The sequence below is a fragment of the Cygnus olor genome, chromosome Z (genome assembly GCF_009769625.2).
Source record: "Cygnus olor isolate bCygOlo1 chromosome Z, bCygOlo1.pri.v2, whole genome shotgun sequence".
Taxonomy (NCBI): Eukaryota; Metazoa; Chordata; class Aves; order Anseriformes; family Anatidae; genus Cygnus; species Cygnus olor.
Window position 1 is genome coordinate 28,148,321 of NC_049198.1, and position 288,358 is coordinate 28,436,678.

The 288,358-nt window shown below is 39.9% G+C and overlaps 1 protein-coding gene and 2 long non-coding RNA genes across 14 annotated transcripts; 1 reads left to right on the forward strand and 2 right to left on the reverse strand.

Annotated features, from left to right (window-relative positions):
- Nucleotides 1-33,475: 33,475 nt before the first annotated feature.
- On the reverse strand, nucleotides 33,476-111,141 carry LOC121061303. Of its 6 annotated transcripts, none has more exons than XR_005815032.1 (6): nucleotides 110,800-111,141; nucleotides 108,232-108,336; nucleotides 67,853-67,953; nucleotides 41,189-41,307; nucleotides 35,435-36,009; nucleotides 33,476-34,679 (listed from the first exon to the last, which is right to left on the reverse strand). It is a non-coding gene; the product is annotated as an uncharacterized LOC121061303 (long non-coding RNA). The 6 variants fall into 6 exon arrangements; XR_005815035.1 differs by lacking the exon at nucleotides 108,232-108,336 and having other exon boundaries at nucleotides 33,477-34,679; nucleotides 35,435-35,683; nucleotides 35,813-36,009; XR_005815036.1 differs by lacking the exon at nucleotides 108,232-108,336 and having other exon boundaries at nucleotides 33,478-34,679; nucleotides 35,634-35,683; nucleotides 35,839-36,009.
- Nucleotides 77,759-79,245, reverse strand: LOC121061304. The gene is made up of 3 exons (XR_005815037.1): nucleotides 79,004-79,245; nucleotides 78,811-78,926; nucleotides 77,759-78,483 (listed from the first exon to the last, which is right to left on the reverse strand). It is a non-coding gene; the product is annotated as an uncharacterized LOC121061304 (long non-coding RNA).
- Nucleotides 111,142-111,226: 85 nt separating the features above from the next.
- Nucleotides 111,227-235,639, forward strand: SMARCA2 (SWI/SNF related, matrix associated, actin dependent regulator of chromatin, subfamily a, member 2). 7 transcript variants are annotated; one of them, XM_040539934.1, is made up of 34 exons: nucleotides 111,227-111,416; nucleotides 120,536-120,796; nucleotides 128,746-128,869; nucleotides 138,276-138,605; nucleotides 139,427-139,528; nucleotides 142,914-143,163; nucleotides 149,590-149,716; nucleotides 150,937-151,110; nucleotides 151,338-151,511; nucleotides 156,091-156,261; nucleotides 160,416-160,469; nucleotides 162,091-162,221; nucleotides 162,424-162,484; nucleotides 165,269-165,369; nucleotides 165,716-165,863; nucleotides 169,138-169,301; nucleotides 171,018-171,084; nucleotides 171,645-171,755; nucleotides 173,128-173,370; nucleotides 173,669-173,782; nucleotides 175,729-175,836; nucleotides 178,457-178,543; nucleotides 179,428-179,474; nucleotides 182,874-183,040; nucleotides 186,077-186,240; nucleotides 188,179-188,406; nucleotides 196,339-196,416; nucleotides 200,120-200,338; nucleotides 214,216-214,433; nucleotides 228,189-228,294; nucleotides 229,081-229,182; nucleotides 232,295-232,427; nucleotides 233,959-234,101; nucleotides 234,728-235,639. In XM_040539934.1, exons 2-34 carry the CDS (start codon nucleotides 120,572-120,574, stop codon nucleotides 234,761-234,763), a joined length of 4,707 nt encoding a protein of 1,568 aa, XP_040395868.1. In that variant the 5' UTR covers nucleotides 111,227-111,416; nucleotides 120,536-120,571; the 3' UTR covers nucleotides 234,764-235,639. The 7 variants fall into 7 exon arrangements, with proteins under 7 accessions (XP_040395868.1, XP_040395866.1, XP_040395872.1 ...); XM_040539932.1 differs by having other exon boundaries at nucleotides 111,243-111,481; XM_040539938.1 differs by lacking the exon at nucleotides 111,227-111,416 and adding an exon at nucleotides 111,450-111,671.
- The last annotated feature ends 52,719 nt before the right edge of the window (nucleotides 235,640-288,358 follow it).

Consider the following 288,358-nt stretch of genomic DNA (forward strand, 5'->3'; position numbering starts at 1 on the left):
GCTTTATATGCCTCCCTTACAGAAACATCCTGTATCCTACTGGACGCAGGGAGGAAAACAGACCGAATTCCAGTTTCCCCTGCTAAATCATAACAGCAGTGGCGGCGTTAGGACACCCATCCGGATAGCACGTGTATGTGCAATTAGTAAAGCAGCAAATAACTTGTAGTGAGTGAAATACACTTTTCCCGGCCGCCTGAGCTGCGGCTGACCCGAGGTACAGAAAGTAGCGCAGTGCGCATTGCCATCTTGTGGCTCCGGAGGAGATCGTCCGGGCTGTGCTCCGCTGCCTCCCGGTTCCTGCTGCAGCGTTATGTCGCCGAGGCGGCGTAAATTACTGTGCTGACTCCAATAAGTTTGAGTAACAACTCAACGAGCGGCCCAAATGTGCACTCCATGTCTGTATTCGGCATTTTGTGAGGTCTGATGAGGTTTGCTTATTTTGGTGCTGGTGTTCGTTTTCACTTCCCCATTTATTTATTTATTTATTTATTTTTGGAGAGATGCAACACAGAAGAGTTGACGGCGGAAAAAAAATAAAAATGAAATTCTTTGTTACTTCCACACGATCCGCATAAAATAGGCTAGACTATCCCATTAAAACTTGCTTTTTGAATGCTTCTGATTTGCTGCCTAAAACAGTTTCAAGCTTGTTAGTTTTGCTTGGCGTACTTCACTTGTGTTTTGTTGCAAGAGTAGGGACTACCATCTATAGGAAAGGAACATATATCAGCTCCTGGGCCTGAGCCCAGTCTTGGCTGATAACTTTCAGCATAGATACTATGCAATGACTAAACAAGTAAATATAGCAAGAAATCACATTTTAGAAAATGCTGAAAGGCAGGCTTTTTTATTTTTATTTTTATTCATTTTCTCCAGTAAAGCGACTGGGAAAGTAATCTTCAAGACCTATAAGTTAGATGCCAAAGGACACAAACAAGAGCTCTGTGGTGGAGCTCAGATATTAACCTTGCTCTCCTGCGATGAGGAACCAGAATGTGCTGCATCAGAACAGCCTAGCAGATAAGTAAATGTGAATGAATAAATTGCACATTTGAATGACATACTTTCTTCAAAGTATTGAAGGGGGCAATAAATTTCCTTACCCTGGAGCTTATCTGAAGTCACACTGACACTTTTCCGTCTATTTTCTGGGAACACAGAAGTATTGAAGTACTTCTGAATAAAAGCAGAAAGTTAGCCCTTCAGTACCAGTTAAGCATTTGGCATAGACTAGTTTCCCTCCTCCCTCCCTCCCTCCCTCCCTCCCTTCCTTCCTTCCTTCCTTCCTTCCTGTCTTTCTGTCTTTTCTTTCCTTCTTTCCTACTTTTCAGACTGCACACAGTATGTTTATTAGCCCAACAGCTTGCTGCATGTTTTAAAGAATTCAGAACAACCAGCCTTGTATGAGGGATTTAAGCCAAGAACAGCTTAGAAAGTATCTCTCCCAAGTATGCTCCACTTCTCTTGTTTCAATTATCAAGAAATCAGAGACATGCAACAAAGAACAGGAAAAGAAACCTTTTATCTGTGAGAAAGGTCCAAAAGTGACACACAATCCAAATTAATAGAGAACACAGTTTTACAAACAATTTGCTAGAACCATGCAGTGAGCTTATTTGAAACATGTTTTTGCTTTCTTTGCACTCTGAGTATTTGTCATGGGGAAAAAGTGTAAATACTGAGCTTGGTCTATGGAGCAATGACTTCATTATTCTGGCTTAATTCTTCAAATAGTTTAAGAATCACATAGATATAAACTGATCATGTTATTAGCTTTCTTTTAACTGTAGACAAGTTCAACAAAATTGACCTAACCTATTAAGAAGCCATAAAGTGGATATGAAGCTTTAGACATTTCAAAAACAGTGGGAGATTTGGATTGGATTGGATTGGATTGGATTGGATTGTCCATGTCTCTGTACAATCTTGGAACTTCGTATTCTTACTGTACCCAAAAGACTATCTGATCTGGGAAGTATAGTCTGTATTTATTGATCTGTGCTGTGTAGAATGAAATAGACTCAAGCTGTGAAATTGTTCATACAGACCTCAGTGTCACGTATGAGGTAAGTGCTGAAATACAGCTGTGGAGCTGGAGCTAATTCACAAAAGCTGCAACCTCTGTTACCACAGGGCTGAATATTGAGCTAAACCACAGATCCAGCCACAGAAGTGACTGTGCAGCAGCATCTCCAGCTTCCAGGGTGTACCACTATGTTCTGTAACTTTCAGAGTTTTTCTACATAACATAAAGAATTGGAAGGAAACTCACCAGACATCATTTGGAATCCTCAGGTTTTCACCTGTGATTTACCTATCTAGATGCAGGAGTTTAAAATTTTTCTTTGAAGTGTTCAAAAGCTATTTTAGACCCATTAACATCAGAAATTTCTTAAAGTAGATAAACTTTATGTAAGCACATTATGCTTCAGACATTAATAATATTGAAAGACTTTGTTCTCTATGTTTTTAATGGCTTGATCATAATGACTTGCAAAATGGTCAATAAATATAAATATTTTTGAAATTGTTACATTAGCCTTTCTCACACTGTTGCATATGGGACAGGTGGGTAGATTTACTGTTACTGCTCTGCAATATACTTCCAAGCAGGACATGTTGCTGCTTCATTATTTCTGTAGAGTGTTATATCTATCTATTTTTATTACCATCATAATGAACGTACATATTTTTATATATTCAAAGATAATGACATCAATTCCAGAATACACCAAATATTTGAAAATTGTGTAGGCATTTATGTTTGTATGAACACACACACAATTTTTAGACTTTTAATTGTCTTACAAGCTGTTGAGACTGCATGACTTTGAGGGGGATACAGCATTATTTATTTAATTAGGATTCTTTAAGTAAAACTAATTGTTGCTCTAAGGTCAAAACCTCAACATTGGTGCATATTGGATACCAATTTATATTTACTGCACAGTAAACATCTTATATTTCCACATCTGAGTACAAGAATATGAGGAAAGATAGAAAAGGGTGACTCCAGAAAATAATAAAATATTTGAACTAAATATCTGATTAAAATATCTGAATTCCAGTCTCTCCCTTTGGAAAAACTAAAACCATCATCCAAAGGCAGAGAAGACAAAAGACAAATAGGAACATTCTGTCTTATCCATCTGGTTTACCAGCACTGAACAACATCTGCCCAGAAAGCAAAGCACGGCTGCTTACTCAGGAAGTCTGTTTTCTAGGGCAATCAATGGCTAATTTGAATTTCTTAATCATTTTCCTGCCCATGGTAGCTCTTACTTTACCCTTCTTGAAAAGAACCAGGCTCACTTGCCAGTCAGTCTCTTTCCAACTGTCATTTCTTCTCCATACCCTCCCAGAGGAGGGAAGCTCTATCTGGCTCCACACACATTCTTCACTTTCAGGTCCCCATACACACAGGTTCTCCATGTAGTCAAGACAGTAGCTAGTAACCCACCAAAAAAGAAATGTGGTCACTCATACTCAATGTGAAACTTGCCAGCCCAGTTTTCAGATGCTACAGCTCTAAGAGGAGACAGGATCTAGTGCTGTCTGAGCACATCTGTGGCAAAACGAGCCTGATGGAACTAAATAAGATGCAGCTTGTTCCTTCCATTTGTGGAAAAGAGTATGGGTTGGTGGACAATTTGTTAGTCTTGCTTCTGCTGGACAGTGAACTTTTCTTTTTTTTTTTTTTTTTAAACTGATATGAACTGTATGAGAAATCAGTGAAAATCTTAATGACAGGCTGGTGATGAAGGAAAGATATTGGTTTCTGTGGAGTGAGGAAAGGAATCATAGTGGTGAAACTATTGTCCTTTCCTTTTGCAGTTGTCTAGTAGCTCCTTATTTGCAAAACCCCATGACTTTCTTCACAGGGATATTTTTAAGGGAGATGGAAAAGAAATAGTACCTACAAAGTATCCAGGAGTGCCCTGTGAACTATGGGAAGTATGTGTGCCTGTGTGTGTGTGTTGAGATATGGACATTGTCTGAAAGATGTTAGAGGAATCCAGGTGACTCTTCAGACTGCTAAACAGCCAGGAACATTTGGCAAAGTTAGCACTGAGTGTTTCTTGGATGCACTTCCACTCCCCAGAATCTGTGCAAGTGCTCTGGAAATCTGGTGAGAATGAGCTAACATGAGACTCATAGTCTGTAACAATCTGGACAGGAAATGCTCTTTCATGGCTTTGGTTTCATTCATTGTGCCCAGATGACAAAAAGGAATGTGCGAAAATGAAACATAACAGAGAAGAGGTGGAGATAAACTTGTTAATGAATGACAGTATTTTGTATCTCAGATTTTATTTATTTTTAATCTAAAAATGAACCTCTGCTGGGGTTCAGAAGAAGGAAGATGAAAAAAATCCAGAATTGTTCCCACATTGTTGGCTTGAGTTCACCTGCTCCTGCTAGGCTGGAGCTGTGAGCATAAATGTCTAAGAAGAGAGACCCCTTTAAAAAAATAGAAACCCCTTTGAAAGCAGAAGGTTATGGCAGGGAAGAAAATATGCTGCAAAACAGTGTCCTGAAGATTTACTCTTGTGGCCGGCCTGTACCTTCACTTACGTTTCAACATCAATTCCTCACTGCAAACTTTGTCTGTTTGATCAAATACACTTTCAGAAGTGGGAAAGCTTACTATTTAGAGTAGTGTACTGTGCCTTTGCAACATGGAAACAATATGAAGGATGTTAAGGGAACAAGACTTTTCTTCCCTCTTAGACCCGTGTGCAAAGACTTCGAGCTTAAGGTAAGCTTCCTAGCATTAGTCACTAGGAGTTAGTATGTTCTTCCCAGCTGTTCCTTCTAGATGGTTGGCCAGACTGTAAAAAAATAAATAGACTTCAGTGGAATGCCTAAAATTCATTTTCTCACTCAGATGCTTTCATCTCACTCATTTCATTGTGTTTACAGGCTGGCAGGTTTCCTGAGGGCAGCCATGATTTAGATTTACAGCTCCCTGGCCAGTCTGATTCTGAAGAAAAGTTATAACACCTGTAATGTAATACTGTTTCCGAAAAGAGTAAAAGATGTTGTGGTATGAAGAGGAAGCCTCCAAACTCCAATAATCACAGTATATCACATATCTCTGCACCCCATTGTGGGAGTCGAGGTTGCTATTGCTTCAAAACAGTTTCAATTCCCTATCCCCCGCCTCCACCAGCTCATTTTAAAGCAACCAAACCTGTCTAATCATGCTGGAGACTTGGCTTTGAAAATATCTCTGGGATTTCTCCCTTCTCGTGTCTAGGCCAGGCTGGGAAAACTCTGGGACCTTTGGGAGGGAAGGAAAACAAACATGTGATGGTGCAGTGCCTCTGCTCAGTTACTTAAAATGTCTGGACATCATTGACAATTCCTGCCAAGTGCTGGGCAGCCAGATTGTCACCCCTCAGCACTTACAGGCTCTTACATAAGTACTGAGGGATGTCAAAATGAGGGACAAACTTCAATGAGAATGATGCAAAATTTAAACTTCAGGCTTCCAAGAGCAGGTGGTCAGAGGTAGCACAGAGGAATCACTTCTACAAACAATATCTAAGGGATAAGAGTAGTGTCAAAGGAAGGAATAGTGAGTCAGGAACACACCAAACGCCTCACTTTCCTCTGAGAAGGTTGTTATTCTTATTGTGCTTTTTGTCTCATCAGTATATCTGGAAATGACTGAAGTAATGGCCACTGTTATCTTTCTCCCAGAAGCTTAGCCTCCCCATGATTTGGTCAAATACGATTCTTTCAAGAGTGAAAGCTTTTCCATTTACTGCAGCTCTTTAGCCCCACTGTTTCAGTTTCACATACTTTCGTAATTCTTTTTACTAGACCATTTTGAAGCAGGAAGTCTTCGGTGTCTCTTGGAAAAATGTTTTTGTTGCAAGATTAGATGCTGAAATATTAAGACTCTGTGTTGCATATCTCTCTTGAGTAAATCAAGTGTGTAAATAAACATACTGGTAGCTCAGGAAAAATAAACAGGCCCAAGGAGTTTGAATAACCACCTAGAATCTCAGGTATGTATGTAAATCCTCGTATTTGGGGACTTTCTGCTTTCATCAATGACAAAGCACTTTTGAGCCTTCTCAGAAAGCATTCAGTACTAATAATTAAACTCCCTGAGGATAGAAATAGAAATGATTGTGTTTTCGAGATACTTAGAATCTCAGTGAATGTATTATGTTTATCCAGATCTGACTCGCTGCTTATTGTACCTTTACTGTGGGCTGAAAAATCACACACCACTGTCTGAGGTTTCTTAAAAAGATGGTTAACTGTTGTCGGACAAAAATGATGCTTCCAAAAAAGCAAATCTGCAGATTATTTTGCTTGTCCACCAGTGCTTTTTTCCTAAGGAACCCTGAAACTACCTTCTCATACCAAGCTTTAAGCTCATTTAGAAAAGCTTCAGATTGGAAACCACGCTGGGAAGGAGTGTAGCACATATCACAGCCCTTCAGACTTGCGGAGAAATAACAGGGACAGTCAGGTCACCAGTGACTTTGCCTGCTTCACTGATTGCATGGGTACCTTGGGCCAAGCCAAGATCTTATCTACTTCTTCATTGTTGGTTTTTCCTGCAGCTGGAGCTGATGTCAAGGTAACATCTGGGCAGCTCTCACCTGTAAGCTGGTAAACTCTGACACTTTTTTTGTTTCCCACAAAGGCTGATAGTTTTAAACACTGCCTCCATCCTCTGTGGAGGATATAATTTGAACATCAGCATTGGTGTCCAGTGTACTTTAAAGAAACGCAGACCTGCTTTGAGTAGGGGGTTGAACCTCCTGAGGTCTCTTCCAGCTTAAACTACCCTGTCATTCTAAAGCTGATCTTAGTGCATTTTGCAGTACAAGAAGCCAAAGCCAGGCAAGAAAACACCTGTATTAACCTCTTGGCTCTCAGTCTGTGTGAATGTGCATGTATCTGTGTACGAGGCACTGCAAAAATCACATGGAAAAATCCCTTTGCGTCTGCTGTAAAATACCAGACTGAACTTTTGGGGATGAACACTGTAATGTGCAAAATTCAAAGGCTTGCAACAGCACTGCAGTAGCTCGGTGCCTCCTCTGTCCTATGACACATGCAGCAGTTACCTGATATCTCTTCATCTCTGTCTTTGACTGCTAACAGCAGCAGGATTAGCAATGTGTGTAAAGTAAAGACCAGGAGGCTCGTGAACATGTAGCCCTACCAGTATTCATACATATATATATATATATATATATAAAAGACCACTTGGGCTTGATAATACCATTCTCTACTTCTGTCTTAGGAATACACAAAACCTGAAATAACCTCTCCTGGGGTATAAAAGAGATGGATAATATACTGCAGCCTTCGGTGATATATAATCCTTATTATTCTTACGATAAATAGAATAAGCACATAACTCAAATACAGAAAGCTTAGAAGACACAATGCTTTTCAGCTGACCTTTTATTTCATTTTTTTTTTATTATTTTGCATATAAACACAAGTGCAAAGTTCAAAAAGTTCATGCTTTTGAAAACAATTAACAAGTACTTGTGATGTAATATTGTGTAAACATAAAAGTTAGATTAAGAGGAAGACCTGCTTTAATCTGTGCTCTTTAGCAAGCATCTCTAACAGCCCATCCCAAACTAGACTCTTCACAACAGGACTATTTGAGAGTGGGGAGGGCAGAGTCTGGGAAGTGATGCACTGAGATGTAGCATTCTTCTTGTGCATTGCTGTGTTTTCAGGTGTCTTGTGCTTGCAGAGTGTTAAATGGAATTGCTAGCAAGTGCTGATTGGCAGTCAACCAACAACGTGTATGGAGTTTCTCCTACAGGTGGGAGATTTGCAGTAGGGTTAGATGGAGGAGGAGATGACTAAATGCAGGAAAAGGCAGGGTATAATTCAACTCGTTATGGCTACTAAATTTCTATTTAAGCCAAACCCCAGTAAGGTTTACCATGTATTATTTCACCTCCCAGGTCATAGCTCCAGCTGCCATCACCCTAAGGGCATTCCAGGTAGAGTGTGTTGAATTAGCAGCTATTGGCACAACTGGGACATTCACAGATCACAGCATGCACACTGCTGTTGAAGATCACATAGTCACAGAGTCTTTGAGGTTGGAAGGGACCTCTGGAGGCCATCTGGTCCAACCCCCTGCCAAGCAGAGACACCAAGAGCAGGCTGCCCAAGACCATGTCCAGGTGGCTTTTGAAGATCTCCGATGAGGGAGACTCCATGGTCTCTCTGGGCAACCTGTGCCAGTGCTCTGTCACCTGCACAGTAAAGATGTTTCTGAAATATTTCCTGATGTTCAGACAGAACCTCCTGTGTTTTAGTTTGTGCTCACTGCCTCTTGTTCCTTCACTGGGCATCACTGAAAAAGTCTGCACTCTTCTTGTTTTCTGTTGAGTGTCCAAGGTGGACTTGGATGTGGAGAGAGAGGACCCCCACTACCCTCCAACTGGGTGACAGCTGTCCTTCAGGAAGTTACCTAGCTTAGGCTTCATTACCCAAAAATAATAATAACGGCTGCATCTGTGCTTCCTCACTGCATAGATTAAAAGGAAGTTACCCATATGTGTTAATAGCACTATACATGTTTCTTGTAGGCTTAGCCACAGCTACTTTTCTTCTTGTTTCAAGCGGGTTGTAGGAACATAGCTCATATTTACAAGCTCTATGTATTTTACTGATTCAGGATGTGGGTACCTTGTTCAGAGGTGGAAGCACGGCATTGTGTGCTGTATCTCTTTGGTCAATTCAGGTTAGCCGTTCTGGTGGGACAGTATAAGAAACAGAGAAATCCTTCATGTTGTGCAAGCACTTTTCAGCAATAGCCCAAACACTGGTGCATGAGTAGCTAAACCATTGGTGTCTTACCAACTTTCTTTTTGTAAGAAATCCTAAACAAAAAAACTTACCAGCTGCTGTGAAGGAAATGAATTCCATTACAACTGGATCCTATACTGTGTTTCCTACTGGAGCCTCTCTACATCTCACACTTCCAGCCACACTGCAGCCCTTACTTATGTTGGCATGACTTGCAGGTCGTCTTTTTAAGACCATGGCCATGGTCTTAAATCATGACCATTAAATAGTCACATTAAAGAATATTTTGTATGAGTAGTTCAAATTTTCCAAGCAATCCTGGTGGCGTAAACAAGCATACATACATAATTGTGCATATAAAAATTATATACAACACATATTTAATATATACATATATTATCAATATTGTGACATATATATAGAGAGAGAGAATCATAGAATCATTAAGGTTGGAAAAGACCTCCAAGATCATCTGGTCCAACCATCACCCTACCACCAATATCACCCACTAAACCTTGTCCCTAAGCACCACATCCAACCTTTCCTTAAACACCCCCAGGGATGGTGACTCCACCACCTCCCTGGGAGACTCGTTCTAATGCCTGACTGCTCTTCCTGAAAATAAATGTCTCCTAATTTCCAACATAAACCTCCCCAGCTGCAACTTGAGGACACTCCTTCTAGTCCTAACACTAGTCATTTGTGAGAAGAGGCTGACCCCCAGCTCCCCACACCTTCCTTTCAGGTAGTTGTAGAGAGCAATAAGGTCACCCCTGAGCCTCCTCTTCTCCAGACTAAACATCCCCAGTTCCCTCAGCCACTCCTCACAGGACTTGTGCTCCAGACCCTTCACCAGCTTTGTAGCCCTTCTCTGGACATGCCCCAGGGCCTTGATGTCCTTCTTGTAGTGAGGGGCCCAAAGCTGAGCACAGTACTCGAGGTGCGGCCTCATCAGAGCCGAGTACAAGGGGACAATCACCTCCCTGGGCCTGCTGGCTATATTATTCCTGATACAAGCCAGGATACCATTGACCTTCTTGGCCACCTGGACACACTGCCATCTCATGTCCAGGGGAGCATTGACCAATACCCCCAGATTCTTTTCCTCTGCATAGCTTTCCAGCCACTCTGCCCCAAGCCTGTAGCGCTGCATGGGGTTGTTGTGACCAAAATGCAGGACCCGACACTTAGCCATGTTGAACCTCATCCCATTGGTCTCTGCCCATCGATACAACCTGTCCAGGTCCCTCTGCAGGGCCTTCCTACCTTCTGGCAGAACAACACTTCTTGGTGTCATCTGCAGACTTACTGAGGGTGCACTCAATTCCCTCATCCAAATAATCAGTAAAGATATTAAAGAGGATAGGCCCCAACACTGACCCCTGGGGAACACCGTGGGTGACCAGTCACCAGTTGGATTTCAGTCCATTCACCACCACTCTCTGGGCCCAGCTGTCCGGCCAGTTTTTAACCCAGGAAAGAGTGTACCTGTCCAAGCCATGGTCTGCCAGCTTCTCCAGAAGAATACTGTGGGAGACCATGTCAAATGCCATGCTGAAGTCTAGGTAGACTACACCAACAGCCTCTCCCTCACCCACCAGGTGGGTCACCCGGTCATAGAAGGAGATAAGGTTGGTCAGGCAGGACTTGCCTTTCATAAATCCATGCTGACTGGGCCTGATCCCCCCGGTGGTCCCACATACATTGCATGATTACATTCAAGATGACCTGTTCCATCATTTTTCCTGGCAGTGAGGTCAGGCTGACAGGCCTGTAGTTCCCAGGTCCTCCTTATGACCCTTCCTATAGAAGGGTGTCACATTAGCAAGTCTCCAGTCATCCAGGACCTCTCCAGATGACCAAGACCACTGATAGATGATGGAAAGCAGCCCGGCAGTCGCATCCACCAACTCCTTCAGCACCCTCAGGCGGATCCCATCTGGCCCCATGGACTTGTGACAGTCCAGGTGGAGCAGCAGGTCTCTAACTGTTTCCACCTGAACTGTGGGGGATTTCTTCTGCTCCTTATCCTAGAATTCCAGGTTGGGAGGCTGAGTACCCCAAGGATAACTGGTCTGACTATTACAGGCAGATGCAAGAGCCTCCTGGCATGGAGACTCTTGCATATTGTCTCCTGCATCATTTGTCCAGGCTGCAGTTCTATAGGGGTGTAATGGAACATATTGTAAATGTTTAATTCCCCACGGCCTGTTCAAAACAGTAAAACAAAAGCCATCTCCTTAACACTGCTGCTCTGCCTTTCTTACTCTGCTCACTCACTTTCCAGTCTTCACATCCAGCGTTAGGTTTTAATCTTCACCCTCTGGTGTTGCAAAAGTTTACTCTGGCCTTCATTTTCACTGCTTCCCTTCACCTTTTGCCACCTGGGTTTGGAACTGTTATTGGTGGCTCTGCAGTAATTTTGCTTGAACAGCTCCCTTAGCTCAGATCCTTACACCTCAATACAAGTTACAGCCACTAGAGGGAACGGAGACTTGAACCGGTGTAAACACAGTTTAGAAGAGATTTTATAAAATGTCTGTTTCTGACATGAGTCTTGATCTTTGAGAGAAGAGCATGTCATACAGATGACTGGAAAACAAAACCTAAAGGAGAGTTTCAGGTTGATAACATCTTGTCAGGAAAGGTAGGCTTGTGTGCCTGGACCTCACTTCCCTTTGCTTGAGACAGTGCCATCTCTCTTCCAAGGTGCTGTGCTAAGAATGGAAATAATTACACCCACTTGGGTGGACTTCTTTGAGGTCCTAGGAGACAGAGGAATCTCACACAGCAAGACTTGATGTTAGTGCCCAGCACTCCCACACCACACTCCTTTCCTTTAGAAGGGTTGCAGCTGTTTGCCATGCTGAAACAAAGGAGCCGACCCTCTTTCTGGTTCTTTAGCTCAGTTTGGTTGGCTTTTTCTCTCACACAAATTTATAAGCTTTGTACACAACCAACACAAAAAATGCAAAAAATCTTTATGAACCTAGTGAGGAGGACTTCTCATGGGTGTAAAATGGTAAATACCTCCTGTTCTGTGTCCCTAGACTAACTTGGCTGAAAGGAGACAAGTGTACTTTCTCATTTGAGAACTGGCTGGAGGGCACCAGGGATTTTGTAACTGGGTAACATAAATCTTAAACTAGGAAAATTGAACAGTTTTTCCTGTGGTTTGAAGGCATTAAATGGGGATTCCAGAGGAAACACCAGATGCTATAATGTTTGTTCTATAATGTAAGTTCTGTTGAACTGCTGTATTAGGGGAACATGTCAGATCAGGCACACAGTGGCACTTCAGTTGGAAGTAGCAAAAAATCATAGTACAGATTTTACATGGATGAATATTAAATGGTACTGGTGTCACTGTGGTGTTGTGGGTACCCAAAACTACCAAGGGTTAAAATTTTCCCTAATCAAGATAATTCACTTTCTAGTTTTTCCATTCATTTAGATCAACAGATCATGGTGAGACTTTGTGTAATGATGACAGTGAACTGATTTTCGGGTTCATAAAACATGATCATTATCTGATTAAGAAGTTCCTGAATATATGATTTGTAAAGCTGTACCACTGTGTCTTAAAAGACTTTGTAAATTGTAAATAGTGTTTATGCTTGAAGCTGGCAATGCTCTAATTAAGGTACACAATAGAAATATTAATTAAAAGACCTTAATGGAAAGAAGACAATAATGACCCATGTTCATTTTTTGTAACACACAATACATCAACAGCTGGTTTTTATATGTAAGGGTCAAGCAAACCAGAAGATGGGCGGAAGATGAGGAGGTATTTCTGCCTATGGTGGGGAAAAAAAGAACACAGATTGCCCAAAGGAATTGTCAGAGCTGGCTCCTGTAGTCATCATTAGCCATAAAAGCAGAAAAGATACAGATCTAAAACTCTCCAGGTCATGCCAGCCTTAAAGGACGCTACAGGGACAGATTAGTCAGAATCATAGGCAACCAGCAGCACTGCAGTAGCCCAGAAAAATCTTCTTCATTAAATACAAGCTTAACAATGCATTTTCTGTTTGATCTTTTTTGTAAATTTCTTTCATTATTGTGAATCTGTAGCTTTTAAGTGTTCTTTTATTTGCAAAACTTAAATGGTGATAAGACTGACAGGATGATCTGACACACGGCACACCATTGCCAGGGGGATGTATGTCTTTAAACCCCAGCTGGAGACTATTGTTGTATTCACCAGTATAACCCAGCTATCTGAAGACTGAAGGATACATCTGCTTGGAGGTATTCAGGACTTCAGGGTTTCTGCATAAAGAACTTTTTCTGTTGATTACCAGAAGATGATGTGATTCAGGATCATGGATAGAATGTCAATGCCTCAAGAACCAACTTGCTAACAGTGAAACAGTAAAGGTCGCAATCTTATAGGCATGCTTGCTATGATGTACTCAGATGAATAGCCACATCGAATTCAGTACTGCTACTGCAGAAGGCACTGATAAGCACAGATACATGCACTGAGGAATGCCCTGTGCTCTTAAGACGCAAATGCCCCTTTCCTCTCTCCGCCCCCCCCCCCCCCCCGCCTTTTCCTCTTTCCCTTGAGTTTGTAGAGAACTACAGCCTGTATAAGAATATATTTTCAGTTCCTCAGATGCTATAAGTTTCTATCATTTTCTTCTGCTCTTTGTGTCTCTCATAGTCTCAGACATAAGCTGAGCTGCCCTGGGAGTCAATCAGTGCACAGCCTAACATCAAGTGTTTGAGTATGGCTAATATCTGAGGCCACATATTTTCCAACAAAGTACAGAACAGTTTGTGAACTGTGACAGTACCAAAAAGGGAACTTTTCTCCTATCTCTTCTACTCCCCTGCAGAAACCTTTCAACCTCCAGAGCTCAGTTGCTTGTGCTCCAGGGATCTGAGGCCCAACTCTGCTCCTGCCAGGACACATAACCTCAGCTCAGACTGCTGGCAAAGCTGCTGACCTGTAACAAAGAACAGTGTAAATGTAGGTAGAAAAAAAGAAATTAGAACAAAAAGAAAATTATGGTCAGGGAATCAATGTAGTTCATGAATTTGAAAGGAAGTGTAGTGACATGAGGAGGAATATGCTCCTAATGGAAAGAAACAGGGAAGATGGTTGCTAAACAGTTGGATGTCTGTGGTGCTAATGGAGCTGGTGGACGATGTTGGGTTTGTAATGCCCAGGTATTGCTCCAAGGTGCTCTCCCCAAAGGTGTTGCCTGCGGGGTCAGCAAAGGCTCCCTGGATGCCTTGCAATAGGTGGTGAATGTAGGTCTGTCTTGTAACTCACAAAATCCTAGCTGACTTTCGTGAAAGTCAACCAATAAACGCTTGCCATACACTTTGTCAGGTTGTGCATATCCTGTTTGCAGAGCCTTTTTGCACCTGACTACAGGCACCTTAGCAAACTGACCCAAAAGAGGGATTGCAGCAGGACTTTCTCCACAAAATATCACCCCTGAGACATTTTAGCACTGGCAGACCGTATGTGAAACAGACAGTGTATGTGACGAAGTTTTGCATGTAGGTTTTGGGGTTTACCCAGTACAGAAATTCTGGAGTCCCTACCTGAGGGAGCTATTAGATAAGAGCTTTAATTTCTATACCTGATATTCTGTGCCTTGCTTGTTCTGATTTATTAACAATATATAAGATGATCCAATATTTGGCCACTGCCTTTAAATCATAGGTTTTTCCATTGTAAATGACAACTTTTGCATTTTATTAGTGTGGCTTAGTCTTTAATAAGCCCTTACTATGTCCGTATATCTTTTTAACACTCTAAGAACAATCTTTTGTACCTACTGTAAATTATCTTGGCAGTGGCATGACCACATCGACTGGCATACTTGAGAATGGGATGCTGCTGCCCTGGTCTCAGCAAACACACAGAGAAGGAGGAAGCATTTCTGTTGCAGTTATGCTACAAGGGGAAGTCATGGGCTAGCAAGTGTGGGTGCTGCTGGGGGTAACAAAGCCTCATGAGTTCAGCAGCCTCCGCTGAGACTGAATCTCTGTAAGCCATGGGGAAGGCATTTAGCTTCTCTTTCTAATTCACTAGAAGGGATGTTTTAGTTTTTCCCTCCTCGGGGAAACACAAGGATTGATTGATTAATGTCTGTAAAACACCAAAAGTGGAAGCACTATTTAAATGCCAAGTTCGATTACTGCTACTCAGCCTTTCAAAGGAACATCAGACTATGCCTAGCTTTTGAGCTCAGCTGGATCTTCGGGGTTGAAAAAGGGAGCTCAGTAGCCGTTGCTTGACAGTCTCTGTCAGCACAGCAGGCAAGCATCTGCTCTCCCGTCCTGCTCACAATTCCTTTTCTTTTAGCCAGGAGTACGTTATTACATGCTAGACTTACTATCAAGGGTTAAAGTGTCTGGTTGCTATTACCACAGTTATCCCCTAACTCAGACAAGTGTGTCCTCCCAGAAGTCACCTTCAGAGGTCCCTGTTAGCTCCATGGCAAAACATGACTGGCAGTTTGGCTCATCTGAGCAAGATCTGCAGAAGGAGGTGTTGTTGTCCAAGGAAAGAACAAGAAATCATGAAAGTGTATGGAACAGATTTCATCAGGGAGGCTGTACCCTCCCCAGGCAGTGACATAGAGAGGAAGATATCTTCATCTACACATAAGACGTTAAGACCATTTCTGGAGGCATTTCTGGTAGCTAACTACATTAGTTATTTCTTCAGCTTGTGTTGCACAACATTGCAGCATGAAACAAATTCCTCATCTTAAGAAAGACAAGAAACTGTATTTCTTTTCCTGTATTAGTGTCCAAGGTGAGCTGGATAGGTCTGAACCCCCTGTGACGTGGATAATTTTGCTTGAGACTTGCTCCACTGAAGCCATCCCAATGAAAGCTGTCATGGTCTAGAGACTAGCTAGATTGAAGTAAAAATGTTGTGAGTTTTGTCCCTGTCTGATTATTGTTTTCTTTTACAATTAAATGTGCCTTAAAAGTTATTAAAAGAGTATGAATCTCACTAGGTGAAAGACACCACCAGTGTCATGATTCTCAAATCGTGAAAGTTGTGACCCCAAAGTTTCTGACCATTGCTGGTAGATGAACAGGTCATTACTTAACTGTCGTTGGTGCTACTACTACAAACGGGCTACAGAGTGGTGGGATGGAAAAATTGACTGGGACTGCATGGTCTCAAAGTCACCTCATTTCATGCAGAAAGCTTCTGAATAGCAGAAGGAGCAAAGTATATGCCCTTGGAAACCTAGAACAATCCCAAAGCCTCCATGAAAATCCTGGGGATATCCACAGACAGAAGGGAAAGGCTGATACTGTCTGCTACCTTACAGCCTGCAAACCTGCCCTAACTGCAGTCCTGCCCAGCATCCTCACCTCTCCTGAGACTATGCTTTCACAGGAGATCATAGACTGGCTTGGGTTGGAAGGGACCTTAAGGATCATCCAGTTCCAAACCCCCTGCCATAAGCATGGACACCACCCACTAGACCAGGTTGCTCAAAGCCCTATCCAGCCTGGTCTTGAACACCTCCAGGGATGGGGCATCCACAGCTTCTCTGGGCAACCTGTACCAGTGCCTCACCACCCTCTGAGGGAAGAACATCCTCCTAACATCTAACTTTAATCTCCCTTTTAGTTTAAAACCATTCCCCCTTGTCCCGTCATATCTGCTCAAGTAAAAAGTTGTTCTCCATTGTCTTTATAAGCCCCCTTTTAGTACTGAAAGTCTGCAATGAGGTGTCCATGGAGCCTTCTCATCTGCAGGGTGAATATCCCCGGCTCTCTCAGCCTTTCTTCACAGGAGAGTGCTCCAGCCTTCTGATCATCCTCATGGCCCTCCTATGGACCTGCTCTAACAGCCCCACATCCTTTCTGTGCTGGGGGCCCCAGACCTGGATGCAGCACTCCAGGTGGGGCCTCACAAGGGCAGAGCAGAGGAGGACAATCCCCTCCCTCGACCTGCTGGCCACCCCTCTGTTGGTGGAACCCAGCACACAGTTGGCCTTCTGGGCTGCCAGCATGCACTGCTGGCTCATGTCGAGCTTTTCATCCACCAGAACTCCCAAGTCCTTCTCTGCAGGCCTGCTCTCAGTGAGTTCTTCTCCCGGTCTGTGCTCATGTCTGGGACTACCCCAGCTCAGGTGCAGCACCTTGCACTTGGACTTGTTGAATTCCATTACGTTCTCATGGGCACACTTCTCAAGCTTGTCCAGGTCCCTCTGGATGGCTTCCCTCCCTTCTTTCTGTTGTATCGACTGCACCACTCATCTTGGTGTCACCTGCAAACTTGCTGAGGGTGCACTTGGTCCCATTGTCTATGTTGTTAAAGATATCAAACAGTACCAGTCCCAAGACAGACCCCTGAGGGACACCACTCATCACCGGCCTCCACCTGGACATAGAGCCATTGACAATAACTCTCAGGGAGCTTCAAACCAATTCCTTGTCCACTGAATGGCCCACCTCTCCAATCCATATATCTCCAATTTGGAGGTCGGGATGTCATGTGGGTCCCTGTCAAAAGCCTTGTGGAAATCCAGGTAGGTGACAACTGATGCAGTCACTCCAGCATAGAAGGCCACCAGATTGGTCAGGCACTGTTTGCCCTTGGCGAAGCCATTCTGGCTGTCTCAGATCACCTCCTTGTCCTGCATGTGCCTTGACATTGCTTCCAGGAGGATCTGTTCCATAATATTCCCAGGCACAGAGGTGAGGGTCACTGGTCTGTAGTTCCTTGGGACCTCCTTTCTTCCCTTTGAAAGGGAAGATGGGAGTGATGTTTCTCTTTTTCCAGTCACCAGGAACTTCACCTGACTGCCAGGACTTTTCAAATACACTGGAGAGAGGCTTGGCAACTCCATCATCCAGCTTCCTCAGGACCCTGGGATGCATGGCATTGGGCCTCATAGACTTGTACCTGTTCATTTTCATCAGGTGTTCTTGAACCTTCTCTTTGCTTACAGTTGGAAGCACTTTGCTCCCCCTGCCCTCACCTGCAGGTTCAGGGAAATGAGAGACATGGAAAGCCTAACTGGCAGTGAAGACTGAGGAAAAGAACTTGTTGAGTACCTCAGCCTTCTCCATATCTGTTGATACCCCTTTTCCCTTCTCATTTATCAGAGGGGATACACTCTCCCTGCCTTTTCTTTTCTGTCCAATGTACCTATAGAATCCATTCTTGTTATTCTTTGCATCCCTTGCCAAGCTCAGTTCCATCTGTGCATTGGTTTTCCTGATCCCAACCCTGCAAGTCCAGCTCTCCCTTTCTAGCCAGAGCTTCAACCTGATGTCTGGCCACGGCAGGAATGTGTATTTCACCAGGAGCTGATGTGGCAATCCGGCAAATTGTGCTGATGAGGAGAAGGTGTCTCTCAGGCATGCAACAGACTAGCCTGGAGCAAGCCTCCCTGCTCCAGCTGGCAGTCTATGCAGCCTTAGGCTCCCGACTTCCAGCCAGCTGTGCCCCTGCCTTCAGTTCTGCTCTCTCTGACCCAAATGGTTTGCAGAGGAGGGTGCCACTCATGCATGCCCCTGTTCAGGATTGCATTTCCTAAGTGATTAGGACAGACATTTGCTGAGTAGCAAACACAAATGTATACCATATATCTTGCTGTTTTCTCTTCCTTTGCCCAATCTCACAGCAGTCTGAAGGTTCATCATTTATTTTCTTCCCTGAGCTGACTCTCCTCTCTTTCAGCGTCACTGCCCCACACCTGTCAGCACAGCCAAAGCTGCACGCATCCATGGGTTAAGCCCTTTATGTTCTCTGGGAAAGGAAAGGAGTTGTGCCATTGAACAAAATGGCTGCTGGTCTGCAGCCATCCTCATGGCACTTGGCTCCTTCCCAACTGCTTTAAGCACTTGTGTTATCCAAAGTAGGAATGCAGACACTTGATACCCATTGCATAAAGGCCAGTGGCCCCTAGAGAGGATCTGGGTTTCAGCTGAGCTATTTGCCTGTGGAGGTAGGTACTTGTCTTCTGTCCGTTATCAGGGGTCTGCAGACCATATGGCATGGGCCAGAGGTGCTTGAAGTTAGGTGGAGAGAGCAGGTCTTTGTGTAAACATCCCGTTCTCTACAGCATTGCATGTGAGAAACAGGACTCTATGAGGCAGGAGGGGAGTGAGAGAGGGTGTTCTTGGACAGACGTGACTGCCTCCAGTATCCCAGGGATGTCTAAACAAGTTCTTGCACTGCAAGCCTATCTTATCAGAGAAGCATAGAATAAAATCGTAGTTGGATTGGAAAGGACCTGTAGAGATCCACCCCTGCCATGGGCTGGGACACATCCCACCAGACCAAGCTGCTCAAAGCCCCATCCAGCCTGGCCTTGAATACCTCCAGGGATGGGGCACCCACAGCTTCTCTGGGCAACCTGTTCCTGTGCCTCACCACCCTCATGGTAAAGAATTTCTTCCACTCTTTTAAGAGGATTTATCTCCAAGAGACAATTTAAAGGTAACATAGAACCTACATCAGAAGAAGCCTTTTGGCTTCTTCATGCCCTATTGGGCATGCTGGAGGGGTAATTTCAGTTATTTTTGAGTCGTGGTGCTCCATGTTGCATCAAAAGATATGGCTGCAGCTTGCTTATGAAAGGGATTACATTGATTTAGGCTAGCTTTACAGAGGTCTGTAACCCACAGCTTGTCTGTAAAATTAGCAAATATATGTATTTCTCAAGGAAAATATCTTTCTTAAAGCAGATAATTCCACAGCAAATCAAGAGGTGGTGTTGCAGTGATATCTTCAGCTGAAACCAGACGTGGAAGGAGTTTCCAAAGATGGAACATCAGTGACTTTAGACAAAAACTCTAGGCACAAACATAATGGTCTGTGCTAGCAAAACAAACAGTGGAGGAGTGGTTTGAACCATAACTTTATGCGGGGTTGAGTGACAATATCTAGGCTGGTATCTGCCACCTGAAATTTGTTAACTTGGCTGCAAAGACTTCTGCATTTTGTACTTATATACTTGATTAGGAAGTCTGCATGCCAGAAATAATGAGAATTCCATCTCTGGTGGTGCTTCATATGATAGTATGCTACCCTACGGGATCACCAGCAAAGACAGATTTCTTAATTTGGGCTTCAGTTTTTAGTCTTTTTCAGCATTATTTTGTATGCTTTGCTTTAAGACTCATCAAAGCTGACCACTTTACATCTTTGTGAGTGTAATTGAGTTAAAAAATGCACCATTCATGGTTCACCTTTAATTTATAAGTAGACAGTACACTGTTTTTGAATTTGGCTAGCTTCCAAGTCAATTAAAAATGCTTCATATTCAGCTCATCTCCCATTCATTTGATATCAAATTAGTGTTACTTCAAATTTCTGAGTTTTTTTTTTTTTTTTTTTTACTTTAAACAATAATCTACTTTTTGTCTACATTGGAAAAGTACTGAGGCTCTCTTATTTTGACATTAATACATTATCTGATGCTGCACTGTACCATCTGTTTTCTAAGGAAAAATTAAAAAAAAAAAAAATAAAAGCTCTTGTTTACTTTTCTAGAAGTGTTTTCCACTTCATATGTATTATCAGATGACCTCCCTGACCTTTTCCAGCACTCTAAGTGATTTGTCAGTTTAATGAAAGAGTACTTTTTCTCTACAATTTATTACCTGCTGTACTAGTTTAATTGATGAAGCAGAGTGAATTTCTGCATTGAGATTGAATTTTTGCAGCCTTTACTAATTTAAAACATAATGTAGATAATGTGGGACAATGCCATATTTTAAGCGATTAGCCAGATGGCTACATGGACTGTGATATAATTTAGATGAGTCCTCTGCTGTTACAGTCCTCCATGTGTGTATGTTTTATGAAAGATCTTTAGTACATTATCAGCAGTTAAAGCAATTAGGAAACTTTCAATCAGATCAATATTTAGATTGTCACAGACTGATCTTTTTTTTTTTTTTCCTTTCACTCTACCAGTTAATGATTTTATAATCCTGACAGTTAAATACTAAATTGCAGCTTCATGACAAGCCAACTTGGCTTGGTCATGCAAATGTATTCAAACCTTCTTCGGTCTGGAAATAAGCTCTGAGATGTCAGATGAGTGGGGTCTTTGGTTCATTTTTCCGGATGTAACCCAGAAAGTGTACAGATGTGGAAGGCTGGAAAGAAAGAACACAGAAAGAGCAATGCAGTTTCCATGTCGGGCAGAGGCTCAGGTCTGGGCCTTTACCACCCTCGGTAGGTCCCCCTGTCGTCACCTCCAGCCTGAGAACTGAAAGGCAGGGCTTTGCTTTGCAGAAACATTATCACCTTTCACACTGGGGGAGTGATCAGAGGGGGAAGACACACAGGTGTGCATGAATGATGAGACTGATGGCTTGTTCTGAGCAAAATTACTACTTGCCTTGTGCGTGGGTCACAGGATTTTGTCGCCCAGGGGTATTTGCTCTCTGTCTGCATCTCAGAGAAGCCCATCAGCCCCAGCTGTCTCAGCAAACAGCACCTCACCCCCAGGGCAGCAGCCTGTGCCCTGCACTGCCTGGTCTGAACCCTTGACCTGACACCATCACAAAACCTTTCCTCTATGGTCCAGGGGTAATTCTGCACCTGTGCAAGATGCTGATGCTGGCTGAAACCTGAAGCTGGTTCAAGAGCATGTTTACATACATTTTTGCCTCTATCTAGCATATTCTAACATCTCCTTGAGCAAAAATTAGTTCATAAAGGATCTATTTCACTGTGGTCTTCACTGAAGCTCTCCAGAGCTTAAAGAATTGCATATCTGCTTTGTTCTGTAGGACAAGGAATGCATGAAAGTGATGGTTTGGGCTTCTTTTTTCCCGAAGATTTTTTTACGGCTCAGTCTAAATTACAAGTTAACTGAAGCAGAGGAAGCTTCTTACAATACTACTGAACGCAGCCACAGACTTAAAACAATAGTAGCTCCAGTGCCAATAATGGCATCTTCCATTTTCTGACAGGGAAGTATTAGTTATGAAGTCCTTTGGACAGTCTTTCCCTTATGAGCCCCAAAGGGACCGTGATGGTAATGGTCAGGAAAGGTAGGTTAGCCCTCTGTGTGCAAGAGAAAGCAGATGAAAAGCATCTTCCCTGCCCCCAGGAAGGATGCAACCTGATATAGGACCATGTGTGTGCTGATTTAGAATAACATTTCCTTCCTATGTTAGTCTCTATGAAAATGCAAACAGGTGTTGGAAAGCTAGTGTTACAGTCTGACAAAATCCATTTAAACAGGCCAGGGCTTGCCATGGCTCAGCCATGATGGAACCAGCCAGGAGGGAAGGAAAACTATAAGCAAGCTCCCAGTAGCTTTGCCCTGCTGGTTACCCAGGTTTCAAGGCCCAGCTTCTTTCCTTGATTTGCTCCTCTCCCCTTCACCCCTAGATGACATGGGACATCAGCAACGTTCACTGGGGAGGGAGCCAGATGTCAGTATGGGAACCAGATGCAGCCCTGTGGGCTGCAGGTGAGGAGAGGAGGAGGAGAGGCAGAAGCTCAGCAGATGTTTGACTCAGATGCCTGTGCTGCCCAGGGTGAGGGTGGTACCTCCGTGCTCCCCAGGGAGAAGATGCTGTGGCTCCTGGCACATGGTAGGCATGTGTCTTTGCCAGGAGCACGCTTGGAAAAATTAACAAAACCCACTTGATCGCCGTGCCTAGCCTGTAATGAGATAAGACAACAATATACAGCCCTGCACATAAGATTAATGGCAAAATAATAATAATAATAATTTTTGTATGCTAATTTGGATTTTTTTTCCTCCTCTCCTTGCAAGGTAGGCATTTCTCAGAGCTTGTCATGGTTTTGGCTAGGACAGAGCTAATTTTCTTCATAGAGGCTCACACAATTCTGTGTTTTGAATTTTTTTATGAAAATACAGGTGATAACCCACCAATATTCTTAGGTGTTGCAGAGCAGACCTTACACAGAGCCAAGGCCTTGTCAGCTCCTTATGCTGTGAGGAGGCTGTGGGTGCACAAGGAGCTGGGAGGGGACACGGCCAGGACAGCTGGCCCCAACTGGCCAAGGAGATGTCCCACAGTATATGGTGTCATGTTTGGCAATAAAAGCTGTGGTGAAGAAGGAGAAAGGGAGGCATGTCAGAAGTGATAATGTTTGTCTTCCTGAGAAACGGTTACACGTGATGAGCCCTGCTTTCCTGAACACTTACCTGCTGATTGGATGTAGTGAATGAAGACCTTGTTTTGCTTTGCTTGCACATGTGGCCTTTGCTTTACCTGGAGATCTGTCCTAATCTCAAATCATGAGTTCTTGCACTTTTATCTCTCTGATTCTCTCCCCCATCCCACCTGGAGACAGTGAATGGGTGGCTGCGGTGCTGAGCTGCCTGCTGGGTTAAACCACAACGGAGCCAGGCTTTGCTAATGTTTCTAAGGTTCCCTTCCATAAATCCTTGACATATAATTCATGCAGCTGAAAATATTTAGTTACAATTGTAAAAAAAACACAAACACACACACACAAAAAACCTATCTTCTATACACATTGCATGAAATGATTCAACACAATAACTATGTGGATCCATGAACTCCATAGTTTGGGGCTAACTTTTGGTATAAAAGAGAAAATATGTTACCTTGTGCAGATGAGCTGTAGTTCATTACTTACCAACTCTGTACCTTCATCACTTGCAGTGTTCATTGTGGCTCACAAATACCAGCCTCTGCGAAGTATGTTTTCTCCCTTGTAAATCTGTATTGAGGTGTTTATGAAAAGTAAGGAATCACATTACTTCTGCAGATCTATGAGTGTAAAAGGATCAAACAGACATTCCCAGTACTGAAACTGGTGAACATCAGATCTGCTATTGGACTCAGTGCAGCTCTGCACTTGTATAGTTTAACTGAGATCACAATTTAGCCTTGTTGTTTTATTATATAAAAACTGACTGCAGTTCTGGATGAATGTCTGAATGCTCAAACCAATTTTCCTCTAATTATCTGGGGTAAAAAAAAATAATAAAAAAAAAATAAAAAGAAAAGTGAAAAGGGTAGTCCTTTAATCATTTGATTTTTTTACTCTAATTGAAACTTTTTTCCTTGTGAGTGGAGAGAGAACAGGTGCCTAATTAGAGTGCATGATAATTCTCACAGAGATATAATTAAACAGGAAGATCAACGAAAATCTCTCCTTGCTGGATTGCTGCCATTTTGGGGTAGGGGTTTAAGTATATAGAAATAAATCTTCTCCTTGGGGAATATATCATGGTGTTGTTTTGGGAAAAAGATTTTACTTTTTACTGGATTTTTCTTTGCAGTAGGCATGTTACCCATGAAGAGTACTGCTCAGTATTTTAAGAGAAAAAGAGATTGGAATTTAGCTATTACTGAAAAAGTCGTGCGAGTGTATACTGCAGGTTGTTCTTTTGTTTGTTTGTTTGTTTAGTCGTTGCTGTTGTTTTCTAAATGTAAATTCTGCAGGAAATTATTGACCTTTTCAAGATCTTCTGGGACTTTATTTATCTATTTATTTATTTTTGACAGAAATTTTATTTTTAACATATTCATGGAGCAACTACAGATGCCATGAATGGGTCAGGGAGTTTGGTCCTGTCCTGAGAAGATGCTGGCTAGCCTGTGAATCTGGCTTCTGTGGATGTGTGCGAGTAATGCAGAGAAGAGGTACAGAATAACATCCTCCAGTGACAAATTAAAACTCACAGGAACAGCACATTGCACTGTGGCTTACTGTGCTAGACACCTTACTTGTAGGGCACAGCTAACAAGATCACACAGATAATCTCTGAAAACAGTTACATGTCCTTTATTTTTTATTTTTTTATTTGATATATACTCCATGAATTCTTCATTTTTGTACCTTCTGGCAATGTGGTAATGAAATGAAAACTCAGTGAAGAAAGCGTAATAAAAGCAAGGATAAGGAAAAACAATACACAGTCACAGGACTAACTTTGTGTTGGATCACACCCTTAGAGCCGAAATAAAGGTTCTCACAGCTAGGCTTGGTGCTCTACCTACAGCACGCCTGTATCCCATGCATCTCTTGGAAGACATAAGTGTAAATACCCGGTCACCAGCTGCCAAGTTCTCCCCTTCCGAATACATCTTCTGAGTGTAGCTTCCTTGGAAAGTGCTATAGTGCTTCTGGTAATGACACCACAGTGTCCAAAAATGCACTCTGCCATAATGATCCAGGTAATGAAGGCTGAATTACAGTGAAAATCCTGGAGAAGTGCTTATGACATCCTCTACTCATGGCAAATGTGTTCTTCCTGATTAATGCTCTTATAGTAAAACAGCATGATGATTAGACCATTAGTTTAAAAACTCCTAAAGTAAAAACCCAGCTGATTGAGTGATGCTCTGTGACATCATTTGTCTTTTCTTTGGTGGAAAGAGAACCGCTGAAATGGCAGCAGATCTCTTAAACTAAAAAGGTACTATTTCTTGAATAAAAGAGAACATAATAGTATACATCAAACCCAGCATTGCATCATTACTGAAAATAGTTTCTGCTATAAATAAGCATGCCATTGACTACAGTGCTGATATGCTTAACATTCTTAAACACCTCATCAAATAATTCATAATTAACTGCTGCCCATTTCTTTCTGCTTACTATTAATAATCTATTTATGAGGAATTTATGAGGAACAAATCTGGAAAATCCGAGATTTCTATAAAAAAGAGTATAAACAAACTAAGATGTAAGATGTATCTCTTGATATTTTTTTCAGCTTGATTCCCTCCTCCTGTACACATATTGAAGCAGAGTGCTAAAGAAGCAGGCTAGAAGGCCTGGCCATTTTGTCTGCAAATATTGCAGTAGTGGGGCATCTTTAAATACAGAGATATTGTGTTGTTATACTCACAAATTGCTCATGATTTTATATTCCCTGTAACTTTGCAAGCCTTTATTATGGGATGACATGATAAAGTTATCTTTCATGTGTTGAATGGAAAGACCAAGGAGACAACAAAATCTTTAAAATGTTTCTGAGCTATCTGAAGATCTGATAGAAAAATAGAAACTAGTATGTTTTTCTCCTCTATCATTTCTATCCTCTGTGGGCCAAAGGCTCTTCTCTGGCTATTGTTCCCTCTGTTGCTCCTGTCTCCTTCTGTTGGTACATCCACTGAACAAAGAAGCAGGTGTGGCAAGGGCTGAAATGAATAAAATTCACTATTCTTATCACAGAATCACAGAATTGTAGGGGGTGGAAGGGACCTCGAGAGATCATCGGGTCCAACCCCCCTGCCAAATATATATTCCAGGCTATTCAAGAACTGAGCAGTGCGTAACCTTTGTATTGTCCTAAAGGAAAGGAGGCAAACACCTTTTACCCAGGTTTGTCCTCAGCTACATTACTGCTCAGGGGAGGGCTGTGGAAATTTCACAAAGGATGTGATTATTTTCTGTGTCTTCCTCAGGCCAGGAAGACTGGTTTAGGTTACCTCTGATACCACCAGCAACCCCGTAAGGAACAGTGTAAAGAGAAGGAAGATGACTCTGGGAGTCTGCACTTCAAGATGGATGAAAGTCATGTTCTGTTTCTTTGCCTTTTAATGTTTCACAAAAGTCCTCAAGGGGTGTGCTATTGGCCCCATTGATGTTTGTTTGCAGATCACATCAACCAGGAAATGTGTGCACAGTGAGAGTGATCGAGGCTCATCTGAACATTAAGGCTGTTGTTGGTAGCAAGTGTGTAATACCACCTTTTGGCTGTGATTACAAGAGTCTCATGAATACTTTAAGAATTGGGTTGCATTCCTAGCACAGGAAACACAGTGCCTCCATCTTGTCCTTTCTTCTTTGTTTCTTTCTTTCTTTCTCTTTCTTTCTTTCTTTCTTTCTTTCTTTCTTTCTTTCTTTCTTTCTTTCTTTCTTTCTTTCTTTCCTTTTCTTTCTTTCTTTCTTCTTTCTTTCTTTCTTTCTTTCTTTCTTTCTTTCTTTCTTTCTTTCTTTCTTTCTTTCTTTCTCTCTCTTTCTTTCTTTCTTTCTTTCTTCCTTTCTTTATTTTTTTCTTTCTTTCCTTCTTTCCTTCTTTCCCTCTTTCTTTCTTTTTCTTTCTTTCTTTTTCTTTCTTTCTTTTTCTCTTCTCTTCTCTTCTCTTCTCTTCTCTTCTCTTCTCTTCTCTTCTCTTCTCTTCTCTTCTTCTTCCTTTTCTTCTTCCTTTTCTTTTTCTTTTCTTCTATTTTTTAAAAAAATTTTGATAGTAACTATTTGAGTGAGAAAAGAGGAACATGTGGAGAAGGAAATGCGAAGGAATTACCACGTAGGTAATGAGTGCTGTGAGGCACTCCTTAGCACTGATTATGCTGCAGTTTGTTCAGTCAGGCTATAGACTGTGAAGTAATCTGTTTTGAATGTTTCTGTTCTTTTTTTAAGTAGTTGTTGTTATTTTTTGTTTGTTTGTTTGTTTGTTTTCTTTTCCAAGCTGGATTAGAAGCTGTGGAAATCATCACTTTGAAAAAATTATGAAAATTTGCTTGCTGTCTTTGAACTAGTGTCAACTGTATTTTGAGTTCAGTTAATGGGCTCCTGTAGAAGGAAGTGAAGGAAATATGTTGTTTTTTTTATTTTTTAATTTTTTTCCTAATGAATCCTGTATGTTAATTTTAGTTCCTGCATAAGGGACTGGTTTGTTTTGGGACAGGAGGTAGTTTGTTTTCTCTTTTTATTTTTTTATACCATCACTTGTTAAAAGATAATTAAAATGTGCTTCTTTTGAGGGGAAATCTAAATGATAAAGAACCACCACACAGAGATTCAGAGGGAGCATTTCAGCTGTAGCCTTGAGAAAGAAGTTTTTAGAAACAAACAGCAGCAAATCCTGATAAAGAGAAAGGGGAAAGGGGAAGGAAAAAGAGAGTTTCAGTTTGTCTGTTTGCAAAGTTTGAGAATTAACTTCTCAAAGCTTATTGAATTTGGGAATGTAAGAGTAGGTATAAAAACATATTCTAAATATATTTTTTATGCCTAATAGTATCTATTTTTATCTTATTAAAGACCTCTCAGATTTTCAGGTCTTACGATCTTAAATACATACAATGTGATGTAATTTCATGAACCAGGACCCAGAGAGGCCAGGTTTCTGCCTTGACCTCTTGCTTGCTTGCTCTGGGTAATGTAACTTAAAGTTGACTGTGAACCCAAGAGTATGCTACATAGTCTCCTGAGGACTCTCAGCCCAGTCCCTCATTTCTCCCAGTAGGGTGGCTGAATTTCCACGTAAACTTCTCACTTTTCTTCACAAAGCTCCCTAAAGGTTGTGGTTATCCTAGTGGTTAAAATTGCCACTCCCAGGACCACTACAGCTGGTATTGACAGGAGAATCCATTTGGACCCTGCCTAAAGGACAGAAATCAGGCAGTGAAAAACAATCTTCCTCTGCCACCTCCTCCTAAGAGTGAAGGAGAGAAAATGAGGCCACAAGGTTCAGAAGTGAAGATGTGAACTCTCTCCAATGTATCTTTCTCCCCTGCTACAACTGTGTCCCCTTCCACAGCCCACAGCAAATTGCTGATGTCTTTAATCATCTTCCCACATCTGACCTTGTGGTCTACAGGCAGCTTTGCCTCCCTATCATTTGACCTGTTCTTCTTCACTTCCGGCAATGCAGTCCCCAGATAACACTGCTGTTTCCAGGAGGAGGTACAGTGTAATGCGTTTTTGCACTTGGTTGGATGAGTACGGGACAAATGTGTAGCAAATGGACTCAGACAGAAGAGAAGAGCAATTGATTTGGATCAAAGTTGATCATAGGTAAGTTGAGGAGCTTCCATGGAGACTTGCAGTCAAAACACTGGAGGGGTGCTAGAGGAAACAGAATTTCACAAAGGAAAACTGGAATTTGACCTTTCAGTCACATTTTTTTAGAGCACTTCATGAAGGCAGATGCATGCCATAGTGCTATTTACTCAAATGTCAGTTTGCTGGGTTGTTGCCTGTGTCCACATGGAGCTCTGTCACTGTCAGGGAAGCTGACAGTGGCCTCTGGAAATATTTGAAGAGCTAAGTTCAGGTGCAATTCTTCTGGAGATAAAAGTGAGGCATGCTGTTAGCAATAGGAACAAGGTTAGTTCCTAATTTAATTATTTCCTGTCTTCTTCATATGAAATACAAATGGAAGAATCGGCAAGTAGAAGTCAAGACTAAAACAGGAAGGCATGTTCAGCATGGTTGTCATACTTTATTCAAAGGACGATTACTAAAACTATTTGGAAACATTTCTTCTTGGAAAAACAGCAGACCATGAAAGTGACCTGTCAATTTAACAGAAACTGGGAACTCTTCTTGGGTGTAGGCGCCCAAGCAAGCAACTCACACTTATTCCCAGCTTCTGCCATTTAGGTTGCCTTTCCTGTCCCAGAGAACAAGCTACTATCATAATTTATCAAGCTGTCTATTAGAAACAGCCAGCCTCAACTGATCATCTATATAATCATGCCGTTGTCCTGGTCACTAGACACTGTAAGTGATCAGAGCCACTTCACTGCAGTTTAGAGCCATTAACGGCACACATCAGATAACATAATAATTGGTGATTTATTGACAGAAATTATTATTTAAATCAATAAATGAACTCGTATACACTGGTTACCATAGCTATTAAAAACATTGACTGTCTTAACAATATGCTGTTGGAAAAGCATATTTTGCTTTGGAAAATATGTGCTTTGGAAAAGATCGGTAAGCTGAATTAAATATTTGGCTAAACAAAAAGTGGATGAATGAAGACAGTTAGCCTGGCTCCTGAAGGAACAGGAGATTAAAAAACAATTTTTTTCCATACTCTTATACCTTGCAAACAGATTCAAGAAAATTTGATTGAGGCAGATATCTCAAAAATACCAGCGTGTACAAAAGTCCTATGTGAAATTGAAAGTTGGCTGTAGGAGAAACTTTCAAGTTTTTTTTTTTTTTCTCCACTAACAGCAGAGAAAAAGTGAAGTTTAGTCGCTGCCCTTCTGGCTGGACATCAGCTGTCTGCCTGTAAATAACTTGGAACTCTGGAAGTGTGTTGTCTCAGTTAAATAATCTGGCAAGTGAAGGAGGTGTTCTGGAGATGCAGAGAGAATCTGAATGCAGTGCTGGGCAAAGGACAGAGGGAACGAAAGCTAATCATTATGAAGATGTGTGCAGAGTCATAGGACACAAGCCCATACAAAACTAGGCTCATTTTTGTGTTTTATGGAACTTCTCTTAAAAGCAAAATAACAGGCATTAGACATAATAACAGTTCATCAGATGATGCTTAGTTGCAAGGCACCATGTATATATTTAACTGGGTAGTTCTGTAGCTTTTAGGCTTTGATAGCATAAGTTTTTTCTTACACTATTGTTTGAGTGCAAAAGTTGCATTATTTTGTAATGTCACAATGTCAAATGCTAACATTTCTGAGACTAGAAAACACAACCTGTGGAGAAGAAAAAATGCTACTGAAAGATGGCCATCTGTCTTTATGAAAAAAAAATCATAGATGTTATATTAAACTTAGCCAGCTGAAGGGTGTGATTAGCCTTGAGTATAGCTGGTCAAAGGCAAGATACCTCTTTTGGCAACTGTGTTCTGCTTACTTCAGAGGACCAGGAGCTGGAGACTCAGCCCCACAGACCTGTGGGGGAAAGACCCAGCTGCAGCCTGTAGATACTGCTGACAGCCCCTGCTCTCAGGGAAGGCAGGAAGCATAAGAAGACTTTTGGAACAATGCAAACAGCCTGGTACATGAATAACCGAGAAAGAAATCTTGGAGGCTCAAGCTCATGTTTCGCCCCCAAGTGAATTTCACATGCTCTGCATGTTTTTTGTTTGCAGGTATCAACTTAATTCCTTGCTGCCAAAATACATGTGGAGAGAACAGAGAACAGTTTGGCTTGTTCCCTGTCTATGCCTAGGTACTTCACATTTTTAAGATTTTTCTTGCAGCTACACGTTGCCTGGGCTGAGCTCTTAAAAAACAATTTTCAGTTCAGGTTCTGAGAGGTAAAAACACACTTCTCAGAAAGCATGTCTTTGGATTTGCACATGGCTTTGATTTTGCAGGGGGCTTGGATTTTATTTTTGAGGCTAAGCCAGAGCTGTGTCTTAGGAGTGTCTAGAAATAAGTGAGCAGTGGATTTCAGGTCCAGTGAAACTTACCACAAACACATTATCTCCAGGAAATCTCAAGATTAAAAGCCAATGTTTTTTGTATTTTATTTTATTTTTTATTATTATTATTTTTAAGGAGGTGGCTTCTGGAACAGCAATGGTGATGTAGGTGCTCAGCTGAGAAGTGAAGAAACTCATGATTAATTCTTGTTTTCAAACCAGACCCTTGAAAATGTTGTGAGTTGTAATCTGAAAGTGTGTCCACAAGGTATATTTACCTGTCCCCAATGGTTATTCAAGCCTTTGATATTCACTGTCATAGCATGATTTACAAAACTGAACTCTCAGTCTTAAGTATGTCTACAACAGAAAACTCAGCTTGCCGTATCTACTTGTGCTGTCTGATCTGGCTCCTCAGCCAGAACATTTGTTGCACTAAAATTCCCTTAATCTCATCACTGTAAATCCCGCCCACTCACTTATTTGCTCTGCTCTGTGAAATTCAGGCATGTAAAACACTTGCAAAATGAGACATTTGAAACAGTCTTGCCTGACCTCAAGCTTTGTTTCTAGGCAGTCAACACCTGGGACTCCAAGATACTGTGTCACTAAAAAATGCAAGAAATGTTCTGTCACCAAACTCTAACTCTATTGGCAGTCCTGGCTGACAGAAAACAGAAAAGCCCTCATGTCTCACACTTGCACTTCTTAACCTTGTGCACGCTTTGTATCTTTAGAAAATGCAGTATCTCATGATCCTTTAAATAACAAATGACCTTATTCCTTTTAATGGGGTCATTAAGAACTCTAAAGTTCCAGGTATAAATTCCTGCTACTACTGTGCACCTTCATTTGTTATTCATATGTGAATCCCTTCGGGTTCCCAATTACTATACAGGAACAGCAATTGGCTGTTGAAATTATTCCCACAGGACTGACTTTGTAAAGGACACTGCAGTTTACATCTTAGTTCCCTAATTAAAGACACAACGCTCGATAAACCTTGAACAACTAGTAATTGGAAGCTAACAGTTGGTCCCATTGAATCCCCATTGACACAGATTTTGTTGCCTGATAACTGACCACAAGTGGGTCATGTGAGAAGGCAGGAGCGAAGAAAGAATATTAAGGTCATATGCTAGTGAAACTGAATCAGTGGGAATTGACTGGAAAAAGTCCCTTGTGTAGACGGTGCCTTAACATCCACAATTTGTTGCAGCTCAGTGTACCACATCTGAAACACCACAGGTACTACCATTCAGCTCCTGGCTGGAGCGAGAAATAACAGGCAAGATTGGTGGGGAAAGGAGGGATGAGCTTCAAAGAACTTGCTGTCCTCGCTCAGAGTGCTGGTCTCTTCACTGCAAATGTAACCGAGACATTAAGTAGCTCATGTCAATTTACTTAAAGTCTTGGCCTGATAGTATTTCAGGAGCAGAAAGTTTTGCCAGCTTTCTTTTCTTTTTTTTTTTTTTTTTTTTTTTCCTCTTCAGAATCAAGCCATTTAAAGCAACTAAGAGGATAACCAAGATTATTAACCAAGATAATATTGACTTTATCAATATTCCTTTTCAGAAAGTACAAAGCAAAACATTTTTATTGCAATAAACTTCATTCTGCACTGTATTTTATACTGTTCCCGCATCCAAGTATAAGTGCAGATCTCTGCAAAAGAGCACATAACTTTACGCATGTTCCAACTAACTATAGAAATACTGCAAGATTATTTAGTAAGAAAAATAATATCAAATGAGTCTGAGTTAAGGTTATTGTGCTTTGATGAAACACGCATTTTGTTATGACAAAGAAGAAAGTTGTGTGGAATTATATCAGAACTGCTATACTACTTTATCGCTTTCTTGGAACAGGAGCTTATATGAATTGTTAGGTGAAAACAATAATCTTTTAAAATAATCCATTATTTAAAAACTTCCTCTACCTTGCATCAGCTCCACTACCACCTGCCATTAGATTTTTTGTCATAAAAGCATGACCTAAGAAGGGCCATACTGACTCACGAGAAGGGTACCTTGAGCCCAGCAGCCCATCTTCAACACTTGCCATTTGTAGATGTCCAGGAAAGAGTAAGACCAATCACTATAAGCACATTCCCCTGCCATGTCCCCAGGACTGTCTTATCCTCCATCTATTTTCTACACAGGGGATTTCCTGACCCTGATATGGTTTGCTGAATAACCTACTGTCTTCTGAACATTAATTGCACCTTCCTCCAGTGGGATACAAACATTTTGTTTCCACAAACAAAAAAGCTCCTTTGGGAAGGAGCTTCATGGATCTACTGCCTACTGAGAGAAAAAAACAACTCTTTTCCTTTGTTTTAAACTTGATTCCTTTGATAGCCTGGAGGTTTTACACTGAAATAATGTTGTCCTCAACTCCAAGGGAGTCCCGTAATTTGTTCTGCAAGGCTCTGACATGACACTTTCTGGCTCTTTTACAAGACCATGTGTTTTTTTATGCAGACATTCACACCAATAGCACACATTTTAGTTGGTGGCCTGTTACATGTGCATGGCAATGCTATGTCTGATAAAAAAAGCTTACAGCAGGACAGCAAAAAATAAGGCATAACCAAAGTCTCTGTCTCCATCTAGTACTTCACCAGTTCCAGTACTGATGGGTTTGAGACACAGGACACAGTTTATGCACTCCCCTGGGCCTGGCATGCCTGCAGTACATTGCATCATCCTCCCCTGATGCTGAAAGCAGTGCACATACACCAGGCAGAGGTCTGCCCTTTGGTGGATTCACTTGTTTGGTTTGGTCTCAGGAGACGCCAGATCTGGTTTTGGTTCAGCACCTAATTGCTATAGCGAGGACTACAGCACCACAGTAAGTAAAAACACTTAAATGACTTCCCTTTTATTCCTTAAACACCAGAATGAGGCTCTTTAATAGGATTCAAAGGTAGAACGACAAACAGAAATGAAAATACTACATCCCCAGATGGCAGTACAGTTCATTCAGTTTGAGCACCTGAGGCAGAAATTCAAAGGGTAAGGATGAATATATCAAAACATCAGTGCAATTCCCTGTTTGTCTTGGAGAAGCTCTTCATGAAAGAGTGAAACAATACATCTTTAAGAGCAAAAATAGCAAAACAGTTACTAGCATGACATGAACCCAGTGAGGAGTAAACAGAAGGGAAGCACAGCAAAAGATTTTCTCTGCTTAGTAGACAGTTTGCAACACGATTAATGGAAAGAACAGTCACAGGAATATTGCACCAGATCCTTGGCTGTGCTGGGTGACACAGGGCACAGACCTTGGTGTATCCACGGACTTTTTGTCCCTTACATTTTTCCCTACCTACCCTTGGTAGGGTGATAATATATTTAATTGGTAGTGCAGGAGAGCAGAGCCAGCTTGCTGCACTGTGCCAGGCACTGTGCACACAGACAGATGTGCAGTCCCACCTCCACAGAGCTTCGACTACAAACATAAGAGGAGACAAGAGACAGGTACTGCAAACAAAGACAGGGCGGGTAGACAACATGTGAAATACACCAGGGTTGTTTCCCTGTGTCTCCCCAGCAGCGAGCTGTGCGACAGAACTGAGTGCTAGCTCAGTGAGCAGAAAGTGCTGTGAGGTACTGGAAAAAGATGAGGAGGTTGTTACAGGTTGTAACAGACCTAGTGCAGCTTAGGGCCAGATGCTGTGGGAGGACTGACAGTCCCATCTCGAGCAGTGGAGAGCTCTCCCCTGGTGGTGCTGGTGCCATCTCAGAGATCCTCACGCCTCCAGGAGCTCAGAGTCCAGGACAGGCTGCCTCTCAGTGCCATGGGTCCTTACTGAAAAGGCCAAACAGAAACACATTTTTCTCCTCCTAAGGACTGACGAGTCATTTCTCTGCTGGCCACCCCATGAAGAAAGTGACGCCACTTTTTCTCTTAAAAACAGAAAAAAGCCTGTTGTTTGGGATGTCCTGCCAAATGAGCACTTTGGATTTGACTGACTGGGGTAAACTTGGCTGTGAACTCTGCTTTGCTCAGGGCCTGTGCTGTCCGAAGAGTTTGCTGTGCTACGCAGAGCCAAGGACATAACTGCACATAGTTTGACAACTAATCAGCAGTTCATCCCACCAGTGCTGTTCTGAAGCAGCTGAACACAGATCCTAGACAAGAGCTTGCTAACTGCCCACCAGCAATTGTTGAGTGATAACACATGCAGTTCCCCACATGTTTATGCAGATACTCAGATTTATCTGACAGTTTTATACCCAGAAGCATGATACACAGTAATTAAAATTAAAAATGTTTTGACAGCCAAAACAAATGGCTATATAAATTAGAAAGCTGTAAAAAGCAATGGTGTCCAAAAATAAAGATCCATAGATAAATCAGAATGCTGCAATAGAGAACGTTTTAATACTAGCATGTTAATGTACAGCAGTTCTTAAATATAGGCTCAGGTTCTGACTGGGAGAACAATTTTTCAGTAACAGCCAAGGGAAGCTGTGAGAGATTAAAGGAAAAAAAACTTCTTGCTAAACAAGGGGCTGAGGGGAAAGAAAGGGTAAACCCTTCCAGTGAGAGGTAAAACTTACAGAGAGGTGTTGGGGTGGGGAGATGTGATGCTGCTGTTCAGGATTTCCTCCACACTGTCTTGTCAAGAGGGGTGTGGTGAGTGTTGCATCAGGAGAGGGCTGGAGGGGGCCTTCGCCCTGCATCTTCTGCAGTGGGCAATAGGGATCAGCAAGATCCCATCCTCTGCTGTTATGCTTGTATAGTCACACACTGCCTTACCTTGTACCTCCAAAAGGCAGGAACCATCCTGGGTTTAGTTCCCACTTTTACTGTTTGCACCAGAGGGAGGGGAGTTTCCATATGCAACAAAACACAACACAATACAATGGTTAAGCCATAAATCTCTGAGATAAATCCCTTCCCCTTGGCTTCTCTCAGGGGTCTGCAGCTTGCCTTACCAAGTGAGTAATGACCTGGCCCTGACCTTTTAAGCAGACCTTGTGGCTCAGCAATAGCTCTGGAGCAGCTCTTCTCTGCTGCTGGTTTACAGACAACATCAGTCACGCAGCTTGGGCTCCTCTCAGTGCAAATGCCCCTCTGGCCTCGGATGACAGCCGAGGAGCAGGGAAGAGTCTTGGTGAAAAAGTCTGCAAAGCTGAAAGCAGAATTAATAGCTGTTTGAGAGAGTATTTTCTCCCAGAACAATCTCTGCACTTTGTTCTGGTTCTGTCTCAGCCACAGGACAGTCAGGGCTTTGGATGATGAGTGGGTTCAGGAATGGCTGATAAGAGATGAGTGAATGTCAGCCCTGCTTTAGTGGGATTGCATGCTAGCAAAGTAACTTCCCACCAGTGCAGCTTTCTTTTTCCAAGAGGCTTTTTAAGTTCTAAAAAAATGCTGTCACTCACTGGGCTCTCCTCACCTCTACAAGTCCTACTGAAGTTACCTGGGGTTTTGGGCACACAGTTCTGCCCAATGACAGTGGGAAGGAGAGGTAAGATAAGATAAGATAAAAAACTTAAGCATAGTCAGATAGGCAGATAATGAGGAGGGTAGTCTTTCCGTAGCAATTAAAACATTTTTATCTAAGACATACTCCCTATTCCTGCACACAGCGGCATGAAACCTACCCCATCCCTTCCTCAAATTAGCTGAGTTCACTAGGATAAACGTAGTCTGTCTCTGATTTCCCTTCACTGGCATAGGTCCAGATAGCTTCAGTAGGATGCCCTGATTTACTCTAGCCACCAGTGAAAACAAAACCCACTGCAGGCTCTGGAGCTCAGAGCTGTTTGTACTGAGCAACAAGACGACTGAATAAATGACAGAGTGCCAAGCCTGATTTTCCTGTCTTAGTATCTCTAATCAGGTGATTCCTGGCAATGCACAGATTTTGGGGAGCAAGGCAGGAGTTGTGCATGGCCATTCCTGGAGAGGTACGTAAGTTTATGCAATGATTCTGAGGATTCCTGTTCACGGAATAACTTGTATCTGCATTAGATTTACCAAGAGGGAGGGCAGGGCATATTTGTCCCTTTCAGTAATGGACAGCACTGAATGCACCTGTTCCTTTTCAGATCACACAAGTGAGTCAGATCAGTCAAGAAACCATCATACTCTGTGTGGTGCTGGTTACCCCTCCACTGGGAAATGAACTGCTAAGGCCACAGCACATCTTAAAACTGTACTGATAACTTGGAAGCATAAGTTGTCTTCTGCATGTTTGTTTTTAGTTGATGTGAAATACATGGGGACTGACTGACCACTGTGTTAACTCCATTGGCATTATGCTGTAAATCTGGGTATAAATGGGTATAAATCTGCAGTACTGCATAAATGCTTGGGCCCTCTGAGTCATGTTAACATGACTTTTTCCTTGTAGTAGAAACTACAGTTATTTTTCCCTTTGTATGCTCAAAAGCTTGAGAATGCGAGACAAACCTGTATCACCTTGTCTGCCTCTGAGAGGTGATATGACAATAGTTGAACATGGCAAACTTTGTCTCCCTGATGGTGAGGTGACTTAGTATCTGCTCATTGTAGTGCTGAGCTCCAGGACCATCATTTGATTGTTCATTTGGATTGGTTGTGGTGATTGCCTTGGGTTTGTTATTCTGTCTTGCACACTAGCCTTTTAAATGGCTGCAGTATTTTGCCTACTCATGACAGGAGTGTAACAGGACTTTTTAAATGAAATCTACCAACAAAACAGGTGGCAGTTATAAGCTAAGAGAAAATGTTAACCAAGGTCTTCAGAAGATTCTTGCTCAGGGGTACACACTTCTGAGATGTGCCTGTGCAGGCACAATCTGAAGGACAAGAAGCCTCTTTAGTTCCTCCCATGAGGAGTCATGGAGCTCATCTTTCCATGGGAAGTGCTGACAAAGCAGTCAGAGAGAATAAACCTCCTTGTGTCCTTAGGTAACCACTCAGAAATACAGCCTCATGACAGCCTGCTCTGCCCACTCCCCACCCCAAAACACATCTGGGAAGCAAACACCAGTCTAACAAAACAAAAAGCCAAGGCAGTAAGCTGATGGACATAGCAGAGCACAGCGGGGAACATGACTTGGCACCTATCATGATTAGACTCTGGGGAAAAGCAGAGACATCTCTTGAAAGCACTGAGATTGTTTGCAGTTTGTTTTAATTGTTTTCTCCAAATGGCCCATGGCTTCTTGCATCCAGGCCCCTCTCTCCCTGAGGACTGTTTAGAAAAGGAGCCCAGCAGAAACTTTGAAGTGTTGGCTGTGGTATAAGATGAAATGATTCACAGTGCTGGAAGGAGGCAGATTTCAACAGCACTCAACCTCCCCAGAGGATGTTCTGATTTTTATGGCACTGATGAACACACCCAGCAAGCTCCTGCCCTCTTAATCCTTACCCCATCTCTATGTGCGGTTCTTCTACTAGCTAATGTCTACCTGCACAACTGTTTTGGTGAGGCAAAACATCATAAAACATCATAAACCACACCTAGAGGCTTCAGAGTGAAGAGGATGTCACTACATGATTTTACCTTCCATTATCCAAGAAAAATAATTCCTGATAATTTTTATGATTTCTAAGAGGGAAAATTGCATGCTGAGCACAAGTGTTGCTAAATGGTGTTTTCTTTGGTACTGCTTCATGATGATGAAGAGGTGATATTCAGTGGTAGTCATTACAGTGGGGTACTTTTTAATTAATAAGTGTGAGGACAATGGATATGGGCAGATCTCACAATTCTCCTTTGCACTATGAAGCATAAAATCATTCTGGTTTGCTCCTCAGCAATGCATCTCCCTAAAGGTCAGACCTGCAACTGAAACATCTCCCAGCTTTACATGTGCAGTCAAACCTGCTATTAGTTTCACATGTTGAAATACTACGAAATGGCTAAAATGAACATGAAAAAATCCTAGAGGGGAAGGCAAACAAGCCTCTTCAAGACTGGGCCTTGGTTTTCATGTGAAGAGTTATGACCCATGTATGCGAGACTGTTCCTACAGGTTCTTACTGGTTTGAACAGGACTGACCACTGCAAGTCATCATCTCTGTGATTAATTGCAGGGACTCATACCTAAGCACTGCTTTTAAAAAAGTCTCTCTTCTGTCTTTAATTTCCAAGGAAAATCACATGAAGTGCATGTGGTCTATACCAACTAAGCTTGGATGCCACCAGATCACCTGTAGTAGGTTCAGAGAGTCATTATTTAAACTACTATTCAAATGATTTCAAGACTAATTTCAAATGAAGAAGCATTAAAATGCATGATCCCCACCTGCATAATGCTCTACCAGAAATGACTGTCCCCATTTAGAAAGTGGAAAAAAAAAAAAAAAGTTTTTAATTCACTAGACAGGGATTGCTGAATTTGCACACATCCCAGAAAGTGAAGGACTGGCATTTCAGGCTGTGTAAAGTTAATAATGGGTTGCTGATTAACTTGGCATTAACAAATGTTTATTTATAAGCAACCCAGATGACTGTAAATAAAAAAGTGTTGAGTAGTAAATTATGTGAAAAAGACATATTGATAAATGAAATGAAATTAAACCTGCTACAATCAAAAAATAAATCAGGTCTTTCTGTTATTGGATGGGTGATTGCTAATACGTTGCAATTGAAGGTCTTCCTTTAACATTGCTAGATAAAAAGAAAGAGAATTCCATGAATCTGTAATCTTTTTTTTTTTTTAAGTGCAGTTTTATAAAGCTTTTTAAATAACTTAAGGAATTTGATTTAAAGCATGAAGAAATCTCCAGAATAGATTCTGCAAAATCCTGTTAGAAGGAGTAATTGTTTGTATGACAGTAGCCCACACAGTGGCTAAAAGAACAACAACCTTGGAGGCAGACCTCTCAAGAGACCATTTGCCAAAAGCTTCATTTGCAGGTGTGTGATACTACAGTTGTCCAAGTACGAATAACATGATTTTCAAAAGTTTGGAGTATTGGCTCAGGGAACAGGGGTTGTTTAGTCTGGAGAAGAGGAGGCTCAGGAGTGACCTTATTGCTCTCTACAACTACCTGAAAGGAAGGTGTGCGGAGCTGGGGGTTGGCCTCTTCTCACAGATAACTAGTGATAGGACTAGAGGGAATGGCCTCAAGTTGCACCAGGAGAGGTTTAGGTTGGAAATTAGGACACGTTTCTTCTCAGAAAGAGCAGTCAGGCATTGGAACGGGTTGCCCAGGGAGGTGGTGGAGTCACCATCCCTGGGGATGTTTAAGGAAAGGTTCGACCTGGCACTTAGGGACATGGTTTAGTGGGTGATACTGGTGGTAGGGAGACAGTTGGACCAGGTGATTTTGGAGGTCTTTTCCAACCTTAATGATTTTATGATTTTATGATTCACAAATTTCATGGGAACTGACGATAATGAGGGTGTTCAGTGTTTCTGAAAACTTTGTCATTTCTACTTAACCACGGCCGTTCTAGAAGCTTTACCCTGAGGTCCTACAGGCCTTGTTAATACCTGAAACTCTAATATGTTGTAGACTGACCAGCACATTCATGGTACACAAATTCTATTTCAGACCTGTGAGGCAGAGGTATGCCTTATGACTTTAATTTACAGTTCAAAATCTCTTCCTTTAAACATACGCAAACAGAATAACTGCTTGGACCATTCTCAGCTTACTGATAAATAGGTTATGCCATCCATGCCTTTGACCTCTTACCATCTCAGAAGCTGGAAATACTCAGATTTAGATTATTAAATTTGGCCCAAGACTTTCTGGTGGGGAAAAAAAAATCCTTCTGTGCAACACACAGAAAACAGTTTTCTGCCATAGCTAGTACATCTTATTTTCTTTTGTGCTGTTTTTTTTTTTGTTTGTTTTGTTTTGTTTTTGGGGGGGGGATGGGGGGAGGGGGGAAGGGGAGAGAGTGTGTTGCAAGTATCAGACATACCACCCTTTAGGCTGCTGTTAGGTTAGATAGGTGCCTTTCCCCTGCCTACTTATCAGCTTCAGAATGCAATGGGAAAAAGTGAGTGGATTTCTGATAGCTCCTTGGACTTAACAGGGAGAGACAAGTGCTGGGGCTGGCTCAGAAAGAGGGAACTTTGAACAGTAAAGAGTGAGCTCTACTAACAGTGAGATGCTGGAGAGGTCTATTCATATTTTTATAACTTTCCCCTGGAAACTTAGAGCAGAAGCTCTAGAAAGAGGAATGTGAACCATATGTGCAGCTCTCTGTGCTGGCTAAGTCCTGCTGAGCAACATAGGACTCTTCATGGGGCAGCCTGCAAAGCTGGTTCTGACAAGGTAAAGCAATGCAGTCACAGCAGCTCGCACCATGTAACCCTGGGGTAATGCAACCCCAGAACACAAAGGCTGCTGCACCTTACCTATTAGACCAGGTGTTCTCTGGCACCATACCAACGAAACATATTCTTTCTCTCCTAGGCTGTTTGTGGATGAGGATACAGAGCAGTTCCTCTGTCACTCCTCCCTCTGCCACTCAGTGCTGTACACAAAGAATTAAAGCACTGGTTAAATTACCCCCATCACTGTTACACAAAAGCCCTCAAGCAACTCTCTGTCCCAGTTCAAAGCTTAGCAGTGCCTGAACAAAGCCTTCTCTTCTTGGTCCCATCTTGTTGTGGCTTTCATTCTTTGTATGGGCTGTGAAGATCTCCTCAGCTTTGCCTTCATGAAGAAAAACAAATGTGCACACTCCCCTCCAACCTGTGGAAAGAGACCAGGATGGTCATGGTATGAAGCAACGGGTCTAACTACAGCTGAATATTGGGTTTACACAGCAAGGGTTTGGCAGTGGGGAGCTGCAGGGGTGGCCTCTGTGAGCAGAGCCCAGCAGCTGCCCCATGTCAGATCAGAGCCAGCTCCATCTGGTTCCAAGAAGGACACACCACTGGCCAGAGCTGAGCCAGTGAGTGACACTGGTTGGGTCTTTGGAAGAGCAGATTTAAGGAAGGGAAAACTGCTGTGCTACAGCAGCTGGGAGAGAGGAGTGAGAAGCAGCCCTGGAGACCCCCAGATCAGTGCAGCAGGAGGGCAGGAGGTGCTCCAGGCACAGAGCAGAAATTCCCCTGTGGGCTGTGGAGAGGCCCCTGGTGGAGCAGGCTGTCCCCCTGCAGCCCATGGGTCCCACATGGAGCAGATCTCCACGCTGCAGCCCGTGGAGGAGCCACCGCTGGAGCAGGTGGATGTGGCCTGGAGGAGGCTGTGGCCCATGGAGAGCCCCCACAGCAGCAGGCCCCGGGCCGGAGCTGCAGCCCGTGGAGAGGAGCCCACGCAGGAGCAGGGGGCTGGGGGGAGCTGCCGCCCGTGGGGGACCCGTGCTGGAGCAGTTTGCTCCTGGGGGATGGATGGACCCCATGGTACGGAGCCATGTGGGAGCAGTTCTTGAAGAGCTGCTGCCTGTGGGCAGCCCCCACAGGCTCAGTTCGGGAAGGATGGCATCCCGTGGGAGGGACCCCACGTGAAGCAGTGGCAGAGGGGGACCGTGAAGGAGTGGCGGAGACAAAGCATTAGGGGCTAACCGTAGCCCCCATTCCCTGTTTCCCTGCACTGCTCGGGGGGAGAATGTAGAAGAGGTGTGTGTGTGTTTGAATGTGTTTGTAGTTTGCTATGAGCTTCTCACCGTTCTAGTACACTAGTGATAGGCAATAAATTATATTAATCTCCATATGCTGAGTCTGTTTTGCCCGTAATGATAATTGGTGAGTGATCTCCCTATCCTTATCTCAGTGCTTGAGGCCTTCCCATTGTGTTTCCTCCCCCCTCTTCAAAGGAAGAGTGGGAGTGAGAGAACGGCTACGGTGGATCTCAAATGACCATCAGAGTAAAACCAACTCAAGCTGCCACAAGCAGAAAATAGTGTGTGAGATAAGGGCAGGGCAATCACCAGCAATATACCTAGCCAGCAAGAACCAAAGCCTCCCAGTAGAGCATCTAGTGCAAAGTTTGACTGAAGTCCATTTCAGTGTCGTACCCCTCAGTCTTAACAGGGGTGCCTTTGCTCCTTCAGCCCTAAGGATGAAAACACCTAGGGGGAACATTTTCAAAATGCACTCTACAGTTGCCATATGGTATTGAAAGATCTGAAATTGAGGTGGCATGAGGGGGAAAAAAGTTAATTAAATTGTTAGTGAATAGCTACTAATGTTTGCATTATAGGCATTTAAACTCAGTATGCTATCTCTTTTGTATCTCCTGCATCTGTTCTGATTTTCTGTTTCATTGTAAATGCATACAACACTCTCAGATAAGGCAGCTTGTTCATCTTTGACAGGGAGAAATTAAGCAGACTGTTTGTATTTGGGGGTTTAATTTTGTTGCTATTAGCATAAAATAAAAATTGATTTGCTGTATAGAGTTTTCAGGTCTTGCAGGTGAGTATTCTGTACATGGGTTGTTTCATCTTTCCAAGTATAGTCTATTTCATAATAAATAGTCAAGGGCCACATTTTTGTCAGATTCATGGCAGGGGGATGGGTGAGCTGTGCTGTAGTGGCACCTGGAAGCTTCAGCTTGCAGCAATGCAATGCTATTATGCCAGATACTACTGAAAATGAGAGAGGAAAATAAGACAGTCTTCAATGCAGAGAACTTAGAACATATCAGATAAGGGATGGCAGAAAAACAGACAGGCAAGAGCAATGATATGTAATATGACAGTGTGAGAGAGCAATATGAGGGAGTCTGGCAACTTAGTCCAGACTTTTTAATGCATTTTCTGGAACACAGCTGTTCTACTTTTGTTCATAGAATCATAGAATGGTTTGCATTGGAAGGGACCTTAAAGACCACCTAGTTCCAACCCCTCTGCCATGGGCAGGGACACCTCCCACCAGACCAGGTTGCCCAAAGTCCCATCCAACTTGGCCTTGAACACTTCCAGGGATGGGGCATCCACAGCTGCTCTGGGCAACCTGTTCCAGTGCCTTACCACCCTCATAGTAAAGAATTTATTCTTAATCTCTAATCTAAATCTACTCTCTTTTAGTTTAAAGCCGTTACTCCTTGTTCTGTCACTGCACTCCCTGACAAAGAGTCCCTCCCCAGCTCTCCTGTAGGCCCCCTGGAAGGCTTCCTCTGGTACTGGAAGGCTGCTGTAAGGTCTCCCTGGAGCCTTTCCTTTTTTTGTTCCCTCCCCCAAAATCTCCAGCACAATGCGGCAAAGAGCTTATTCAGAACTGTCTATGCAAGTTATTCAGGAGAAATCAGCTTTTGCTTTTTAATGAAGATTTAAAATTAAGCAAGGGCATATGAAGGCATTTTTCAGTCCACTGGAAAATGAGGAGCAGAGAAAGTAAGATATTCCTAAGGCTATACAGTTGCCTTTCAAATAATGAAACCCTTGAAATTAGACAGCTCTTGCTTTATACTCTGGAAGCACTCAGAGTTTGGCCAAAGATAATGCGTTAGTGCTAGCAAAGCGGACCTAGGAAGAGGTATTTCATGATACCTGACTTGAAGGTGTAACAGAGTAATTAAAGGAGTACCCAGCAGGGAATGAGACCTTCACCTCTGTGCAGTGTTGAAAAAGGGATGTAAGTCACAGCAGCCCATTGCCTGTCCCCTGGTTGATGCAGGTAGTGACCCACAGACCCAGCGGCAGAAGCTCTTGGTGGCTAGCGTGGGATCAACCTCATGCACTCATCCCCCCAATAGCTTCTGGCGGGCCCCCTGCTACTGCTGCCTGGGAGATACCTGTCTGGACCAAATGACTAGTGATTATACTACCATTGGGAAATCCAAGACACTTTGTAATGACCTTAGTGCTCATCTTCAGAAATCAGGCCTCTGGGCCTGACATTTCAGACTGAGTAAGCCAGAGTAACAAGGAACTTCAGAATCACTGCAAAAATCCTGGTCATAGTCTTGAAAATGCTAACCATTCACCATCATTTATAAATTTCGCTTGAAATCAGACATCTTGAGGATTTTCACTTTTTGCTAGCTAAAAGCAGCATGATATGAAGATTTGCTTTGTGTGTGGAAGCCATGTGAGCTTTTACACCTGCATGCAAAACAAAATAAATGTGTTTTGTTACTACTTTGAACCATATAGCCACTTCTATTAAAAGCTGCAGGCAAATAGCTATCTTTAGTGTGCCATAGATTAGTCATATTTGTTTTCCAAGGAAGATTATAAATAGTGTTTAGGGGGGAAACAGAATGTATTTTGCAAATGAGCCCAGATGGAAAACTAACAGATGGCCCAGTACTGTATTTTGTATGCTCAGCCCTACATTTAAATTAAAAATTTTCATAATTAAGATGAAGGTCTTTAACAACACTAGCTACTTTTCCTGTGGCAGCATCATATATCATGTATCACAGGTATCAAGTGCAGACTTTTCATAAAATTGTTGTAGAACATGTATGCAAATTTTACTACTTAGTGAAAAAAAAAAAAAAAGAACAAAAATAAAATGCAATTCATGGAAATTAAATAAAGAGGAAAATAAAAACATTGTATACAAACACCCATCATACAATACAGATACCTACCACCATGCAGCTTTTTCTCTCTGCAAACTGAATGACCCAACACCTTACTTCGCAGGGGAAAGAAAAGAAAGTTCACATTTTTTTTTATGTTGTTTCAGCCTGGAAATGGAAAGGAAATGCAAATTTCCCTTGCATTACCTGAATGAAAGAGTACTTTTTCTTCAATTTTAATAATTAGAAGGTCAGATAAACCACAGCCATATGCACATATTATATTCTGCAAACAGAATCAAGAGTAGAGATTTGCATGCTAATATTTTCCTCCCAGAAAGCAGTATGTGTATGCATGTTGGTGTAGCTGCCACAGGGCTGGATCCTAAAACAAGGACAATACCCTGAATATCGCTCAATGGATCAGGGAATTCAGCATGTCTCTATTCCTTGACATCAAGGGAAGGAGGGGCTCCTTTCTCAGCGTGAACCCCAGGCTGTGCTCCCTACTACCCGGAGCCCTGACCCAGCAAGGGAGAGATGCAGCAGCTCCTGTACTCACACCCAACAACCTCTCTACATCTCTGATCTCCTTTTCATGCTGCCTGTAGAAGAAGGAAGAGATGCTACTAATAGACTGCAAGGAATCAGCAAAGTTAGGCTTGCTTTTGGGCCACCCAGTACTCACCCAGGAAGAGTAAGAATGGCTTCAGTGTGTTTCTGCCTTCCGGCTGTGCTCTCTGAGGTGTTCTCGGTTTTCCCAAATCATAAGCCAGGCACAGCTGTCCAGGCATAACCTTGTGGCAATAGGGACAGCCTGGACAGCCTCTGTACAAAAAGCACAAACACCACCCAAATATAGCTGCAAGGGGCTCTGCAGGCTTTATTAAAAATGACACTACTGGGAGACACTGGGCTGCAAGTCATCAACTCACTGGTTTTACAAAATAGTTCACTGTGGTAGAAAATATGTGCTTTATCATCAGATAGTAGCTTCTTCTTCTGCTCTGAGAGTCATAACACTTAAGTGCCTTACCACAGTGTGGTAATAGTGTGACTCATGACAATCATCTGGCTCATTTTCTAGCTCAGCTCATCCCCACGGAGGGAATTCTTCTTACAGCAGTGTCTTGTGTTGCTATAGTATATACTATTTTTGTACATGTTGCAGTGTATACATAAGTAAAGGAAAGACTGAAGCTGCATGCCTTGCGTTGGAGCAGAATGGGGGATATTTTTGACGGTCTTTCCCACCTGTGGAAAAGTCTATTCTACAGTCATAGTCAGCTCCCAGGATGGCAAAGGCAAGCTTGCCCTTATGGAACATGTGATAATGAGAATAGCCTGAAAAATATGAGCAAAAAAGACAAAACTAAATAATTCCTATTTCAGGTTAACCAATCTGCTAGCATTCTTAGGCGTTCATTTTGCTAATTGTAAATCCAAGTAAGAGGCTATTTTGTTCCTAAGGAGTGCTATTATAATGCTGTCAACCTCTGAATACTCTTTCAGAATTTTCTATGTCACTTTGACATTTCTGGAAGATTTCTTTTAAAGAAATGCCCACTTATCAAATTGTCCCTCCTTGTTTTTCCTCATGTGTATATCACTGATCAGGTGGCTGCAGAGACATCTGCTGGTTGTTAAATGCTTTAAGTATTAACTAATTATAAGGAAGACAGAAGATTTCTCAAATCACATTTAAATTCTTTCATACATTTCATATATATGAAATATATCATATTTTATATATATATAAATATATATATTTCATATATATATATTTCATATAGGTTTGGCTGATTGGTATAATGGTGGAGTAACAAACTGAACTAGTCTGTTTCTGTGATGGTATTTAGTAAACTTTCTGAGTAGTAGGTAATCTAGTTTGAGCTATACTTTTCATTTAGAGTTGCATACATTCAGAAGTCTACAATGACTCCCACATCCTACATGCAACTTCCTAACATCTTATTTACATCCCAAATTGTCTTTTGGCTTTAATTCCACATTGCAAGTGCAGGTTGTCCAAAATAAAGAATATCCTTTATCTATTTGTGCAGTATTGGAAAGCCAGATACTATCTTCTACCTCCAGCAATTTGAACAGCTTGTTGTTCTGCATGTATGTTTGGGAAATATGTCTCCAGTTCTTGCAATGTGCTGCTATTTCCCCTTCTCCTCACTGACCCTACATTGGCACTATTTAAACCAATTTAAACCAATTCCACCTTAAGAGGTTCCTCCACAGTTGGAAGCTCTTTTTCACCTTTCTGCTGATAATCCAACAGCATCGAAACACCAGTTTATTAATCAGCATGCAACCTAATCTGGGCTTTCAAGGCAGGTGAATTTGACTGTAAATCAGTTCTGCACACAGGTTTGTCTCTTCTGTTCTTAATTACACCTGTGCAAATCTTCATTTGCATATGATTGCCTAATATATTGTTTCAGCTATTTGCATTCCCAGAAGGCACATTTCCATATTGAACACTTCTTGGAGAACGAAAATGGCTCATTCATTAATTCAAATATGACAAACAAAATAGTTAATATTTCTCTTAGCTAGTGTTACTTGAAATTTCAGCCCACAGTTCTATAGAAACTTTGTGGCTATAAAAGAAGTGGAACCCAAAACCCAACTGCATATTAAGGATGAAGGAAAATTAATTGGTTTTCATTTGAGTTTTCTTTGTAAATTTTTACTGTGCATTGTTATTTTTTCAGTTCCTGAAAACTTTAATATGCTGCTATGCATGTTAACCATTGAGTCTATCATCAGAATGAGAGGATGGGATGTTCCCTCATGCATGCTTCCTCACCTTGGGAAAGGATAGGCTACAAATGCATGTGCTTACTAGGGCTTTAAGACAAGCTTTATCATCTAGGTCGCATTTTGTGGAACGCTTCTAAACTAAAGGCCAGAGTTCAGTGTTATATACTTCTCTGCATACGCAAGAGTGCCAGACTCAGTCCCAGGCTCAGCAGGGCTGGAAAGACCTAAATCTTACTCCTGCCTCTATGATGCAAAGCAGTGATGTCACAGCTCCTCTTCACCACACTACCCACCTCCAACACAGCAAGCTGCAGAGAGACCTAGTCAACATGGGGGGCTGGTGCTATAATAATGTTTCTCGAGAGTATGATCTTTGAAACATACTCAAGGGACCAATGTGAGGGCAAATAGCTGCTGACGTGCCACAAAATCTTACAGAGCAGAGAAAGGAAGAAGGAATGAAAAGTGAAATTTAACTACTAGTAGTAAGTAGGGGTAAGGCATATGAAGGGATATGAAGGGATATGAAGGCATCCCAATCATGATGGGATTTTCACTGAAGGAGATAATATGAGCTCAAGATCTCCCAACAATGCTACACAGTGTGTTGGACAATTGCCCAGGCAACCTGCCCAGGAGATAAGCTATTTCTTCCAGGTAAACACAACAGATTTATTTTTCTATTTTCCATTTTTTCTTCAAGTGTAGCCTTTTCATGACTGCAGGACTGTGTCCTTTCTGTATCTACCTTTTTGACTAAAATGACTCAATGTCATTGACCCTCATTTCAATAGGGACCCAAATCAAAGAAAGCCAAATGATCATTACTGCTAAAACATGGACCTAGGGAATGCCATCTCTGTTTGCTGCTGTAACTTGTGTAGTGATGGACCAGCTCTCCCAGAGTAGGCTGGAGCAGAGGCTAAAAGCTATGGGGATGCCTGTGCTGCACAAACTCATGCACCACAGTCATGAGAGCAGATTCCTATTAGGCAGATTCCTATTAGGCAGAGTTTTTCTTGAGTGCTGCTCAAACCAGAAGTTCGATTAAGATGCTCATGGTATCACATGCAAAATGGTGGTTTGAGAAATAGATACTGGGACATTGTATGGGAAGTCCCCATGACTGGCTAACAGAGGGGAGGAATTAATATTTAGTATATTTTCGCAGCCTAGATTCAGAAATGGCTGTTTTAGGGCAGGTGCAAAAACTGCTCTCACAAAGTCACTGCCCTGCCAGTGGACCTGTGAGGTAGGTGGAAATCCACTGGTGTGACAAATGAATACATGTGACAAAGCTTGAGGACAGCTGCGGGTTTTATCATTGTGACCCCACACAGTGGCACAGATGGAAGTCCCACAGAGAGGTGTTGAGGCTTGCTAAGGCTGTGTGCACCAGTTTAATCACAGGAAGGATGTTAGGCTTGGCAGCAGGTGAAGTGACCAGGGGAAGGACCATTTCCTTAACTCTGACCTTGGAATGTGCTTTCCCAGCTGCTCCAGTTCACAACGAATGAAATGGTCATTGTCAAGCATAACCATTTTCCTGGAGTTGTTCTACACAGGAGACACATTTCAGTGGCAACTGAAACTGGAGTCCTGACCTTGATCTGGGAAAAAGATGAAAATGAGGGTGAGAGAAGGACTGAGTTGTTTTATGTCTTGAAGCAAAGTGCAGAGCTTTGTAGCATCTGCCTCACTCCTTCTTCCTTAAACTCACAAGTTCTGACCATGTCTAGTTGTCCATTTAAGAAAGTAAATCTCTCACGATGATCATTGTATTCTTGAGAATTACATTTACTCATGGCGCCTGCAAGCTGACAAAACTTTCTCTTCCCTGAAGAAAATTTTGTTTGTTTTGTCTTCAAAGCTTTGAGGCACCTTTAGTCATCAACTTTTGAATGTGTAGTTCAAGACCTTATTACAAGCACTTTAACTATTGACAGATGAGGAGTAAAATTCGTAACTGGATTGTTTCACAGTATGAGATAAAACACAAATGCTAGGGGAACCATGGGGCTACTGCTTTCTGTTAGTCTAAGAAAAAGAGGTTTTATTTCCAACATCTGTTCTCAGCTTGCTGTGATGTTAGCTAATGCAGAAGTTTCTGCTGCTTGCAGAAAAAGGATCAAGATAATTTGTTTTTTAATTCCTTTCGAGTATGGCTCTATCTGATTCATTCTGTCTCAAGAAGTGAAGTCAACAGCAGCAATTTATGTAAGAATACATGACTGCAAATACTTGTCAAGTTTAGCTGAGGTGAGGTGAAGGCTTTCTGTTCTGACCTGAGGGGAGGGTTGTACTTTTGCAGTGGGCAGAACTGCGTGCAATCTTGCTGCTGATCTAAAACCCACCTGGGCTGAGCCCTGTAATCCCATGCCTGCTGCAGCCAATTCCAGCTCAACACACTACCAGCACGGGCACGCCAGTCGGTGCTGGGGGCAGGCAGTTCTGGTAAGGATTCCCCCTCCTGATGCATTCTTTTGGGAGCCTGCAAATACCAGGTGAGGCCAAGACAGAAGGAAGGACATGGCTGGAAGCAGCAGGCTGTGTGGCTGATGGGCACCTGGGTGTCTGTGGTTTCAAAGCCCTAGAAAAGGGGGCTGGGGTTTTTTCACAGGGCTTGTGAATGGTGCAGGGAATCAAGCAGAACTTAATGCATGGGCCTGCTCTCTTCAGAAAGGTGGATACAGCTTGGTGGGGGAGTTTGCATCGTAAGCTGTCCTGCTGTGCTATCACACTGGCACTTGTGGGTAGTGCTCACAATAAAAATTCAGTGTTATGTCTTGAGTGAGCAAGTCACTGAGACTGAAACTGCCACAGCAGCAGGGATAAATGCTGGCTAAGTGCAGCATTTCTAAATGCTCTATAAATAATTTGGCATGCAAAAGTAAGTGCAGGAAGATTTATGTACCGAGCATTCCCCCTGTTTAAGAAGGATGTGGTTAAAATCCAAAGCACTGCAATTAGGATTATGTGACCAGTTATGATGCAAAGCCAGCAAACTTCAGCAGAGGGACTGAGAGCTATTTTGTTTCCTGAAGCTGAACAACATTCATTGGACTGGTAGCAGGTCTGTTGTGCCCAGGAAATGAGGGCTGCAGAGGAAACTTTTTCCGTGGATGTGCTTTACAAAGCTAGCAGCCCGGGTGCAGCCCTGACCTCCCTCTCAGAGGGTCCATGCTTGCCCTGTGCTAGCCCTACCAGACCTTCCTATTTCATGGTGAGTTGGCTGTTTGGCAAAGGCAGTTAAGCAAGGTGGTGTTTCTAGGAATTAAAAATGCTCTGAAATTACCTTATTTTACTCTGTCTTCAACCCACATTTTCAAAGTTGCCTTTTTTTTTTTTGCAGACAGCTCCACTACCATACCTGCAGGAACCTCTGCCCTTGCCTCCCGTGTAGTGCAAGGCTGGAGATAGACAAGTAGCATGCTGCATACAGTCCCTTGCAGCTCAGACACTCAGCATTATTTCAGACCACAGTCTTCTGCAGTTTAGAAAATGCAGAAACTTGCATAGTTTTGTTGTGGTTTTGGCTCCGCTTCTACAACAGATGCGTAAGTGAATTGTGTTCCTGGTTATTTGGATGACACCAGCTCGCTGTCATAAAGATGTCTTCAGGAGTTCTGAGTATCTGAGAGAGATGTCTTAGATGATCTTTCCACAGATAGCTCTTAAATCAGGCCTGCAGAAGTAGTATGCTAAGCCCTGTGTCATGGCATGGTACTGGAGTTTACAGCAGGTAGAGACAAAAGAGACAGGAGCAAGCTGCTATCTTATATCCTTATTAGGGTGTTTTCAAATAGTGGGGGTCCTGGCTTTTTAAAAGATGTCATTTTTGTTCTTCTTAGAATTGACCTTTCTGCAAGAAAAATGGAGGGGGTCCTTGTTCCTGCTGCAGACAGACAGCCATCCCCCAGCACTGGGTCCTGCTGGAGGAGATGCCCCCTAATTTTCCTTTGTTTCCCCACGGAGTGTCACGGAGGCACACAGTCTGCCTGTAAGCACTGTTACTACAGGGCTGTGATCAGCCAGGTACTCCCAGGCTCAGCAAAAAGAGTCACCCCATTGTTCCTAAGGCCTCGTGCTTTGCCCAAGGGGTTATATCATGGTTTTGTGCTGTTTCTTGATACAGCGCGCTAAACACCTTAATTAGGAGCATCCAGACCATCTCTTTTTTTAAGGGCTTTTGTTCCTTCTGTTGCAGTGGCAGCAGAGTTATCAAAGTGAAGTTCTTGCTGTTGTCTCTTTGACATGTAGTGCTCTGCAGCATCATTATAATGTGGTATATATTTTAGGGCAGGAGATATTGCCAGAGCATCATCTGCAGGGAAAAGCAGTGGAAGGACAATATCCTGTTAAAAATTAGGTTTGTTTGTACAAGGCAAGGAAAAAAAAAAAAAGCCATTATAAATATAATAAGCACAGCTGGTGCTTAACCATTCTGGTGTGTGTCTGTCTCTCCTTCTCGTGGAAATGGCTGTCTTTAGTGAGCTGCAGTGCAGCCATGCTCTGGGCTGTGGTGCCCTTCTCCCTGTGCAGATACGCGGTGCTCTGCCCTTCTTGTGCAGGTGTACCTGTATGTCCCCCTCACTGCTGGGACCTGCGGCAGCACACCTACCTTCCTCCTCTCAGCTGTGTCACTTTGGCCTTCCTGGCTTCCAAGGTTTTCCCCCCATGTCCTCTTCCCTTTTTCTCCCTTCGTGGTTCCAACACTGCAACCTGTTTCAGGACCTCCTTTCAGGATCTCCTTGTTTCGTCTGCCCCAGGTGGCTGTTCATTTCAATATTACCTTGTCTGCAGAAAGTGACAGATTCTCTTCCTTTTGTTTTCACTGTTGGCATGGTTCCCTCTTGCCCTGAGGATCACATTCCCTTCTCTGTTTGTCCATCCCCCTTTGTTATCTTTCAGCATCCCTCCATCAATGAGGAGTGGCTCCAGCTACCTCTTCTTTCTCAATTCTGCCACTTTTACTTTTTCCCTAGGATCAGGTTTAGAAACATGTCTCCTCAAGCAACATCCTTTTTTTAAGTGTAGCCATCTATGCAGGTAAATCTACCAGACACACAAAAACATCTCAGTTGTTTTCTCTTCCTCCACCTTTCAATGGGGCACATAAAAATCTCTGTATATACCTTTGTATCACAGTGCAATGTGGCTTTTTTTCTGAAGGAAAAAAATAAAAAACAACAACAACAACAACAAAAAACTGTGTAGATGCTTCTGCCACAGGCTGAGCCCTGAGATATAGAAAAGAATCAAATTCTTAAGGACGTAAACCTCAGAGCCAATCTGATTGTAGCTTTTGAATTTGGGACTTTTTTTTTTTTTTTTAATTGTCTGCAGGTGTTTTATCCTTATTCCTATGTGGTAAAGAAATGTTGAAAATCTGTCTTTACAGGGAAATAAAAATGCTGAGAGGCCACATCTACCCAAGGTCTCTACAGCAAAGCAGCAATAGTGGAGCAAGATTATTTTGTAACCCCATTTTCTGCTGCCTTTATAAATCAGAGCAATATTACTCTGCTTTCTTCAGATAGAAAAAGACATTACAGGACTGCTTTCCTTTCTGCTTTATCACGTGCTTCAGAGCTGAACAAATTGTAATAAGCAAATTATCCAATGAAAGCAATCTTTTCTTCAGTTCGCAAATGTTGTGTGCTCAGGCTTACGTTCTGACAGATTGCTTTTTTCCTAACAGTTTGTAATACTCTTTGGAGAGCTTATACCCGTATACAAGCTCTTGATTTCCTTGCAAACAGTTTGCTTCAAGTATCTTCAGGCTGATCATCCATTACTAGTGGGTCAGCAGCAAACAGTGTATTCAAATACTTTATTTTCTTTGAAATCAGGAGTGAACCATAAAAAGCACTGCTTAAATATCCAGGTACTCAGGAATACAGCTATGAAGAATGTCTGAAAGGCCACTTCCACAAAAACATAGGGCATATAGAAAAGTGAATGTGGCAGAATCATGGGGTCAAGATTTAAGAAAATGCTCGAGAATAAGTATGTTCTCTTTCCTTTTTCACTCTGCTTTACTGTACATGACACTATCTTTTCTCTGATCTGTTGCCCATCTCCGCTGGACCTCCCTGGTTTATTATAAAGTATCCCCTGCAGGATGGCATTCTTGGACGAAGTACAGAAAAAGCCCTCTTTGTATAATAAAAACAATGTGAGGGAGTCATTCATTGGATTGGCATGTTGTTGTTTTTGCTGCTTGAATGGCAGATTTACTGGTCTTTGCTGTGTAGGTATTTATTGCTGAGATGGGGGAGGAAACTGAACCATAAACATCTCAGTGACTTTGAATAAAAGCTGAAGAAGTGCTGAGGTCATTCTAGCAGCTTGTGTTTGTGGAGTGCAACAGAAGGTGTTCAACAAAAGGCAAATACTTGCTTCAGCCAGCTACACTAGAAACCTGCTCAATTCACGTTATTAGCGATTATTTGTTTTTATGGATGAGGTACAGGAAAACAGTGCTGTTTTCAGCAAAGCTAGTCTGCCTGCAATTTAGTCTTCCCAGGAAGATCCCCTCTGGCTCCAATATTGAAAAAATGTGGCAGTGGCCAAAGTGTAATTGAGACCTCATTCCACTAGCCAGCCAAAAATGGTATTTTATATAATTAAGCCTCAGTCCAAGAAGCATAAAAATCTCTACATTAATTTGATTATCCATTCCAAATAGTTGAGTAGGAGGTGGGATTAGGACAGGAGTGAACAGGAAACCCAACAAAGCCAGAAGCTGCTGTGCACTTCAGGCTTGTGTGTGCCTTTTGGGGCACTCGCCTCGCCCACTAGCAGAGACCCTTGACTGCACAGAAAGTAGAGCATGCACCAAAATTTGATGTAGAAAGTCAGTTTCTGTAGAACCTAATCTTCCAGTGCTTTTGTTTGAAGGTTATTCTGTATCCCAGCCCTTCCCACACTTGTACCAACATCGGGGAGAAAATACACCTTTCAAACACAAGATTATTTTGCAGTTATGCTGAAAGCTTATTTCTACCATTGCCCAACCCCTTTTATGTTGCAAAATTAACCTTTTAATTCTGTCTTCACTGGGACTTGGAATCCAGCTGTCCCAACAACATCCCAATGGTAAGACTCGCAGGCCAGAAGGCAGGATTCCACAAATGTGGTATCTTAGGGTTGCAACATCTGATTTCAGTTCACCTTAAAATTCAGTACCTGTGAAACCTTGTCTGCTGGTAAAGTAACTGATGATACCCAATTTGCGAAGCTCACACCTTCTATTTGTGGCTGAGACCCAATGTGTATGAACTGCCACCGCAGCCAACATATTCTTTCAGATCAGTATATCTTTGCAACAGCCCTACTTTGAGCAGGAACTGCACCACATGGTGTCCAAAGGCCCTTTCCAGTCTAAATTATGCAGTCTTTATCTGAATTCACATAGCAATCTAAGGTAATTGCCAAGGACCTTGTGATATATAGGATTACGGCCACACTACTCTTTTCCCATTGTGTGTCACCACAGAAGCCTAAACAGACGTAGCTACCCTCAAACCAGCAGCATTAGGGACTTTTAAGCATGCAACTCAAGTGCCTCATATTCAGTCTAGGAAAGAAATCATTTATTTAATTCAGCCCTCCTTCCAAGCAGCATCCCATGCTGTGGAAAAACAAAAACAAAAACAACACAGCTTATTGATCTGCAGTGGCTTCTGTGGTCTTGCTGAAACCAGTATGTTGTAAATTGCAAATGGATGGACCTGTCAAGAGTTGCAGTAACTGCCTGTTGTGTATGATGTGTAATCTGCATTTGCCATAATGACTTTGAGGAAGCCTGCTCAGCAGCTGTTGTGTGACAGTCAGAAGAGAAGAGAATGGGAAGGAGAGATTTTTCCCCATTGCTCCCCACTCAGTTATTCAACCCTCTCAAACCCCCAACTGTCTAAAACAAGAAAGTGTCATCCTGACTTTCTTTAGGAGCCCTGGGGATCTGAGTGCGCCTGCTGGAGAGATAATATGTTTTCCTCCAGGCAGAAAGTATCGTTCACGCTTCCCAGTACAAGTGTTTGTTTAATCTCTTTTTTAAGAGAATAATATACCAATTAGCTCAGTTTGTAGTTTGCCAGGCTTTAGTCTGTGAATGGAGACAGGTAACTCAATGTCTGTAAAAGCTGATTTGTTACATAAAAAGCTGGGTGTTGCGCTCAGAATAACAAATCGAGGTTCTTGTCATTACCCACAGCTCTGCTACCATGCCCCGAAGAAGCAGCTCTTATCCCTAACTCTAACATGAAAATAGCCCTGGTACTGCCTCCTGAGCTGTTGTGAAGACTTGAAGAGTGAATTTCTGTGAACAGGGCCTCTGTTGACTGTAAAGTTTGATGTGCTCAGACCCAGCACAGCTCCTGAAAGGTAAGGTGGTGCAGCAACCACAGCTAGAAGCACAAGCACACTATTAATACTTCACATGACCAGCAGGATTGCCCCCAAGAGAAGAGAGGTGCTCACTCCACTGTGCAGGTTTCATGTCCTGAGCTAAAGCAACCTTCTTCTCCTGCCCTGCAGCAGCTGCACCCAGGTGCACGGTGGTGGTGGTGAGTCACAGTGCTGTGCTGCTGCACCAGGAGCAGAGACCAGGTCTTCCTCTGGGTTTGCACCCATGGGGCTTCTAATCCACACCACAAGCCCAGCTGACCCAACTTGAAGATATCTGATGGCTAACATGCTGTTAACCTTTTCCCTCTTTGCTTTTGTAGAATATGACCTGTTTTGGTCATAACTTACGCGTTGTCCTTTTTTTCCTGTAAAAGGAGTTGTCACTTTTGTTGAAAGAGTTTGGTTTCCCAGCAGCAATCCCTCAAGAGTCCCTCCAGAGGGGCATTCCTGAGAATCTGAACTATTGCCAGGCAGTTGGGTTTGGAAATAACTGCTGTACTACTTGGTCATTTTCAGACTCTAAAAAAGCCAGAAAACAGGCAAGCACCAACTCTGGCATTCTTATCCTGATATTTCTTGGCCCAGGGCATGCCAAAGCTCACCCTCAACCTGCCTTTCCCTTTTCTCCAATGCATACAGAGCATCTGACAACCGTAGAAACCTGGATCCCTTTAATGCAAGCTTCTCCTGTTCTCCTGTGGGGATGCATCTTCATGGAAACCCATTGTGAAAACACTCCCATTTGCTGCTCTGTAATGTTGCGATGTTGTTCTTCTTTCTTTTTTTTTTTTTTTTAAAAAAAAAAAAAAAAAAGAAGAAGAAGAAAAGAGGACCACCAGGGGAGCTGTTCGAGCTTGACTGAAAGGATATGGTTTGTGTCAGACATTCTCTTTGAAAGGCAGACAATTACATGGTGGTGAAGTCCCTGCAAATATTTTGTGTTTTGAAGGCCATGGCTTTCATCGAGAGTAGAGGAAACCACTTTCAATCCTTCCATCTACTGGAACAGGCTTGGAAAAAGTTGGTATGGAGAGTATAGGAGTGTGACCTACCTAAAGATTGCCTTTTGAGGACAGATTTCTCCATTGAGAGTAGATGGAAAAAAAGGTGAGAAAATCACAGACTTTTGTCTGAATGTCAAGGAAACCTAAATGAGGTGGTTGCAGACAGCTGATTACAAAAGAGGAACAAAGCTGTATCTGATATTTACATCCATTTCTGTTTTAAAGGATGAAATTAAAAGTATTAATCTCATCTATTCAGACGAGAATGTCCGTTTGCAGCAGCAGACCCAGACAGACCATGGGAACAACCTGTGACAAGACTGCTGCAAGCCACTGACCAGGAACACCCAGGAGCAACAGAAGAAAGGCAAAATGAGGGAGGTACTGGGATTAAGACCACTTGCCATACACCATAACTTGGTGCAGCGTGTCTTGCAGGCTTTGCTAGCTCATCTGGTGGTGGGTCACCTGCTCACCCATTGATCTGGTGTCCTCCAAATGCCCTCTAGTGGCTGTGGCTCAGCCTGGGAGCCACCTGTGGACGAAAGGAAGCACTTTGAATGCACATGCAAAAGTGTCACCAGAAGGCTCATGCATGGAAAATGCCCCACGCAGGAAAATGCCCAAGACCCCAGCTCTCCTGCTGCCGTCGGTGCTGTAGCACCCAACAGCTCAGCTTTCTGCTACACCAAGCAGGAAGGGGGACCGGCAGGCCAATAGTGACAGATGCTAAATGGGCTCCCCTTGTGTTTGCTCAAGATGCTGTGTTTTTTTAAAGAACACTGCATGGGAGGAAAATTTTCTCTTCTTAACCTCTGCTTAAATGGAGATGTAGCACTCCAGACACAGGGAAAGAAGATGAGGCTCCACATTGTCCATTGAGACAACATGGCTGGAGGCTGAAGAATAAAGAATCCTAGCATAAATATCTATTGGGTTTGCCAGAAACCCAAAAGGGTCTTTGGACAGTGAGAGCTTATTGCTGAAGGCCCTAGAGGATCACTAGGGGAAATAGTCCAAGAGAAGCAACCCACTGACGTATTTCAGAGAGGGCAGGGAGTAGGAAGGGACTGACACCTGCACTTCCCTGTCATCGTGGAGCAGTGTTGGTTGCTGAGGTCTCAGATGTGGCTATGCAGTCTCTACTTCCAGGCAGGGGCCCTGTCTGACTAGTGGCTGAAGGTTTTGGCTTTGCCTCTGCAGCAGAAGATCGTGAGAAGTCAAATTGCTTTGATGATGACAGTCAAAACATTTGACAGTGAAACTGATTGAAAATCCCTCTCACATTCTCTTTGATTTTTTTTAAGACCCTTGTCCTCTGATTATTATAGAGCTGCTATTTTTATCTCGCAGACCGGTATTCGCTGCCTGCTCCTTGTCTGCCTCCTGCTTAGATAACATTTGGGAGCAGTGCTTCGCTCTGCCTGTGACTGCCGAGTGTTTTTGTAATGCTGGGTTTGGTGCTGTTAAGTTCTCACACCTGCTGCAGACTTCCATGTAGGATTTTAGTCAAATCGTTTCAAACAATTGCACTGCCCATGTGTGAAGTGGCAGAGTTAAAAGAATACTGTCTCCTGCCCTGGTTCCTTTCAGCTGCAGTGAGAGTTTAAGCTGTATGGGGGAGGGACCACCTTTTGGAACATTTGTACAGCACCTAGCACAATGAGGGCCAGGAGACCTAACATTTCCCACCCCAAAGAAGTGGGGAATGAGAAAATAAGGCACTGCATCCCCATGTGAAGGCTGCCCTGATCTGAGCTATGTGTAGATGTGTAAATTACAACAGATGATGCACTTAGCAATTATGTTCTTTGCATACATAAGCAGGAACAACAGCTCCCAAACTGCCAATATCTCTCTCGATTCTCAGAGAACGGCTGCATGTCACACGGTCACACAGCAAGGGGGCTTGAGAAAATGAGAGGAAGGAATGACAGAGGAGGAAGCTTCAAATGGGGAGTTACGTCCCTTTCCAACAGGGAAATGAACAACAGCATCTTTTTTAAAGAGACTGAATTTCACCTGCATTTCAAACCCTCTTTTTTTTTTTTTTTTTTTTTTTTTTTTTTTTTCAGGCAGTGTGGTGTGAGCAAGAGACATTTTAAACTACCATTGAAAGTGTAAAAGTGCCTTCAGCTACCAGTAGTTTAGTGTGCGCAGCCTGAGGTTCTCTGTGTTGCGGGCTACCTTTTTGATAAATTCTGTTTTTCTGCCCTTCTCTGTACATCTCTTGGATTCCTAACCTAAAATAAAAGGAAAAATAAAAACCACACAAACAACGAAACAGCCCAAACAAAAGGGAAAAACTCTGCATTTCCTTTTCTTCTGGCAGACCACTGCCCTCCTGAGAATTTCTGGTCTTCCTCCCCTGTGCTAAATTAAGGATGTTATCCTTCCCCTCCATGTTGCCTGTGCATCGAGGGCCTCCTGCAAGCTTCGGGAAAGTCGTGAAGGGACTGCCAGAGCAGTGTGTGGCTTAGGGCTCCCAGACTGGCTTCTCCTATTAAGGGGTTACTTCAGCCCTCGGAAAGCTCCACACTGACATGGCTGATAAAGGAAGACTGCAGTTTTTACAAATGTGGTGATGCACAGATAAAATACTACATCACCTGACACACAGCCTTCTCTGAATTACGGCGCCTGCTGTCTTTTCAGCTTCCCAGCAGGCTTCGAGAAGAAGAAACTTTTGGTTTTGTCTGCATATTAAAATAGGTAGAGACTTCCAAACTCAATCTTCCCAGACATTTGGAAGATGACATAATTTGACATGAGTCAGCATGATTGGCAGGTCAAACCATACAGCTGGCTCTCACAGCTCAGGAGAGCCTGGTAAATTGGCAGATCTCTGAAGCTCATTGTGCCACAGCCTATGTGGTACATCTCTTGATACTCCCTCTCCTTTTCACACAGAAAAGTTAATTTATTTTTCGCATTATCTGGACAACATCAGGGCTTAGAAAGGGAGCAAGAAGACAGAAATGATGGTGACCAGACCCTCCAGCAGGTAGTCACTGAAGCAATGACCCCAGGTGCAGAGGCACTCAGGGCAAGCTTTTGAAATGGCACAGCCTGTTGGGTGGTGGTGAGCTCTGTTTGAAAACTGGGCCAGAAGTATTGCAGTGGAAACAGCTGGATACTGAGTGATTTTAAAAATCTGGCTCTTGTTTAGCTGCCTCCATGGGAACTGAGCTAAATTGAAAACCTGGCCCCGACCGGGCATGCTGAGCACTTTAAAATTGGTCCTTCTGCTCTTTGGAAATTTCAGCCGATGTTGTATTCTGTCAGTGCTTGAGATTTCCTTGTTTTCAACAGGAAACTTTCTGAAGTGTTACTGTTCTTTGTTCTACTTTTTTTTTTTTTTTTTTTTTTAAATTTTCTGCTGCTTTCTTTTTCAGTTAACACAAACATCAGTGATTGTCAATTTCAGAGTCTGTTCCAGGCTCTCTGTGCCAGAGTGGTTACAGCCTGCTAATTTCTTTGCTTACATAGCAAGGGTAGAAATAGCTATCTGTCACCTTTGAGCTTGCCATTTGTTGCCTTTGAATTCTAGCCTGAATAAGTGTGGGTGTCTTTCAGCCTGTAACCAGAATAAGGATAAAATTCAGGTCTTATCTGCAGTGGGGACTCTCTCCACCAGATATCCTAGCCAAGTTTGGGTCCTATTGTACTTATTGTTGTGCAAATAAAGCCTGTTCCTTCTCCGCAGCATAAACAGACAATATTGATATGGAGTACCAGGAGAAACAGGAGGTATAAATTGTTGAAGGAGCTTAGCTAAGGGTGCACAAAGCATGGATAGCTAAGATGAGAACAGTACTAAATAGATCAATTTGATATCCTTGTTCTTGTTGAACACAGCTGGACAAGTATGTTCTCTGCACACTCTGCATTCTCAGCTTTCAGCAACCATTGAAGGGTTATTAGCAAATAAAGATAAAAACAAAAAGGGGGATTTCAAACACAGGTAGAGGAACATATGACTGACACCTTTTCCAAGACTGCACCCTGCTACTTAGTTCTGATGGCTGCCAGTTGTCAAGTGAGTTCTTCTGATAGTCTGCTGCGATGCTCTCATGGGGATGGGAGCAGCATCAGGACAGAATATTTCCATGACCCGTGTCAGCTGCACACTGCTGGGAAATGGTGATCAGTGCTGTGTAGTGCATTAGTGCATTTGTATGCCCGTGCCTCCAGCACAGGGATTTGAAAGCACCAGCAGCACTGGCTAGATGATGATGTCACCCTGGGCACAGTGGAAAATCCATGGGATCAAGCTGTTGAGTGTTTTCAGCAGCCCAAATCCAAAGGGCCAAGTTAATGCAGCAGGCTGAACCTGTCTTTCCACAAAGCCCTGGTCTTTGTATGGGCAGGGAGTAATTTACTGCTTCTCTGCAGCTGAACAGGGATGGTAAACTGAGACCTGATACCAACTAGAAAGTATTCAGCTGTTTCTGCTTTGATATAAAACATATCAGGCCAGCCTGAATGCCTTGACTGTGTGTAGAGGAAAAATCTTCCTGTTGCTAACTCCCTGTTGGTTTCCCAAATTTGAAAATATCTCATACTGGGCAGTAAAGCCGAAGCTAAGAGCCTGGCAAAAGCAGGAGTGATATTACTCCTGCTCTCCCTGAATTGGTGAACCTCATGCTGAACCGCTTGGGGCTGCTCTGAGGAAAAAATCCAGTTTCTCCTCACCCTGAATCTCAACAGACTTCATTCCTGTGGTAACACTGTCTTCACATTTGCATGAAAGTATGGTTTGCACCACACTGAATGCTATTTAGATTGGCTACTGTGTGATAAAATCATCCCGGTGGGGGGGTAGGGGAGGGAAATCTCATCTTGTTGTTTTCCTTCAGCTGTATGAATCTTGAAAGGGTTTCTGAAAAGAAAAATCATGACAAGAAGAAGAGATGGAGGATGAGCATTGGATGCTGCTAGAGAAAAGAGTCTTTTTCTGGATAAAGTTCATCACAAGTTAAACACGCCTCTTTCCAGGTTAAAAACCTCATTGCCTTGTGATCTTGTGCTTATGACCACAAATTGCAGTGCAGGAACGGCTGTCTCTCTTTCCTTTGCAAGATCTACCTCCGCTCACACAGGGTGTGTTCTTCTCCTCTCTCTGGTAATAGCAATGACAGGGTGCACCCTCTGTGGGGCAGATGATGTCTGCATGTCTTTTTAGGATCTGTGCTGTGCCCTCGGACAGGAGACAAGCCCGATACTTTTAAAATGGAACATTTTCTGCATAAGACACTAAACTCACTGTCTTGCTGATATAGTTCCACCATGCTTCTTCTTTGAGTGAGTGAGTCCTGATAAAAACCTGGCATGGATTAGAAGCTTGCCTCCAATACTGGGCTTTGCTAAATAACCTCTTTCTGGTTAAAGTTTTGCTATGGGTGGCTTAATTCCACTTTGAAGATTTTCCATTCTGTTGCTTTGGTATCTTCAGGGTAGGGGGAGGAATGTGATCTCCAACGTGTTCTCTGCCATTGCTATTTCTGGCTGTGGATAGTCTGCTGCTTTACAGTGACTGGGATAGTGCATTTAGTTAATGAATAGCCTGTTATGGAAGATGAGGCAGATTTCCCTACAGTGAGAGAACAATAATCTTGTGATCATTCAGTTTGTTTTTGCCTTGAGCAGTTGCAAGTTACTAGAGTTACATGTAACTTAACCAAGCACAGATCCATAAAGTTCAAACCATGCTTCTGTCCTTGTGCAACTTTCTGCTTCACTTGTGAAGATGAAAATACAGAGATTTGCTGCATATACTGCAGAGAAACATGGCAGTGTGACATGATGCCCAGCTTCCAAGCTAGGGGATGAAACACTCCTCCTTCAGGCACAAGCATCAGCCTCATGCTTTGTCTTCATGCTATCTGTATTTAGGTACTAGCAATTAGATATTTACACTTGCAACCCAAGAGAGCACGCTATAGCTTTTATTAGCAATGATGCAAAATGAATCCTGGGGGACTAAGAGGTAGCAATCCTCCCCCTGAAATGACAGGAAGCCATGAAACAAGGGCTGGAGAGATGAAACATTTCATCGTGACAAGATTTACCACTCCCACCCCTGTTGTGGCTGACAATAAGATTTTTTTTGTCCCTCTCATTTTGCTTTAACACCTTCATTTTAAAGTTTTGTTCAAGTGAAAAAACAAATGACCATTGGAAAACCCCCAGAGGAATGATTATTTCCACCAATCCACATTCAACACTGCCTCTGCAGCATGCCCTCCCACCAGTGCATGCCATCAGGCCCTGGCTGCTGCTGAGGGACCTCTCTTGGAATAAGAACGGTGGCAGAACCTGCATGCCTATTCAGAGTGCACATAGCTCACTGAGTGTGCTGCTGAACACTGTGTGAGCAGCAATTGTGTGTGTGACGTAAAGGCCCTTCCTGCAGAAGCCCAAAAGCTCCTTTCATGGCCCCTCAGACTATTTCTCATGCCCAGACACAATGCTGCTGTTTCATCCAAGGTGATCAAACACCGGTGCCAAAAAGCCAGGCTCAAACCAGACCCAGCAGGATAGCTCATGGATGATGCAAGTTAAAAGTGTCATTTAAAAAATAGTTATCAAGAGACTTCCTAATCAGCTGCAAAAGCATCCTCATGAGGATTGTGGCAATTAGGAATTAATCTTTGTTTGAAACAGGAAAATGTTTTCCACCGATGCTTCAAAACCTGAATGTAAACTAGGCAGCAGGTGGAGAGATTTATTTTTATGACCTCTCTGATCATGTTTGCTCTTCTCAGGAAATAGCTAGCACCAAAGAAAATTGTGAATCCCTGAATTGGCCAAGTTATTGCTATTACAGAAATTAAAATCCCGCTTCACTATAGTGCAAACAAATTAGAGAGTGAAGTACATAATTCAAGCTCTTTGCCCCAAATTGTATGAGGGTATTTGAAACAATATTGCTGAATCACTGGGATCTGGAAACACACAAAAGCAGTCACCACAGTAGATCTCACCATTTAATAATCTTTCTGTAACTAACCAAGATACAATATAGCAGCAAGAACATATCTTTCTTGATAAATGAGACAGTAACAAATACATCCTGGTGAAGAATTAACAAGTAAAATTAGGGTTTTTTTAATCTCTCTCTCTCTCTCTCTTTTTTTTTTTTTTTTTTTTTTTTTTTAAATCTCTCTACACTCTGTTACTGCCCAGAGAAATGTACTTATATTTAATCCAGCTCTGGTGCACATGACAGGAATTCTGCAGCTGTCACTGATGTTATGTACTGCAGACTTCACACATCCATTGTAAAACTGTGCTCATTACGTGAAGGAAAATGGAGTACCTGAATCTTAACTGAAGTATTAATAATGAAAATGGATTATGTGCATCCTGTTTGTTGAGCAGTTACTTCAGGGGTGGGATTGATTTTGGCTATTGATTCACTGACTGAATGGCAGAACAGGTATTTGCATTCAATGTCTCTGACCTGGAGAAAGAGTCAGAAGCTTTACAAGCTTTAAGGAGAAGCTCAAGTATTTTAATTTGTTTGGTTTTAGCTATGTGAGAATAAAATTTTATTATTTATGTTACTTTTTAGAGAAAAGAAGCTCAGGAAATTTAATAATAAGAATATTATTATAAATTATTATTATTATTATTGAATATAAGAACAGCATAACTTATTTAATCAGAAGTCTGCATAATCATAAAACACTCTACACTGGAATGTGATCCATTTTCAGGTGTGCAGCACCATTTAGATTCTGAGGAGTCCTGTACTCTAGACAGAGAATTTAGATACTGTGTTCTAACCAGGAATTGGGCTGAAACAGGGCAAACAATGATGACATCTTTACTTAGCAGGCTCTATATCATATAGCCTTGAAAGTTATCCCTTCCAAAGAAACCAGCCTGCTTTACAGAACAGGGAAGTATAAATGACAAAAACTGTTTTGTAAACAGCTGATTGCAAGGATCCCCCATTGCTCCACAAGAGAGGCAGAATCTACCCAAATTTGCTGGTGACATTTCTTATGGTGGAAAGTATTTTGGATTTTTCTTTCTAACCTTAACCCCAAACATGGCGTGGATCAGAGTTCTTCAATCCTTGATGCCACCAAGCTGAGTGGTGCGGTTGACATGCAGGAAGGAAGAGATGCCATCCAGAGGGACCTGGACAGGCCTCAGAGGTGGGCCTGAGCAGGAGTTAGAGGTACTGGTTGATGAGAATCTCAACATAAGTTGGCAATGTATACTTGCAGCCCGGAAAACCAACCAGATCCTGGGCTACATCAAAAGCAGCGTGACCAGCAGGTGGAAGGAGGTGATTCTCCCCCTCTGCTCTCATGAGACCCCACCTGGAGTGCTGCCTGCAGCTCTGGGGCCCCAGCACAAGAGGACATGGAAGTATTGGAATGAGCCCAGAGGGTCACAAGGATGATCAGAGGGCTGGAGCACCTCTCCTGTGAAGAAAAGCCAATGGAGTTGGGTTTATTTAGCCTAGAGGAGAGGTGATTTTATGATCTGGGGTCAGGAATAAGCATGTGTTCTTTCCTTCTGCTTTCACTTCTGTCGTCGGAAGACACAACCGTGAAGTAGAGGCACGCCCCTCAGAAGGGTCTGTGTGCACGTGAAGGAGTAAAGCCACTGGAAGCAGGAGGGAGCTGGGTCCATACAGCATGTGCCACCACCTGAGGCCTGTTATCCTGGAGGGCAGTCTGCTGTACCCACGGCAACAGGGAATTCATCTCCTTGCTTTCCATTGCATAAAAGAGGGGAATTGTGTTAATTCATGCTTGATGTAATGGCTGTCTGGTTGGACACCTACCACCAATAAATAATAAGCCATGGGTCAGGTATTTCTTGGGAGCTAATGACCACCTGTGCTAAAAGCTGTCAGCTCCTGTGGTAATTCATTAAGTGATGGGAAATGGCCTTTATGTCAGTCTTTATGGCAATAGTAGAAAAGTTTTTTTTTCTAATGTAGTCAGCTTTACTACACTAATGCCATTTCTAAGTGAAAACAGCAATAGCCCAAAGTCTGGAAAAATGCTGCAGACGCACAACCGCTCTTGCAAGAAACAAACAAACAAACAAAAAACAAAAAACACAACAGTTTGCATGAAGGATGTGTTTAAGGTCTTAAAATCTGTATATTGACTGTTGGTGTTAAATTCAGAAGCTATCCATCCCACAAAATTGATGCATCTTGGACTGGATACCAGGGGGCAGTGCAGTTCGTACCGCCTCTTATAGACATTTGACAACTGATAGGCACAGCTAGCAGAAAAGTGAATGGGAGCCATCAGGCCTGGCATGTCTGGACACTGATCGAGCTGTGTTTGAGAAGTCCACCCCAACAAGGCAGCCAGAATTTCCTGACTGCAGCTTCCAAGGAGGCACAGCCCATTAAAAAAGGACAGGCTCCCACAGGTGTGAACAGACCTACATCACCAGTTTGGCTCACCAGCAGCAATGTGAGGCATAACTGGGCAGATTTGCTGTACAAAGGCAATAGAAGGATAATTTTTCTCATTTGTCCCTTTCTGTTCCTTTCCCTGTCCAACCCCCCTCCCACCACCACTCCTTCCTCCCCCACCTTCTCCCCCCCCCCCAAAAAAAAAAAAAAGGCACCCAAAAAAAGACCACAAAGAGAGTTTTCTGCAGGTAGAAATAGTGCTGTGTATTTATATCATCAAGTAACTGGTGTCCTCGGGAAACAAATGAAAGGCAGGGAAGGCAATGGGAATTTTATCCTCAATACCAGCAGGGTGAAAGTGTAGGATTCTACCAGGGGGCTCCACCTGCATAGCATAATACTTATCATTGACATGCACGTATCAGAGAACAAGCAAGGATAAGAGTCATGAAAGACAGAGGACGAAAATCATATTGACATATTGACTTGACTTCAGGTTTCTTTTTCCAGTTCCCTTACCTTTTTGTTTATCATTATAATCAAGGTAAAATCTTTCACCCTTGTTGGCAGCGTTGAAATTGCAGGCAAAACTCTCACTCCTTGAAAGTTTTGCAGCAGCAAAATAGGGATTTTTACTTCACATACAGAAGGGCAGGGTGGAAAAAAGAGGGATGATGGGATAAAGAAAAGCAGAATAATGAGTTAAACACTCTAGCAAATGAAAGCTAGCAGGTAATTTGAAAAGAATTATATTATGCAGGGCAAATAAAAAGGTTGAACTTGATAATGGAAGCCAATAGAATGACAGCATTGAAGGAATTAACGGAAATATTAAAAGATAGAAGTGGAAAGTGGTAAAATATGGTTTTCATCTCCTACTGGAAAACATGTATTAATGTTTCAATAAAGAGACAAAGGATGGAAGCATTATATCTTACCATAACTTTAAATGAATTAGGGAGTTCTTGCAGCAAAATATTTTATTTTTCTGAAACAAATATGTGTAAACTCACCTTCATTGCAGAAATTCCTGTCAGATTTCTCCATTTCTGCAGAATTGTTTCAAACTCTGTCTTGTCTTTGCTAACAATGACGTCTCTCATGTTCATGGTTTCTGAGATGAAAATGAAAAGGTGAAGAGTATATGAATAACAATGTCTTTCAAATTTGGCTGACAGCCTGAAGAAACTCTGAAAAGATATAAACTTCTAGAATTCTGAAATCTAAAGTTAATATTCTGTACCTTATTAAAAATAAGGACAATAGAAAATTAAATATAATATCCATTATTATAAGGTTTACTGAATGCACAATTACTCCACTGAAGCACTTTTGTGACTTCCACAGTGTTTTGCAAACTCCAGAAGACCTTCTGTGAAGGCAGAACTGGTTGCAAGTGGAGCACATGGAGATCTGGCTGATTTGCAGCCAAAATTTTGTTGCTGTGCAATGCAGCAGTTTGGTGTGTTTAGATTCACTGAGAATTGTGTCCCTGAAAACTCATGCTCCTTGTCTCCTTTAAGATGATGCGCCAGATACTTTTGCAGAGTAGTTTTAAAATCATCATTAAGTTTGGAAAAGACCTCCAAGATCATCTGGTCCAACCATCACCCTGCTACCACTATCACCTACTAAACCATGTCCCCAAGCACCACGTCCAGCCTTTCCTTGAACACCCCCAGGGATGGTGACTCCACCACCTCCCTGGGCAACCTGTTCCAATGCCTGACTGCTCTTTCTGAGGAGAAATGTCTCCTAATTCTCAACCTGAACCTCCCCTGGTGCAACTAGAGGCCATTCCCTCTAGTCCTATCACTAGTTATCTGTGAGAAGAAGCCAACCCCCAGCTCCCCACAGCTTGCTTTCGAGTAGTTGTAGAGAGCAATAAGGTCTCCCCTGAGCCTCCGCTTCTCCAGACTAAACAACCCCAGTTCCCTCAACCGCTCCTCATAGGACTTGTGAGAAAACATACACAGAATTCACATTATTTTTGTTTCCTTCACACACAAACACACACATACATACATGAATAAAAAGTCATCTAATGGAGGCACGTGTTATTCCACCGACAAATAAAGTGATTGAAGCAAATTATAATAGTTATCACAAAAATCTGAGGTCAAAAAGACCCAATATGTGGAAATGACTTATGTGTGAGTCATTCAAAGAGAATTTTTTTGACTAAAACTATGTAAGGAATATAAAATGTCAGAATTTATGAAACTTTTAATAAAAGCTTTTTATTTTTAAGCACAGACTAGGACTATTTTTTTTTAATGTAAGAACGAATACACAGCTTTCTTCTCCATTTTCTTTTTTTCCAAGGGAAACCACTGGAGAGTAAGGTAGGCAATGATTTTAAAGCAAAATGGTGCTCAACACAAACTCTTCATACAGAATTATAACTTTTTCTAAGCGGTTAGCAGTAGTTGAGTTTTATATACCTCCTAACAGACAAAGCTCAGCCCATGCAAAATTACACTATGCAAATGAACACATACAAAGAGAAGAAAACAAGTACATCTGTAAAAAGTAACTATTGCAGATGAGGCATTTGTGTTAATTCTGTGTGAAGACAAGGGCAGTGGGGCTGTCAGTGTTGTACAAATAAAAATTAATCTTAAATCTGATGAATCCTCAAGTACCTTTAAAAAAATGAAGCATTTTTTCCACGTTTGGAAACCAAAAATGGGCTCGTGCCGTATTACCTAATGGGCATTATGTACGATCTAATGGGAAAAAAGAGGAAGAAGTTTGGAACCCCCCAGGTCACTGTTCATTGTTTTTAGTGACAAGAACATCCTTCCTCTCTTGTATTACTGATAGCACCAATTTCACAAAGAAAAGTAAGTAACAAGAGTCATTTTGAACAGCAGGTAATGACAGTATTGGTCTTTATTCTCGCTTGTGCCAAAACCCCTTTACACTGACTTGGGAGGCTAGAGAGTCCTAAAAGCAGCACTTTACCAGGTGTTGAGCAACCTTAATGAACACGAAAATCAAACCCATTATATGAGAGAGGGTATGATAAAGCGCCTAGCTGCCAATAACCCCCACACAGGTGCCTCACTCACTGTGAGATACAGAAGGAAACACATCAAAGTAAGCAGGAAAGGAAATTATTCCATTAGCTGCACAAGTCAGAGAAAAACAGTACCAAGGAACAGTGGCGTTATGTCCGAACGAGGAAGAGCCTCTTTCCCACTCCACAGTTGGTTTTGCAGATGGTAAAAAGGGTGGGGACGAGGAGGAAGAAAAAAAGAAACTGTCTGAGGTGTTTCTAAAGCTTGGACACTGGTCATTGAGGGATTTACTGACTCTGCAAGCTAGTGCAGCTGGCAGACAGATGCAGCTAAAGCTGCCTGGAGAGACAGAAGAAAAGACATAGGCTGAGAAAAGTTTACTAGAGAACACCTTAGAAAGGGAAAGAATCAAAAGCAAAAGGGAGAAAAATGGAAAATCACACACACACACCAAAAACCACACCACCACCACCAAAAAAAAAAAAAAAAAAAAAAAAAGCAAACAAAACAAATAACCCTCTAAACTCAAAACAGATGTTTCTAATGGGAGTCTGGGCTGCCAGTACAGCATAGGTCTGAGCCTGGGAGAAAACACAAAATAAGGCTCAAGTGGATAATTTTTTCTTCTAATTTGTCTCTGTTTGTTACATGTCCGGAGTTTACTTCTAAAACAGGAAGCCCTAGCTGAGAAAAAGCCTCACCTTTTCACTGGTGTTGCCACTTACTTTCTTATTGCCTACCTCTGTTATCAGAAATTTTTCACTTTTACTGTTGACATTTTGTCTATGAGCATATTGCCTATAGCAGTTGCATCTAGAGTGCATCACGTGGATAAAGCGGTATTTGGGGAATGAAGCTGGAGAGAAAAAGGTGGAAATGACACCCAAAACCCGTACTGGAGTCGGACAGAAATTCCCCATGAGAAAGGCATGAGGCATCATGCACACATATGAAAATTTCCGAAGGACGAGGGCTTAAGAAGTGCTGATTTCAGTGACACTGACATCGTCAATGTGCCTTATGCCTGGTGCAGAGAGGCAGTAACTGCACTTCAGTAACCCTGTTGTGGCGTGGCAGCCCTGAAGCTCTGCTGCTTCCTCAAGGCTGCCTGGCACTGAGCCTCGAAGCGGGCGCTGTGTGCTCCAGCACCCCAGAGCACCACAGCTCTGCGCTACCCACAGCAGGCGAGGAGAGGCTGGTCCTGCAGCATCCCCCAGGTTTTGTGTCCCCAGCTATTGGATACTCTCTGAGCCTGACCTTCGAAAATGTGTGCAGAACTTTTCTCCTCCGCAGGTTTCCTAGCCACGGGGGAGGCCTGGGGCCGTGGTTTTTACTGTGTGAGTGATATTCTCCATGTTTGTAAAGGACAAGCATTTAATGGACCATCTGTCCATGGTCTTCTCATGGTCTACTGTGTTGCAGGCAAAACTGCAGCTCCCGTTATGTTTTTATCTGCCTTTTCCTCTGATTCATTAAAGCATTCCATGTGCAATGTCAAATTTTTGATTCAATAGGGTGGGATATAAATGGCTGCAAACTGAAGGGGAATGATACTTATTTCTGCAAAGGCAGAAGCTATTGCTTTGTATAATGCCTACCCAGCCCCAAACGGATGCGGCAGATGGAGGAAGGGAAAACAGGTTACATGCCTGCAGTGTAAGTGTACTGACAGGCTCTGCCCTGCCAACTAGCTCGATGACTTGCCATGCCTCTGTTAGAGTGGTTTTTAACAGGACATGAAATTGCAGTTCAGATTGTAATTTAGGAGCGGTTTTCATGTCAGAGGAGTCCGCTGAAGCACAAGTTAAGTGGCAGGTATCAGCCCCTGGGTTAGAAAAGGACTATTTTATAATTTTAAAAAAGGCAATTGTTTTTTGTTTGCTTGTAGAGAACAAACAGTAAGCCTCAATCTGAATCTCTTAATAAGAAGACCCTTGAAAAATCTTATTATTTGTTATAATCATATTATTTGCCACTCTCTGGCTTTGAAACAAAGAAAATTCAAATCAGAATTCTTCACTTTTATTTGTCTCCAAATTAACATTGCCGTTTGCTATTTCTTTATTTCATATGCTGTTCTGTTCTGAGCTTTCACACCAACACACAGAGTCTTAATTTCTCTAACTACATACTTGAAATCAGATGCAGAGCTCAGGAAGCTGGGTGTTGAGTTCCTCCCAACGCATGCCCCTTAAGGACTGTCCAGAGAGCACTGAATCATTTACTCTGAACAGCCAGCAAACTGCCTATGATGCTTTCAGTCCTTCTGTGAATATTGGGCTGGATTTGAAGAAACATCATTTAAGTGAGGAGCTGCGTGTCTTACCACCAAGCCATATTGTTATGTAATCTGTGCATGACCCACAGATCTTCACGTATGTTTCACTGCAGGCTGTGCATAAAACTATTTGCTATAGTATTTTAATGAGAAATTATTTTTCCCATTATACAGCAATAATTACTTCAGCAGACTTTTTCATCCCAAAAGCAGGTATGAGATTCAATAAGTGTGGGCTGCAGCTGCGAGAAGGAGGATGAAGTTCAAACAGAGTTCACAGAATATTGGCCTAATTTATGTTGGTTTACTCCTGATGGAGCCCGTAGCTGAGCATGTACAACTAACATGTTTTAGAGGTGTGAAGATCTGACTAGCCAGGAGCCAAGCTGTTTTCAAACTGTATTGCTGAATGCATTTTCTAAAATTAAAAAAAAATTAATAATAATAATAAATCAAAGCCTCGATAAGTCTATTGGTCTAATCTAATCTAGAAGAAGCAAATCCTTCCTCCAGGTCACCCTGGCTTGAGTTTCTACTTCCCAGGAAACAATTTCTTTCCATTGTCCTCTCTATCTCATGGTTGTGAGGTCTGGCAATGCACGGCCAGGCAGGGGGTGTCACATCCCCATCAAAGTGCTGGATGCAGCTGTGGGGCCTGGGAAAGCTTCTGAGTCCCTAGATGCCTGTCCCACAACAATTCCATAGGAAAAAAAGACTGAGATGAGAAGGCCAGAAAGGAATCAGTTGTTAAAGATCTGGACAGTGGAGGATCAGGCCTTCAGAGCTCTTTGAAGCATGTACCCAGTGTCTGCCATCCCTTGTAGATGTGGTCAGAGACCAAACCTGCTGCCTTCAGCTCCATCCCTTTTTGTGGCACCTGCCTGTTATGGCTCAGAAGAGCAAGGACTTGCAAGCTCTGTGATGAACATGATGAGGCTCCTTGTCTGAGTTAATACAATTTTCCCTGCTTCTCATGGTGAAAGCAACAAAATAGGTAAAAGGGCACAACCCCTTGCCCCAAGGCACACATCAGCGTGTTCACCCAGAAGCTTTGGGATGGAGCAAGGAACTGAAGCTTGGTCCCACACATCCTACAGAGCTGCAGTTGCTCTGGTACATTTTGGTTGTAGCAGAACTGCTTATACCCCTTTGACCTACACCTGAGGTAATCCGCAATTCATTTAAATTACACAGTCTTCCTGTGAGATGATTTAAACCAGCATTACAAAGAAGCCTCAGCTTGTCCAGGATCTAAATAGCTCCCTAATGCTGAAATGGGTTTTTGACAATTTTTGCCCATTACCACTGCCTGCTTCACCACTACCCGTTCCTAACAGCCTCCTCGCAGAAGCATGACCCAAGGGCTCGGTTCTGGCTGGCACACAATTGCCGTTTTCTTCTCTTCCAGCATTTCTAGGTCTCCGTTGCTATTCCAGACAACACGACAGTGAAGATGACAAACTGTCACGGTGGTACCAAGGTTCAGTCTTTTCATCCAGGGTAGCATTTTCCTGTGGCCTCTCGCAGTATCTGGTATTTCCCTCTCATTACTGCTGTCTTCACTGATCCTTTCCACATCTGCCCTTTTACCAGTGTCATTGTCAGTCTTCAGTGACACAGAGTCCCTCCTGAAGCTGCCGCACCAGCTGACTCTAACCTTTCACTTCCTGAGGTACTCTTTGTCCTTGTCAGGGATTTCAAACTGAAATTAAGCATACCTTCATCAGCTTTCTCGTATTTGAGGGGACAGTAGAAAGTTCTGTGGCACCAACTGGGGGGGATAGGTGTAAAATAACGTGGTAGCAATTCTTCCTAATTACAATCCCATGGAAACACTGCTTCTCTTTGCACAGCGTGTCATATTTGGCTCCTTTGTGTGTTTTGAAGGTTTCCCCTAAATTTAAAAAAAAAAACAAAATAAACCCTCTCGGATTAATCCATCATGCTTGTCCAGACCTCAGGCTGCCACCACAGATCAGAAGGTTGCACTTTTTTATTTCCACACATGAACTCAGGAGCAACAACAGAGCCAAATGAATCTTTTACACTCATCTGGTTTCTGTGGTCTAATATCTGCCAAGTGTTTGACCGCAGCTCTTCAGCTTGTGTCTGCAGCATCCAGGATCCTGAGGTGGCGTGCGTCCAACTACTAGCTGAGCCTGAGACAGCTTAGCTGCCATGGGCAGCACAGACAGTGTGCATTTGGTTCACCGAGGCCAAGGACACATTACCTTCAGGCTGAATCTCGAGCTCTCAACAAGTGCTAAGGAAAAAGGAATCCATTTGGGGATCAATTACTTTCTACAGAAATACATAGCAGCTCTTTTTTTATTTACATTGCCTTTCCCACATCATGATGAAGTCATGTAGGGACATTTATGAAAATATTGGCATACTTGAAGATGCTTTTGGAAAATGGGAGACCTAGCAAAGATGGTTTAAAAGGCACACCATTGCACCAAATATATTGTAATGTGAAAGAGTAACATTTTTTAAACTGATTTTTTATTGCTTCCAAATCAGTGAAGTATACTGCAAACAGAGAAATGTGAAAAAGGAAGAGAAGAAGAACTGACTTTCTGTGTTGTGGAGACTTGTGTTTTTGGATGCATCCATAGCAGCCTGTCACTTCAGATCGGAAGCGTGCATTTGCATCAAAGTTCTCTGCCATGCCCACTGTTTTGCATCACAGACTGGTCTCAGAGATCATCAACCAGACTCCTCTTAGTTGAAAGCAAGTAAGTGGAAGATACACCACAGGACTGCACCTCAGGTACTGCTGCCCCAAAGAGATATTCAGCCTGGGGGATCAAACTAAAGCAAAAGAAAATAAAGTACTACTTCCTAGAGAAGTAGAAGTGGTCCACTCCACTTGGTAAACTAAACATAGCTTATCACAACCACTTCTGTTAAGCTGGAAAGCTGAGAGTATACACTGAGCAGTGCAGGATTCACAGGTAGCATCAGTGTAGGAATACACAACTATCTCACAACTGACATTCCAGTATCATTACTACTATGTATTACAGCAGCAACTAGAGGCCCTTGACAAGGGTCAGGCCACTATTACAGGCACTGTCCAGACTTAATAAAGCAGTCCCTATTCCAAACAATGCAGATGGAAAAAATATGCTGAGCTATAGTCTATTTGTAAAGGCAGCAAGACAGCAGAGAGGTGACTGCAGTGGCTATATACTTTCCCAGACTAGGCATAAATTGGGTCACAGGTGAAAAATTGCTTTGGTCTCATCCTTGCCCAGATTCAAGCTCCCCACTAAACCGCAAATAATCTGGTACAATTAGTCTGCTTGTCTCAGCTGAGGCCTTCCTTGAGAATACAGAAATGCTGCAGCTCAGGCGCGAGGTGGGGTGACTGAAAGTGGGCAGGAGGAGCTCCTGCAGCCTCTCTCCTCCAGGTGCTGGCTCTGAAAGCTTCTGCTGGGGGATCTGCACTTTCCTAAACACTAAATCCACCCCTGACAGCAACTGAAAGTCTTTGATTTGTATGAATATATTTCAAAATCTACCATGATTACAGCTTTGTAATATTCTGGAAGCAGATGGCAGGCACAGCTGACAGTGGCAGTAGTTACAAGTGCAAATAGGAGGTGGCAGAGAGGAGGGGGAAGATACGGAGTTGGCTTAAGAAAACAGTGTAAGAAAAGGAGCTCTTATTTTGAAGATGCAACCAAGTGATGAAAGCAGGTAGGGAGGATCAGTTGCCACTGGGAGAAAAACATAAATCTCTGCTTCTTGATCGTGGTACAGCATGTGCTTAAATATCTTACTAAACAGGCAAGAGAGGGACAGAGAGAGGAGGAAAAAAGAGATTAAGACATTCAACACCACTTGACCCTTAGGAGCGCCACTCTGCTCTCCTAGGAAATAAACAGCAGCAGGCATTCAGAAACGAACTCAGCCACTGGATAAACACTTACAATAAATGCCAGCTCCCCAGGACACCTCTATATTTCTGGGTCAGGTGAAAAAAAGTTCGCTAGTCTGAGACAAAGCTCATATTTTCCCAGATCATGTCAGTAAAGAAAGTAGCTGGCATTTACTGGCTGATCCTAGCAATGCTCTTAAAGTTGTTACATCTTCATTGCAATCCTTGAGGTGATGCTTACTTCATTAAGATGCAAGAGGGAATGTGAAACGATCCACGGCGCTAAACAAAGTTCTTACAGTGTCTCTTCAGCATATTCCTCTCCCAGGCAGCAAGGAAGATAATTTCTTCCATCTCTCAAAACCCGCTATCATCTAAAGAGCTAAGCAACAGAGAGAATATCTCAAGGAAGACACTCTTGTGCATCTTGCCCCTCTCAACCCCTCAACCCCCCTTTTTTAAAAAAAACAAAAACACACAACATAGCATACATCAAAGTGAAAACAGACATGCACTGCCCTGCAGCTCTCTGCAGCATGCTTTTAGGTTTTGGAAACTTCATTTTCTACCTTATGATGATTACATGAGACAGGATGAAATGCTTGTTTTGAGGTTCATTTTAGACAGAGATGTAATAAATGTTGTGGATTCCCACTGCAATGGAACAAATTCTTTTGTAGATGGACGCGGGGGAATATGTGGTTTAGTTTGTATTTGAGTGCTAGGATCTGGGTGGAGATGCCATATGGGGAGTATTTGAGAGTGAAAAGGGGGAATAAAACAAGAAACAGGGATTGGAGGCTTAGCCACTGAAGCGCTTGCTTTTGCTCTAAATGCAGTCCACCCTGTAGTGGAAAATGAACTTCTCAGTCTCAGTCCTCACTGAACTGCAGCTTTCCATACACACACATACACACACACCTAAAGTTCCAACCCTACAATAAATAATTCATCAACTTACAGCCTCTCCTCAGTTAATTCCCAAGACTGAGACAGCATGAAGTCTGAATTATATCTGCCCCATAATAAAATGTTTGTTCTTCCAAGCGCACAAGACGAGATAATTTTAATCCCAGAATCATAGAATCACAGAATCACAGAATGGTTAAGGTTGGAAGGGACCTCTGGAGGTCACCCAGTTCAACCCCCCTGCTCAAGCAAGGTCACCTAGAACACATTGCATGTAGAGCATCCAGGGCAGTTTGAATATCTCAAGGAAAGGAGCCTTCACAGCCCCTCTGGGCAACCTGTCCCAGTGCCTGTCGCCCTCACAGTAAAAAAACTTTTCCCCATAGTCAGATGGAACCTCCTGTGTTTCAGCTGGTGCTCATTGCCTCTTGTCCTGTCACTGGGCACCACCAAAAAGAGTCTGGCCCCATCCTCTTGACACCCTCCCTCAAGATATTTCTATACATTGATAAGCTCCCATCTCACCCTTCTCTTCCCCAGGCTGAACAGGCCCAACTCTCCCAGCCTTTTCTCATGAGAGAGGTGCTCCCTTCCCCTAGTCATCTTCATAGCCCTCCACAGGACTCTCTCCAGGAGCTCCATGTCCCTCTTACACTGGGGAGCCCAGAGCTGGACACAGCACTCAGGCGAGGCCTCATCAGGGGCAGGATCACCTCCCCTGACCTGCTGGCAACCCTCCTCCTAATGCACCCCAGGACAGCATTAGCCTTCTTGGCCACCAGGGCACCTCGCTGGCTCATGGTTAACTTGTCGTTCACCAGGACGCCCAGGTCCCTCTCCACAGAGTTGCTCTCCAGCAGGTCAGCCCCCAGCCTGTACTGTTGCTTGGGGTTATTCTCCCCTAGGTGCAGGACCCTGCACTTGCCCTTGTTGAACTTCATGAGGTTCCTCTTGGCCCAGCTCTCTGACCTGTCCAGGTCTCTCTGAATGGCAGCACAGCCCTCTCTGGTGTACCACACCTCACAGTTTTATGTCATCATCAAACATGCTGAGGGTTCAGTCTGTCCCTTCATCCAGGCCACTGACAAGTAAATTGAACAGGTCTGGACCCAGTACTGACCCCCTGGGGACACCGCTAGCTACAGGCCTCCAAGCAGACTGCGCCGCTGATCACAACCCTCTGAGGTCTGCCATCCAAGCAGTTCTCAATCCACATCACTGTCCACTCCCCTAACACACAATTCCTGAGCTTACCTATGAGGGTGTTGTGGGAGACGGTGTCAAAAACCTTGCTGAAGTGAAGGCAGACAACAGCCACCACTCTCCCCTCATCTACCCAGCCAGTCATTCCGTCATAGAAGGCTCTCAGATGGGTTATGCATGCCACATTGTCCATGATTACTTGCCTGGTTTTTACATTTGTGGGCCTCTGTTGTTTAGAAGGGCTGACAAATTCACCTTACTTCTGTCTGCTGAGTAGGAAAGAACTTTGTGTTGCCCTGATGCTCCTTTCATGAAATTTATATAAAGTCATAAGTGCATCCATACCTAAAAAGGAGAAGACCATTTGGGCAAAACATCTGACGTAAGCGTGTTTCCACACTGATCACTGAGTAAAAGATCCTGCTCGGGTTTACCTACCAACAATGGGAATTTACTGGTACAATTTGAGAATCTTTGGCATAGGTAAGTGGCACTTGCATTGTGTAGGCTGGCTGGTCTGCAACCCCAGAGCCCCTGAACATGCTGTATAGCTTGGCTCATGGCCACTGCAACCTGTGCTCTGATGCTGTGGGCATCCTGTCTTGGTGTTTTGCCTGTCTCTGTGCAGGATTTGGGTTCTGGTGAATTGATTTCATTTGTTGCAGTTCATACCCCAGCTTGGTCATTTGGCCACTGGCAATTTGATTCCTTTCCAACAGCTCTGTGCATCCAGCATTTAGACTTGCATTCTGGTAGTAAAGGTTGGGGACGTTTCCTTTCAGCTGCTCCTAAAAATAAATAGCATTATCATGGGGAAGCATGAGCACGTAGAAAAAACAAACAAACAAACAAACAAAAAAACCACCTTTAATCAAGCTGAAATGCAGTCAGGCCTTTCACACAGCAGGGTCTACTTCCACTGGAGCTGAAGACAGCTTTACCCAGTGAAAAGCCTCTTAATTTCACCCCCATTTCTCCATCTTCTCTAGCATATTCAGTCATCACACCTGGGAAGTGGAGGGAGGAAAGAAATAAGGCCTACCTGAGAACTGATCTATTTTTCTGACTTTAGTAGCTATAGAGCTTTGAAAATTTTAGGAAGATTTACATTTGAACCTTCTATAAGGTTGGAAAAATCTTGTCAACTCAAGCCTGTCAGAGCCATGGCTTTATCTGAATGCGAGTTGTCCCCTTTATCAGTCATCCCGGGGGCTGCAGCAACACCTTTTGAAGAATCAGCAATCTCACATACACTGATTATGCCAGAGGGTTGAAACAGGTTTCTAATTAAAAAGTTGTACTGAAAGTTGTACAGAGAAAAAGGGAACACTTCTGGATACTAGGACATCATCAGGCTTTAATCTGACACAAGAGTTGTTTGATGCATACTAGGAAAAGTAGTGAGCCTTTAGTACTTTTGCCACACAGAGGCCTAGGCTGCTTCTGAAACAGGCCCCCAATTTCAGTTCAGTTTGTCTTGGAAATAAAAGGTTGTGAAGTAGTCAGCAGTTACCTGGAAATACTGGACTGTAAATGCTAGTGATATGGGAGCTGTTTTACACACAGATCAGCTGTCCACGGAGAAGATATGGGATAGTCAGCTGAAGAAAGTTATCTTTTAAACCCTCCCATCATTAAGTTGTCCTTACACAAGTCATCTTTAGCCTGCACACATTTGGTGTTTCAGTTTCCTTGTTTCAGTTAGGACTGTGATTTTTTTTTTTTTTCTGCAGAAAAAACAATAGTCTGTAAAACTGTTTTGTGAATAGTTTTTTTCTTAGGTCTGATAACTATTGGGCTGAATCGGCTTAGTAAATTTCCTCTCCTCCCCTCTCCATCAGAATAATTTAACCACATTTATTTTGCTCTGCCAGGGAGTGGGAATACGCAACATCCTAGCTGGGGGCTGGCAGTTCAGACTCCTGTCTCAGTCACATGGAGATTATCTGATCCATACGGCTGGAGAGAGCAGGTACGTCCCAGCACAGGAACATGTCCAGCAAAAGTGCTGAGAGGATAGTGGAGTGCTCTGTGCACCTCTGTGCTGACACAGCTCTCCAGTGTTTATCTGAACCAAAACATGTTTGAAAGCAGGTAACTGGTTGCACAGCAGAAAGTAGCCTAGGCTGTTTCACATGTAATTATGGGCTTTCTGAGGCCTGGCAAAGCCTTATGAAACATAAGAAACATTCTTCAAGTGCAAACATGGCCATGATCATGAGGAGCGATATCACCTAATGCTTTAGGGAATCCAGACCTCTATCTAGTTATCATCTAGTTATCTAAAAAATATGTATCTCCATTCCAAATTATACCGACTTTGATTTTTTTTTTTACAGGGCAGAAGGGATTTCAAGAGTTTATAATTCAGCCAGCATGAATGTTGTAGCATCTTCATCTGTCTACTTCTTTGCTTTCAACAACAACTTTGTGAACTCTAAAGTTTTTTTTTTGTTGTTTTGTTTTGTTTTGTTTTCCAGAATTGCACTTATGCTTGTTCCCTGAGATTTAATTTGGGCCATATTATGAGTAATTGTGGAGAAGAAGAGAAGTTAACCATGGAAGTTAGTCTTCTGGCTTTTACACCTTACCTCAGTGTTTGTCTCCTTGATGTATGTATAGCAACCTGGATCTCTCATGGTTCATTCCAGATATGTAGGCTGGTCTTCTGTTCATGTGCAAATCAATTTCATTGATGTAGCATTAATACATATGTGCCTGATTTACCAGGAGAGTGTACTTCAAAAAACTTAGATGTTACAAAACCAGTATGTAGTCACTATTAGAATCCGTCTGTATACTTCCAAGGTAAACTCATAGGCTGGTTAATGTGAATATCCACAAAAAACAGTTATATTACTTTTACTCTGATACCATGTTAGGATTACAATGGGAACTGACAAAATGATCAGCCTCTTTCTCTCCATTTTATCTGTTTGCCAGTGCAGAACAGCGATATCACTAGCGTTTTTCATACACTACCTATACAAAATATGAGGCAATGGTGGAGTAACAGTAAAGAAATAATGCCAAATAATTTAATGTATCATTAGGGGAATCTGTCTTGAATGACTAGCCAGGAAAATAGAGTGGAAGCTATAACTTGAATTTTTGCCTGTGTCAGAAATAAATGAATAAACAGGACAACTTTTTCATGAGCAAAAGAAGGGCACCTTCAATGCCAAGAGAAATGTCAGGTTGTTCACTGGACAAATATTTTAGTGTCTATCAAAAATGAACCAAGTCTTTATGGAAAATGAATCTTCCAAGGTATACTTTCTACCTCTCAGCCACATTATTTGCTCCCATATATGTGAGCTCATGCATATGACCACACACCTGTGTATGCTTTGGACTGTCTAATTTACATGAATTTCTTTATGTCTTAGATATTAATGGGAGAGCCAGCTTATTCTAATTTTTCATATTTTGGTGTCTTCATGTGTTATATAATGTTATTGTGCCAGTATATGGGGAGAGTTAACCTGAAAGGAGTTCTTATTCATAATAATGTGTGTGTGACCTTTTTCTGGTGCCCTTACTCTGTGGTTCTCATGAGTCTAACAGCCAGAATTTAATCACAAGATTTTCCATAAAGACAGGAAAATTACAAAGATCTTTGCTTAGCTGGGTAGAGTTAAGCTCAGTCATTTTAGCTGATTCCTGCTAGACACACCAGGCCTTAGCCTTGAATTAAATTATCTCAATGGCATAAGTCTAGTCTGAAAAGAAATTATTAGAAGGAATATATTAACATACTCCCCATGCAGTGGCATGATCTTTTAATTCTGTTACTTCTGAGCCCCACAAAGTCAAAATTACAGAAAGAATATATTTTGGACAGATATGATGTAAATACAAATCAATGCCAGAGATCTGATATATTTGCATAGAAATCCAAGCTAATTTTAAAACAGAGGGAGAATCTATCATTTATGATGTCTTAAAGTGTCACTTCCTATTTTGCCACAAGCTCCTGCTGGTGTCATTGCTAATAACAGTCTCTTAAAACACACCTTCTATAACTAAGAATCCATGCCTTAAAGCATAGTCTTCTCAGGAACTCTCTTTGGACTGTGCAGCTGACCACAGTGAGCAACATGGACCTTGTGAACAAAAGGGGATGCTCTCAGCTTCCTTATTTGAAAGTGTGCTGTAGTTATGGAGAACCAAAGAAGGAAGAGTTCATTTCAAAAGTCCATCTGTGGAGTGCCATATAGTGTAAGGGCTTTAAAAACATTTGATAGAGGCTGTGTATAAATTGTTCTTGAAGGAAATGCAGCACTAATATCTAAAAAAAAGGTCACAAATGTGATTTTCTTGTTCCTTTCATGATAAGCACTTCCATGCCTTTTTATTTCAAATTCAGAATGGAACACATCTTGCGCTGCAGGTTATTCCCTCTGCCACATTACTTCCAAAACTGTGTGGGCTCTCAGTGACATGTCACACACTCTCATCTCCAACACCTATGCAAGGTGGCCTGAGTGACTTCATCCATACGTTGTTTCCACAACAAACAAATAATCACCTATGCTTTCATTGCAAAGTGCCCTTTATGAATTAAGGCCTTGTCTGTCCCTTTGAGTAAATGCTATTTCCAGCAATGAAAAGAATACAAGTCCTTAGCCAAACATTTTTGCCATCTGACTTCCACTTACCTGCAATTTTATTCATTCTCGACAACTTGCACAGGTAGCTGGAGTAGGTGAGGGCACTCAGAATACTCATTGCTATGCAAAACGTGCTGAACAGCAATGGTCATCACCAGTTTAGTAATTATTCCTCCATTTTGTCATTTCAATATGCCTCTGGTGTTGCATAGAAAGCTCTGCTTCTCAGTGATATTTATGGGTATTCTCAGCTGTTTGCAGTTATTGTGTAGCTCTGATTAATACTTCCTTCTCTCTGACACAGAAGGAGCTGCATTCTAATAGTCTTTATTATTTTCCATCAGATTCCATACTCCTGCATAAATATATATGTATATATGTAAATCAAGTAAGTAGTGTTGGAGGTCCATAAAATGTGAGACCATTAATATGTCATCACTGTACATTTTATTTTCCCATCTACTCTGAATCTCCCAAATGTTGTTAGTTTATTTATGGCTGTATTGTTCATATGGGATACCTTACTCTGAAGAGGTAATCTGGCCCAGACCTCCAGGTCCATTTTCATGGTTTAGATTGTATTTGAAACAACTATTTTAGCTTCTCTCTTCAGATGCTAGCTCATATCCTGTCAGTCCCTGCAATAAGCTTAGAGCATGCAATGAGTATTGCTGATTGATTCCCACCTATAGCAAAATCTTTATACTTGTTTTTACTCCTCCTATGTATTATCATTTTAAGGCTTCAAAGAAGATCTTGGCAACTAAAATCACGTTGTACAATGTATTTCAATCCAACAGTACATGAATGATTTGTATGAATCAACTTGCCCTGCAAAAAGATGCAGCAGTTATCACCTGGGACATTTTTCCTTTATAATGAAATTTTGATCAACTAATGGCCAGGGAGTCTCAGTCTCCCTTTAATGGAAAGTTACAGACAAATGCTAAGTTGGCCTTCTCCACTTGTACCACAGAGTTCAGTTGATACAAGCACAACTCTTGGTTCAGCTTACAAAAATAATGACAATTATATCTGTGCATTTTGGAAATGAAATAATTTTCCTCTTATTCTATGGTCCTCATCTTAATGACAGCCTATGGGACATGTAAGTTCCAGCTGTGACTCCTTCTTCATAGGCTGAAGGAAATAATCCAATTCAATTTTAACAGCTCTGTGATACTTCCATGACTAAAGCACTGCTTTCAATACTATATTAAGACAATGTGTACCTAAAGGTAGTAACACAGCTTCTTTAAAAGGGGTTGCCACATGTTTATTATGATTTATCTGAGAGGGGGAAAGTGTTCTTTGTCCATTTCCAGCATGAGTTCAAACTCACTCAGAGTGGTGTGTGAGTGTGTTTGAACTGTGTGTTGACACAGCATCGGTTTGGTGTTCTGCACATGGAAATCCTTACCCAAGTCCCTGTGTCTTGCACAGATTAAAATATTAATTAAATGAATAAAAAGTTGTGGTTTTTTTTTTCAGTTCTTTATCAAGTGTTGATGGAGGGGAGAATGATGGGAACAATTAAATCAGACAGAAGGTAGTTCTACAAGGTTGCTCTCCAAGAGGTACATAGAGACGTGACAAAGCATTCTGAGTGATTGTGCAGAGCCCATTTACTGTGAGTCCAGACAAATATCACCACTCATCTAACATTTGAAAAGTCAGGCCAGATGAAATAATCAATTAATAAGGCCATCAACAGAATAGTAGAAAAAAAGATATAATACAATGATGACAGAGCCAACGCAGGTGGTAGAAAATGGAGCTGGAATTGAAACAGAAAGAAAACTTATCATAGTTTGCCCATGTGGGGAAAAAAGATTCATCCTTCTGTTTACCATAAATACGTGTATTTTCTGAGTACTTTGTCGGTAATGGTAATGCAACTTAAACTGTTACCTTCAAACATTTTGAACTTTCATTTGTTATCTTTACTGTAACCTGCATTTTAGGAATAAACAAATGAAGCACAAGCAATGTATTATAAAAACTAAATCTAAAATGTAAATCTAAATGTAAATGTACTAAATGCATCTAAATCTAAATGTACTAAATCACTATAAATATTGGTAATAATATTCAGCACATATCTATATTCTCCTTCCTCACTGTGGATATGGTATAAAGTTAATACAGTACGTTCTGTATGAACTGCTGTAATACCCAAAGCAACCGTACCATAGATTCTCAAGCATGTGTGCTGATAGAAAGTCTAGCATCGCATAGTTCATTTATCAGAACATGTCACCTTGTGGGTGGTGTAAATACAGAAGTAACTGTGACAAAGGCACTTGTCACACTGTCAGAGTCATGTCTGATCCAACATGCTACATTTTTATATGTAAGAGGCATAAGGTAATGACAGGACACTCTGTAATGTGTAATAATAGAAAGGAGATCATCAGAAAAGATTTATATAATTACCATAAAAAACAAAAAGTATCTTATTATTCATGGTGTGTATTCCAATGCTGTCTTGACATTTTACACTGTATGATGCCATAATGACTAAGGAGTAAGAAGCAGCGATTAAATTAAAAACCACAAGGCAACAGCCAGGTAATGTCCTGATCCAGAGGATGGGAGGACATTGCACAGATGGAGGCAGTTGGGAAGGGCATGCCCATGAGGCAGGCCCATTCTTGGCCCACCCTGGAATTAAAAACAGGCTGGACAGCAGACTTGGGCAGCTGGCTCCCAGTACCCATTCTCTTTCCAGGAACAATGCCATTCGTCAGCCTGGCAAAAACTCAGACTCCAAGACACCCACACTGTTGTCTGAATGATTAAAGCTTTGTGCAGCCGTATGTGCACTGGTCTGCAGTATGAACATGTTCCATCCTTCCAGGTCATGTAAAGGAAACAGCCTCACCCAGGCTAAAGCTTGGTGCAAGCTCATTTTTGTTGTTGTTGTTGTTTGAGAATTGTAGAGGTTAGTCTAAATTGGCACCTTAGCACTAACTTATAAATAAAACACAGTTACTGAGCATGTCCAGGCAAAAAGTACAATGAAGTCTATGCTTAATTCATACCATGGATGTATCGTAACTCAAAGTGCATGATGCTATACCCTTTCCAGTGCCAGCTTCAGTGCCTGAAGCCAGTTTTTCTTCAGTTACACCTCAAGCAATGATGGCAACAAGTGTTCTTCATCTTGTTCTTCCAGTATTTCTTACCTTGCGTGGAGGAAAAAGCACCTCGTTTTAGTTGTACAATGTTCACAAGTATGTAACATTACTTGGAAGCCCTGAAGAAGTCTGACATAAATTAACTCCCTTGCCTGTTAATTCAAATTCTTCCAGTGGACTGTCTTATGTTAATGTTACTCAGGCTAACCCTGCCCATCAACATTGACTGAAATACCCAAGAAACACAGGAAACATTTGTATTGTGATTCTCCACATCTCCTTCCTGCCCAATGCTTAACAAAAATCAATCAATCAATCAATCAATCAGTCAGTCAGTCAGTCTCCTGGAAAGACACGTCCTCTTCTGTCATAGCACTTATAATCATAGCAAGGAGCAAAATATCATTTTTAAGATGACATCCTTAAAGCTATTGTCTTCTCAGTTTCTGTTGCATCATCAGCTTTCTTCACAGCTGTTAGATATAATGACCTCAGCTCAAACAAGCACACGCTTTAGTTCTCACTGAGTGCTGGGGGATTTAAGAATGTACTTACAGTTAAACACATGCTTATGTCTTTTCAGAGTGCCAGATCCATCACTTCTATAAGTATGTGTGTCTTCATTAGGAAAAACAACAACAACAGAAACACACAGATTTCCAGTTTTTCTTTCAATGGAGAGGATTTGAAGCTGCTCTTCTGAGTTTTTATATCAGCATGGATTTTATAGACTTGCAGGCCACAGTGACATGGAAATCTATTGAGAGGGTGGTCAGGCACTGGAACAGGTTCCCCAGGGAAGTGGTCACAGCTCTGAGCCTGCTGGAGTTCAAGGAGTGTTTGGACAATGCTCAGAAATATGGTTTGATTTGTGGGTGGTCTTGTGGGGAGTCAGGATTTGGACTCAATGAACCTTGCAGGCCCCCTCCAACTTTGGATATTCTGTGATTCTATGATTTTGTAATGAAATGAGACTAAAGTTGAAAACTCTGTCACCATCTCCATCTCTTAAGAACTGGAGCAGAGTGAACCCGAGTTCCTCAGCCGAACTCAGCTGACATAGGACGGCACAGAAGGAGATGTATCTTTCAGGTAAGAGAAAGTGGTTTCTTGTGCATCACCAAGGGAGGCAGAGGTGGAAAAAGAGAAGCTGTGACACTGTACAAGCACTGCTCAGCAATGCCAGAACACTGGTGTGTTATCAGCACTGTTTAAGTTACAAATCCAAAACACAGCACAGTCTGGAAGAAAATTAACTCCATCCCAGTCAGACCCAGTACGGTATGTTTTCCCGCATTTAATCTTTAACAAATATGAGACTTCATCCTGAGGTTGGATTGTGCAGAGTGCTGCTGTACTGACTTCAAGGAAAGCATACAAGAGCAGCTTCTTATTACAGGACCTTGGGGTGTCAACAGCACATAAATGATATTTCCTTAAACAGCTTTTTGTGAGTATTGCACTTCCCTCCAAAAATGATTTTCCCCCAAATAGTCAAATATTTTGAGTACTTGATAATCAAAATGATGGCCGTTACAGTTTTCCCCACATTTTTCTCTTACAAAAAAATGCAACCCTTCCATGAGACATGAAAATCACACATGGACGACATATTTTATTTCTGTTTTTAAAGTGGGAAAGAGCACAAGGGATTTGAAACAAGCAAGCAAAATGCTGTTAGCAGTCCTCATCCCTCTTGACAGATGCCCTGTCAAGGTCAATACAGTTTAAAGGCTGTCTCGTCAGTCAACACCATCAACTACTGAAAGACAAGGAAGACAAGCCAAGGACTGGAGGAATTCAGTGCTGTTGCCTCCCTTCACAGCAATCTCCAGACGATCTGGGGAATCTCTGCACCTGTTCAATGTTCCCTGCTTGCAAGCGCTTTATAGCACAAAACTTTGATCCTCAAAAAGTACACAGCACACATTTCAATTCCATTATTTCATGGGTTTTAAACACACACCTAAAGTGCTGCCCTGAAAATGGATACCTACAGGAATTATGTTCATGTAATGCTCTAATGCTTTTGCGGGCTAACTCCAGTAGGCAGCTAAGCACCACACAGCTGCTCACTCAGTCTTCCTCCCAAACCCCAGAAGGACAGGGGAAAAGGAAGATTAAAGTGAGAAAACTCATGAATTGAGATAAAAATAGTTTAACAGCTGAAGAAGAAGTAAGAGAACAAAGAAAGAAACCAGAAATCATACAAAGACAATTGTTCACCACCCCCCATGTGTAGACCAATGTCTCACCGGATCCCAAGCAAAAGATGGGAACATACCTAAACTACCCCCCCTTCCATTCTCTTGCTGAGCGTGACATTTTATAGCACAGAATATCTCTTTGGTTTGTTTGGGTCATTTGCCTGGTTGCGTACCCTTACAAACTCATGCATGCCCACAATCTATTCACTTGGGGAGCAGAGGAAGAAACAGAAGGCTTTGGCACTGTGTAAATACCATTCAGCAGTAGCTAAAACATTGGTTTGTTATCACCATTGTTTTGGTCAGAAATCTAAACCACAGCACTACACCAGCTGCTATGAAGAAAATTATCTCCATTCCAGCCAGAACCAGTAAAAACACTTTATATCGGTAGCTGCCCACTAGCAGATAATCCTAACTCTGGTTTATCTGGCAAGTGCATGAGTCCTTTCAGTGTGTCCTTTGATAGTCCCACGCTTTCCACGGTTATCAAGTTATATTTTCAAAATAAAGGGTAATGCCTCTTCTCTCTCTATGTAGTAAGACAACTTGCTTTTGCAATAAACACATGTAAATTGCTTGAAATTCACTTTTCTAATATGTCCTGCTCTTGCTTTCCTGGACAGAATATTCTAATGAAAGTTTTTTTAAAGAAAGTAGGGTTTTACCTGTGTGGAGCCATTACCAACTTTCACATCTTAATAAAACAGTAAAATTAGATAGATTTCCTGTCTTCAGTTCACTTATCATAGACATGACAAGTAGGTTTAACTTGTGCCATTAAGTTCTACCCAATAGCCCCTCTTGAAGTAATTTGCACTTGATGGGAATTATTTCAGAGACATTGAAGTAATAATGTCAGTGGAAGTGACAGTGGGACAAGCTTCTCTGAAGTCACTGGAATTGCAGTTGCCCACATCAGGCTTAGTGAAACCCCTAATGTTTATCAGAATTTGCAAAGCTTCAGTAGCTCTGGGCAGCTGGGTGTTTCGGGGGTTTTGTGTAGCTCTGTTTATAAAGTGAGAGTTGCTACGGCATCTGAGCACCACTGGAAAGGCAGAGTGTTGCTGCAGGCCTACGAACAGCATCCAGCCTAGCTGAGCTCTAAAAAGTGCTGCCATGCCAGGCCTGTTCTACAGCATGCATGCACTGGCCTGGAAGCAAGCTGCGTTAATTTGAACTTGTTTACTCTGGGTGCTGTGATTTTGAACTTTCGGAGAAAGCCAAAAAAACAAGAAGCCCAGTGCCCAGTTTCTTTTTGCTGGGCAAGTGCTGTTGCAAAACAAAACAAAACAAAAAGAAGTGGCTATTTCCTGGACCACGAGCTGCGCTTAAGAATGAAAATGATGACTCTATGTTAAATAGTGCCAGTCCCAATACTGACCCCTGAGGAACATGACCCCTGAGGACTGCATGCTCTCACTCAGTTTCTAGGTGCCTATATTATTTCACATTACCAGAATTAGCTATTCTGTCCTGACTGCCAACCTGCAAAGCTAGGGCAATACCTGCTTATTTAATACAAATTAAAGGGAAAAAATAAACAAACAAACTAGTTAGCATAATATTTATCCCAAACAGTGAGTGAAATTTCACTACTGAACATAATCTGTATTATGGCTGAAGATTCACAAAAGTTAATGATATACCATATAAAACAAGGTATAGCATGGAGAGTTATAATTCATCAAAATTAGAGAGACATTGTAAATTGGATATACTTTTTAGAAGGAAAGTTCACAAAAGAAAAAAATGAATGGCACATGAAGTAAATGCTCACTTTTCAACACTGGAAGAAGAATAACCTCTTGTAAATCTGAGGGCTATGGAAAACTCATCCCAGGAGTGATGAAGAGCTTCTACACAAGGAGAAATAGCTGTGTCTCAGCTAAATTCAGCTATCATGTTTTAATTAACCCAACCCTAAGAGCATATTTTCCCTATTGAAATCCAAGTTACCATATCTTCTTTCATTTTCATGGGGTACAGACTGATCTTTAGAGAAAGCATAACAAGTCCAACACCTGAATCACTTTTCCTTTCAAAACCCTTAGCCACTTTGTGTAACATCTCTGAGATCAGCATCTACAAGGATTGTTTTTCTCTGCTGAGGAGGCACTTCAGCATGATGCATGCCCAATTTATGGCACTTGCAGACCTGCCAGTATTTTACCTTAGAGCTTGTTTGTACATGCATCTTCCTCCAAGCACCACCCAGTCTGTCTGAAACAATGGAAATAAGAAGAAAGTCTGCTTGTTTTTATCTACAGCTTGCCAGCTCAATTTAAATCACTCTGCAGGAGAAACCTTAAACCGGTCACTCAGAATGGGAACATATCAACTCTGGTCAGCTTTGAATTTGCTCCCAGAGCTTGTCAAGAAATTGTGTTTCTAAGCCCACATATCTTTCTGGTGGCTGAAAAAGGTGAAACGAGCCATTTGAAAGATTTGTCACTATCTACGAATGGATCACTTGTGGAAATATTTTAAATAATGTAAGTGGAGCTATAAAAACCCTGTCTAGCCAAGCAGCTGCAAGTAGCTTAAGGGTTATTACCACTGGGAAGTGATGGCAAAGATACACCATTTTTAAAAACAGTTTTTGCCTCATTAGGTTGCTTCTCTGGAAATGAGAAATTTGCTTTAACTGCATTGTTTTGAATTGCTTGGGGAAGAATCCATCAACCACAAGGTGCCCTGCTGCTTAACTTGGCCAAAAAACTGTTAATAACTCCAGCAGATGTTCTGCTTTTTAGGCAACAGGACTCCCTTTCTCCCACCCCTTTTTTCAGAGTCAGACACAAGTATGGCTGAATTCCAGCATCCTCCACAGCTACTGCTAAAGCAAAATCCAATGTTAGCCAGTCACTGGTGGTAAAACTTTCATGCACAAAGTCTGTGTGAGAGCAAAGCTTGGTCTCAGTACATTTACTCTGTTGAGCACTGTTATTATAGCCAAGAAAACTTTCCTCTTGAGAAAGATTGCAAGGCCAGGCCCCGTACTTCCAAGTCTACACTTTTAAAAATGTTGATCTCAATTATCAATATTAAGAACCTGGCTCTCCTTACTTACTTAGTTATTTTCTATTTTTGAGCACCCATTCATCCATTCAAAAACTTTTTAATGAAAGAATGGGCTCTGTTATATTCTCAGCACAATATCATTTCCTTTCTTTTAGTTCCAGATGCTTTCATGACTTGGACTACACAGTTCTGCAATACTGAGAATGTATCTTATAAATACCACTATATCTCAGTGCTGTACTTAAGCAAGCATTGATGCTGCAGCATTCACTTCTTGTCAGCATCTCTGTGCTGCTGTGAACCTGAATTCTTAAACTAAATCTCTGTTATAGGCTTTTTTTTTTTCCCTAATGAGAAGGACAAATTATGACAGAAAAAGCTCTGTTTCCTTCTTCTTGAAGTACAGAGTTTAGCAGACATTCTTAAAGTAAGATGTAGTGACCAAGGTAATACAGGTGTCAACATATATATGGAAAAAATATGTTGAACACTTCATATCCATAAACAAGGAAACAGTGTCTGGGTGTTTCAAGAAGAGCAAAATGAAAGACTGATTCCTGATTCATTATGTATTCTGCTGTTATTTAATTCAAAATAGCACTGGCCAGGGATCTGCAGCACATCATTCACCAACTGTAGTACTTGGATGCAAAAGTGCTCATTTTATGTTATATACTGTCAAAGGTAAGGATTGTTAGTTTTTTTGGATTCTCTTTCATACTCATTTTGAAACCTATGATTGCCAGCTAATTCTTGCTTGCCAAATGAAGTAAGGCCCATGAATCTGTCAGAAAAGACGTTAACCCATAGAGGAGTACTTCTGGTGGGAGTAGTAGTCTCAGTACCATCAAATGACTTTGTTGTCTTTTTTCAGATATGTCTGTTGAGCATTGTCTTATGGTGCTCAATGCCATTAATACATGAAGTCTCACGCAAATCAGTCTTGCCACAGTTATACTAGGTGATGTTTCCAATTATAAAATTGAAAACAACAACAAAAAAAGTGCACAGCTGTAAATACTTCCTTTTTCTGTGCAATAGCAGGCATATTAGAGACAGTTAAATGCCATAGCGGATCAAAAATATTGTTTTAGGCACATTCAGTTCCCTCCTTCATTTGCAGTGGTTACAAAAATGTTTTGGGAAAAATGCTAGGAATAACCATAGTTAGGGAAAAACAGCATAGATACATATCATATTCTGTTATGTGTGTCATATTTGGAGATGTAGTTATGTCTAGAAGTTGAGATTTATTTATTTTTTTCTAAAAACATCTTCAAGCTTTGAGAAACACAGAGCACAACAACTTATAATTTCTTTTCCAAGAGTACAAATCCAACTTTTGAAGGAAATGGAATTAGAGTTTCCAGACAAAATGTGAACCTCTAGTTGTCAAACCACTTCCACCAGCTGGGAAGTATTGTCGTCATTTAAACTAAAGAACAGTTTCCAAGTTATTGTGGCAGAACAGCAGTAGCCTTATTTTATCAGCACTTCTTGACACCAATTCAATGACACACACAACTTTTGCCTACAACCAAATGTACTAAGGTGAAGAACCCAGAAATACAAAAGTTTTCACAGATCAGCTATGAATATTTCTTACATAAATCCATGCAATTTCATACATAATCCCAGAGGATTCAAAAGGCTATATGAGCACCTGCTATGTATCAGAAGCATCTCTGACCTTCTGTAGTAGTCTGCTTGCATTTAAAGCACGTCTAGTCTGTTTTCCTTATTTCAAATCATAGTAAATATAAAAACAGACAGGTTTCAACACTTCCTTTTAACTCCGACTATTTCCACTATTTGCAGCATGTTACCTAGGAATGTTTGAATTACAGGACATTACAAGAATAGATAAGAGACTGGATTATAGAATCTAGAATCAATGAATCAAGTAATTTTGTCATGTCAAAAAGGAAAAATTACATACAGAATTGATTATTTTATGCTACTACCATTATGAACATCATATCAAAATTCGCATTAGTTCTTACATCATATTACGCAAATGCAGTTCCTAAGATTGTATAGCAACTGTGAATCTTAAAAGAATATTGTGCTTTTATTTGAGCTGTATAGAAACTTTTTACACCAACATGAATTATAAAAAACAACAACAACAACAACAAAAACAAGCTCTCCCATATCTATGCCAAGAAATCACGGGAATTTTCCAAGAAATTTCCCATGCATTGTTTAACTATAGTTTGTAAGCTAGCACAAAGGTGTTGCTTAGAGACATCATGTCTTTCCTGTCAGGACCTGTCACCATTTTCTGAACTGTGGACATACTGTAAGCACATCTATGAGACAGAAAGGTGAGTCTGAAGTATCAATTTCTTTATTCTTATTTTCAGAAAAATTGCCTGAGTGTATTGTACAAGCAGATGAATGAAAAAAGAATGTTAAAATCACTCAGAATACTCTTTTGGAGAACGTTAGGCCCTGCCCGCAGAAAAATGTTTGGATGGCACTGAATTCCTTTCTTTTTAAGAGGTCAAACACAATTTTGTTGTATAAAATGGTACACATAATGGTATATATACTTTGGTATATATACTTTACATTCACTAGATACTATTCTTCCTCACAGAATACACAACAGAAATATTTTTGTGATGCATTTCAGGGTGTCTTCTCTTTATTGTGTATAATGCAAAGGGCTTATCTGCATATATTCTGTAACATGCAATAAAGTGTAAAGTGCGATAACGTTATCATCATAGACCACTTCTCTCACAGACACCTCTGCTCTCATTCATGACAAAGGTGTTACCTCATTTCCTAAGAGCACTTTATACATCTTCATCAGTCCTGGCCGAAATCTACATATCAAGGGAATCTTTCCAAAGAAGCAACATATTAGAGAGATGTTAATAAGAGACTGAAGTGCATTTGTCTGTGCACTTGTCTGAAACATGACTATTTGTGACCTATGGCACTGTGTCATAAATACACATCTTCTTAAGCATTCCTTTGTATTAACAAGTACTTTCATAGACAACATAGTACTTTCATCATTTATGTTGGAAAAGACCTCTAAGATCATCACATCCAACCGTTAACCTAGCACTACCAAATCTACCACTGAATCATGCCCCTGAGTGCCACATCTACACATCTTCTGAATACCTCCAGAGATGGTGGCTCAACCACTTCCCTGTGCAGGCTGTTCCAATGCTTCATGATCCTTTCAGTGAAGAAATTTCTTCCAATATCCAAAGCAAACCTCTCCTGGCACAACTTGAGGCCATTTCCTCTTGTCCCATTGCCTGTTTGTTGTGGTTTAACCTGACCGGCAGCTAAGCACCACACAGCCGTTTGCTCATCCTCCCCCCTCCCTCTCTGGGATGGGGGAGAGAATCAGAAAAATGAAGCCTGTGGGTTGAGATAGAGACAGTTTATTAGGACAGAAAGGAAATGAAAATAATAACGATAATAGTACTGCTAATAATAATGTGTACAAAACAAGTGATGCACAGTGCAATTGCTCACCGCCTGCTGACCGATGCCCAGCCTATCCCCAGGCAGCTGCCCCCCCACCTCGGCTAGCCACCCCTATATATTGTTTAGCGTGACATCAGATGGTATGGAATACCCCTTTGGCCAGTTTGGGCCAGCTGTCCTGGGTCTGTCCCCTCCCAGCTCCTGCTGCACCCCCAGCCTGTCCCCAGGCAGGACAGAGCGAGAAGCTGAAAAGTCCTTGGCTTAGTGTAAGCACTGCTCTGCAACAATTAAAACATCAGTGTGATATCAGCATTAGTTTCATCTTAAATCCAAAACATAGCACCCTACCATCTACTAGGAGGAAAATTAACTCTATCCTAGCTGAAACCAGGACACTGTTGCACAGGAGAAGAGACTGGCTCACACCTCACTACAACCTCCTCTCAGGTAGTTGTAGAGAGCAGTAGGGTCTCCCCAACTTCCTTTTTCTCCAGGCTAAACAATTCCAGCTCCCTAAGCTCTTCCTCATGAGACTTTCCTAGACCCTTCACCAGCTTTGTAGCCCTTTTTAGACATGCTCCAACACCTTGATGTCCTTCTTGCAGTGAGGGGCCCAAAACTGAACACAATATTCAAGCAGCGGCATCACCAGAGCCAAGTACAGGGAGACAATCACTTCCCTAGTCCTGCTGGGCACTCTATTTCTGACATAAGCGAGGATGCTGTTGGCCTTCTTGGCCACCTGAGCACACTGCTGATTCACATTCAGCCAGCTATTGACCAGTACCCCCAGGTCCCTTTCCACTGGGAAACTTTCTGTCCACGTGCAGGCCCCAAGTGCAGGACCTGGCACAGCTTTGTTGAACTTTGTAGAGTTGGCCTCAGTCCATTGATCCAGCCTAACCAGAACCCTCTGTAGAGCCTTCCTAACCTCAACCAGATCAACACTCCTGCCCAGCTTGGTGTAGTCTGCAAACTTACTGAGGGTGTACTTGATCCCCTTGTCCAAATCATTGATAAAGATATTAAAGAGAACTGGCCCCAGTACTCAGCCCTAGGGGACACCACTAGTGACTGGCCTCCAACTGGATTTAACTCCATTCACCATAACTTTTTGGGCCTGGACACCCCGTCAGTTCTTTACCCAGCAAAGCGTACACACATCCAAGCCATAAACAGACAGATTATCCAGGAGAATGCTACGAGAAATAGTATCAAAAGCTTTACTAAAGCCTAGGTAGACAACATCCACAGCCTTTCCCTCATCCACTGAGTGTGTCACCTTGTTGTAGAATATCGGGTTTGTCAAGCAGGACCTGACATTCATAAACCCATGCTGACTGGGCCCAATCACCTGGTTGCCCTGTAGGTGTCACGTGATGGCACTCAGGATGATCTGCTCCATAACCTTCCCCAGCATAAAAGTCAGACAGGCCTGTAGCTCCCTGGGTCCTCCTTCCAGCCCTTCTTGTAGATGGGCATCACATTTGCCAGCCTCCATTCAACTGGAATCTCCTCCGACAGCCAGGACTGCTGATAAATGATGGAAAGTGACTTGGTGTGCACATATGTCAGCTTCCTCATTACCCTTGGGTGGATCCCATCTGGCCCTACAGACTTGTGTGCACCTAAGTGGTGTAGCAGGTCACTAATCATTTCCTGTTGTATTATGGGGGGTTTCATTCTGCTACCTGTCCCTATCTTCCAGCGCAGGGGGTTTGGAGAACAACTGGTCTTACTACCAAAGTCTGAAACAAAGAAGGTATTAAATACCTCAGCCTTTTCCTCATCCTTTTGTGTTCCCCCCCACATCCAATAAAGGATGGAAATTCTCCTTAGTCCTCTTTTTGCTGCTAATGTATTTATAGAAGCATTTTTTATTGTCTTTAACAGCAGGAGACAGATTAATCTCCAGCTGGGCTTTGGCCCTTCTAACTTCCTCCCTGCATAGCCTCATGACATCTTTGTAGTCCTCCTGAGTGGTCTGCCTCTTCTTCCAAAGGTCATGAACTTTCTTTTTCTTCCTGAGTCCTAGCTAAAGCTCTCTGTTCAGACAGGCCAATCTTCTCGCCCACCGGCTGACTTTAACACATGGAGATAACTGCTCCTGCACCTTCAGGATTTCCTTCTGGAAGAGTGTCCAGCCTTTCTGGACTCCTTTGCCCTTCAGGACTGCCTCCCAAGGGATTCCGCCAACCAGCCTCCTTAACAGGCCAAAGTCTGCCCTCTGGAAGTCCAGGTTGGCATTTCTGCTAACCTCCCTCTTTACTTTTCCAAGAATCAAAAACTATTAACATGTGATTACTATGCCCAAGATGGCCTGCAACCTTCCACCCACAAGTCCTTCTCTTTTCACAAGCAAAAGGTACAGTGGTGCACCTTCTGTAGCTGGTTCACTCACCAGCTGTGTAAGGAAGTTTGGACAACACTTTCAGAAAATATGGCTTAATTTTGGCATCGTCCTGTGTGTAGCCAGAAGTTCCACTCATCCCATCCTTATGGGTCTCTTCCAGCTCAGGATACTCTTTCTATGATACTCCAGGGAACTCCTAGACTGCTTCCTCTCCGCTGTATTATATTTCCAGCAGACATCTGGTAAGTTGAAGCCCCCCCCATTTAGAACAAGGGATAGCAATTGTGAGGCTTCTCCCAGCTGCTTACAGAATATTTCACCTACCTTTTCATCCTGCTTGGGTTATCTATAACAGACTTCCTCCATGACATCTGCCTTGTTGGCCTTCCCCGATTCTTACCCATAAACACTCAACCCTATCTTTATAATCATTAAGTTCAAGACAATCAAAACAATCCCTAACATCCAGGGCTATCTCACCATCTCTCCTTCCTAGCCTACCCCTTCCAAAGAGTGTATAGCCATCCATTGCAGCACTCCAGTTGTGCAGATCATCCCAATATGTTTCTGTGATGGCAACTATGTCATAGTTTTCCTGCTGCACAATGGCTTCAAGCTTTTCCTGTTTGTTGCCCATGCTGCATGCAATGGTACAGTTGCACTTCAGTTTAGCTAATGATCCCATCACCTTTTTGGGAGGAGAAGCACTAATTCCAATGTGATCATTCTTAGGCACTTTCGTGATTTCTAATCCATCAACATCCCGTGTGTCTTTGCTGTTGCATGGTTCTCCATCACCTACTTCCACTGGGATAGCAGACTGAAGGATCTTGCTAGCACAGTGTCCCACATCCATTGGCACACTGTACCAGGGTCATCTTTAGTGAGCTTGGTTTTATCCCTTCCCCACTTCGAATCTAGTTTAAAGCTCTTTCTGTGAGTCCTGCAGGGACATCCTTCATCAGTGGACCAGCAGAAAAGCTGTCTTGGTAAGGAACTTGACTGGCTGCACGTATGGCATGCTGGAGTTTCTACTAACAGCTTAGTGCAAATTTCTGTCCCTAATGTATTAGACAAGTTATGACAGGAAAACATGGAGCATAACTCAGCTCTAGCTGCTGTGAAGGGAAATTAAACTTTTTTTTTTTTAATTGGTGAAGAAACACAAATACAGTAGTGAAAAGCATATAAAAAATGTATTTATATATATATATATATATAAATAATTGCATTAAGGTATTTTGTAAACTTACAACAGCAAGAAAGCTCGCATTCTCAAATTCCATCAACTTCAGACCTGAGTTGCAATAACCTACAGGTATTTTCAAAACGTACACATTAATATTTGCTGAATAACATGATTCAACTTCCATTACAGAGAACCATGCAATACAGTTTGCTTCCTTAATGACTTTTAATTGTTGGTATCACTCTCTAGTGAAGGTTCTTCCACTTCAGGAGGGGAAAAGGACCTCCACTGGCAGGACTAAATCTAGGGTCTGTATCTCATATGAAAAGTTTCACGCTGCATATTCAAATGAGCTTTTAAAAAGCTCATTCAGCTCAGTTAAATCTCTCAGCGTAACCCTTCTTCATTTAGCCTCCAAACTGAAACATGTGCCAAGTGTTATGTACTGCATGCAATCACATCGACATCAATAGGACTGTCCCGTGTGAGCTGCAGTTCTGCAAGGGCTTAAGTCTGAGGTGACACAATGACTTACACCTGCAAATCTAGCTTGTTGAAGTAGTGTAGGATGAAGGGATTCAAACTGCAACAGAAATATCATCAGATGGGAATTTCAATCTTTTAAATGTAAGTTGCTGACTTCAGATGACAGTTTTGCTTCTCAGGGCATAGGGTAGGTTCATGACTCTAACAGGCACTACCTGTTTTAGTTATTTCTAAGACTGTCACTAATCAGAAGTTGAATTTTCTTCACTTGTTTTGTGGAAAGTTATTTTTCAGCCTTGATAAACTTTGCCAGCTTCAAGCCAGAGAGAAGCTCCCTTAAATTCTTACTTGCAAAGGAATTGAGGCAAAAACAAAACAAAACAACAGAACAACAACAACAACAAACCCAACCTTACTGCAGTTCTTAATGCAATGGTCTAAAAAACAGCACAGCAAATCTTGTTGCTAGATCCGGCCTCCAAGGATCCACATGGCAGGAATAGCAGACAATTCAGCCTTTCTCTGTGTTTAAGCTAAAAATGACTTTTTTTTAGCTTGAAACGGTACTTGGAACAGATAAAGAGTTCTTCATGTATAATTTTTGTTCCTTATTTTAATAGATAAAAAAACTACTTTCAGAACAAATAGTTCAGTGAAATAAAAAATCCTTGCACTGATCATAACGATTGATTTCACTTATTTTGACTTGCCAGTAGAGTTCCAACACATGAGCATTTTCAAAAGAGAATATTTCAGGAAGGTTAGTTTTTGTTTGTTTGTTTGCTTTTGTGGTTGCATGGGGTTTTTTTGAGGAGAATATATTCTAAAATGTAGGTGAATCCTTCAAAAATTTGAAAAAGGTTGTAGGCATTGTCTTGGCTTTATTGTAAAATCAAATGAAGTAACCTTGGAAATGCTTAGAAAATGAAAACAAGGTAGGTCTTAGGTAGAAGCAAGTCTGCTATTATAATATTTCACCCTAAGCATGAAGAGATTTCAATATTTTTCTCTGCATTAGATCTGTGCATACTGCTCTTCTGATGGATCTGCAGTCAAGTGTGCCACTGGTAAAAATCACTGCTGGAGCTGCTATGACAGACATGCCAGTGTCTTGGAAAGATTTTATTAATTTTGTGCTCTTGGCTTTGTAAGAGGCATTACAAGTGTTAAAGCAGAGTAGTCATTAAGATTACAGTTGAGACATGATTAATTATCCCCTCTCTGTCACCTCAGCTTGTCTGTCACCTTTCTCTCTGACCTGTTTCTTTTCTTCTTTCCCCAGCACTCTGTGGACCAGATTCTGATTGGTGACATCAGTGATGCTGAGATCAGAAATTGGCTCCTTGCCTCTATTTTTCCCTTGCCTTCCCTCTAATTTGCCTTTTTCTGTGCTTCTCTTCAAAGACTCTTTGCTGCAGCTCCCAGTGCTTTGCAGGTATCCTTGACTACAGCTCATATTCCCCAATCTCTGGCCAGCTGGAGCAGCTCCCTGGAATGATATAATATAGATCAAAGGCAGGTGGCCAATCAGCAAACGAGCAACTTGTTGGCACACAACAGAAGTGACTCAGCCACTGTTTGGTCCCTTCTTTTCAGTCTTAAATTTGGCCAAAAAGCAGTTGTGAATAGTGGATCTTAACAACAGTGGATTGTGATTGATGGTGAAATGTACCAATTGAAAACAAAAACTGGCTTTTACGGGACAGGATATAGTCACAGATTTACCCAATCAGCAATCTACCTCTGAGGCAAAACTAGCACAGCCTAAAACTGTAGTGGATTTGTTATGTGTTTTGGAGAAGGAACCAAAAGTGTTTTGTTTTACAAAGTTCTGTGATAGGAGAATTTTCATGGGATAGGAAAGAACACTGCAAAGTATCTTAATGAACCTTTAAAGATGTTCATTGCATAATACTACAGCTGCAGCATGAGGTTTGTATTTATAACCCATCCTGAGTATGTTCTAGGCATAAAACCATACGTACATGTGATTTGAACACGTTTATGGAGTCCTGCTTGTATCTGCAACTGAAGAAAAACCTCCTGCAAACATTTCCACCTCTGGGAAGTTACACAACAAGTTGTTACAAGGATAAGATAAGTCACTACTTATTTTCTCTTTGTATCCTGGAAAGACTTGATTTTTGAAGAAATGTTTACTAAATGGAAGTGAATTTAAAAACAAAAGTTTTTAAACATACCTGTCGTAATTCCTGTTGAAGGTGGTTGTTTCATATAATGCCTTGTAAATACCTCTTTTCTTGCCATCAGGTAATTCATGCAATTCAAGGAGCTATGTGGGGAAATTTACCATGTAAACAAAGACTCAACACTACCACAAGTTAGATCACAGGATAAAGGATTGAACTCTGTGTGCCATCCATATCTCTGCCAGTAGCATATTCTTTCTTTCCGGTAATCGCATACAGTGCTTTCATAGTAGGGATTGCGTGTCTTGCAATAATTTGAGTGCTTGGCCAAATTACACTAGCAAAAAGTTTCAATGCTATGGCATGCTGAGCCAGAAGTCCTACAATCATGTGTCAATATGGCTCCACACGCCAGGAATACCTGAAAAGAAGGCCAGCTTTAGGGATCTGAATGGAAGTGTTGATATAGCTTACTAACTCAGTTTAGCATCCAGAGCAAATGAATGATGCTTTCTTTATCCCAAGGTACAAAAGAAATGAACAAGAAAAAATGTGTTAATATGTACTGTATAGTTCCAGCACCCTTTGGCATGAATTTGCTTGCTGTTATTTAAATTCAAAATGAAAGGATTTCCAAAGAGAGACAAACCCAGATCAAGTATGTGTGCATTCAGAAACAGAGCAGGAAAGGTTCCACCCATGACATCTCAAGTCCCATCTGCACAATTATTTTTGTTTGCTAACTTATGAAATCAGTGCTTTGATTTTCCTGAGGGTCTCTATCAAAGGCTGGTCATTAGACAGCATGACACAAAAAAAACAGTATACTTGACATTCGCTCTTGTCTGTTCGATCTGTGGCTTGTACAAGTCTTTCGCAGGGCTTGTATTAACTATTACAGTACTTTTCACAACAAAGTTTCTACTCACCAGCATCTGCTAATAGCCAGAATGGTTCTTGGGTAGAATGATTCCACAACGGAAAAGAAACAAACCACCTACACGTTGGATAACACTGCCTGGAAAACGACACTTTCTTAGTGGCTGAAATTTGAGATCTGTAAAAGCCGACTTTCTGGTTCCTCAGTTCAGCTTTAACCTCTCCAGTATCGCAGAACTGCTAAAGTTCTTGTTCCTTAAATTAGTTTAGTTACTACCACTTTAAGTGTAATAGAAGATAATGAAGTAGTGTAAGTGAGTCAAGGTAGCATGTTAAGAGAGTGACTTGTTTACAATCTCTCTGCAATCTGCTTTATCTCTGAGATCATCCTCTAACCAACTATGGTCACAGCTGCTTCCATATGAAATCACTTATGCAGGATGTTCCAAATACATCTATCAGATGAAGAGAGAGTAATTTCTTTCCTCTGTACTTCCACACAGCCTTGTTTTTTTTCCCCTCTCCCCCTTTCCTTCTTTCCTCTAGTTAAGTTATTTAATTAATAATTATTTTTCCTTTAATTAAATTATCTTTATATCAACCCATGAGTTGTTTCTTTCCTTTCCTTCTTCCCTTCCTCTTATGAGGAGGGGGAGTGAGAGAGCAGTTGTGGTGGAGTTCAGCTGCCTAGCAAGGTGAAAAGCTGCAACAGCCATGAAGAGGCAAAAGAACCGACTCAGTCAATTGGTCTTCTCACTAGCTACTAGGAATCTCCATTTCATGTTCCTTGGCCTGAATTTTCTCCCACAGATTAAACTGTTTGGTTTTGTTTGTTTTTTTGTTTTTGCATTTTCTGTCATTCTTACTGCCTGTTGTGCTTCTGCTAATACTCATTGTCTTTCCTCTGCTCTTCTCTCAAATGTACAAATCTCCATTTTTATTTCAGGCAGACCATGCATACTAGCTAGGAACTGAGCAGTCATCTATCAGGTCTCAGGTTCATCTGTATATTTGAGGGTAGGTTTACACAGACAATAAAAAAAAGTGTATGTGTGGAGAACAGAAATTAGATTCACAACAGGACAGAGAATGGGTGTTTAGAAGGAGCAATGTTCTCTATGGGGATCCTTTATCCTTCAGAATGGCCAAACTTTTGCAGGTTTGGTGGGTGACAGAACAGGGAGGGGTGAATAGTTGTGGATATATTAATAACGCTGATAATGTTGCCTTGTCTCAAAGATGCCTGACTAGATTTGGTAGAGTAAAATGGTCGCGTGCTCTGTAAATGTTATTCTCTGTGGGCCTTGACTGCACAGCAGTGGAACACACTTTCTCCACTGTATTTGGGTTGCTCCTCAATAGTCCATGAGTTTTTAACAACTTTGTTCTCAAGATACCCATGGGTTGAAAAGAATTGTGCTCCTATTGACCTTATTCATGCATATGGTCTGATCAATTCCTTCCAAAGATCTTTAGCTGATGACAGATACGTGTTTGTGGGTCTGCTGTGCATTGTGAATAGCTAGAAGTCTGTCCAACCAGCTAATTAAGTGGGCAATTCCTATTATATGTTTGGGACGGTTTCAGAATCAAATATGCTGCTGGTACATACAGGGTTAACAGTTGGGATCTGTCCTGTATAAGGATTTGTGCCACACCTTTGGTCTTAGGGGTTGTTAGGAAAGTCCTCTATAAAGTGACTTCAGAGGCATCGACAGCTGTGCATTATCTTTCATTTTGGATTACTCCAAATTTAGTTCCTTCCTAGGTTCTGAAATCCAGCCTGTTTGGAGTGTTGCAGGTGGAAGGGCCAACCTTTTGGCTCAGACACAGTAGACAGCAACTTAGAACAGCAGACTACCTGCTTTGCCTGCGTTAAGACGACAATAATCAGCTGCCTCAGCAGCCTCTACAACCAGAAGAGTCAGTTTTTACTTCCTACTTGCATAACCTTGGCAGCTGAGAAAGAAGTTGAGAGATGCAAGGCAGCAGCAGAAACAAATATTAACAACAAAAGTAGTGAGTCCTTTTCTTCCGGCCATGCCACACAAAGACAGAAGAGGTGGCAAGCTTAGTCCCTTCCGAGCAGCCTGCTCTACGCAGGACAGTAGCTTGCTGTAGCACGAGGGATACAGGAAGACGAACTGAAAGAGAGGTACCTGTAGCCACAACTTACATCAGTTATTCCTGTTGTAATAACTTCTTTTGATCACTGCCCATCAAACAGGAGAAGGTTATGATCATAAATCTGAATTTATTAATTAACAATAATGCACCACTCCCTCCCTCCTCCAATCCCCAACCCCAGCCACCTTTTTTAAAGTTTTAAGTACAAACAATATAGCTCTACTTGTTTATTGCAGTGCAGGATAACGATTGATTTGCAAGAGATTTCTAGAGATTTCCATGTCTTTTTATGCCTCTTTCAGGCTTTATGTAACTGCATCTCCAATTACACTGTCACTAGACTTCTTTATTTTCCTACTACTTCTCTTACGCGTACAGCTGTATTAACATATTTTTTGTAAATGGTACTACTTCAGTTTCCTTGTTCTTGGGACTCTCTTAAACAACAGCCTAGTACTAGTCTCCACTTATTTTTTAAATGTGATCTTATTTCTTTTGTTAGTGTGAGGACAGTTGTCTTATCACTCTTCTACCTCAGACTGCTTGTATTTACCCACTCATAAATTTGTCTTCTTCCTTGATAATTATTCTCAGGGTCCAGAACCAGTCTTATTAGCAGAAGTTCAGAAGTTCACTAGCAAAATGCAGGTTCTCTATGCTTTTTGGAAAGCTTCTTAGTAAGTTAACCATGAAGTTTAATACAATTACACACCTGTGCTGCTTATTGGTCTATATACCACACTTTGTAGCGTATAGCGTTAAATGCCGCTAACACGCATGAACTGAAACTTAGTACACATTTCTACCGTAGCCTTACTTGTTCATCAAAAATTAGTTGCTTCCGTGAGCTGCCAGATTCCATCCTTTCTCTGATTGATGATTTTTCACAGTACCAAGCCCAGTCAAGAGGCAGATGTCAAAAGAGGCAAAAGGTGCACAGCTATAGTCCTTATTGTTATCATGAGCATGTATCAGAATGGATGGTGTCAATACTGTGGCAGAGGAATGTGCGCCTGACATCCCTAGAAAAATCCATTCATCTTGCTAAATAGCAGGTAAAACAAAAGGCCAATAAATAATACAGGTAACCATTAACAAAATTGTGGGCATTACTGACAACATAATAGTGACACATCTACAGTTTTATCCTCTAAAATACCAACAGGAGGCTCTCAGTAACCAAGGAGCTTAAGATCACCTAGCTCATCAACCTCCCTGAAGTGGAAATCGTTCTGCTTTTGAAAGCTTCTAACCAGAGATGATGCATTTAAACGCACCTCTTTATACTGACTGAAATTAGGAAGTCCACTAGATTTAATTCTCTGAGTGACAAGCATCTTTCTAGTACAAACCAGCTGTCGCCTTATGGTCTATTTTCATTGATACTGTCATCTTCTACACTGAAAGAATTAATCCTAAGGTTTAATACCTACCTATTTTTTCCTAAGTATTATTATGTCAAGATTTCTTGGCCTCCTTTTCAATTTCTTACAGTAATAGCTTTCAAATACTTTAATGTCCTCTAAAAGTCTTCATGACCCTGAAAACTACCTCAGATAACGAATGATAAAATTTTTCCCTGATTTTTTTCTTCCCTTGGGAAAGGCCTCCCATTTCCAGTTCTTATGTTATTGCTCATAGCAGGTTGTTCCATGTACATTTTATAGAAGAAAAAAATACTCATTAAAGCCATTTGACAGAGAAGTCCTACTTATTTTTAGGTAGTGGAAGAACTGTCAGAAATTAAGAAGACTTGCCTAACTACATCAGTTGTATAGAAACTAGAGGAAGTAAAAAAAAAAAATCCATTCTGTTTCTTGACAGTTTCTAATAGAATGTTTGAAAACTATATATAATCAGCCTGTTACCAGAACATAACTCCTGTGCACATTTCTCAGAAATGGGCTATTTTCAGGTGGTTCAAAATAAGCATCCAGTTCTGCTCTTTTATTCACATACACAAAAAAGCAGAAAAAAAAAAAGCATTAAAAAATCAAATGTAACTCTATTAACGGTTTTTCATTAAAACATAGATTGGATGATTTTGTCTTTGAAATAAAGCACAAGGCTGGGTTTGAGATGGTTAGCGTTTTTTAACTGACAGAGGCTCTTACGTCTTACAAATGAAACAGGTGGACCATAAACAATGTTTTGAATGTGATAATGTTCTCTCACATTTTACTTGACGGTTACAGAGTGCTCGGAAAGAGATGTAGGGCTCTGACTCACAATCATTGCAGAAAGCTGCTGCAGTAGTTAAAGACATTACTAATACAGGCTGTTCTGCCTTCTGCCAGCCAGGACAATAGTGTCCTGGCCACTGTGATGTAAAGCCTCCTCTGTAGGCTATATTTTCAATGCAACAAAAGAGCAGGGTGACTTTGTAGAATGGGCAGTAATAGTTGTTTTTTCTTCCTCTTTTAGGTCAGGCAACACTACTACCCTTTTATGTTCTTTTAAAGCAAATTCTTACCTATGAAACTTGCATGTCTACTCATTTTCCTTTTTTTGGCATACGTATCCACTTCTATCCTACACCTCCTCAGCTGGGAACCTATGTAGGTCCACCCGCAGGAAGCCAAATCCCTAACCAATCCTCAGAAAAAGCTCCTCTTCCATATCTTTGTAAGACTGATGCATCCTGTTCCACACCCCTATACATGCACAATGCCCCATGTCAGAAATCACCACTTTACTGCTTTGGCTCAAAAGCAGTGTCATGTCCACACCTCAGCTATTGCAGGCTACGTTAGGCCAGTAGAGTCAAGACTCTGCCAGTAGCTCTTGTTCACAAACACTTAAGACCTGAGCAGGCCAACTCCAGGAACATGTTCTTCACTCCTGACCCTATACCAAGAGCTGGTAATGGGGCTGGTAGGGGTGGGAAAGAAAGCCAGACAATGAGGTAGTACCATATTAAAATATTTTGCATGAATCAACTAGAATTTGTGTCAGAGCTGTGGAACACAACAGAGAGCAGTATTTGTGCCTACTGGAACTTAGAAGAGCTTAGTAGTTTCTCACAGGAGGTATCTATCAAAGCTTCAAGTACAGTCTCCACTGCGGAGTCTCATTTACTTCCAGCCTTTTCTGTATTTATATGTAGTTCTTGGAATTAATAAATGTAACACTTTCCAAAGTAGGAAGACAATGTGTAGCTACAGCCATTTCGAGAACTAACTTTTTAGCTAACTGCCCTCTCAGCTGTATCACTTTATGCTTGTTGCATGAGACAAGTTGCACAGTAAGTATCACTGTCACTATCCCACCTTGACGCTTCCAAGCACATCACAATGACTTACACAAGTAAGTGACTCAGGGAGATTAAAATGTCTTGTAATAAAATAGCAGTTCACAAACTCGAGTTTAACAAGCAAACAGGTCACTGAAGGAGATGGTAAAGGATAAACAGGCTCTAATTCTCTGAGACAGCAGGCAAAGTCACACAGCAATGAATACAAAACCTATGCAAGGTAAGACAGAAGGATTTACCTGTGATCCATTGGCAACACGTGAACAGTTAACAATTCATTAAGTTTTCCTAAATCACCCCACAGATCTTTTTAATGTCGCTGACTTAACTAGAATGTATGATTTTTAGAAGATCTAACTGACTTAATAATCCCTTCTATGAATTCTTATTTATGTATGGATGTCCCTTTCTGGATCCAGCTGCTTTCATTTATGTGTGCCCTGTATGTGGTTCAACAGAGAATGATTTATTTTGTCTTTAAGACCAACTGACTATAACTAAACAGAAACAAATTATTCTCACACCCGAACCTGAGTCTGAACACTAAATTAGGAAAAGTCCATATGTTGATAAGGCCAGTATATTCTAGCTCAAATCCAGCTCTTGTCTTTTATCACGTACCTTCTTTATCAAGCAGCCATATTTCATTTTCATGCAAGTAATATATTGAGGAACAAGCATAAATATAAAATAAAAGCATCTTGAGTCCTGCTTATCTATAACCGTTGAAAATGAGCTCATAAATGAACATGAACAGAACAACCTTAAGCCTGTATCTTGCCCTCATTCTACAAGTAGAATGGTAGCACAGCTTGCACATCCCAGGTCTGTTTTTTTGCCTTTGGCCTGTCTAATCAATCTGTGAATAACTGAGCGTGTAGCTGTCACTGACACGGGGAAACCGTTTTCACACTACACATGACAAACACAAGGACACATGACTGTCCTTGTGTGTTGAAAATATAATTACCAAAATACTGAAGCAATTCTCTCTTAATTGCCCTCCTCAACCCTCTGTCCCATTTGCTGTTTGATTTTCCTTTATTGTCATACCCATTGGGTTGATTTTTGGTAAAATGCATTGTGAGATAATAAAGGCTAATGAAAAGTTCTTGGACTTGTCTCAAAGGTTCCACCCTGAGGTAGGAGGGAATCTCAGATTAGCATTCTGATATTTGATGCAGAATAGACATATATATAAAATAGATTCTCCTACCTGGAGAGAAACTAGAAGAGTTCAATAACATCAGGCGTGAGGTAATACTCTTGCAAAACACAAATGCAAAGCTGGGCCTACCTGGTTAGGAAGCAAAATGTCAACCTGAAGAAAAAGCAAGGAGAGAAGCAAGATCAACACTGAAATTTGCTTCTCCTCTCCCTTAGAACAAGAAACAAGACCAAACTCTGGAATTTTGTGGGCTATAAAACAATTAGGGACATCACACTCCCACAAATACACCTTGAGAGTTTAAAGTTGATGAAGATGCTTTGAAAGAGACTCTCTCTTTTAAAATATGAGGAAAGCTGATGAACACTTGTCTCCAGGAAAAACAAACAAACAAAAAAAACAACACCAAAAAACACAAAACAAAGAAAAACTGAAACCAAACCAAACCAACCAAACAAACAAAAAACAAACAAACAAAAAAAAAACAAGAAAACAAAAAAAACAAGGGAAAAAGGGCAAAGTACCAAGCACATTCATGGAAGTTATTTTAGAATTGGAATTATACTTTTAAATTAGAGAACAACTGCATCTTCCATATGAGAAGGAAAACTTCTAACCAAATCTAATCAATTGCTTTGTTGCCAGGATGCACCATTCTAATCGAATCTGTTACACTCGTAGTATTACATACCACAGATCAATAGATGGGTAAATAGAATATCCTTTCCTTCAGGATTCACGTGCTTCAAGAAATAAGTATAATTTCCAATGCACAATGGGTAGGACATGAGAAGGCTTTTGCAGAGAGAACATGTAAAACAGACGTTTTCCATAGTTTCTTACATCACTGATTTACCTCATCACAGCGTTTGCCTTGACTCCTTAAACAAACAAGCAACAAAACCACCAAAAAGGCTATTTCTTTTAATCTGGGGTAACTCAGACACATGAATTAACTTGATGTAAAACATCAGACATTTCCACCTTACCGCAGCAAACTCATGGAGGTCATAAGACATGTCCCCACGTGATGATGATCTCAACAAACTGAACTCATTGCAAAGCTGAATTATCTTGCCTTCATCCCATTTCCACCTTTGAACTCTTCCATTAAAGTTCAGAGCAGCATGCTTTTTCTCACTGCTTTTTGGGGTGAACACCGTCCACCAAACCAGCAGTCAACATTATCATACAATCATAAAATCATAGAATAGCTTGGGTTGGAAGGGATCTTAGCAATCATGCAGTTCCAACCCCCCTGCCATAGGCAGGGACACCACCCACTAGATCAGGTTGCCCGGGGCCCCATCCAGCCTGGCCTTGAACACCTCCAGGGATGGGGCATCCACAGCTTCTCTGGGCAACCTGTTCAGAAAAGTTACCTGTTATCAGAAAGGAAAGGTAAGGTAAGGGTAATCAGAAAGGTAATTTCCCTAAGGCAAGTCTTGAGTTTGCTATTTTCCTGGGATATGTTAAAAAATACAAATAATACAAAGAAAAATAATCTGTTGTTTTTAATTATACAGAAACCTGAGCATGAAGCTATCCTCACAGAATATTTGAGCTCAAATTTCACTATCCCCCTAACCTCAGCAACTGGATTTTGCTGGGAACTAATTGAGGCACTAAAAACCATTCCTTTCTGCCATTTCTGCTGCAGTGGCTGTAATCTCTGGCAGAGAGAGAAATACCACCATGAACTGCTGCAGCAAGGATTCTTTTGAGGTGTTATGGTGAGGCTGCTGCAACTATCTGCAACTCTCTAATGGCAATGACCCGCCCTCCCTTTTTCTCCTTTTGCTAAGCAAGGCTAATCAGTGGAAAGCTAACTTAGCCTTTAGCATGTAGTCATTTACTGTATTTGCATATTTGCTGTTCTTGAAGCTTCTGCTATATCACGTACAAAACCCTTACTGATATATCAATTTCAGTAAATTGGTATGAAGAATAAAGAAAAGAAAAAGAACCTCTTTACCCCTTTTGTTTTTATTAGCATTATTTTTCCAAAAATGTTAACTACATTGCTTCATCTCCAGGAAACAATGGATTGCAACTTATACTTGAAGACAAAGCTTAAGCTAAATCCTAAATTACTCTTGGATGAAAAGTTTTAGATGATGATATTTACTATTTAGTAGACACAGATTTGAATGTTTCCATTTCTTTGATTTTGTTCCCAAGTAAACGTGTTCTACACAAACAACGAACTGAGAATACAGCCTCCGATGTTTTATTTACAGGACACTTAGTGCTGTCCAGTGTTAGCACTAGTTGTTTTACACAGCTACCTATCAGCATTTGGGCAGTCACGTTATAAAACAAACAAGATGAAGACAGTGATCAGATGGTAACACCTTTGTAAAGTATATAGAAAAAAAAAGTACAGAAAAAAAGCACTGTATAGCCAGCGTTAGAACTAGGTAATTACAAATGCTGTTATGTAAGTAAAAAAGTGTAAAACAAACAAACAAACAAACAAAATATATACATATAAAATACTGTCAGTTAGCGACCACAAGGTGCATTTGGTGCTCTCAAGTCCTGGTGGCAAACTTCAGCAGAGTGACTTAAATTTAAACGCCTGTGCCTGGACGTGCTCAGCTAGCAATTTTATACCTTTTCCTTAACGCCAGACGTTGCTGCAGCAGAGTGACCCCCCCGTAAAGCGGGCACGCTACCTCCTCAGCGGCAGGCTCCCTCCACACGGCAGGACCACAAGCCGCGCGTACCGCCAGACGGATTTCTCTTTATTTTTGTCACGGTTTTTAAGGCTGGTGCTGAGGCAGAGCTCTGGCCGGCGGCTCCGGAAGCTCTGAAGCGCTTCCAGCACCTTCCCCGCCGCCGCCTCACAGAGGCCGCGGCCTCCCCTCTCCGCACGCGGGGCCCCGGCCGGGCAGTACCAACGGGCGCCGCGCCGCGCAGCCCCTCGCCTCCCCGCTGAGCGACAGGCGGCCGTAGCCAATGGGGCCGCCCCTAATGCGCGAGGGGGCGGGGACCCCGCTGCAGGCGGGCCAATGGGCGCGCCGCTTCCCGAGCGGTGGGGGAGGCGGCGGGAGGGGGCCGTGGGCGGGGCGGCGGCGAGGAAGAGGAGGGGCTGGCTGTCACCGTGCAGTCATGCTGGCCGCCTAGCCCCTCGCCCGCTCCCCCGGCACGGCACGGCACGGCACGGCACGGCGCGACACGGCGGCCAGGCACCGGGCGGCACCCGGCGCGGCGCTGCTCCCGAGCAGCAGGTAAAGGCGGCTGGCGCGGCGGCCCGCCCCGCGCCGCGCCGCTCCCCGAGGACCCGGCGCTGTGGGTAAGGCGCACGTCCCGGCAGCGCGGCCCCGCTGCCCCCCCCCACCCCGTTCCCCCGGCGGCCAGCCCGCCCTCCTCCCCGCTGTCTGCGCCCCCGCGGTGGGTGGGGAGAAGAAAGTTTTGATCCGGCGTTTCTGGAATAATCATCGCGCCCGGCGCCGGCGGAGGGGGAGGCAGGAGGCGGCCGGCTTGTGAGTCAGCCGCAGCGGCGGGGCGCCGGGAGGGGGGGGGCCGCCAAGGCAGCAGCCGACTCGGGGCGCCGGGACGGCGGGAGGACGGCAACAAGGAGCCGGGGGGGCCGGGGAGCCGGGGGCGGCCTCGCCCGCTTGTCCCCGCCCCTGCCCCGCCGCGGCTGTTGTTGTGGCGGCCGTGAAGTTGGGGCTGTCCTGCCGGGGGCGGCCGCGGCGGCTGGCCGGGCTGTGCTCCGCCGTGGCACCTCCTGGCATGGCACGGGGAAGGGGAAGCGGAGAGGGAGGGAGGTGGTGCCGGGGGGAAGCGGTGTCGCCTGTGAGGGTAGCGGCGTTACCCAGCGGAGCCGGCTCGGGAGGCCGTGATCCGGATAATCTCCCCGGCTGCCTGTCAGCATCACCGCGCGCACCGGGGAGGGGTGCGGGGGGAGCAGGGGGAGGCTGCGCCTCCTGTTGCCTCCAGCCTCTGCCTGTAGCCGTGCAGTCGCGCCTGCTGTGGAGGTGTCGCGATTTACTTCCCAAAATAGCCCGTCTACCCCCCGCCCCGTTCTCCCTGCAGAAACCGTGCCTGCCCCCCTCCCCCGCCCTGCAGCAGGCAGCGAAGCGGAGTAGCACAAAACATGCGCTTGCAATTTTGTAATCGCCTTCCAAGCGAAAAGCATTTTATTTCCGGTGTGCGCGGAAATTTTTTTTTTTTTTTTTTTTTTTTTTTTTTTTTTTTTTTTACGATCAGGCCGGGAGGGAGCGAGGAGGATGCGTGTAAGGCGCTCGGATCCTCAGGTAGAGGCGGCTGGTCCGCGGGGGCCCCATGAAAAGTTCTCTGCCCTGCCAGCGGCGGGGGCCGGCCGGGGGAAGGAGGGCGGCGGAGCCCGTCCCCGGGCCTCCGCGGGGGAGAGGGAGGCGGCGGCGGAGGGTCGTGAGGCCGCCGCAGGCAGGCAGGCAGGCACACGGCAGCGTTGGGGTCGGCGTGACATGGTGGCGGAGGGACGGAGCGGCGGGGCGACGGGCCCGGCCCGGCCCTGAGGCACGCCCCGGCCGGCTGCTCGCCCGCCGCGTTCCGGGGTACGGCCGCGCCGCGAGGTGCCGAGCGGGGCTGGATGCCCGCCCTGCCGGCCGGACGGGGAGAAAACTTTCTGGAAAGGCCGGAGCGGGCGAGCGGGGCCCGGCCGGGCGCGCGGGGGCGGCGAGAGGCACCCGCCCGAGGCCTACGCGGCGCCCGGCGGGGCCGGAAGACCCGCGCGGCGCTGCCGAGGCTGCCAGTAACGGCCCGCCCGTAACGGCCGCAGCGGCCCCTCCGTGGCCGTGCCCCGCGGGGAGGGAGCGGGCCCGTGGGTCGCGTCCCGTTTTGGGGCCCCCCGCCCTCCTGGATGGCCCCCCGCGGGTAGAAGGGCAGGCTGCGCGCCGCGGGGAAAGTTGCGGCTCCGGCCCCCTGCAACTTGTGCTGCGGTGGTGATTGAAGGGGTCGTGGTTTTGTTCGCCCTTCCTTCTGGAGCGCGTTGTGTGGGGTAAACAGAGCGGCCGAGCATCGGTATGGCTGCACGGGTCGCGCCGAAGTTCATTTCACTCCGTGTCTGTTGTTTGTTTCTGGCACTCCGAGCTCTGGCGAGCCCTGTTCTTTTTTAAGGTGCCTTTTTTTTATGAGTATCTTACCCAGGTAAGTAAATAATCGACTGAAGCAACGAAACCATAACGTATTTAATTCTTTTACTATTTCAAGTATTGTGTACGCTTTCTGTAAAATGTAGTAACTACGACACTGCATTGATTCATCGGTGTTCTCTTTTGTTTCGTTTTCCATTTCTTCAGCCTTACTTAATTTTACCCATGGCTCCTGTGACACAGACAAATAAACGTTGTATCAGAATTAAATTCCTTTAGTAGGGTACTAGTTACATGTTCGAGGTCTCTTCTGTGTAAGCTAGGGTTTTGTTATGCAAATGAAGGCACACTTTCTCTTTGGGAGCCTAATTGCCCTATTACTTACTGTCTTTGACTTTGTTTCTTTTGTCCCTTTGTTATTCTAAGGAAAAAATGATGTAGCAGAACGATAGGAGCGAAGGTAGTTTTTCATGCGCATGTGTCAGCAGTAGAAAGCAAAAAGATCGAGTAATGAGCATTTTAAAATAATTCCCAAGTTAGCGTGTCATACAGCACATGTGGACTTGACAGAGGTGAAGGTAAAGCTTCATTAAATACAGTATTTCTCTCATGAGTTATGTCTCAGCTTTAGGACTGGTATTTCTGTGGTGTTTCACAGAACATATGCGCCAGAAGAGCGTGTTCAAAGCAGTCTTAGATCTTTTCTTTTGTTCATTTCTGAAGTGGTCTGTGAGCATTTCTTGTGAAGTTTGAAAAACGCTTTGACCAACACCTAAGGCTTGAAGTTGACGAGACGAAAAAGTGCTCCAGGTAGCATTCTTATATTAAGTACATCTTTGACAAAGGTGTATATGAAATTAATATCTACAGATATATTTTCTCAGCTTTTGTCTGACTTTGAAGTTAAGGTTACAATGTGCACAGTAGCAACTTTAAAAAACGTCTGCACTTCTTCCACCAATTGTCATGGTCCTAATTAGTAATATTGCTGTGAACTAGTGATCCTTTTCAGAAGGTGCCTTTTTGTTCTACATATGAATGCAAACATTTTTGCAAATCATTCATTAAAATGCTTATTTTCTGTGTGCATGTGTTTCTGCTGCAGTCGAAGTTCTCTTTCTATAAAGTGTTTTCTGGACATTCTTGTCTTTTGCACTATATCATTTTTTTGGGATTTTTCATTTGTTTGATCCTCTAGTGGAGTAGTAAACACAACATTATGACATAAAGATCACTTGTAATGCAAATGGCAGCAGAGAAAAGCTTTTGTCTTATTTGCAAGATAAAGTAAGGAAGGATGATTCAGGGGAAGAAGTAAGGCCTCCTTTAAACATTGCTTCGGTAGTTCGCAAGTATAGCAGGATAAAAAAATTAAGACTGATTTTTTTTTTTTTTTTTCCTAACACATTTAAAGTCAATTCTTGTGGTTAAATGTTTTGCTGTTTGCCTCCACTTCGTAGAGAGTATTTCTCATGGACTACTGTAGGGTTTGAGCACCCAGGTGAATCATTTAGAGCTGGGACCTTTAACAAATATGTTAAGAATGTTTGTTGTTATGATTCTTTTTTTGCCTCATCTTCACTGATATTTTACCTAAAGTAACTTGTATTAAGAATTATCTTCTTCCTTATTCTTTCTTTTCTTTCCTCTCTAATTAAAGACAAGGCCTGTCAGTAATGAATTCCTTTGCCTCTGCCTACCTCTAATTGTGGCTGTTGTTTTTCAGTATCTAATGTGAAGATGATGTTGAATTACTGTGATTAATACTTGTAGAAAAGGCCACTGTATGGAAACTTAATCTGTAATCAATCAGCACTGTCATGAGTCAGTTTTCTGTGCCCTAAGTACACAATAGAATCTACATATGTAGCAAACATGGGTTTGATCTTGGGCATTGACAGACTGTCAGTGGTGAATATGGCTACAGGGTTAAAAGGCAATTCCTTAAACTTCCGACTCTGTCTGCCCTCCAGCTTTCCTGAAGGCTATTGCCTTCTGCAGCAGGAGCAACAGAAGGGGTCATACATATATGCCTTTGCATCTTCATTGAAGTCTGGTGTCGTAGCTTAACCCAACTTCTGTGAACTCTTGGTTTAGGATGACTTCTTTGTGACTGGCTGTAGTACGTTCAACCCCCAGCTGTTAGCCAGTCATTTCCTGGTGCTGATCTTAGTTTTTCAGAAGAATATAGGCTATAAGTTCAAATAATTGAGAAGTTGCTTTATGGGAAACTTAAACAACTACACAATAGGAATAGGAATTTCTACAAGAGGATGCAGACAGTCTTTGGTAGACAGCTAAACGTGAAGCTCAGGCAGCGTCCAGAGGTTTTTATCTCTGACCTAAGTATCTGGATAAGCAATTAAGTTGCAGTATTTCTGATTCTGTGGTTTGTTGTTCAGACTGTGAGTTCCCTTCCAGAAGATTTTGAAGTTACAGTGAAGTTAATGCACCTGAGTATGCAAAGGCAGAATCTCTCAGCAGTTAGTGTGCTTTACTTCTCTTATGTGAGCTGAGTAACTCTAGTTTACGTTAGTAGAAGATTCAGCTCTTCTCTGTTACTGATTTTACATTGTTACATGTACACCTACCGTTTACTGATAGAAGCATTGATGAAATGACTGTGGTTAAATCCTGATAAATGTTACTCCAGTGTCCCGTGAGGTTGTAAAACACTGAGTTGTTTCTAAAGATTGTAAATTATTTGTTTTAATTATAATGAATTACTGTCATTATTTATCAGTTATTAAACTCTGGACATCTTCATTTGATTATGGTTAGCAGAGTAGGCAAACACTGAACCATTAGCAGTATCATTTCGTGTTTTGTACGGTAGGATAATAAAGATAACTCCAAGTTATTCTGTAGTGTATCTCAATTTCACAGTGAATGTTTTCTAAGCCCCTTCTGTTGGAGATATCACTCAGAAGAGGACTGTAATTATTTTTCTCTGGAGTTCTGGGGAGTGCTTTGCAGTGTGCATGTGGCTGTTGCTTGGGTCCATGTTGCCTTTTCATCAGATATAAGTGGTGCAGTTTCCTTGCTTTCAACTACCAATCCAAGGCAGGGGACCTGGTAGAAAACACCCTGGCTGAAATTCAGTTTAGGGTGACTTAGTCATGGAAGGCAGAAGTCATACTGAATGGTGAGGAGAAACAACTAGAAGAATTATAAATACTTGCTGCTCCATCTGTTCCTAGACTCAGTGTGACTGCTCTGTGCCAAAGCAGTCTATAATCTCTGGATCTCTTTGGGTGTCCAGCTGGTCTTGAATTCCTAAGTAGTGCTGGTGGTTAGTTGCCCAGTGTGGTTTGGTTTTGTATCTACCAACATTGCGTACTTTTCCTCATGTGTTGGAAATCCATGCCTTTGTTACCTTTGGGTTTGTATCAGGTTTATGTCAAAGTACATATAATGTGTTTGGATGCTGTGTTCTGAAACACTGAGCTGATGTACGACATAGCTGTATTTACAAAACCTAGGTATACGTAAAGTGACAGTGCAGAAGCATATGTGATTAGCTAATATTCCCTCACAGCATTCTCAGATTCTTTGTTATGCAGATACTTTCTGTGCTGAACAATTTGATGTAGAAATAGTTGAGCAGACGTCCCAGGTCTTCCTCTTAAGTTTTTAGTGCAGTGGCTCCTGTATTTCCATTTGGCTGAAGTTGACAATGATACATTTTTGCTTTTCTGTCTCAACTCAACCAGATTGGATGTTTGAGAAACAATTAGTATGTAATACATATGAGAATCTGGACCAACAGCCACATTGTTTGGGACAAGGAGAGCAAAATTTGTGGTCTTGGTGGTTTTTTTTTTTTTTTTTTCCTTTTTCATTCATTTTTTTAAAATCCTCACAATCTATTAGAAGTATTTGCTTTTTTTCATTTTTTTTCCTTTGTAACTTTCACAGGAGCTACTCATTTAAAAAAAAAAAAAAAAGGGGGTTAACTCTGGCTTTGCCAGAGTGTTGGTATCATCTTGCTTATTTCAGTAAAGGCCCCAGAATTTACACAAAGTAATACTTACGTTATCTGGATAGAGCCTGTCCACTGTTGCATCTGTTGTCTCTTTCTAGTTTTTAGCTGTTACTTTAATGAGACTTTTACAAGGGCCTAGAAGAATGAGGTATCTCGTTTTTATTGAGTTTTAATGAGAATGGGGTGCACTTTTTTTAAATACAATCTCAATCTTAGTAAATATAAACTAAGCTGTTTTTGAAATATGATAAATCATAAAAGTTTTCAGCAGTTATGCTTTGAACAGATCTTTAGTTGGGAAGGCTACATATAATGTATTCTTGTTTATGTTAGTGGCTGTTTTTTTTGTTGTTGTTTATTTGTTCGTTTTTAATTTTGTGGACTACTCTTGCCAGAGAAAACCACTTTGTCTCTTTATATCCATGGGTGTCCTTTGACAGGATTTATTACTTGCAATCAGGTGACAGTTTACAATATTTTATGTTCTCATGATATAGATCTTATAAATTACTTTTTTTTTTGTGTATAGAATTATGTTCTTTGACATACAAAAATCTCTGAATGCAAATCCTGGGAATATTCACAATGATCTAAGATTGAGTTAGTTTATGTGCTCTTAAACATTTGAAAAAAAAAAAAAAAGGAACTTGATCTGGAGTGAGGAGTGCAAGGTTACTCTCTGGTATTCACTGTTTTTCATAGGTTGGGCACTTGCTGGCCCATTAAAAATAATTCTAACAATTCCAAATTTGCTTGCCAGAAATGTTTAATGTATATGTAAATTACATTGTAACTAGAAGGGCTAAGATTGGGGCCAGTTATTTTTTATGAGAATGGCAAGTTAAGTTTGAAATAAAGGTAAACAGAAGTGGAAATTTTGATACTCATTTTAATGTAGAGGTGTCAGTGAAGAGTTTTGTGAAATACAATATTTTGGGATAGTAGTTTTGTAGTTGATTAAGTAGTGGTTCTGTATACATTTTTCTGGATAATGGTGTTGGTGCTAGGTTCTACCGTGTTGAATAGGCTGAATTTTGCTTATAACATACAGAGGGACTCAGCCATGACAGTGTCAGTGTTAGGTTTTGCAGCGTAACAACAGATTTGTATAAAAACGCTTTGTTTTGTGGAAATGTCTGTTTTCCTCCATAAAGCTAAGGTGTAGGCCTCTTAGAAGAAGCTATGGCATGGTGTATGCAGTTGTGAACATTTGATAATGCAATTCCTTCTGTGGTAACGTTGTGGAAATGTGAGAGACTAATTAGTGACTCTGGTGTTTTGTTGTTATCATTTGTTTTGAACAGAGAAGCTTCATATGTATCACCTTGTTTTACCTTGCAAGTAAATAGGATCCCAAGGTAGCTTATTTCAGGTGAGAGTAACTTATTTTAAATGAGTTAAGCAGCTATTGTTCTAATTACCTTGAATTAGGACAGAGTAGTAGCTAATAAAACATAACAAAAGGGAACTTACAAGCAAAAGCTATTAAGCCATTTCTAAGCTGAAAGAATGTGTAGATAATTGGGGGTAAATAAGTAAAAATGCTTCTTGATGTAGTAGTATTTCATCTTCTCTCTTGTTTCTGGAAAATAAAGATTCTTGTAAAAGAAAAGAAGATGAATTCTGTAAACTTTGAATTCCCTAACTGCCAACATTAAGCACCAATCCTCTGCTCCTCTCCTCTTCTCTTTCTGTCATGTCTTGCAGATGGGCCTCCTTTCTGCTTTGTTGGGAACATCTAGGAGGGTACTTTGCTTGTCTTCAGTGCCTGTTTCTTAATTTGACTTCCTTGAGCTTGGGTGTTTGCAGTGTTACAGTGTGGGTTTATAAGAGCAGTGTCATGACAGGGTTACACCACTTACTCCTGTTAGAAAGTAATTACTGCTAACCATGGATAGCGGATAAAATCAGATGTGGAAGTTGGAACAATCTTCTGTGATAAATGCTGTTAGGAGAGAATATGGGTCAGCGAGCCTCATAATGTGCTGTCAAAATATTGCAAATTACAGTGCTTTTTAAAAAGATTAGTTTTTTCACTATATTGGATTTATTATTATGATACGGGTAACCTTATTATAAACCTGTATCCAAAGTAAATTAAGTGAGCAGGCTAGGCCCATATAATGGTTAGCTGTTGCTGAAAGTGGTGATCCTACCTGCTGCTCAGTGCTGGCACTGAATTTAATATGTCCTTTCAGAAAGTCAGTTTGGTAACCTAAGTCATTAATTTTTTATTTTTATTTTTTATATAGAGTTACTTAACCACTCAAATAATGAGGTCACTCTATGATCAAACACATGAAAATGGGGCAGCTGGGAGTGGGGAATACCAAGAAACATAACCGATCTTGTTGGCAGAAACTGACTATCAATTTAAAAAAAAAAAAGTCAGCTGTGTCATTGTTACAGTACTCTGACATTAGTAGACTAAAAGTTCTCAATATTAGACATTGATAGTTCTCAGAAAGCTGAAGGATATTTCAAGCATTTAGCGTGCAACAATTTTTTCTGTTAAGAACACAGAAATAGAAAATAGCAACGGTTGTTTTTCCAGCCTGTAAAAGCCTGCCATTTGTTCTCTGAGCCCTTACTGTTTTATAAGCCACTTGAGCTGCATTCTGTTGGCTTGTGACATCAGCAGAACCCCTCAAGTGAATTATAACTGTGTTCAGGCCAAAGTAATTGTCTTTTCTGTTGTCTGTTTCATTTGATGCTATGATTGGATACAGAGATAAGCAGAGAGGTCCTAAATTAATATCGAACTAAATAAAAGAAGTGAGAAGATAGTGTTAATAATACTTTTAACACTTGTTTTGCTGTATTCCCATGGATTTTATAAGAATTTTGTTGCAGTCATATACATTGAGTTTAGGGAAACATTTTTGAACACACGTGTGTTAATAGAGATGCACAGCTGTCTTCTCTGTCTTTAGTAGTACTGTTCTTGACCACGTTATATAATTTGATGAAAGCAAGTCTGTTGAACTACACTTTTCTCTGGTAGATATTTCCGATAGCCTACCACCTTCTTTATTCTGTGAGTAACATATAAATGTGCAGAAATTGACTGAACTGTCAGGATCTTTCTGTTTTTGGGGTGCTTTTTGAAGGGTGATCAGAGTAATGTGCCATGTTAAGGATGATTTAAGCATTTTCTTCTGATGACAGCTTGTGTGTGTGTGTGCATGTGTGTGGTGATTGCCCGTAGAATTTCTTTATTACATCTTCAATGCACCTACCTAATGTCACATAGAAATTCTCTTTTCGTTTGTTTTGTTATTAGAGCTATTCTGCTAATTGAAAAGGAGACAGAAAATAGATGTCCACGCCTACAGACCCTGGCGCCATGCCTCATCCTGGTCCTTCCCCTGGACCAGGACCTTCACCTGGACCGATTCTAGGACCTAGCCCAGGACCAGGGCCGTCTCCTGGCTCAGTTCACAGCATGATGGGGCCAAGTCCCGGTCCACCCAGTGTCTCACATCCAATGCCAGCAATGGGACCTACTGATTATCCACAGGAAGGCATGCACCAAATGCATAAGGTAATAGTTCATTACAAGTGAACCTTTTTTTTCTAAGAGTTCTCTCCACTGAATAAAAAAACTACTTCTACTACATTTAGACCTGCATAATTGCTATTACACTTCACTTGTAAAACTGCAGCTACGCTCTTAATTCTGTCTTTGTCACTAAAGGTGATGCGTATTCTAGATTAAATACAGCTTGTTTGTTCTTAGTAGACTGTTTTGAACTACAGACTGAGTGGTTTGCAAGTTTTCATTTTTAAGCTGTGTGCTTTTCATTAGGTTAGACCTTACTAGGGAAAAAGAAATGGAAGTACAGTATTAAAACCTTATAGCAGATCATTCTAACCAACTTTTATTTTTCTTTATTATCTGTTTCGAAGCATGTTGCTTCTATGTTACATTTTTCTGGGATTTTTTTTTTTGTTTTCCATGAAATTGATTTTTAAACTTTTGTAATACTTTCAAAGGGCTTGTACTTACAAATTTGTTTAGTATTCTGTTTATGAAAAACTTTGTTTTCAAATTATATTACATTATGTTACATCCATCTTAGTAATTAATTTAAAACTGTGTAACGTACAACACGAATAGTTGGATTTAAGTGGTTGTCATACACTTAGAGTTACTTGTGTGTTTAGGCTATCATTAATGTCTTTTGCTTTGAGGACATTATTTGCTTGTCTGTAATTTCCTTTTTGAGACCAGTCTCTTACATACTTCCATTTTTGTTTGGTTGTGAACCAAAGCTTAAGAAATAACAATAATTTCAATTTCACTTATGTTGTTCTCTCAGAAATATGAAGTAACAGCTTAAAGTGCCAAGGTTCTAAAGACATTTTGGTAACTATTGTTGATGCTGTGCAGCATTGTTATAAGCTGTGGTGGGTTGACCTTGGCTGGCTGCCAGGTGCCCACCAAGCTGCTCTATCACTTCCCCTCCTCAGTAAGACAGGGCAGGAGGGGGCAGAAGACACAATGAGAAAGCTCATGGATTGAGAAAAGGACAGGGAGATTGCTGAGCAAATACTGACACAGGCAAAACAGATGCAACTCAAGATTAATGGAAGTTATTGCCAATTGATAATAAAGTAGAGCAGGGAAAACGGGGGAAAAAAACTAAAAAACCTAAAACTACCTTCCTTCCACCCCTCCATTCATCCAGGGGTCAACTTCAATCTCAGTTCTTCTGCTTTCTCTCCCTGTGAGTAGTGCAGGGGGCTGATGAGTGAGGCGGTGGTTGAGGTTTGTCCATAGCGCTTTGTCTATGCCACTCCTTAATCCTCACTCTCTTCCCCTACTCCAGTATGGGGCACCTATCACAGGAATACAGTCCTCCCACAGGCTGCAGCTCTTCAGGAACTGCTCCCACATGGCTCTGTACCACGGGGTCCATCCATCCCCCAGGGGCAAACTGCTCTAGCATGGGTCCCCCACGGGCGGCGGGTCCCCCACGGGCGGCAGCTCCCCCCAGACCCCCTGCTCCTCTCCACGGGCTGCAGCTCCGGCCCGGGCCTGCTCCTGCAGGGGCTCTCCATGGGCCGCAGCCTTCTCCAGGCCACATCCACCTGCTCCACCGGGGGCTCCTCCACGGGCTGCAGCATGGAGATCTGCTCCATGTGGGACCCATGGGCTGCAGGGGGACAGCCTGCTCCACCAGGGGCCTCTCCACAGGCCGCAGGGGAACTGCTGCTGCGTGCCTGGAGCACCTCCTGCCCTCCTGCTGCACTGACCTGGCGGGCTGCAGGGCTGCTTCTCTCATTTTTGCTCAATTCTCTTTCTCATTGATTTTCTGCAGTGAGCCTTTCTCAAATATCTTATCACAGAAATGCAACCAATGTCACTCAGTGGCTTAGCTCTGGCTGGGTTCCCCTTGGAGTCGGCTGGATCTGGCTCTGATCTGACATGAGGCAGCTGCTGGGCTCTGCTCACAGAGGCGACCACTGCAGCCCCCCTGCTGCCAAAAACCTTGCCATGTAAACCCAATGTATAAGCACATAAAAAAGAAATTCAAATAAAAACTAAAAATATTTATCATAAACATATTTTAATTTTCCTCATGAATTGGCAGCTTCTTGTTTTCATTTTCACATATGGATCAGTTTCAGTTGTTAGAACAGTGTCCAGACAACAGGGACATGGCACTACTGTCTTTGCATGAAGAACTGTATTGTTAAAATTTCTAATAGCTCAAAGACAGATGAAGTGAAGGAGGCCATGATCCAACTCACCATTTGTACTGAAGTATTGAAATTGTAATCTCTGAGAGTTCAATACCTTCAGTAACTAAAAATTTTGCATGTGAATCTTGAAGTGTGTAATTTAGCTGTTAGCCAGATTTGTTATCTTCAATTGGCATTTCTTTATTTGTGAGGTCATTTGCAATCCAAGATGCCAGTACTCTCGTGAGTGCTCTAAACACCATAGGCAACCACGGTTTACATCCTTCAATCTTCTCAGTTCTTTCTTTTTTAAGAGAATGCGTACCTGTAGAAAAAAAGGCCAACACTAGGAATTTTGCAGTAGAACAGTTTAATACTCCACACATTATGGCTTCAACTGCTATATCCTGTTTCACCCTGTATGTTCTTCAGACGTCTAATGCTATGTCAGCATTAGAAACGAATGAACTAAGTCCTTTCAGAGACTTTAGGAGCATATTACAAGTTCTGTGAACCAATATAGAAGTTCTCCCAGGGAGGTAGCCCACTGAAATGTTTTGAAATAGGTACCATGTCTGTGAAGAGTCCAGATAGCTAATTCAGAGGTGACCAGTCAGTATACTTATAGTAGAATTACTTTCCTTTTTCTATACCTTTATTCTGATAATGGGGCAAAGGCTGTAATTTCAAAAGCCTTTATTTAAGTAGCAAAGTTTAAACAGCCTTGCTGTCTCCTAGTTTGCCACTTTTAAAGTTCCACCATGCCTGTTGGGAGTGTGTGGGGAGTTGAGGTGGGGGGTGAGTGAGACTATACTAAAGAATGGGTCTGTTGAACTGATCCAGCTGGAGGAAAAAAAAAAGTTTTTTTTCTTATTTAATTTTTCAGTCTAAATCGGTTTTCTGTCCTGTTTTCCTGTACAACTACAGAAACAGTCTATTACAACAACTAAGGGAGAGGCTGGGGAAGGGTCTCTTGAAGGAATGCTGTGAAAGTGTTCCTCCAGACCATTTTGTATATGTTACTTGAATGATATTCCATGCAGTTAAAGTAACTGATCAGCCACCTGCATGTTCCAGTTTGAACAGTAAACTTTTTCTTTCTCCTTAGTGTTATTTAAAGCAGTTTGGTTTCTATGTAATGATGTATCATAGCATTTTTGTTCTTTTGTTTTCCTTTTTTTTTTTCAAAAAAGTGTAGTAAAAGTGGGAGAGCATGCAAAAAGTGTCCCAGTTATGCAATTGCTTGTGGGATGTACATCCCATATATGCAATGGTATTGTGGTTCCCACTTCTAAATTTAACAGATTAAGTGGTAAAGCATCTTAATTCTATGTTAGATGTTTGACTAGTTTACAGAGCATAGCATGATGCATAAAAATGAAAAGAAATTAAAGTGTGGAAAAGTAGGTAGATATAGAAATGATTGATATTAGTAAATCATAATTCCTAAAGTTCATTTACTTAACTGCTGTTAATATGAAAGATAAAGACTATATATTCATATAATAATCCAAAAAACCTTCCACAGGAAAATTTACTATTGATTTACGTAATTCAGTTTTGACAGAAACAATAAATTGGCTATTTTTCTTACTACTTCCTTAAGTAATCTTTCGACTACCAATGATGTTGCCAAGGAAATCATTACAGGCCTAGGGGGAACTGCCGCCCGTGGGGGACCCGTGCTGGAGCAGTTTGCTCCTGAGGGATGGACCCCGTGGTATGGAGCCGTGTGGGAGCAGTTCTTGAAGAGCTGCTGCCTGTGGGCAGCCCCTGCAGGATTGGTTCGGGAATGACGGCATCCCGTGGGAGGGACCCCACGTGGAGTAGGGGCACAGAGTGACCATGGAGGAGTGGCAGAGACGAAGCATTAGGGACTAACAGTAGCCCCCATTCCGCTGCACTCACTGCTCATGGGGAGGACATAAAAGAGGGTGGATGGCAGAGGGGGGAGGGGAAGTTTTTTTTAGTTTGCTTTTAGTTCTCACTGCTGTAGTCTGTTATCAATAGGCAATAAACTACAACTCTTCCTATGCAGGTTCAGTTTTGCCCATAATGGTAATTGGTGAGTGATCTCCCTGTCTTTATCTCAGTCCATAAGCCTTTTTTCATCATATTTGCTCCTCCAGTTTTGTTGAGGAATGGGAGTGAGAGGGTGGAATGGTAAAGTTTAGCTGTCTATCTCTGTGAAACCATCATATCCACATACAGGCTTTTCTGGAGGCAGAAGATAGGGATAGATGATTTTAGTGTTCCCTGTATTATTTTTGTTGTATGGTCTACATTAGTGAAAAAAGAACGTATTGTTTTTGAACTTGAAAAATTAAGAGAGACTTTGTGTGAGATGGTATTCTGGTGATTTATATGGGATTAACAGAACTGTTGGTTAAATCCCTACTGCAAGGGCAACTGCAGTCAGACTGCCTGTCTGTCAGTGATGTGGCTGTGTGGTTAGGTGACAACACATTGCTATTTGGTCTATGTAATTTTCATTGTTAGTGTAGAGGATGCATGGTCTAGAAGAAATCTATTTTGATTCTTAATCTTAGTCTCTGATTTCAAGGCCAATGTTTTATTTGTTTGTTTAAAAAGGAGGTAGGAAAAAAAAAAAAGAAAAAAGACACCATAATATGCAGTTTATCTGGAAATAGGTCAAATTGTGATGTAACACTCTTTGTGAGAAGACCTTACTGAATGAAGAGTAAAAGCAGTGTAGGTAAAATGTTCCTTTTATTTTAGGCAATACATAAAGTCTGCAAGTTTGCCGGCTTTGCCAGCCATGTAAGTATGAGCTTGCATGTAGCTGAGATTTATCCCTCATTAGGTCTTAAGGAAGCACTGCGTAATATATCTGTCCTGTTCTCTGTACCTGTTCTTACTTACAAGGACAATAATAGTAATATGTACTCAAAGCTGAGTATGTCTCAGCTTCCTATTTCCCATCTGTTGTGTCATATTAAAAGAAAAATAGAACACACCGATGTGACAGTAGTGCTGTATTGCTGGTACAGGTTACATTTTTCATGCCAACAATGTCTTTGTGGAAGACATCTCTAATTTATACAGGACAGAAGAATTCACAGAAATTGCTTTGTGTGGGGGATGTTTTCTGTGATTTTTAACCTGTTACATAGGTTTAAAGTTATCATCTAACTTTGTAACTATATAGTGATTCAAAAAGGTTGTGAAAAATAACCATTTTTTAAGTTATGTTGTCCTTGTCTACTTAGTTTTAGAGTTGTCTTTTTTTTTCCATAGACAGTGGAGGTGCTTTTTGATTAAAAATATTCTTGAAAGCATAAGTCTCTTTGCATTTAATCATTGATCATTGAAATTGTTTTGCCTTGAAAGAAATTTGTGCCATCTTAATTTTTTTAGCTTTGCAATTAAAAACAGATTAGTCAGTTCTATTTTTCCTTATCTGTTTCTAATGAATTTCACTTCTAGTTTTTCACATTATAATTTCTGCAAATACACAGAAGCAAACCCCATTTTTGCTATACTTATGCTCCCTTCTGTTAGACTAGAAACATTTCAGTTTGCCAGTTGTTATTTATTTATTTTAAAACACATATTTTACAAAAACTGTTATTTTCATCAACTCTTCCCACAGAAGTACTCCTCCAATTGACATTTCTGTGCCTATCCTTCCATTCCTTTTTTGTTGTTGTTAAATTTCCTTTTTGAAAGGGCAGCTGTAGGCATGTATTTGTCTTCCTTTTCACTGCTGCTCTTCATTAATGCTAGTCCCATTTCCTACCTCCTGTGTGCTAGTACTTCTGATGCTCTGGATGTGTGTGCCACGTCCCATCTTAGGTCCTTTCAAAGCTGCCAACATCAACAGAGGCTTCACTGTTGCCGTCCATTAGTGCAGTGCAGCGACACCCATCCCTGCTGTCACACCACAGAGTATACAGCGACAGCCCTTTGTTCTAGAAAACAGATTCAATTTTGTGCACAGTCTCTTCCTCCTCTTGGAGGCCCTGAAGATTTAGACCTGGGCATATACCCCGATAAAATAGGAGTGGGTCTGGTTTTACAGGTGTTTTGGTTTGTGTAGTACTCAGCTCCTGCGGGCAAAATGTGAACTGAGCATTCTTGTCAGCGTTAGTTGTCTATAAATAGCTGAGAAGGGACAGAGAGAGCTCTTCATGCTCAGAAAATGGCATTGGGTTTTACTTGGTCAGCACACTGAACCTATTTTTAATGTGTCTATTAAGCTTATCTCTACATTCCCTACTCCACATCCCAAGTTCATGTAATCAGAAATAGCCTATCAGATAAAAGATTTTTCACAAACGTTTTTGCAAGTCATGACTAAACAATTTGTTGAAACAAAAATCCATTTTACTTCCCCTTTTTTTGGTAAGTTTTCTCTTTTTTTATCCTTAGTTTCTGGCAAGGAAAATGATGGTGAAATACTTCAATAGTGCTGACTAACCAAAAAAAAACACCTTTAAATAAAGATAATTTCAATCAAACAAAATTATTTCAATGGAAAATGGAAAAAATATGTGAAGGATTTACAAATAAAAGTTAGAGGTTTTCTCCTTTTTCTGTATAGAAGGATGATGTGTCTTTAATTCTTCTGAATTCATTCATGTGTAACAGATTTATCAAAGAGAAGAAATATTACAGTGTTTTTCTGTAACTTCTATAGTGTTGTTTTTTTTTTCCTGTGACTTCTATAACTTCTCTATAGCTTCTTATGCTTTTTTTAACAACCTGTATTTTCCATTGGAATATTTTTTCCTACCTCCTTAAAAAAAAAAAAAAAAAAAGGCTTCATCAATATATAGGCGTACATTCAGAGAAAATAGGCTGCAAGGTCTATGTTTATAGTAGGGCTTGCAAGAACAGTATTTAGTTGTGTACAAGTATGTATTAGAGGGGCATAGTTCCGTATTTCTGTATAGAGAAGGTAAGTGATGCCACCCTTTTCTTTCCTAATACAAAGCTGTGCAGACACTCTTAAGTCAGTAGTTAATAAGCATTAGAGATCTGGTATAATTTTTGCTTTCAGGTAAACTTTCTTAGTTTTCTTAAGAGACATCTTTTCCTGCTTACGTTACTTTTCCTGTGTTTTCATATTCGGAGTTTTGAGGTTTCTATTAGGGAGCAATTTCCAGTGCCCTGCACGCCTTCTGCATATTTTTCTGACCCCAGGCTGTCTTCTCTTTACTGTCTGAGAAGGGCTTTTGGTCCTGTTTTGCATTCTGAGTACCATGGGAACTGTAGTTTTTGAGGAGTGAATGAGGTGACAGTGACTGTAGGAAGCAGTATTCCAGTAGAACTATGTCTTCCCTTCCTTGACTGCCTTAACCTCTTTGTAGGCAAAAATAGGGAACCTCCTGCAATGGTGTATCTTCATGTTTGAAGAGAAACAGTGTTTGGGGCATTCCAGTAGAGACTGAAAGGGCAAAGTTTGGGCTAAAAATAGCTCAGGCCAAGCCACAGGCTGTACTTTAATAAGTTGGTGTGTGTTACACAGCTTTGTAATATGAGACCAATACAGCTCATGTGCTTGTATATGGATGGTTTGCCTCCCTGGCTTTGCCAAACAGTTCATAAGGAAACAAAAAAAAGTTGTCAAAAAAGAAACAAAGGGGACAAGCACTCCAGTGGTGCTCTGTGCTTCCTGAAATGTGTGATTCCAGGGGTAAAGGTTCCCATTGTATTTATTTTGAATGTCAGATAAGAGAAGTTTGTACTTTGTATTTATTTAGATTTTAAGTTAAACTCCTTTAGATTTTTATAGTGGATTTATACACTATCTCTGTTTAAATACTTTTTTTTTCTCCACAGTCCATTGATGGCTTGCATGAAAAAGGAATGGTTGAAGATGTTCATTGTGGCTCCATGAAGAGTATGCGACCTCCTCACCCTGGGATGGGTCCACCTCAGAGTCCAATGGACCAGCATAGCCAAGGTTTATACATACTGTGCATGCTCTATGGTTTTGGGGCCCCATTATGCCACAAAGAGTCACTAGTTCTGTGGAACATATTTCTAATTATTTCCATTCAGCTTTGTTTAGAAAAACTAAGCTCATATAAGAGGGGAAGGTGAATAACATCCTGTCTGGAGTGCTCATCAGTCATCTACTTGAAAAAAACAGATATTTTTGTAACGTTCAACTCAGTGGTCTGTGATTGAAACCCTAATGAGTAATGTATCATTTGACCCCCTATCTAGGACCATGAACACTAGAAAGTATTGTTTTTCCATTACACCTCACAGTATTGGTTAAATGAAAAATTACTTCTGCAGTTAGGTATTCTCCATCAGCTAAAACTTTTCCATTGAATTCAGGGGGATGGAAGCATGATGATTTGAGAGCAATGTTTTACCTGACTTTGCATTTGCCTGGCTCTGTTTTAGGGCCATTTCTCTTTAATGTTTTCATAAATGACTTGGATGTGGGACTTGAAGGTATACTGAGTAAATTTGTGGATGACGCTAAATTGGGAGGAACTACTGAGTCCCTTGAGGGTTGAGGGGCCTTGCAGAGAGAGCTTGACAAAGCTCAAAGAGAGCTGGGCAATCACCAGTTGTATGAAATTTAACGAGCAAATACCAGATTCTGCACCTAGGTAGGGTCAACCTCATCTATACATACAGATGGGGAAGAGAGGCTGGAGAGGAGCCTTGTGTAAAGGATCTCGGGGTTTTGTTCAGCTAGCTGATGACCATGAGTCAACAGCATGCCCTCGCAGCCAGAAGGACCAACTGTAGCTGCAGTGCATCAGATACAGCACTGCTAGCTGTTTAAGGGAAGGGAAGCCCTGGATATGGGGAAAGCAGACTTCAGGCTGCTCAGGGAACTAGTCAGCAAGGTCCTCTGGGAAACTGCTTTTGAAGGCATTGGCATCCATCAGGGCTGGTCAATCTTTAAGCACTGCCTCCTAAAAGCACAGGATCAGGCAATTCCAAAATATCGGAAGTCAGGCAGGTGGGGCAGAAGGCCGGCCTGGCTGACCAGAGATCTTCTACTGGAGCTTAGGCGAAAAAAGAAAGTATACGGCTGCTGGAAGGAGAGTCAGATGACGTGGAAGGAATACAGGGATGCTGTTCGAATTTGTAGGGAGAAAATTCGTGTGGTCAAAGCCCAACTAGAGTTGAAGCTGGCCATATCTGTGGGAGACAATAAAAAAGGGTTTTTTAGATATGTGAACAGAAAAAGAAGAACCAAAGAAAACATAGGTCCGCTACTTGATAGGGAAGGTCTCCTCACAGACAATGACATAGGCAAAGCAGAGACATTTAATGCCTTCTTCGCCTCTGTCTTCAACACTGATGATGGGCTTCAGGACCCAGGGTGCCCTGAGCTGGAAGACCATGACAGTGGGAATGACAAACTCCCAACTGAACCCGAACGTGTGTGGGATTTGCTGCTCCACCTGGATCCATACAAGTCCATGGGTCCAGATGGAATTCGTCCCAGGGTGCTTAAAGAGCTGGCTGACATCATTGCGGGACCTCTCTCAATTATTTTTCAATGGTCTTGGGAATCCAGAGAGGTCCCAGTAGACTGGAAGCTGGCAAATGTTGTGCCAATTTTCAAGAAGGGTAAGAAAGAAGACCCTAGCAATCACAGGCCTGTCAGTCTCAAGTCAGTGCCTGGTAAAATTATGGAGAAGATGATCCTTGAAGTTATTGAAGCACACCTGGGGGACAGTGCAGTCATTGGTCCCAGCCAACATGGGTTCACAAGGGGTAGGTCCTGCCTAACAAATTTGATTTCCTTTTATGATAAGATCACCCATCTAGTCGATCAAGGGAAACCAGCTGACATGATCTTTTTGGACTTCAGCAAAGCTTTTGACACGGTTTCCCATAGGATCCTACTGGACAAAATGTCCAGCATACAACTTAACAAAAACATCATACAATGGGTGAGCAATTGGCTGACAGGCAGGGCTCAAAGGGTTGTGGTAAATGGGGCCACGTCTGGCTGGCGGATGGTCACTACTGGGGTCCCTCAAGGCTCCATTTTAGGGCCAGTCCTCTTCAATGTTTTTATAAACGATTTGGATGTAGGACTAGAAGGTGTTTTGAGCAAATTTGCTGACAACACCAAACTTGGAGGAGTTGTGGACTCGGATGAGGGTGGAAAGGCCTTGCAGAGAGACCTGGATAGATTGGAGAGCTGGGCGATCACCAACCACATGAAGTTTAACAAAAGCAATTGCCGGGTCCTGCACATGGGACGGGGCAACCCTGGCTATACGTACAGACTGGGCGACAAGACACTGGAGAGCAGCCCAGCAGAGAGGGATCTGGGGGTTGTGGTTGACAGCAAGTTGAATATGAGCCAGCAGTGTGCCCTGGCAGCCAGGAGGGCCAACCGTATCCTGGGGTGCATCAAGCACGGCATTGCTAGTCGGTTGAGGGAAGTGATTGTCCCACTCTACTCTGCGCTGGTGCGGCCTCTCCTCGAGTACTGTGTGCAGTTCAGGGCACCACAGTACAAAAAGGATATTAAACTGTTGGAGAGCCTCCAGAAGAGGGCGGCGAAGATGGTGAAGAGCCTAGAGGGGAAGACGTATGAGGAGTGGCTGAGGTCACTTGGCCTGTTCAGCCTGGAGAAGAGGAGGCTGAGGGGGGACCTCATCGCAGTCTACAACTTCCTTGCGAGGAGGAGTGGAGAGGCAGGTGACCTATTCTCCGTTATCACCAGTGATAGGACCCGCGGGAACGGTGTTAATCTGAGGCAGGGGAAGTTTAGGCTGGACATCAGGAAGAGGTTCTTCACCGAGAGGGTGGTTGCACACTGGAATAGGCTCCCCAGTGAAGTAGTCACTGCACCAAGCCTGTCTGAATTTAAGAAGCGTTTGGACTGTGTACTTAGTCACATGGTTTAAACTTTTGGGCAGACCTGTGCAGTGCTAGGAGTTGGACTTGATGATCCTTATGGGTCCCTTCCAACTTGGGATATTCTATGATTATATGATTCTATGATTGTTTTGCTCTGCTCTGGTGCAGCCTCACCTCCATTACTGTGTGCAGTTTTGGGCATCACAATATAAAAAGGACATAAAAATATTAGAGAGTGTCCAAAGGAGGGCTACAGAGATGGTGAAGGGTCTAGAGGGCAAGATGTATGAGGAGCAGCTGAGGTCTCCTGGTTTGTTCAGCCCAGAGCAGAGCAGGCTGAGGGGAGGCCTCATGGCGGCCTGCAGCTTCCTCACGAGGGGAGCGGAGGGGCAGGCGCTGAGCTCTGCTCGCTGGGACAGTGACAGGACCCAAGGGAACGGCATGGAGCTGGGACAGGGGAGGGTCAGGCTGGGTGTTAGGGAAAGGTTCTGCACGCAGAGGGTGGTCGGGCACTGGGACAGGCTCTCCAGGGCAGTGGTCACTGCACAGAGCCTCCCAGAGTTCAAGAAGTGTTTGGACAATGCTCTCAGACATACAGTCTGATTTTGGGTGGTCCTTTGGGGACCCAAGAGTTAGACTCGATGATCCTTGTGGGTCCCTTCCAACTCAGGGCATTCTATGATTCTGTATACCTTTTAAAAAGCATGGGGGAAAAAAAAGTATAAAAAATAAATTCTGCATCTCATCAGAAATTTTAACAACAAAATTGTGGATATAGAATGTGCTCATATATGAGAGTTATAAATTAGAAATGAATTGGTAAACTGTACATAGAGTTGTAGATATATATAATCTATGTAAATTGAACATGCTGCTGTGAATAACTAATCTTGAAATAAGGACCACTGAACTTAGAGCAAGTCTCAATCAAGAATTTTGGAAGTAGTGATTATTACAGTCTACTAAGATACAATCAGCTGACTCTTTTTGTGGTGAGAGGACATGCTTTGATGAGCAAATCAAAAACATTTCTAACGTAAATCTGCAACAGTTTTGTCATTCTGCTCATAAATTCATATTTGCTGTTTCCATGGCAATTACTGTTCTGAGATTTTTGCCTTTTTTTTTTTTTTACTAATGATAATTACTAAAACAAGATATGCAACTTTATTACTTTGATTATGTTTTTTTTTTCCTTGATTTTCAGTGGCATGGTAGTCACGTGGGAGGAATCTCTTACGATCTGAGACAGATTGTTACATTTTTATTTCAGTCATACTGCAACACCATGGTTTACAAAAACGTTGGGCATTAATTTATGGAAAAAAAAATCTTAATTGGTATCTGTCTCTTCAGCAGCTACTCCTTTCCACTCTTGCTGCCAAATGGCAGAAAGGGTAACATTCCTGACCATTTGCAGTGACCAGTTTTCTTTTCTTGAACGCATGCACAGTGATGTCCTTGTTTCAGTATTAAAACCTTTCTTTTAATGCTAATGAGTTAAATAGAAAGGGAAGTCCATTGCTCTGACTTCATAGCTGGCTGTTTAAATAATAATCATACTACATTTAACTGAATTTGAGCTGTGTTAGAAAGTGTGTTCAGCTTCTGTGAACTTCTGTGCTGGAAGTCCCAGTGTTGATATTAGAAGTATGAAATTCACTGTAAATTGTTAAACTGCTAAACAGAGTTATTCAGAAAATAAAATCTATGTTTAGATTTGATTTTGTAAGAGGAATGGGGAGAAATTGCAAAAAGCCCAATATATATGTGACAATGTTATGTTTTTTTTTCTTTAATGATAATTCTTAAAGAGATATAAGTGGGCTGAAACAATTTCCTCATTTTTTCTGGAATTTAGAACAAAGTAAATGCACTTACGGGGACACAACAGTGACACATAGACCTGTTTGAATAGCTTGGGTGATTTTGCTAGCTATTGGTAAATGAAGGATAACAAATGTAGGTATTTAAGGTTTTGGGACTTAATCTTTATATATTTTTAATTAGCAACCAGTATTTGTTGAACTTCTTACTATAAAGATACACCAATTTAGTTATTTTATAAAATTCACCACAATTTTGCTACTGTACAATGCTTGTTGTCCCTATTGTTCTTCAATTAGCTGCACTTTCTTTTCTGATTTTTTTTTTTCTGCCTTATAAAGATGAGAAAAGATGTGTTGGGTCACCTTATCCATCTGCCTGCCAGCGTAAGACCTCACAACAGTTTATTTCTCCAGCCCTAGTTTTAAATTACTTGCACACATGGGGCCTGTATGTCTTTCTCTTGGCTGAGAGTTTCGCAAGAGATGGTGTTAACACTGTCCATACCACCAATAGGGAAACTTTATATATTGCTTACCTTAAAAAAGATTTTTGTAGGTTTGATCCAACATGAACGTATTTATCAATGTGTGTTTTAAGATGTTATGCTTTTCCACTGTTACTGTGAGCATGTATGAGATTTATTTTTTAAAAAATAAACTTCAATTTTTGTCTGAAATGACAGTTAAGGCAAATGCCATACTGAACTAAATTTCTTCAAATCTGTATCTTTCTCCTCAAAAAATTCTCTTACATTGATCTCTTTGGGTAAGCATGTAACCTTCCAATCAGGTTTAGCAGAAAGTTTTTACGTATATGATCCTCAGACATCATCACCATTCAAGTCTACTTAATTTTTAGTGGAAGTCAAGATCTCTGTTAAATATTGCAGTATTTGGAGTGGTAAAACCATGACTCTATCTACCATTCGTTGTCAGAGTTTAGAATTCAATTGTGTTCTCTTCTGTTTAATTGTAGCATTAAAAGTGGAGAAAAAAAGGTCTTATCTTAATTTTTAGCTCTCTAGGTCTTCAGCTTTGTAACAGATGAGGAAGTTGGTCTTTGCTTCTGTTAACTAAAGTGAAATTAAAAGCAATTAGAGCAGAAACTCATACGGTCTGCCTTTCAAAAATACTTGTGTTTGGTAAAGTGTTAGGAATAGGATTTCTTCTGTTGTCAGTACTGAAGAGAATATGCAATTTATGACATTTTATGATGTATTTCTCTCAAAAAAAGTTGGTGTCAAAGAGATGTTCTTAATTATTTATACAGTTAAGAGAGCAGCACTTGTTAATTGCTTAAAAATTCAGAAAAATTTCTGATGCAGTTTCACTAATCCCATTGTGGGATTATGGAGAAGACATAATCAGAATCAGCCTCTCCTCAGAGGTGCATAGCTAAAGCACAATGGGACCTAACGGGGGAAAAATCATGAGAGTGATAAAGAATCACTATCATTGAAGATCTTCAGAACTTACTTAGATAAGACGTGGAGAAACCTGATACTTTGAGTTACCCCAGTTTAGATAATATCTGGGGCTATTTGACCTTCCTTTGCTAGAATTTGATGTCTTCAACTCTGTATATTTTTCAGAACTATCTGTTATTTTTTGCCACCTCATAGAACTCCTCTGTTGCAAGTGTTTTGCAACTATATCATTCAGTGCTTTTGCTGTCTTCTGTTCTGAAGATTAAACTAAGCTGAAGCATTTATCCTGTATTGAAGATAAAATTTTATGTGGAAAATCTAGAGGAAGTGGTATTTGATAGTTCATCCTGAAATAATGATCTAGAGATTTAAAAAACGGAATGTTTACTGTGGGAATTCATGCGTGCCACAAAAATGCATTTGACGAGCTTCATGGCAGATGAAAGTTTGTTTGCAAAGTTAAAAGGATGTCCTTCTTAACTGTACTTAAACATTCTTAAGCCCTGTGTCTTTAATATTTTCTTTTGCAGCATATGCTTGTTAAACTCAATCTTTATGAGTCTTCATGTGTCCTTATTCAGAGCCCATATGTGCATGCTCACCTGTAGTAGAGTAATAAGATAGGTATATACTTCGTGAGGATAGGGCAGTTACTGTATTATTTCACACCACTAAGTCTTCTGAAAAGTTTTAAACTTAAAAAGGAAAACTTCCGTATAACCTCTCAAATTTTAGGTAAGTGCTGTAAGTGCTACATTTTAGAGCCTCTACAAGATGGAAAGGCCTTTGTTCTTTTCTGAGATATTCTATTAGAATTTTGTTTTAAGTCTTAACACTTGTCAAGCCTTTTTTCCTTATTACCAAGAATCCTAGTACACAGGACTTTGAGGGAGAAAGAAGGTGCAGTTAACACATATCTAGAAAAGGAAAAATATAAATAAATGCATATTTTCGGAGACTCCTCTCTACAAAAGAGTCATAGACTTGTAGCTGGAACTGCCAAGACTTGAAACGAGTGCTCAAAATCATATCCCACAATTCTCATTTTTGTAGTACAGATGGATTTCAAGATCTTGGTTCTGAAATGTGTCAGTGATTAAGGAATATATAACTTGGAAAGCATTGAAGGGGAAATAAACTGTCTTTCAAAAGGCAGTTTTGAAAACAATCTAATTCAAAGTAGCTGTTATTTAAAGCAAATTCTGAGATTATAAGTGTAATAGTATTGGATAAACATAGCAATAAATCTTGCATTTTTCAGGTATAAAACAATAATGCAATTTTGTGTGTTTTTTTTGTGGCGTAGTATTTGTTTTCTTAAAGCAGTGTTCTCAGCAAGAGGAATTTCTAGCTTCAGCTCTTAATAAAAAAATAAAATTTAAGGCAAAAGTAACTGTGAAAGGAGAGGAATAAGTGAAATAAACTTAAGGTTATTTATTATTGATTTTATCAGTACTAATAGGCGTGTAAACAGTTTTTGTAATGATCTAGTAAATACTTTTAGTAACTTTAACTTTTGAAAATCTTTTTTTTTTTTTCTTGAACTCATCACCTCACTTTCCCTATTTTTCTCTTAAATTGTTTAATTTTTCTTATAAAAATCTTCTTTCTGGTCTTCATCTTCTTTAGTTACAAGATTGAACCCAGTCCGTTTCTGTCTTGTCTTATTTGATCTTTCTCATCACAAAACCTTTACTCCTCTACTGTACTTCGATCTCATTTTCCTTTTTGAGGAGAGCTGAAATCCTGTGTTCTTTTTCCTTTATTTAGACATCTACAGACATGTAAAGCTTGTAAAATATTTTCATCCCCAGAGGCCCAGCATCACTAGACTTTAAGTTCTTTAGCATTCTCATCTGTCTATTTGTAGAAATTCTAGTGACTTGCAGCTTCTGTCATCTCACAAAAGAGAATTTGAGACTATGAGATTTTGTCCATGTTCCCTTTACTGGGAGACCAACGAGAATAGTGAAGCTAAAGAGAGGTCAAAATTACTTTTTTTTTTTTTTTTTTTTATATGGACTATGTGTAGGTGAAGTTGATGCAGTTTCACTTAGTGTCAGATTGATGGAGATTTGGTATCAGAAGCTTTTGCGTGAAGTTTGGAGTTCCATATCCCTTGGCTTGGTAAAGCATATGAACATGAGCCAGAAGATTTCTTGATACTAGTTTTAATTTATTTTTTTATAATTATATATCTGTTATTATTATTTATTATTATATATCTGTATTCGTGTGTGTGTATACATACATATTTTCAAACTGGTTAGAACATTATTTGTGCTCCACAATACCAGAATGAAGTGGGTAAATACTATCACCTTTTTTCACTGTTGGTAGAAATATTTAAAATCTAGCTGTCTGTAGCACTTTACCTGAAAGATCACTCTTAATACTTTTTTTTTTTTTCTGACATGTTGTGTGTTCTTGATCTCACCAAAAATCTATACCATCTATTTTCATGGATGAGTCGCAAAACTCTTGGAAATGTGTGTTATGTGTAGTTAAATTAAGTGCAGTTAAAATTTAGACACAAAACCGCTGTATTCACAACTGCTATAGAAAGGTACAAGCACCATTTGATTCAGAATTGTGCTTGCTCTCTTAGAGTTTTATTAGAGTACCAGTCTTCAGCAGCTTCTTTAGAAGATGATTTTTGTGCTGGCAGTTGATGTTCCAAGTTCAAGATGAGCACCCAGATGGTAAACGGTATTGAGTGTTCTTCATCTGACTCAAAGCCTTAATCTGTATATATTAAGGAGCAATTGTGTAGAAACTGGACGCTACCTATTTCTATTTCTGTATTTTGGAGAGGTTTGGCAAAGAGGGTCAGTAAGGGTGAGTAGGTGTTCCTTGACACATGTACATCAAAAAGACATTACAACATCGAGCTGCAAAAAGTGCAGAATCTACTACGTATGTATTGTAGTGAAATATTTGTCTAACATTCTAGTGAACCTGTATGCCATCCTGATGTTTCTTCGTTCTATTTCATGTTCAAGTTTGTCTTACTCTGAATATGAGAGTAATTGTTCTTTTTAGGAGTAATTAGACCGCTGAATCATAACTGTTCAGACAAGAGGTCACGTAGCTATCTTGATACCTCATGGAACTTCTGGTGGCACTTTGCTCTTGCAGAAAATACTACAACCATCCTGACTTGAGAGACGTTTATATAGTCTATGTACTACTAAAGAAAATTAATGAAATTTAGGTTTGACTACACAGGATGATAAGTTTGTGATCATCTCATCTGTTCTAGGTTATATGTCTCCACACCCATCTCCACTAGGAGCACCAGAGCATGTTTCCAGTCCGATGTCTGGAGGAGGTCCAACTCCACCTCAGATGACCCCCAGCCAACCAGGACCAATTATACCTGGAGACCCACAAGTTATGAGTCAACCCAACAGAGGTCCTTCCCCTTTCAGCCCTGTACAGCTGCATCAGCTGCGGGCTCAGATTCTAGCATACAAAATGTTAGCTAGAGGTCAGCCTTTACCAGAAAACCTCCAGCTTGCTGTTCAGGGAAAGAGGACCCTGCCTGGCATTCAACAGCAGCAGCCTCCCAGTGCCTTCAACAGACAGTCTGGTAAGTGCACCCAGGCCTTGTGTCACTGTACAGATAATTTTTGGAAGTTCTTCTTGTGGAACATTATAGAAACACGTGGTGTTCAGAACTGTGATTTCAGACAGTATTCTGGCCTTTGGTTTTAACCTTAAGCAAGTGCATAAAACATCTCTTCTTAATAGGATATTGTCAACGCTGAAATTAAAGTATTTGCCTTGTTACGTCAGATATTTTTTGAATGCTAATCATACTTAATTGATTACAATTTTACTATTCTTAAAGTGAATTTTCAGTCTCCTGTCATTATGGGGAAAAAATAGATATGAAATCTGGAGCAAGCTGACTGAAGGTAAAACAAACCATGTATAGTGTTCCATCAAGTACATAACATGAGGAAAAGAAAATGTTCTTAGTATTCTTTTTCTTCTAATGATAATAAATGTTACAATGTAGTAAGGGGGTACCTTTTGGTCCTAAGAAAACTGTTACATTAAATACCCTTTGTAGTTTCTGAACACTTCCATTACTGAGCTAGCATAAGAAATAGAGCGTTAAGATGATCCTGTTTTCTTGTTAGTAATGGTTTTAATAATTCCACTGGTCACTCCATTTCAGTGCATATGACTTAGATATGACTTAGTTACCAAACAGAGGGTTTATTTAGATGTGATTTTAATATGCTTCATTATGTATTTTTTCACAGTAGAATCTTCTTAAAACCATGTTTAATGCACAAAAATACCATTTGCCTGAATAGACTAGCATGCTGGAAAGCAGCTGACTATTGCATGCTTGGAAATGCTTTGTATCTCAATACATTTATTTCCTCTGTCAAATTTTAGGCATTGGGTTACATGCAATGAGTGGTACTGCAACTGGACCAGGGCCTGCTCCAGGAATACCCGGACATACACCTGCCATTACCCCTAAAACTTGGAGTGAAGGTATAGAGGAGTATAATGCAAATTTTATGTCATACACAGAGTTATGGTTAAATGGTGTAGGTAGAGAGTACAGAAAAGATGCAGAAAAAAAAAGGGAAAGTAAAAAGTCATACAGAAGAAATAGCATAACCTTTACTGTGCCTAGGACTTAAATATCAAGGAGAATCTAACCATTTATTCATCCATGAGTGATTGACCAGATGAAATTATTACAGTTGTTAGGCAGCCTGAACATAAAGCACCTTTTTATAATCAGAATGAAATATATAAGCTGCCTGAGGGACACCCATAAAATCTACTTATGTTCTCAGAATGCTTAATTGCAGGAAGCTTGTCTTTCAAATATATTCTTTGTTACTGTAAACAAAAGTATTCAAGACATAGCAGAATGAAGCATTTTTTTTTAACTGGGTTGCTTTGAAAGTACAGTGTAGTCTTTGAGGTCTAATGAACAGAATATCATTTTTTCCCCACTTGATAATAATTTTTGAATCAAATAATTTGTTTGGATTTACAGGCTTATTTTATGGTTTGGAAGTAGAGTAAAAGAAGGATTGTATTGAAAGTAATTAGAAGTCCCTAATAGTAAATTGTTTGAAGGGTTTTGTTGGTTTGTTTTTTTGCTTTAAGAGAGATTTAAAAAGAAATACAATATTATAGACTTGAGAATAACACATGCTTCTCATGCATTGGAAATCTTATGTGGTGCTGTTACTTGTGGGTAAATCTGGGGACACTGATGACTGTGATAGTTGATGTCATAAAAAATTCTCAGTCATTAGTCAGCTACTTAGGGCCACATAAAAAGGAAATGAAATAATAGTATGTAATCAGATGTAGAAGTGCTTTTCTTGGAATACTCCCAACAAATATTTACAATTTGAGTGGGATAATAAAGAGGGTGAAAAGTGTTTCTTGAGAGGTTGTATGTATGAGTTTATCAGGCACAGTGCCTTCTGGCTCAAATGCTGTGACTGAAAAATGATGGAAGGTATATAAAATCACTAGATGGATAGTTTTATTTAAGTAATCCAGTATGCCATAATAATATATTTGTCCTGTTCAAGTATAAGCTGCTTAGAGTTTGTCTTTTTTCACTGCTCTTTTTGATAGGAAAAAAATTTCTGTTCTTGCTTTATCTGTTACAAGGATTTATTTGGTGCGTTTTTAAAGATTGTGTTTATTTCTTTAGATTTATTTTTCATTCATTATGAAGTCCTTCATGGTAGTGTGCGTTCTACAGTTCTACAGAATTTGCATGATTGACTGAAAAGTGAGACTAGAGAGGGGCTTTTGGTGGCTTTGCTCTCTTTCCTTATTTTTTTAAAGCTGAAATGCAATGATGAGGTTCAACAAGAGCAAGTGTAGAGTCCTATATCTCTGGGGAGGAATAACTGCACTCATCAGTAATGGTTAGGGGCTCACCTGCTAAAGGGGAGCTCTGCAGAGAGGGACCTAGGGGTCCTGATGGAAAACAGGTTGGCCATGAGCCAGCAGTGTGCCCCGTGGCCAAGAAGGCCAATGGCATCCTTGGGTGCATTAAAAAGAGTGTGGCCAGCAGATAGAGGGAGGTTATCCCCCACTTCTACTCAGCCCTGGTGAGGCCACACCTGGAGTATTGTGTCCAGTTCCAGGCTCCACAGGGGCGGTTGGGCTAAATGATCTCCAGAGGTCCCTTCTAACCCCTATGATTCTGTGATTCTGTGAAAATGTGAAGTTTGTGCTTAAGTTCCTTTTCTGGAGTTTGAAGCAGATGTGTCAATGACAAATGGTGATCTCTGAAGACTAGGAGTCTTTTTATCTAGTTTTCAGAATGTTGGATTTGTTTATGTTGATTGCAAACATAATTTGTAGTTGTTTTTCCTAGCATTAAATTACTATGACTCCTCAGACAATTAAGTGACAGCTTAATTGTTACTGTGTCTGTTGTTGTAAGTGACAATTTTTTGCATATCTGAATGCATGGGCGACTTGTTGACATAATGATGTACTGAAATATGTGACACACAGTGTCTGTAAATCATCTAATTCCAACCCCCCTGCCATGGGCAGGGACACCTTCCACCAGACCAGGTTGCTCAAAGCTCCATCCAGCCTGGCCTTGAGCACCTCCAGGGATGGGGCATCCACAGCTTCCCTGGGCAACCTGTTCCAGTGCCTCACCACCTTTAGAGGAAAGAATATTCTCCTTATAACTAATCTAGGTCTACCCTCTTTTAGTTTAAAGCCTTTACCCCTTGTCCTGTCACTGCACTCTCTGACAGACTCCCTCCCCAGCTTTCTTGTGGGCCCCCTTTATGTACTGGAAGGCCGCTCTAAGGTGTCCTTGGAGCCTTTTCTTTTCCAGGATGAACAACCCCAACTCTCCCAGCCTCTCTTTGTAGCAGAGGTGCTCCAGCCCTCTGAGCATCTTTGTGGCCTTCCTCTGGATTCACTTCCACGGGTCTGTGTCCTCATGTTGGGGGCCCCAGAGCTGAACACAGTAAATGACAAGTACTATATTCATATTAACTGAGGAGTTAATTTGAAGGGCCACAAATATAATGGAAGGACAGAATCACCTTTCCGATGAGAAAAGGCCGGTAGAGCTGGGACTGTCCATCCTAGGAAACAGAAGGCTCAGGGAGATCTTATAAATCTATATAGGTACCTCAAAAGGTATTTTTGAGGGAGCAAAGAGTATACAGCGAAGCTCTTTTCAGTGGTGTACAGTGACAGGTAAGAGGCAATGGCTGCAAACTGAAATAAAGGAGGTTAAGCTTGAGCATTAGGAAGCACTTCTTTACTGTGAGGATGACTGAGCTTAGGCGTAGATTGCCCAGAGAGTTTGGAGATCCTTGGAGATCTTCATAAACCATCTGGACGTTGTCCTGGGCAAGGAGCTTGTGTAATCCTGGTTGAGCAGGGGGGTTGAAGCAGATGAGCTCCAGAGGTCCCTTCCAACCTCAGCCATTCTATAATTTGGTGATTATAGATGTATTCTAAAGTGGTGCAAGGACAACAAACAAGAAGCAGAATTAGATCTTAAGGGAAGTAGAATCACAGAATGGCTGAGGTTCGAATGGAGCTCTGAAGATCATCTAGTCCAAATAGAGCTGTTTTATGTCTTCTAATGCTAAACTTAAGTCAGCATGGATGGGCAAATAATGACATTCATCATAAAGTTTCAAGTGTGTTTTTTTTTCTTTCAACCAATTCCTGCAATGTGTTGTGTACTTCCATTTTAATGTTTTTTTAAATACAGAGTAAAGTCTATCTCAGTGTGTGCTTTTCTGGTAATTTTGTATGTTTGTCTTAGCTTCATGTTTTGTCTTCAGAAACCATCTTGAATTTCTTCCTATATTCCATATTTCATGTTATAAATAAATATTTTTTTATGATTCAGGCCAAACCCCAGATATGAGCGTCTCCACTGCTCCTCAAAAGGTTCCTGCACCTCCACCTAGTGGAAGGCCTTCTCCTGCCCCTCCTGCTGCCCAGCCTGCTGCTGCCATGCCTGGACCTTCTGTACCACAGCCACCACCTGGACAGCCTTCACCCATTGTTCAGCTGCAGCAAAAGCAGAATCGCATCAGCCCTATCCAGAAGCCACAAGGATTAGACCCTGTTGAAATACTTCAAGAGCGTGAATATAGGTAAAAGTGAATAACGTGATTCAAATGAATATGCAGATTGTTGTTTTGCACTTTCTCAACAGATAGTCTTTACTGGCAAGTATCGTAGTGACAATCATATAAACCGAGTTTCCAGAGAGGGACCGTGTCAAAGAGAAGTACAGAAACATCAAACTCAAATTGATAATTTAATTTCACCTCAAGTTACAACCTAGACAAAGCATACTGGCAGTATCATTGCAAACCATCTACGTTTTAAAAAAGCTCAAGTTCTCTGCTGTGTTACTGTGTTACTTGGATTTTTCAAAAAGCAGAAGTAAGGAAATCAAAATCTTTGTAATCTACAGAGAAACCAATTTAGTGTGGTAAGTTTTCAAAATTACAAACAAATAAGGAAGGGAGCAGTGGAGGTCAAATAGCTGATAGTGGCCAAAGCAAAAGCAAATTTTGTTAGTGATCATGGTGTTGGTCGGACTACCAAAGACTAAAGAGAATGTTAAGGATGACACAGGCAAGATTAAAGAAAAGGTTACCAGGAAATACAGTCTTTAAAAGTTGTCTCCTGAGTGCCCTAATTAGTTGATGAATTATATTCATAACAAAGTATAGAGGATAGCATTTCTTGTAGAACTAGAAAGAGACTTCTCCCCTTTTCCTATCAACAAGGCCCTTTAGACGACAACAGTTGTCCTTCAGAATCTGCAGGCAGAAGGATCTTGACCTGCACATAAAATATTTCTAAAGATTATCAGTTGGAGGGAAAAGACTGCACATAGCACATTGTTTGGTTTGGACTAATGAAACCTCTTCTAATTACTATAAGAATGAGTTTGTGAGGAAAAAGTAACCAAATGGAATGGCAATCTCACTGGAAGCAGGTTTGAAGACTTTCACTTCATGAAGGTAAGGCACCATAAACTGCTTTAGGATGTGGTGCTATTTCCAGAATCCAGGCCTTGATCCCAGAAAAGCTCTCACTTCCTGCGTAAAATAATGCTTAAGTAATTTTGTGGCATGTAGTTGTGGTAATTATCTTTTTATTGGTGGGACACACCATTACGTAGTTTCACAGTTGCTCAAAATGAACGTTTGTATTACTAACCTGAACCAAGAATTGTGTGGCCAATATAGTGTAACCTTCCCTGCATCGGTTGCCTCAAATTTTTTGATCCTCTGTCTATCCATCTCTGCTCTTATTGCACTATTTACACCAAACTGTTATGACTTAGTATGCATAAGTGGAGGAAAGTAAGATAACTGTGGCAGAAAATAATTTGTTACATTTAATATATAGAACTGATTGCAGATACAGCATATGCATGCGCTAGGTTCTAAACACCCTAATCTTGGCAGAGTAAGTGTGTTGGAAGTTTGAGAGGGATTCTGTGGTAAGAGGTTCTCACTTCCACTTTTTACAGTAGTGGTTAAATAGTGACCCAAGCTTTTTTAATGTTGAACACTGCTGGAATTTGATATAGCTTTGCATACCAGAATGCTTAGAACTTCTGGAAGTCTCTTCATTGCTTAAAGCTGTGTAAGTAATATATGACAAAAGCTTTAGGGAAAAAAACAAAACAAAAAAAAACAGTGTAACAGCTTTTATGCTTTGGATGGTGCTAGGCTTAGCTTTAATGTAGGGAAGCTTAATGCAGAAACATGAAGCATTCACACTTCCTCCATAAAATGGGAGTAGAAAAAAGCCGGTATAAATATTTTTATTCTGATAACCTGTGAAGTTAGCGGTAGCTTTATGAAACAGTTCTCTCTTAAGATCTGTGAGTAGTTAAATTTTCTAATAAAGCATTATTCTCTCAAATACCCAGAAAACTGGGTTCACATTTTTCATGAAAAGATGGAATTAACACATAGGTGTTTCAGGTATCCATATTTCAAAGATATAAACCCAAAAGGCATGCTGTTTCATTGTGGGAGTCTGAGCACTGAATCTGATCAAGTTAGGAATTCATGAAGGTCACAAACTGTTTACTCTGTGACTTTAAACATAGTGTTTCTGCACTAAAGGTGTGAAGTATAGTGCTGGGGATTCTGTCTCACATTCATTTACTACTAATTCATCAGCTTTGTGATAAAAGTTAATTACTGGGTTACTTGGCCTTTCTTTGTGGTTTATACACTCTTCTTAAGCAGTTAACGGCTGACTTTTGGTAGGGGATACATGCTACTGTGTACACATTTCCATTTTTTTATGGATCATTTATATAGTTTCTGTATTACAGCATGTCTTACTTGCACACATTACAGTGCTGTAAAGGTGAAATACTTTAGTTTTTGCTATTACACTAAATAAATCACATCTAATTATTTATTTCAGTGACAGCAATTCTTTTTTCCCTTCCTTGTTACTAGATTGTTATGTAGTTTGACAATTTATCAAATAGGCACATACAAGTACAGCACAGTGTTCCTATCCATTAACCATGTATTAAATAGACTGCTGCAGATGGAGAAGCAGTAGTGGACCTATTAACATATTGCTGGGTCTGAAAAAGCTTTGAATGTGGTGTAACATCAGCATACTATTTCTTCTCCCTGAAAACCCTTGATCCATTTATTTTAAAAAGTGTCTGGCATAAATTAACAAAAAGAAAGAAAGTGGAGAGTTAATGTTGTAGTTAAATTCACGTGGTTGTGCCAAGAAGCTATTTGTAGCATGTGTTAAAAAAAGGATTGTATGATAATTGCTGTAAATCTCTGTATGACTGACTAAAGGTAGATAAAAATATACCTCGATATTTTAAAATTCTGATTAATATAAGAATTCTAAAGTATTTATATGTGGAGAGCTGTTAAACTAGTGGTCCTTATAATCTTGCTGAGGTGATAAATTCATACCATGCTTTTATGAAACTCCCCTTAACACTTTCTTCAAAATAAGTGCTGCTTTTCAGTCTTAGTGAATAGGTGATCCCTTAAAGCTAATTATATGCAGTATAATTTAAAGTTATTCTGCTATGTGGAAAGGCTTTTTTCCATCTTATCATTAATTTAAAAAATGTACTTGTGTCCTGTGGACTGTTAGTACCTTCTTTCTGTTATCTGCAAAATCTCTTTTTTATGTATATTCATTGCTTGCTGTATGGTGTCCACTCCAGACTTGCTGGAATGTGCAAGACTAACCTTTATAGTTGACCGCAGTTAGTGAGGAAGAGGTGTACATCAATTAATTGCAAAGGGATTTCTGTGTAGATATGTTAGCCACTTTCTTCATGGATGAGGATAAATTGCTGAACTGCAAAGATTAATTAAATGTATTGTTTAAGTAAGATAAGATTATATTCCTCAAGTCCTAGTAAAATCATCTGGGAAACTCTTCTCCTTGAATTCCATTGTTGACTTAATAGCAGTTAGTATTTTTCCATGAAGACAAGAACAGTCCAATAAAATGCAGGCATTCTCTTTAAAGATTTGAAGGTGGCTCTAACTTTAAAACACTTCAAGCAGTTGTGGCATTCACTTGAGGTGAGATGTCTGCCATGAAATTCTTTTAAAAATCCTATTGACTACCCAGGAAAATTCTACTACTGTTAGTAACCAAGACAATATGTTTAATACTTCCAGGAAAGTCTGAGATAAAACTGCCAAATAAGTTTCCTTTTTTTGTTTAATACATAACTCACTTGGCTGCCATTTTTCTTTACTCTTTTCTATGTATGCTTTATATTTTCATTAATATGTACATTTTTTTGACCAGGACTTTATTTTGAGAACAAACCTGAGTTTCTATGAGAATTTTCTGAGTTGGTATCTGTACTGACTTTGAAATGCTGTGGGTTTTTTCTTGTTTGGTTGTTTTTTTTGTTTGTTTTGTTGTTGTTTTTTCCCTACTTCTTCCATGTGGCTGTATTGTAAAAGGATAATAATCACACATGAAAGAGAGTAAGTGTTGTGAGGGTAGCTCAGTGCAAACCTCTGTTTTTCTGGTCACTTCAGCATATGGAGGGAAAAAGTTGGAGGAAAAGTTAACATTGAAATGCTAAGTTGCATTGTATATAATAATATATAATAAATATAATAATTTTATGTGTATTTATTCATGGTCAGCCTTTCAATAAAGCAGGATTGAGAACAAGAAAGAAAATGATTAGCAGCTTGAAGGGTCTTTTATATGGAGTGGACTGCTTAGTGTGATAACGGGATATAACAGCACACTGTGTAAACTTGCATTATATTTAGTCGTATCTCAAGAAGATTGTATATTTTGATTTTTTTAATAATTTAGATGATAAAAATAAAAACTCCAGCCCAACTTTGGCTTGTAATTACATTTATAATTCGTAAACTTTTATGTTTAGGAGGCACTTTCATCTATTTTCTTACCAGAGTTAGGCTAACAAACCAATTCTGACAGAATCAATAAGTGAACATTTCACATCATGTTTTTTCCAAAATGCTTCATCAATTTAGCTATCTAAAACATAAGGGAATAGTAGGAAGAAGCTAGATTAACTTTTTGTGCTCATCTTCTTGTATAGTGCAAGAAGGAACACTCCATGCCAGCAAAAAAGAAGAAAAAATATAAACTGAAAATATGTTCAGTATTCAGCCTTACTAAGTCCACAGCTCAAAAGGGGAGTCTGGGAAGGTTGTGACTGCTTCACTCACTAAAGTTCCTAGAAGTCAGTGAAACCAGGATCTGGCTATAACTTTTTTAGGTAATTATTTCAGAAGCATGGCAGCTATTTGGGGAGTGAAATAAATCATAGTTGTGATCGATGATTACATCTATGTGTGAATAATCAACAGGCAGAGCATCCAGCATGGACTTAGAATACTAATGGTATTCTGTTTGTACGCTGTGGCTGCTTTTCTGTATGGATATACAATAGTACATCTAATCTCCAAGGAAACCACATAATTCTCAGAATTTTGCATCTTTAGTTGCACTAAAATGTCTTCTCAATAACTGAAATGCCGAGTTACAAGTGAAGTTGTACAAAGTGTAGACTTTTTTTTTTTTTTTTAGTGTAGTACGGCTTATTTAAAGGAACAAAATGTACCGATGTTTCTAATGAAACTCCTTCTGGCTAGGACAGTAACTCTTTAGGTTTTACACTTCAGTCTGTATGAAAAACTTAACTAAACCAATTTTGCTTCAATTTTTTGTTCTCTTGAGGGCACTTAGTTAATCTTCTGCAGTTACGCAGCATTACATACTTTTTCTTCAGGAACTTCAGAAGTCTTTTGGGAAGACAAAAAAATATGTTGTTCTATAATTTTGGGAAGGAGTACTGCTACAGAACAGATGTTGTCTGCCACTTTACAAGTGATTCTAGTTGCTTTTCAGATTATACATGAGTCATTATGCATGTAGCTACTCTGATACTAACTCCATATATCAGGTGCAACCATTTTGCCTGACATGTGATCTACTTTCCAGCAGTAAGGCTTACATGTCAAGTGTATGAGAGTTTGTAGCACAGTGCACAAACCACAATGTGGAGTGCTGAGGGGTTGAAAGGCAGGGGAGACATGGAAAAGAACACTGTATGCAAAAAAGCTCCATAGAAAGTGTTTTCTTTCTGCCTTCACACCAGTCCAAAAGTCCTCATCACAGAAGAACAGCAGCAGAGGCCTGTTCTTAATGTGATCTGATGTTTTGTGCTTTGCGAAAGTAAAGAAAATGGAGATTTTTGTGAGTCCTGTGCAATATAGGGAGATAAAAGATATTCCCATTCTTCATCTTTAGGTTTTTGATTTTGGAAGAGAGAGGACTCCGCTTTCTTTCTCTCTCTCGTTTCCTTTATCTCCCTCTTTCTCACTGTCTTTCCTATTCCCTTTTTCTTTTTTCCTTGCTCTTTTGTGCTCGTTATTTCATTCTCTCTCTCTCTCTTTCTTCATGCATTTGGGAAATGATGGGCACTGAATCAGTTGAATTGTATGCAATTTTTGTATGACTTAGAATTTTTGGGTCTGTTATTTTTATGCTTCAGCAAAATTTACAGTTCACAAAAATACTTAATTGTAAATAAAACCACAAAACCTATATAACTGTTAGCTCAGTGATCTTGGTTTTCAGTGTAAAAAATATAACAAAACAAGGTCCTTATGGCTTGTCCATTATTCTCTTTCTGTTGAATTTGCGAATGAATGCAAAAGGAGGTTGCAAAGGTAGAGTGCATAAAACAATACCCATCGAAGAAGCCTGAAAACAGAATCCTGGATATATGAGTAAAATGCAGTTTCTAAGTTGCTTTTCTTGCATGTCCTTTTGGTCAAAATTAAAAGAAGGGCTGACGAGTATTTTCATTAATTTCCAATTTATGGAAAAGGATACCTAACCTCCATCTCAGTAGAAATCTTTTAGTTTAGAAACAAGTGGTAAAAGCCAAATAAATACCTGAGATAAAATGCCTATTTTAATTGTATCATTTTGATAACTATTTAAATATTTTTCCTGATGTCTTATCCATTTTTGTATTCACTTAGGCTTCAGGCTCGAATTGCTCACAGAATCCAGGAACTTGAGAACTTGCCTGGTTCTCTCCCCCCTGATCTGCGAACCAAGGCAACGGTGGAGTTGAAAGCACTTAGGCTACTGAATTTCCAGCGTCAGGTAATGCCTTTTGCTTCAGGAAAATTGTCAGAGATTATAGTCAAATGTGTATGTGTAACACAGGATGAATTGGCAAGAGATCTTTACAACAGTACTGAATCTAAGCAGGAGATTTTGTATGTGAGCAAACTTGACTGATAAGCATGTCACAGAAATTGTCTGATTACTAAAAATGCACAAGAATTCTTTCTCCCTCCTGCTATATTTCCCAGTCTAAAGTGTACTATAGAACCGTGCCTTTTATAAGGAAAATGACAGTAGCACAAAGAGGAAACAAGCAGAACAGGTTGCAAATCCATTTTCAACACAAATCCCAGTAGACATCTTCTTCTGGACATTCTTTATACTTGTCATGGGTCCTCTTGCTCTGGGAAGAATTGTATGGTGGTGGTGTGTGGTATTTCTTATGATCTGTTTTCAGAATTTTCACTGTGGCACAGACTTTGAAAATTAAGCTTAACAAGATCATACATAAAACAGAAGTTTGGTCTTGAATGTATGTATTAGCAAACGAATTTCAGAAAAAGAAACACAGTGCCAGACTCTTCTGGGCCTCTTGCTGTAGGTTTTTTCAGCTAGTTTGGAGGACTAGACATGTGATTCGGCAGGTCAAGCAAAAATACTTCCTGACAGAAGTCTTTGCCAGTAGTTGTACTATGATGCTCGAGTCTTCCTTCCCGCTGCCCTGGCACTCCTTTGTAATGAAGTTTTGTTGGAAGTTAAATGAAAAGCATCAGGCTCTCCCTGCTGCAGTGCTGGGACTGTGGCTGTACTGTTCCAAGCCTTTACTGTTTCACTCTCCCTGCTGTCTCCTGTGCGGCTGACAGTGAAAGCAGTTGTCAACTCTGTTCAGCTCCAGCTCTAGAAAGCATGTTATATATGTTGTTCATTCATGTTTTATTTGGATGACTTAACATCTTCGCTAGCTCCTTTCATTGCAACAGAACAGTGATTTGTGCTATCTTGCTAAGAAGGAAAAAATTATGATTGAGAATGATGAACTCTTTTGGCCATCCTGTGGAGGCTTAAGATTTGTTTAGGGAAACAGATATATCCGCTGCAACTGTATAGATGCTGATTGTTTGTAGAACTATAATAAGGAAAATGGAAGCTGGGGCATTTTCTGGACTGTTATTATTTTACTCTGCCATAACAATGCTTACGGTTGTTTTTCCATGTATCAAAACTGTCTATTTGTTTCTTTTTTTACTCATTGGTAGTTGAGACAAGAGGTGGTAGCCTGCATGCGTCGTGACACAACGCTGGAGACAGCACTGAACTCCAAAGCCTACAAGCGAAGCAAGCGTCAGACTTTGAGGGAGGCCCGTATGACAGAAAAACTTGAGAAACAGCAGAAGATAGAACAGGAGAGGAAGCGTAGACAGAAGCATCAGGTATTTTAACTTATTAGCTGTTTGTCTGGTCACAGAAATTCAATTTGCTTTGTTGTGATGATCTTTCCTGTTCTGTATTTTATTCACCTTTCGAGTTTTTAAGACACAAAAAAACTTCAAATCATGAAATAAACAATAGGAAAACAATAAGATTATAACATCTGTATTCCTGATTTCAAATCATATGCTTTGTCCAAGTGTCTGTACTAACTTGTTTCTTTTTCTAGGAATACCTCAATAGTATATTGCAGCATGCTAAAGATTTCAAAGAATACCACCGGTCAGTGGCTGGGAAAATTCAGAAACTTTCTAAAGCTGTGGCAACTTGGCATGCTAACACCGAACGTGAGCAGAAGAAAGAAACAGAGAGAATTGAGAAAGAAAGAATGAGAAGACTAATGGTAAGGAGTGGAGGGAGAGATATGATTGTGTTAGCTAAAATCACATACTCTATCCTTTTTATGTTTCATATCCTGTCTCAAACAACCACCTATTTCCTTTGCAGAGTAAAACCTCTGTAACTCAAAAAGTATAAATCTAAAACTGCTGCACTTCGATTATGTGTATTTCTGATGATGACACTGTTCACTTTAACCTGTAACTACTTTTTTTTTGAGGTTCTCTGACAAGAATAATTGTTTTTTTTCTTTCAGCTTGAAAACTTAGCACAGCCACTAGTATATAGCATCACTTAATCTAATTAATTTCATATACTAGCATTTTTACAAAACTGCATGGATATTTGCGCACTATATAAATACTGTTTTTTTTCTAGGCTTAGAGTTTTTGAAGATTCCATTTGATTATCTAGTTCATGGCATTTCTCAGCAACTTTTGCATAATACTGATTTCACATACAAAAATACATAACTCATAGCAATAATGAATGTAAAGGGCAATCAGTTCTACCCATTAATGCTCCAGGCCCATACTGCTTCATGCTCTTTCAGTTTTCTCTTTTTCACAGCTGCTCAACATCAGTTTTATCCTTTTTAAGACACAGTAAAATGATTTTGTGTGTAACTGTGTCTTGTCAGAACACTGTGGGATTGATGAGTGGGCTGCCTACGTCTCTGGAGTTAAAATAATTGTGGAATGTAAAGTGTAGACAGATTAATGTGCATGGGCTAGTGTATGAGCAACTGGGACTGGAAAAATATCTTCAAAACGTTGGTTAGCTCTTTGTTAACACTACTAACACTTCACTAGCATAGAACTGAATAGGAATTGACATTTTCTTTGAAACAGAGCTGGTAAAAAAAAAAAAAAAAAGTAAGCATCTAAAGAAAATAAAGCTCTATTCCCTGTTCAAAATCTATTCCCGTCATGGATTAAAGACTGAGCAGTTTGCTTTTAAAAATAACAAAAGAAAATATAGAAATGATTAAATATAAAAAATGATAAAAACTTAGAAATAAAAGCACATGCAAAATGTAAATAAGGGACTTGCATAAGAGAAGAACAAATGTTTAGACCCGAGAGTATTTCTGAAATTTACATACTAATCTGCATTGTCGAGCATTTTTGTAATTTGAGATAGTTATCAGCAGTCTACATACTTCAGCTGTTAAAATGTTAACAGAGAAAAGAAAAATAACTGACTAAAAAAAAGATAATTGTGATGTTTTAGAAATACTTTAGTACATTGTTTTTGAGGTTGAGCTTAAGAAATTCTAACCTGTGATAAAGTAAATAATGACGATGTCCACTACTGAAAAATAAAGTTGATTTGAATGTCCAGAAATGACACGTGATACCAATGCTTCTAGAATACCAGTGCTTTCTCCTAAAACACCCTAGCCAAGGCGTTTGCTTAATCTCTTAACATATAAAAAGGTCTTGATAGGCATTTTCAGTCTGGGGGTTTCTGCTCAGAAGTACTTGCCCCTGCTGCTCATTTAAATTCTGCGAAAGAAATCTGTATGTTATGTATGTTGAGTTGCTTTGCCTATTTAGTTTCAGTCCACTTGTGGTGTGTTTTTAATTTTCAGAGGTGTATTAGAGGTTTTTACAAACATTATGCCTGCTCAGGCTCGTGGTGTAGCATGATGTAGCAAAAATGTGCTGTGTCTAAAACTCTTCACTTACATTCTCAGCAGTTTTGAATTCATTACACAGATTGTCCTTCATTGACTGTGATTAGAGATGGTGATTGTGTCACAGCTCATAAATATTAGTATATATTACATACAAGAATGGTCATTGGTATGATTTAAAAGGAAACTGTCAAGACAAGCGTGAATGTGTGAAGGAAGTACCTTGGCCAGATTACAATGACTATGTGTTCAATAATAATAATAATAGTTGTAAAGGCTTAGCTTCTGAGCAATGGCTTAAACATTACTACAGAAGTTTATGAGCAATCTTACAAGCTGAATTTGAATGCTACAGCTGTACTTGGCAGCTTTTTGCAGTCTTGGTGTCTTTCCAGAAAGGCAAGAGATTGTTTGTGTCTCCAAGAGTGCACTCTGTTAAAGTAATCACCTTTAAAATACTTCATATTCCATGTTTGTTTTAATACATAATTATATACCTCTTTGATCTCGTTTTGGCTAAAATTGACAGTAGTGTCTGTGCTACTTTCCTTGTGTTTTTCTGATGTACTCAGACAGTGCATTGTGTCTTCACAGCACATAAAAATAATATTTCATGGTATGTCTTAACCCTAACTTGTATCCTTATGTACATATGTGAAGTTGCCAGAATGATTCAGAGATGCAGCTGATATGGTGAATCCCTTCTCTTATAGTGGTCTGTATCAAAGATGAAAAAACACCAGAGTACAAAGGTGGTAGGAAACCTACCGAAAAGAAAATTTCCTTTTGACACCTTAAAGAAAAGGTTCTTACTCTTACTGGAAAAATGACCAAATACAAGTTCAGTATCCAGCTTCCATGTTCTTTCTCTGGGTATGAGTTACCTGCACTTCATGTCTTTGAAAAGACATCACAGAAGATTTACCAAGTATCTGTGTTTCAGTACAGTACAGTCACTAGTCAGATTCCCTAGGGCTCCATTTTAGGGCTAGTTGTCTTCAGTATTTCTACAAATGACAAGGATGCAGGACTCAAATGTATGCTAAATAAGTTTACAGATGACACTAAATTAGGAGGAGCTGACTCCCTTGAGGGTAGAGAGAGGCCTTGCAAAGAGATCTTGACAAATTAGAGAGCTGGGCAATCACCAGTTGTATGAAATTTAAAAAGAGGAAGTGCTGAATTCTGCTCTTGGGATGGTGCGGCCTAGGCTACAAACACAGACTGGGGGAAGAGAGGCTGGGGAGGAGCCCTGCAGAAATGGGTTCTGTTTGATGGCAAGTTGCATATAAGCCTGCAGCATGCCCTGGCAGCCAAAAGGGCAACTGTATCGTGGGATACATCAAGCACAGCATTGATAGCTGGTCGAGGGAAGTGATTGTCCTGCTCTGCTCTGCACTGGTGCAGCCTCACCTCAAGTACTGAATGCAGTTTAGGGTGCCACAATAAGCAAAAGACAAAACTTCTAGAGAGTGTCCAAAGGAGAGTAACAAAGATGGTGAAGGGTCTAGAGGTCAAGATGTATGAGGAGTGGCTGAGGTCACTTGGTTTTTCGGATTAGAGACTGATGAGGGGCATCATGGCAGCCTACAATTTCCTCATGAGGGAAGGTGGAGAGGCAGACTCTGATCTCTGCTCTCTGGTGCCAGCAGCAGGACATGAGGGAATGGAGTGAAGCTGAGGAGGTTTGGGTTGTTGGGAAAAGGTTCCTCACTGAGAGAGTTGTCGGGCAGTGGAACAGGCTCCCCAACGAAATGGTTATGGCACCAAGGCTGCCAGAGTTCAAAAAGCATTTAGACAATGCTCTCAGTTGTATAGTTTAATTTTTAGGTCATCCTGTGTGGATCCAGGTGTTGGATTGTATGATCTCTGTGGGTTTTTTGCAGGATATTCAATGATTCTAGGACACTGTAATTTCCTTGATGTGGAGGTTTTTTTTCCATGATTTTTTTTCCTGTTAAAACTGTTGTAGATTTTCCAATCATTCCATGAGGGTAGGATATGTTTAGAATTATAGAATCCCTCAATTCCAGAGTCACTCAGGCTGACCATGAACTTGGGAGGTTTCTAGTCCAACCTCCTTCCCAAAGCAGGGTCAGCATGAAGATCAAACCAGGTTTCTCAAGGCTTCTTTCCATCATGTCTTGAAAAATCTTTAAGATCTAGAAATGGCATAACTTCTCTGGGCCTCTGTTGCACTGCATGACTGGGGAAAAAAGTGTCTCCTAAAATCCAGTCTGAGCCTCCACAGTTTCAACTTCAATCAAGGTCTGTTCCATGCTAGGGAAATTTGAAGCAGTATTTACAAGTGGTCTGACAAGGAACAAGCAGAGGAGGGTATAATCACTTCCCATGACCCTACTGGTAACATTCCTGTTGATATAGTCCAGGATGCTGTTGATCTTCTCTACTGTCAGGCCACATAGACAAATCCAGTTCAGAATAAATTGACATCCGTGGATGGATGCAGTGGAGCTGTTCACCTGCCTATGTCATTGTCAGGAGCTCTAGGACTCTGTCTTTGAACTTCATCAGGTTTGTGTTGGCCCATTTGTAGCCCATTTATTTTGCCTGTTCATGTCCTTCTGAAGGGCAGCCAGCCCCAGCATATCAACTGGCGTCCCCTGTTTTATGTCATCTGAAAACTTGACTATTGTCAAGTCTTTCATCTGTTACTCTGGGTCACTGACAGAGATGTTAAACACATGTCCCAGGTAGACTTCTGTGGCACCCCTCGTGTTACTGGCTTCCGGGTAGGATATGACCCTTAATCCCAAGCATATGACTCTCTGGGCCTGGTCATCCAGTCTTCTCTTTATCCATCTACTTGTCTACCTACACAGATCGTAATGACCTAATCAAGATAACACATGATTATAGAGAGAGGGGTTGTTGGTATTCAAAAACATTTCTGTCATGGCTCATGTTTGTTTTGTATTGCTAGGCTGAAGATGAAGAAGGCTACCGTAAGCTGATTGACCAAAAGAAGGATAGACGCCTGGCCTACCTATTGCAGCAGACAGATGAGTATGTGGCTAACTTGACTAATCTGGTATGGGAACATAAACAAGCACAAGCAGCCAAAGAAAAGAAGAAGAGGAGGAGAAGAAAGAAGGCAAGTAGTTACGTCTGACATCTTTAAGCCATGTCTTCTTCAAATACAATTTTAATGTTGATTAATATAGTGATCTCCAGTAGTCATATACATACCAGAGTGTGTAAAGTCATCTACACTGCCTGATTCTTAACACTGAGTGAACTCTTCTTTCTCCACTAAAATCTGTAAGAAATTTGCTAACATTAATTCCCAAGAAGGCGAGGAGGCAAGACTAGAAAATTGTGGGTTGTTAACAATGATTTGCTAATAAACTTTCCAAAGGCAAAATTGGGCCAAATGTGTAAATTAAAATTAAAGTACTCAAGTGGATCCAATAGATCCAAAATAAGTTGTGAGAAGGTTAAAAGAGTCTCGTTTATGTAGTTGTTACATGCAGGATAACTTGCTTAGACCTCCTTATTCTGAACTTGGCTCAGTCCATCTTGAAGGACCATTGCAAATAACTAGGAAGAACTTGAGTAGGTTTATAATAAAAAGGTATTCTACCAGTAGTATGTTCATTGTGCATTCTTACCATTTAACTGAAACTTTTCAAAATTATCTTTGTTCATACTAAATATTTTACCATGTCAGAGAGACTGGTTGTAGAAACTGAACAGTGTTAGTTTTGAAAAATTTACGTTGTGTGTGAAATGATAACTAAACAATGATTTGCCATTTTGTGACCTATAAGTATCTTTAATTTCTTGCAGGATGGATTAGAGGATTTTTATAATCCTTTTCTGTGCCTGGTTTGGTACTAATTATTGATACAAATATAAACATATCTACGTTGTTTACTGGCAGCACTCTAAATGTGCTAATAAATACCACCATATAACAACTTGTAATTTTGGAGATGAATGACCTCAGAAATACTCTGTATTTTCTTCTGTCGCTCTCCAAAATGTCTGTAATTTTGTTGAGTATGTTGTTAATATATAGACACAGTCCCCTGCCTTCACAGCTAAGATGTAATTTAAATGGAGTTTTTGACCCACAGTGCCTGTGAGAACAGACATGATTTAGTGTACAGAATTCACAGTAGAGATGGTCCTTACTGAGAAAGTGTGGTGTGTACATGCACTGCTATAATAAAATGTTTGAATTCGACTATCTATTGGGCTGTTTGCCTCTGTGATGCTCAGTTTAGCTGGTATGTGTGAGGAATAAAGCATCTTCCAGCAATGTCATTACAGACATAATTTTCCTTCTCTGAAGTAAAATGGTAGTGTGTGCCATAAATATGCAGTGCTCATAAAAATCCAGGCCTCTTCCTGGCCTGAAAACTAACAGAAAATTAGTAGAAAAAAATCTGATCTCCGTCCTGATCAGCTGCAACCTATTGCTTGTGATGATGCTCTGCATTAAGCTTTTGCTCACCTGTCAAGAATATAGGAGTGCACACAAATATTATCCTTTTTTCAAGAGTTATTTATAACTCTATGAATTTTCTTGTTGCATGGCTGCAGCACTCATTGAAGTTGGTGGCTGCCTTGTCATTTTCCTGGTCTTTATGTAGTATTTCCTATTCTTAATACATTTCCATGTATGTTTCATAATCCATATAAAGTGCAGATTAATCTACTAACACCCGTAGTTAAGTGTTTCATACTAAAAGAGAAATGAGAGAAGAGAGGTCTTAGGGTTTTCTCCTATAAATCACAATGAGGAAGTAGATGGTGAAAAAGGCTTACATTATATACTGTCCAAGTGAACCATATGTTCTTAAGAGAATAAGATTTCAGATGAGTCTGTGTTTTCTCAGGGACACAGTTTTGGGAAATCTTTGTGGTAGATTTTTTTTCTATTTTTTACATTCTTGTAGTTGCACCTTCTGTCTCCAGCCTCCTGTTCAGCTCATGTCCCACTTACATAGTCATAGATGGAAAAAAAATAGAGCAGATGAAATTTTCATCTGATGGGCCAGTTGAACTTGCTATGCAAACTTTCACCTTTATCTGTAGGAGCATTTCCTGTCCTTTTGCTGTGGAATTTCCTACTTTTACAAAGTTGGTTTTGCTATGTACATTAAAGAAATCTTTGTACTGCCCAAAACACAGCTGCAAGAAATCTGTTATTTTTTACATTCAGCTCCTTTGAAATGTATGCTTCTGCTTTCCAAAATCCTTGTTAACCTAGGCTGTAAATGCTTGCTCTCACAGCAGGATCTGGGCTTTGCACAATGAAAAACATTGATGCTTACTGCTTTTTTGTGGTGGTGTGTTTGAGTTGTAAGCATTGACTATAGCTAAGCTGTAATAATCTTTATGTATTAGAAAACAGTCTCTCATGCAGCATAATAGACACATGTTTATTTCTTATTCATCCAAGGAAAAAATATTGTCATCCAGTATGGCCTGTTCGCTCGGGCCAGACATGTTATTGTAACTTACCCTACTATGAACTCTTCAGTTCTGGCACAGTTCCTTTCTCTGTCAACAGATGTACATGTTGCCCAGGAATGCTGAAGCAAGCAGCCTGTTGATGCTCTAGACTGAGCATCAACTATTGTTGCATTGAGCAGGACCAATGATACTTGTATAGCTCACAGAAATGTTTATAAGTCTCTCCTTTTTTTTGTTTATCTAAGAATATTATAGTTAATAAGTATTTTAAAGAAGAATATTATAGCTAATAAGTATTTTAAAGGCTTAAGGCCAGAATTGAGCTTAGCTGGAATCTTCCTTTTTGGTATTTCAAGTGAAAGAGTAATTAACAAAGATAATTAGGCATGTGTGCTGAAGTACGAAGGTTACATAAAAGAAACAAGAATAAACCTTTTCAAAATGTAGAATTGACCCATGTCTACCACTGCATGTTTGTCTGAGGTTCATGCCTTGGAAAATGGATTTTAACGGCAAAGAATTCAGTCTTGATGAGAAGCAGATATTGAGGATCATCTCGGTATTCAAAAGTTCAGCTATTCCTTAAGTGTATTTCTTCAATTAAAAAAAAAAAAAAAAAAACAACAACAGACAAATGGATTATTTAAATTTATAGCACACATTAAAAATACTTAAAAATGGTTTATCTATAAAATACAATTTTAAAGATCTGTTCTTGTTTTCTGTCTGATCTGTTTATATTTTTAACCCAAGTGAAACCATGCTGTACTTCAAAGCCTGCACTGTGATGCGAACAGAAGCTGGATTCTGGCCTTTCTTGCCCATTGTCAGAATTATTTAGGGAAGTGCCACTTAGGAAGGAAACAGTCTTCTGTTTTCTCCTACCATCTTGATATTTTTGAATATTTTTGATTAAAATATTTTTGATACTTTGATGAAGAAACTCTGTGTTTCTCAGAGTGGTGCTTGGGAAGAAAAACATCCAGCTTACTCCAACTAACATGCTCAGACTTCTTTTTCTCTGTAAATTGAGCAATTGTGGTCTGGACTTAATCGAGACAGTGCAAAGAATTGCCCAAATACCACTAGTTTTTAGTTGTCAGACTAATTAATTTACTTAAAAATAAATCATATACATACCCCGAATAAAAGTGTACACACAAATACACAATCTGTGATGCTTGGTGACACCTCTGAAACTGAATTTAAATCAGATTAGAGGAAATTTGTAGTAAACCACATGAAAACAAATTGCCATTTTATTTATATCAGCACAGTCTGTAGGTGCTAAGCTCTAGGTCTGGAGGCTACCTATTTTCTAGATGTAGATTTATTACAATGACTACAGTTGTTGTAGATAACTATACTCAAACCGCTTTGCTTGTGTGATATTGACTGTACAAATCTCTATCTATATCCACCCTCACTAAACTACATGCATCCCTGGCTATGCAGGAATGGAACGATACCTATTTATGGTCCAAAATGCTTAGATCACATCAAGTTGAGGCGGAATGGGCTAAAGTTGCTCCAGGGGAGGTTTAGGTTGGATATTAGGAAGAACTGTACTGAAAGGGTTGTTAGGCATTGGAATGGGCTGCCCAGGGAAGTGATTGAGTCACCATCCCTGGAGGTCTTTAAAAGACATTTAGATATAGAGATTAGTGATATGGTTTAGTGGAGGACTTGTTAGTGTTAGGTCAGAGGTTGGACTAGGTGATCTTGGAGGTCTCTATCAACCTAGATGATTCTGTGATTCTGGGAAGTATTCGCTATATACTGATGATCTGACCATGTTACTCTTCACTTCTTCATTTCTTTTAGAAGGCTGAAGAAAATGCGGAAGGAATGGCATCTGGTCTTGGTCCTGATGGAGAGGTATGAATTTTATGATTTTACAACTTTTACAGTGATTGTTAATGTGATGAGTGCCATTGAAATAGCTTTACAATAAATCATGGCCAGAAATGCTCTAAGACCTGTTGTTTCTAACCAGGAAAAAAAAACTATCCACATTAACATTTATGCTAAGGTTGTTTCTCTTCAGAAAATTGAAAACTGAAATGAAAATGTATTGAATGTATCAATGAGGAATGCCTCTTGGCTTTGTTATATGCTTAAAAGTAAATAATTTTCTTGCAACCCATGTGTAGATGTAATTTACTTTTTAAAATGTAGTTGTAAACACAATACATTCTAGCTTTTCATTTAAAAACAATGCATTATTGACACTGTTAATTATCTCTCAGACATAGGATAGATTATAGTATAGAATCAGAATGGTTTGGGTTGGAAGGGACCTTAAAGATCATCTCATTCCAACCCCCCTGCCATTGACAGGCACACTTTCCACCTGGCCAGGTTGCTCAAAGCCCTATCCAGCCTGAGCTTGAACACTTCCTGGGATAGGGCATCCACAGCTTCTCTCGGCAACCTGTTCCAGTGCATCACTGCCCCAGTATTATGATGACTTAAGATATCTGAATGTTCTTTCTTACTCAAGAAAATTAAATTAATACCTTTTCTGTATAATTCTTTGCGTAAGATTTTCTGCGGTAACCCAGCATATTCTTCCTCTGAGCTATTCTGTTAATGCTGTTTTTCTTTTCCATTTTATTTTTATATAAATATTTCAGAATGTTGTGTTATTTTACTTTTCATCTTTTTTTACACTTTCAACTGACATTTTTTCTGATGTTAAAGAACTATGGTAAAGTCCTTTAATATAGTTGAAATTGTAGAAGGAAAATACATGTAACATTGCTATAACTTTTGGAATTTGTGGAAAGGAGGCATGTTTTACACTCAGTCACTTTTTTATAACCAGATTTTTTTTTCATGTTCATATAAATTAGGAAAGGATGCTTCAGTAGAAGCAATAGTAGAAAGCAAAGAATTTTTAAATTAGAAATTCTGTGATTAAACAAGGAAATTAAAAAAAAAAATGGCTCATCTGTATTTGGATATCACTGGAATCACTTGGATCACTGGAATTAGTTAAATGACTTCTGATTGCAGATGCTTTATGGGCATAATTGAAGAAGTCAGGACACCAAATCTTTTAAATGGATCTTCTTTACCTCAAAAGTTTGTGAAATTGTTACATCCTTATCTCTCCATATAGGAGAAAAGTCTATAAAGTTGATATAAGTTTTATGTTGCAGATGTCCATTGGTATAAACAACTGGAATTAAACAACTGTACAGATACATACCTTGTGTTTTCTTTTATAAAAATCAACAGTTTCTTTTGTTCAATGCTGCTCTTTTTAATTTATTTGGAATATTGTGTTATATTTGTGTACATCACATGAAGATAATTTGCACACAAAAATACTGTGAGTCAGTGTGGCTTGGTAGCCATATGGGAAGCTGTGTTTGCTATTGAAACTCTGATGCTTGTTCAGATTTGTAATTTTGAAGATGCTATTCTTTTCATTATGCGTGACAAGGATGAAATTTAGTTGCCTTATGGTATGAAATTTTGTTTGAATTCTTAGCCCATAGATGAGAGCAGTCAGATGAGTGACCTTCCAGTCAAAGTGACTCACACTGAAACAGGCAAAGTTCTTCTTGGACCAGAAGCACCAAAAGCAAGTCAACTGGATGCTTGGCTGGAAATGAACCCTGGGTAAGTAGTTAGCATACAAATGGGCTATTTCTTTCAATTTGCTTTTGTATTTTTTCATGGGCTTGTCCTAGTTATTCTTTTTTCTCTTTTGCCTTTCCATTCTCATTTTAATTTACTATATGTAAGCTGAGTAGGACATTTATTGAATCTAATCCCTCATCCTTTTATTATCTGTGATCCATATTCTGTGTGCTCTTTACAGCTATGAAGTTGCTCCCAGGTCAGACAGTGAAGATGAAAGTGGTTCTGAGTATGAAGAGGAGGTATGTGTCTTTAAATACACATATATAGATAGATAGTGACAAGTAATGCAGTAAAAAACAAGCTCATATCCCATGTGATATTTTCTTCTTTTTCATAAGGAAGGAAGGGAAGGTAATAGCATGTGTCCAGTTGTTTTAAGAATAATACAAACAGGAAAGATAACTGGTTTTGTAACTGCATTCAGTTCATAGAGGTTGTCCTTCATATATGCTGCAAATGCCTAACTGGAAACTGGGGAGAGGAAAGGGAAATAGTTTACTCTGATTATTAATAATCTTGACTCAGAGTATAAGCAAGTTCCTGTTTTAAAATATATAGTTAAAAAGGCTGTTTGGAGGCTTTGTGCTGAATAAAGTTCACATCTTTCATGTTTGTATATTGGAGGTTTTATTGGCAGTTCCAATTAACATAGTTATTTACATATTTTATTTATTAAAAAGTCAAGGATTTAGGTTCAGATGGTTCAACTAAGTATATTTGATTCAGTAATTTAGTGGTGAATTAAATACTACTGTTACAAAATTTTGAAAAAAATCTTAGACTTAAAATTAAGACATACGATGATCCTGACCCAGAAGGGTCTGTCGTGATCCAGAAGGTGTGGGGAGGGGTTGTAGCTGACCTGCAGGTGTATATGGATCACAACAGTGACCTCATGGGATTCCATACTACACAAGGACAGGAGGCTTTGTTTACTAATGATTCCTGTTTATTATAAACCAACGCTAGCAAGAATACTGTGATTAATAAGGCAAATATATATATATGTATGTGTGTGTGTGTGTGGATAAAAAGCTGTTAGATATAACAGATACTAAGGATATTGTGCCAGTTAATAGTAGCAGCAATTAGAGGCAGTAGGCACTTTGAGGTAGGAAAATCAGTAAGGTAGCAGCAGATATGGCTTGGTGATAATTGTAGGTTCAACAAACATATTAATAATACTGTGGCAGTGAAATTATTTATGGGTTACAAACTTACCAATATTATAACAGCAAATAGACTTATGATAGGTTATATTTATCACTACTATACTACATACACATTCATTAAATTGCTGGTATCAAACGCATCAAACAGAATCCAGAAGTGTGGAGGGGAATCTAAAACTGTTCTCAGAGGAGACTGAGCACTCCCAGCAACGGTCCCAGAAGGGCAACCAAAGTAACAGATTGAGTCTCACTTGGAAGTTGGTCTGTTTTGTGAGGTGTGGAGTGTCACAGAGTTTAGGTGTTGATATCGGGGAGTCACAGAGTTAATCCGACTTCTAGTGAAGCCTCTTTTGAAGAGGAAAGAGAAACTAAAGCAAACAATAGAGAGAAAGGAGTACGTGCAGCATGGGAAGCTTCTCAGAAGGAGAAGCTGTCGTCTTGAGTAAAAATCAGGCTCTTTTTATATCATTGAAACACAAGAGGGCGTAGGACACCACCACTTTGGTGACCAAATAGGTGCTGTTAATCTTAGTTTTCTTTGTGAGACAGGCTATAATAATGTTTATTATTTTCCTTTATTTTCTTTAAACAAAAATTTTATTTTTCATGTTGATCCTACTTTCTCAGGCGATAAGTTGCTCTTTACTTTATTGTTCCATTTTATCAGTGGTATCTTCAGGATGCCTCTGGTATTACATATTCAGCCACACTTAAGTGATGCCCTTGGTTCCCAGGCTAAGTTCCTAGACTGAAGGCCAAGTTCTCAGGCCTGGTTTCCAGGCTGAGTTTTTAGGCTGGCAGTCATTTTCTCATTTGTGTTGAGCAGTTATTTTATGTCAAAATCCTTCTCATTACAGTCAAGTTACCTCCGTAACTGCTTCCATCAGGATTGTAACAGTAGATAGTGTGAATATTCAATGCCAGTGCTTGCACAGCATTTTTCAGACAACAACTTTCTAAAGTAGAGGAAAACTGGGAAGTAGAGAAGGACCATGTTCAGTTAACAGGATAGTGGTAGAACTAGAATTTGGATCTTGTAAGTCTAGCAGTATTTACAATATTAGACCAAATAGACACTGATACTGGTTGGGCTATCTGATGTTAAGAACACATGTGTCTTTGTAGGACTAATTACTCTTAATGTAATTTTATAAGACTGTGTCTATTAAGCTGTCTATCTGACAGCCTGATACCTGTCAGATTTGAGTGACACCATGTGATGTCATAGGAGGAATGTCAAAATAAATGTGCCCTCATTTTTAGCACAGACTCTTTAGCAACAGTGTTGTTTAGAGTTAGAGAAATTGTTTTCAAAAGAATACACTTAAAAAACCTCAGAACACTGTTTTGTTCAGCTTCATTTCTGAGAATTCAAGTTGCTGGTTATCCATTGCAACTATAGGCAGAGGGCAAATTAAATGACATTAAAAATACAATTTGTTTTTTAATTAAAATTGAAAAGCCTACCACTGCAGTACTTTCCATTTTTTTCAAGCTGTATTAAATTAGCATAAATCTGGAATACGATATAAAAATACAAATGGTTTGGAATCTGCTCCATTAGTAGGGTAGACAGAGGAAGGCTTTTTAAAATAAAATGATTAAAGTGGAAATTAATTTTTATTTTAGAGTATTTTGACTTCATGTTGATTAATGTGTGTCAAAAATTATCATTTTTCATGCCACAGTGCAATTCTGTTGTAGCATAGGTGTAAGCTGAACTTCGTGATTCAAGTTCCTGTGATAAGGCATTGACCAATGAAAGCTACCAATTTGTGAATGCCCACTGAAGGTATGACTTAGGAAGATATTGTACTCACTAACACCTCTTTATTTTTCTGTCTGCTGTAGGATGATGAGGAAGAATCGAGTAGGTTAGAAGCAGATGAGAAGATACTTCTGGATCCTAACAGTGAAGAAGTTTCTGAGAAAGATGCTAAGCAAATCATTGAGTGAGTGTTCTTTAGCTGGTGCTTTTCTTACGTGCTTCTTTTTGTTACAAATTCTGATTTCTTAGAAAGGGTTTCCCCAAGAATAGCTTGCTGTAGATTACAGTGAGTTGTAGTTGCTTCTCTGACAAGAACATCTGCAGAAGAAGGAATGTAATCATTCGGTATTAATTGTGTGCTCCTAAAAAAACACCTACCTCGCACCATACAGTGTACTAGACAAAGTTTGGGATTTGCACTGTTTCTTTACACATACATACATGAGCTATGGTCAAAAAACCTGTCTGGTGGTTTGGTTTTGGTCTGTTTGTTTGTGGGAATTTACTTTTGTTCTTTGTCTGCTTTCCAGGACAGCCAAACAAGATGTGGATGATGAATATAGCATGCAATATAGTGCTAGAGGGTCTCAATCCTACTACACTGTTGCCCATGCAATCACAGAAAGGGTGGAAAAGCAGTCTTCTCTTCTCATTAATGGCACATTAAAACATTATCAGGTGAGAAATCATTGAAACATTAAAGTGTTTAACATTTGTATTGTGCTAGATATATTTCAATGTAGTATTTCAGGTGACAAAATAAAAATTTGTTAAGGAGTACAAGAATTCAGTTTGGTTAGAAATTGGGAATCATGTGGGCAGGTAAATGGTAGTTATCTATCATAGATGATGTTTTATGCATAGTGCTCGAATAATAATACAACTTTATGCATGTAACATTGTAATTTTTTTTTTCATTGCAGACAAACAGTGTTTTGGTTTTGCTATTCTTATTGACCTAGAGTTTCAGTTCTTCTGATTGTTTTCATCTGTGGTGGTTTAATAATATTTTTCTTCTTTTAATATTTAAAAGTTTAGGATTTAATCTTTTAATTAAAATCCCAGTATTTCAATTGTAATTGTAATGCACTGATGCGTTACAGTTTGGAAACAAGGAAAACATTTGCTATGGAGGATGATGTCACATACTCTTTACAGTCATTCAATGGATTTAATAACTAAGAATTTCTGTTCTGACATAAGCTAAATTCATGTGTGATTGAAAATGTCCTTAACAGATGTTTTCAGCATTTCTGACATTGCAGAGTTTTCTAGGAAGCTCCAGCAACACCTGCATCTTTTATGCAGTCAGGCCACTATATTTGTATATCCACATAAAACAAAAAATAATACTTATTCACCAAAATGTCATAAAGATATGTATCTATTTGTACTTGCAAAGAACTAGAAGGAAGACTGTTTCCTAAGTGTGCAGAGTATTATGATTACAGTCCTTGCTTCCCATGGTTCTCAGCACTGCCATAAATACAGTAGCTTGTTTAAGTTAATTAAAATTCAAGTGTTAAGCTGGTTCTCTATTTTTGAATCATTTCAGTATTCCTATATTGGGCTCCTCACAGTGGCACACGGTGGGAGAACAAGCTACAGTGAACATAAGCTGAAACAAGAGGGTTTAGATTGGTTATACAGTGAAACATCTTCCCTGCAAGGACAGCAGAGTAGTGGAGCAGGGTTTCAGAGAGGTTTTATCATCTCCATCCTGGGAGGTTTTCAGTCTTAGACCAGATGAAGCCCAAAGCAACATGGTTGAATCTGCTTTGGGCAGGGGATTGACGTAGTGAGACTGAATTATTATCGCATGGTCCTATTTGTTCATAGCAAAACTCCCCCTGAATTTAAATTCTCTGAATTCTTAGCACTTCTAGCTCTCTCACTTTGAGCACTCATCTAAAGAGAAAGTTGTCGTTCAGTGACTGATTTTGAAAATGCTGGGTTAAATAATCTTTCTGGCACCATTGAGGAGATCTGTTACTAAGACAAGATCTAACCATTCAGAGAAATATGCCACTTTCTCAGCTCTGAGACTTTCTTTATTTTTGCTGCCGCATTGTCAATATGTTGTCCAGCCTTTGCACCAAATGAAGCAGTAATTCAACAGATACATTCAGCAGCCTTGTTTACTGCATAATCCTGATTCATTGTCTGGTAAAGTTTATTTGGTGCGATAAATGAAGTCAGTGTATAACAATACTAATTTGATGTCCGTATTGGCTTAAAATACCCATGGACAGGATTGTGACACTTCTTTTACTTCCTAAATTCTAATTACTTATGCAGTACAGAAACGTTATTAATTTATGCAGATCTGTGTACAATTTTCCTGTGTGTTACAGAGCAAAATAATTCAGTCTGTAGAGTCAGACATACTCGCAGGGATTACCAATTAGAGCAGGTCCTTCAGCTGCTTAATGTGATATCTAGCAATTGAATGTGGAGTTTTGTTGTTCATAGTGTTTTCTTTACAGTGATTGCTACCACTAGAATTAAGAGGCACACTCCTCAAAGGAGCTTTATGGAAAGAGCATTGAGACTTGGCCTTGATTCTAGCAAGAATGTTCTGAAAGAGTCTGTTTTGCAGCTGTCTCCTTGTCTCCCTGTACTTCTCTGTCCTCTGTATTTTACATGCTTTTTCCTTCTTAACTATCTTTTCTGCTTTTCCATGTTTCTTACTGTTAAGTTGGGTCAGATTGTCTTTTCCTGATGTATCAGTGTATGTCAGTAGAGAATGTGGAATGATACTGAAAGGACAGTGTCCTTATTCTCATTTCTGAAGCTACTTTGTAAGTGAAGCATACAGTGGCAGAAAAAATTGTCAACTCTTGGTGTCTTGAGGTCAATAAAAGTAGCTTCCAGAGAATTTAGTATCCAACTATAAATCAGTCAGCATGTACATAAAGCCAGTAAATCATCAACATTATTTTGAATACTTTCTTGCAGGGGCAACAGAAGGTTACTTAAAACATATATTGCTTTCTCCCTGAACTTTCTCAGATATCATAATTTAGTTCTCTCTTTATGCGTGAGACCCACTGAAAGTCTGGATCTTTGAAGCAGAAGCTTAGATTGCACTTCTATGAATGATGTGTTAGGTACATACATGGAAGGCCATATGAGAAGGGAATAATCTGTGTCCTAAAATGCAATATTGGGATTGTGCTTTCTAGCAGTACTCCTTAGAATGTAAAACCCTGTTATGTAGACATTTCTTAGCTATAGTTCCCTGGCTTCTTTCCAGCTCTGGGATTCTGTATATAAAGCATAATTGAAGAAAGGGGACATTCTTTGACATGTGGAGGTACAGACAGCAAACGCTAAATGGACATGTACTACAAGAGGTTCAGAATACTAGTGATGCAGTTGGGAAGTCTGAGGTGGAACAAAATACAAGAGACTTAAAATTATTAACTTAATTTTATTGCACAGACTCAGCAGATTTGGTTTTGGAAGATTTTTATTGAGGCAGACAAATGGTATTAAATATGCACAAAAAGTTTAAAATTTTGCAGTGCTGAAGCTGAAGGATAAACTTGTGTAATGCTAAGTGTTTGTTCATCGGTCTTACATGTGAGCACCTGTGTTGCTTTGTGTACAGTACAAAAAAAACTTTCTCCATATATAAAATCTGACTTTATATTTTGAGCATTACTGGTCCTAAACAGGAATGGATGATTTCTGTTTCTGTTACCAGAAATTACCTTGAAAGCTTTTGTTTTTGTTTCTGTTGTTGTGGGGGCTGAGGGGATGGGTAAGTAGGGGAAGAGGAGAAGGAGGAAAGGAGTTAAGCTAGCCAGGGATTCCCATGCTTCTAAGTACTACTGAAGAGAATCCAGCATCTTAAGTAGGCAGGTCGTTAGAACCTTTAGTTCTGTACTGTCGGTGTTAATTACTTGTGTGGATTTTAAATAACAGAAATTATTATTCTTCATTTCAGCTCCAGGGACTGGAATGGATGGTTTCACTCTATAATAACAATCTGAATGGAATTTTAGCTGATGAAATGGGACTAGGAAAGACTATACAGACTATTGCACTCATCACTTACTTGATGGAGCACAAAAGACTCAATGGCCCCTATCTCATCATTGTTCCCCTTTCGTAAGTAGAGGACCTCATTCTGTTGTTATCACTGTAAGCATTGTAAATTGCTTTATTAGGAATACACACTTGTTTTTAACGTTACAGTTGAGGTGGCACAGTAGGATTACACTGAGCATGTATTCTGTACTTCCATTGATCATTTCTTCCCAGGTAATTGTCTAGCATTGGAAGGGTGACCAGATGGCTAATAAAAGCACTTTATTCCATTAGCTTTAATGTCTACTCTTTTGTTGAAATGTGTAGTGAATTTACTGTTAGTTACTCTTGAGCCACAAGAGGGCAATGTTTTTTCTTTAATACTACATCTTTGCAGATCCCTGTTCTACTTTAATTGTGATATTAAAAATCTGTTGCTTACTTAGTTCTTTAAACAACTGCCACCCCATCAAATACTGTGCAATCATGCTTTACGGATACAGGATAATCTTCTAAGTACTGGATAGCTAGCCCGTTGTGTAGCCTTGATGTGTGATACTCACAGCTCAGTCAGCTGACCATATTATGACTGTCATGCCGCCTCCTTTTCTGTAGCTTTCCCAGATGCTGCTTGTTTTATAGATTTCTTCTAATGCATTTTCCTTTCCCAAAAAAACAAGGTGTGGCTTTCAGTGATCTGAAATGCTGTGTTTTGAATAAGAACTGTCAGGCATCATAAAACAGATGTAGCATCTCAGGGTTTGTTTGCTTTTCTTTGTGTACGTGGTAAATGTCTTGATTTGTATACAGAAGTATACAGAAGTTCCTTGGCCTTTTTGTTAGCGATTGTGCAGAGCATGTAAATGTGTGGTAGGATTGGCATATATTCATGGTCATCTCTTATGATTTCTTTTGAGGTATCCTGTCTTCTCAATCTGCTGTAGCTAACTAGCATAAATACCACAGATTTGCCTAATTTTATGAGTACAAAAGATGAGTTTTAGTATAAGGAGAAACTCTATGACAAAGTTAAAAATAAAGGGAGAATATCATTAACATCTGCTTTCATGCAGGCACAGAAAAATTCAAATTTCTTTTAAGTATTCTGAAATGCTTTTATTCTGTGTTCCTAAAAGAAAGGAGATGAAATTTATTTTCTGTAGACATTTTAAAAGCCTTCTTTCTCTGCCTTTTCCCTCCTCCAGATTAATAGTTGTTACGTTCATAGGTCCAGTAAACTTAAATAAATAGATCTATTTTTGCAATATCATGCTGGCAGCTAGACTAGCTGTTTAAAAAGCAGTTTGTTGTGACCTTATGGCAGAAATGAATTGCAAAAATGGACCTGCATAGTTTCACTGGGTGGCGATAACATCATTAGAGTGGAAAACAGATGAATTCTATTGCCAACATCATCAAGCTATATATGAAAATTTGCAAACTCAGTTTGTGGATCATAAGTGGCATAAAGTAATACGCAAATCAGTTTTCTGTTCAGGGTTATCTTTCTTGTCCTTAATATGCTCCAGAATATGAATATTCCTCTGGAATACCATTCTGAATAGATTTTGAAGAGACTCCTGAATGAGATCAGAAACATATTCTTCCCACTTTTTCTCGTTTCCTCTTCTCTGTGATGCATGTATTTTATTATAATGTACAAAGCTTTTTTTTGTTTAATTTCCTCTTAATTATGGAGTTTGATTACATGAAATGTGTTGAAAATTAAGCAACCACTAGGAAACATTTATAAAATTTATTTATAAAATAAAATGTATTTCTTTTTTTTTATGGTAGGACGTTATCCAACTGGACATATGAATTTGACAAATGGGCCCCTTCTGTGGTTAAGATATCTTACAAGGTTTGATTTGCTTTTTATATGATTATAAAGTTGAAGGAATGAAAATACAGTCTATTTTTCCCCTGCCTCTGCATGCATTTCTAAATTGCTTGCCTGTAAAATTTTGTCATATATATCATGTCCTAAGCAGTAAGAGTTAATCATCCTAAGAAGATGACTGTAATAAACTATAATTACTTTCAGATAGTGAAATGCAGAAGAAAATTGTTAATTATCACATTGCAAAGCTTCTAACGAGAGTAATACAAATGAGAAATATTTCACATTTTATACTTAGCTGACTACTTTGCTTTTTGGCTGCTGTAGTAATGGTAAAGACAAACAATTAGTAATGAGATGAGACTGCTAGCATATTTTCACTCCCCCGTAAACAAAGTCTTATAATCTAGCAACCAGTTAGGGAAAGGACTCTGAAGAAGTCTGGAATGTATAAATGTATTGTTTGCAATAGTGTAGGATTACTAGTTCATGTGCTTTCTCTGTCTGCTAATTCATAAAAAGATGGATCTATTTACTTCATCAGAAGAACAAATAACTACTCTTCTCTCTTTCTCTTTTAGGGTACACCTGCGATGCGCCGTTCACTTGTTCCTCAGCTTCGAAGTGGAAAATTTAATGTTCTTTTAACTACTTACGAGTACATAATAAAGGACAAACATATTCTTGCTAAGGTAATAATCACTGTCTTTTAACAGCAGGACTTCCGAGATATTTTCAAGTGGTGCATAGCACAAAAACCATATTTTTGTTTTATAGGGAAGTCCTGAGTTATTTCATCTTTCAGTAAAGTTAAACCATACTTCTCCATTCCTTTGTTTATGACTGGATTTGTCAGTTACATCTTCTCCCTGTAGTCACCAGGATTTTTCTGAATATGGTTAGGATAGTAATTGTTTGCTGTGTGATTTTATCAGTACTGTAGACCTGCCTGCCCTTGGAAAAATGCATTTTCTTCTCCTGTCTGCTTAATATCATTTATTCTAATCTGCAGTGCTACGCTTGCTTTTTTCATTCTGTTTCTGACTTGAAGCTCACTCTTATTAGATCCTTTCCAGCTGTGTGGTGCTTTTCCTCAGGTAACTGATTATATGTATCATGATTTTGGTTTCCAGACTCTTCACTAAACGTTGCCCAGTTATTAAAGGCTCAAACTGTCAATAAGGGTTTCTCTAATGTATTAATTTGAAGGTTTTACTTTAGTGTCAGACTGTTTCATGTACACACAGTGCAGACTAAGTTGGTATTCTGCCATATACAGAAAACATGGACTTACTGTCTCTTTGCTTTTCATTTTCACTTTGTTTCAATCTATTACTTAACTACATAGATGAGTCATTTTCCTCTCTGATACAAAGGCAGTCCATTTTCTTACCATGATTCTGAACCCAGTTTGAGACTATAGAATTTTCCTTTACCTCTACCTTTAACTTGCCCTCCTTTGCTAAAAGATAGGAAGAACAGCACTGTGGCATTCTACCTGTCATGGAAAATGGGATTGGTTAGCATTTATGAAAGTACCAGAGGACTTCAAACTGAGGCCTTCCTAGTCATATGGTTTGTGTGTTCATATGTTCATACGGTTCATTGCAGTTGTTTGCAAGCATACTTTTTCTGACTGAAAATGCTCATGTCTCTTGTTCAAGGTTCTTGTTATGGACAGGTTTATTTGGAGATTTTGTGGTCTTTTTCCTTCCTCCTAAACCATATTTTGACCTTAAAGAGCCAGTCACCTTAAACCCTTTCCCAGAAAGGGGGAAATTAGCTATTTACTGTTGCAATTCAAGTAAGAATTCATACATCAGTATTGGGTTTAGCATACCTAGTGTCTGTTCCTGTTTTTGTTTCTTTTAAGGCCACTGGTTCTTCAATAATGATTGTGTTTTTCTTCTTTTTTTTTTTTTTTTTACCTCATAAGTGAGAATGATAAATGTTTCAGGTTTGAAATATTTTTGGAAATATTTTTTGTCTACACATGTTGGGAGGAAATTGACTCTGTCTGACCAAGTTTTTCCTCTTCTCCTCCTCGTTTATTTTTTTTTCCAGATTCGATGGAAATATATGATAGTAGATGAAGGCCATCGAATGAAGAACCACCATTGCAAGCTGACTCAGGTCTTGAACACTCACTACGTGGCCCCTAGGCGAATACTGCTGACTGGGACACCATTACAGAACAAATTGCCTGAACTGTGGGCTCTTCTCAATTTCCTCCTCCCAACCATTTTCAAGAGTTGTAGCACCTTTGAACAGTGGTTCAACGCTCCATTTGCCATGACTGGAGAAAGGGTACTGTGGCAGTTTTTTGTTTTTGTTTTTAAACATCAGAAACAAACCACTTTGAAAACAAAATGGAGCTTATTCAGAAGCAGTAGTGCTTGAACTCTCCCTGGTACTTAGGGAATTAACATTAACTAAAACCCACCTTTTATAATGCCAGAAAAAATTAATATTGAGTATCTCTTTTTTGACTCTGAGTCAGTTTGATTGTAACATACAAGTAATTACTGCAGATACCTTTCATGTGAGACAGGACATTACTTAATATACTGAGTTGTCTTGTAGTGACTTCTGTAAACTTCTGTAGGTGGATTTAAATGAGGAAGAAACTATTCTGATCATCCGTCGTCTTCACAAAGTACTCCGACCCTTCTTGCTGAGAAGACTGAAGAAAGAGGTTGAGTCTCAACTACCAGAAAAGGTTTGCAATGAGAGGAGTTGTGGAAGGGGTTTAATACTTTTTCTAAGCATTAAGTAATGTTTCTTTTTCAGATTTACTTTACAGAAGACTTCACTAGCATGTATTATTACTGTAGTTTGTTTATTACTTCTTGCAAAGAAAGCTGGCACCTGAGAAATCCTGAATACCTGAAGTTTCTGCATTCTCAGGCTCCATCCTTATTCTTACAGCTTTAATTCTAGTTGTAGTTATCCATGGTTTATATAAGGCCTGCTACTTATTTCCATAGGAATTGGTTTCAAATTGTAAATGAGTTGACCATACATTGAGAATTAGATTCTATCCTGTCTGTTCCCCTCTTCCTTTCCTCCAGCTTCCCCCCAGCTGGGTAGAACCTTTTGCTCTCTTAACTATTTCACAGAAATCCCTAAAGGATTACTGGACATTATAAAGCAGGCACAATTTAATCCTAAATTAATATTCCAGGAGTTTTGAGTTTTGTGAAGTGGCTTGTTAATATTGCACAAGTTTTTGTTTATTTTTCAATTCTCAGAATTTAGCTTTGTAACTCAGAAGGTAAAATTCTCTTCTGATTCAAAAGATCATTGTCTGTGGGCAGTTCATTTTGCCTGACCATATCTTCTTCTGCAATCCTATATCAACTTTCCCCTTCACCCTTCCCAAAATGACAACAGCAACTAAAATTTAAAAAAGTAAATTTTAAGGTGAGATAGGAAAAATTTGTTTCTAAAGTCTGCTGTGTTAAAACCATACTAAAAATGAAATTTTTGTGTGGTGTGTTATGAGTTGACTAATACTGGCTGAATGAACAAATAACTCTGTACAGATGACCAATGACAGTAATTAAAGGAAAGGCTTATTTTCAAATTCTTTCTTATCTTCGTAGTATTGTGGACACTTTTGTGAGTTTCTGTTCCTCCGTCAGATTCTCAGTACCCTCTTATGTTATGAATGAAATATAAATTGAAAATTTTTAAATTAATTTAGAAATACTACTAGTTCTATGCTGATTTCTGACAGTCAAAGCCACTGTATTTGATAAATCCATTATTAGGCATTGAGGATGTAGGATTTAGGAGTCGCATACAGATTGGTACTTACTTCTCTTTTTTATGAGTTGATCCTCTTGTCCTTTTGAGATGAAAATAACATGATAATTTTTATTCTGTTTATTAATTATTAGGCAGTTTACTCTTTTAATAATCCCTTGTAAGATATCTAGCCATTAATCTAGCTTTATTTTGTGATTATTTTTCTTTTGCATCACTTATTAAAAATGTAGCTAAAATCTGGAAATTGGATAATAGAAAAAATGGGTTAAATTGGGGTATGAAATCCTGTGTTACTAGATTTAAGGATAGTATGCAATCAAAACCTGCTTTAGTATGAATAGGAAATTAAACTGATTGTGGGGGTCATACACTGTTTCATTAATTCCCTGTATTTTTAGTTGATATGGAGAAAATATTTCCACTCTTGTTTAGGCAAGCATAATGCTAAATAAGCACTGTAACGGATACTTAATCTTACTGGCTAGGTGAACAGCAATGATATTTTTATTATGCTATGCAGACATAATACTGTACACAGGCTATTAAACCTATAGATTTTTTTTAAACTGCATGTTAAACATTAAAATAAAATTCACTAAAAATATTTTTAATCGTTAAAATTACAGAATGAGAAACAAATGTTTTGGCAATTCTAAAGTTATATTTTTAGAATCCACTTGTCTAATAATAATTGTGACTCTCATAGAGAATCTTTTGAGATACCTATTGCTATGCTTGCACTTGAATTGCTGCTCACTGAAATCAAAGGTGCTGTTAGGTTATAGATAAAAGAGTAATAGTTTTTTGTTTTGTGTTATAGGATGACAAGAACCTGCAGTTAGATCCTGCTAATGTTATTATGTCAGTGTGTTTCTGTACTGTTTTTTACACTAGGTGGAATATGTGATCAAATGTGATATGTCGGCTCTTCAGAAGATCCTGTACCGTCACATGCAAGCCAAGGGAATCCTTCTTACAGATGGTTCTGAGAAAGACAAGAAGGTACAGAAGAAAGACTAGATAGAACAAATAGGAAACTATGTATTACAGTTACATGCTTGATGTGTATGATTTCTGTTTCATAAAATTAGTATGTAAGCTCTTACTACACATACCTCTCATGGGAAATGAAATCTGTATCAGACATGCCTGTTTGAAAAGACTGCAGCTTTTATTCTCTATTCATGTGGAAAAAATACTACTTGTATTCACTATACATACTATACATTTCTGCAAACAGATGATATTTGAAAAAACAAACAAATCAAACAACCAGCACTTCCCTTGGCTGCGTTTAATAAGTTATGTGAATAATTGTGATTGTGGCAGCACTGGCTACAGGAGGTTATTTGTCTTATCTTCCAGAGCTATTTATTAGTTAAGTATAAACCTTGTTTTGGCCAGTCAGGGTTTTATGCCTGCATTCATACTTAATTAATCTGTTAATGAAAAAGTTTTTAAGAGAACAGTAGGATTCAAAGCCATATAATTGGATATTAGAATACATATTAATACATTTTGATTATGCCATCATTAGTCTTGACCCAGTTAATACAGAGGAAACAGGCTGCCATCCATCAGCTTACTTGTGTATATAAAATACATTATAATAAATGTGAAATACATTGAATTCCCCATGAGAGTTCATAGATTAAGAGCTCTTAGACAGTACTGAACAGCTTGAATGTAGGTTTGTATTTGTGCCAGGACCCTAATAGGCCCCATTATGTACATTTTATTGATATGATGTGATCACATACTGTCTTTCCAGCATCCTTTTGCAGATGCATTTTTACAGTGGGTGGCATTCAGTATCTTATTTTACCTTGCTTGTCTGATGCAAATTGTTTACTCTGCAGTTGATCATTCAAAGTCCAGACAAAGCTGGTACTTACTGTTGGATATTGGCATCCAAATCCATAGTTTAAGCACTTTGGAAACATTAATTTATGTTATTTTGTTGTATTTTAAATGTAATTTTGTAGTTTGATGCCTGTACTTTTGTTCTACACATTTAATTTTGCATCATGGTGTTCTACTTCTTTCTTTGTCTGGTCTCTTTCCTTTCATTCTCCATCTCAGAGTCTTCTGATAATTTTCCTATACATGCTTCTCTACTGAGCTTTTTGTTTATTCATTTCAGATTGCATCTGTAGTGTTCTTGACACCACCCTCTCCTCCCTTTCACCTTCCTCTTTTTTCTTTTTCCGTTTCATTAGGCTGTGTTATCCATACTACTTATTGCCAGCAGAGGGAGGTGGTGCTTATTGAGCTCACTTGGCTTCAGTGACTAAAGAACTAGTGTTAGTAAAAAGTCCTGTCTTTCTGCAAATCCGGTCTGTACACAGTTCAGATTAGAGAGGACTCATTAAGTTGCAGAGCTCTAGGGAATAATTCTTAGAACAAATAAAAACTACATTTTGGAGCACGTTTGAGAAGAATTTCAAAAGACCAAAAGCAAGTTTAATATATTGGAGTGCCTCTTCAGATAAAAAAATCCCTGCTCTTTTTGTTATTATTTTAGTTTTAGATTTAGAAGTTATGATTCTACTGTACTTTCCAGGAAAGAGTAGAGTATTAGGGGTATATGCACTTAGTCACATGGTCTAAACTTTTGGGCAGACCTGTGCAGTGCCAGGAGTTGGACTTGATGATCCTTATGGGTCCCTTCCAACTCAGGATATTCTATGATTCTATATAATATAATAGAACAGTGTACTTTTTCTGTATTAGCTAGTTTTATTTTATTTATATTAGTACATAATTTTACTCTTGAAAATTGCTAAATTGCTTTCACTGAGATTTTTTTTCAAACAAATCTGAATGAATTGTTCAGTAAGCTTGGAATATTGTGGCCAATTTGATTGCAGTTTCATAACATCACAGCAAATCAAAATGGCATCTGAAAGTGACTAATGTTTGGCAGCGTTAATGTAATATGATGTTACCAAACTTGTGTCCAGCAGGTGCAACTAAGTTGTAGCCCTACAGCTTAGTCTAGTACCTAGTAATGCTTTAGTGTTTTTCAGAGCGCATAGTGTCTTATGGCTGATTGACTGAACTCAGTCCTGCTTCTGAAAAGGATTTGCTATGGAGTAGGTTTTGAAAATACAGCTGGTAAAATGTCAGGATGTCTCATGTAGTGTGCTTGCCTAGCCTTTTCGCTATCTGTTGCATTGAGTTTTGACTTGTCTTGGAAAGAGAATCACATTTATCATGTTAACAGTAGAAGAGTGAGCAGATACTATAGAACTGAAAAGCATCCAGCTAGTACTATTTTCTGCTAGGAGGGTTCAGATCCAAAGTAATTCATATGGTTTCAAGTAGTGTAAATAAGCAGTAAGCAGGACAGAAGATGTGCTGCTTCTGACTGTGAATATGATGCATAATGCATTTTGCAAATTATTTCCAGGTCTTTCTTTTACATTTTGGAGTATCTTTATGATAGGTGAATTTATACAGCAAGGTAACTAGCTTATAGTTTTTGTTGATTTTTTTTTTTCCAGAAATGATTTGGTGCTTGGGTTAGAGGTAGAGGTATTTTTATACCTGAACATAAAAATGTCTTTTAAAAGCTAGGAAATGAGATTCATCATTTGATTTGCCTTGTTTATTCCCATAGGGAAAAGGTGGTGCAAAAACTCTTATGAACACTATCATGCAACTGAGAAAGATATGCAATCACCCATATATGTTCCAACACATTGAGGTAAGATTGCCAGGTTTGATTTTGAGAGTTGCTTTTATTCAGATGGCTAATATAACAAAAAGCTTCTGTTGGAGCTTCTGTGTGTCGGAGGGAACAACTCTGTCCACGTTGTTTGTGCTGGAGTTCTTTATATTTAGAAAGAAAAAGATGAACCACCAGCTTTTTACTGGCAATCTAAAGTCCAGTCTTAAAGTATTTAGTCTTTTGGAGGTGCTGCTTTAAAATGTGACCTTTTTTTTTTTTGAATTCAAGACATTCCAGAGCAACTTAACCTCTACTTAGACCTAATTTACAACGTAGAGATAATAGTTCAAAATGCCAAGTGGTAGGATCTTTAAAACTAGCAGACTGCTGATCTCTTACCATATTTGCCAAAATTGTCCTATTTCCACCTTGTTTTTTTAGTAGAAATGTATTATCAATATAGCACCTCTTAGTAGGACCCAAAGTACATAAACAAACTTGTGTCTATATAGAAAGTGTAATAAATATCTGATGTGGAGCTACGTTTGTGTCTAAATGAACAAGTACCTATGGTGTTGTAGTTTTTACTGTTTGTTCTTCTGAATACTAATTTATGAAATTGAGTAATTTGCAAATGGCTCTTCCAGTAATTACTATAAATTATAAAGGTTCTACTGTATCTGTAATCTGGTAAAATGTATGCTGACAGAAATTACTCCTGCAGACCATGAATTTCAAATAATAGCAGTACAGGAAAACATTAAGCAGAGCACTAGTGCTACAGGGTGTATTACAAGAGTATGACCATAATGGAAATGAAACACCAACATACATGTATTTAATTTAATTGAAATAAGGATGCTTAATTTTGGTTTCCGATGGAGCCTGTAATAATCTGTTCAATGTTTTTAACTCTGCAGGAGTCCTTTGCTGAACATTTAGGCTACTCAAATGGTGTCATCAACGGGTAACTCTTTTTTTTTTTTCCCTTCCTTTCATATATGATGTATTGGAACCACTACATCACATTCTTGTTCTAGAAGATACATGCTAACAAACTTAAGTGGTTTCTAAATTAAATCAGTCATAGAAATGCTGTTATTAAGAAGACTCCTAATCAACATAAAGCTATCTCCATAGTATTCCCTGCCTCCCCAAGAGAACGTTCTCACTTGAAGGGTTGTTTCCTCTCTGAATTAGCAATTAAACGTTTTTATTGGTTTTCAGTGGTAATGAGGATTTTCCCTTCGAGTAATGCTGGATATGTGCTCTGTCACTAATTTCTGAACAGGAAAGTTGTTTCTCTGACTAATGTCAAGGAATCTTGTATCATAAAGAGAAGCATTCACCTTAAACAGATAATGGTAACAGGAACCTGAAGATGGATTATAAGACTGTCTTTAACATCAGACAGGTGATTTGTAGACAGGATCCTTCTATTCACTGAAATTTCAGTTCTCGGAGCTGGATTATACATGCTAGAAATATTTCTGATTCTACAGAAAGTGTATTTTGTATTGTGTCAAGGGCCTTTTTTCTCTTTTTTTCTTTTTTTTTTTTTTCTGGTAAGCCTCAATTGTAGTGGCTATATGCAGGGTTCTTTTTTTTTTTTTTTAATACTAATTTATATGTGAAAGAGGATCTGTCTAGAAGTTCTTACATGCTTGACTGGATGTCTAAATAGCTGTACAGCTATGTTTGTGCCTTTTCTCATATAAGGCCAGCTACAACTCTTCCATCATTCTGCTAATCCAGGATAAAAAGTAGAACTTGAAAGATGAGTGTCCAAACATCTACTGCATACCACAGAGTAAAACTGAAATCTTCCCAAAGTCTTTGTGCTGCTTCTGAACTACCATGTTTCTCACGTGTCATCTGATCACACCTATCTGCACAACTGAGACCTCTCCTGTGCAAGATTCTTTTATGATGGATTTCACATGTGCCAACTTGTATCATTTGTTCGTACTGAAGCATAACTAAAGTTCAGTGGTCAAACATAATTTATATTAATTTTAATTTGTACAATTCCCATTATACTATTTTTAAGTATTATTATTTACTATATATACTATTACTATATTAGTAAATATTATTTACTATATATACTATTATTACTACCCCTTATACTATTATTATTAAATATTATTATTTATTATACTAAAAGGGAAATAGGATTTCAAATTTGGGGTATCAGCCTCTGAAGGATGAAAGGAGTAGATGTTTTGTTTTGTGTATGTTGAGCATACTCACTGTGTTAGTCTTTGCCTATATACACACTTCGTCAGACACAAGTGTGAAAATTCTAGCTCAGAAGCAGTTGTACAAAGAAAAATAAAGAGTATTAAGACTACTGGGAAGATAAGTGTCACCCATTGTCCTTCTTGTGGAGACAGAAGATTGCTGGGTTAGGGTAGCATTGGCTAAGCAGATGACTGTTTTGAGGATTGCTTCCATTATTATTTTAACCACATCCACATTTTACTGCTTTATTCCATGTCTACCATGTCCATTTTAGGGCTGAGTCGCACTTGTCTGTGCACATGGAAATGCAGTGCTTTTGAAATTTCAGAAAATAATTCAGAGTTAGCAGGATAATGTGGTATTTTCTCATTCTGAACAAAAGCAAAATTATGTTATTCCTAAACTGAATTCAAGTATATATATCATTCTAAATTCTTCATAAAAACATTTCCCTTCAGCATTCCATCTCTCAAAGCTCAAGAGTGTTCTTAGCTCTTGACCTGCACGAAAATAGGAAATTCCCTTTTCTTAGTTAAAGATTCCCAGTAGAAATTAGATGGTATCAGTAGGCACTACAGGAGAATTCTCCCTGATATTACAAGTTCTCAGTGTAATGGTCAAGCATTTACTATTCTGAAGAATGCTCATAGCTAGGTGACTTGCTGATCAGAGGCAAATGACAGCCTTATGATGTATGCAAATGGCTTAGCATTTTCTCAGTAGTATGGACTTCAGTTTATGAAGAAACTTAAGGAGAATTTTCTTATCACACTATATTTTATGTCCTTGTTTAGGAAGGCAGAGGAGGCACAGGACACATATCTAAGGCAAAATATACCAGTACTAGAAGTGTTATGCAAGGATTTTATGACCCTCTATCCCTTTCAGGAGAACAGTCAGAGAAGATTGTAAACTGACATCTTCCCTTCTCCTTATTTCGAAACTACATGGATACCATCTGAAATTTATTGGAATGACTCTTCAGAGATATCATGTAGGATTTTCTTCTCTTCCTTGTTCTTTTTGCCTCCTTCTTTTATATTTTTACCATCTTTATTCCAAATTAAAGTAGCACTTCTTTCATTAGTTATTCAAAAGGAAAGAGACTGATTTTCTTGGCACTTCTTCATCCAACTGTCTGTAGATGGTTGCCTTTTAAGGAAAGGTGTGTATCTTCCACCTGACCTCATTCTTATTCATATTGTAATGACACTTCTTCTATTGTTTTCTTCACTAGTTCAGCAGACCACTTGGTTCCTAAACAGTTTTGTCTTTTGCTGAGTGCATACGTGTGTATGCAAATCAGAAGGCTGCATATCTTGTGGACTTGAGTATATAGTTACTAATGATAAGTCATATTTCTAGAGTACGGAGTCAAGGTTAGAAAAAAAGTTATGTGAAATTTATTTTCATGAAGGATATCACTTTCATGCTGATTTAGTTGTCCTCTTGACTTTTACTCATTTTCTTAGTTATGGCTTGCATTTTGGCAATAGGAGCATGTTTTGCAATTCATGGTATAGAAGAAAAAAGCAGTTAAGCAAAGCTACTAAACATCATGCAAGTCTGTTAAGGGTGCATGTTTAAAGTGTCAAACTTCTCCCATTGTCTGTGTATATTAGTCCAGTTTGGAATGCATTGATTCCATTCACATAGTAGTTAAATGGGAAGGGAGTTGTTTCTCATACTTAAGTGGGAAGGGATTTGTTTCCAACATACACCTGATGAGTGCAACTTGTAAGTGCCAAAAATGCCAGCTGAAAGCAAAAGTAGCAGGTGAATATCTTAACTGATACAAGACTTATCTTGCTGAGAAATAATTTTTGTTTTTTGAAACTGAATTCTGTTTTCACTATTTATCATAAAAGTAGATGTTCCACGTGGTTAAAGGTCCACAAAGTTTTTGTAACTAAAGAAAAAATTCTTGTTTCCTTTCCAAACAAGAATTCATGTAGGTGCTTATTTTTATTTTAATCAATGTAAACAATTTGAAAGAGAGAAAAGTGCTACTAGTCTTGTTTATCTTAAGAGAATCTCTCTGTTAAACTCTGACACGTTAATGACTAAAATTTTTCTAATTGCAGGCTCATCTGGCATTTACTGTGCTTTTTCTCTTCAACAGAGCTGAACTTTATCGGGCCTCAGGGAAGTTTGAGCTACTTGATCGTATTCTACCAAAGTTACGAGCTACTAATCATCGTGTGCTTCTTTTCTGTCAAATGACATCACTCATGACCATTATGGAAGACTACTTCGCCTTTCGAAATTTCCTTTACCTGCGTCTCGATGGTAAGCTGAATGAAAACAGAGAATAAAAAAGTTAGGAGATGGCATGCTTGATTAGTTTGGGTCATGGGACACCTGGGTTCTCTTCCTAGTATGCCAATGCTGTAATGTAACTATACAAAAGTACAAGCAGGTTCAAAAATGATTCAACAAATCCATGAAGGGAGTCTGCAAGGGTATTTGTCATGAAGATATGGCTACAGACCACTAAGCTACACTATACTAGAATTCTCCCTCTTCTTACAGAGAAGTTACTGAGCAGGGTGTTATTTTGCTTCTCTCAGTAGAGCTGATCTTAAATACTTCTCTGTCTCCTTGTCTCTTTGACTGTTTTTTGTTTGTTTGTTTGTTTTTCATCGGTTTAACCTGCAAGCCATTAGACTGAGGGATTGTTTGGAAGAGCGCTCAGGTCTGTTCCTGGAATGCAGATTTTGTGGGGATCTACAATCCATGGTCCCAGTCTGTTGTCGCTGCCTAAGTTGCCTGAAAATATTCTCATGATGAGGGGTGTTAATGCCAATGTTTTGGCCAGATTCCAGTGAAATTAATTGGTTGGTGCCTATTTAGAGTACCATTGCCATTCTCCACAGGATAGCAGAATTTGAGTTTCAGGTAAAGTGGTACCTACAGATTTTTTCTGAATTTCAGAGGAAGGTCAGTAGCCTCAATTATATCTCAATATGTAGATACGCTTTATTACCTGTAAATGCAAAAGGGATTTAGAAACATAATGGAGAAATATCAAAAAGAAAATAACTAAGAATTGCAAATCCTATCTGAAACTTAAACCTATCTGAAAGAAGTTTCAGTTTTGGAATTCTTCCATGTTGATGGTCTCTGTCTCACACTGACCTTCTTAAATAATAATTACTTTTTACTTAATGTATTTATCTCACAAGCTATAGTATTATACAGAACCAGCAGCATTTATCAGAATTCCTTTTTTAATAGAAAAGGAATTATATAAGAAAAATATGAAGAACAGCATGAGTAAAATGAGAGTTTAAGGTCTTTTGACTATTCTTGTTACAGCATTTTAAGTTGGCTCTTTGCTTTAGGTTTTATTTGGCAAAAAAAATAATGTCGAGAAGTATTCTAGTTCTTTTCAAACATGACTAAACATAAACTTCAAAAACTGTTATCCTCAAATGTAAATCAGGGTTATAAAACTAAAAATCAGGGTAATGAAACTAAGACACAAATTAACTGTTTTGGAGCATCACAGGATGTCTTTGTCAAAACTGGCTGAAGTATATGGTAACATGCTAACAAAATCCTCATTGCATCTCTGACCTGCACATGGTCTGATGCTTCCATTTAAGACAGCTGAATTATAATACATTTAAAATGTTATATGTTACCATACATGATGTGTTTTAACATGGAGTCTTTCAAATGATAAAATGTCAATAGCAGTATGCAGTATGGTAAATATTGTTCCTTTTTCTTATTCTAAGGTTTTGCTCATAATTAATTAAATTGAGTGAGATGAACACTTCTGTCATCTTTTCCAGTTTTATGATTACAGATGCCTTCTATACTGACATGTAACATATACATGTAGGTTCTATTTACTTGGTGTTTTCTCACATAATGTGTTTTCTACCTAAGTCGTGTACTTCTTAAAGAAATGGGTTTCTGTGGGCCAGCGTTTCTGCTGTGTGACTGTACTGGATTCTGCCAGGATGGAGTTAACTTTCCTCATAACAGCCCATGTAGTGCTGTGTTTTTCATTTGTGGCTAGGCAGTGTTGATAACACACCAGCGTTTTGGCTGCTGCTGAGGGGTGCTTGCACAGTGTCAAGGCTTTCTCTCCAAACTGCCCCTCCCACCCAGCAGGCTGGGGAGTGAGCAGGAGATGGGGAGGGGACACAGCTGGGACAGCTGACCCAAACTGACGAAAGGGATATTGTGTGCCATGTGACATAATGCTCAGCAATAAAAGCTGAGGGAAAGGAGAAGGATGCAGGGACATTTGTGGTTATGGTGTTAGTCTTCCCAAGCAACCGCTGTGTGTACTGAGTCCTGCTTTCCAGGAAGTGGCTGGACATCTGCTTGCTGATGGGAAGTAGTGATTAAATTCCTCTTTTTGCTTTGCTTCTGTGCGCGGCTCTTGCTTTTAGTAAACTGCATTTATCTCAACCCATGACCTTTACCATCTTATTTTCTTTCTGTGTCATGTTGAGGAAGGGGATTGAGAGCAACTGGGTGGAGGGTCTGAAAGTCAGCCAAGGTCAATCCTCCTCAGTAACAGAAGAACTTCATCTTCTGTGTTACACATGTATTTATACCTGATTCAAGATAGCAGACTCTTTGGTTTTCAGCTATAGACAGAAGTTTAAAAAAATATAAAGTAACTGTTGGACCAGGCTGAGATGATTCATATATAGTTTTGTCAAAACACATGAAAATTCATCCAGTTTCCAGATTTGCACAGTTCTTGGTTTTTGCTTAGAATTTCATCTAGGTTTTTACCGTGATTGAATTCCTTTCTGTCTCTCCCTCACCCATAGTAAACCATTATGCTCAAGATACGACATATTAAGAATTTTCAATCCTTTCATATCACTGATGGCTCTTAAGGCAAACAGTGACATTTTCATAAATCTCTGTATAAACAACTTTTAAAAATACTTAGATGCTGAACATATTAATCAAAACTAGAGGCCAGAACATATTAATCAAAACTGTGGCTCTGTTGTGGTTGTGTATAATAACTTCAATTGTAGTTTATATGAATCATAAAAAGGTGTAACAATGTTTGCTGACATTTTAAAATCCACTTTTGAAATGTCAGAAAAACAACCAAACAAAAAAAATGCTTGAATATTTAGCAGTCCTTCTCTCAGGTGTAACAGGTAGTCAGATGACCAAAACATCCATGGAGAGTGTTTTATTCTGTATTATAGTAAATAAGCAGAGATGTCAAAGAGCAAGTGAGCTAAAATTTCACTTCTACATGTACCCTCAGGATCTGACATTGTGTTTAGATTATTTTAGTTCACATTGTTGTTATAGAGTGTTTTTACTTCTTTTCAGGCACAACAAAATCAGAGGATCGAGCTGCTCTGTTGAAGAAATTTAATGAGCCTGGGTCACAATACTTTATCTTCTTGCTGAGTACAAGGGCTGGAGGGCTAGGCTTGAATCTCCAGGCTGCTGATACTGTTATAATCTTCGATAGTGACTGGAATCCTCATCAGGTTATTTTTATTTACTTATATTCAAGCAATTTGCAAAGAATTCATGATGCTTTTTTGGGTTGCTTCTTTAGCTTGCATATATATACTCTGGGGCAAACAGAATAGATTGAGGCCATCACAAAGTGCTACATTGAGAGGAATTAGTAAGACAAACTCCTACAACCAAGAAATGCTTTGGTTTGAAGTAATTCTGTGTCTATGTATATATTTTTTCTGAGTCTCGGGGAATCCTCAGTTAGGGTTCTGCACCAGTAGTACGGCTGTACTTGTTCTTTAACCCTTAGGGCATTAACAAGTATCTCCCCGTTTTGATTCTTCAGTAGGTTGCAGTATTTTAGTAAAGGTTGTACAGAGTGCTGCCTGTCTCCAGCAGTTAGTTAATGGCCACATGAATACAGCAGTCTTGGTCTGAGACACTGAACTTGCACTGTTGCTATAGGTGGATAGAGGTGAGTACAGATCAGCAGACAATGAGGGTATCAAACTACTTCAGCTTAGTTTAAAAAAAAAAAAAAAAAGAAAAAAGGAAGATGGTCTTTGTTGCTTAGTGCCGTTTTATTTTTTTTTAAACAGGGTTTGAGAAGTTTGGAGCAATTACATTTAAAGGCTTCAAAAACACCTTAGAAGGCACTTCATTCTTTGCATTTTTGGTTATCTCTAGGTCACTTCTAAAAACATTTTTAATGCAGTGTCCTGTATATTTCAACAGTTAGATAGCAATACGTCCTTGCAGCAAAAATTACAGAATGTTCTCTGTAGAATCTAGTGAACAGATTGCTGAACTACAAAATATATGCAGTTTCACTTCTCTTGTGGTTGGGAGTAAATTGTTAATTTTGATAAGCAGCATGCTAAAAGCAAATACTTCTGTTGTTTGCTTATTTTTTAAGCACTTAAACAGCATATTTCCAGAAGTAAAACCTTCTATTTACTCACTTCTGTGCTTCTGAAAATGGATTACATAATTTAATACTGTAGGTTTGTCTTGACTGTTATAAAAACTTCACATGTACCTTTAAATTCCAGCAGCCACATTTCGTGGGTTGTTAAGGGCATTGCAAGAGAGAAGAGCTAACAACAGTAGTAAGAGCAAGATGTTGGAGTGAAATGGCAAACTCATTGTCTGGTTTCCTCTTTTTTCTACTTCAAAGAATTTCTGTTTTGTGAGGTAGCACAAAACTGTAGTAGCATTTTGAATGTAGGTACCCTTCATTATCTGATTGCTGAAACAAACACATTGAGAGTAGGATTTCATGGATTTCTTTTTTCTCCAAAGAAAATAGATACAATTTTGAATTAGTAAAAGTAGTTCTTTACCAAACATCTACAGTGTGCTTTTTACTTCTGCCATCTCTAAGTACATTCACCTGAACAAAAACTAGTGGATTCATGGTGTTCTAAAAATAATTTAAGATCATTTTTAGGCTGTTTTAACACAAATATTTTAAGATAAATAATAAAAGCCTATTTCACAGATAACTTTCAGTTAACATCTTTATGAATTAGTAACTGCCTTTTGTTAGATAAGTTTATATATGAATTTTATACAAACATACTTGTTTTCTTTTCCTGGAATCAAGAAATGTTTTACTTCAGGGTTCATTCTGGCTTGGAAGGTCACAAACTTTGAGTAGAAGAGAAAAAAATAGATACTTAAGCCCTTCTCAGTCACTGCACATGCTTGCAGGAAGTGTTTAGCTTACTGTACGTGCAGTGTGTGGAGCAAGTGCATTTTTTTTTCAATTTTTCTCCTTGTCTGGGTCTGAAGTAGTTTTGGGAAACAGAACAATCGGGAGTGAACTATGTGAATTATGGTGGACTGTGGTTTGAGTACTTCCTTTTTATGTCACATTACTCAGCATTGTAATGTCCTTTAAGCAGAGAGTGATTTGAGTAGCACATTTATATAAATCGTTCTCTGTGTTCTTTGCCTCATAGGACTTGCAGGCCCAAGATAGAGCTCATCGAATTGGTCAGCAGAATGAAGTTCGAGTCCTGCGACTGTGCACTGTGAACAGTGTGGAAGAGAAGATACTTGCTGCTGCAAAGTATAAGTTGAACGTGGATCAAAAAGTTATTCAGGCTGGAATGTTTGATCAGAAATCTTCAAGCCACGAAAGGAGGGCTTTTCTACAGGCTATACTGGAGCATGAAGAAGAAAATGAGGTAAAACGTAGTTAGAAATAATCAGTAAGAGGATGTTTCAGGGGAAGCTTACTCTTTTCATCAATTTCAAAGATTGTTATCTCCTTCAAAATTAGAACTGTCAACATACTCTTATCATCCAGTCAAAGAAATAATGTTAGACTATGTAGTGGAATTTTCAGACATACTGAATAACTAGGACTACGTAGTTTCAATCATGTAAGAGCCTGCTTGCCTCTGCTTTTTCATTTTGGGTCCTGGGTAAGATATAAGATCTGCTTTTTGCTTAGAGCAAGCCAGCAACATAGCTGTTTCTTTCTGGTGCTATATTCAAACTGGAATTCTAGTTACAACTTTCTCTTCAGGAAACAATTAGTTGTCTCAAAACAGCTATCAAATTTTTCTTTATAAGAGTGGGAACTGAGATTGTAGAAACACTAATCATTTATCCCGTTGTGTTCTTCTTTGGAATTGGGATTGTGGAATTGTAAGCCCCTTCTTCTGCCTGTCACTGATGATTGTTCTCTTGCTGTGAACAGTGTTCATAATTTGGATCAGCACTGCATTTGGGATAGATAGTATAAATGTATTATGTTATACTGGAGACACAAACACAAAAAGTCCCATGCTGCAATGATTTTCCCTGCCTCAAAAAAATGACCTCTGTTGGTTAAAGACTGCAGAGATTTCTTGCCTTTATTTTGCCTCTCAGTATGGCTCGTACCATCTGAATATGGTACACACAGAAAGAAAACAAGATTCTATAGTCTGTTTCATAGTCGTCTTTCATTATGTGATGTAAAGTTTCAAAGACCAAAGGGTTTACTTCTTCAATAATTAAACCTTTTGTATAAACTCCTTTTTATGTTGTTGTGCACACAGAAAAACCTAGTACATCATTAAGGAAAGTGTTTGCTATTTTGTACCTGTTTTAGTATTTTTCATAAGAAATGAGTCAGATTGTCTGTTTCATAAGTAATGATTATTTATGTGTGAATGCAGAAATGGTATGATGTATGTGTACTATTTCTGACGAAACCTAAATTCTCATATAGCCATCACCATCTACATGAAAGTATAAACTTTGAAACTGGTAGAAATCTTTTGGCAACCCTGTAGATTTGTTTTTAAAATTGAGATCTTTCTGTTGTATTTTCATGTACAAAATTCCATAGAAAATATTTATTTTAAAATGTTTCAAAAGTTCAGGACTGCAGTTCAGGCCTACTGGGCATGCCTTATTTGATGGATGACTTTAGAGCAATTTACTTTTTGTGCATTTTTCAAATATATTTGGGCAGACATGCACAGATTTAAATAATGTTTGCTTACTATAACCTGGTATCAGTCTTTAAAGCACAAATTGGTGTTATAGTATGACTCCTAAAATGATATACTTTTTTATTTTTTAAATGACTTCAGTAACATTTAATTGCTCAAAGTGTATTTGGACAGTTTTTATCTCTCCTTGTGCTTGTTAAGCGTAGTCATACTTAGTAACGGGAAATTTTAAAAAATCTAGTATTCCCTGTCTGGTGCTTAGGAAACACCTGAAAGGGAATATATTTGCAAAATTGAATCAATTCTGAAAAAAACTGAGGCATAACTTACCTAGAAACACATTTTTTTGTTTGTGTTGTGTGTCCCACATAATGCATTTTCTCATGATGACTAGATCTCCAGTATCATGAAGGAAGAGATATTACCAGGTGGTACATAAATTGCTTTGGAGTTGCTCCAGTCCAATAAATTAAATAATAAAATTCTAGTTGATAACGTGTTTCTTCTGAAAATCAGATTTAGCAGTAGACAAGGATGTTAGAGCCCACCAAACTGAATTCCAAATGCAGAATGACAGACAACAATTTTTGAGATTACTGTTTTGTATGCTTTACTGATTTATACTTTAATATTTGAAATTAGCTAGGTACGCTCATTTACAAAAATAGGTTCACATAAAACCCTAGAGGACTGGTCTTCTAACAGTTCATCTGATAATTTTATTAAAATATACTGACTTACAAGAAATAAACTGTACATGGAGTACTCTTTTTAGTTGTCTAAAAATCTAGAAAACAATTGCATGGTCTTGATCATATTAATTAGCTGATTCTAATGACTTGCCTAAACTGTTTCTTTCAAACTTTGAAGTGGTCTCTTTTTTCTTCTTTATATATATGACAATTATTGCAATTATTTTTTTAATAACAGTTTCAAAGATCCATTACCCATATCCATAAAATCAGGCATATAGATCAGTAATATAACCAAACACTTTTGACTCTAGCTTAACATTGGTATCCTTCATACTGGGCTGTTAAACAAATTTTGTGGCAAGATAGATTTGAAAAATATCAAGTTTGTTTGAAAAGGATTACTGGCTAGGCAATTAGAGATTAACTGTTCTAACATACAATTGCTTAAAATACTGTGGAGAATAATTTGAGCTGGTCTGTCATCCATATATTCTGTCTAAGAACACAGGTTCTAAACATGTTTTTATATACTATTTTTTCATTAATTTCTTTTTTCTTTTAGGTATGTTTTCTGTTGCTGAAAATGTATAGAATTTCTCTGTCCAGGCTGCTTAGAAGTATTTGGCAATAGTTTTGAAACAATTACATTGTCATTAGAAAATGTTACAGCTCAGGCTTTTGCTTTTTTCTTTTCATACAAGCCTTTGAAAAGGTGTAATATGAAGAGCATTTACCTCATATGAGATTCCATATGGACTGTAGCCATAATGAAGATGCTGTCTGTGAAAATGTTTTTATTGGAACAAACAGTTCTGATACTTTCACAGGTGAAAGTAATGAGTAATGGGATGATTAAAACAATTCATTGCCTTATCATTATTAAGATGTATTTTCACATGCATAGGACACACTGTAGATTAGACAAGAGTAATGCAGTATCAGGCACTTAATACTAATTTTGTGGCTTCATAAACTGGCTTAGACTATTGAAAGGCTTTTTTGGTTTGTAATTCTTTTCATCATCCTTTCAAAATCCTGATCTGACTTCATAACTGTCCTGATTTCTATTTCTGTACAGTTCTGACTGTACAGAAAAGTACAATAAAATTAAACTGTAGAAGAGACTTTACACGTCATCAAGTAATTAAAAAAATCAGTAAATGCACATACACACACATGCATAGAGCTGCCCTAGTTCAGACGACAAAGACTTCAAGCTGTTTCTTACACTCTTTTGAAGGATTTTTGGTGATTTGCTATAGATTATGCCATTTTCTTAGGCACAGGATGCTTTTAACTTTGAAATTTCCTGTATTCCCCTACACCTCTTCTTCCTGTTTCCTGTCCTACACAGAAACACATTCTGTATATATTCTGAGGTATATATACACTTACAAAATACATGTGTGAGCTTTAAAAAAGCAAAAGCTTTCTTCCAGATGTTTTGTGTTTGAAACATGAAAAAAAAAACCCTGAAGGTTAAGCTGCTACTACAACTCACTGTCTTACATGTTATTAATAACAGAAAAAAAAAAGCACAATGAAAACAAAAACAGAAACAAAACAATATCCTCAAAATAGCAGAATAGGTCTTTGCCAAAGCTTTAAAGTAAAATTTCTCTGTAAACAGAGACTATGCAAAACTGCCCAAACACTGAAACATTTGAGGGAGTAAGAGGGATTGAATTTGCACCACCCTGCATTGGTCAGTCATTGCTTCTTCACTGCAACAGCATTGGAGATAAAATCTGAGTGTCAAATGAGGTAGATTGACAAGAAAAAGTAAATCTCATCAGTTAAAAATTATTAATATCAAAAGAACTTTGACCTGCAAATATGGACTAGCACATCTAATAAAGAGATTGCTTAGTGACTGGCTAGTTAAATATTTCCATGCTAAGCGAGCTTTAAACTTACATACCAAAGCTTTTCACTCAGGTATGAAGAGCACCATGTTCTGCTTGTACTTTCTTTTTAGTTCTTCTAAATGCAGCATCAAATTCTCCTAACTCTTCTTTTTCCTTTGCTCTCCTTTTTACTCTTCTTTCCACTTTTAGCATAACTAGATATAAAAGAGAGATCATTTCTGTGTATTTAGAAAGATACATTTGAATAATATGAATGTGTGACAGATTATTAGAAGGTACTTGATGATGGAGAATTTTTTGTTGGCAATGGTGTTCTTAAAATCTATTTGGTAATGTAATTCATTTAGTAATGGAAGCATACAGGCTCTTCAGGAAGGACAGGGAGGGGAGATGAGGAAGTGGTGTCACGCTGTATGGTATTGACCAACAGGAGTGCCTGGAGCTCTGACTGGGGATGGATGAGGAGCTGGCTGAGAGTTTATGGGTTAACATTAAACCGAGGGCAGGGACGAGCGACATTACAGTGTGGGGTTCTGCTACAGGCCACCTGACCATGAAGGCTGAGCTGATAACGGCACTCTGAAGACTGGAGCAGTCTCACGTTCACAAGCCCTGGTCCTCATGGGGACCTTGAACCACTGCAATATCTGCTGGAGGGACAACACAGCAGAGCATAAGCAATCCAGGACATTCTTGGAGTGCATTCATGATAACTTCCTTCTCCAAGTGATAGAGGAAACAAAAAGGAGAGGAGTTAAGCTGGACTTCATTCTCACCAATAAGTGGGGACTTACAGGGTTTGTGAAACTCAAGGGCAGCTTTGGCTGAAATGACCATGAAATGGTAGAGTTCAAGATGCTTAGGACACCAAGGGGGGCACACTGCAAGCTCACAACCCTAGACTTCAGGAGAGCTGACTTTGGTTTCTTCAAGGATCTGCTTGGTAGAGTACCATGGAATAAAGCCCTGGAGGGAAGAGGGGCCTAAGAAAGCTGGCTAAGGATGACCTGCTCCAAGCTCAAGAGCAATGCATAGCAGCAAAGGGAAGTCAGGCAAAAATTCCAGGAGGCCTTTGTGGATGAACAAGGAGCTCCTGACCAAACATAAAAAGGAAACCTGAAGAGGATGAAAACAAGGACAGGTAACCTAGGAGGAGTTCAGATAAATTGTCTGATCAGCAAGGGATCAAGTTAAGAAAGCTGTAGCCCAGAGAACTGAATCTGGCCAGGGATGTCAAGGGGAACAAGAAGGGCTTCCGTAAGTGTATTGGCGATCAAAGGAAGACTCAGGAAATTGTGGGCCCTCTCCTGAATGAAACGGGAGACCTGATTACCTGGGATACAGAGAAGGCTGAGGTACTCTATGAATTTCTTGCTTCGGTCTTCACCAGCAAGTGTTGTAGCCATGCTTCCTGTATCACAGAAGACAAAGGCAGTGCTGGGGAGAATGGAACTGCACACTGCATAGGAGAGGATCAGGTTTGAGATCATTTAAGGAACCTAGAGGTGCACAGGTCCATGGGGCCTGATGGGGTGTATCAAAGGGTCCTGAGGGAATTGACAGATGAATTTGCTAAGCTGTTATCCATCAAAATATTTGCTAAGCCACTATCCATTAAAATATTTGAGAAGTCTTGGCAGTCTGGCAAAGATCTCAGTGACCGGAAAAGGTAAAATGTAAGTCCCGTTTTTAAAAAGGGAAAAAAAGAAAACCTGGGGAACTACAGACCACTCAGTCTCACCTCTGGACCCAGCAAGATCATAGAGCAGATCTTCCTGGAAAATAGTGACTGCCAATATGGCTTCACTAAAAGCAAATCATGCCTAACAAGTTTGGTGGCCTTCTACAATGGGGTTACAGCATCAGTGAATAAGTTAACTAATATTAACTACCTGGTCTTGTGCAAAATATTTCACACTGTCCTGCTTGGTATCCTTGTCTCCAAGTTGGAGAGACATGGATTTGATGGATGGACCACTTGGTGGATAAGGAATTACCTGGATGGTCGCACTCAAATTGCTTTAGTCAAGGGCTTGATATCTAGGTGGAAAACAGTGATGCGTGGTTTTCCTCAGGAGTATTGAGACTGGCGTTGTCAAACATCATTGGTGACATGGACAGTGGGATCAAGTGCACCATTAGCAGTTTTGCACACCAAGCTCTGTGGTGTGGTGAACTTGCTGGAGGGAAAGGATGCCAACCAGCGGGACCTGGACAGGCCTGAGAGGTGGGCATGTATGATGAACGTACAGTCAAAAAGGCTGATGCAAGGTCCTGCACCTGGGTTGGGGCAATCCCGAACATGAAACAGGCTGGAGAATGAGAAGACAGAGAGCAGTTCTGCAGGAAAGGACATGCCGGCTCATGTTGAGCTTTTCGTCCACCAATCCACCATTTCGTAGCCCAGAAAGCCAACCATAACCAAAATAAGCATAACTCCAGAGAGACCTTATAGCAGCCTTCCAATATCAAAGGAGACCTACAGGAAAGCCGGGGAGGGACTCTTTGTCAAGAAGCGTAGTGACAAGACGAGGTGTAGTGGCTTTAAACTAAGAGAGGGTAGATTTCAATTGTATATTAGGAAGAAATTCTTCACCTTGAGGGTGGTAAGGCACTGGAACAGTTTGCCCAGAGAAGTTGTGGATGCCCTTAGGGCAAGGCCAGGCTGGATGGGACTTTGAGCAACCTGGTCTGGTGGGATGTGTCCCTGCCCATGGCAGCGGGGTTGGAACTGAGTGATCTTTAAGGTTCCTTCCAACCCAGACCATTCTGTGATTCTGTGATATCTACCTGGTTGGCAACATGATTATTCAGACTAATAACATATGATGCAGTTGGTGCTATTACAGTTTCTGCAATGGGATCCCTTTTGTGTGTCTTTTTTTTTTTTTTTAAAGGTCACAAGTTACTCTATTTAAGGTGAAAGGAAGCATGTGAAACTTTCATGGGGGTAACTTTCTTCACTGATCATAAAAGATGCAGAAGAGATATGTAGACTTTTTTTCTGTGAAGGAGCATTTGACTAGGAGTGAGAAGAACTGTCTTGTTTTTCTAGTTTCTTATTTCATGATTAAATTATATGTACCTTAAGTTACAAAAGTGGTAGGAATTGAGTTAATAAAAATTGTACTCTTTTCTGAGGTGAAGATGTCTTATCAGTGGTGAGAAAATTGGAGGTGTGGGTATAGACACAATCTTTCTTTTATTTATTTTGGGGAAAGAAAGAATGCTATACAATTTTAGGCTTTATTTGCAGCATTCTGTACTCCCATTTCACTAAATAACGAACGTGAATTTTCATTAAAAATGGTGTGTCTGCAGCATACTATAATATAGGGTCAATAAGCCCTATGGTGGAACCAGTCTGTAGCTTATATTAACCTGTTGTCAGGTTTGAAATGTGCTTTCAAAATAATTTAGAGAGGGAAAATTAACATTCTGGAGCCTGGTTGTATTAAAATGGTTGTGATAGCTGTTTAACTTCTTAGTTGAATTCTAGACTTCTGATTTGTTCTTCCAAGGAATGTTTCTGCTTTTGTGAAATAATTATTTTTGTCTGAAGACAGAGGTTAGCATCTCACTTTGTAAGCAGCTGATGATCAAGAGAAAGAGGGATTCAGCAGTCTTTTTTTTTTCCCAGTCAAGTGACAGGGTGGTGTTTTTTTTGTTTATTTTGTGTTATTTTTTTCAATCTAGGGCCATTTTCAGTCTCCTTGCTTTGACAGCAAAGACCTCATTGTACAGAATGGTACTTCTGAGGCAGTACTGGAGAACATCAGAACAGAAGTGCATGTATTTTAACTGAAGCACTAGCTGTGCTTCTGACCCAGGAAAACCACAAACCAAAATTTCCTGGTTACATGTTTGCTCATTTCCTCATTCTCAATTTATGAAAGTGGTAATAAGTCCCAATTGTCTCTTATGATGTCTATTTTGCATTACTTCTGAATTGCTGAACGTGTTAAAAGTTTTAGTTTTGGTCTGAGTGTTTCATATGCCTCCTGACAGAAGGAGGGAGGCTCAGTACAATGCTGACATGATGCAGACTGTTGCTTCACGTTGAACGTGAAAGCTTCTTTCCTAATGCCTTTATCCATCTGTGTGACCAGGAGGAAGATGAAGTTCCTGATGATGAGACTCTGAATCAGATGATTGCTCGACGTGAGGAGGAATTCGATCTCTTCATGGTAAGGATATGATCATAAGTAGAATATCTTTTCTAGTGTTTTTAGAAAAGGTTTTAACCTTTTATCATGTCAGTGTTGGAAAACCTTGTTAGAGGAATAGTTTTATTTACTTGCATTGTTTATCTGAGGAAAGAAGAAAAATCTACTTAAATGCAGATTTCCTCACAAGACAGACTTCAGAGATCCTTGCAGACAGTAGTGGAACAATGCCAACCTGGAGGAAGATTCTGGCGTGACATAAGACAGTTTAAAATTGAAAGTCACTGTTTGGCTTACTAGTTCTACGACATGCTTTTATTTTTTAGACATTTCTTCTCTCTTTTGTGCTATGATATTGGCAAAGACAACTACAGGAACTGAGCAAGATAGTAAATTAGTAGACTGATAGTGCTGGTCTCTGTGAGTTAGCTGGGGTTTGCTGTGGTTTTGTCAAGGGCTGTTAGCTTCATCTCTTCTGCAGCTTCATCTCTTCTGCAGCTTCATCTCTTCTGCTATAGAACTGTTGAAAAATTACCAAAGTAGAGCTAGTGAAAGTGATTCAAATGTGGGGAACTCATTTTATATTAGTACTTCCCTTCTTCTTAGAGCTATTAGAACATTAGAGGAATAATTGCTAAAATGTCAGAGTAGGCATGGCTTTCGCATTTTAGCATCTGTTTAATGTGATGGTTGCTGGTGGATTGGTAACTTTAAGAGTCACTGTCACAGCAGCAGATAAATACTTAAAATATTTAAGTACTGAGGAGAAAGTACCATCCCCTCTCATTCTACATAAGCTTCTTTTTCTGCAAGATTGAACAACACAGACACTCAAGTGTGTGAATGAAAGTGTATCAGGAGGTGGTATCTACCAAAACACCATTGATAGGACCACAAGTTCTTAATTTCTTGGTGTCTGCTCAAGTACTCATCTGTAAAACATGGCTGTGACACAAGTGTTCAGGGGCCATTCTTATATAAGTAACTGTTCTTCAAGGGCACAATTGATAAAGGCCATATTCTCCCACATGGTTGTGCATGCATTTTATCATTGCTGTGTTGTCAGTCTAGTCCTTTCACACTAAGGTTAATTTAATGTTATCTTAGAAGAACTGAAATCCCTGAAGATAGGCTGCATGGAAAAGAAGTGTTTAAAGACATTTGTCTTTTTACACGACAAAAATCAAGATGTGGCCATTTGATCCAAAACTCAAAAAGACTAATTTCAGCCAAATTATTGGCTGATCCCCTTTCTGTTCTCCATCACAGCTTGTTTGTACATGTACCATAGGATTTTTGCTGCTACTGTAGCTGTCCTCTCTAGCTGAATGTACAAGGTGCATAGTGATCAATGTAAACACTGTTGTACCGGAAATCCAGGCAAAAAATAAGTAGCCTGAGTTCTGTGAAAACAGATTTGCTGTTGGAAATGGTTTCTTAGTGCATTCTCTTCAGATCCAGAAGGAAAGACCTAATCCTTGAAGACAAGTAGCTGACTAGTTTACGGCTGTTTTCCAGAAATTTCCGTGACTGTCCTTTTGGATTTCATTCAAAGGTTATTTACAGCCATTCAAGCAAACAGTGAAGGGGCCTAGACTGAAGACAGTTTTAGCATTGCATGTGCTTAATTTATGTTTATCATATAAATCTATATGAAAGGTTTTAAGGGAGGGTAAAGAACTGGTAGTAGGTAATAAAAATTCGAAGATGCAGAGTTAATGTGCTTTGAAAGTCAGGGATTTGAAAATACTGAAGATAGAAGCATCAAAGTTAAATGTTAATGGCTAAGAAAAAATATTAATTGTTAATTAAAAAAAATTTGTTTTCCATTTATTAGAAAAATCTGTTCAATTATAAAAGGAAAGTCTGAAAAACAAGTTTGGCAGCCAATTTTGTTTGTATTCTTTTTATCAATATTTTAGGTTGTACATAGAGCATAAAGATAGGTTTGTGTTTTCCTTATCTCAGTGTTACCCAGGCAGCTTTATTCCCTCTGTTGAGGTTGTGCAGATGTAATCAGAATGCAGCAAACTACGGTATCCAGGAAAAAAGTGTTTTGGTTTGTTTATTGAACTAGGCTTAGAGGTGCAAAAGCATGTGTTTTCCTTATATCAATTAAATACGATGTTTATCTGAAGTAACCAGTTCCAAAACCATAGGTGAGAGAACAGATCGATTTCTCAAGAAGCTGAGAAACCTTTTTTATGCTGTCACTTTTCAGGTTAAAAGTATTCTTTGACATAGATCCTTAGAAATACCTGTAGAGTTCACCATGTATTTTTAGCTATGTACACAGAAAGAGGATGTGTGCAAGTGGATTTTTTTCCCATGCCTTTTGGTGGCTCCACGTGCATAGGTAAAAACTCTAGATAGCCCCAGATCTCACAGTTGTCCTACTTTTGCATTCAATGCAAATTATGGCATTTCTAGTTTTTCATCATGTAGTAAAAAGTGTAGACAAAATTCAGAGACAGAAGTCAGTGTTTCAATGTAACCTGTACAACTCTTGTCATTTCTTAATAGTGTGCTTCAGCAAGGGTTACTATTCCTGGCAAAATTCATAAATAGGAACAAAAACTTTAAGTTATCTTTTGTTTAAAGATTCTTGATGTGAAAGCTTCCTATGAAGTGAAATTATAGGCCTGTCAGAAAAATGGGTGCTAATACTATAGTTGTGCTGATGGAATTTAACTCCTGGAATCCAAAACAGCAATACAGCAGCAGTTGGCCGTATGAATCGGTGGTTTTAAATTGAGTACCTTGGGGTTTTATTTTAAGGAATCCTGTATGACTCTTCAATAGGTGTATTTGAAAAGGATATACTTATCATCTGATTTAGACTGTTCAGGTAATCTAAATGAGATTCACGGGAGCATAGGAGCCTAGGTCAGCATATAGTCAGTAGAGAGAGATGGATGCTTTCCTGGAAGGACTATAAACCACCTCACTGATGAGTCCACAGTAGTTCATTAGAATGTATTCTGAGTATCCATATCTATTTTATGAGGTAATTGCTCACCACACTTGAAATGAATTTGTGATTATTTCATTTTCAGCTTAAAGTCTTAGCACAACATTATACTTCTAATATTCTTAACACTTTACCTAATCTTACATTATATTTTTCTATGTGATTTGACTTTTTGCGTAATACAGCAGAAGTAAAAATTCTGTGTTTAAGTTAGTTGGCTTTCTGGCACTGAGTAGGCAATCTTTTCTCCGAGTTTCTTAATCTTTCTCGACTCTTAAAAGGTGCTATTAGAAAAAAAAATTCCTTCCTCTGGTATTCAGATTCACTAAACTAGTATGTTGTCAGTTATTCTTCTTAGTTAAGTAATAAAAACACCTTATAGGGATGTTGTAAAGAATTATTAGTGTTCACAGATCACATTTATGAATACAAAAAAACCACAAAACTTGTGTAAAAAACGAGAGTTTTTTAACTAACATCTTCTTTGTGTTCTTGTGATCTACTTTGTTTTGCTGTGCACTTACTCCAGCTTAAGCTAGCTATGAAGTAGTGAACTTGACTGAAAATCAACTGTCAAGTGTAGCTACTTCTTTGTATAGTTGCATTTTAGAAGTATTTGGGCTGATGGAAGGGAAATACCTGTGACGGACTTGGTTTAAAGTTTTTGCTATTTTTAGATAGCTGGGAATTTCATTGGTTCATTTAATAGTTGCTCTTATAACTTTTTTTATCCTTTCCCAATTGCCATTACAGCGTATGGACATGGATCGACGTAGAGAGGATGCCAGAAACCCCAAGCGCAAGCCTCGCTTGATGGAGGAGGATGAATTGCCATCCTGGATTATTAAGGATGATGCTGAAGTTGAAAGGCTCACATGTGAAGAAGAGGAAGAAAAAATATTTGGAAGAGGATCCCGTCAACGCAGGGATGTGGACTACAGCGATGCTCTCACAGAGAAACAGTGGCTGCGGGTAGGGTAACTCCTTTGTTTTATTGTATTTATTTATTTATTTATTTATTTTTGTCTTTCGCAGTTGAAGTTTATTCATTTTCTTATGTTTTTATTGAAGATTGCACAGTTGCACAAGCGACAGCACAATATAATAGTTAAGGCCTACATATGACTATTATTCAGCATTTGCAACTATGTTCAAGGCGTTAGTAACTTCTAAACTGTTTTGATGAAACTTGAGTCAGTGTTACTAAATATTGAATCAGAACTGTGATAACTTTCTACTGCGACTATTCTATCGCCATGGATCTGTCTTTAGGTACTTTAATAAATGTTGTCTTTAATATACATTCTTTTGCAGTGGAGAAGAGTGGTAATCGGTGTATATTGAAGTTTCCTGTGCTGTAGAAGCTATATTTTTTAACTTTTTTTAATAGCTGAATCTTAATCTTGTTAAGAATTTGGAAGCTCTCACAGAAGTCTTTTTTCCTATCTCGGTCTTTCATTTCCAAGTCCTGAGCATTTTTTGACTCCACTGAGGTCAAAAATGTTGAGAAATGATATGTTGCTTGAATTTAAGACCTAAAAGTAAAGATTCCATGATTTTTTTACACTTGAGAATTCTTGTATTTTTCTGCAAAATACATGTCTATTGAATTCTAATACACATGCCTTTCCAGAGTGGTAAGGAAGTGAAGGAAATATTTTCAAAACCAGCAAATTTGGTAATGCTATGATTTCTAAAACGTATTAGTAAAGTTACTGTATGTGCAAAACTAATCTATGTGGTTTGGCATAGTGTATTTTGTTGTAAAATAATTAGAGTTGATAACAACATGAATATAGCTTTTGTGTATAAAGATGGGTCGAAATCTAGCATACTTTAGTTACAAAAGTGGTTGTGAGAGTGCACTGTGAGACGCTGTACTAAGAGCTGATCCAGATTCAGCTGCTGGGTGTAAAGTTTACGTGAACAAAGTTTTGAATTACACATCAGCAGCAACTTGATGAAACTAGAGGAATTTTCAAGTAGTCATTGGTGAAGCAAGACCTAGAAACATGAACTCCCCTCTGGATTCTTCAATACTTACCCTTTCCTACAGTAGAAGTGCTTACAGTATAGTGTGTATATATATATGTGTGTGTGTGTGTATGTATATAAATATATATATATACACTCAATGTCATTTTAACTGGTTATTTTCAATGACAGAATACTCTGGCTGTGGCACATAGAATTTAGCTTGGACTTCTGTGCTTTACCCCTTGGTTTGCTTCTAAAGTTCACCTTCATTTCTTTACTGTTGAAAAATATCAGCCCTCAACAAGTCGTCTAATCCATCCTTGTACTCAGGGCAGATTCAGACTATCCTATGTCATTTATAATAGATGTTCATCTGGTCTGTTCTCCAAAGCCTTCTCTAACAGTGAAGTTAAAACTCTACGGAGAAATATATTTAACTGTTAGTTTTCCTTAATATTTTTAAAAATTTTCTTACTGGATTTTAAACTGATTAGTACTTGTTCTAATGACTGAGGTCATGCTAAAGTCAAGGTGGTATGCAGACTATCCATTTTTCAACATGGCTTGTTATTCTCTTTAAAAAAAATCCTTCCTTCTCCACTGAGTTGTTAAACGTGTTTTCAAATTAGCTAAGTAAAAGCTAAGTCAGATACGTTTTGCATTGTGGACACTACTGTGACTGTTGTATACGTGTTTTAACTTAAGTCCTTTTCAGGTAACATCTCTACACTTGAGAGAGTATTGAAACAAATGCAGTTGTAGGAACTATTTTTTTTTTTCAAACTCTTTATTCAAATGAATCAGATTTTTAGTGTTAACAATCTTATGAAGGTTCAGAATTAAAAATCCCCCTTTGTGTGGATACTGAAAATCTAAATCAATTTTCCTGAGTTTTTGCATCTGGTTTTCTTGTGTGTGTGTGTAAAACAGTTCTTTGTTAACAAACATTGTCTTCCCACCACCAACACTTCTTAAAGAAATGAATTTTTTTTTTTTTTTACTTTTTCTGAAGTAACAGCCCTGGAGAGCTGTGGAAAAAGATATAATAATAATCTTGTAAAACATTTTCAAGCAAGTCTTTAAGTAAATAAAACTACCATAGATTGTTAATAAGCTAATTTGTAAATCTGTTAATTTGTACATTGTGCCTTTGCCCCTATAATTTTTAAGTAAAAAGAGAATTATGCATATTGTATGGACAATTTGAATTAGTCATTCCCCGAGAAATGCAGTGAACTACTTATATCAGTAAAACTTGAAGAAAAAATAAAAGAAGAGCCAATAAATTCAAATTAAAGAATGGTACTTTATTTCATAACACACCCTTTTACCCATGTATCATGCCACTCTGCAGGTACTGGATAATTCTGCCCTTACTGCAGTGTTACAGAAAAACAAGACTTGTTTATTAGCAGCAAGGGATGTCCCTTATTTTTTCTCATGCTGTAGCTGCTGCTAATGGCTTTATAGCTCTCTTCTCATGGGCCTTTGCAGAACAAAACTTCGCATTTCTGACTAAATCAGTTTGCTAATATCAATATGCAGCACTTGAGCTGTCTCTCTGTTTTTGTCTTTATTGACAGGTTGACTTCATCTCTTCTTTTCTAAGCGGTTTTAGCTCAATCAGCAGCCAAGCTATACTGAGGACATCAGCTACCTGCTGCTTCTCAGCTAGACCCTGATCCTTCTACTGATACACCAAACACTGAAGAGTCTAGTTAGGGTCCCACCTACATAAGTGTAAGCTTCATAGCAGATCCGTAAAGGAAAAGTAACACCTCAAGGCCAGTATGCACACATGTATACTGTCAAAAGTGTCAGCTCTGTCCTTGCCAGGAAGTCAAGTACCTGATTTGGGAAGCAGGAGACAAAATGATTACATAAGCCATAAATATGAGCATACACAGTATCTGGTGAGACTGTGCTGCTGCCCTGAACAACCTGTAATTCAGTAACAGACTCTCAGGCAAGCTGTAAGAAACATCATCACTAGCTGTCGCTGCAGCCTGCTGCTCTGTAGCTGTTGACATGACAACCAGATTCCCTAAAAACAGGAGGGAGGAGTTCACCTCTTCTGCTCTTAGGAAGCATTTATATTCTGGAAGTATATTATGCTCTGATAGATTCTATCACTGCACCACTTTTATCAGGACTGCAAAATATTTTGCTGGATCTCTAGGCAGATTATTTCTTAGAGGGTTATAAGAGTTCTTCTAAGGTCCACGTTGCTTAGGATGGTCTTCAAGACTCAGAGGACATTTCTTTGAGACACTGTGAAAAAGTGCATTTGGCCTGCTGATCAAGGAGCTGCTATACTGACCAGTTTCCTGTTCAACGTATTTTTTTTCCCCATCTGGGATACTTACTGTATCCTTGTCTTCATTCCAGTACTATCAACTTACGCAGAGATACCAAGACAGTTCTTTCCTGATCAAGACAGTTTATCTAGTTCTCATGTTCTTTGTCTGTCATCCTACAAACCCTTAATCTGAGGCTAAATCTCGGGATTCTGCTTCTCATTCAATTTAATTGCTGGCTAGGTGACATGAACAAAGTTCTGTCTTCTTGTGCAGTTGGTTTTAAATAGCTTTGTATATTGGCCAGGGAAACATGTTTGAGTCCAAAATGAGTACTGTCTGGTTTACCTCCTGCACAAATGCAAATCCCCAACTACTGCAAACTACTTGTTTTGCTGATCTAAAAAATCAAAGTGAAATTCAAGCATTTAGTCTGTAATTAGTCACTCTTATTTAAAGAAAACCGGTACTAGAAGAATATCTGGTGAATACAGTTTAATGTAATTATGACATAATTTTTATTTGCTTTCTTCTTTATGTTTACTAGCTAGGGTAAAAAGCATTTTCAACTATTTTTTCATCAGCTGAAACTTTAAATGACTTTTTGACTTTACATACTCTCTCTAATAGTCTTTTAAAAGATAGGTCCTGCATCACAGGTAGTAAAGTTGGCCCAGCTTATTACAACAACTTGATATAAATTACTAAAAAAAAAATCTAGGTTTTGTTGTTGTTTTCTAAGACAGTTTTGCTTTTATGTATGCACACTTAGAATCAGTACTAAGTACAAATGCCGGATTCCATACCTGGAACAGTGTAATCCTGAATGTAATCCTATGAGGAGAGGCTAAGAGAGTTGGGACTTAAAGCTGGAGAAGAGGAGCATCGGGGGGGATCTTATCAATGTGTGTAAATAACTGAAAGGATATATAGGGAATAATAAGGGATAAAGGGATAAATAACTGAAGGGTGCAAAGAGGATGGAGCCACGCTCTTTTCAGTAGTGCCCAGTGCCAGGACAAGAAACAATGGGCACAACTGGAACACAAGAGGTTCTGTCAGAATGTCGGGAAGCACTTCTTTATTATGTGTTGGTGATGGAGAACTGCCACAGGTTGTCCAGAGAGGTTGTGGGGTCTCCCTCCTTGGAGATCTTCAAAAGCTATCTGGATATGGTCCTGGGCAACCTTTTCTAGATAGATGTGACTGAGCCAGAGGGTTGGACCAGATGACCTCTAGAGGTCATTTCCAATGTCAGTGATTCTGTGATGTACTTATAGGCTGGGGGACAAGTGTCTGGAGCTGGGGGTTTTGTTTGGTGGTAAGTTCACTGTGAGTCGACAACGTACCCTGTCAGCAAAAAGGATAAACCGTATCCTGGGATCCATTTAGCACAGCATAGCTAGGTGGTCAAAAAAAAATTGTCCCACTATTGTCAGCATTGGTGCAGCCTTACCTTAAGTATTATGTGTAGTCTGGGGCTCCACAATATAAGAATGATATAAAAATACTAAAATGTGTCTAAAGGAGAGCAACAAAGATGATGAAGGGACATGAGGGCAAGATGTATGAGGAGCAAGTACGGATACAGCATAGAGACCAGGAGACTGGGGGGTGACCTCATTGTGGTCTATAACTTTCTCATGAGGTGTCAGAGAGGGAGGTGCTGATCTCTTCTTTCTGGTGACTAAAGTTATCCCTTCCATAGCCTAATACTAGCAAGGTGCATTAAAAGCAAATGTGGTCCACAAAAGATCCAAAAGATCTAGGACTACACTGTCCTTTCAAAGGACTGATCTGTTGAGCGTGCAAACCCGGCCATTATACCAGATATTTTTCTGATTTAATTGGTAGGGTCTCAGAAGAAAAGGGAGGCAATGCTCTTTGAATGAAGAAAGGTTAACTCCTGAAAACTTAATAGTAGTAAAAAATAATAATAATAAAAATCACCATGTAGTTCCCATTCTGAAGGAGTGAATTTTGATATTTTTTTTAAGAAGAACAAAAACAAACATGAAAGGTCTCTCTTTAATACTAAGCATTATGAGCAGCAAAACAGTTAGCCACATTACCTGTCTGCCAGGACAAATAACCATACAAAGTATTAATATCCTACCTTTTTCCAGAACAGAAGAATTTATATTTTTAAATATCCATATCCAATTTATATTTTTAAATTACACCCTGTTATTCAAGGGGTGGGGGGGGGAAGGTAAATTGGCATTTTATAGTACAAAAAGTTCTCATTAGTATGGAAAGACAAAGTAAGCAGCAACAGGAAATACTTGTCTCAGGGCTGGAAAGAGAAACCATCCTACTTTATTAGAGGTCATATAAATGTGTTTCTGATTGAGTTTTATATTCATGGTGTCCCCATAAAAGAAACTGTCTTCTCTGAATGTGAGAGAGTAAATCCTTGGCATATAGTATAATTCCTGTATTTGGGAATCTTCTGTTCTTTATTACTGAATGTCTTTTTGACATAAGTGCAGCATGTTTCCTCCTCCTTAGAAAAAAAATTGTCTGTCAGCAGTGAAAGGAATATAGTCATTACCAAAAATACTTTGTTTATAATGTCTAAGCTAATTAAGTGGTGTAGCAAGTAATTAAAAATGGAAAAAAAATACTTTCAGAAGGACGATAAAATGATATGGCCCACCAGTAGATTTATTTTAGACCACAGAAGGAAGTACCTGGAAGCAAAACCTACATTTCAACATAAGCTGTAGCAACCTCTTTTTTTATACCTTCTAAAGTGTGAGATGATGAAGAAAATAGAACGTCTCTTGTTGTAGGACACAGAAGTGTTATACAGTTGACCAAATTAAATGTTTATTGTTTAAAATGAATTTAGGAAAAGTGAGAAAAGTAATCACCCCCACCTTTCTCTGTCACCTGCCAAAACCAGTGAGTTTCTAATGCAACAGCTTTTCCGTGGCTCTTCTCCTAGGAAGCAGACTTGGTCAAGGAAGAAAAATGTAACTGGAGTAGTGATGTTCTCACAATACTTTTGTTAGTGTAGTGTTGTGTACACTGCTAAAATAGGTTGTCCTGATTCAGAATTCTGGGTAAGAGAGACAGAAAATGCTGATAAAAATTAAAAAAAAAAAAAAAAAAAAAACACTTTCCCCTTCCAGTCTTTCTCAATGAAATAACTGTCCTTAAATGCTCCAGAATCCTGTCTGTTCAACAAACATATGCATCTATGTCATACTGAACAAGATAAATGGGGAAAAATGAGGCATATCAGTCTTGTTAGATTTTTCTTGAAGATGGATTACCTTTGAATCTGAAGCCAGGAAACATGTATCTTCCTTGAACTGTTTTTCTCTGCTGGTGAAAATTGTGTGTAATAGATCATTCACAAGTAGAAAGACTGAACCAAATAGCAAGGCAGACTTGTTTGCACTCAGAGAGCCCTTTTTCCCCAATAGGACCTTTCTGTGATTAGCATAAAATAAGATGCTTCCTATTTGAATTTCTGTCAGAGGTTTACTTGCATTTGCTGCTCATCCATTTTAATTCAGCAAGCTTTTGGCACCTGCAGTCATAAAAGAAAAACAACCAAACCAAAACAAAAAACAAGTAAAAGAACTTATGCTTTCATTATCAGGCTTGTTGAGAGATTCTTAAAATTCTTCACCTTGGGTTTTATTCCCGATTCATTTTTGGCTTGGGAAACTTCAAGGAATCATGACCTGTTCAAGTAAAGAAGAAAAAGTGTAGCACTTCATGGTGTTATTTATAAATCTTAGAGAACAGTAAATGAACAAAGGGCAACTGAGATGCATAAAAAGGCAATGTATCAACTGAATATTATCTTTATGTATGTACATTAAGTAGTTGATGTAAATTTTTCTTCTAATTGCATATCAATATCCCATAAGGTTCTAAACAATCTGAAATGCGCAGGATGCCATGTAGTTTAGAACAGCTATAATAACATCCCTTTCAAAATTATGTTTATCATCTAGGAACTTCCACATGCAATGTTTTATAAAACTGTTTTGTATTGTCCTCAAGTTTTGAATGAGAGTGTTTCCAAACACAGTGATAAACTTGGCTATTACTCCAGTTGACAAGAGGTGTCCATCAGGTTATTTAGATTTTCAAAGAGAAGGAGAGGAGATTTAAAAAACCAACAGAAACGCACAAAAAAACAATCATTCCATGATAAAAAGTAAGAAGTTGATACCAGTTGTTTCTGGCTTAGAATTTATTTGGAACTTGTTTCTTTCTATCTTTTTTTTTTTATGCTTTGCCTCTATTAGTTTGCCTAGGTCAGGAGGCTGTTTCTTCAAATGAAATCTTAATAAGGCATAAAGTACACATGTATGGGAGGGGCTTTTTGAAAACCTGAAGAAGACCGTTAGAGATAGTTCTGTAGATATTTTAAGAGTGTGGCTGCGTAGATGTAGACCACAGGATAAAGATAATGATGATTTGGCATTTATTGTCTTAATACAGTATATGCATGTTTTCTCAAAGCTCTTTTTGGCTAAGGAAAGCATCTGCACAGTCAGCCTGATAAAACTAATACAACTGTTCCTTTTTATCACCCAATTCCTTCCCCCACAGTGGATCTTACGTTCACACCAATGTGGCTTCCTCTGACTTGGAGCAAGTTTATCGGTGCTGTCTCTGTGTGATGTTTTACTTAGTAACTGTTGTATTAAAGATGATGATTAAATGTTACGATAATTTATCAGAAGTATTTTTCTCAGACCAGAAACAAAAATCAGAGGATATAAGTTATTCATGTGAAACTTTAGATTGATACTTTTTTTTTTTAATTATATGATCTGTTTCTTTGGATGAGACTATTTTTTAAAAAAAGGTAAGTATGTTCTTGCATTATACTGTCAGGACTTTTTTGCATCAACCTTTAAATTAAAATGCAAGGGAAAATTGTTTATAATTTGCATTATTGCTATCCTTAACGTCCAATTAAAGATAGACACTTGGAGTTTCTGTGCTAGTTATTAAACAGCTGTTAACAGTTTTCAAAAGCAAAACAGAAAACAACCTACGTTCTCCCACTTCTCAAAAAGAAGCAATCTTCAGCAATGTAAAGATGCAGACTCTGAATTATGAACACTGACTGAAAGGTTAGAGTTCCTTATTTTGTGGAAATTCAGCAAATTTGAGAAGAGCGTTTATTACAATCTTATGTGTTTTTTTTAATAATTGAGTTTAGTTTGCATTTTTACAAAAAAATATATATTTTTGAGTTGTGTTGCATGGAGAATTTTTGGAACTTTCCTCACATGGAGCAAAATGAGTCAGCAGTAAATAAGGAGGAGATACTAGAAGTGTTCACTAATTCTTTGCCTTGAGCATATTTTAATCTATACTGTTATAGTTTAGACCCAACGAAGTCAACTTGGTAAATTTGTTGTGCAGTGCTATCCATGAAGGAAAGCATGTTCAGTTAAATTAACTCTTTATCAATCCTTATATTTACTTCAGATATTTAGCCATTGCACATTAGATCTTAAATTTTATGCCCTTTCATCTAATTGCCAAGTATTATTATTTTTCTTCATAATCTTTGTCAGTAACATACTGACCTCTATGCAGTAGCATAAGAGCTATTTAGTTACAAAGTAGGGGAACTTCCTACAGAAAGCCAGCAAGTAATTTCAATGTGTAGAAGCTTTAAACAGCAACAGGTATCAGGAATGTCAGTGTTGAGAAACTAAGCAGGAGAACTGTATTTTGAAGAGATCTTTTGGAGAAGATGAATTTCAGGTTGGAATGTTGATGCCTTCATGAACTGTCAGGTATAATCTGAGTAAACATACAATATAGTGGGATAGCTTTTCAAATAGAGCATAGAAGAAGAAAAAAAAAAAAGTGGAGTTTCTTTTGGAATACCACTACAGGATTTAGAGGATTATTAGAAGAGAGAAATTGGTAGGTACAGGCAGAGTGATGATGTTTTGGTGCTTTTGACGTTTGTTGTTAGCCCTTTGTAGGGTTCTTTCACTTCTTTTCTGTGTTACTGACAAGTTTTCTGTTGCTGCTTAAGTGTTTAACAGCCTTTAAGTTTAGTTCCTCATGGTCAGTACGGTGGCTAAGTAAGTTATTTGTTGCCTCTAGAAAATTCCACGCTTTTGAAAAATTTGCATAGTTAGGTTAGTTATTTGTTCTTCGGGAATAGGGAAGCTAACAGCTTTTTCTATTCACCTACGTTTTCAGCATTTTCATCATATTTTCAGTATTGTCAAGTAGATTTATCAGCCAGATCTACATCAGCTTTTTTCTTTTGTGTGTACAGTTTCTTTAACTGTAAGTAATAGCAATGGCTTTCATTATGCCTTAGCTTTCTTATAGCTGTAGTTACCTCAGATCAAATGAAAAATAATGGTCTTGCAATGTTGTGCCACTGAAAACTAGAGACAGGCCTTAGATGCCAAAACTCATTTTATTCTCAGCATCTCCACTGGTTCACTGTATGACCAGAGTCGAGTTGTGTGATTCCTATAAAATGGGTTCAAAACTAATGTTAAGACCTATATTATGCTTGACTTGCTGAAGACAGTCACAAAACAAAACACAGAGCAGTAGCTCTTAGTGCTTATTTGTGTTCATAATTATCAGTTGAAAACGTGTTTAGTCATGGTGTTGTGTTGTTTTCAAAACTCTCCATATGAAGTTAAGAATGCATCCATAACGACCTGCACTTCTAATGGGGGAACAAAATAGTTTCAGTTTTGATTTTTCTTTACTTTCAGTTTCCAGTTTTTTGAGACTTCCACCTCAAAACAGCTAAGTTATTTCTGTTTACGAAGGGGAAAATGTAGTTGCAAGCAGCAATAGGAAAACTAACTGTCTAAGAAGCAACTTGCCTTCTGAAAAATCCACTTTATGCATGTGTGCGTTTGGTTGGTCTCCTGTTTTGGATGAAGGGGATTTGGCTTCTGTAATTCATGGCCAATATACTCTTTATTATAATTCTGGTTCCCTGAGAAGCTTTCATGGTCTTAGCTCTTAAGCAAATAAATTGTTTTGTCTACATAGACTAGGATACAGCAACAAGATTCAGAAAAGCATGAAGACATTGTCAGTACTGGACTTAACATTGATTCCTAACACTTCCAGCTTCTCTGCCTTTCATGAGGCACCCAATCCGTTGCAAAATTGGAGTCCATTAAATTACCACAGTTTTCTTTCAAAAATAAAGGTTTCAGACTATTGTACTCTCTTGTCCTGTTTCCTTAGGGGAAGGAAAGTTTTAAGTTTTTGTTTGTTTACCATTTTCTTTGACTCCCTAGCTGTTCACCACTGTAACCCAGAGGCATGTGAGCATGGGAGATGTCTGTGCTATCTTGCACTTTTGCATACCCATCATCTGTCAGGAATTGAAGATATGCACCTGGGATGCATATGCATTATAATGAAAGTAGAAGTTTGGAAGGACATTCTCTTTGGTGTGGCACTTCAGCCCTAGGACAGTACTCTTTTAGAACAAAGAGGTCTGTTAGTTGAATTGGTTTAGTAGATATTTTGTTGTTCATACAGATGTGTAGACATACGCTGACCATTAACACCTCTGCTGATACTTGATTTCTACGATGTAGTTTTAAGTCATCTTCTGAGGCAGCAGAACTTGTAAATTTGGTTTTATATACTACAGTTTATATCCAAAATGTAAACTTGCTATTTAGGAACTAACGTTAATTAGGTATCACATTAACAACATTTTTGGACTGCTGGTATTCTCACATTGGTTTTCAAGTGCTGTCAAAAGAGATCTTAGGTTAAGCCTTAAATTAAGGAAAACTGCCCGAGTTGACGTCTGTGCACATAGTTTGAAATCCGAGTATAGTAATCAACTGATATATTTTTACCTTGTAGTAGTAAGTATAGAGATTTTAGTGTTCCTTAGAAGTTCTTTATTATGCTAGGAATTAATTCACTACCCGTTAGCCCCTAATTTTAAGAGTGCAAGACTATATGTTAGCTTCCTTGGGTTTTATTTTTATTTTGTGTTTTTAGTACATTACTAAATAGAGTGTTAAAAAATATATTTTTACCTTCTCTGTCATAATTTATTTAAAATTATTATGTACTCCAAGTGAAAACTATATGCAGAATTCTAAAATAAGATGTCAGTACACTCTGTGATGATAGCATAACTGTTACTTTTGGGGGGTAGTAAATTTAACAAGCAAACAGAAATATAAATATATTATAATTGAGTGAATACCCATTTTCTGAAGGACAACAAAGTGATACCAAAGCTAAAATGGTTACTTGTTTGTTTTTAACTTATTTTCGATCTGAATAGCTTTTTGTCTATTTCAGTAACCAAAACCTAATCTGCTTACTGTGGAGCAATAGGAATATGTTTTCTGTAATAAATACCTCTTTAAAATGCATGCAACCTATTTTAGTTTTAAAATCATACATGAAATTGTTTAATTTTGTTATTACAATTAAAATGCTAGAAACAATAAATAGCTGCCCAACTAAAAATCTAATTTAGATGCCTAGAATAATAAGGGGAAAAATATGATAAGTAGTTGTCAATATTAAAGCAGTCTGAAGGAGGAAGGCTTTGGGCCTTGTAGTAGGTAGAATGAAACAGCAGATTTGAGTATCCACAATCCTTTCAGTATTAAATTTTCAGTAAAATAAAATTACTTGTATATGAAAACATAGCCTTTCCCCAGCTCTCTTTTTTTTCCTGATCAGCTGATGAAGAGACTAGCAGCTCGCTGCTTTGCTGGCTTGTTAATTTTATCCCCACTAACTGTGATTTCCGATAGCCGGCCTGCTGATAGTGGTAAGGTAAATATCCTTTTTCATTGCCGTCTTGAAGATTCAGTAGAACTACATCACAGGCATGTGTAGGTGTGTAACACATCAAAAGTCGGTGTTCTCCGTATTTCTATGTACAACTGAGTGCTTAAGGAGAGCAATGACATTAACTGTTGACAGCCTTGCATGCTGCATTTATTATTAGCATTTCTAGCTTCCAAGATATGCAGAGAAATTTCCTTTTCTTTATCTTCGTTAGCTGCAGTGGTTTATCGTGGGTGTCCTGCTTTAGCCAAATGAATATTAATGAATTTGTGTGCAGATTTTTTTTAATTCTTTTTTTCTTCCTAACTCATCAGATCTCAAACCTCCTTCATAGTGGTTATCTGAGTGCTGTGGAAGCATGATGTAAATTGTCTTTTGATTATTAAGGCCTAGTTTCAGGCTGTCCCTCAGGATTCTGTGTTCGTGTTTGTTCTGTGGATTTGTACATCGGAGAATGCATAGGAAACAGATTTTGAAATCCCACTGGTGTTTTTAACATGCCAGGTTGTTTTGTGTTGTGTACCAGGTTTTGTTCACAAAACGTTTTTCAAGAGACATCGTACACAATTGAAAGAAATTATGTCTGGGCTGTAATCACTCTTTTTATATAGATTGTTATGCTCACATGATCATAAATATTAGCCATGTTAGGTGCTGTGGAAAAATGAAGGTAATTGCCTTATGATTAGAGCTCTTTCAGTTACGAGAAAGGAGTGATTAGCATTTGCATGTACTCCAGGCAATATTGAGAGGCAAAAGGGACAAATATCAACATCAGTTATGTTCTGAGAAAGCATTAATCAGAAATCCTAGTTTTAAGATTCTTTAGTATTTTTTTCTTTTTAATTTCAGTTCTCTTTTTTCTTTTTTCCTTTTTTTTGTTTGTTTGTTCGTTGGTTTTCCCAAAGCAAGAAAAGTTCAGCTTCTTGGTGTATTACATGGATCTGATAGTCACTGTGTGAACAGGTTTCCTTTATTCCTAGTTTGTTTTTTTGTAGTGATTTTTTTAATCCCGCTGTTTGGTGCTGCTGAGTCTGGTTAAAAGCATACATACAGGTAATTGAAACTGGTGTTCATTGTTTGTGACTGTGTGCTGTATTTTTTTTCTTTTTTGCATCCTATCTTATGAGTGCTTTTTACAGCAAAGCATTGTATTGTCAGTCCTTTTGCCTTTTGTTAGTTACTATTCTAGAATAGAATTACACATTTTAGAGTTGGTTTTAATGGCTAGGTGATTTGTAACTCAAACTATTTGGAAGAGAAGCTGAGTGTTACTTGTTACTGCATAAAGTATCTGTGTGTTGTTTGTCCGACCAAAGAACTGTGTGTGATCTGGTTTGGGGAACAGAGTGCAGTATAGACTGTCCTCTTTGAAAACATGTGACATCAAAGTCTGTTTTGCATGGAACTAGATAATTGAGAACTGCCACTGATGTGAACAAATGACTGTTTCCTGTAAGCTTACTGGCACCGTACCACAGGCCCTCAATTTGTGTGAAACTATGACTTGGAGTGGCATTCAAGGTTCAGATAAATATTTATTTATTTGGATGGTAACAGGATTCTTAGAACAAATTAATGTTCAGTTTCTCTTTTCTAGCAACTCAATTCTTCATTGAACTTTTTTTTTTAATAAACTGAATATTTAGAGTTGAGTTATCTGTATTTTGTGGGTTGCATTCTTGTTTTTAAATGTAGCTTGTTAGTTCCCTTTGCAGTATGTCTTTTTTTTTTAATCATACTTTTTGAATCCATGGTTGTCAGGCAATTGAAGACGGCAATTTGGAAGAGATGGAAGAGGAAGTGCGGCTTAAAAAACGGAAGAGACGAAGAAATGTGGATAAGGATTCTGGGAAAGAGGATGGAGAGAAAGCAAAGAAAAGAAGAGGCAGGCCTCCTGCAGAGAAGTTGTCACCTAACCCACCCAAACTGACAAAACAAATGAATGCTATCATTGATACTGTGATAAACTACAAAGATAGGTGAGTGTGCTCTCTCTCCCTCTCTCCGCCTCTTTCCCTCTCTGTTTTTTAACAGCTTCAGTTTTATTGTCAGTCTTCAGAAGGAATTAATGACACAGCATTTCTAAAAAGTAATTCTACTTAGGACCTGATCCTGTAAGTCTTCTTTTATGCAGAGTGTTTTTAAAGACCCACCTGATAGGAAGCTGTTGAAATAAAAATATTAAATAAATAAATAAGGCACTGAGCTCTTACTTTAGTGGTACAGCCAGTATCAGTATCAATCTCTTTAAATACATGACCACAGATTTGTTAATGCAAGTTCTCCCCATGACTGGTGAGATTGACCAAAATATGTAAGGGGCCCTTGAATAAATTGCCAGCCCTTGACCTACCAAAGGAAAAAGTACAGAAATACTGAGCATAATGTTGTCTCTACAGATGAGCTAGAAGCCTGGTTGTCTTGTCAATTCAGTGTAATAAAATGTTAAGTGTCAACCTTAGGAAGAAATGTAGCTTTTAATCCAAAATGTGATCTGAAGATATCTATTTTGCAGGTTTTCAACCTGAACATGATCTTTGCTTAGTGAGGAAGAAAATGAGGAGCTGTTAATTAATAGCGCTTTTGAATCAGACTTGTTTAAGGAAGTAGCGTTTTTGAACTCAGCTTCTATTTCCCAAAAATCAGTATAGCCTTCTTGTGTATATACCCCTTCTTTGCCATATACTGAATTACAGAAGTCATATAAAGAACCATTTTAAGCTACATTTATATAAAATGCATTCAGAGATAATCAAATAGTGTTTGTATTAAGTGACCCACACCATTATAACAATACAAGATTGTATATAAACGAACTTTCGGAGTAAGTGACTTCAAATGGCAAGTTGCACTTCTTTTTGTAGCTACTGTTCTGGGTGTGGCTGTAAAGTTAACTGGGTTAGTGTGTGGTGAAGGATACCAAGCCTGACCTTTTTGTCACATTAACTGTTGAAGTGAAGCATTCTGTGATCTGTGGGCTCTCTCTAGAGTACTTTGAAAAATTTATTGCATCATAACCGGATTCAGAGCAATGAATGTGATGACCAGGAAGCTCACTACAAGCTTCGTATATTCAGCTTTCTATTACTTTATAGCAAAGAAGCTGAAAAGTGATGAAAGTTCAGATATACCAATCAGGGAATAATAAGGAAGCATCTCTTTTCATTTTGGATCCCTGGCCTTGAACCTTTTCCTCAAGCCAGGCACTTCTGAATAGGGCTTCTACTTCTCATTTCAAAAATAGTGAGCAAGTTACTTCCGCTGACCTCCAGTATATCATAAAATTGTTACTGGAGATAGTAACTGATAGTAACTGATAGTTACTGGGGAAGTAGAAGACTGCCTGTTGCTTGTGCCCCAGGAAGTTCATATCTGATTTCTGCCACACAAGTAACTACTGTACTATTATGTAGTGAAAAGGCCTACCAGTCACCCTCCCAGGAGCATGTCTCACAATTCTGCAAGACCAAATTGGTTGCCACTGATAAAATTGTACTGTGCCCTGGACAGTTAGAAATTAAAAATACCTGTTAAACTGAGCTCCTAAATGTGATGAACTCTGCAGAGGAATTCCAAGTTCCTGTATACTGATTTGTTTTTGAACCAACATCAAACCTTTCAGTCCTGTGAAGGTTGGGACAGAAAAGATTTGAAAAATTAGGCACCAAGAAACTTCACTACTTAACACCAATTTTTAATTTTATTTTTTTTTTAAGGTTACTATAGAGTTTGAACACTTTCAGGATTTGCAGCTTTAGAATTAAGTGGATTTTAGGCATTGGAAGACTTCAGCTTTGTTGCAGGTTCCTGTTTTTTCAGGTCTGGGCTTTTGTGTGTGTGAAAGAAATTGTGGCAAGTATAGAGGGACAGGTTAATTGGAAGGAAAGGCAATGAACTTCATCTGGGGAGAAAAGTGGTTTTGTTGTTTTCTTTCCTGTATTAGTATCTGAATGCTGGAAACCGTCTTTGGCTTTTATTTTCAGTGCTAATAAAAGTTTCATCTCTTCATTGTGTAAGTTCAGAGGGTTAATATAGACCACAGACAGCTGATCTTATCCCAAAAGGTGGAGCCATCCAAAATCTTACTATCTCTGGCCTTAGTTACATTGTCAAAAGCAAATTGATGATCTTTAGTCTAAAGTTTTGTTACAGTTAATTAGCAGCAGATGGGAGGTGGGAGGGGGAAGGAATAAAAAACAAAACAAACAAAAAAACAAGACAATGTGTTGCTAAACTACTAAATATCTCTGTTTTTTCTCTCATGTTTCTCTTTGCATTTGAGAAGAGTTCTTTGTAAACAAAGAACCACTTCTCCATTCTTATTAAAATCTTTCTTTTAAAAAACTGTTTTTCCATGGATCTCACAGATATATAGAGTTGTAGTTGAGTGGTGTTTTTTTTTTTTTTTTTTTTTTTTTTTTTTGGTGGAGGTTCTAGATAATGTTGATATAGAGGAGTCTCCAAATACTTTCCTAATACTTTTCCCTGCCTATGGCAGGGGAGTTGAAGTTAGATGATCTTTAAGGTCCCTTCCAACCCAAGCTATTCTATGATTGTTTTCCTGTCTTTTGTTCTTTTGTAAGCATTTTGGGAAGAGTAGAATCTTTTCCTTCTTTATTTAAAAAGCATCCAACGAAGTAGGTTTGGTTGCTTATGTCTAGGAGAGCTAAAGGCTACAGAAATACAAACAGTAATCATTACTGAACTGCAGTTTGAGCTACACAGTTATTAAATAAACATCAAAATAAGATTAAAGAAACAAACTGGCAGCATTTGAAGTAAGTGTTCAGTGTAAAGGAATGCAGCATATGATCATTTTGAAAACAAAACTCAGAGATAGATACACAACTAGTTGTAAAGCCTGGTTAAAGAACTGTGTGCAAGACAGTGGAATTTAGCATTGAGGTCATCTCCTCTTGGAGGTGTATCCCATTTAATAAAGGAAATAATAAAGAAGGAGAAAAGGCCAAAGATGTAATGCATTGTTAAAATCTTCAGCTCTGTTTGGACTCTTTGGTGTGAGAGCTGTTGAGGTCCTTGTCAAGTTCGCACTGGTTTCTTGCAGGCTGCCGTGCTTTGGATTCCACTACTGAGTGATGTACTTAAAGCTCTTCTTTGTGTTGATACACCTTTCTTTATCATATCTTTGTATTTATGTTATTGTTGAGACAAATAGTCATGCCTCAGTTTGCGGAAGTGTGGGGCAAGTGCTTCAACTCTATAAGAAATAAAAATGCATGTTGAATTCACTGCTCACCTTGCTAAATTGTACCCATGCACTATTACTCAGCTTTGAGTGTCAAATGATAAAACCTATTATCAGCTGTAGATACAGAGCAGTACTATAGATGCAGAGCCTTTTTTCTCTTTTTTTTACATTGCTTCGCCATCATAAGTGAAGACTAATTAAGTTTCATCTATAATGGCTTAGAAGGAAGAAGAAATCTGGACTGGAAGAAAAACAAGATAGAAAAGATGGTCATATTCCTCTGACTTCAAGGAAAAATGTCCTAAGTAAGGTTATGACAGAGAAACAGTTTTAGATGGTTTTGCATTATGTTAGCTTTTCTAACTGCAGCTTTTGCAGTTCTAGCTTTTTGCTGGCATAGCATCTGCTAAGGGGAAATACAACTGTGCAGAATAACATTGGATTAAATCATCTGCTTTCTTCATTGTAAGTTAAATGGACAGATTGAGGAACGAGTAAGATTTGATAAATTAAGGAAAACAGCTTGATAACAGAAGACCACATAAGTTTGAATGTGAGCGAGGTCTGGAGTTTGCTAAGGTAGAAGAATTGTGAAATGTTAATGTCAAAGAGAATGATAATCTTCTGGGAAAAGGCTGACTAGATGAAAGAGAGGAAGAATAAAGGATATTTCTAGAAATAATGGTGAGGAAGTCTGAAGCAATTTCAAAATTGTCATTTAAGAGAAAAAGAAGTGTTGAGAGAAAGTGAGAATTCCCAAACGTTAATTAAAATTTGCAGGAAATGTTGAACATTGAGAAAATAGTTACTCATTTATATTAATAAAATGAGAACAAGGAAAGAAGGAGGGCTAGTGTGCAGTGGGGATGACGTAGAGATTAAATGAAGATTGTATATTTATAACTCCAAAGTTAAATGATTCTTATTTGGTTCTCAGTAAAGATAATGATATTGGCCATTGGCCATGGCCAAAGGGAGAATGGATAGTGTTATGGTAATAGTGAGAACATGGATAGTAAAATTACCAAGAGGAATGGAATATTCTTCTTCTTCTTCTGCAAGAAGAATGAACTTCTGCATACATCTGTGGGAACAGGCCTCTGAGTGACAGAAATCTCAGGATTTTCAAAGGACTGATATATAGAAGTTGATATCGGATTTGTCAGGCAAGACTAGCTTTCTAGCTGATTTTGTAGCCAAGGTATGCTGGACCGATGGGATGAGGCCAACTGTATGAAGTTCAACAAGGCCAAATGCTGGGTCCTGCACCTGAGGCACAACAACCCCAAGCAGAGCTACAGGCTGGGAGATGAGTGGTTAGAAAGCTGCCTGGCAGAGAAGGACCGAGGAGTACTGGTTGATAGCTGGCTGAATATGAGCCAGCAGTGTGCTCAGGTGGCCAAGAAGGCCAACAGCATCCTGGCTTGCATAAGAAACAGTGTGGCCAGGAGGTCTAGGGAAGTGATTGTCCCCCTGTACTCGGCTCTGGTGAGGCCGCACCTCAAGTACTGTGTTCAGTTTTGGGCCCCTTGCTTCAAGAAGGACATGGAGGTGCTCGAGCGAGTCCAGAGAAGGGCAGTGAAGTTGGTGAGGGGTCTGGAGAACAAGTCTTATGAGGAGCGGCAGAGGGAGCTGGGATTGTTCAGTCTGGAGAAGAGGAGGCTCAGGGGCGACCTTATCACACTCTACAGGTACCTTAAAGGAGGCTGTAGCGAGGTGGGGGTTGGTCTATTCTCCCATGTGCCTGGTGACAGGACGAGGGGGAATGGGCTAAAGTTGCGCCAGGGGAGGTTTAGGTTGGATATTAGAAAGAACTTCTTTACTGAAAGGGTTATTAGGCATTGGAATAGGCTGCCCAGGGAAGTGGTCAAGTCACCATCCCTGGAGGTCTTTAAAAGACGTTTAGATGTAGAGCTTAGTGATATGGTTTAGTGGAGGACTTGTTAGGTCAGAGGTTGGACTCAGTGATCTTGGAGGTCTCTTCCAACCTAGATGATTCCATGATTTTGGTAAAGCATTTGTTAGGGTCCAATAGGAAAATTATTAGCTCAGATGAAAGAGGAGATCTAATGAGTGAGCTTTCTAATCTGAGTGGAAAAAAAAAAAAAAAAAGATTGAGATGTAACTAAAGACAGTGTTAACAACAACAAAGTATTAAACTGGAAAGAAGATGCCACAAAAGTTCTTGAAAGGTTGGTGTTGGCATAGATCATAATATATGTGTTTTAAAATGGGGAGTGTACTCGCCAAACATGAAGTTCAAAAGTATCAATATTAAAGGAATATAGCATGTTATTTATGGAGGACTGAACACAGTTAAGTCTGGAGTCAAAGAACTGGCATGAAATAATGTAGCTCAGACTGCATTAAAATGTAGTTACAGACTAAAAATAGGAAACTTTTCCTTGAGTTGGAAGCTCATTATGTGGAAATTATAGAAAACGAAAGACCTAGACCGAGAAATTATTGATCGAAGTTAAGTATGAGCAATCAGTATTGTCCATCTATCCGTGATGTGTCCATCACAAAAAAAAGCTACACAAAAACCTTGGCCCTTACACTGTTACCAGTATGGATGAGGAAATACAGATGTCATTATATGTGATGAAATCAATGTGGCTGGATTGCTGTTCTTGAATACCTTCCATTCAAGAAAGATTAGTTTATATTGAAAGTGTAAATAATTACTTCAAATTTGGGAGAGTCTTGCAAGAAGAAACAGGTTGGTTTGTTTATCCTCTCACAGCACAACATGAGAAGGGAAAAAATTGCTCTCAGTAAATTCAGCTAGGAAACAAAACATAAACACAGGGAGAATATAGAACTATATAACATACAGAATGGTGGTCACAAGGTTATATGAGTGTAAGTCAGGAATATATTCAAGTTGGTAACTAAAAGATTCTGAAACACTCTTCTGTATGGAGTAGTGTCATGGGAAAACCTACCTAGATTTAGGACTTGTTCCTTGATTAAAAAACTTTGCGTGATTGTTTGTTACCAAGGTCTTAGATTCAAGGACCTGGAAACACCTTTCCAGTTACACAATTGATCCTGATTCTCTAATGTAAAATATATTCATTGCCTTTGCGGGCTCCATTTGAAATAATTTCAGTTTATTTTAATTTGTTATTTTGTTGAAATTACTGCTTCATTTAAACTAGTACTTAGGTGCCTTTACGGATCTTGCACCTCATTTAAATCTTGCTATATACAGCTGTTTAGAAGAGGGTGAGTTGAAATGTATCAGTTGAGATTACCATCACTCATTTCTAGTTCTGATGATATTAACCTGTCTTCTATCCCCTCTAAAATTAGGAATGGATAATGCAGAGATTAGTGTTGTATGTACATTATGTTTTCAGGAAGCGTAGTTCAGCCTTTTGAAAGCAGGAACAATTTTACTGGAGAGCGATGTCTTTTTCTGTGAATAAGGAATTTGCATGCCAAATGCTCAAGTCCCCAGCTGCTGATTTTGCATCATGCACATGCATGCTTACTTTCCAGAACCATTTTTTCCTCTTTTTATGGTGTTCCTTTATTTTTTGTTACAGAGGAAGACATGCTGTAAGTTTTGCTTCCCTTTCCTGATTGTTAGAATTAAGTGGAAAAAAAAAAAGATCGATAATCATAATCCTTCAATTTATGTACAAATCTGTTGTCCTCTTCTGCCTCACATCAGTTTGATATTAACTGCTTAGGTGCCAATTTGGTGCACCTGCTGTTTTGCATGAGCTTTGTTTAGCTAGCAAGAGTTTACTTAAGAGCCCCAGGACCCTAACAGTTCAGTTGCATGCAGTGATTTACATTCGTTATTCAGCTCCTCTCTGCTCTGCTCATCAGCCTTAAATAAAGTAAGGACTTGCATGGTATACCCATTAGCTTCACAAAGCCTCCGCCCTGTTGTGGGTAGCAGTTGACCACATTTAAGAAAGCTGATAAGAAAATTGGAGGCTGGGGTTGTTGTGTCCTACCCATGTTTTGTGCCTTGGCAACAGACTTTGTCTGTCTGTGATGCCTAGTATTTCAATCACTGCCTCATTAAAGCTAAAATGCTTAAATTAATGGCCACAGTATTCCAATTTTGACAGGGTGTAGGGAGAGAGTATTTTTCTGTGTATTTGAAATTGATTTTATTCAGAATTTTTCCAGCTGTTTTCTGAATTTGCCAGTTTTTAACTGTTGAAAAATGGTGAGTAATGTAATTAGCCATTACTGATCTAAGTAGTAATTAATTATGCCAACTGGTACTCTTGAGTATTCAAACATGCAAAGGAAATAATTCTTGTTTATACCCAATCCCAAGCTATGGAGTATATAGCCATGTGTCAAAATCAGGAATTAGTATTTCTACCCATTTCCAGTTCATTGATAGGGACAGGTCCACCATGTATTACTATAGTCAATTCCAAAAAAGAAGAGCTGCTAAATACATTTAACAGAAATGAGTAGTTATATATATATTAATATACTGTATATAAATACTTATCTGGATTGTGGTTTGAAGTTTTCACATAGTAAGGTCATTCCTCTGTATTTATGCTCTCTTAATTTTTCCACACACACAATTTGTGTTTGTTTGTTTTTAACAAACATCATTTTTAGTTACACTTGAATAGGAGGTGCAGTTTGTGCACGGGGTAGTTCTGGTTGTGAGCATTCATTCTAAGCACTCTCTGCTGAATTTCAGTGTTTGCTAAAAAGTGTGAAATTTGCCAGAAATGTGAGAATGTTACGCAGTTTCAGCTTCGCAGTTGTCTCTCCTTTTTGACTCCGAAAGAGAAAAAGATATGATAGTAGTAGAAATTCTGACAGGTGAGCAGCAGCTTGTTTGTGGCCACATACTGCCAGGGAAAAAAGGTACAAAAGCAGATACTTATAAATTAGGCCTAATGGTTTCTGCATTTAATTCTACTGAAGATAATACTGACTAAATGAGCGGAAATATGTACTTAATGTACCTTGTAAGTAGTTTGACAAAACTGAGAGCAAATTGGAAGCACTGAGCATAAATAGTTTTCTGAGTGAAAATCTTTTAAAAACGATCAGTTATCTATTAACGAGCTTGCATACCATGTAAGTATTTGCACGTGAGCACATAGAGGACTGATGTGTTGAGGTACTGCAGTAGCAGTGAGCTGTCACTCTTAGTTCATTTGCAGTGAGCTCTAATAATTTATTCTGGTCCTTCTTCCCTTCAGCAAGTATCCTGCTAGTTGCTAGGCAACTGTAAGTGATTTTTTTACTGCGCATGTTTTTTATGTGGCAGTTGTGGTTATTATTTTCTAAAACTGAGGATGAGGATTAAAATCAGTGTTCCACTAATAATTACTCATTTTCTCCTGTTGTACCCATAACACAGCCACCTGAGATTGTCAGAAAAGATCACATTAGTTTACAGTATATGTGGTTGTATACAAAGGGAGCAGAAGGTAACATTTTTTTGTGAGAGGCATTTCTATAAAAATGGTACAGTAGAATATGCTGTTATTGATCTGGGTAGGCAAAATTGGGCACTAGTCTTCTGTCTGTTGCATATTTCATGCACTTAATGTTTTTTTTTTCCACTCATGACCTTAAATGATTCTCAGTAATTAATTATACCAGGCAAAAGCTTGAAGGTTTTTTATGGCATTCTTCCTTTAATAGAATGTGTGAACAAACTACAGTTAGCTAGATTTATATCTTGAAAATAGGATATTGCTTTTTAATAATTTACTACCATTAAATTTTTCATATAAAACACAATCTAAGGGTGTGTGCGTATATGTAAAAAGGAGAGGGAGGGGGAAGAATTATGTAGCCATGAGATAAACATATATATATATATAGTTATCTATATATAGTTATGTATATATAGTTATATATATAGTTACGGGACCTTTTTTTAATAGGGCAAATATGCCCAACATGTTTTTAAGTCTGATTAAAATTAGGAGATTATTAGCAGCTGTTCATACTAAAATGAGATTAAAGATGGTTATATTTTCTGTTAAAAATCTGAAGTGTAATTGAAGCAACACCAGCATCAGTGTTTTAGTATTTTTTCTGAAATAGATATTTCTGTTAGAAGAATGCTGGTGAAGTTTAAAACACAGCAGTGACAACTCAGTCCCTCTGCGTACCAAATCCACATTGCACAAAGTTTTGAAAGCAACTTTTTGTATTGTAAAAGGATTAGCTTGTATCTATATTATGCACAAGTATATTGTACAGATTTACTAAAAGCATTTAAAATTTGCCAAGTCAAGCACACAGAAAATAGGACATAACAGGAAAAAATAAAAAGGTGTAAACCTAATGTTTCTTATTATCGTAGGAACATACATTACTGTATGCTGTATAATGGTGTTACAGCCTTATGGTTTGCTTTGTTTTCCTGTGCTTTGCTTTGCACAGAGCCTGTGCCTGTGGCTTGTGTATAGAAGATGGGCAATGATCACTTAATGCATGGCCAGATTCCTCCTGGGCTTCTCTGTCATGCTTATGAGTATAGGGAGTCTGAATGTTTTGCAGACACACAACTTTTTCAAAATATTGCGCTGTCATTCTTCACAATGTTTTACTCGCATTTTACATATAAAGAATAGAGACTAGAGACTTAAATTTATGAAACAATTTGGGCACCAGAGATCTTATTTCTCAGAGTACTTAGTGTTTGATAGGTTCAGAAAAAATGTCAATGATCTCAGTTGCAGCTGAGAGTGTTCAGCACTTCCCTTTATTAACAATGTATTACTATATATATAAATATATATATTCCTCAATTTCCGGAAGAGTAGGAATTAATTTCGTAAATTGTGTAGTTTATTAATTTAGTGAATTGTGTAGTGTGTTTTTAATGCATTGCTTTTGTTTTGCTTTCTGTTTCTCTTTAAGAGGGCAGCCAGAAATGATGACAAGTTCTGTCGTGTGACATGATGTTGTCACTGACAGGGATCGTTAACAGGATTGGTGCCTTTAAATCCATAATATAGACACCTCCCACTTTGGGAAAGTAAGAAAGTAATCGATTTGACTCTTCAATGTGAATCAGTTCTAAGGAGATGGCAGATACAGTGGCTTGTCATCTGGGATGACAATTATCTGGTCATTTTATGATTTCCTATATTTTGGTAACAGGGTGCTTCCCAAGTAAACTAGATCTCTTGACTGAAGTTGCTAGTAAACTGCTTGGAGTGTGAGGTGCAAGTGGTCTTCAGGTTGTCTACGCCAACATCTGTATAGGGTAGATAGGCATGACTATTACCTTCCCTGACCAAGATGCACAGTACACCTTCTTGTCTCCTTGTGCAGCAGCAGCACCAAGAAGTGTGCTTGCATGTGCAATGATCTTGCATCAACTGCCAGGAGACATCTGGCAGTTACTGTCTGCTGCTGCAAGTCAAAAAATGTTGTCAGGATGAGAAAGAGTCATTTACTAGGCTAGCACTGGAGAGAAAAATACTCTATGTGCCAGGTTGTCCCAAGGATATTGAATCGACACCACGGATTAGCAGGCTATGATTTAAACATTTATATTTGTTGTTCTCTCTGATGCAAGGTATATAAGGAGTCAAAGTGTCCCAAAACTAAATAAGAACATTAAAAAATCTTGAATTAGGTGAGCAACAGCTCTTTAGGAAATGAGAAAATTCTGCTCATTCCTACTTGTTCGTTGATCTTTCAGGTTCCCTAAGCAAATTTGTGTCTCCAAAGATTCTCAGGCATTAAGAGGTACCTATGATATGGTAGGCATTCATGATTTACATAAAGGACAGAGCTGTTCAGTGCTTTCTATCATCCTTATATTGTTCATCGCAGAATTGCCTCAGTTAACCTGTATTTCAGTGTCAATTTAACGTGTCTAATAAGATACGACACTGTTATGGAGGGTGACTGCAAGAGGGAAGCTCAGGTGGAGGTGAAGACTTGGCAGCAGCCTTCACCTTGTCCAACTCCTATGAGGGTTTGGTTTGTTTAAATTATCATCCAAAGGTGGAAATGAGAAATCAGGGTCATGAGAGAAGCAAGCATGTGAACATGGCAGGGAATGCTTGTGAATGCTAAGCACAACGGATTACAGTTCATCTCATCAGAGCTTTTTTCTGCTGCTTTGTATGTGACAAGAAGAATGTTGCACAGAGGGGAAAAAAAAAAAAAAAGGAAGCCTGTAAGCACCATTAACGCATTTCCTCTCCAGGTGACTTACAGTCATCTATTATTTGTGAAGCCACAAATGAGAAGATTTAAAGCAATCAAACAAACGAAAAAACCTTCAATTTGTAAGTGTCAAAATAGCTATAAATAAAGGGTTAGCAATAGGAAATCTGGAAAACTTAGAAATTCTGAACACCTGTAAATGATAGGAAATGTTCCTAGAGTATGAGAGGATTTTACATAACCTATTAATTTATTTCAGATGATTGAGGAAGTACAAATCACAGTAGTGATTTTCAGTACAGTTAGAATGATCTTCCCAGGAACCTAACACTCAGTAATGAGAATTAATAATGTTCTTTATTGTAACATTTAGTTATTCTGATAGCAGTCAGCATCTGGTATAATAGAAATCAGTATAGCTGAGGGAGTTGGCAGGTGTGATTGCTGGGCTGCTTTCCATCATCTGTCAGTGGTCATGCTCAACTAGAAAGGTCCCGGATGACTGGAGACTTGCTAATGTGACACCCATCTGTAAGAAGGGTCATAAAGAGGACCCAGGGAACTACAGGCCTGTCATCCTGACCTCGGTACCAAGAAAGGTGATGGAACAGGTGATCTTGAATGCAATCATGCAATGTATGAGGGACCACTGGGAGGATCAGGCCCAGCCAGCATGTATTCATGAAAGGCAAGTCCTGTCTGACCATTACCTCATCTCCTTCTATGACCAGACAACCCACCTGGTGGATGAGGGAAAGGCTGTTGATGTAGTCTACCTAGACTTCAGCAAAGCCTTTGACATGGTGTCCCACAGTAGTCTCCTGGAGAAGCTGGCAGCCCATGGCTTGGACAGGTACACTCTTTCCTAGGTTAAAAACTGGCTCAACAGCTGGGACCAGAGAGTCGTGGTGAACAGAGTGAAATCCAGCTGGCAACCAGTCACCACTGGTGTTCCCCAGGAGTCGATGTTGGGGCCCATCCTCTTTAATATCTTTATTGATGACTTGGATGAGGGAATTGAGTGCACCCTCAGTAAGTTTGCAGATGACACCAAGCTGGGGGGAAGTGTCGATCTGCCAGAGGGTAGGAAGGCCCTGCAGAGGGACTTGGACAGGATGGGTCAATAGGCAGAGGCCAAGGGGATGAGGTTCAACATGGCTAAGTGCTGGGTCCTGCACTTTGGTCGCAGCAACCCCATGCAGTGCTACAGGCTTGCAGCAGAGTGGCTGGAAAGCTGTGCAGAGGAGAAGGTTCTGGGGGTATTGGTCGATGCTCACCTGAACATGAGCCAGCAGTGTGCCCAGGTGGCCAAGAAGGCCAACGGCATCCTGGCTTGTGTCAGGAGTAGTGTAGCCAGCAGGACCAGGGAGGCGATTGTCCCCCTGTACTCTGCTTTGGTGTGAGGCTGCACCTCGAGTACTGTGTTCACTTTTGGGACCCTCACTAGAAGAAGGACATCAAGGCCCTGTCCAGAGAAGAGCTACGAAACTGGTGAAGGGTCTGCAACACAAGTCCTGTGATGAGTGGCTGAGAGAAATGGGGATGTTTAGTCTGGAGAAGAGGAGGCTCAGGGGTGACCTTATTGCTCTCTCCAACTACCTGAAAGGAAGGTGTGCGGAGCTGCAGGTCAGCCTCTTCTCATAGGTAACCAGTGTTAGGACTAGAGGGAATGGCCTCAAGTTACAGCTGGGGATGTTTAGGTTGGAAATGAGGAGACATTTCTTCTCAGAATGAGTAGTCAGGCGTTGGAACAGGTTGCCCAGGGAGGTGATGGAGTCGCTGTCCCTGGGGGCCTTTAAGGAAAGGCTGGACGTGGTGCTTAGAGACATGGTTTAGTGGGAGGTATTGGTGGTAGGGTGATGGTTGGACCAGATGATCTTGGAGGTCTTTTCCAACCTTACCGATTCTATGATTCTATAAACAAATGGTGTGCTATGACTAGGATGTAAAAAAACAAGTATAAAATGATCAAGAAGGAGATAAACTTACAGTGACAGCAAAGAGACATGATAAAAATTAAAAAACAAAATGAAGAAAAGGGTAAGACTGCACTTGGCAAACCACTAAAGAATTCAGAGTCAAGTCCTGATCCTGCTTCCATGAGGTCACATGTGTTCCTGTAATGGTGATATGTTAGGAAAACAGCACAAGGATTTGTATTAAATTGTAAATCAATTATCTCTATTATTACAATTGTTGTTATTAATAATAATTCTATTTATGAAATAATTAAAATTACTATGTTATTATTAATGATAATAATCCATATGTCAATTTCCAATTCTTTGAAAGAAACATTTCTTTTTTTTTTTTCTTCTCTGTGGGTTTGTGTGGAGGGAATTGTAGTAATTTCTTAACATCGCAAGTTTGTTTTTCTCAACAGTTCTGGACGGCAGCTAAGTGAAGTCTTCATTCAGCTCCCGTCTAGGAAAGAACTACCAGAGTATTATGAATTGATTAGGAAACCAGTGGACTTCAAAAAAATTAAGGTAGGATCATTCTGGATTATAGAGGTTCCTACATTTCTTTTTGTTAGACAGGGCAAATATGCATTCAGTGTTAAAATTACAGCATGAATATTGTATGTACCTCTGTTTGTGGCTTGTACTTCAAGCAGTGTTAAATCCCTTGTAATGGATTTTGTTTCATTTATATTGCAGTATATCATTGTAATTTCAAAATGTAGCAGTGACATAAATATCACTTTCAGAGATGACATCTGTCTTTTCTTTAAAGAACCAATCGCAAATCTATAAGGAAATCTTTAGTAAAAAATATTTTTTTGCAAAAATGTAGTGGTTGTAGGGGAATATAGACATCCCTAAACTAGGGTCTTGGAATAGCTAGACTAGATCTAAACAGTTTGGCAGATGGGGTTTAAGCAACTTGTTGCACATTAGGTGATGTTGAAACTATTTGAGTTTCATTCATGTCGTGGTTTATTTGTTTCTGTGCTGGGAAGAAGAAACTGGAAAGTCTTTTATCAGAAGAGCTCAATTTCTGTGGCTTTTGTCCCTTACACTCCACAAAGAAATTGCATGATTTTTGCTTTTATTACCATGGTGTGATTTTGTGAGTAATATCTTTATGGTACATTTTAGCATTCCTTTGTTTGTTTTAAACAGGTAGTTGTCATGATGCTTGCTGAGGTAGCGTTTTAAAAGAGAAAGTTTTTGATGTATTGAAATCAAATATTAATTTAATGTCCTGTCTGCTGTTTTTTCTCTGTACCATTGCCCCTCCATACTTCCCATTTTCTTCAACAAATACAACAGGAAAGAATTCGCAATCATAAGTATCGGAGTCTTGGAGACCTGGAGAAGGATGTCATGTTGCTGTGTCACAATGCTCAGACGTTCAATCTGGAGGGATCACAGGTCTGACTGAACTTCTGTGTGTTAAGGATAAGAGTTTCGGTTCTTAAATAATTATTATGTTTATTATATTTATGTCTACAAACCCTGTGTTTGAATTCTTATTTTAAATAGAGAAAAATGTCCACATTCTTACAGTTATCCAGAGTCCTCTGGTCACAGCTGCAGTGAATTTGGTTTGGAGTCTGATTCTGAGATCAGTTTGTTCTGATCTGTATGTAGTTCAGAGCTGCTGCAGAACCATTTGAATCTATAATAAATGACTGTTCGTGTTCATCAGCTTGGGCTTACCAGAGTGGATGACAGAAGGAGAAGATGTAACAGTATGGTTTAGTACCAGATATACGTGAAATGCTTAGTAGTGAGCACTTCAGCTCTAGTAGTGGCAGATAGAAATTCAAGGTCTGTCCAGCAGTAAAGCTTTCTGTATAAAGTTTTATATTCTCTGAACCCTCTGGCAAGGATTTTTTTTTTTTGAAAGATCAGTGTCCATTCTGACAGTCAGTAATAATGAATCCCAGCTGAGTCTTAGAGGTTTAGAGGGCAAAATCTGTCAACTTAAATGTTTTACACAAATGAATGTGTGTAGTGCTGTGAATTTGGAACAGAAGATGCTGACACTAAAGGATGCTGACTACAAAATCTGGATGACAGATGAGAAATTTGTCTCACACAGTGGGAGGTGTTAGAATTGACAGGAACAATCCTGAATGGGTAGAAATGTTCAGTAGATCTTGTTGCTGTTTGGAAATAAGCCAACCTGTATCACAGTTTTACAGAATTATTTTCCATTGTAACGTAGCAACATTAACTACCAGAGTTAGTATTACTTTTTATAGTACGAAACCCAAATAACTGGTATAAAAGTTTTTTGCTTTGTTCTGTTTCCTTATTTTTGGTTGTTTTTTATTGTTGTTGTTTGTTTGTTTTTAAAGCTTGTCTGCTATGTTCTCTATGTTAATTTTTATTTCCAATGAATTGTGGGGTATTTCTGCAGCAGTTCTCCAATTTTAAGGTTACTTTATATTCTTTGTGATAGTTTGGTTCTACCTTTGCTCTGGCATACCAGTATACCAGTTTACTTAAGTAAACTAGATTATTTGTGTGTGCACTAAAAACAAACAAAAAAAAACCAGACATGCAAGGGGTTAAAAATAATATTTATCTATTGAAACAGAAAAAAAAAATTGTCTTAAAAATTTGCATAGTTTGAAGTTCCATTGTCACTGCTTTTCTCATTTTGAAGGAAGTTCCACTGTCACGGCTGTTCCGTTGATGATACCTGTTGGAATCGGATTTTCGTCAGAATAAGAAATCTTTTATTTGCATAGCTTTTCCTGATGCAGCCCCCAAGTCTTTTCTGGGTCAGACTAGCTACTGAATATCTACAGATAATCCCAAATTAAGAAGGTTAAAAAAACTAAAAATACTTCATTTCTCTAGGAAATTTTGTTAAAAAGTCTGGGTCATAGCAAGTTGTTAAATATGTAGTGTCTGGAGTTAAAAATAGAATCCCGTACTCTTCCTTGACTATTCTTGTCTTAGAAAGGTGTTTGGTCTGAGAAAGGACAGCAAAGTTAGTTGAAAGAGCAATTCTTAAGAACAATTGTATATGCTAGGCCTATGGGACAGAAAAAGAAATCACACTTGAGAGGAACTCAGGGAGCTTCTAAGGATAGCACACTTTATAAACAGTAGGTATAAGACAACATCAATAATGATTTGACTTCCAGGAAAAAAAAAAAAACTGGGGTCTAACAGCATACTCATGTCACACAACTGAAGGAAAAAAAGTTATTTTAAAACATTCATAATCATTATGTATTATGGGTGTCAACAAACAACTTTTACCATGTTCAAGAGCAGTCAAACATCTCATAACAGAGAGCATGGGAGTACTTAAAGAATGTGGAACAATCTACACTGAGAGGGAATTTTTCTAAAGTGGACTTGGTAATCAACTGAAAAAAAAATTACGTATTTCACATAAAGTAATCTGAACTGAGTTTTTTTAATTCATTTTACTGAACCTGTAAAATATTAGTGTTTTTATCAGTTTTAATGTACAGATTGTAATGGCCACCAAAACTCCCTCCATTATCTTTCTTGCAATTATTGGATGTCCCTTTATACAAGAAAGTGTTTAATTAAGCAGAAGGAATAGTGTGGCAGCTAAGGTAGTTCAGCGCAGGACGATGAGAAAACGAAATACAGTCTATGACTCTGTACCTTTCTGTTAACTATTCTTAATTGTTCAGCGCTGAATTGTCCAGTGCTTGGCATCTGACATCTTACAAAGCAAAATATATAAGCTTCTTTGTTAAGATGATTATGAAGCCTCAGTTAATTAGGAAGACTATGGTATGCATTCCTATAGAAGGCCATAGCCTTCTGTTATGCTAATCTGAGAAATGCATTGCAAACCAAATGTAGTCCTCTCATTTGTAGATGTGAGGCTAAATTGAAAATGTAGAAAAAATCGTAGAGGTTAAATGGAAAATCTGATTTGTGAAAGATACTTAACAAGGTTACATTGTGTTCAAGAACAGGCGATAAGTTTAGAACGCACTGATATTTCAGTCTTTTTAGATCTCAGGAGAAGGAAGGGATGATCTGCTTGGGTTAAACTACTTTCCTTGTAGCCACTTTGGATTTCAGAAAAAAAAAATATAAAAAACTAAGGATAATTAACACAAGAGCTAGTCATTTGACATTATCAAGTATATTGTTAGACTTTAATTCATTTTTTTAATTGAGATGCTTACTGCTGAAGACTGTCACATTGGCAGGTTTTCAAGACTGTTATAATCTAATGAAAATACAGAATAGCTCCTGTGGTAATAAAAACAATAAAGAAAAATGCTCTAACTGAACATTTAAAATGTAATATATTTTAAGAATTCTATTTTTGTGAGTCACTGACAAATTTCTTCATTCAGAAAGCCAAAAGTTAATGTTGGCTTTTATTTTAAAATGCATGCAATGAGCAGTGTTACTTGTAATTTGAAAAGGACATATATTCTGTGGATTTGCACCAGAAATTATGGTCTATACTGTGAATTTTTGATGTTGCTTGACTTTACAGCTCTGACATAGATTTGCATTCGTATCGTAGATATATGAGGATTCCATTGTTCTTCAGTCTGTGTTCAAAAGTGCACGACAGAAGATTGCCAAAGAAGAGGAAAGTGAGGATGAAAGCAATGATGATGAAGATGATGATGATGAAGATGAGTCGGAGTCAGAATGTGAGTCCCCTGCTAGGTAGAGAAGATAAAGTATATGTAAGGGTAATTAGTTGTTCTAGTTTCTGCTGTAAGAATCCATTTTCTATGAAAGAAAGTAACTTCTTAAAAAGTTTTCTGCTTTGGGTGTTTACGTTCAGCTTAATTCTTGTTGCTTTGTGTTATTGCTGTACTTGATAGAGTATAGTAAACTACTTTTAAGCCAGAAACAAATCACAGAAGTGCTTTGTGGGAGCAGGTCTCACTGGCCTTAAGTGTTGATAAACCCTCTGATCCTATTCATGTTATTTTTAATTACAACTACCTGCAAATGCTAGATACAATCTTTATTCATAGGTGGTCAACCTTTCAGGCATGATGTGACACACAAAAATCATCACCTAGTTAAGAACCAGAAGATGTAGCAAATATTCTTCAGTGAGAGAGGAGTGAAGTGAAACTCCAGATTCTTTCAGAAGTAGGAGGTGACACCAATTCTTCAGAGGGCCCATCTGTAAGAAAAGACTGGGCTGGGCATAAAGTTAGGCTGGAATTCAGGGCTTGGTGCAGGAAAAACTGGAGCATGTCTTCGAAGAAGAGACCTCTTATCCCCTCTTGAAATATTCTGACAATATATTATCCCTCTAGGTGAAAATATTTGTCTTTTGCTTCTAGTTTGAATTTTAATCTGCTGCATATGTCCTGTTCCACTGATTAACTAGTGTATTGAAATTGTCGTAGCATACTGATGGCCAAAATGGAGCCAGGATTGCCCATACAAAGGGCCTAATCTCAGTACTGTCTTCCAGGTCTCCTTGTCAGTTCAGATTTCCTCAGTGGAAACATAACCACCAAACATGAAGTCCCTGCAGAATCAGACATGATGTAGTAGAAAAGGAGGCATCCTTTATTCCCCCTTTATGCCACTCAGTACTCCTACCCATGCTCTCCAGGTACCCAATCTGTCTTATTACAGAAAGTATAGTACTTTGCCCTGAACTGCTCTTCCAAGTACAGCAAGCAGTTCTGCAAAACATGACATTTCAGCAGTTCATTTGGAAATCAGACACTTAACATGACCTTCAGAAAGGTGTATACTCCAAATGTGTTATCTTCGCATGGCATTTCTGTGGTCTAAAATAACACAATTGATTGCTTGTACAAATCATATACATGTCTATGTGCAAATAAGAAAGTATTTTCAGGTGTGCATCTCCTCACAAAACCAGATAATACCTGTGGACACCATGCATTCTGAAAATGAAAAAGAAGATGCACATGGTCAACTTCAAGTTGTTTATGGCTTAATACAAATCATTGTTATAACTATCAAGAAGCAGAGAAATAAAAGCAAAACCTCTGATTGTTCCACAGTGCAGATAAAGAACAGAGAAAGTACCTTTTCAGGTTGCTACCAGGGGAGAACTTCCATGAATAGAGACAGCACTTAGAAGTTGATAAGTGATCTTCAGTAGTTATTTTATTGAATTAGCGAAGAGTGGCTACGTTGTTTTTAAAAAAAATGCATTCATATATGTTGTTTTACTTTCTGCAGCAAAATCAGTGAAAGTCAAAATCAAGCTGAATAAGAAGGATGAAAAGAGTCGGGAGAAAGGGAAAGGCAAGAAGAGGCAAAGCCGAGCAAAAGCGAAACCTGTTGTGAGTGATGATGATAGTGATGAGGATCAAGATGAAAATGTAAGTTTCGTTCACTGAGACTGTGGAAGTGGTTGCAGTGATTACGTCTCTACCCTGTCTTGCTTGCTGTCAGAATTCTCACCTATTCATGCTTAAGCACGTATTTAATGTGTATTCATTATCCTGAGAGAATTTGGCAAGGGTGTTAACTGTATCTGGGTGTGCTTAGGAGATCTGGGCCCTGTGCTGAAAGACAAGAAGTCTAAGAAGTTTGGAGCTTATTTCTTGGAGTTGTTCCTACTTTCTTTGTAACTTTAAGCCTCATGGTTTGTTTGCTTTCATCCCCAAATGAGAAACTCTTAGTTTGAATTTTTTTTTTTTTGGTGGGTTCTTCTTAATGGAACAAATGAAAGCAGACCTCTTCTCAGTTGTTTTTAAATGTCCGTGTAGACAGAAAATTTGGTGTTTCCTTACACAGTGTCTTTTCTTCTCTAAAGAAGCCTGCAGCAACTGAATTAAATGTCATGAAAGAGAAATATTAGATAACAGTATATTTCTTAAGGCTATCTTGATTTGTGAGTTTAATTGTCATCTTTCTCCCCTTTTCTTTCTTTTTTCTTCTTTAACAAATTCCACAGAATAGCTGGCAAAGAATTTCTGACTTGTCTTGTGTCTCTTACCTCTAGGACCAGTCGGAAGCAAGCGGAAGTGATGATGAGTGATCCATAGGGTTTATTTTCTTGGCAGAACTGACCCCCTTCCCTTCTCTTCTCCCTTCTCCTATTTTATGCCCAGTGAATTCATTTTGTCAAATAGACATTGGGTTGTTTCTGTATTCTCATTCTCTATAAATTAGCTTTAGGGTAGTGCCAGACAAACATATGATATCATGGTGTAAAAAAGGAAAAAATGTAACATATTGTGACCAAATGGGCCTCAAAGACTTAACAATAAAGCAACAAAAAAAGCTTTTGATGGAAAATGTGGGTTGGTAGTATATTTCTATGGGCTGGGTTTAGCTTGGTAATGGTTTAATTGTGCCTGGTTTTATCATTTGATAGGAAGTTTTTCAGTGGCATCAGAGAGACAAAAAAAAAAGTCTTTTGTAGCATTGATAACCAGGAGAAGCCATTAAAAGTCACTGGTTATTTTATTTTTCATCAGGCAGTTTTCAAGGTTTTTATTTGTTCTGTACTATTTTTTTTTTTTTTTTTACACTGTGGTACATATATGCAACTTTGTTTAATAGCTTATAATTGTACAGTAGTTAGCCTTCATCCATCTTGTCCCATTTATGTTTTTCCACTTTATGCTTGACGATCTTAAGAAAAATGCTTTTTGAATTGTATCAAATTTGTCTACTGTAAACTTTGCTTAACTTTTTTCTCCTTGATTAAAAAAGTTGGGTTGAAAAATGCTATTGAATATTGCAATCTATATAGTGTAATGGATGGCTTCTTTCATCAGACTGATCTTCTATGTTACCAATGTGGATTATCACCTTTTCCCTAAAGTGTACTTAATCTTTGCTTTCTTTGCACAATGTCTTTGGTTGCAAGTCATAAGCCTGAGGCAAATAAAATTCCAGTAATTTTGAAGAATGCGGTGTTGGTGCTTTCATAATAAAAAGATAATTTAGCTTAATAGATACAGTCCTGTGTTATGAGTTCCACAAAAATCTTTTTTATAGTAGTGATGGGAGGACAAGAATGTTTCCTGTAGAGAGGTCCACTGTGGTCTGTCCAGAGTATGTAAAATAAGAACTCATTCTTATCACCACAGAAGTATCTTCAGAGATGAAGAGAAGGCATTTGAGACATGTTAAAATAAAAATAAAGTTGAAGTAATAAAATAATAACTTGAAGTAAAAGTGTAATTCCTTACCTAATTACAACTAAGGTGATTAAACAATAAAATAAATGGTTTGTTTTCTTTTTCTTCCAGGAAATGTATGTCCCCAGGCTTCAGTGGGCGTGAATACAATCACTTTTGCAGGCAGGCATGTAGGCTGTCAAGCACATCTATAAATCAGTTTATTTAAGTGTTACCTTGAGGTATGAAGGCTGTGATGCACTAAGATGTGGTAGTGTAAATGCTTGAAGTTCATAGTTAATGTTTCTACTCTGTGTGGAAATCGAAACTTCTTGATTTGATGTAAATTTGGTAGAATATGTGCAAGCCTGTGGCTTCATTTGTAAACAGAACGTCTTTGTTTCTCAATATGTGTCTACACCATATTTCTTATTGCTGCTTTGCTATTATATTAATTGCTTCAATTTTTTTCAACTAGTTGGTTGAAAAGTGTTTTTTATGTTTGCCTGGTGCCCATTTGTGTGTTATAGCCCCACACTGAGATAATGTCAGCTTCAGTTAGTTTTAGCAATTTCAAATATTTCATTTGTGATCCTTAGAGGCATAATAGCCTTGGATGGTAACAGTATATCCAGGTGGAAGTAAAGATTATTTTCTTGCTCATAAGTTTGCCTTAAGCAATGAGCATAGAAATGGAAGTCATTTGCCTACTGTAATACTCGTTTGTCTCAGTATAGAGGTAGCTACTGCGATTTACTTTATGGATACTCTGAAACAAGATTTGAAGTAATGAAGCAATTACTTGGGCATACCTGCGAACCTAAAGGATTCTGTGCACTGTCTAAACAGAAGACAACTGGTAGGCTCCCACAGTTTGGTGGTGTTGAAAAATGAATCTTTCCCAAGAATAGCTTCTTGCCAAAAACATTCCCAGTGTGTTTACTATCCAAATGGGAGACACTATATTTCACAGAGAAACACATTGATCTCAGAGGAACACACTGTTCTTATCGATGTGTATGAATATCTGGAGAAGCTTTGAAGGAAAGGACCTGGGCTTCCTGAGGGATACGAAGTTGAATCTGAGTCAGCAATATGCCCTTGTGGCAAAGAGGTTTAACAGTATCCTGGGCTACAGGTCAAGGGAGGTTATCCTTCTGTTACTCAGCTCTTGTGAGTCCACACCTGCAGCACTGTGTCCAGTTCTGGGCTCCTCAGTACAAGAGAGGGATGGACATACTGGAGCACATCCAGGAACGGTGCACTATGATGGTGAAGGGAGTGGAGCAACTGATGTACAAAGGGAGTCTGAGAAAGCTTTATTCTCAGACTCTTCAATTTGGAGAACAAAAAGCCTGGGGGGAACCTTATCAATGTGAGTCAATATATTAAAGTAGCATGCAAAGAGGATGGAGGCAGGCTCTTTTCAGTGGTGTCCAGTGACAGGACAAGAAGCAATGGGTGCAAACCAAAACACAGGAGGTCTGAACATCAGGAATTACTTTTTTTTTACGTGTGTGTTATGGAGCACTGTCACAGGTTGCCCAGAGAGGCTGCAGTCTCACTCCTTGGAGACTTTCCAAAAGCCACCTAAATATGGTCGTGTGCAAGTGGCTCTGCGTGACCCTGGTTGAGCAGGTGGGTTAGACAAGATGACATCCAAAAGTCACTACCACTCTCAACCTTTCTATGATTATTCTGGGGTAGTTTGGTTTCCAGAGGCTAGTTTGGTTTCCAGAGGCCAATCTGTCTTCAGGGATTGCTTCTCAAGGCCATATGTATTTACGCTATTTTTTGACTTTTAAAATGAACCAACTCTACCAACCTATTATATGTGACAAGAAACAGCTGGCAATAGGCTTCAGTCACTGATAATTTAGACTGGTTTTTAATTGGCAACTTACATATAACAGGTACAGTATCACATTGCTTATCCCCAAAGTGCCTGGTGACTTTACAGTGACCCAGTTTTATTTATTTTTCGAGAACTCAGTATTTACAGATAGACGTGCAGGTGGAGCATAAAACTGAAGTAAGAACCATTGCAGTTGGTCTTGTTATTTGGCTTATGATACGAAGGGTTGAGGGTGGTGAGGCCTTCCAGGGAGATCCTGACAAATGAGAGAGCTGGGCAATCACCAACAATATGACGTTTAACAAGAACAACTGCTGGATTCTGCAATTAGGAAGGGGCAACCCTGGCTATACATACAGACTGGGGGATGAGGGGCTGGAGATCAGAAATAGATCTGGGGGTTCTGGTAGATAGCGAATTGAACAGAAGTCAGCTGTGTGCCCTGGCAGCCAGCAAGGATGACCCCACCCTAGGGTGCATCAGGCCCAGCACTGCCAGCTGGTGGGGGGAAGGGATTGTCTTGCTCTGCTCTGTGCTGCGCGGCCTCACCGTGAGCACTGTGTGCAGTTTTGGGTGCCACAGTGACATAAAGCTGTTAGAGAGTGTTCAAATGAGGGCTACAAAGATGGTGAAGAGTCCAGAGGACAAAATGGATGAGAAGTGGCTGAGGTCCCTTGGTTTGTTCAGAGCAGAGCAGGCTGAGGGGAGGCCTCATGGCGGCCTGCAGCTCCCTCACGAGGGGAGCGGAGGGGCAGGCGCTGAGCTCTGCTCCCTGGGGACAGCGACAGGACCCGAGGGAACGGCATGGAGCTGGGACAGGGGAGGGTCAGGCTGGGTGTTAGGGAAAGGTTCTGCACCCAGAGGGTGGTCGGGCACTGGGACAGGCTCCCCAGGGCAGTGGTCACGGCACCAAGCCTGACAGAGCTCAAAAAGCGTTTGGACAATGCTCTCAGACACATGGTCTGATTTTTTGGGTGGTTCTTTGGGGATCCAGGAGTTGGACTCGAAGATCCTCGAGGCATCCCTTCCAGCTCAGGACATTCTATGATTCTGTGAATTCCATTGCTACCCAGACTAATGTTTTAGTTGTTATCTTGCTATTTCTCTGTGCAAATTTACTGTACTTTTCAAGATGAGCTTTTTGTTAGTAATCTCAGTACATTAGTATACAAAAAAATGCATGCTCTGGTTAAATCGTTGTCATACAAAAAGTTCCAAATTCTTTACAAACAAAGGATTTTTTTTTTAAGTAGGTACAAATATGTTAAAGCTGGATGCACACTTCTACATAATTCCTTTTCTAATACAAAATGAAGACATGCAAAACACTTGGAACACCTTTTTAATGATACATACATAAAAGCACAATATTAAAATCCATATTAAGGGAAAATAACTTATTTCCTACCTCAATTTCAGTAATTTACTTAAAGGAAGCTGCCTAGTAAAATTGGATACAGTGTAGCTTGTGCACTGGAGGACATGAATGAAATAAATAGGGGGAGGTTTGCTTGTTGGATTTGCTTCTCCTGGGGGGTAGGCAGCAATGTAAGTGGGCCAGGTGAATAACACTTAACAGCTTTATTTCAAATGCTATCAATATTCTTTCTTCTCCCCTCACACCTTCTGAAAGAAACAAAGAAAATGCAAAACCATATACTTTAATTAATATAAATAGCTTCTTGCTTAAATGTGTTTGGTACTCATTGCAAAGTGTTGCACTGGCTTTTTTGTAAAACCCGCATATATTTTTATTTTCCTTGTTATGTATACTGCTTTCAGGAAAAAACAATATAACAACATCAACAACAACAATAACAACAAAACATTAAGCTGTTCCCTCTCCCCCTTTACTCTGGCCCTGGAGGTGTACTTTTTCACTCACTTAGCTCCTGAATAAAGATGATAATTCATTGATTGTTGAGGCAGTGAGTCAAGGCAGGGTGTGTCCTGGCAAATAGAGCCACAGTTTGTGTGCACTAAAAATCAAAGGCAAAGCTGAGGTAGCAGTAAGCCTCAAAGAAGTGTGCAATTAGTGAATTGTTGGTACGTCCTTAATACTGTTGACTAGCCAAGAAGTACATTAAGAGCTTTATTAATAATTCACAATCTGCTGTCACTTTCTCATTAAAAAAGCTTGGAGAGTGAAGTTTATTGAACATCTAATCAGCAAAGCAGTTCACAACAGGTTAAAAACAAAATGGAAAGTTTTTAGAAAGGGATTTTTGGAATGCTCTCTTTGGTTCCCTTCTGCTCATCCTCCAAAAATCTCTGAAATCTCTAAAATTCATAAATAATAATAAAACAGATCAATATTCTTTTTCTATATAGGGACTTAAACTGTAAGCTGAAACATGAACACAAATTGAGTTTTGTAGGTTCATGAAAAAGGCTAGCGTAAGTAGTCTACATGTGTGTTTTGACCATAATGTAAAAGGGAAAGTAGGTTTGGAACAGGCAAAGAGGTAAATGATAAACAATTTTGACTTTTTTTTGCAGTAGAATTATATTTTATTTTAAAAGGGGTCCCTCACCTCTAATCTTCTTGTGCTGAACAAGAGCAAGAAGGCAGATGAGATAGAAAATAAGCATGTAAAGCAATTTACCAGTCAACATGTACCTAGTTCTTCCTTATTGAAATTGCACATTCCTTTCAGAGGGTACAGTTCATTGTACTGTAGGACTGTGCAGTCCTACATTTTAAATGTTTAAACGTCAAGGGCCGTGTTTGTGCTTGGGGTAATTTTTAAAATGAAAGCCAAAAATGCCATGAAGGATTATTCAGATGCAGCCTGCCCATTCTCTGCAAAGAAAGTCAGAAAGGTTGTATCCAAAAATTATTTAAATATGACACAAACGTTAATCAAAAGTTGCAGCAACACTCTTTTATTTCTCCTTAGCAACCAAATGAGCCAAAAGCTTGTTCCAGGTGTATCTGCTTTTTCATGCAGATGTCACATCTGCTCTCCAGACACTTATGGGTCTTGCCTTCATCTTCTGTGTTTGCTCATGTTGAGAATGTGGCATTATTTACCTTACTCTTCACTCTGCTGTCAAATGTAGAAATGGATGTGCTGAAGAACACACTGAACTCTCTGCCTTGGTCTGACACTGTTGTGAGGTTAAATATTTTTATTCCCTTGCCTCTGTTAAAATGACATTGTTTCAATCCATATGGTATTGCTAATTACCCCCTGTTTTCATGACCACAGCAGACATAATAAGGACAAAATTATTCTCCTATTAGAGGACAACAGCTTGTGTTTTCTTCCCACATGTGCCAAGTTGCCATTGAAATCTGAATCACAATAAATACTGCAACATGGACTTGTGCTTTCTAAGTGACCAGAAGATGTGTATTGGAAATGATACCTGAGAGAGGGAATATTTTTACAACGATTTCCAGACTGGGCAGCTGTTTTCTTGGTTTGTGCTTGGTATTCAGAGTTACGTTACCATGCACAGTCCACTGTTTTGGTGACATAAACTCATATTGCTTCATTATATTTACCACTTTTGATCGGGTAAACAGTCTTGCTGTGTTACATTATTACTACCTGTGAATACAACAGTTGCACGGGCTATTCTTTCACCAGGGGATAGAGATAAAAATAGATGGAGACTGAGAAGACTGCAATACTGAGACATGAATGCACTGTAAATGAAAGAGAAGTATCTGCACGGGAAACCTCCTTTTCTTTCTCTGAAAGACCCATAGTTTTTGGTGGCGTTGACTTTGTATCCACTTGTGTTACTTGTATTGTAAGATGTTTTTTATCCCATTTTACTGTAGCAGTATCTATTATATACATTCTCCCTTTGGGGCTTAGGCTTCCTAGCTCTTCTGTCCATCAGCTTCCATTGAAATCAATTTTATATGCAGTTGGATGCCTTACAGACTAGAAGCAGTTGCTGCTTCATTGTGCAGTGTTACTTCCCATCTCCTTTGTCCTTTCAACATGAAGTGGGAGAGAAAAGAATTGGGAGGAAAAGGGCATTTTCTGACCATTCATTTAGAGCTCCTCATTTTCTGAGGTTAGGACACCATGTTGCTATTAGTGCTGCTGTCTGCTGGTGCAACCCTAGGGACACTTTAGTGTTCCTTCAGTTGTTGGGGTTTCTTTGAGCAGTTCTTAAGGTCAAGGAACAAAGCAGAGAAGCTGAGCATGGCTGATATTCTGCAGCTGCGCAAAGTACTGTAAGCGCTGCTGTCAGTGCACTTAAGCACTTAGAATCAGTAGTTAATATATTTAAAATTTCACACTTCATTAAAACTACATAAAGGGCAATCTTACCAAAATTAGAAGCATTATACTTCTGCTTTGGAAACTCCTATTATGCCAACTTTCCTTGCTGCATGCATCATTGGAAGTAGCTGTGCAATTTCTTCATGCTGTCTGTCTGTCCTACTGTTTCTCTGTGAAAACCTGTGCCTCAGGAACAGTGATAGTAAGGTGCTGAAGTAGACAAGATGAGCTAATGAAAGGAATCAAAGATGGAGAGTCAAGATTTAAATCCTAGTCATCCTGAGCGTTTATAGGAAACTCATTTATCCTGCATCCTGAATCATTTTTTTCACTGCTTCTGGGGTACCTGGAAAATACAGTGACAGTGTGTAACAGGACCCACACCAGAATCTAGGTATGTTAGAGTGATGGTTTCCCTGAGATGAACAGAATAAAAACAATAGAGATATTACAGAAAAAAAAATAATATATATATATATATGTATCTCCTATATGTTGCAAGATTATAATTTCTGATTAGGAGTAAACAAATTGAAAAGGACGTTGGTGCATCTTTCTCCTGTGTCACTCAGACTTATTCACTTCAAACCCTCCTCCCCATTCCCAGGACATAAATGCTAGAATCAGCCCACTTGAGAATCAGTCACCAAGTTGTAAGTTAAATGGAGAAGCTGTAGTTCATTTTTCATACACACTCAAGTGACACATTTTTTCTTAGCAGGCGACATACAGTTACTCTTTTGTTCTGAGTACATCTGGGGCTTCTTTTCCAGCTGTACCAGATCCAATTGCAAGTTAGCACGAGAAACATTGCTGCTCCAGTCCCTAGGGTAGTAACCGCTTTAAATCAACGCTACCAGGTGAATGTTCCCCTGGATGGTACACAAAGATTAATAAAAGATGTAAATTTCTGGTGGGCCCAACTGCATGAGTGGACAGCTCATCACCTCTCTGGGAGCTCACGTGAGCAGAACCATCTCGCCCCAGCCTGTGACGTCCCTGCTGAATTCAGTAGTAGTCTGGCTGCGTGTTCTGCCTGTATCACTGTTCCTCAGATCAACGAGTGCTGCTTGCTTCTATGAGTCTGCTTGTTTTTAGCGGCTTAACATCTCTCTGATAAGAGATATCTGGCCTTGGAGAACGGCCCCGTTGCCTGTCTGGGTATAAGCAGTAAGGGCTGGCTTTCTCACCAATTCTGAGAATTCTTGGCTTTCTCCCTGGAGACACCTGTGTTGCTGCTTGACTTGCTTGCTATTGTAGCCTCCTATAATTTAACCCGATGGAATCAGCCAGAGTAGCATTAGGTAGGTAAACTACATTACAGACACTAATCCTATAAAATAGCAAAGGCATATCCTGCATCATCTACACTATGCAATTGTGTTTTGTTCTTCTCCAGCCACCTGCCTGAGGCCCATCAAAGCTCATTCAGCCTTGGAAGACATTCAGAAAAAGTGATTTCTAGTCATTTTTAAACTAGGCACAAGGAAATATTTTTTAACTTATCCCAGAATTGTATCTGTCCAGACACAGAATGAATAAATACAGTGCCAGCTAATGACAGCTTCGTGGAAATATCATTTAAAACTCCAAAACACATTGACCTGCCGCGCAGAATTCACACAATTTGTGCAATGACATTTCTTTTCAAAGGAGAGATTTTTTATATGAGAAAACTCTACACTTTGCTGCTCTAAAAGGGAGCAGCTTCTGAGAAGTTGCCAGGAGACTGTGTCCAGCACATCATGAGCTCCTAAACTCATGTCATCCTTTTCAGCTATTAGTCTATCAGCTATTCCCACCTCAGTCTTACCATATACTTTATACTTCATGAGCACTAGGACCTCAAACGACAGTCCTATCTGAGGAAGGTCACCTGTATTTAGCTGCTTAGATTAAACTTAGTGGAGGAGAAATGATCTTCAGTGAGTATAGGATCTGACAGTACACCATGTGATGTCACTGTTTGACTTGACTAGGGCATTTAGTACTGAAAAACATTAGAAAGATGAACATGAAATTTCTGTACATACTTCTCCTTAGTAATACAGAGAGCTACAGAAAATATACTCCTATGAAGGCTGCATTCACTGCAGATGTAAACATTTTCAGGAAGGTCACATATCTATTTCGGTTTTTTACATTCAGGGGAATATTTATTGGAGGCCTGTTGTCCTCTCTATCTTTGCTAGAAAATACTCTCTCACACATAAATGTATCAGCTGTCTTCTGATAACCTTTACATTCAGTGGTTAGTGAAAGATTTACAATGGAAGCAATCGTGTCAAAAGCAGTAACCCATCAATTGTGTTAAATTATCCCTCTTTGCTGAAGATTGTATTTTGCCTTTAAGATTTTAGATAGCAAAGATAATTTAACTTTCCTAAGGCTAAATCCTGGAGGACTTTTAAATTAAAGTGGAACTCAGGATCTTGGAGGTCTTTTCCAACCTTAATAATTCTATTAATAAGGGAGGAATGAGTGGGATTTAAAACAAACAAACAAAAAACAAACAAACAAACAACAACAACAAAAAACCTACCTCCATTACCGAGAAAGTCATTTTTGAGATATATACTGAAGCTACTGAAGCATCACTTGTTTTGTGACATGGAAATGAATTTCAGCCTGATGACAGGTCTTGCAGGCATGCCTCCAGAAGGCTCTGAGGAACCATGGTTGTCCCTGGGGTCTGAAGGCCATCTCTAGCCATGTGTGCCCTCCGTTCCAGCAAACGGCTTCCTCATCAATGCAGGGGAGGGAGAGGGAGCCCGGGAAAGTCTGCTGTCTAAAACAGCAGACCCCAAACAAGCAGATCAGGCAGCCTATGCCTGGGGTTCCAGGCTGGGAGACTGGCAGGTGGAATTAATACTAAACAAAATACCTGATCCTATTTATGTAAGTATTTGTGCATGCATAGATTACTACAAATTGGCAACAAAAATTTACTGTAGGAGATGCACAGCTGAATTTTAGTCTTTTGTTTGTATATGATCAGGTGGCAATGAAAATATCTCCTAGTCTGAAAGGAAGAATCCACTGTTACAGGCTAAAGGGATACCTTGCTCTTTACACCCTTCAGTCATGGGTCTTTTTACATGTCCAGTGCATCTCAGTCACTGCCAGGTTTGCAAAGAGGATACATGTCCAACAGAAATTTGAGTTATACTGTCAAAATTTCATGTAAACCATCAATCATATGGCAAATGATAACAGTTTTTGTCTGAATAAATTCAAACTTCGCTTTTATTTCATCCAACACGAGCTGAAATTGAGCTGCCAGGTTTCAGAGCTTACTATTGATCCTTTGAGCTATGCAGTAGCCTGTTCTTAGTTTTGCTGAACAGTATTTTCTTCTAATTCACATCTACATGGCTGCTGCTACTTTTATATGAATAGCAATGGAGCATAATCAGAGTCTGGGTTTCAGCATCACAATAGGAAGTGTTTGGGGAGTACTAACAGTGATAGGATCTATCTGCAAGTGTACAGTGAGTGGAAAGCAAAATTTTTTAATGCTTCAGGGGGAAGAAAGAAAGGTCAAGCTCACTGAGATTTCTTCTGAAATCCATGTTCTATAATAGAACACATTAAGCCCACTTGAATAGGCTTCCATTATGAAGAATATATAGCATAGTGTATAACAAGAGCATAAAGATTTCTTTACCCCTCTGCATTTGTATCTCTCTATCTCTGACTTGCAATTTGTTTTTAAACCCCTGACCTATAGATTAGGATTCACAAACACATGGACAAACACGTCAGCAAAGCTGTCCCTTGACCTGACAGTAACTAAAACCCAGATGTAAAAGATCAGTGAATTACAGCTAACTTGAAAATAAGCTTATATTTTGTATATTGCTCTGTACCTTTTTCCATTTTTTTTTTTTTCCTTTGTCATTGGTGGCCTCATACAATAGCTTTGGAAGGCAACCATCTACGTTTGGTTTGGGCTTAGGACATACGCTGTCCCTGGACAGGCTAGTGCTGTGCTCTGACTACTTCTGATTCTCCAGCAGAGTTCCGTCGGATCCCAAAAATCCTATCCTAAGTGTCCCAAGGTTTGAAAGTGATTATGACAAAGATATAGGAGAAATGGGAAGAAATGACTTTTTTTGGGAAAAAAAAAAAAGTTCATCTGAAAAAATACTAGAAAAGACATTCTCTTAGAATTTCTACAGAGAGACATCAAAAATGTATGCTACCTCAATAGGAAATGATATTATTTATAATTGTATATGGTTCCCATTACAGAATCATCCTGCTGCACACCAGATAGCTTATTTACATCCTTTCCTTCTCTCTGCTTATGTCTCTGCTAAGTGCTATGTGATTTAATTTCCTTTCTCAGTCTCCTGTGAACTTTCACAGAACTCAAGATCTTGACTGATCCTTGTACTCATCAACCTTCTTTTCTCCCAAACCATTGGGTGGTTATAGCATGGTGCTGATTCGATACGTCAGGCTTTCCCAAGTGGCAAGAAATCCTTTGCTGCCCCAAATGCAGCAATGAGACTAATTCTAACAATGAGGCTCTGAAAACAGACTGTTATATTTTTCACTGAAAAAGAAATAAAGATTTAATAATAACAAAATGATTTGTAGCAGAACTGCCAGAAACACCAAGACAATAAACATAGAATTATGAGCCCTTAGGTTACTCACCTTTTAGATTAGAAGCACTATGTTGAACCCCCATGTTAGTGGGAGTGGAACTAGGTGATTTTTAAGGTCCCTTCCAACCCAAACCACTCTGTGATTCTATGAAAGTAAAACAAGCAAACAAAAGTAGCTAAAAAGCCTATTTGGTCAGTTGTTAGTTTCAATCCACCTACTTAGTGGATGAACAGAAAATGGTGGATATAATTTTTCTGGATTTTAGTTGGGCATTTGATACCGTCCTTCACAGCATCCTTCTGGACAAATTGTCCAGCTGTGAGATGAACAGGTTCGTGCTGTGCTGGCTGATGAACTGGCTGGATGGCAGATCTCAGCTCTGTGGCCAGTCCAACATTTTTACCAATGATTTGGATGCAGGGATTGAATTCATCCTCAACAAGTTTGCAAATGATTCTAAACTGGGAGGTGTCATTGACTCTCTGCAGGGACAAGAGGCCTTTCAGAGAGATCTAGCTAGATTAGAGCATTGGGCAATTACCAATGGCATGAAGTTCAACAAAGGTAAGCGCCATGTTCTGCACTTGGGGTGGGGTGATGTCAGATACAGGCGAAGAGTGGGAGACAAATAGCTGGGTAGCAGCTCAGCAGAAAGGGCTCTGGGGGTGCTGGTTGACACCTGGCCCAGCATGAGCCAGCAGTGTGCCCTGGCAGCCAGGAGTGCAAACTGCATTTTGGGGTGCATTGAACACAACATAGCCAGCCAGTCAAAAGAGGTGATCCTCCTGCTATATTTAACATTGGTACAATCACACCTTGAATGTTGTGTGCAGTTCATCCACATAAAAAGGATGTTAAGTTACTTGAAAGCATCCAGAAGAGGGTAACAAAGATGGTAACAAGGAAGGAAGGCCTGTCCTGTGAGGAGATGCTGAGGACACTTGGGTTGTCCAGTCTGGGGAAAAGGAAGCTGAGAGGTGGCCTCACTGCTCTCTGCAGCTTCCTGAGGACGGGACGTGGAGAGGGAGGTGCCAGTCTCTGCTCCCTGGTCCCCGATGACAGGACACAAGGGAACAGCACAAAGCTGCACCAGGAGAGGTTCAGACTGGATATTAGGAAAAAATTCCTTTACCGTGAGGACGGTCCAACCCTGGAACAGCCTTCCTAGTGAGGTGGTTGATGTCCCATGCCTGTCAGTGTTGAACAGGCATTTGGACAATGCCCTCAATAATACACTTTAACTTTTGGTTGGCCCTGAAGTGATCAGGTAGTTGGGCTAGGTGGTCTTTGTAGGTCCCCTCCAACTGAAGTGTTCTGTTCTGTTCTGTTCTGTACTGTTCTGTTCTATTCTATTCTATTCTATTCTATTCAAAAGTTTTGCTTATGTTTCATTACTTTTCATCATGGTCTATTTCTTCTCGAGAATTTCACAGACCAAGGAAGAGGAAAAAATTTCCCATAATCTTCGTGCAGCACTGGAGTATGTCAAGGCTGACAGAAATCTTTGGATGATATTAGTAAATAAAATCTATTTAAACAAAACAGAACAAAAACCTTTATGCATATAAGTACTCAGCTTTTTGTAGATTTCATCGGGAGAAATATGCTTTGATGTAATGCTTCCTTAAGAAACCCATCAACTTCTTGGCTTTATGACAGAGGTGATCTTGAGTTTAAATAAATATATAGATATAGAATATTTTCATGCTATCTCAGCATGTAGGAAACAATTCAGGCTTTGGTATGTTAAAAAAAAAAAATGAAACTAATAGTAAACTTTAAAGAAAGCTATACAAAGACAATGACTGCTCCATGACAAAGGCATTTGAATAATGACTATGTCTTTAAGACTCTTTAATTATTTTTCTCCTTGTAAACTAATGCTTCTATAACATATCCTAGATAGAAAGTGAGTCATAGTTTAAAGTCCTGGAGCACAGCCCAGGAACAGGTTTGTCTGTGAGAGCCTTGATCAGGGCCAGGGGAAGAGCAGCCAGAAGCTGCAGGTGGCAGCAGGGTGGACCTGTGGGTGATCAGCCTGTGGGTCACCTGGCTCAGCAGGTGACACAGCTCCTGTCTACCACCTGGGCAGGGAGGATGACGTGGATTACCCTGGGCTCACAGGGAGCCCCAGCAGCAGGCCAAAGCTGTGATTTATTTCTAGGGCCATGCAGTGGAATGGAGAAATTAGCTCTACAGCACCCATCTCTTGTTTGAGATTGTCTTCTCTGTCTTCACTTTCAAGGTTTTTTCACTTCTAAAATATCTTCTGGTATAAAACCTTGCATAGTTTTGAACTCTCTTCATTACGGCACCATTTTGGTCTGCTTATGATAATTATAATTAGAAGTTTAAAGTGATGGAGATCAAAGGTGTTTAATAAATTACACTGTAGTGCTGAAGCTGGGGGTAGTAATTTGAATTTCTGAAGAGTCTTATCATGCAAACTCATGCATTGAACAGTCAATGTCAATAAATTATATACATATCTATGAAACACCAAACTGAGATGCAATCACGTATTCTCTGAACAAACCCACAGTGGCTGGTCACACTTTGAGGTAGCATAATATCCTCAGCAGCCAAATGAGGACAGTCTTTCTGAAACAAGTCCTTCTGTGAGTGGCAGATATATGTAAAGTCAGGCTGATTGCTGTACTCTCAAATTTTGCTTCTCTGTAGGCAGATGGACTGTGTAGATGCAGTTTGCTGTTCAATATTCTGAGTAAGCAGGTAAGAAAAGGCGGGTTTTCAAATGTCAGTTTTTAGAACCTGATTCCTTGTTTTCAGGAATGCAGTGCCAGTTTCCATAGAAATAAAGCTTTAAGTGACAGGCAAAGCCAAAAACATCAAAAACCTAAACAGCAGAGAAGTGCACAAGTTCTCAAGGTCAGTATATGGTTAAAAATCAAATTCAGAGGCTCTTATTTGCAAAGTTTTCAGCTTGTGTCAATCTTGGGCTGTTCCTGGTTGCTTTCTCTCACCTCTCTCTTGCTTGTCCTCAGCGACAGAAGACAAGCAGTCCTCTTCTCCTTGCAGTCTTCCTTTCTAGCAGCAGGTCAGCAATGGTAATCTTAATGCAAAAAACAGTGCATGACAGTGTACTTCATTCTTAATCAAGACAGTAAAATTCAGATGACAGTGGCTTCTCGTTGGAGCACACTTTTACCTCTTAACTCATAGCATACAGAATGTAAACCTCAGCATCTTTTCTCAAGAAATTCAAAGTCACTTTACTATATCATCCCAAAGAAATACAGTGTAATTTCTTTCCATATTTCCAGGTCAACACAAGCTGAAATATTCCTGCTACAGGATTTCAGCTGGTGGTTGATCAAGGGCTAGCACAACACAGGTGACCATCATACCCCATGGAACTTTTGAAGTCTTTAATGGTGCAGAAATCTGAAATCTTAAACAATTGTCCTTAGTACTCTGCAGAATGTAAGAACGTAAAGTCCCAGAGGACATCCCTGCTTGAGACTAGCAGCTTGCAGGTGGATGTGGGTCACCACCAAACCTGGCGTCTCACCCTATGTGACTCGGTGCAGTCTGTTGAATCCTGTGATTGGATCCTTCCGCTTGAGGAAAGCTTCATTTTGCCTGTGTCTTAATTACTTGGCATAATAAAGTTAGCTAACATTCAGATCTTGGAAGAGCTTGCTCAGGCTGAAAGAAGTTCCTTCCTGTCTAATTGACCTCGAGACTGGAAATAAGTAGATCTGCTGTTTCTTTTCTGGCTGCAGCAAGTCACTGAAATAAAGTGTTTTTTCTTGTGGCAGTGTGTTTGTCCCTTAGTTCCAGCTAAAGCCTCTTGGGATGCACACAATTTTTTTCCTATATGAAATTGTCTTTCTTGAATATTTATATCTACAGCTGTATATATAAACTAATTAAGAAATTAAATTAAACCCTTACAAGACAGTTACTTGAGGAGCCACAACAGCCCTGAATTTCTGCTATGTGTTTCTGCCTAAATGTTGTCGGGGGCTTGATCTCCCTTTTGTAAGAGCTCAGCTCAGTTGTTCAATCAGGCATTATAAGCAGGTGTCTTCCTTTCTCCTTTTTCCCCCTCATTTTTCTTTCAGCCTGGCATCTCTCCTGCTATGACCTCTCTTGCCAGTTTCCCATGAAGTGGCTTTAGGAATTAACTCTTTCAGTTTGCCATCCTTGGTCACTACCACGGTCTGGGGCCCGGCAGGCATAGAGCTAAGTCGTTTGAGCATACACTAAACATTGCCACCAGACTGTGACCCATTGAAAGGCACTGTCGTGTACAGGCTCTTGTTGGTCCTGCAGGAGGGAATTAGACCTCTAATGGAGCAAATTCCAAGACAGCACTACTTTTGCCATACCTCTGTGCTTAGGCATTTTGTTTGTAGCACAAATCTTGCAATTTTCTTTCTTTGCTGTACGGAGGAATTGGCAGTGCCTGAAAGGGTGCTTTTTAGCAGTAAAAGAATGAAACAGCAGGCACATCCAGCCCATGCTTCCTTCCTGGCTCTTCACCCCACTTTTCCTTACCCACTCAATACAGCTTAATAAGGAATTGCATTCCCACTGGAATTGTGTATGATGGTTCAGTAGCCTACTGCATCCTGCTGAGTTTCTGGTTCCATCCACTTTGTCCCTGATGAGGCTTTCTCTGGGGAAGTAGCAGCTCTTTCTCCCTGATGAATGCATGCAAACTAGAGGAAGTGTAACTGTTCAAGAAATTTCATCTCTAAATTAAATAGTATTTCAGGTCTCCTGAAAAAAAAAATTAAACCAATATTTAGCCCTTGGTGAGTGTCAGACTGATCAGGTTACTCTAGTGTTTTGTAAGGGCCTTCCAACAACTGCTGCATACCTTTTATTGCTGTTTCCACAAGTCATGACATTGACTTCTTGATGTCAGTGTCTTTGCTATTTACCCTGAGATTCACTGATCAGATTCTTTTTTTTTTTTTTTTTTCACCATATCTCAAACCATTCTGAAATTTCCCTTCAGTTTTGCTGGTTCATTTGTTAAAACAATCAAACAATCAAACAATCATTCCTCCTACTCATCTCTTCCTGCTCAACGCTCCCCCCGCTCCCTTATTTTATTTTATTTTTTTTTTTTGCTAGAGCAAATTCAGGGCTCTGGCAGCCAGCAGGGTCTGGGACCTCTGTCCCATAAAACCTCTGAGCCAGCTGTACCTGCAACCCCTGGCAGCACTAGGTGACAAGGGATAGTGGTGGAGCTCTCCCTGCTGCAGGGACTCTAACATATACCTGTGTCTACAAAGCAACAAGCTATTCTTTCCAAAAGGAACTGTTCTTTACCTACTGTTTTTGTTTGTTTGTTTGTCTGTTTTGTTTGCTTGTTTGCTTGCTTGCTTGCTCGCTTTTGTAGCAAAAGACTTGATGTTCAAGACATTTCCAAAACACAAAAAAACAACTACTGCTTGACACAGATGATCAAGGAGGCAAAGAGCAGAAGTGCTCAACTGGATTTGAAACTTGCAAACAAGGACTAACTTGTTAGGAATGTGATGACTGGGGACAGTTCTGGCTGCAAAAAGCATGGAGATCAGGACCCTAAGAAGAGCAAATGGGTGAAAATGCAGGCCCACAACCCTGGACTTCAGGAGAACAGACTTTGGATTGTTCAGAGATCTGTTTGGAAGAGTGCCATGGGATGTGGCCATGGAGAGAAGAGGGACACAGGAGAGTTTGTTGATACTTAAGGGCCACATTCTTTGAACTCAAGAATGGTCCATCCCATCAGGCAGAAATCAAGGTAAGGGGGTGGGGGCCTGCATGGGCGAGAAAGAAGTTCCCAACTAAGATCAGACACAGAAAGGAGGTGTACAAAAGGTGAAAGCAGGAACAGGAGATCCAGGAGGAATATCAAGATGCTGCCTGATCAGGGAGGGATAAGGTTAGGAAAGACAAAGCCCAAGTAGAGTTGAATTTGGCAAGTGATGTGAACGGCAACAAGAAAGGTTTCTACAAGGGCATCACCAGCAGAAGAAAGTAAGGAAAAAAACCACTGCTAAATAGTGTAGGAGGCCTTGTAGTACAGGACACAGAGGTGGCTGAGGTACACTATATCTTCTTCACCTCTGTGTTTACTGGTAAAATTTGTTCTCAGTTATGTCAGGCCCCTGAAACCAGTGGGAAAGGCCAAGGTGTTGTAGATTTGTTTAGAGGACGATTTGGTTAGCAAAATTTTAAATAAGCTGGACCTACAGACATCCATGGGCTCTGATGTGATGCATCCATGTGTGCTGGGGTAGCTGGCCTGTGTCCTTTGTAAGGCCACTCACAGTCATCTTTAAAAGGTCATGGGAGAGACAGCGCTGATTGGGAAGAGATCCCGAGGACGGGAAGAAAGCAGGTGTCACCCCTGTCTCAAAAGAAGAACAAGGAAGATTCAGGGAACTGCAGATTGGTCAGCCTCACATCCATCCCCAGGACACTAATCTTGGATACCACTTCCAGACATCATGCAGAACAGGAATGTGTCTGGGAGTGCTCAGCAGTGATTTCAGAAGAGGAAATCATGGCTGATCAACCCGATGGTCTTCTACTATAAAAGTGAATGGCTTAGTATGCAAGATAGGAAAGAGAGGCTGGGAAATTATTACTCAGAGCAATGACCAGATAAAAACTAAGTTCGTGCTGTATGTAATGAATTCAAGGAATGTTTACTTAGCATAAATCTGGATGCCTGTCTGTTGGGTAATTTTTATAGTGTTGACAGAAGTGATCATCAGTGGCAGATGAAAGTACAGCATTGCTGCCCTCTTTGTGTTTCTTTTTTATCCTGGTGCTGAGTTTCAGGTAGCATTTCTGGAGGAGAAAATACGTTGATTGGGAAAATATGGCTTTCTTCTAAATACCTGACATTAGAGTGTTATCTAGACTTCAAGAGGAAAATATGAGGATAAAGTAGGTGCTGCTTTGTCAGTGTCAACATCTTCAAACACCCACCACTGTAAGCAAACCTGCTTTATTTTTAGAAAGAACCATAATGGAGCTGACTGCCACCAAGTGACATCTCATTTATGAGTGGACTGTTTTTAGGGACTGGGGCTCTTTCCGCTATAAGATCTGAGAAAAATTTCTTCACCTATAACAGCCTCTTTATTACCTTTGGTCACTGGTCCTGCTTAACAAAGAAATGCAAAATCATGAATAAAAGCTACAAAACTAGCTACAAACTGCTGGAGTGGGGTGGACCTGTCCTGCTTCTGTCTCTGTTCTGACAAAGGCTAATATTTTGTGTTTTACAAGAACAAACAAGAAAATTTGTCGCTAACTACACAGCCCAAAGGGGAAACCTTTCATTATTCCCATGGTGATGGCACAATGATTTTTTTGGGGTAGTAATTATTTTTCCCCTGTCTGCAATAGCAAGGTGCCATGATATCAATATGTTATTCAGACCTTCCATAATCCTGCTAAATTATTAGTTTTTCTTTATGTTTGTGGCAATGATTTCCTTATGGGCTTGTTATCTGAATCAAATAATTTCCTGATATTGATTTGAAATGTTCTTCATTTCAGTTTGTCTCTGGTCTACTATTATGAAGGCCAAATAAACAGGGAGCTTTCCCTAGGTTTAAATAATATTTTACATTTGTGTAGTATTTGATGAGGAAATACTTTACCTCTTGTTCATGATGGGTGAAATCCTGCCTAGGGTCAGTGACTATGTTGACTTCACAGGGTCAAACACACTCATATCCTTTTCCTTCCATTCTTGTGCTACCGACTTTCTGCTTGGAAGGAAATTTTGCTTAACATCCCATTGCTCTGCCACTCCTTTTGATCTTGTATTACTGCTATATCTGTCTTGATATACAGTGAGCAAAATCAAGTGTGTTTTTTATAGACCATACCACCACTGTGTTTAGCAGTATTATCTGTTTTGAATAGAAGTGACTGTGTCTGAGTGGAAAACAAACAAACACGCAGACAAACAAAAAACAATACCAAAGAATAGACTGTTAGATACATTAGTAAGTGTCTAAAAAGACTAGTATTTTTGAGTTACAGCCTTTGATTTTCTATGGATTTCTGAGGTTTTAGCTTCATGTGTACCTAATGGTGCAGAGGAGCTCTTACTGCGATTATTTTCAGAAGTTTAGCATGCACTGAGGCTCAGCTAGGTCAGTCTTTTCTGTAAAATCTCAGTAGATATGAGACATTATTACAGATGTCTGGGCAAACCAAGGGATTTCTGGCTTATCAGAGAGCCAGAACCCCAAAGGCACAAGTGGTGGCAGTGCTCCGAGAGTTGCAGGTAGTCACACTGCACTTCTTCCAAGTCAGCCCACCCAAAGCAGAACTGGAGAATCAGCAACCTTTTCTTAAAAATGTCTATTTATTAAAAGCTGTTCTCAGAGTTTTTTTTTTTTTTTCTTTGTATGATGTTGCCTTTCTGAAGTGGTTGAAACATTTTCCCTGTTCATACCAAACTCCTTGAATACTGGTCATTATCTTTCTCTTACCCATGCTTTCATGATGAAGGACACGTACCACTGGAAAAAGATGTTAACAGGATATGTATTGACTTTGCAGGTGGTTTCAGACCAGTTAATAAAGCAGGTTAATTCAGATTCTGATGAATGCATTTATCTTTGTGACAAATCCAGGCAGCCTAAGTAGGACAAGGAAAATAACATACTTTATCTCTTTACCTTGGTCCTTAGCTGACATTGTGTGCTTACCTACCATGATGTGTTCAAGCAATAACAATGTGTTTTGCCTTACCTGAACACCAACAAAACACCATTTCTCCTGTGACTAGCATGAAGTTTTTGAATCAGACATAGATAAAACTCGCAGGATGATCTAGGGAAATCCTCCTGGGATTTTTCTGCACGGCACTTTCTCTCCTCTTACCTAACACTGTGGTAGAGAAAACATTTGGCAGACCAGGAACTGTGGCTATGAAAGGAAAAGAAATCAGTAAACATCTGGGGGCCTGACACTGTTACACAGTATAGAGGACAATACATTTTTATGACCTAGGCTATTTTAAAGAGAATACGCTACACAACTCTGGCTACAAGCTAAAGAAAGGGAAGGACCTCCTTTGTGAGTGCTGCTTGAGAAGCTCCTGTCCTGTCTGCCGCGTGGGATGCTCTGCTTGGTCTGACAATGAGACCCAGCAAGGAATGAACAGGAGCACAGTGCTCCAGGACTAGAAAGTGATGAGCTGTAGCTGAAGTGTTGTTGGGGGGTAGTAGGACTGACACTGTCAGTGCAACAAAGAGGTAGAAGAACATTAACAGAAGAAACAATTAGGCAGCGCAGGATAGTTAAGCAGTGTCATGATGAGGAGAATTAGATTAACATCTAGCTGTGATGCTGCTATGCCAGTAGCTGTGTAAAGGCCTGAATAGCACTAAATGAAAGTCATTACCAAATGTGTTTTCACAACTTTATCTCCTAGACTACTTTCTTTCTTGGCAATTTAGCTGACATACTCAATTAAGGCATAGCTGTAGTAGATTCCTGTTGGAATCTTCTGCTTTATTGGTCACGAAGTACACAAAGCAGTATTCAAAGCAGTATTTAGGTGTAGTTTGTTTTGCCCTTTTTTCTGTTTAGGGGTAATATCAGTCCAAAGGGCCTTCGTCCTATGCAGTGTGATGCAGTTGGTTTTGTTACCTGCATTTAAAAAACCTAAAGCTCAAAAGACAGTACTAGGTCACTTTCACTGAATTCTGGCATGATGCACACCACAGAGTTTTGCTCAGCTACTCTGTGTTAAGTCTTGCAATTGTGTCTAATGAAAGCATGACCTTCAGAAAACAAAACAAAACAAAACAAACAAACAAACAAACAAACAAACAAACAAAACACAACCATTCTAGGTCAGCCAAGAGCAATAAAGAAAGAATCCACTGTTTCTTAACAGTTGATTTGGGTAGTTAACCTTTCTGCTGATTACATCAACTTTGCTTTTGCCTTCATGAAGCAAGGTTTTTGGGAACCCCATGCCCATGAGTTTGCAAATTCCTTTTTGCACGGAAGTTGAAGCAATGTGATCCCAGGACAAATAAATATGATCTGAAAGCATTGGGCTGGATTCACTCTAGGAGTATAGCTCTGCTGAACCCAGCTGAGCAGTCCTGGGGACATAACACCCTCACAGACAGTACACTGCCTCATCTCTAGTAAGAACAAGTTATACCCAAGGCTTTAATTCGCACTAAACCACTTTAAGTTTGTCACAGCTGTGCAGTAGTTCTTAGCTGTTGCCCAGTCAACCAGACTGTAATGCACTGTGTTTCTGCAGCATAACGTTGTTGATTAAAACCCCATTTTGTGCGGTTTTAATCCACACATCCATTTGAAACATCTAGTGATTTTGCCTTTAGAAAACTGATCTGTTTAATAGCTGATGCAGCCTAATTGGTTGAAAACTAAATCTTTCCTTCTGACACTTGGAACGGAGGAGGGTAAGAAAGGGGGACAGCCCTAACATTCCTCTGGAAAAAAAAAAAAAAAGATAACATCTACAAAAACAATTATGAGGAAACAAAGTCAAACAAAACATAGCTTTATCACAATCCCAGTGTCTTGTACTATGCAGATAAACAGATACACCTTTTCTTCTTCTCTAATCTAACAACAGGGAACCATTATTCTGTGATAACAACCCGTTATGTCAGCGTTCTCCCTGATTATGCCCACAGACCCTTGTAACAACATGCTGAATGCAGAAAAGGGCAGTGCAGTGTTTTGACTTCATTTCATGCTGTTTAGTGTCAGACCTTCTTTTCAAATTAAGGTGGGTAGACCAGTCCTGCTCTCATTAAGCTTAATGAGAATTTAAACATAGATCTCAAAGGAAGCAGCGCTGTACTTTCAGGCAGCATAACATCCAAGATAAAGAATGGTGAATCAGGGATGTAAGAAAGGCTCTCGTTCTGCCCAGCCAGTAAGTGTGAGTACAAGTTATGCTATAAAATATGCCTGTCACTGTGGAGAGTAAATGAAGCACATCCACTTTCTGATTTGATTTCATGCAGATACTTTATAACACTGTTTGATTACACATGAAAAATTTGTGGACCACATCCTCTGTTTACTTAGTGGGCATAAAACTGATGACTTACAAAGAATTGCTCTAGCACAGCATTCCTCAGGTAAGGATACAGGCTGCAGGGTTTGTTGCACAACAAATGAAAAACCATTGTTGTCCTTACAAGTAAAAAGCTGTATGCTTTTTTAATACAGGATTAATTTTGTTGAAGTCAGTACAGCTTTTCACACAACCACAGAATGGATGAGGTTGGAAGGGGCCTTTGGAGTTCATCTGGTCCAACCCTCCACTCCAGCAGGGACACTAGAGCTATTCACATAGCACCATGCCCAGGCGACTTTGCAGCCTCCCTTCAGCTAGTTATATTCACGGGTAAGATGCCCTCTTTAGGAGTGTGTGCTTCACTGAAATGTTTCCTGTATGGATTAAGAGTGATACTTTTGTTGTTTTGTGTTTCCTGGCAAGCCCAACTTAACACCTGCTGATACTGGCAGGATAATTAAATCAGAAAAACATTAAATAACCTGTGGGATAGAACTTTGAACATCCTATGTGCAGATGTTTCTACACTGCAATCTGAGTAAAAAGCCTGATTTACAGTATGTCTTCCACAGACAAATTCTGAAGCACTACCATCGTTTGTGAAAAATTCACTCTCAGTTTTGGCCATCTCATTGTAAGCCAAAAATAAGGAGAAAAAAAAATTCCTTGATTTTCTTAAACTAGTTCTGTTTAAGAAGCTGAGTGCCTCCCTATAACCAATGCTCATGTAAAACCCAAGCCCTCATTTGTGTGCTGATTGTTATTATGACAGAGAGGTTCACTGCTTGATGGTCCAGTCCCATCTTCCAACACTTAAATGACATTTTTGTCCAGTCCAGACACTGCTTTTGAGAGGCCCTTCTATGAGCAAGCTGATAGCCATTACCATTTCCAAAGGATTCTCAAAAAGAAAAGACTGGGAATGGGGTGGGGGTGCCTAAAGCTGATCCCTGTGGTTCCATCCTATCCTTAAAACAGCACCTTGAGCAGATGGCTTGTACTTGCATTCCTCCAACAGAGTGAAGGCCAAGTGGTGTAAAGTGTTCCCAGGATTTCTTTCCCATCCCCGTTCCCTTCTGTCAGCCCCATTAGGCTAGATTGCTTGGAAATGCTGAAGTGATGCAAGCTTGGCAGCTCCCCTCCCCTTGGCAAACAACTTCTCCAGTTGCTGCTAGAGCTCTCAGAGGTCCCCTTTCCAAGCATGAGTACTCAATTGATTGGAGAGATTTAAATACACAATTGGACTGCATGGAAGGGGAAAGTCCACAGGAGAAGCCAGGGGTACAGCTGGCACTAGGAGCCTGGGCAATTCAACTCAGCTTGTCATCCTGTGAGGAAACCCGTGCGGTGGTTAAGCCACTTGCTAGCACGGGTGGATGGAGAACCATTGGCAAAGCCTGAAAGTGCAAGCTGCTGATATGAGATGACACTGAAACTGACTCAGAAACCCTCTTTCTGGGGTGTGCTGGATGCTGTTGTGCCAGTGCTGCCCTTAGGCCAGCCTCCTCTTCTTCCTTCTGGCCCCAGCTGGGTCGGTCCCCTTGCCTACCCCTGTGTCCCTGAGGGATCTGTGGCTCTCAGTCCCTAAGAGGGCACCAAAGAGCATCACATCTGGGCAGCTCACCCTCACTGACAGTGTAACTGGCTTTTTAGCTGGAAAGAGAGCTGTTGCTGGTGCGGGAGTGCTGGAAGTGTAGACACAGGAGCCTGGACGGAAGAAACAACGAGATATTGAGTTGCTGCAGCCTGCAAGCTGTCTTAAGCACGGGGCAGACAGCAAGGCAGAGAGCCTTTGAGGGCCCCAGGGTTTGTCCCAGGAAACATATAGCTGCCATAGGAAGAAATAGAGGAAGATTTTTTCCTGAAGCAATACAGGGGACACATAGGTCTGTATATACCACCTTTTAGAAGAGAGTGAAAGCCTGCTTCTATAGTCACTGCTTACAGCTCATTTTTGTTGCTTAACAGTTTGCAGTCTCCTCCCTGGTGCTGTCAAGTGCAGGATACTATCTAAAACCCCCCTTCAGTTCTTACACAGAAATAAAGTATATTTCTGTCAACTTCTGTCCAGTTTTGTTTCCTGACGTAGTGATATTTTGTTGTGTGTTATGACACCAAAAACTATTCCTTGCCATGACCCTCTCATAAAGTACAGTTTCTGCCTGCTAGCCAGGGGCAGTGTATGGTGTAATGTCTTTATCACAGTATATGTTTTGATACCCCAACAGAAGGCAGTTAGGAGGTCTTATTATGTTTCAGATACTGTGGAGTTTACAGTAAGTATACTATATAATAAAACACATTTGTTTTTTTCTTCATAAATTACTAGATCTAGAGAGAGAGAGACTGAGTGTAAAAGGTTGATGAGTATCTTAGACAACCAACTGTTATTGTTTAAATATCTGTTGTTTCCTGGGTCATTTTCTATGCCATTTTATTGATCTATTTCAAATTGTAGTATTAGACCCTCTATTTGGCTCTAAGCTCTTCATTGTTATTTTTGTGATAGGCAAGAAAGAAATTACACCAGACAATAGAGAATATTGAAAATGCCAAGGACCAGCATTTGAAGGCAAAACATAATTATTTTTGATGTGCCCATAATTCTGTTATAATAAAACACTTGATTTTCTTCAGAATAATTTACACCAAAGGCTAGAAGAACTCCTTCATGTAAGTACAAAAATCTCTTAATGTCAATGTGAAAAAATGTTATTTTTTGTCTTATCAAAGGTCACCTGAATTCCACTCATACTGCAGTCTTGCACTGCTGCTAACTAGCAAGTCTCTGCATTTCACTTTAAATCAAATGAAAAATAAATGATGTGGCCTCTAATGCACTGGAGGAGGACACAGTGTTGCATTAGTGGATCCTTGCTGCAACATAAGGCTGGAGCCAATCTCAAGAATGTACTAATCCTGGGCCCAGTGCTCATGCCCAGGGGAGTTTTTCCCTTGCTCCCAGAGGGACCTGCAAGCAGACAGCTTTCCATGGCCACCTCCCAGCCCTATGATTTCTCTCCTGCGGTGCAGGACAGACCCCTGAGAGGCAGGGGGCAGCCATGGCTGGTGTGTGGCTGCAGGGCTTGTTCGTGCCTGTGATGAATCAGGCCTGGCACAGCTACTGCTTCACATGTTGTGCCAAAAGGCTTTATTTGTGCCAACCAAAGGACTCTCCTGGAGTGCGAGGTGACATCTCGACTCTGTGGAGATGACAAAACTACTTAACACTGAGTGCTTCCCTACCCACAGAAGTTCTTGAGCCTGAGCTCAGGTTTGACATGTTTTATGTTGCATGGACTTAACATGTGTTGCCACATGGATGTTTAAGTTTATTTTTAAACAGGATGGGTATGCTTGCTCTCCCCTGCTGAAGGGACCTGCTAATGCTTGCAGTCTGCAGGGAGCTGGGAAGGTCAAGGTGAAGCAGCTCCTGTGTCCTGCTCAGCCTGGTGGCAACAGGGCTGTTCTTGTACATACCTGGGTGCAGATAGCTTTGCTAATTCCTCTCCCAAGCTCTGGGACTGTGCTGGCAGAAGTTTCCTGGTGGAGGCTGCAGGACAGCAAAGCGTGCTCCAGCTGTCTGTGCATCTAGCTATGACTGACCTAATTATTCCACGCACTTGTGCATTTTGAAGCTCTGCTGGTCACAAGTGGTTCATAATGTAACGTGCAGACGAAACTGTCTCTCTCTGACCTCATTGTTCTTTCAGGCAGCTCTTATCTCAGCATCTCCACTCACTCACCCTCTTCCTCATGTTAGTTTGAGGCTGCTGAACTCCCTCTTATTCTGTAGTTTGCTAGGTTTTTTTTTGTTTGTTTGTTTGTATCACATGGATAATTTCAAAATGCTTAGAAACACAGAACAACTTCCCCTCCCTTTTAATTTCATAGTCTTTTCATTGTCTGCTATTATAGCTGTTAAAATAACTGCACTGTGAAATTTCCTCCTGAGCTGTGGGATCTGAGCAAATTGTTTTTTCATTGCACAGTATTTTAGTATGTCTCGAAGCTGTTTGCATTAAGGGGTCAAGTGTGGAATGGTGTACAACAGGCACACCACCAATGAAGCATCTTCTCTTATCATGGGTTGCCACACTTGCCTAGAATGTGTAAGACTGAGGCTCAGTGTCTTCCTCTGATCCAAGAAACAGCTGCAGAAATTCTGAGATAAAATCACTGAGACATTGATTGGAGCAGGGACAGAAACCCTCAGGCTTTAGGTCTCTGGTTAGTGTCCTAACAGCCCGAATGTTGCCACTTGGTATGTAACTAAGTGCTCCACATGAACCAAAGTCTTACATTCACTGGTAGAGCACTCAAAATCAAAAAAGTAAATGCAGGTGAAAGGAGGCAGAGCATTGAATGTGGGTCCTTCACTCCTGCAAGGATGTGCTAAGTGGTTAGAAAGAAGGGACACCCTGCTTCTCCTGTGTTATATTCACCCTCGTGGTGTTGTTTCCTTTGCTTTCATTACACAGGCTGCAAAATGAAATGTTTTGCTTCGCATGGAAAAACAAGTCTTCTGGGTACAATAAGATTTTTTTCAGGTTTTCACTTAGCTGATAAAAATAGAATATCACATTAAGAATTAAATACTAGCTAGGATTGGCTCCCAAGATTAAGATGGGCAATTGCGGAGCCCATTCAGCAGTGACACTCCTCACAATCCCTCCTCGGTTGCATTCTGCTGCAGAGTCACTCTCCAGCCTGCAGTGGCCACCTCTCTCCACTCATCTTCCTTGTCATCTTATCCCCTGGGAATGTGCTAACATTATCTGTCATTTCACACCATCCCTCGTTCTCTCTCTTTGTGCTGGCTGTTCATCTTTTTTTTTTTTTTGCCACGCTGCTACCCCAAACACAGGTTTGGGTCTCTAACAAAGTGGGGATAGAGGACAGTACCCTCACCCTGTCCATGCCTTCCTGCCTCTGCAAGAAATGGGCCTGAAACTGCTGCAGATGAAAGCTAGGAATTAACTGTATTTGCTGTGTGATTTTTTTTTTTTCCCAACACCAACAGTTGCCACATCTTTTCCCTTTCTGTCATGTAAAGTGTCCTTCTGGAAAACACCCTGGGAGTGACCACAGAAACACCTAGCTGCTTACTTCAGGGATTTCACCTCTCTCACTCACTTTATTTGTTTTATTTTCCTAGCTTATATCTTTTCCTTGTGCACCACTCTTGACCACTGTCCCCCCAGCAGCTCACAGGGATGCTGTGGCTGCAAGCCTCTGGGTCTGACAGTGGCAGCCCCTGGAACTGAGTTGTCACAGGGGAACTTCAAGGGATGGAATGTTTTAAGTTTCCAGCACACACGGTGCAGAGAAAGCACTGAAGTCCTAACCTTGCCCAAAGCTCAGAAACAAAAAAATGAAAAAACTATTTTAAAACAACTGAAAATAGACATCCATATTTCTGAAAAATCTAGTGGAAAAATGTATTTGTTCAGGACCCAACTTATGATTTGTACTTGGGTCCAGCAGTATGAAATAGAACAAGCAGATCATTTTTTCTTCCCTAATTAGTATATCTTCCTTTTCTTTATTTAGATATTTTGAGCTGGAACTGAGCTAAAATAATCTGAAGATCCTGATATGGAGAATAAGGTAAAACTCTTAGGATAAGATTAATCAATGCTATGGAGTTACAAATGCATACGTGAGAAGTATCTGGGTTCAATCTGCCCTTCTTCTTCCCCCTCTTTTCTTTCTGTGTCCCAGAGACAGACAGCTGCAGACAGAGATTTCCAAAGCAGTGCATGGGATTGATTTTTATGTCAGGTGCATCTAATTCCATGCAGTGCTGTCAGATCCCAACACCCCTTCCTAGTCACCAGCTGGAGGAGGCTGCAGAGCTGATCTGGGAGGTAACACAGGTGTCTGCTGAGCATTTATTTTCAGCACAGACACCTGGGCGCTGTGTTGCTGATGTCCCAGGACGGCTGGGGATCCATCAGACTCTGGGCTCCTGTGGGTCTGGCTGCAGCATCACTGCAGCCCTCCACGAAGCCCCTATCCCCCTCCTGGTCACTGTGCCTGTCACAGCTCAGGAGCAACCTGTCTGCAGACCCTCACAGCTTCTTTCTGTTCCCATGGGATAAAAATGAGCTTTAGCTGCACGTTTTCCTTTGAGGATGTTTGTGGGCTAGTTGAGACAGCTGGTGTTGAGAGGAGCACCATGAGTCCTTGCTGTGCTGCCTGCTCCAGAACAGAGATTTAATGCTGTGAGGGAAGATCACTGCTACAGCCAAACAGCTGGAGGGCAGTTTGGCAATGAAATAGGAGTTTATGTTGTCTGGTCCCCAGTACAATGTTTAATTGTCACTGATAATGTCCAGAATCATAACTATGCCTGTTGTGGAGAGGTTGGCCTCTGATAAAAGAAAAACAGAAAAGAAAAAGAAAACGACAAATGGCACTATCTGCAGGGATATTACAGCACACACGCTGCAGGCCTTGCAGTGGGCTGCTGCACAGGTGTGAGGTGAAGGCAGTTCGGTACACCTGGCCTCCAGGTCTTGGGATTAAAGGTGGTGTCACCGCCTGGTGACTCGCTGGGATGCACAGGGCTCATTGGGCACGATGGGCAAAGGGGTAAATCTGGCGGCTCTTTCCTCCCTAGCTGCAGCCCTTGTGAGAGCATCGGTGTCCTTGAGGCTTCCTACTCCCTCAGATGTGTGTGAACTCTGCCTGAGGGCCGAGCATTACTGCAGGAGAGGGACTGCTCACAGGCAGAAACAGCTGGAGCCCCCTTAAGACACGTTTCCTCAGGACCCAGGCTTCAAATATGCAGTTTTCAACATCTGCACCTTTTCTGTCAGATCAGAGGAAAAAGCTACAAAGCCGTGATGGGTAGTGCACAGCTGTCTGCCTCAGCACCCTGGCTCCTTATAAAATGAAACAGAAATGACCCTACAGCAGGCTCAGAGGTTTGCCTGTGCCTATTGTGCGCATTTTTGCACCACACAGGGGCCACAAGTGATGCATATTGTGGTGCAAGGACAAGCTAAGCCACTACCATAGCTTTATCTTTATTTTTATTATTATTATTATTTTAATTTTTCTTCCTCCTTTTGCTGCAGATGGTTTTGAGCTGTATGGGTATATGAAAGACACTTTTTTTCCTTCACAAGCTCAGCAGATGTGAATTTTTGCATGGATGGGGCACAAGATACACAACATGCCACAGCTACAATTGCATAAGCTGATTTTCCGAGGAAGAGATAACTGGCAGATGGCCTTTACCCCCTTAAAATATGCTTAAGAACTGGGAAGTGACTGTGTGAGTGATTCCCAAACTGCACAACAAAAGCCTCAGTATAATCGTCAAATGTTTTTTCCAGATAGCTGTCAGATGCTAATTGGGGAGACAAACAGGCAGTCACCAAAGATGTCTGTATTTATTTCAGATTTAATTATGCTAACCTAGAAATAGGAATGGACAATCATGTAGCAGCTGGTTGTTCATCAGACAACCACACTGAAGTGAATTATCTAGGATACAGGGATTCAAAATGATCAAGCTGGGCTTTCTTTCTGATATATATTTTTTTTCTCTTTATGGAGAGATTCTACCTCCGAGTTCAGAGGAGGCATGCAATCACTCACTGTGAGACAAGAAATTATTTTACAAGAACAAATGCTGGTTGCCATGGTTTCTAAGAGGCAGAAACTCCAAGGTCATTCCCTGAAAATTCTTCACAACTGGTGCCAGCGGTGAGGATGCAGCCTCCCCTCACGGAGATTCCCTCCCTCGCCTACAAATAAGATCCTCCCATCCCCACATGTATCTAGCTTCTTGTTTAAGCCTCAATAACACTGATAAGAATACGATGTGAAAAGTCAGCAACGTGTCTGGGAAGAAAAAAAAATCAAGCCATGGTTTAAATCTGTAGTTTTCCCAGTAGGCTGCTTTCTGATTTTTCTCCCCACGATCTGGAAAACCCAACCAACCTACAACATTTGCCAACGATAGAGTTGTTGTTGCAGTTGCCACGTTTTCACCTGCAGGAAATGCCAGAGTAGACCTGCATGGAAGGGCTGGCAAATGAACAGGTAAATGGAAAATAACACCAAAGAAGGGAAAATACACTTGCAGAAAAAAAGTCAGAAAAAAAAATAAATGTCAAAAACTATGTTTTACAGTTTTCTTCTTTGGGTCTGCAATACAAGGAAATAGATGTTTCTTCCCCTGACTGAGGTGTACATCATTGTTACCACTCCTGGATACCTTAGTACTGACCTATGTGCTAGTGACCATGAAATAGACAACTTCAAAGACATGTACAAAATTGATCTTTGTGTCCCTTCAGCATCCTACCGAAATGTCAGCAACCTTCACATACCAGCTGACGTACCAGCCTGGAAATACAGTGAGCAGGGTGAGGTATCCCTCACCCTGGAACATGGCAGCGCAAGTTAATTAACAGGCATTACTAATTACTAATTTATTTAAAATCACAAATTTTCATTCTGGCATGAATTTATAGGGAAATGCACATGGCTCTAATGCCTTTCACTCACATCTGTATACATGCACAAAGCCATGTGCACATAACAAACTGCAGGTTCTTAAATTTGCTTCATGTGCATTGTGCCTCCAGAGAACCTCCATAAATTTGCCTAGATGCACACAGCTGTGTTTCTGCATGTCTGTGCTCTTGTCTCAGCATAAACAGTTCTGTAATCACTAACGTTTACCTACACTTGGGTACTGAGATGCCTGAGCCTGGCTCTGTGTCTTTTAAGGCTTCTATCAGAAGCGCAGATAGGAATACCGCAACTGGTAAATAATTAGAAATGTTCACCATCTGGTACTGCCATAGGAGCTGGTGCACCCAATAGTGGTGACCCTGGTCCAGAAATCTGAACAACAACACTCTGTGTTGGTCCACCTCTGGCTCATTATCTGTCCTTGGAGGAATTGTGTTGACCTGTCTGTGCCCTGATTTTCCCAGCTTTGAAATAATAATGATATGTTCCCACACTGAAGCTATGTGGTTGGAAAGTGCTAACAATTATTTCTCAGTGACCCCTTTGTGAAAGCCAGAGGGACCTTTCCTATGGGAGTTCAGATGCTGACCCCTCTTAATTTCCTCACAAAAGCAGCTTTTGATCTATCTTATCTTCATTCTTAGGCACATATTGAATTTACTGAGTGAGTCAGATGTATGAGTTTTGACTTGCTATATTTCCCCAAAACATTTTTTTAAGGGGAAAAATACTTTATATAGGTATATGTACTTCAAAAAATTAATGTAGTCATAAAGTCTGTTTAGTAATTATTCTTTAAAAAGTGGAAGGGGGAGAGGGTAAGAAAAAAAAGAGTGAAATGATAAACATATTGGAAAGATGTTACTGAGATTTTTTTGCTTTTAATTATGTTACCTCTGTCTGTGGATGTCAAATACTTCAAAATCTGTCCCTCTGCCTAAAAACAAACAAATCAGTTTTGAAGACCAGGTCATATTGTTCAGCAGCATTATGAACATTCACATCATTTACAAATCCTAAGAAACAAAGAAGAGCACAATCTTGTAATAATGTAATAAACCATCTGATTACTGTGATCTAAATATAAATAAATAGTTATTTCAGAATAAACTTACCATACTTTAAAAACATGTACTTTAAAACACACAAGTTTGATTTCCTTAAGGAGTCTACAGGGAGTCTGTACTACTGATTGTAATCCCTCTGCTACACCAGCAGAGTGGATAATTTGCCATGCTCTCAAAGTGTACACAACTGAGGTGAAATACCTACAGTATTTTCTTGCTACACTTAAGATTCATGTCAGTTTTCTGGTCAATAAATCCTAACTCTTCACGTATAGGACTGTTCTACAGTCTGGAACAAGGCGAACTCAGAAGAGGAGGGGGGGTTATGTGTGTATATAATAGCAAAAATATATGCATATATACATATAACTACATTTTGCAAAGATCTATCTATATATACACATACTTCTAATATTTTCAGTCTTATCTCTGCCCAACCTTCATTTGCTTCATATCTGTACACAACAAGTTTTCTTGTATAGACCATAACTGTTTGCTATTTACTCTATCATGCAGAAAAGCAAGCAAACAAACAAACAAACAAAAACAGCAGCACAGCAGTTTTGGGATTAAAAAGAAAATGTCTTCCCACAGTTTCACAATAAAAATAGCAGACTACCTCTCCCAACACAAGCTGTAGGCAGGAAACAATATTATTTCTCCAGCCTCCCTCCTCAGCATGGACTACGGAGACAAATATGTTTTCTGCATTCCACTGATTTACTTTTTTTCTCCATGAAGAAATGGATCAGAACTCCCCAGACACAAATATCTTGAGCTTAACTTCAGGAGGGGTTTATGATGATGTCTTTTGCATCCTTCAGGCTCTGAGATTTTGTTTGTGAGGAAACTGACATAATTTGTGCCTTCTCTGACTCGTCTTTCCTCCCCCGGCAGAGACTTTGCAGACTAAGTGCATGCAAACAGCGTGCATGTTGGAATGTGGGGAAGATGACTTTGTGAACTTATCTATGTAGCATCCAAAAGGAAAATCAAAGGGCTAAAGAGACCATCTGGGCCTACCGATATTACTGTATGGATCATTCACCTATTCTTGTTGGGGACAGTTGGAAAAATGCCTTGAAACAGGCTTGTACTAATAAATATTTTCTGATGTAATAAATAGGGAATTGTGTTTTCAGTTCCTGTTTCCTACATCACAAAGACACATCATGTGGATAAAATCAAATTATATATATAAAAACAAGGGAGGAGGAAAAAGCAAAGTCTGTCTGCTTTATGTCATCGCATAACAAAAGAGAATTTCCCTCATTTCTGATCAATAAAAATTAATCTAGATGGGTATATCATATGAATAAAATCATAAATCTGCATAGTAATTAGATGAATATTTTCATCCTTTTTTTCCCAGCTAGTTTTGTTCAGCCAAACTTTAGCTGTCTGTCATGTTTCTCATGAAGCTAAGCATGGTAAATAAGTGCTACTTCTGTGATCCAGGTCATGAGTACTGCAGTAAAGGTACAGAAACCTATTTTCTTAATTAATTTGACTTGATGACTGTATATCAGACCTCAAAATATATCCTATAATTTTATCTCAGGGGGTGAGTTTCTGGGCTGTTGTCTAGATTCACTGGTATTTCAGCCAGCTGCTATTGCTTCCTCTGGCAGCTGGGCTTTTTAAAATTATCCTTCCTGCCTCATTGGCCATGAGAAAGTGTGATTCTGGGGCCAGGATCTCAGGAAGACAGCACTCACAGGGGAAGGAACAAATCTAAATCTCTGTTGTACTAGCTGTTCCAGCTGCCTGCACAGGTCTGAGGGGACGTGGACCTCTGAAGGAGAACTTGGATGTGCCCACCAGTGTTGAATTAATTACTGTCTGTGAAGTGTGAAAAGCAGCTGCAAAAGGCTAGAGGGCCCAGATGCTGTTGGAGAGCTCTGGAAGGAGCAACAGGAGGTAGCTGTGGAGGGATTAAGAGCCTCTGGAAGACAAGCGAGGACAAGTCCAGTTTGGAAGTTGCCAATAACAATAGGTCTCCCTCTAACACTGATGGAGTAGCAGTATTAAACACCAGCCAGCCAGCCAGCTAGGCTGGCAGCAAAGTCTTGTGGCTTTTTTTTTTTTTTTTTAATTGGTTGGAAACAAGTTCTGAGGTACTAACAGGCCAACTCCTGTTCTTATCCCTGCCATCAGAGTGGTTTCAAAGAGTGTTTATCAATATGGTGATAGGTGCTTTATATATATAAATTTAAACCTATATATATATAAACACAAGACTGTTTGGAAGACTGTTGTTCTGCCATTGATGGTGGGAGAAAGAAAGCGTCAGGAGCTGGGGTGAGACCTGTTCTGGAGAGGCTGGGCTGATGCTAAGGTTTGGTCCATAGGCTGGTCAGGGCTTCTGTGGTCTACAGGTAGAAGAGGTAAAGATACAAAACAATGCTGGTCATCTCCCCATCTTGTTGAGCATGAGGACTGTAAGTGGCAGTGTGGTCCCTGAGGCTCCCCGGGCTGCTTCTCCAAGCTGGGCAGTTGTGGGTGGCGGGGTCTCCAAAGAAGCTAGGTGAAGAGGTCTGCTGGCTGGTTCCCCTGTTTCCAGACATGTCCTTTATGCTGAGCATGCAAATAAAGGCTCCTAAGAGCAGTGCTGCCCTCCGGGTGCCTCCTGGGAATCCCACTCCAATGCCACACTTCACTGCTCTGTGGCCTATTGCTTAGGGGTACAAAGCAGAGCTCATGGCCCAGACAATCTCTTCTTGTCTTGCCCTTCCAAAGGCAGCTGGTCTCCTCTTGGCTTCCAGAGCACTTAAGCTGGCATTTATCCTCCATAACAAAACAAGAAATGTGTCCACCTTGGCCTCTGTCCAACTTTTTGTCCAGTAGCAACAAAGGAATCCATGGTGGGTGCAGCTGGAGGTCAGGCAGCAATGATGGGGAGAAAGGACATATTTAAAACAAAAATAATACTGTATGCAGCTCCCTCAGTCCCTCTGACTTTCATGTCTGCATTTCTGAAAAGCCATAGCCATCTTATTGTTTCCATCTCTACAGCAATTCAATTCTATCTCTCACTCTTTCTTTAGCACTTAAATGATCTACAATCTAGAAGCAATTTGTCTTTTGGTGTTCCCTTGGGGGCATTATTTGGCTAATGCTTCATTAGAATTAGAGACAGCATGCCTGATTTTATCAGGTCTTTTACTTTTTTTCTCCATCTGACTTGCTTTCTTCCAGAGCAGAGCCTCAACCTGAAATACCAGAGCTGGATGAACATGAAGACCATAAGCAAACAGGATCATGTTGATGAAGCTGAAACAAAATCAAACTCTAATCATGGTTTTACTGGTGGTCACCCCTTCCTTCACTTTGCAAAAAATACGTTTGCTTCCTGTATCTTTTTTTGCTTTTCTGTTGTCTTCACTCTTTCTGTGACCAAAGACTGTCACTGTGGGAAACAATGTTTTAAGGTCAATGCTGGAGACACGCTCCTTGCTGCCATTCTATCAGTTTTTGTTTTTGTTTCAGACTGAAATCAGTGGTAGGTTTGTATCACTTCTACCAAATCTAACTTTTTAATGTGTATATCTCCTCTGCTTTCTACCTGCAGCCTGTCATGGGTTAGGCCAGGCCCTTGGCAGCTTAACCTTGCACCAGCAAGGAGACATGCCAACATATCAACATGGGTGTCTGCAGTTCTCTACTAGGCTGGGTTTTGCTAACTGACTATTAAACATCCATGTCCCCTCAATGCACTGAAGATTTGAAATGGCAGGAGGCTTTGTTAATACGATAAAGGATTCCCCAAGTTGCTCCATCTTGGCTTGGAACTAAAAACAAAGTGAGTCGGATAGCTAATGTTTGCCTGTAGATCCCTGCAAGACTAGAGAGATGGGGCTGAATATGGAAAACCATATCATTCCATACAGACATTACCAGCTCTGTCATCTCTGTTGGAGCAAGTCATGAATTAGCTTACAAAGTTTTCCCATTCTATAATGAATTTTCATTTAACTAGACTGTGTGTGTGTGTGCTTTCAGGCCAAAGAAATATGTAATTTCAAGGTCAAGAAATAGCAAACTCAGGAATGAGAGCCTTTGTTCTTGGACCTTTCTTACAGTGTCAAAGAAATAACTCCTTCTACTCTAACTTGCCAGATCTTCTCATGAAACCTTGACTCATCTGCAGCACAGTACTTTCTATAAATCTTCTTTGTCTCACTGATGTCTAGCAAATAACCCAGCTTCCAGGAAAATCATGCACATTATCATGAACATTCTTTGGCAACAGCTCCAGAAACTGAGGCTCCCTAGGCTGAGTGCAAACACCAAAAACTCCTGTGTTTTCTTAATGGATAGTGTGAACAAGGTTAGCACTTGCAAACATGTTGTCTTTCCAAACCAGCTTTCAATTAATACAGATGCCTTTTTACATTAAAATCCCAAGGACAACTCTCCAGGAAAGGGGATGTTCGTACATTCAGACTCCCTTCTATTTATTGTAAAGACTCTGGATTAAGACATTAGAAATCCAAAATGTCAGCACAGTTGGCAAGCAGCCAGCTGGGGATACACAAGTAAATTTGGCTATGAATAAAACTGTTTTACTTAAAACTCCACATGCTGAGAAGAAAGGGAAAATAAACAGCAAGTCTGCTGTGCAATGAGCCCATTCCACTGTGCTATTGCACAGAAAGAATTGTGAATGTTTTTACCTGTTTCCCTCTAAGTATCAGGTCAGTTGAATTTTGTATTTTTTCTATGGCCTAATCTCTTTCAGAAGCCACCACCTGGTTCTGCTTTATTGCTATTCACAAAATATGAATGTTGCAACAGTCTGGAGAAAGGCATGAAGCTAGCAACATGCCTGGAAGGAGGCGTCATGGTAACTGTGGCTGGTGTGGACAACTGGTTCACAAAGAGAACCTGCAAAAGGGGAGCTTTGTCCCAGCCAGGGATTTGGGAGAGGGATTTTTACTCGCTCCAGCTGAGTAAGAACACCAGGACACTCTGGTGAATCAATGTTGCACCAGGATTTGTTTCAATGCCTGTGAAGCAGGCTGGGACTTTGGCATCCAAAAGAGCCTTATCGCAAAATGTTATGGCTTTTGAAAAGCATCTTATCTGTAACCAAAATGCTGAAGTGAAATGTGGTTAAAGGCCTCCTCAGAGAGCAAGAGGGACCCCACTGCCCTGGGACAGCAACTCAGCACAGCTGAGGTAGAGCTGGGCTTGCCAAGACAAACCACCTTTGCTCCAAAGCTATGAGGAACATGGTCTTGGGAACTGAAGACATCTATCTTTTCAGAGATTCCTCTTAGTGATTATTTACGTTGAGATTGTCTGATCAGTCTAAAAATTAGCATTTGTTCAGAAAAAAAGCATAACCTTGAAGTGTAACTATGCTGCAGTGAGTCCCATGTGCTCTTCTTGGGTCTCTAGCAGTTTGCATGAAGAAAGAAGTTTTGTGATGTATAAACCTGCACTTTAACCATTGCTCCAAGCAAGGTCAGGAGTGTGTTTACTTATTATGAAAGGCATATTTTTTTCTAACGTATAACTTTCTGACATATTTTCTATATAATAAAGATTGAAGTGTTGGTGAGGCATGTATAAATATCTGTGCAGACTTCAGCATCAGGTACTTCACTGACATGAGCACATCACTTGATAGCTTTAATATGCTGCTGGTTTGGTGTGCAGCGTGTCGTGTATCTGGTTCCACACAGGGCAGCCCCAGCCTCCCTGTCTGTTTGTGTGGGTTAAATTTGTATTAGTGTGCGTGCTTAGTTTTTGTGCAAGTCTTACTAGACCCATGTCTGAGAACAGTTTTATCTGTGTTGCAAGAAGAGGAGGAGGGGGAAGCACAGTCTGCCAATTTGACACAGCTGTGTTGTGTAGGAGTCTGATTTGCCTTTGTGCAGATGAATAAGACAGCCAAGGAGTTTCCAGCTCTTGGCACAGGTTGCTAAATCTTGGATAAACTTAGCATTTCTTTAGTTCCCAGCAAGGACCAAGGGACAACTATCCCGTCTTCAGAAGCTGGAAAAATCGAGCATGGAGGTGAGGCCTCAGCTGGCTGAGGAAGCTAACTCACAGATTGGAACTGATTCAACCTGCAAAAGAGAGAGAAATATATTTAATAAAATCTCCCCCAAGAATGGCTCCCATTGCAGTAGACTAGTTCTTGTGCCTTGTACAGAAGATGTAAAAGTTGTTTCACAGTGATTTTTTAGATCACCTGGGACTTCAGATCCCATTTCTGGGACTAACAGAAATGTGATATCAGTAAACTCGTGTTCTGCTAAATATTTGAGGACAATGACCAGATCAAAGTAAGAGTTTTGACAAAATCTACCTCCCAAAAAATCTACCACATGTTTTGGCTGAAGTGAGTGCCTCCCTGAGAATATACTGGCTGTGTCTCAGATGTGCTTTCCTCGTGCAGAGGAAGGAAAAAACATCTCAGTCTTATCTGCAGTTCTGCACAGCCCATAGCATGCATCCAGCAAAAAGGAGAAATGCTACACTGCCTCCCAATATCTTAAGAGTTGTGGAAGAGTGCCTGTGGACAAATCAAGATTTCAGCTGGTCTTGGAATTTGCTCTCCTCAATTTGATCTATCTGCTTCACAAATACGAACACAGAGTGTGAGGTTAAAGTATGTGGCTTATGCACTGATCTCTAGATTATACAGGAAAAAAAAATTGCTGCAAACTCACAGAGAATAAAGCCTCTCTAGTTCTGATGTAGGCAGCAGATCAAATGTTGCTTGTTCCATCTGCAGGTTTGTTGTTGTTGTTGTTGTTGGCTTTTTCTCACTTTTTTTTTGTTGTTGTTTTGTTTTGTTTTTCCTGAATGGCATCTCCTGATGATGCTGCGGATAGCAAAACATCTTGTATCTTAACAAAAAACCTGAATTCCCAGGAAGCTAGATCTTTGATGATGAGAATGTTTTGCTGAAAATGTCACACTAACACACTAATGTGTACTAGCAATCCAATGAGTTCATAAAGTTTGAAAAAACTCTAACGAATAAGAGATAATAAAAAAATAAAAGTCTTTTGCTTTTCTCAATGTATTTGACAGATGCTTGGAAATTAAACATAAAATTCTTGCTGGAAGCCAAAGTCTTCCTTTGTCTTGTTGTTCTCTTCCTCTGATTTCTTTTTCTTTCTTATTATAAATGAAATGATGGAGGGATTGATACACTTAATAACTTTCTGTTGTGTTAATTCTTCTGAAATCTTACAAGAGTTTCAAATTCTTTTTATTTCCTGATTAAGATCATGTCATAACATACATGTGGAAGAGGGGGCAGAAGGGGACAGGAAAATATTCAGTTACCAACATTGCTCAAGGAGCACTGAGACAATGCCTAATTCCTCTCCCACCCCAGACTACTGAAGCCTTCACAACATGACAGTCATTACAGAAGAGAAGGAACCTGGAACCAGGGTAATAGAAGGATTGGCTCTGCACCGCATGATTTTAGTGTATGCCAGGATGAAAATGAATTAACAATAGTGCTTGAGACAGCAATTGGCTTACAGATGCCTCCTCCCTACTGCTGTATGTCTTAAGGCTGCAACTGCTTCCCTTTTGGAGGCTAAATTAGTGGAAAGTCTACATGTGGACATTTTGCCAAGCAAATTCCCTCCTCTAAGAGAAGTATTGATTGTGTGGAAATTATTTTCCAGAAATAGGAAAGGGTTCAAATGAAACAGATTCAGCTTGAGAATTTAGTCGACTAGATGGAAATAATGACTGAGTCAACAATGAGGGCAATTCTAGAGCAACTCAGTTACTTTCATTAAAAAAATCCAGCTGTCAGATTCATTATGAAAAAGAGAGCTGTCTCAGTCCACCTGAAGAGATGAAACACATACATTTTGACTGATATTGACCCTCAGCCAGTTCTGACAGTGTTTATGGAAAAATAAGCACAATTTAAAACTCCAGACAAGTGCAAGCGTCCCAAGAAGTGTGTCTACATTGTGTGGCTTATAAATATTGCTTATAGACTATACTGGTAAACAGAGGTCTGCACTATCCTGGCCAAAGCTTTCATACTTGGTATCTTGCTTTAGGAGTGGGAAATCTCCTGAAGAGGCTGCGAGATTCAGGGGCAGGACCCGTGGTCGTTCATGGTCAGGCTGCCTGGTCACAGGGCAGCATCACAGGAGGCCACATTCTCCAGGTCACCCTCCAGGATGCAGCCTCTGCAACAGCTTGCTGCTCTGCACTTCCTTCTCCTCAATATTTGGCTTACCGAAACCACACCTCTATCTAACTCCTTGTTGATTTTCTCTTTTTTCCAATGGTAAAAAAATGTTAAAACATACAGCAGACACTCAGTGGTAAAGAGTGAAACTAGGCACCTAGCTGAGCTGCAGCCTAATCGCAGCTGCCCTGCAGGAGGCTTTCAATGCATCTGGGTGAGATCAGGGAAGGGGACCTAAAGGTCCTGGATACCAGTCTCATGGCTGGATAACACAGTCCTTCCTTTCCTCTTCATATACCTCCAGGGTTACCTATTTGAGAGCTTTGACTTAAGCATGTTAATTTTTTACCACTGGAAACCTCAGGCAAGCTGTTTTAATTGTTGTTGACTAAAACTCAGCAGAAGACTCTATGACACAGCATATAAACCAATGAATTGAGGTCTTTGAATCCTTTAACCAGTCCTTCATGCCCTCTCTTCCCTTCTCCCCTTCTTTAGAATTTACTCTTTTTTATAATTCAAGTGCTTACTTGTTGGTGGGTTATAAATCCCATGTGGATATCCTTGCTTAAATCTATGAATACAGATGTTGATGTACATGGGCAGCAGATGCTGAATTTTTTTATTTTTATTATTTTTTGCCTTACATCTCTGACTGGAAATACAATGAAAGCAACTCACCTTTCATGGCAACAAAAATTTTTACCCCTTGAACAGACCAAAATCTGGTAAAAATTAATATAGAAGTAATTGCACTTCTCTCGGGGCTATTTTGTTCTGCTGATTTTTTCAGCTACTCATCTCAGAACAGGGCCAGATTTTTTATTTTGATAATGAATATTAAAAAGTAAGGCAGTTTTGCTTTCTCAAAGGAGGGACATGCTGCTCATAGCCAAGATTTTTACTGTTCCTTGTAATTAACCAAAAGTATGATAAAATAAGACGGCACTCTATCTATGAATCTAGTTATCAAGTGATTGGCAAAGGACACATGCTGTATCTATAACTTAGTCAGATGTCCAGACCACGGTATGCTTGAGAATTGTTAGAAGCTATGGAGAAAATGTGAACTGTAGTTAGTAAGGCTATAGCAGAGGGGCTGAACTTGACCTCTGGAGCTAGAAACTGTAGCAATAAAGGAATGGCTATACCTTTAACAGAGACCAGCATACAGAACAAATCTCATGAATGTTACAAAGTCAAATATTTAAGATTCATGCTCAAAGAGAACCTGCATATCATATTCTCTCTTTGGCAGAAAACATTCACTCAGTGCTCAACAGTGTCCATACCAGTGAAATAAGGATGAACATTTCACATAAATACATGACTACAATCCTGCTCCTGCTCACTTATGCACTGGGGATAATAAAGAGCAGAGAGAAGCTCAGTTAAAAGGTCAGTTTGATGCAGAGGCTGCTGTACAGTCTAGACCTGTCAAGGTCTGTGCATGCAGCCACAACACATTCAGAGGAGGAGCTATCATAGAATCACAGAATGGCTTGGGTTGGAAAGGACCTCAAAGATCATCCAGTTCCAACCCCCCTGCCATAGGCAGGGATGCCCCACACTAGATCAGGTTGCTCAAGGTCTCATCTAACCTGGTCTTGAACACCTCCAGGGATGGGGCATCCACAGCTTCTCTGGGCAACCTGTGTCAGTGCCTCACCACCTTCTTAGTGAAGAATTTCCTCCTAACTTCTAGATTAAATCTCCCCTCTTTTAGTTTAAAACCATTCCCCCTTGTCCTGTCACTATCTGATTAAGCAAAGAGTTGCTCTCCATTTTTTTTTATAAGTCCCCTTCAGTTAATGAGGGTTGCAATGAGGTCCCCCCAGAGCCTTCTCTTCTGTAGCCTCAGCATCTCCAGCTCTCTCAGCTTTTCTTCATAGGAGAGGTGCTTCAGCCCTCTGATCGTCCTTGTAGCCCTCCTCTGGACCCACTCTAACATCCCACATCCTTCTTGTGCTGGGGAGCCCAGACCTGGATGCAGCACTCCAGGTGGGGCCTCACAAGGGCAGAGCAGAGGAGGACAATCCCCTCCCTCGACCTGCTGGACACCCCTCTGTTGGTGCAACCCAGCACACAGTTGGCCTTCTGGGCTGCCAGCATGCACTGCTGGCTCATGTCGAGCTTTTCGTCCACCAGAACCCCCAAGTCCTTCTCTGCAGGGCTGCTCTCAATGAGTTCTTCTCCCAGTCTGTGCTTGTGTCTGGGATTGCTCTGGCCCAGGTGCAGCACCTTGCACTTAGACTTGTTCAACCTCATTAGGTTCACATAGGTCCACTTATCTCACTTGTCCAGAACCCTCTGGATGGCATCCCTTCCTTCTGTTGTATTGACTACACCACTCAGCTTGGTGTCATCTACAAATTTGCTGAGGGTGCACTCAATCCCACTGTCTATATTGTTGACAAAGATATTAAACGGCACCAGTCCCAGGACAGACCCCTGAGGTACACCACTCGTCACTGCCCTCCACTTGGACATAGAGCCATCGACCACCACTCTCTGGGTGCAGCCATCAAGCCAAGTCCTTATCCGCTGAATGGTCCACCTATCAAATCCATCTCTCTCCAATTTGGAGACCAGGATGTCACGTGGGAATGTGTCAAAGGCCTTGCAGAAGTCCAGGTAGATGACATTGGTTCGTCTTCCTCTATCAACTGATGCAGTTACTCTATTGTAGAAAGCCGCCAGATTTGTAAGGCACAATCTACCCTTGGTGAAGCCATGCTGGCTGTCTCAGATCACCTCCATGTCTTTCATGTGCCTTGACATTGTTTCCAAGAGGATCTTTTCCATGATCTTCCCAGGCACAGAGTTGAGGCTCACCAGTCTGTAGTTCCCCAGGACCTCCTTTCTACCCTTTTTAAAAAGGGGCATGATGTTTCTCTTTCCGGTCACCAGAGACTTCACCTGAATGCCAGAATTTTTCAAATATGATGGAGAGAGGATTGGTAACTACATCAGCCAATTCCCTCATGACCCTGGGATACATGTCATCAGGTCCCATAGACTTGTACCAGTTTGGTTTCATCAGGTGGTCTCAAACTTGCTCTTCTCTTACAGTGGGTGGGACTTTGCTCCCCCAGCCTCCATCTACAGGTTCAGGGAAACGAAAGACTTCAGAAGCCTGCCTGGCAGTGAAGACTGAGGCAAAGAAATTGTTGATTACCTCAGCCTTCTCCATGTCTGTCATTACCAGTTCACCCTGCTCATCCATCAGATGGGGTACACTCTCCTTGGCCTTTCTTTTCTGAGCAATTTACCTATAGAATCCCTTCCTGTTATTCTTTGCAGCCCTTGCCAACCTCATTTCCATCTGTGCCTTGGCTTAACTGATTCCATCCCTGCACATCTAGACTGCATCCCTGTACTTTTCCCAGGCCACGTGTCCCTGCTTCCCCTGCCTGTGCAGGAAGTTATCCTCAGTGCACTCTAGGAATCTTCTGGATTGCTCACAGCCTGCTGTGTAGTTTTCCCAGCAGACCTCTCAGGCCTGTGAGGCAACTGACCCTTCTGGTTTCTGTGGCTTTGCTTCTCCATATCACCTCACAACAATAGGTTTAACAGGTTAGAAAGCCACTGTTCTGCAGCTTCTTAGACACAGTGTAGAAATATGGTTTTTGCCACCATTGGCTCAAGGTGACTGCTAAAAAAATCCATCAGTATCAAATACTTTAAGTTGTATAATCCCCATTGAATTCATCATCTGTAAGCTGCCTACAAGATAAAGCATGTAAATATAAATATATAATATAAAGCATTTTAAAGCATTGTATAATATCAAGTATTTTATTGTGTTCAGTTTTGGACCCCTCGCTACAGGAAGGACATGGAGGTGCTCGAGCAAGTCCAGAGAAGGGCAACGAAGCTGGCGAGGGGTCTGGAGAACAGACCTTACAAGGAGCAGCTGAGGGAGCTGGGATTGTTCAGTCTGGAGAAGAGGAGGCTCAGGGGTGACCTTATCGCACTCTACAGTTACCTTAAAGGAGGCTGTAGCGAGGTAGGGGTTGGTCTATTCTCCCATGTGCCGGGTGACAGGACAAGGGGGAATGGGCTAAAGTTATGCCAAGGGAGGTTTAGGTTGGATATGAGGAAGAACTTCTTTACTGAAAGGGTTATTAGGCATTGGAACAGGCTGCCCAGGGAAGTGGTTGAGTCACCATCCCTGGAGGTCTTTAAAAGACATTTAGATGTAGAGCTTAGTGATACAGTTTAGTGGAGGACTTGCTAGTGTTAGGTCAGAGGTCGGACTCAGGGATCTTGGAGGTCTCTTCCAACCTAGATGATTCTGTGATTCTGTGATTCATTTTCTGTGCCTGGTTTTACCTGTGGCTGATTCCACAGTTTACCACTCAGAACATTTATTTAGGTCTTCTGAAAGCTTTGTGAAGATACCTATTTTTCAACAATAAGACTAAGACCTAGGCCATATTCAGAGGCTATAAATTCTCCCTGGAGAGCTAAAGACATCTTGAAAATGGGGCTTGGGCCCCTACAGTAGAAATGTATGACTCTCAATACTGAGAACCACCAAAATATATTTTTAAAAGTGGACTGCCTGCTATTTCTATACAAGAATTTCACAACTTTTTTTTTCCCAAGCCAATCTAGTGGTTTATTGCCAGGGCTTTCTCACAGAGCAGAAAATCAATCTATATCAATTTAGTTGTAAAGAAGAATACAACTTTATCCAAAATGTCAAGCTTAGACATTTATGTGGGACAAAACTGAAAAGAATTGAAAGTGTAATTATGGATAAAGATTAAGTTCAGCTGGGTTTAAGTGGCTCTGAAATATTAAATAACTCTGCAAGCTAATGTTATATTTTGTAGTAGTAAGGGGACCCTAGAAATAAGTTCATGGCCTCTGATTTCTATATAAAAATCTGGAAGTATGTTGCTAGGGTAGATAATCCTCTTATTGCATTGCCAAAATTATTTCAGAGATTGTTTTGTGGAAAAATTTGACCTGGATTTATTCATATGAAAGATTTTCCATTGCTGTCTAGCAATTGCAAATAGAGAGATACAAAAGTGGAGGGGAAAAAAATAAAAAGAAATTGTCTGTACTTTTCTTCCAGTTCATACACTGATACTGTTAACACTGTGCCAGGAATAAACACCACAAAGGGATGAACTATATTGTTCAGAAAGGACTGACTGCAGCTTAGCACAGCTGGGGGGAACAGGCTCTAAGCACTACAGAGTTGCTGATTAAATGCACTTCAGGCATGCACGGGAAGGGACCGAGTAGAATATAGTCTTGCATGATTTTGTTACTAAACTGCAATTCGTTTTGCAAGCTATTGATAGCATAGGCTGAATGTGCAGTAACTTCAAAACCACCTCAAGAAAGGCTAATGTACTAAAAACTCTATAGAAATGTGAACATCTAATAGAAAAGGAGAGTATTGCAGGGTATCTTCACTACTGAATCAAAATCAGACCTGATAAATTCTAGAGAACTTCCAACATATAGGTTATGCTGCCATAGGGACGCCACTAAAACATCTGGAAAATATTTCTATGCTTAACCATAAAAACCTCAGGTATCTACCAATAAATAAAATGTGCAGTCACTTAAAGTAAAGCTACAGTGAACAGAGCATTGGAGACTGTCTCCTATCTTTACCAAATTGTCTCAGAAAGGGACACACTACTATGAAGAAACAAGAATTTGACTTTAAGGACTGTCCAGATAAACTAACGCACATTAAGAAAGTGTGGAGAGAAGTTCTAAATTAACATTTAGAACTAACACAAGGCCTTCTCTCCACATTTTCTTAATGTGCGTTAGTTACTCTAAAGAAAAACTCCTTTTGCTACCAATTGATTTTTCTAATGTTCAAATTGAACTTCCCAAGGCTCAGTCAGTGTCAACTGCCCTTTGTCATATCTAGCCATTACGGAGTATCACATGGCCAGCTATTAGAACGTAAGCAAATACTAGAGCTTGTTGCAAGCTTATATATGGAAGAGTAACCTTTTTCTTCCATTTTGAATAGGTATGTGAGAAGATGTCAGATGAAAACAAACAAACAAACAAAAAACCTACAACTCCAGAAGTAAAACATATGAGTAAATTCATAGAGACAGCTAGTGAAAAAGTTTGTGAGAAATAAAGGGACAAGAGGTGTTGGCAGGAATAACATCATCCTTGAATTCAAATATTGCTTCTTACCAAGGTACAATCAGTCCACATCAGAAAAGCTTTTAGTCATAAATTCTAGGTAGTTTTTGCAGCCGTGAATCAGGACATGGAGTTGTACGGACATGTTTCTGAGCTTTTCATTTGAAATTTTACAGTGTTATCCTTCTGTCATTCAAAATGGCTGACAGGAGATATAAAGTCTCACTGTTACTAGTACATTCTCTGTGATTCTTCAGAATCAAAAGATACATAAAAAGCACACTTTCATTTCAGTGTTTAACTCACAGGTACATTTGATAATAATAAAGTATAACAGCTCTGTAACATCTAGTACTTCAGTAACACTTAATAGAAAATTATATTTTTAATCCTGAAACTCTTCCTTGCCTGGTAGAAATAGTGAGAAAATTTAATCTCAGCATGTTCTCATTTGGTGTAGACATCCAACCTGAAATATTTTAAGTGCCGCTCTCACTGGACTACCTGAAACACGGCATAAAATAAATAAATAAATAAATAAAAAGAGAGAGAGATTAAATTGGAGGACAAAATGTTGAAAAGTCATTGATAAGTCAAACTCTGGATAAAATCTGCATAAGTTGTTAAAAAGGACCACTAACTTCAAGCCACATACAAGTTGTGTTTAGAAGCAGACACGAGATGTTACAGAAATGTCCTAACTATTCTTTTGTGTTCAAAACACTTAATCTGCTCTTTATTACTACTTCCAAAAATGCTAGAACTCTCAGTATTAAAGGATCTCATGCTTTGGAGGGTGTATGAACAAAAACAAGAGAATGATTACAAGGATCAAGAATACCTCGGCACTTGGATTACATACACTGTGCCCATAATTTTTGCTTTTTGTGTTATCTATTGACTGAACCTTTGCTGGGAAAAACAATGACAACAATAACAACAACAGCAAAAATCAGCATAACTTCAGTCTGTTTATCTCTTTTCTTAAAGACGGAATAACTGTATATTTCTTCTCTGAACAGCTGATACAATGGAAGTTATAATTAAAGACTAACCAGTAGGATGCTATGTTGATTTGTACAATCCATCTGGCTGACCTTGGCAGAAAGTGTGGATAGACTCTGCACTAATGGTAGATTACACATAATGTGCAATGTGGCCAGATAAGTGGTCAGATTTTTTTAAATCACAAAGCATCTTCATTTTACATTTCATACAAACATCTGTAACTCATAGAGGTGCCTTGGTCAAAACAGACATAAGATCACAGATCATCTGTGCAATTATGATGTGTCCCCAGGTAAAACAAACAAACAAACAAACAAACAAAAAAACCCTAAAGTTCAAGCTAAAAGTTATAAAACTTCCATTCATTTTCAGTTTAGTAATCTAGTTTGAAATAAATCTGGACAACTCAAAGCTAAAAGGCAAATTCTTGTGTATTGGCTTCCAGCTCCTCTGCACTCTAAAAGGAAGTATCCTTGTTCTAAGGAAAATCTTTCAAAAACGCTTAGATCAGAAATCCTTTATAAACAAGTACAGAGCTGCTTGAAGTACAGTAAAAATAGCAATTAAATATTAAAAAAGCATCTCTGCAAAACAACATCTGCACTGTTATTTTTTTCCTGATTTTTCCTGCATTTGTTTCTTGAATGTAATTGTTCTACAGGGAAATTTTCTCTCTTTAGCATGAACTTCCATAAAATAATGTAATCTGGCATCAAATTCGCATTTACTTTTTGGGTCTCTACCAGCTTTTAGACAGTTAGTCCTGCTGTTCAAATTGAGCGCTGTTTATGGTGGTGTTTTTTAGCTATGCAAATATGCTAACTGCTGTAACTCCTGAATGATTTCTGTTTGACTTTTATAGAAAAATTGGGTGTTTCTCCAGGCACAGAGTTGTGTGCCAGAATTGTGCAAGGACTCCTTGTTTTTTAAAAATTGTTAGCTATTAAACCTCACTTCTGTCTATAAATACCTTCCAGAACACACCTGTTCTTATTCAAAAAAGGCCTAACTCTTTACATGTGTGAACTGATCTTCAGATTACCTCTTCTGCAGCTCTGACACCACTGATAACTGTTTTGCTCTGCAAAACCGTGCTATGAGGGACTCTTGTATCTTTATCATGGTGTAGCTTGGTTCTGCAGGCAAAGATAGATTTGATATATATTATTTTTTATATATATTTGATAGATTTTGAAATAACATAGATTTGATCCTCTACACAGACAGCACCTGGTAGCTGCCAAGGAGTGTCAGTGATTCTTGACTGTATAAAATGTAAACTGTATCTAGTTTTAATGTCCAGAAGTCCAGGAAAAAAAAAAAAAGTTTCTATGTCTTTATTCCTACACATTTCCCAACTCCATATAAATTTGTTACTGCATACTGAGAATTGACTGAAAGCACAATGAGTAGGGAGAGCATAGACCCACTTCAGTGTGTGGTGACTGAAATATATTCCTGTGAGATCTTACATGTACAACCAGTTTCCGAAATATTTCTTATGGCTGACAACTTCAGCTTGGATGCTCCAGCAGGCAGCTAGTTAACACAGATAAACAAGCCACTCCTTACTGTCCCAGGTTTTTCCAGGAATAGTGTCATTTTGTTTTATTTCCATAGCAGCCTTGAACAGTAAAGACTTAGCATAGAGATCATATTTATCTTCCATCTGTTCTTTTTCATTGCCTTCCTCTTAATTTCTTTTACATGGAAACACTACAACACCTATCTAAATAAACAAGCAAACATATCCCTTCTAGATTTTTAACTTTTTAACCAAATATTTTATGAGTGAAATTTGTTGCTGAAAGTTAGTACATTGTCAAGCGATCACACAAGTCTAAAAGGTGTATCAGTGCATTTGCCTTGCTATACGTTTAAAACCACTGAGCTTAACTGGATTTGAGAAAATGGAAATCAAGACTAATTTTTTTGTGCTAATGAACACACTTGCAGAAAGCTTCAGATTTTGAACTCTTTTGATGTGCATTCTTAGTAATAGAAAAACACTTCACATTTATACAATTCTTAAAGTTTAGCAATGGGACATTTCACACTCTCTGCAAGAACAGTCACAGAATTGATTGTACTTCATGGTTGCAGTTGACAACATGCCAAAGGAGTAAGAAAACTAGGAAATTTGGTGAAAAGGGAGAAAAAAAATACTTCTTGAAGGCTTGCTGGACACTAAAAGCGGCATTGTGCTTTGCAAGCCTCCTGATTCAGGGGGTTTCAGCAAACAGGATGAGAAGATTTTTCTAAAACCATATTGGCAAGGACTATTTCCCAAGCAGCTGTTCCTAGTGTCACAGGGTTGGATCTATTTTACAGCATTAAGACCACCCTTTAAGCCCACAGCAATAACACTGTAATGGTTGATATGCTAAAGGCTTTTGGGATGTGACATTCCTGTCTTCCCTTTTCTGAACTCCTGTTCCTTTCCTTTCCCCACTCCAGGCTCCAACCAGAGCCTTGGAAAAGCCCTGAGGAACCTTTCAGCAATCCAAGAGAGCTGAGCTAATGATGCCTCATCCCACATGGTTCTTGTGCATTCACTGAAATAAAAAGAAGACCTGTCCCATATTCCAGAAAAACATGCTTATTAAATACAGATGTTTTCAGAATTCCTCTATCTTGATTTGTATGCCAAACAGTTACATCATTCAACCCTCTGCCCCCAAAATAAAAATAATAATAATAAAAAACGTCTCTTCAAGTACTAACATAACCTAAAAGTGTAGCAAGTAATGCAGCAAGAATTAGCTCCATTTCAGAGACTGTCTTTGTATAATAATCTTTCACAAATGCACTATGAAAGTAATTGTCAAAGCAAAGTTACTAGCACAAAAACAAGAAAAAAAACAGCTCCCCCCCAAAAAAAGTAATGAAAATAATAAATCAGACTTCATAAAATGAAGAATCCCATGGTAGATAGTCCTGGAGAGAACAGAGGTCCAGGACAGCTGGTTGATTTTCAAGTATCTAAGCTCAAGAATGGTCTATGCTGACAAGCAGAAGTCAAGCAAATGGGGTAGAAAACCTGTATGAATAAGCAAGGAGCTCCTTACTAAACTCAGACACAGAAAGGAAGTATATAAGAAGTAGAAGCAGGAACAGGAGATACAAGAAGAATATAGAGATGTTGTCTGACAACAGAGTGATTGGGTTAAGAAAGCCAAAGCCCACATGGAGTTAAATCTCAAAAGAGATGTGAAGAAAGGTTTCTATAGGCACATCAGCAGTGAAAGAAAGACTAAGAAAAGTGTAGACCCACTGCTAAACACGGCAGGCCCTTTTGTGACCAAAGACATGGAGAAGGCTGAGGAACTCAATGCCCTCCTTGTCTCTCCCTTTACAGGTATGACACCCTCAGGTATTCCAGACCCCTGAGACCAGTGAGAAGGTCCAGGGTAATGTAGATTCACCTTCAGTAGAGGACAATCAAGGTAGGAAACATTTGAAGAAAATGGACCTGCACTTTGTACGTGATGTGGTGGAGCAACTAACCCTGGAAAACATTTACAGACACATGAAGGACAAGAAGGTGACAGGGAGTACTCAGCATAGATTTATGGAAGGGAAATCATGCCTTACCAACCTGATGGGCTCCTACAATGAGGTTACTGGCTCAGTGGGTGTGGAAAGAGCACTGGATGTTGTTTTTCTGGACCTTAGCAAGATTTTTGATGTTGTCTCTCATAACATCCTCATAGATAAACCGGTGAAGTATGGGTTAAATAAATAGACAGTGAAGTGGATTTAAAACTGTTCAAATGGGCAGACCCAGAGGGTCGTGATCAGTGGAACAAAGTGCAGTTGGAGGTTAATAATGAGGGGTGCCCTCCATGGCAATACTGGGTCCAGTCTTGTTTAACATATTAATCATCAGGAAGATGGGGAGAGAATGCAGCCTTGACCTGTCAATAGATGATACAAAACTGTGAAGAGTGGTAAAGATGGGTGTGCTGCCAGTCAAAGAGACCTGGAGAGCTGAAGGAATGAAGTTGGCAGCAACCTCATGAAGTTTAGCAAAGGGAAATGGCAAACCCTGCACTTACTAACAAGTAATCCCTGGCAGCAGTACGTGCTGGGAACAAGTGGCTGGATAACACCTTTTCATTAAAGGACATGGGGGTTCTGGTGGACAACAAGTTGACCATGTGTCAGCAATGTGCCCTTGTGACAAAGAACACCAATGGCATCCTGGACTGCAATAGAGTACTGCCAACATGTAGTAGGTGGTGATAACTCTTCTCTGCTTAGCCCTGGTGAGGCATACCCAGATGCTGCATGAACTCCTGGGCTCCCCAGTATAGGAAAGACATTGACATAACTGAAGTGAGCACAGCAAAGAGCCACAAAAATAATGAAGGGATTGGACCATCTGTCATATGTGGAGAGGCTGAGAGAAGTGGGACTGTCCAACTTGGAGAATAAAAGGCTCAGGGAGATCTTAGTCACATGTATAAATACCTGACTGGGAGAGTGAAGAAAACAGAGCCAGGCTCTTCTTGGCAGTATCCAGAAAAGGAACAAGAGGCAATGGGCACAAATTGAAATATGGAAAAATCCACTGAAACATGAAACAATATGTTTTTTCCCTTGAGTGTGACCAAACACTGGAACAGGTTGAAGAGTCATTCTGGAATTTCCATCTGTGGAGATATTCAGATACAATTGGTTGCAGCAGAGCAACCTGCTGTGGCTAAGCTACTCTGAGTAGGGAAGTTGGACTGGGTTATTTCCTAACCTCAACAGCTCTGTGACTCTTTTATCAGGATAAATTATTTATAAACCTGTGAAAAGATCTAAATTCAGTGAAAGATATTCTTTCAGACCATGCTTCAAGCAATAAAACATGATAAATACTTTCCTGGAAGCTTCCTCTTTATCTCAGACAGGGGTAACAGCAACATTTTAAGAAACCTGGTGGAGGACAGTGCATCAGGATAGGTGTTAGAAGCTTCTCAGTTTCCAGCTCCCATTGACTTTGACTGAAATCTTCCAAAGACTCATTAGACTATTAATGAAAAGCCATGTCAGCAGTTGCTGCTAATCACAGTATATAAAGCTAAAAATTTAGATCTTGCAGAGTTGGAGCCATGCAATATTACTTGGGTCTGTAATATAGCTACTTGTCTGTTTGCAAGCTGTAAATGATTTATTACCTGGCAAGGCTAGTCTGTACCCCATGGATGAAAGACCCCATGTGAGCACAAAGTGATGCTGTATTCTGCTATGTTTCCTGTTGTTTCAAAAGTCTTATGAATATTGTGCCAGCAGAATTTCATACCAGGTCACTCTCCTTTTTATCCATATGAAAGGTCTTCCATTGCTCTCAACTATAATGTATATATATATTTTTTCCCTGTAACCCTTAGAGTCAAAAGGCCTCTCTGATCTCTCTTTGCAGTCTGTGGCCTAGAGGACGTATCATTTGTTGGTCAAGGCACACACAATCTTTACTTCATTTTGGCTATCAGCCTGCCATGTGTCGTTGGGCAAGTTATTTTGTCATCTGAATTCCCTTTGTCAAATGAGGACAGTCATACCAGCATCCTTTTGAAAGAGTTTTCAGATGTACTGTGTGTAGGAACCAATGACTAAGAGCTGAGCAAGCTGTGCTTTGGTGCCAGAGACGCAGCTTTCAGTGACTGAGGAGATCAAAAACTCTCTGACACATGAATCAATTCCAGTAGAGATAAGAACATATTAATGTCATTACACAAGTCATTGGCAAGATCTTCGCAGCACATTGTGTGAGTTTATAATTTCCCATGCTTAGGAAAGATTTACCTAAACTGAAAAAGGTATAGGACAG

Bases quoted from the DNA above. Each gene is read 5' to 3' on its own strand.
- SMARCA2 (XM_040539934.1), top strand. From the start codon at position 120,572: ATGTCCACGCCTACAGACCCTGGCGCCATGCCTCATCCTGGTCCTTCC. The intron at 128,870-138,275 runs GTTTATACATAC...CATCTGTTCTAG, and splicing joins AATGGACCAGCATAGCCAAG to GTTATATGTCTCCACACCCA. The intron at 151,512-156,090 runs GTAAGGAGTGGA...TTGTATTGCTAG, and splicing joins AAAGAATGAGAAGACTAATG to GCTGAAGATGAAGAAGGCTA.